Here is a 273,757-nt window from a genome sequence, read left to right as displayed (position 1 = left end):
AAATTCTTTGACTTTAATGTTATCAATGTAGTATTTATAACTATTAAAAACTGTTACTTATTGCATTTATTAAATACATAATACAGTATACAATATAGCTAAATTAAAAATATTAATAAATATCATATTTATTAAGTTTCGTATATTTATTAAACTTCAAAAATATAATTTATACTTATTAAACATATGAATTTTCATATGACTATAATTATATATATTTGTTTCTCAAAAAATTATATATATTTATATATGTATATTAGAATCTATAACAATTTTTTTGACAGAAAAACTATTACAATTAAATAAACGCAAAAACTTGTTTTGTTTTAAAAATATAAGTAAAGTATACTTGAATATGTCTAATAGTATATGAATTTAATGTTATAAATGTAGTATTTATAAAAATTAAATACTATTTATCATAACATTTATTAAATACAATATACAACTTAATTTAATAATATTAATAAATATTATATTTATTAAATTTAATAAATATGATATATGTTTTTAAATATACGGCTTCCATATGATTATAATTATATATAGTGTAAAACATAACTTTGGTCCCCTAATTTTCATCCTCTGTTTTAAATAAAAACATTTAGTCTCACATTTTTAATCAATCAATTATTTTTTTTATTAAATCATTTTTATGATATTTTAAATCTCTTTAAATTTTAATTAATTAAATCATTTTTATGATGTGTTAAATGAATGTGTTAAGACTATGATCCAATTGAACCAAAATAAAAAAATAAAAAATACAAAAAGTTGAAGATTAATTAGATAAATATTATTAATTTTTGAAAACTTGAGAACTAAATGTCTTTTTTTTAAATTGGGGATAGGCAAATTAAAATTATGAATAGGACAAAATAAGAAGACCAAAATTATATTTTAGTCATTTATGTATGAATATTAAAATTTTGTTATTAAATTAGAATTAAGAATTACTATATATGGCCAAAATATACATACATATGCCACTGTTAGGATTAAAATATAAATCACAAGTGAATTAATAATTAGATAGATTCAATTCAAACCAATCTGATCATAAAAGGATCGAGTTGAATTGGATTAATCAAGTTAAAATATTTAAAATTATTATTTTTAAAACAATAATTAGGTTTTTCCTAACATTTTATGAATATATAATGATTAAATATTCTCTAAAGATACTAAATTGTGATTATATTTGATTAATATAATGAATAGTTTTAATCTTAATAAAATATTTTTAGTTTGGATAAATAAAAATTATAGCTAAAAGCATAAACAAAATCATGAAAGAAAAAAAAAACAACAACTAAAAAAGACCCAAACTTACTTGATCCATGCATTGAATCAGTTTAATTATTTTGGGTTAGATTTGACCCAAACTCTAAAAATTCCAAATTGAGTTGATTGGGTTAGGTTGGGTTGATTCGGGTTCCAGGATTATCTAAATCCATGAACACCGCTATTGTACATGGTATTTTCATGGCTTGTATTGAATTTATTTTGAAGAAAAAAAATATGTAATGCAATCACTTCAATTTTCTTAAATTACCATCCTTTTGATCTTAAATTCAAAATGTGATCAAATCCAATCCACTCTAAAGTAATTTTGATGAGTTATTTTTTTGTTTTTTTTTTATCAATTTCTTTAGTTTTTGTTAGATTAGATCAATTTATGAGCACCCTTATCTTTTTAATTTATCCTTTTGTCTTTATTTCTAAATTATAATTCAATATTTGTTCAAAAAAATATAATAGTTAAAAATAACCTTGATCAATCATTAATGTTACATTTAGACTTTACTGGATATTGGTCAATTATTAGAATTATAATTTGATCTATATGAGCCTTGGTCAATAATTTGTGTTACACTTAAGTCATATTGAATCTTAGTCCATCATTAATGTAACACTTCAATCTAATTGGGCATTGTCAATTATTAGTGTTATATTTTGGTCTTATTAAGCTTTAGTTAATCATTAGTATTTTAGTTGGTTTATTTGGGCCTAGAATAATGAGTTACACTAGAGTCTTGTTGGATTTTGGTCAATTATTAATATTACACTTAAATCTTAAATTCGGACATTGGTCAATCATGAATATTATACTTGGACTTGATTGAGCCTTAGTTCATCATCAATGTAACACTTCAACCTAATTGAGCCTTAGTCAATTACTAATGTTATAGTTGGACTTAACTAAACCTTGATCAAATATTAATGTTACAATTATGCCTAATTGGATCTTGATCATTCATTAATGTAACATTAGGTGTAATTATGCCTTGGTAACTTGGGATTTATTGGATCATGTTTAATCATGCGTGTTATATAAATTTAAATATTTCATTAGATAAATACTTTTTTATATACTTAAAGTTTATAACTAACAATTTTTTTTAATATATATTATCAATTTTTTTATAATTGTTTATTTTTTTACGAAGAGTATTTTAGTTTTGGATGCATTTTTAAATTGTCATTTAGTGACTGAATACGATTCTGGTTGCTATTATCATTAAAATGACTACTTTTGGTGACCAGTCGCTATATGAATTTAATGTGTCATTTCAGCGCCCAAAATAGTTTCGGTTGCTATTAAACACGTATAGTAAGTTATTAGCAATGGAATATTTCAGTTGCTAAAATTTAATTAAATGTTGTCTCAATATTGGTTGCTAAATGGGGATAAAATTCTATTTGAAAATCATGTTGGAGACGGATTTAGTGATTAAGTCATTGCTTCTAATTAAAGTCGGTCACTAGGTCTGAGTTTTTATATTTACCAACTGTTTCCAGCCACTGATTTATAATATAGCGACTAAGATTATTGGTCGCTAAATTCTTTAAATATTAAAGCAACTCTTTTTGCTTTTTATTAAAGTAACTACTAAAACAACTCTGGCCTTAATTTTAAATGACACCAAAAATTTATTTAACGATATATACAATAATATATTTTTTATAGACAAATTAATTAAGTAGTATTAATTAGTTGAGTGATCACATGTTTTCTAATTACAATGAATCAATAATGCAGTAAATTTACAACTATTTATAAATTGTTATTTTACGGCAATGTAATGCTGTTATTCTCGATGTCCCTAGCTAGCATATATTTAACATTTGCTCTTCAAATTGCTAATAGGAAGTAGAAGGCCAATTCCACCGGCAAGGCAATGAGCATTCCTAACAAGATCCTGTAATGAAAACCAAGAAAAACATTTGAATATAAGGACAACGTTAATTGCTATTAGATGTCAAAATTCTACATTTATGCACTTGGATTCGTTAAATTTGTATTTTTAGAAAATCATTAATTTATATAAATGTAAAAGTTTGACATCTATATATATATATATAAGGATCAAATTAATATTTTTATTATTATTATTATGAGATGTGAGAATTGCAGCAATCGATCGTATTTGAATGATTAAAATTGAAAAAAAAAATGCAACACTAGCTAACTTTTTTTATCGTGACCATCAGGCATCAATATAGACTTTAAAGTTTCTAGGTTTCATCAATGTATTAACTATTAAGAGATGCTTTGACAGTAGAACTTACGCAGTGCTTAAAACGGCTGGATGGACATTATACTCTTTGGCAAAAACAAAAGGAACAATTACTTGGGGTAGAGCTGCCTGCCACATGCAAAATCATGCAAACTATTTACCTTTAAATTAATGACCTGAAAAGTAGAAACATAAAAGAAAAAAGAAAAGAAAAGATCACCTGAACAATTGCCACTTTAAACAATGTGTCTCTTAATCCAATCACAAAGGAAGCCACAGCCATCAGGGTAGGTCCAAGCACAACTTTCAGTCCTATTGCCACCATTGCCATCCTTGGCCCACATGCTATGATGCTTGACTGTGATGCCATAAACAGACCTGATATAAATGTCCACCAAGAAATATAAAAAACTAAACCTTTTAATGCAACTTTGGAATTGGAGTGTTAAGTTGTTTTCAGAACTCATTCTCCAATAAGAAACAAGTGCCCCTCTTAAAATTCGGTGCTCAAATTAGTAGTTCATAATAACAAGAAACCATGAATTATTGCTTTTACGTACCTAAGCTGAACATGGCCATGCCTAGACCTCCATTGGACAATATTTCGATTGACTGACTAACAACTTCAGGCATATGTAATCCCCACCTGCAACAAGTTATTAATTAACCTTATTTGTCACCTTAATTATGATCAGGAGAAATTAAATACGACAATATATATCTTGGGATGACTAGAATGGAATGGATAAACATGTTAACTAATTACCTAAATTTTATGCTTGACCAAATAAAACCCAATAAAGTTGCATATGTATTAGGATTTTTAATTAGCTTCTTTCCCACTGTGACAAGAATGAGCAAGACCTTCCTCTTCCTTTTTATTCTAGGTTCTGCGTCTTCTTCTCCTTTTGATTGTACTTCACGACCTGTGTCTGTTTCTCCTTTTAATTAACAGACAATTCAAGAAAATAGATATTACACCATTTTCATTTCTGGGACAGTTTTATGGAGATATTTGTACCTAAATTTTGTACCGCCCGTATACTATTTCGAAGCACAATAGACACGATATATGGTGACACAGGTGTTAGTTTAATTTAACTCATATGTTGTTAAAGCACTATAGCATATAACTTAATGATAAAATTGTGTTTCAAAGGAATAGATATTCAAATATATAGCATTTAACTGAGAGGGAGAAAAGTAAAGTTCACATAGAAACATATATAGAGACAGTTAAAATATGCAAAATGATTTGTAGACATCTCGTATTTATTTAACGCCTAGAGATACAAAGAGCAAATATGATAGATCATACAACATGATAAGAAAAAAATAAAAAAATAATGATAATTGTTAAATGTGGTATTTGAAATAATATGTATTCAAATTTCATTTCTTCTGACCTCACTTAATCTGATTGTCTTATATTACTTTATTTGGTTGAACATGTATGAAAATGCTAATCTTTACGTGTTCGTACATGCACGAAAACTCTTATTATCACTCCACCCCAACTGCCTTTGATTTCCCTCAAAGGCTTTATTTTTTATTTTCTAATTTAATATTCAACCAAAAACATTTGGAAAAACATGTTTTCATACTGTATTCGTGCATTAGGTTTTTGTACTGTATAACATTAGTGATTATACATGCAACGATATCAATTATGGCTTTAGAGAATTTTGTTGAAAGAAAATTACTGGTACGAAGAAGAATGAAGAAACCAAAATGAGGGATGTTATTAACCAGAAAAGAAAGTTTATGTTTTGCTAAGAACCTTGACAATTTTAACTTCACCATTTTCCTTATATGTTTCACGTATATCAACCACTTCATAAATTTCACCCCTTACAATGAATCTTAGAATTAGAGGTAAGAGTCAAACTCAACACTAGAAAATCAAATCGTAGGACGAAAATATTGTCCCTCAATATACTTTAATTTGACTAATCATTAGTCGATGTGTGATCTTTGACAATGAAAATCAACCAATTATAAGCACCTACCTGATCCTTGTGATGATGATGCAGCTGCAGTAGGCCTGGTCTTGACAGCATCAAGTTCATAAAGGAACAACGACAAATTGTACCAAATCATGCTCTGCAAGAAAATAATCTGTGCCAGGAGAACAACTGCTTCACTCTTATACATAGCCTTCACGAGAGGGATTCCAAGAATCAAAGTGTTAGGAAGTGTTGTTATGGACAAACCAGTTATGATCCATTTCAAGCCTCCTCGGCCACTGATCTTAGTGATTGCTATCAAGACGAGAAATGCAAGCAATTTCTGAAGAAAGTCGGCATATATGAGTTTGAGGCTCATTTTGTAGATGTTGTTAGAGGAAATGACTTGAAAAGACAAAAGTGGGATAGAGAACTTTGCCACAAATTTGTTTATGCCTGAACATTGATCTGGTGTGAAGATTTTCCACCATTTCACAGAAATGTAGGCCAGTATCATGGTCACATATAATGGGACGGTGGACGCCACTACATGATAGGCATCGGCTAAGGAAATCATGATGGCTAGTATTGGAAGGATTTAGGGTCACCTACACCTTATTAAGCTCTATTACATGCTTTTTAGGCTATTTTGTCCATGAATATTGAATGACTAGCTAGGGTAGAATAAATATTGGTTTAAGAAACTTCTTCGGATGCCTTCTTTTATATATCCAAATAGTGACTTAATAAGCTTTGCTTAGGCCAAAAAGAAAAGCTTGTACAGTTGTACCTGTAATTCGATTGGATTGCTAATTTTAGCTGCTTCTTTTTTCTTCCCTTTTTCCCGAGAATAAACCTTAGCGTAACAGTAAGGTTGCTGCTTTATGAACTCTATGCCATGAAGTTAAATATTGGAAACAACCCTTGTACTAATTGGAGTAATTAATTAAAGCAGCATATACTAGTAATTATTATCTTAGGTGCAAGAAGTCTTAATTAATCATTGGATCATTCTTTCTTGTTTTATCTTCTTTCGAATTTCCTCCTTTCCAATTTGAGTTATCATCTATTTGGAGTTGCTAACTTTGTTTTTGCAATGTGCATTAATCTAGTTTCATTATTCTCCTAAATATTTTACTGCATGTGAGTATATACCTATGAATTATTACCCGGTATAATGAATCTGATGATATTTTGGTGTATTAACTATGACTTGACAATTATGGATAGAAAAGGAGCTTAATAATCAATAAATAAAGTGAGGGCATTTAAGTCCACATGAGAGATATAAAAATTGGATTCCAATTTTCTTCTTGGCCTAGTCTTTCGGTACATATAGGCTGTTTAGCAAAGCAGACCTAGACAAGACCTGCATGCTGACAAATATGCAAAACACTATCAAACGAAAAAATCACGATCATATATAGTTCAATTATTTTTTAATGGAAAAGAACATAAATTCAAGTACCCTATTTTTCCTTTCAGTTTGTGTGTTCAGCCTTTGTCTGTTATCCCTAAGAACCATCTTCATTCAGGTACATGCAAATTAGTCTTTGGATTTAGACTTTTGTCTTTATGCTACACAAATTTCAGCTTAAATTTTCCTATAAATTTGAACTTGAGATTTCTTTTTTTCATAAAAAAAAAATCAAAACTTCTCAATGCTAGGAAGGAAGAATAAAGAAGTTAATTGCAAGTTAAGTAATGAAGGACTGTTAAGAACTGCGTGAAGAAGAATACTTTCTAATTTTGGTCAAAAGTGTTCCAGCAGGGAATTTACTTTCCAAAACGTGATCTTTTGCCATAAAAAACCCATCATCTCTTTCTTCGGGTTGTCTCTTAAGAGAATAAAAATCTCAATCCACCAAGGGGTCATTAAATTGTAATGGATGGGTAAAAAAACTCAATATACCAAGGTCATTAAATTGCCTTTTTCATCCAGGGACGATGCCAAACAGCTATAGATTAGATAAATTTTGAATTAAATTGTAATAGATGTATGGTCGATCTATATGTTAAAAATGTATTGCAAAAATTTATTTCATTTATGAGTATTTAATAAAAAAAAAATCCAATCCCTGTATTATCTATTTTTTTTTTTATAAATGAATATATATCCAGTCCATTTATTTTAAGTATATTATAATTTATTTTAAAAAATATTTTAATCAAATAATGCTCAATATTTATACATATCTATGTACCTAAACATTGTGAGTGTCCCTTAAAGACTTATGAACTTAATTTGGTCTACTTGATACAATGAATTATAAATTATGTTGGATATTTGATTCATTATCGATCCTTCCAATAACAAATATATCAATTATTTCATTTTTATTTTTATAATTGGAATAATTGGTTAGATTTATGCATGGATGAATTAGATGATTATCAATGCATCAAAAAAGAATTAGATGGTTAACGGTTAAATAGAATATTGATTTGTCACCCCAAATGATATTATGTTGGTTCGGTCAATTAACCTTTTCAAATTGCGCACGATAGCATAGTAGTAATTTCACTTAAAGCAAGTTTGCAGTAGTCTCCTTGAGAATATTTGGTTGAGTACTGTAAAAGCATCTTTATAATTATCCTCCTGCAATTAAAGATGAGTTATATAGTTTTCTTTCACTTTAAATTTTTATGTGTCTGTGAGAGAGAGACATTTCATTTTCTAATACGCAACAATATAATTGCTTGTATTGACATGTCTGTAGCTCTTTCAATTCAAATTAACAATTTAAATCCTGTATACTAGTAACTCATTGTCACGTAACATTTGCTTATTTTTAAGTGATTCTCACTAAAGATGCTCTAGCAAATACCAAAGAGGATATTTGTGTGAGACAAGAAAACTTAATTGTTCAAACAAAGTTTCCGACAGAAAATGTTCCTAATCTTAATAGCTACACAATCCCCAAGTTGCAGGTCCGTCAATGTTGCCAAAGAATTTTGACTTAATCAATGTACCAGAGAAAAGAAGTCTCGCAATACCGAAGAATATAATAAAGTAACTAAGAATTTTGTGCATGCATATTAAAATAATATAACTTATACTAAAAATAATAGTATATTTTAAATTATTCGCCGTAAAAGCTACAAACAACAATTTCTGCATTTAACACTTAACTTTATATATAAAATTATCAACCATAATTGTTTATATCCTGTTTTTCACATCCAATTATTCTCTCCCTCACTTTCTTTTTACATCATAACATTCATTATATCTTTTTTTTTTCATTTCTTTTTGCCCCAGATCTCATCCCCAAAGGGTGCAGTCTACAATCTTAAATTAAGGGTTTCATAAGATCAATTTTCTAACACCATCAGTGCCATATAAATTTACATATATACATGCATATGTATACGGAAAAAGATTGTTTAGCCCTCTTGTGATATGTATAATCCAGAAAGAAGAGAGAAAATGAAAGGATAAACGTGGCCGGTTATCCGGAAAAGTAACACTTATCAAAGTTGTATGTGTATACATATAGACACATCACTTAATTACACGCATACACATTTTACTACCTCTTATAGAATACATTTATTAAATTTTCACTCACACATTAATATTAATGTAAGGTTCGGTTATGGCCTTATGGGCATAGGAACCACTGGGATATGTATATCTCGAAACTGAGGGAGTTTTCATTGACTATGTAGCCCTGTAACAGTGTAACTTTGCATGTTGGTTGGCATTCCTTTATGACATCCACCATTTGCTTAATTCTAATAAATATCTTTGCAGTTAAAAAAGAGAGGTTGTAATTAAAATGTAAGGTACCACTTAAGTGAGAGTTGTTGGCTGATAAAAAACAAAACCACTTAAGTGAGAGGTATTGTAATAGAAAACACTTTTCAAGTTTGTAAGAAAAACCTGTATTTGTTGAGAGTTTTTTTTTTAAGTTTATCCAGTAAATTAACTTGAAATGAAAAAGGTTTTCTAAGTTTGTGTACAAAACTAATAACCTTGTTTGAAAAAGTAAATACTTGTTGAGATCTCACATGTGAACTTATGCAACAAGTAAGAATTACACATTAAAATTGTATTTTGTGCTATTTCTATTTAAGGTTGTTTGTATACAGCCTAAAAAAAATATTAAATAATTAGACACAAGTAATTAATATACTAAAGTTTGGTTAAATTATTCAAATATTATTTGAGTTCAATTTTTAATGAAAATAATTTTTGATTAAATTTTATTGATAAACCGGATGATTAAGAAAAAAAATTACAGCCTAAAGGAGATTTCCCCCAACATATATAATTAACAATTTTCATATATAAAATTATACATGAACATGTGTTGCTGTATATATATAAGGAAGGAAGAAAGCGTACGTGGAGTACGAATGGTTGTCACTATCCTGGTACATGTATATCGATCTTGACTTTCAAGCCTCTTTCGGTTCTGCTAGCTGTTTGAAGCAAGGAATGTTTATTTATTTTATATAAATGTAAATTCGTTATAGGTGTTAAACAGCAGCTCTTCTTTCTGCTAAAGTTAAAGTTAGCTAGTTAAGTTAATAATAAATAGTCGTTGCTGCAGCATGGAAGCTTTTGACCAGGCCTACCACTCACATTGTTAATGCTAAAAGTAGTCTTTTTCCGAGCTATCTGATTAACTAGATATAGTCCTTGTCCATTCTTTAAATAAAGTCCTTTTTCTCGGTGATTCTGTACTATAAAGAACTGCATGCATCAATGGTATTTTTTAATTAAAAAAGTAATGATGATATACGTTAATTCAATAAATATATACCGGTTAGGACGTAAGCAGCATGCATAAGCTTTATTTAGAAAAGAACAAACAGAAATTTATTCTGACCTAACTCGGAACCTCATGTAGTTGAAAATTTAATTTAAATAATTAAAACATGATTCAAAACTCTTTAAAAAGAGTTAACATGCCTTTCTTACTTGACTTTTATTCCTCTTTTTTATTTTTTTAATTATGTTATTAGTGTGAATTACGTATCAATTGAATTTTGTTGATAATTAATTAATCTTTATCGAAAAATTAATTAATCATCTTTGGTGTAATTTTTTTTAATCATATTTTTTTTTAATCTGAAAGCACGAAACTAAAAATTAATTTACTTAAGAAGATCAAATTCAATTTCATTTAGATCAACAAGGTGTTGGTTACCTTTCCTTTTTAATTTCAAATAGCAAAATTAAAGAATATAGTAACTATTCAAGAAATATTAATTTAAAAGTAACATTTAAAATAAAAAATATTAAATGACTTTAACATCAAATTTAATGTTTTTATTGCTAACCTTATTTTCAATTAAAATAAATTTTAAAATAAAAAAAATTAAATGGATCCTAACTACATTCACCATCATATAAATGTGTTATGGACTTAATTATAAGTAAGAGCAATTTGAGAGATATATTCAACAAGAGTGTAAGATCAAGCGCGTCATAAAAACAAGGCTTGCAAGTGTTTCAAAATACATATGATCCACAATATACGGTGAAGTCAACTAAGAAAAGTATCATAATATTCATAAAAAAGGCAACGTAACAAAACAGATTAAACCATATATAACGCTGACAAAGTAATTAAGATTAAAATGAACTGTCAAACATGACAAATTTTACCAAAAGGCTATTAATTGGACAATATTAATTCAAATTAAGAAATTAGGGATGAGTTAATAATAATGACAAGGTCTTGACTACAAATAGAATGGTTAAATTGCTTGGTTTTTATTGGTATTGGCGTGCTAAGGTCTACCTTGTGGACTCTAAAAGGCTCAAATAAACCCAAGGCCTTGGCCATCCCTGCCTTCTAATTAAACCAAGAAGGAAAAAAAGTTTTAGAATCTCAAGCAAAAAAAAAAAAAAACTCCAAATAAAACAAAACAAAAAAAAACCATAATAGGCATTGGCATAATGGCAAGAAGTGCAAATAAGGTTACCTTTATCTTCTTGGTTGCTTTTGCCATTACTATTCCATGCCTTGAGGCGGGCATTGCTGAGTTTGACGATTTTCTGAAAGCACAAGCTAGTGAGGCCCAAGTGATCGCTCTTAAATCCTACCAACCTGACCCTATAAACGTTACAGCCGAGTTCAATATCCATGTTCATAGGTAAGTACTTGTCATTATCAACTCTTTTCTCTACTGTTGATTAACCGTAGATAATTACAATATTCAAATACACTCTTCAATTCTATAAGATTGGGTGCACATTTGTTCTATTTAATCTCAAAAGTAACAGCTGATAATAGTTTAAATATATCGTTAGTGAAAATATAAGATAAATTGAGTGGTTAAGAAAAAAAAGATAAAAAGGTCATGAACCATCTCTACTAATAAAAACTAAACTAAAAATTAATATTCATTGATAAAAAAAAAATATAACACTTGTGTTATTGCACGGGACACATAGACTTTTATGCATGTATTAATATTGTTTGTGTATATAATTAATTGACATACTATCATTTGGTTTAATTATATATATGCTCAACATAAAACGTTGATATCAAAAGATAAACCTTGCTTTGTTTGCCCACAATTGATATATTAGCTCTCAATTTGTAGAACATGGCTTACATAAAACTTCCAATTTACAAAAAACAAAATCCTTGTTTTCTTTTTTCTCAACTTTCTCATGACTTTGGTTTGTTGTTTGCATATATACAAATTCAGGTTGATTATGAATTGTATGACACAATGACATATGAATAAACAATCGCGCGGTTCTAATTAAATTCTATGACTATGACATATTTCCGTGATTAAATTATCTTTGGTTGAAGAAGTGAGTGTGTTGATGATTTTCACAAATACTTTGATGCAGGGCATTAATGGAGGAAGAAAATGATACAAGGAGGGAACTAAAGCAGAAATACCATGGACCATGCATGGCCACGAATCCAATCGATAGTTGTTGGCGGTGTAGGAAACATTGGGCACAAGACCGTTTTAGGTTAGCCAATTGTGGCAAGGATTTCGGTGACCGATTCCTCCGATGATGAAACCATGATCCCTAGACCCGGAACTCTCAGGTACGGTGTCCTCCGATTATTCCAGGTAATGCTGTTTGGAGCTAGCGACACCTACGCCGCCAACTTGGTCAGGGGCTCATCAGAGAATGCCACGATGCAGATAGGGTTTTGTCCATGTGATAAACAATGACTACACTAACTGAGCCAGGGAAACCGGTTCATCGCGCCCAACAACAACGCTGCAAAGGAAATCCCACAGGCACTATGCTTCACCTGAAGTGTGGAGCAAATGGCAGTGGAAATCAGAGAACGACCTCTTCATAAATGGGGCTACTTTTCTTCAGTCAGGAGCACCTCTTGGGAAGCTTCCTTTCAACAAAGGGCTCATGATGAAACCTAGACCTGGGGCAGAAGCCAGCAGGCTCACACGCTTTGCTGGTACCCTAAATTGCAAGCTGGGTAAGCCTTGCTAAGTTCACCACACTTTTTTGTTTGTCATGCTTTAAAAAAAAGCTAGCAAACACACTAATAATAAATTAATAGGAACTCCTCTAGGGTCCATCGAGTTTAGAGGATGCATGCCTCTGACAATGTTGTATAGTATTTAATATTTTGTGGTACTTTAGAGGGAAAAATGTAGCGGTGATATTATATATGGTCTAGGGGAGAGAGCGAGAAAATTAAGACTGGTTCTTGCTTCTTAGGGTTAAGGTGAGAAAAAAATCACTCCAAATCATTTGGAGATCGAACATTTCTCTTTCTGTTTGTTTTTCATTTAATTCATATTCATATTGAGTATCACTTGATATATAGTTCTCTTAGCTTTCAATTCCTTAAATCTCGATCTCTCTTTATTTTTCAACTTATGTTTAAAATAGTAATGAATTGAATGTGAACCACTGAATTATTGGATTACTAGCATAAAAGAACAGATAATATAAAGTCTAATTAAATAGATTAACTTTTAAATTTTAAGTGTAAATTGTAGTATATATGCATATACAATGTATTAATATTGTTGATATATATATATATATATATATATATATATATATATATATATATATATATATATATAATAGAATATAATAAATAATAAAATAATGTAATATAATAGTATATATGTATATAAATAAGTTCATCTATTAGACCTAAAAAGCTTTTCTAAAGCTTGAAGGCCTTTTTACTTAAACAAGCTTCTTAAAAGTCAAACTAAGTCTATAACATTTTTAATAAATAGACCAGGCCTTATGCGGGGCAAGTTCTTTATAAGCAGAACTTAATTTAAATATTTGTGAGTATAATAAATTGTACATTTAACAATTAATTATTAATTCTTTAATAAATTTAACAATTAATAAATTATCGAACTTATTAAATAATACAATCATACATTATTGAATACTCCTAAGAAGTTTTATACTAACAATACATTAAATTATAATTATAATAGTAATACATAAATAAATGACAAGCTGAATGAATATTATATGAGCTTTCAGTCATTGGAAACACCGTAAATTTTAGATAACGTGGTGTAAGCAAATTCTTTCCTGTGCCAAGAAAGATTCCAACTGGACAGTGATGAATCCAAGGGAAATACTATAATGTACAAAAGCATAAACCTTTTCTATTCAATATATTCATGCTGTCTTTTTATTGTTGCTAAATAAAAGTCCACCTTTCGTTTTCCTGTAAGCTGTTTTGCTCACAACAAATTAAAATTGAAGAAAAACATTCTGGATCTATCCTGTCAGCGACAAGTGAAGCTTGCATTATTATTTAATTATCAAATTGTTTGGCTTTGGTATGTCTTCTATATCACTTTCAGGACTATTTTCCCTTTTCCAAAATTATATAGTGTGTTTAAAAATTTGGTTGTTGAAAAATATAAAATTACATTTGAGAGTGTGAAAGTTATGATATTAGTATCTTAAAATCACAAACAAAATGTGAAAAATCAAATCCAAGATATAAATTCAAACACACTATATATTAGTAAAGTGCAAAAATTGCTTCCACAAATTACAACTGCTATGACAGTTCTCTCTTTCGCTACTATAATAAAACCCCAATTAGATTCTAATCTGAACTTCAATTATGAGAAAATATATTTCAAACTAAAGGGAATTATTTTAGTGAAGGTAATTAAAAGGGCATGGGTAATTGTGTTATTTTACCAGTCATAAGCAACTTAGGTGCTTATGTTCACCATTATTAAGACTGCTATTCATAATCTCATTATAGTCTCGTGATAATAGTAAAATGTTGGTTACAAACGACTAGGACTGTCGGAGAAAAACAGTGCAAGAGAAAAAACAAAGATAAACAACTTCAATTCACCAGCTTGCTGGGGTAGCAACCTAACGCCACTACTGTATTTGGTAATCCTGGTCAAAACTGAAGAAAAATATTCAGTAATTTTAGTTTGTAAAAGCTTAAATATGTATCGACTTACTTTGCATTTACGTGGTACTATAAAAGTGAATAATTTACCAACCACAGGGTTGCAAATAACCTATGCATATATACACACCTATTTTATTGTAGTAGGTCAATGTCTTCTTAGAGTTTTGGTTCATATAGATGAGTTCTACTATCAAATGAAAATGTGTGTGAATATGGAATTTTGGTACATCGCTATCATTTTGAAAGGGGAGTGCTTACTTATTATATGGGTATGGGAGGCTAGAAATCTCACGAAGCAAGTTCAAGACTCATGGACTTTGAGCTGGCAACAGGGACAACACAAACCTGTACTATAATTTTCCCCGTAATTATCGTCCTCCTTGTTTTTAACTTCAATATCGTAGCTAACAATAAATACAAAAACATAATAAGGCCAAATTAAGCATACAAATTATAAGAACAACACACACCTCACACATTGCATCAACTTAAGCTCAATTGAGAAGGGAAAAAAAAGAGTCCTACCAAACAGTTAGAACTTCACAATATATAAGGAATGGCAATGATGAAAGAGAATATTATTGAAGTGAGCCTTGGAAGGAGGCAAATGTCTATGACAGAAGGTGAGTTCCAAGGAACACGGAGCGTCAAGAGACGACGAAGAGAGGTTGCTGCAGCCGCAGGCAGTGGTGATGATAACCACCAACAGCAGTTACCACAACAAGAAGTTGGTGAAAATACTACAGTCAACACTACAAAGAGAAGCTCAAGATTTCGCGGTGTTAGCAGGTCATATAAGAAGGAATTTCCAATTGTTCTATAGTTTCAAAGAGCACTAACTACTTTTGTCTTTTGTTTAATTTGCTAATCCAAATTAAACTGTAAACAGACATAGATGGACGGGTCGATATGAAGCTCACTTGTGGGACAAGCTTTCTTGGAACATAACACAAAAGAAGAAAGGGAAGCAAGGTAGAGTTACTCTTTTTGGTTTTAGCATCAGCTTCTCAATATATTGTTTACCTTTTTCTCATTCACTTGCTTCTCCTTGCTAACATGTTTTGATGTTCATCCTTTCCTATTGGGACTTGAACTGTGGAATTGGGATTGATTAACAGTATACCTTGGTGAGTAGCTTAATTATGAGAGCCATGATTTTGGTTTAATCATTCTGTCAATCAAGTATAACATGTTGACAAGATGTTATTTTTTAAATATTGCAGGGGCTTATGATGAAGAAGAATCTGCTGCCAGAGCATATGATTTAGCTGCACTTAAGTATTGGGGAACTTCAACTTTCACAAATTTTCCAGTAAGATGATAGTAATTACCTATGATTAATATGAAATAACTGACTATATTTTTGTTAAGACGCAGATGATTTATCTAATGCTCCTTATACTTTCAACAGATATCAGATTATGAGAAAGAGATACAAATAATGCAGACTATGACCAAAGAGGAGTATTTGGCCACTTTAAGGAGGTAAGTACTTGTGATTTAGTTCTCTTGGAATTCCTTGAGATGGGGCAGAGAAGTAACTGCAGTTTTATATTTTATAAGAGATAGCAATAGCACTATAGTAGTAGTGTTTGCAGCATATAAAGTTGTACAGAATTTGATATTATATATGATTTTTTGACTTTGGTTATTTTGAAATTGATCAGAAAGAGCAGTGGCTTTTCAAGAGGTGTATCAAAGTATAGGGGTGTTGCGAGGTGGATATTTCTGATGAATACGACTCGAATTGGCTTCTGAATTGTTGCTTGCGAAGATGAATCACTAACACATGGTGAATGTTTTGCAGGCACCACCACAATGGTAGATGGGAAGCAAGAATAGGAAGGGTTTTTGGAAACAAATATCTCTACCTTGGAACCTACAGTAAGTTAAATCTCCACATACCATCATGGCGTAGATATAAACACACAACAAATATATAAGTATGCTTCTTTGGTTCATTAGCCTCTGAATAGCATATTTTGTTGACCAACATAGGCACCCAAGAGGAAGCTGCGCGTGCTTATGACATAGCAGCCATTGAGTACAGAGGAATTCATGCTGTAACAAACTTTGATTTGAGCACTTACATAAAATGGTTAAAGCCTTCAGGAGGAGGCACCCTAGAAGCAAATCTTGAATCACATGCAGCACTAGAGCATCAAAAGGTGGCATCCCCATCTAATTATGCTCTAACAGAAGAGTCTAAGTCTTTGGCCCTTCACAACAGTTTTTTCAGTCCATATTCTCTGGATTCCCCTGTAAAGCATGAAAGATTTGGAAACAAAACCTACCAATTCTCAAGCAATAAGTCATCTTCTCCCACTGCACTTGGTCTCCTTCTCCGCTCTTCGTTATTTAGGGAATTAGTTGAAAAGAATTCAAATGTTTCTGGAGAAGAAGATGATGGGGAAGCCACAAAGGATCAACAGACACAAATAGCTACTGATGATGATCTGGGTGGAATCTTCTTCGATAGCTTTAGTGATATTCCATTTGTGTGTGACCCCAATAGATACGACTTGGAATTGCAAGAAAGAGACCTGCACTCAATATTTTGAACATAGATTGTGTAGATTTTGCACTCAATTTGTCTTGATCTCAGTTGCTTCCAGTTTTTGGACAAGAGAATAATGATTATTGTTAAAAGAACAGGCTTGATAGCGGGAAAATGTACATGGATATGTTTCAAAATAGGTTTTAAATTATGGTTTTGGTTGTTGCTGCATAAGGGTGAAGGTTGAAGGCTGATGCAGGTCACTTGCGATTGCTGCAGTCCATAATCAAGTTCTAGTGTAAATAATTAAATTGCATTTCATAAGAAAGATTTTATTTTATTTTTTTTAAAAAGAAGGATTATAACTCTGTGCACGTTAACATGATGCCTCATATAAATACTTCTTGAATTTATTCACAATGATTCAGAGCTTTGCATGCGCTAAGCACACAGAAATCAATATTGCATTACGGGGCTTAATTAAAGGATAACATCTCATGGTTCATGGCCAACCAAATGTGCAGACCCAAAGTTAAATCAGTTGCAAATAAAAGCATTTAGATAGAGTGTTCAAGAAAAGTTCTAACTTAATAGCAACTCCAACTTAACACAAATCACTTAAAGTATAGAGGGAAGAGGTTCTGTCTTATACATCCAATCAATTGCAGAACATTACCGTGAGCTGTGTTTCCGGCGTTGTAATTGCATTTCAACATTTGCAAGCAAAATTCTAATAAGCTAAAATTTAGTTTGCTATCTAAAATTGGTGGATGTGTATGTGTTCTGGTTAAGTCATCAAGTAGCTTTTATGTTTGCAAAGCTTGTAATATAATATTGGTACAATGTAGTCAATGGAGCAAGCAAGAACAAAAAAAAACACAAAATCAACAGCTAAAAGGTATAAAACACTACCTCCACTCTTGCTAGCCAAATCCAATTATAATAACCGAAAAGAAAAGTACAACGATGAAAAACACAGCCCCTCAAGACAAGTTTTTGTTTCCAACTCAAAAAACCCTTTTAAGTCATGCAAATATCTCATGACTGAAAGAGCTTCCCAATACCATCCCGCAAGAAGTCTATTAACTCATTGTCAAGTGCATCAAATTGTCACAAATAATAAAATAGAACAGAAGTTCAAGTGTCGAGTCCACACGGATTTTGTTTATACTTAGATTGGTGCAAACCTAATTTTCAAGCAATGAAAGAAATAAGGAATTGTAAGTGAGAAGTTAAAAGGAAACTAAAAGGCAAGAAGATAAAAAAAATAAACAATAATTTAAATGAAAAAGATGATTTCAGAATACAAATGTGTTGGGGTCTAACATGTCAAAACTACTTGTGATTCAATGTTAATAATTTTTCTTTATCTAATTTGATTCAAGTTTTTACCCGCATCTACTATGGTACTCTATTTTTGATTCCCTGCCTGAACAGCCTAATTTACTTATTTTCTCTCACAAATTCCTTTACAAAGATAAAATAGTAAATCACATTAAAATTAAAGATCCATGAAATAGGCTAAACAAACATCACTATATTTTTAGACATGATTTCATTTAGATGTTCTTTTCCTATTTTCTAGAAAATAACCATTTTTCAATGCATTACTTTCGAAACAATACATGAGCATGAATGATCAGATCATAATCAATAACAACAAGACACAAAAAATGGAATTGCATTAAATAGATAATAAGTAAGAGCTACATTACAAGAGTTTGACTTGTATGGCTTCCAACAATGAGGAATTTAGCTTCTCCTTACCATGAGAGACTTTACACTTTAGGAGTTGATGGGGATGGAAGCAGAAGAGGGATGGATAAAGGAGGAGAAGGGAAGAATGACTCTAGAAGAGGGTTTCCCTTATTTGAGATGCTAAGGCTTTGAGTGTATTCAACAGAGAGCTCTGAGTGTCGGTGTGTTTTTCTCCTTTGTTTTCTACTCCTCTTGTAGGACTAAGGTAGCATAAAATTCACCCGATCTCGCGCTAAGTGCGACCTTCTGGGCCTAGCGCGATATGGCGGTGATCACACGCTTAGCGAGTATGGTGGTGATCACACGACGGCATCTGAGCTTAGCAAGTATGGTGGTGATCACACGCTTAGCGCAAAATTTGCGCCTTTAGGCTTCTGTGTAGGTCTTTTTTGCGCTAAGCTTTGTGTTGGGTGATGAGCGAGTTGGCGCGCTGTGCGGTCTTGTGTTGTTTCAATCTTTAACTTTTTCTTTCAAGCCTCTTTTTGCATCAATTTTTTCCTCCAAAGAACTTATAATTTTTTTCTTTTGAATTCTACTAATCAAAAATTAAAATGATATTAAAATTCTCATTATTTTGTTAAAAACAACACTAACATAAAGAAATTCTAATTATTCTTAATCAAAAATTGAATATCAATTAAACCTAAATTTAGCGTTATCAAAGTCCACCCCATATCCAATCAGAACCACTGTCCAATCAAATTCAATGTAAAATCCCGAGTCATGATCATCTTCAGTTGCTGAAGGTGGAGCAAAAGGTGAGCCTGCATCATCCTCACATTTCTTGAACAATTGATTCCCACACAGTCCTTGATTACCCTCAAATGAACAGCCCTCGAATGTAGCAAACTGCTTATTTTGAGGTATAGGACCTGAGAGGTTGTTAAGTGACACATTCAAGTACGACAGAAAGGTTAATTCTTCCAATTGTTGGGGAATCTTCCCTGATAAACTGTTGAGAGAAAGATCCAATGCTTGAAGGTTTGAAAGCTTCCCAAGGGATGTTTCCACTAAGCATATTGTTGGAAACGTTGAGTAAAACAAGGCCAGTTATGTCTCCCATAACATCTGAAATTTCCCCACAGAATTTATTCCCTGAAAAATCAATGGCAATCAAGTTCTAAAAGTACTCTTGGAGCTTTTCATAAACCATGATCGTCCCTTTGTTAAAACATTGTAAATGAATAAGGGTTTCTTCACTCGCCCAACTGAAACTTCCCAACAAATTATACGGCGGATATGGCTCAAACTGCAATTGACTCTTTGAAGCTTTCATGGATACCCAATTCTGAATTTTTTTGAAGGCAAACTTCCAGAGAAGTGATTGCAAGAAAGATCAATGATGTGCAGTTTGCGAAATGTGCATGTTGTAGGGCACATTATAGATCAATACAAATGACTATCATGTAAAGCAACAACTTTCATCTAGGGAAGTGTTCCCAACCAACAGGGAAATGTATCATTAATTTTGTTATGGCTGACCTCAAATACCTCTAGCATTCTACAGTTGACCAATGCTCTTGGCAATTGACCCGGAAGATTGTTATTGCTTAAATCTATTATTCTCAGAGCATTTGTTATCGTATATGTTTGAGGAATGGGGCCAATCAATTGGTTTCCTTTCAACACCAAAAATTGTAGAAATTGGCTAGAATGATTCCCCAAACATGAGGGAACCATGCCACTTAAGTTGTTAAATGATAAATCAAGATGCACAAGGGATTTCAAATTGCATATAAGTGGGGATATTTTTCCTACCAATGAGTTGTGGGAAACAAAGACTTGTTTTTCCCCGCATCCAACTGGGGAATGAATTGATATTATTGTTTGACATATAAAGGAATGACAGCTCAACGAAGCCTCGGAGGAAATTTGGAAACTCAATCAAATTGCATGAACTCAATCCTAATCATGTGTGACACCCGCTACCCCGTTATGCATATTTATACATAAAATGATTTTATTCAATAAACATAAAAGAGTTATGCATATTTATACATAAAATAATTTTATTCAATAAATATAAAAGAGCTCACGTAAGTAAAATGTTCAAGGCTTTGAAGGTGTTTGAGGTGAAAGAGGCTGCTATTAGCATCCATTGTACCAAAGATCTGACTGCTACTGAGATCAATGGCAATGACATGAGCTGTGTGGTGATCACATTCAATGCCATCCCATGAGCAGAAATCTGTGGTTGCATTCCAAGATGCTATTTTTGAATAACTGAAAGGATTATAAGAAGCAGACTTACTAATAACAAACCTTTCCTTAAATTGCGACAAGGCATAGCTTTCATCTTCATGGCATCTTGTAGGATGAACGAAAAGAAGACAATCAGTAACTTTGAATGAGGAAAGTAAATAAAGCAACAGAAACTCTATTCACAGGCCAAAAGACCAACCACATTGTATCTCTGAATAATTTATAAGCTGAAATGTTCACATAAACAGTTAGATGCACTAATTGATATTTATACTCGATTAATCGACTTCATGCAAAAAATATCTAATCACGTGCTTTGATGTAAATGTAAAATAATAATCATGTCGTGCATTTTGGTAAGAAAATTATGCGAGACGTTCTATTTCTAGTCTTTCCCTTAAGACAAAGACTAAAACTAGAACGTCTCTATGGACTGCATTTGATGAAGTTAGTTTCACATCAACAGTCCATAAAGTTTTCCGTTAAATTCACGTTTCTGATGTATTTATAGTCAATATCCACTGGGCTTTTACATTAGGCTCTGCGATAATGATCTGTCCTTCATTTTATTGGTGCTCCTGTATAACTCAAGCATGCATTTTACGGAGTAATATATCAATTCAGTCCTCAAAATAAGCATCAGTAATCCATTTAATTAGTCTTTGAATTAATGAGAATTAAAAGTTATTATGAATAATAAGATAGAAAAGCATAACAAAGATTATTTTAAAAAGGTAGAATGATGCTCAACTAAAGTGTTGGACGCAAATAAGAAATTGCTGTTAAATGTTAAGTAACTTACATCTGTAACGTATACGTAGGGGTAAGACTTTAATTATGCAATAAATAGGCATCACGCCTAAATTAATCCTTTTAACATGAAATAAACTAATTGCAAACCTGTTATTTTAAAAAAAAATAGGATTATCAAATTATCATAACTCAAATATCTTATATTACATGATAAATAAAATGCCACAACTAAATTAACCATTGTATTGTAAAAAAATGATTAAATAAGATCAAACTGCTATTTTTGGTTTTCTATTGCGGGGTCTGGGGTCATGAAAACCAGACAGAGAGTGAGTGACTCCTTGGTGGAAAAACAGAGCACATAGCCGTTGGGAGGATTGGTACAAGGGAAGAAGATCAAGAAGAGAGAATTATGAGGCACAAGGTCCACAAAGTATTTTTATAATAGCAGATCAAGTTAACAAGTTTGGAGGTGACATGGCATAGTAGTATCACCCCTCTTATATACTAAATAAATAGGTTTACTAGAATATATATTTAAAAAATACATTTTTTTTTTAAAAATGGAAATATAATCTTAAGCGTAGTTTTTTAGTAGAAACAACAAAAGAGAGTAAGCTACATTGATACGTAAATCCAGCTAGCAAGTTTATTCCATAGAAATATTTACTGCAAAAGTCACAACATACAAATTGAATCTTAACATCTTTAAAACTGAACATATTTCAATCAAATTTGACTAAAAAAATCTTCCTTTCATATTACAGAAGATCTTATCAGCATAAGATTAATTATTTTTATCTCAATCTTCTGAACAGTGTCTGTCTAGTGTCTACCAATCAACAACTCAGATGGAGAATGCAGAAAGTATACAAATTGTCCCAACGAACATACAAACTATAACGAGCCATCCAACTAAAATATGAAGACAACACTGTCATGAACTCTGGACTTCTGATTCTGAGCAACACATTCTGAAATCCACATTAAGTTCCTGATCTCCTGTTCCCTTAACCTCATATATGCGAAGAACACAGCATAATGAAACTGCAATAGTGACAAAATAGAGCATCTTACTAATGAATATAAGAAATAACTTGCACAAGAATAAATCAAATACATTAAAAGCCAATCAACTTCCTTCCAGCACAATGACTTCGAATTTTGTTTCCATCAGTTAGTAAAGAAAGATCCAGCAAACATTAAAATATTTAACTAGTTCACTACATGAGGCAAAAATTATGATAGTCAGAACTGAAAGATGAACCTGTTGCTCAAAAGCCAAGCAAAGCCTTTTCACCTCCTCCTCGTAGAATGCCTTGTCAAGCATCTGGCTCTCTCCATATGATAGCTTAGCAAAAATAGATTGATAGGGGGGATATTTTTCCATAACAGCACGAACCTACATGAGTAACCAGATAAGAAACGTAGGAACCAAAAACAAATATTAAAAGAAATCAACCAGAAATATGTAGACAATACTAATGGCTTCGATGATTGACCATTTCGGGACAGATTCCAACAAAAAAGGATAAAGAACAACTCAACTACACAATACCCTCCAGAAATTGGTAGCCAGAACCAAGTAGGCAATTGCAAATTACAAATGAAATGAAAAGAAATCAAATCATATAAGCTCGATAATAGAATAGAAGGTGAAGGTGCTCAAAAAAGGAGAGCTTGAAAGTCACACCTCAGACTGCAAGTATACATCTTTTGGTAAAAACAACCAACATTAAAACTAGCAGTATATTTTACTAACTTGGCTATCAATAAACACAGCTACCCTGAGAAAGACAACTAGCCTAAGAAACATTCAAATTGAATGAAGCAGAACACCTTTTATCTACCAATTTAACAAAATAAAACTTCACATGACTTAGATGTAAACCATACATACCTGATCAATGTCCTCGCAGACAGCAAGTTCCTCATGACCATATGGGTATCTGTTTAAAATAATTCAGTCATTACCAAAAGAACAAGCCAAAGCAGTATACATACATTTCTATATAAAAAAAAGAGAAGATATAAACATCTAGCTGAGGGTCAAGAAGCTTACAGCAAACCAAAATTAGAGTACAATTTTCTACGGTCATCTCTGGTAAGCTCAGTACCAATGCTGTACAAAGTGAACACCATGGATGCCAGTTATGCAAGTATCCAGTAAACAAAAGAGCAATACAAAATCTTTTTACTTTAAATATACCTATTTATGGTAATATTCACAGCCCTTCTATCAGCCTCAAAAGCTAGAAGGTCAGACATTATCTCAGCTGTGGCACCACCAAGTTTCTGTTTAGGGATAACATAAAATTGATTAAAATCAGGGGAGAAGAAAACAAAAGTGCAACAAGAGAGTGCATATATCTAGTGGACAACAAAGATTGCCGCAGACCCTTCACCTGACAAAATCTATAGAAGTCTTCAAGGTATGCCTTGTAAAGAGTGTTCCTCATTATTTCAATGTTCATATCATCCAAGTCCTAGAGACATAAAGAATATAACAGCAATAAAATCAGATCAGCAGAAGTCCAAATTTCAGACAAGTATCATGAGCATATATACCTATCGAATAAACTAGTACCACAGAAACATATAAAGTTACATAAACTTTAAAGCAAAAAAGCATAGATGCCAAAATTCCATCCTACATATAACCCAGAAAAGTGGGAAAGTTGTCTTCATTAGGGAACCAACACCTAGTTGTGATTAATTTCTCGATAATTTTGTATCACAAATTCTTCGACATTTCTTATTATCACAATCTATTTATTGGATATACATTAGGGGATGCAGATATAAAATCTGTACAGGTCCTTTAACAAGATATCAAACAGACTAATTAAACAAAATAAAAGGAGATAAACTGGAAAGATGATTTACCTCTGATGTAATGCACTCAGAGAAGTATGGAGCCAGAGGAGTGTCAACAAGAACCAGCCTGTAAAGCTCCCGCATATTCTGAGCAACAGCCAGAGTAGCAATACTGCATAGAACCCACAGAAAGAGGAAGAAAATTAAAAGTCTATCTGCTTACAGTCAATGTATTGAAAACTGCATAAAATTTACTATACCTGTCAAACATGCCGAGTGGATGGCATTTTTCTAGTAATTCTTGAACATCTCTCTCATGCAAGGTGCCAGTAACAATCAAAACAACATTGTCTATCATGTGACCATATCTGCAGGAAGAAAACATAAAGTATATCGGTTTCAGCAGCACTTTATTTTTTGTAGAATGCCCACTATAACAGTAAATTTGGATCAAAATAAAAAGAGCTGCACAAGACTCATCATCCAGAGAAAATTCTAATTTGAATTCAAGTTTTACACAAGGAGTTAGAGCTAATGTCCATACTTGTAGGTTGCGTTGTGTACAATTACAGCACCTAGGACTACTTGATTGTTTAAAATTTTAGTCTCCTATAGCTCAACCTAAATAATATCCTCAATATAAAGATGACATTGACAGTAAATACAAAAAGAGACCAAACAGAAAAGTCAAGATCACATACGTGATATACTCTAAAAAGGTTGACAAGGGTTCCGTGGCTTGGCATAACATGTTCTTGTAATCATCAACCAGCTTAAGAGTACACTTCTCCACAATCGTTGTGGTATGCAATGGAGAAGGCTCTGCAATAGTTAACTTGCTCATCAGCCATCAGCATAGACCGATAATCTTAATTACATCTTGTCAACCAGTAAACACCATTGTACTAATTGTACTAAAATGCAAAAGCAACAGAATCTATTTATTTTTCTAACTCAACAATTGAATAATTTATTTACACAAGAAGCAACAGAATAAGAAATGGAAATTCTTCTAAACCTTCATTCAAATTCAATTCAACAGAGAAAATTAAACAAAACTCATACTAATAACAGTTAACTTTCAGACATATATAACATGGAAATAAACAAGATAACACTTTTTTTTTTGTTTCCCACAAGTATCCTCCTTTGTAGGAGACAATCCTGTTTGAAGCGTTATCGGACACTAAAAGTGACACCTCTCCAAACAGGAATTCGAACCTCGGTTTCCCATGTTGTGGGGATTAGCCCTTCTGCTAAACCCAACCCCATTGGAAGATCACACTGAGGTTCACAATATCAATAGAATCATGGAGTAGCACTTGTTAAAATTAAACTAAAAACCTAGATCACATGCTTTCGTGAATCTTCCAAGTACTTGATTTGGTTACACGACATAACATCTCCATCTGAAAATTTGCCGAAATGTTTCTTAGGGCATTTCCACTTCAAATCTACACACGTGTCAAACAATTATCGGGATTTCATATAAGCATTCACTTTCAAGAAAAACAGAGATGTTACTCTCAAGCTTAACGGAAACACAATAATGACTAGCAGCTAACACCACGAAAGGATCCTGCTTTTCATCCTCAAAAATAAAAAAGTCTGATAATTGAATAAACAAGATCACGCAGAGGTTCAAAATATCAACAGGATTATGAAGTAACACTCGTTTAAAAAAAAAAAAAACTAAAAACCTAGATCACATGTTTTTACGAATCTTCCAAGTACTCGATTCGATTACAGTACAGAACATCTCCTTTCGAAAGATTTGCGAAAAATGTTTCCACTTCAAATCCACACGTGACAAAAAAAGGATCTTCAAAAATAAAAACAATACAAAGTCCAATGATTAACAAAAATTATCAATTATTAATTCATAACAATGAATAATAATAATGATAAACTGAGAATGGTGATAACGGATGGAAAAAACGCACCGTTTTGGAGGTAAGGACCGTACTCGGTGGCGGAGAGGTGCATCTTGATGTCGTCGAGGGTTTCGCATTGGCAGAGGTTGTTGTAATCGGCGGTGGTGAGGAGGCCGGCGCGGTGGCCGCGGACGATGGCCTCTAGGAAGCCGCCGTGGATGTTGAAGGTGAGAGCTTCGAATCCGTACATTTCGGATCGGATCTGATGCCGGTTTCGGATCTCGAAATTGGTTGAAGGAAGAAAGGGAACCAGACAAAAAAGAAAGAAGATCAGAACCTCCTCCTCCTTCGGGAAATTTCTGCACGAATAATAATGATGATGAGCAATGGAAATTGTATTATCTGTTTTTTTTTTTTCTCTCTTTATTTATTTAATTAATTAATGGTTTGAGCAGTGTGTTTCATAGATTTACTATCATGGAAAAAATAGATTGTGAAAAATCACGGGTATATGTTTCCTTTTCTGTTTTTTATTTTTTTTTATTTAGAATTTACTTTACAGGTACTGACACAGGGTAAAGAGGTAACAATTTTCATCCTTTTTTAAAAAAAAGTAAGAATTTTCATCTACGTTATACTTATTCATTAATTTTTTTCTTGTAATAATTATTTAAAAGTTATATTTAGCATAAGTTTTATTTGATTGATAATTTAATTAAAAAATTTGTTTTATTTGAGAAATAATAGTGTTGCAACTACAATATAAGCAGTATGGCAAGTGAAAAGTTTAAAAGGAAAACAGTAATAAATAAAACCATCACCAAAGTTTTATTTTATTTGAGGAAATTTTAGAAATAAGATTGAATTCAAGGCTCAATCATAAAAAGAGAAGCTCATTCCATAACACAAATAATAAATATTTTTAGTAAAACTTTATCTTTTATAGTTACAATTAGTAAAAAATAAATTTTGAATAATGTCTAGTTTACTTGATTGATTAAATGTACATGAATGATTATAAATCTTCGTTTTCGATTTCTATATATAAAAAATAAAAATCTCAAACTATTTTAAATTATCCTTATTTTATATTTATTTATATACTTAGATCTTTTTAATTCCTTAGCTCTATTAATATGCTTATTTTATTTCTATTTTTAAATTAAATGTTAATATTTTAAAAAACTTAAATCAAAATTAAATTAATCTATAATTTATGTATTTAAAATATTCATTTATCATGAAATTTAATTATGTAAAAAATATTTATCCTATATGATACACATGATGAAATACTAATAAGTTTAATTAAAACATTATGAAAATAGTGTGAATATTTGCTTTATGTAATTATTGGGTCACAACAGGGCACAGGCGTTTATTTAGTTAATACCCGTTATGGGTTGCAATGGATAAGTCATTAATTAATGTTGGGCATGAAAAAAATCTTAGTTTTTCTTGTGTTTTCTAAGTACAAAAGCAAGTAAAGCATAGTAAAACTACAATGGGCACTGCAACTGCAACCTTATCCCTGTGCCAATGGCCTACTTCTTCTTCTTCTTCTTCTGTGCGCATGCATGTGAGGTTTTCATGCAGAACCCCTCACCTTTCACCATATACAGTTGACAGAACCCTCTGCCAAATCAACAATTCTGGTGTCATAGCTTGCCTAAGAGCTAACAGGTCTCTCTTTCTTCTCTGTTTCTCTTTTTTCTTTTCTTGAAGCAGTTGAAAATAAAAACAGTGGCCAAGTTGAACAATGAAATGCCACAATTGAAAGAGGATTACTCAGCCCAATGATTTTTGTTTGTTGTGTAGTTTATGTTATTGAATATAGAGTATGCGAAGTCTATTTCTATTCTTCCCTTTTTGCTGAGCCGGGATAAGTTTTCTTTTCTCACCGTCTAATGTTCTTAAAGACTGAATTCAATTTTTAATATGCTAATTCTCACATGTCACAACCATAGTCAATACTATTTTTTAATTCGCTTTTATGCTGACTTACTTTTTTATTTTCATCTACATATAGTGCAGAAGTGGCCATGGAAGCTGCAAAAGCTGCAATAGCAGGTGGCATTTCAGTTGTGAGTATACTTTTGATGTTCTTTTATTTTGAGTCATATATATATAACTCAGGACATTTTATATGGCCTGTTTTGTCTAATTTTTAAAATTGGTCCTACTAGTTAATTAGTTTAAATTCTTTTTGGGCCATATATATCTCATCATCTATTTTCTTTTTACATGTAGTTGGAGATTGTGGTGTCGACCCCAGGTGTGTTTGAGGTTGTTTACCTAAATTTTTCTACTTCCTTACTTATCTTGTTCTTAGATTTAGAATTCATATGCTTGGTTCGATCTGTGCAGGTTCTACAACAGCTGGTGAAGGAGCATCCTACAATGGCCCTAGGGGTATGCTTTAATCCTCTAAGTTTCTATCTAGTTTTTCACATGGCATCAATGTTCTTTGTTAGGGTGTATATCAGGTGAACTCGCCAAAAGTTTGAATCTGGAGAACATATCATTGTCATTGTATTCTCTCATTTCATTGAATTTTAGGACTGTGTTTGTGTATAGCACATCACCTAATGGACATGCTGATTGACACATAAATGAGGATTATCATCAAGAATTGCTGATCCTTACTCTTGGATTTTTTGTCTTCTCTCTGAATTTTACTTAGCTATCATTAAGAGAATAATGATTTATTCTGTGGATTATTTCTAACAAAATCACAATGTCTTGTAGAAATTTTGGGAAAAATATAAAGTTGACGCATTTGAAATTGATCTAGTGTTGAATGTGTTATGCATGTGGATAAGTACCATATCATCAATTAAGAGGAATGTTCAACCTAGCTTCCAACACTTCTTCTAAATTCTAAGTGACATCCCCAAAATTTACCGAAAGTCTCTAACCTTCTTCTGATTCAGTCTTGTCTAGAACACTAATAAATTAATTTCTCAAGAAATTGCACACAAAATTTCTATAAGATGGTAGATTTTTTTTTAGTTTCTTCCTTGCTGGATATTACTAGCTTGTAAAGGTACCCTATTGCATTCTTATGATTGTTTTAACATGTTGATGATCAAGACTCCTATCATATACAGTATTATTTCATGAAATCACATTTCTCTTCAACGGTTGTCTGAACTGAACAGATATTGCCCTTAGGTTGGAACTGTTCTCAGGATTGAGGATGCAAAAAGTGCAATTAATGCCGGAGCCAAATTTCTAATGAGTCCTGCAACTGTTAAGGTTTGTAATTATTTATATATATACATACATAAATACCTTCTCAGCTTGTGCTAAATTTCAAATTTCAATGTTTATGCTTACTATTATTATTATTTTTTTCCTCTTTTCCCTATTCTTATTCTTGTTTGAATTATCTTGGGAGATTATTGACTGTCAAATTTCATTAGGAAGTGCACTATTTGTGGACATACTAGGATATCTAACCAGTGTGCATTTTTCTTTAAAATTGTTTATTGCTTATCAGGATATAATGGAAATGGATTATGTTCAGAGTGGTGAAATTTTATATATTCCTGGCACAATGACTCCAACTGAAGTAAGAGTCGACTTTTAGGTTCAAGTCTTTTACAGATCTCATGATTGATATATATTTTAGGTTCTTAATGATCATTGTATCATTTGTATGCAATGCAGATATTGTCAGCATGTGATGAAGGTGCTAAAATTGTCAAGGTAGGCCTTTGCATGTTCTTTAATGTTTGTTGTATTGAAGAGTGTTGAAATATGGGCAGAATACATTCACTTGATAGATATGCATCCCCTTATGCAGTGATGAGTGGAGACTTCTGGATTTTTTGGCCTGCTGTTTTCCTATTTCTTCAATTTTCCGTTGTTAATATCTGGTTCATTTGGAACAATACCTCCTAGATGCATATAAACACAGGAGGCAACTTATTTCTTTTTTAAACAAAAATCTTTTTTCATTTTTTTAAGCTTGTCTCATAAGTTTCTTCTAAAATTATAGATAGATAATTCTAAATTTTACATTAATGCAATGGCTAGCAAAGGGTAGAAATAAAATGAACAAATAGAGAGAAAAAAAATAGAATCAAACCTGTAAAATATTTAGCCTGTGGAAAGATAATCAACAGGTGTTGGAAAAAAGGATGGGAAGGATTTTTTAATCTTTACAATTAGACATGTCCCATGTTTAATTTACTTTTCATTTTAAAGGATTATAATTATAAAGATTCCAACTGAAGTTAAATTACTAATTCACTTACACATGTATTTATTTTGTGTTTCTACTAAGTTTGGGTTCTTAGGGAGTTTTTTTTGGAGGAAGCATGTGCTTGGCATGATTTTCTACCTTATCATAGTCCTAATAACGAATGCCTTGAGTTATTCATATTCTAGCAACCTTTAGCTGCTTTTCTCCTTTGGTCAAGATTTATGTATCTTACTGTCAAGATTCACGTAAAGGTCACAATCATAGACTAGCATCAAATGCATTTTATATTTTAAAAGAATTTCTTACACTTGGTTTTTACCTTGTGTTGTGTGATAGATTTATCCAGTTTCTGCACTCGGAGGATTTCAGTACATATCAGCACTGAAGAAGGCCTTTCCTCATATCTCTATGGTTGCTTCTCAGGGAATAACAATAGGTAGTTTTACAGTTTTTCCTATTGCGTTATATAGTGAGTGATATTAATTGCAGGGCCATCTATAACGCATTAGGAGAATACTATAGAGATATGGGTAAATATTTAAAATCCCCTCATCTTACCATTATCAAACGTTGTTATAAGCTGCATCTGAACATAAATATGGGTTCAAGATATACATGGTTCAGGATTATTATGTTTAATATATCATTACCAGCATTAATTCCTGATCTTTTTCATGTCTCATCCTCGAATATTTTACTAATAGGTATGCCAGTATTATTTCTCATTCTCAGTGTTGATTTGATTTATTTGCTTGAAGCAGCTGTTTTTTTCCCCTCAAAGATTTCTGTTTGGAAACCTTCACTCTTCATCATTTTCTTTTGCCAAACATATAGTTTAGAACTTACTAATGGTGAAGTTTCTCGTTAAGTTGATGCATGTAAAAAAAATCAATATCCTATTTGGTTATGTACTATATTATATTTTTTTTGCAAATACTCCTTTTGACGAACTGTTTAAAGCAGCTTATGGAACAAGCTTTTAGAAGAATTTTTCTATGACAACTTTTGATAAATATTTATAATACTAACCTTGTTGTCCTCATCCATATATGTCCAATAGGCACAACAAGTATGCATTTTAATAGTAGATTAAGTTAATGCCATTGGCATAACTATCCAATGTGAATGACTTTCTCTCGTATTGCTTGTAGATTCAATTGGGGAATACATTTTGCGAGGAGCATCAGCAGTTGTTTTGTCAGATGCGATATTTGATAAAGATGCAATTGCACAACATGATTTAGATAAGATACAAAAACTTGCACATTCTGCTGCCTTGTTGGGTAACAAATCTGTGAATAGGTAACACTTTGTACTTTTTTAAATACATTTAGTGGTTGGTTTTTTCTTCTAGGTTTATTCATAATGGTTGTTTGGAATGATTGTTACATTTTTTTTTGAATCATTTTGTTAGAATTTATTAGAGCAGTTAACCAACAAGAAATACTTGAGTGGATGATGATCTGAAACGACGGTTTGACTCACAAGGATCTCTCAACTCTAATAGCTCTACCAATATAAGAGTTGTATACTCATAAGACAAGGTTGATGCAGTTATAAGAGTTGTACCTTTGCCTCAAACCCCTATTATACCATATTAACACTCAATCATTCAATTTTGGTTTTCCTCCTTCTGGTGTTAAGGTCAAATATTGTGAATAATTGTGAAATAATTGTTCTCTGTTACTAGTAAAAGAATGGTTCATTTGCTATCAAACTTATATCAATAAGACAGGGTTGATGGAGTTATAATAGTCGTATATTTGCCTTAAATCCCGATTATACCATATTAACACTTAATCATTCAATTTTGATTTTCCTCCTTCTGGTCTTAAGATGAAAAATGTGAAGTATTTGTTCTCTCTTACTAGGAAAAGCATGGTTCATTTGCTATCAAATTTGTAGCTCAATTGCCATCAGCCCAAGTCTTTACGATTTTTTGGTATTCTGTTGATGTTGAAGGTTCCATTATCAACTTGGTATTGAACTGCAATCTTCTCCCTAAAATGTGACTTCTTTGCCACTATAATAAACTTTATTGGCTAACTACGAATCAAGCTAAAAACAAATGAAGTAAACTTTTGTTTAACAAGCAGCTGCTAATGTGTGTATAAAGCAAACGATTATCTGTTTATGTGTGTCTCAGAACAAAAAATGGAGCTAGAAAAAAGAGAGCCTTCTTTTTTCTTTTATCACATCTCTCCTTTTTCTCTCTTCATTATTTATATATTATATTATATATAAAACTAAATAATAAATTCAAATATTTATTATTTAGTTTATATTCTATTTTTAAGTTTTTTTTCTTTTTCATTTATTTATTGTTTAGTGAAAGTGAAAATAAATTCTTAAGATAAAGAGGAACCCCTTTGCAAAAGGACAATGTTTTCGTCAAAATAGTATAAATAGTATCTAACTACTTATTTATATAGTTAAAAACAAAATAGTATCTATCTTCATGATAAAAAATATATATTAAAAAGGAATTCATTTTGTACTACAAATTAGAATCTCTAACATGAAAAGTGAAACCCTCCTACTCTCTCAAGTCTTAATTACATATTCTTAATACTTTTTTTTGGAAGGCATTTTCAATATAACTCCTAATTATCTCAAATTACTCTATCTTTTTTTATATAGTAAATAGTACTTATTTCATTTCATTATGAATCAAGTGATCAATACAAGGAATTACATAATCAATATAATAGATGCTAAGGAACAATAAAGTCACCTTTGCTAACTCGAGCAATTCCTTTAGCTTGTTTCTTGACAAATCTTTTTACACTCAACAACAATATTTCTCAATTTTTATAGGTCCTCACATGCAATATTTATTTTATCAACTGCTATTTTACAATCTAATTCAAAATACTATATGATTAAAATTCATTGTAGCTACAAAACGAAGAGTTGATAATAGACCTCATGTTTCATCTTCTTGAAGGTTCATACATAGTTGTCTCCATGATGTCAGTGTTGAAACCAATCTTTCTTGATCATCACGAACACACAAACCAATTCCAGTGGTATTGCAAATCATATGGAAGCTAGAATCTACATTGCATTTGAGTCATCCATGTTCTGGTTTTTGCAAGCCTTCAATGATGTCGTTTGTCAATCCTCTCTAACTAATCTTTTGTCTTTACACACTCTTCTTTTAACCACAAACTCACTTGGGACATCCTTGTTTTCCTAGACCTTGTCGTTCCTCCTCCTTCATATGCTCCATAGTAAGATAGTCATTTGATCTTTCATTTCTTCTTGTAGTTTAAAAAAAAAAGTGAAGAAGAACTTTGTACATGATTCAATTTGTAACAAGACCTCCTCCAGGCAATGGCTTAGGTTGAACTTCGACTAGCAATCTTCATTTTTTGTGCACGTAAAAAATGCGTGAATAGTTATCTCAACTTCAGCTTCACGTAGGGGACAAACAATGTGACACTACACCCTCCTAGAATTGAAAGTTGCTATAGTTGGAATGCAACCTCTACATATTCTCTACATCAAATTTGTTACTCGTGGTGGAAGATTTTCTTTTCAGATCCACTTTTAATCACCATGTATTGTTAGGTGTTCATTATCCACTAAGTCAATAATTATCACTTTGTACACACTCTTTACCGAGTAGACTCGCTTCTATGTATAGCCTTATATGTTGGTGTCTTGTTGATCAACATTCAACAATGGTGTTCTCAAGATGGCCTCAACATCCTTCACTTTGAAAATTTGCTCAAGGAGCATGTAGTTCCAACACAAAACCTCTTTGTCCATCAAAACTCTCACTTTCAAATCCTCTAAGACCAAGTTGAAAGCATGGATATTTTGAAAGCCTAATTAAGCCCCCAAGCTTTGATCCTTTGAGACACATAATTTGTCCTAAGCTAGCCAATTCATTCCTCTTGATTTCATTCCAACTAATTGCCACGACCAATTTAAGTTCATCATCATTTGGATCTCATCACTAAGAGTTGTAAGTATAAGGAAAATGCTCATGCAATAATTAGGAATAACTTGAATAATAAATTTTACCATTATCTCTCTTCCTGCCATTGATAGGGTCCTTCCACTCCAAGAATTTATTTTTTCCCACACCCTATCCTTGATTAAGTTAAAAATAAGCTTCTTGCTCCTTTCCATAGAAGAAGGAAAGCCCAAATATTTTCCTCCACTATTTCCTTAGGTCACCACCAAAACTGATATCACATCATTCTTCAAACCTTGATCTACATTCCTACTAAAAGTGACTTCAGATTTTTACAGATTAATCTATTGCCTAGATTGCCTTTGCATAGTCATCTAAAAAATTTCTAACCACCATTGTTTCTCTTTCATTAGCTCTAAAAAATAGAAAGTTATCATCTACAAACAATAAGTGGAAAACAACAAGAGCATCTGGACAAATTTTAACCCATGCACATCACCCTTTTTTCTGCATCTTTTATTAGCCTTTTATTAGCACATATAGTCCTTCAACACACAATATAAAAAGATAGGGGGGGGGGGGGGAGAGGATCCCCTTTATGGAGTAATAGGCTCAATCATTTCATCATTTACATTAACATAGAAATTCATTGAAACACAAAGCATTATTCATGTAACAAAGTTTGTATGAAATCCAAGTTTAATGAACATCTCCTATAAATAACCCTTTTTAGTTCTATCATATGCTTTGTTAATATCAATTTTCAATGTTACGTCTCATTTCCCCCCTTCTTTTGCACTTCATAAAATGCAAATTTTCAGAAGTAACCAAAGTATTATCAATAATAGATCTGATCTGCATGAATAAAAGCTGATTGTTCCTCAGATACACAATAATAGATATACCAGGAACAAAAGCTGATTACTTTATCTTTTGTTGTATACTTGATTGTCTTAGCTAAAAATTTATAAATGTCTAAAAATAATGTTGTATCATAATTTAATTTTTTATTATAAATTTTAAATGTATGTATTTAAAAATATTTATTATAAATTTTATTATGATATAATTTATAAATTTGAAATGATTTCTATATTATGAACTATAATGAAGGATGGATCTAAAAGGGGGTGAGGAGGGCTCAAGCCCCTCCCTCTCTTAAAACTTTTTATCTATCTACATATATTTTTAAATTAATTGTATGTTGTTATTATAATAATGGTTAATGTTAATTAGTAGAGTTTAATGTATATATATTGATAAAGTAAAACTATTTTAGACGATCATCTAATCATAAATCATCGTTTGAATTATTTCACAAACTTATCATACATGATGAATTGTGATTGGATGATTGTGTAAAACTTTTTACACTATCAGCGTATAATCTTTTTTCTCCAATTAGTATAAGGGTTTAATGTTTATGCATTAATGATGTAAAACAATTTTACACTGTTATTTAATCATAACTTATCGTTTAAATTACTCTAAGATAATTATTTTAAAAGTCAACAAATTTACCCTGATGAGTTGTGATTAGATGATTGTATAAAAAGTTTATCATGTCAATGCATAACCTTTTTTTTAGATTAAAATTGTGTAAAATTAATTGTGTTTGTTGTTTTATTGCAATGATTAAAGTGATAACTAGTATAAAATTATGTAAAACTAAAATTGTGTGTTTGTTGTTATTATAATAACAAATAAGATTATCATCATTTAATATAAAAATTAGTTTTAATTTTATGTGTAAAAATAATTATTTTAAAAAATATTATTTATTAAAATTAATATTTAAACAATTATAAAAGAAGAAAAAAAAATTTATAACCTCCCTTTATAAGATTTCTGGATCAGAATATATATATATATATATAAACGACTCTGGTCCTTTACCTAAGAAATGAATGGTAGCATTTTTTGTTTAACATAATATTGGTATGAAATAACTCTCACCAAAAGTAGTGATTAATCTTTGTTGGAGCTTGTAATCGTACACTAATTCTTACCACTTTTATCAATAGATGTTAGTAGTAGTTTTTTTTGTTCTAATTATAAGAAATATGACTACTTTCAAATATATTAATTGATAATTTTTTTATACTCTTATTTTCTTATGAAATCTATTAGTAAAAACATTACTCATTTTTCATTTTTCATGAAAGTAAATACAGAGTAATTAACAATATAAGGCATTCATTATTTTAAAATTTATTTCTAAAATTATAAGTAGTCTCATTATATCTAAAACAATTCCTAATTCATTAACAATAAGAAAATCTTTATATTAACAAATTAAAATAATTTTTTCATACACTAATCATTCATAAAAATTGAACTATTTTATTTTTACTTTGGCTCGAGGTTTGGATAAGCACGAACCCCATCAGTTCTATCCCAAAGTATATTGAAGATTTTTTTCCCAATATAAAAATCATAATTAATGGAAATTTAAGAACCTTAACCTACAGAATTGAAGAGTCAAAAATATAAATAAAAGGCTAAATTTTGAGACGTTAAATCAAGTATTGATTCAAGATTACCAGCGGCCATATTGAATCGATTAGTCAATGGCTGTTCATAATTAACAAATCTTATTTGGAAATGAATTCTTTAATGTATGTAAAATTTTAGCTTAATTGTACTTTTCATTATTATTATTATTATTATTATTTGAATTTGATCTTCTTCTTGTATATTTTTTAAGCATTTGCTTCTCACTATTTCAATTATGTAATTATGATCCAAAAATTTATAAATTAACTGAACTTATAAGAAAAGCTAGAAGTTGAAGTTAGCTTATTGTGTGATTAACTTATAGTCATAATAGCTTATAAACTATTTGAGAGACTTACCAAACACATTTAATTAATATTTAATAAAAATATTCACATAACAATATAATACAAACAATATAATACAAACGTGTATGTGTTAATTGCATGTATTGATATGATGGTCTGATTTAAGTAATTTTTTAATTGCAGACATAATGTTAAGGTAGGGATAAGTTAGAAAATACATATCTTTAACTAGTTTCAATGCAGTTGTATAATCAAAGTTGTACTTGCAATTTAGTGACTTCTAAGACCATGGCCATTTGTAAGCCCTAAAGAAAGCCCCATAGTTTTACTTGCAAATAAAAAATAAGCTCCAAACTTACAAGATACCTTTTTATATAACTACTAATATTTTTCCTATTAAGTCCTCAAAACCCAAATGATTTATAATAATCTATCAACATATAAGTGGGTTGATGTATTATCCGCAAGTCAACCTGTCTCATGCCGTTTTAAGCGAGTTGGAGTTTGTTGATTTGTCTTATAATCTCTAATTTAAGTTTAATTTTAAGTGTGCAATAATATCAAATATTCATAAAGACAACTTTAAAAGATATTTATGATTTTTACAAAACAAAAAATATTTGTTACACATTTCAAACTGAGTTTATTTTTCATTGAATGCACATAAGTTAAAGAATTTAATTACGATAAATTAACACTATAAATGATTTCTTCATTATTATCATTATTATTAGAGGAAAAAAAATATTATACACATATAAAAAGTTTTACACCATCACCTAATTACAAGATTGTTGACATTTATGATATTTACTTTAAAAGTCATATCAACATGTTTGTGATTAAAGGAAGATATAAAATTATTTTATATTGTCAGTGCATGACCATTAAACTCTTATTATTATCATTATTAGAGTTTAATATTTATGCACTAATGATACAAAATAATTTTATACTATTATTAATCACAAATTACTGTTTAAATTACTTTAAGATAAATATTTTAAAGTAATCAACCTTACCTTACACTGTATAGAACTTTTTAACTATCAATGCATAGTCTTTATTTTTTCTTATTATTAAATATTGTTCAATCATAATAAGAAGTCAAATTAAAAAATCATAAAAACTAATCAAAATAAGGAAATCATAAATAGTCTTTATTTTTTCTTATTATTAAATATTGTTCAATCATAATAAGAAGTCAAATTAAAAAATCATAAAAACTAATCAAAATAAGGAAATCATAAATAAATAGTCAATGTATAATAAAATTGATGTTTATAAGAAATATTTTAAAAATCACATTTAAGATACCTTTTCGATATAACAATATTTTTTAGGTTTAATTATCTATTTATTCTTTATAGTTTTAAAATTTATTCATTTTAGTCTTTATAGTTAATAAATATATTTTTTAATCCCTGAAATTTATATTTTAATTCCCAAAAGATTCTAGTTGTTAAAATTCTTTAACTAACAGGGTTAACAAAATTTAACGACATTGATCTTTTGGGTATTAAAATATAAATTTTAGAAACTAAAAAATCTACTTATTAAATTTTAAGGACTAAAAATTCACTTATTAACTATAAAGACTAAAACTGACACATTTAGAAATTATAGGACTAAATAGACAATTAAATATTTTTTTACTAATAATAATTTTATATTCCAGCTAATCACAAATCTACTGTTTATTAAATTTATTTATTGAATTTTCTGTAATTACTTTAAAAAATATATACAATCAGTATTTTTTAATTGATTATCAATGTAATTGTTTTATACAACTATTAAACTCACTGTAATCCATTTTATATTAAAAAATATTGTAATTCATTTTATCTTGCACTATTTTATATATATATATATATATATATATATATATATGAGATACACATCAAAACCTACAATTTAATATTGCAGTATTAGAATTGAGAAGTGAAAAAGGCTTAGATGAGTGGCAAATAAAGTAAAAAGAGGGTGACAATTATATGAAGAAGTGCATTATAGTAGATTATATACTATAGTAGATATTGATCAAAATCCGCTGTTTGAAGCAGCCCACTGGAATGCTTGACATGGCCCCTGGTTTTCAGTTTTACTTTCCAAACCACTCTCTCTCTCTCTCTCACTTGCATTCATTCCTCTGCCTCTTTATATCAAACATGCAATATCAATATCGTTTCATTCCAATGTTTGCTTCTCCCCTCTCTCTCCCCTTTCACTTCACACCAGTGCTCATTTTCACTTCCCCATACTCTCCCTTTTACCATTCTACCTGCGTTAAACCCCCCTAGAATCTCCCGCCACTTTTCACTATCTTATGATATACCTTCCCCTGTTCAGCTTCTTCTAGAGTACCCTCATACTACATTATTTTTTTCTCACTTTTCTTCCATACCCATTTCCCATAATTCTATTTTATCCTCGAATGTATCAATAGTTCCTCGATCAGACTCATTTGTTCACTAAATTTCTCTTCTTTTCTTCTTTTTTTTTTTTTTTGGGGGGGGGGGGGGGGTGATCTGCATTATAGTGGGGTTATAAATGGGGATTGGGAAGAACATGTCTGAGACAAAAGGGAGGGTGTTGGGTGAATTGCGTGAAGAGACCAATACCAACAACAACAACAACAACAAATCAAGGAGGAACCGGAGACATCGTCAGAGGAAGATGTCGCCGGGTCAGAAACTGTTTCAGACGTGTAATGAAGTGTTTGCTTCTACTGGCCCTGGGATTGTTCCTTCCCCTCAAAACATTGAAATGCTTCTCTCTGTTTTAGGTACGCGGAGTGCTTCCATTACACTCGTGCAAATTGTCCATTTTGGTTATTTTCTTATTGTCTACGTAATTTTTTATTTTTTTTGTTATTTGGTATTTCATTTCGATAATTCCAATTTGCATAAAAGTGAAATTTTAAAAAATGGTTAAAAAAAATGTAAAGGTTTTTGGAGTGATCACCATTGCATAGCGACTGTAATTGAAGCCAGTAATATCAAGAATCGCAATAAAATTAAGACTGTAATTGCAATTTAAAACCTTGCATATAGCTAAAAAATTACATGTACCTAGGCAACCTTTTTTCAACTGGGTATCCTTCTGATATAAGGATTTGGATCAGAAAACGAAGCTTTTCGGTGATTTTTAACTCTTTGGAAAGCCAGTTCTAGTGAGCTACATGTGAATTTGATTGAATTTTCATTTTTATTTTCATGGGGGTGATCGATAATTTTCTCGTATGTTTATCTCATTTCAATTATTGAATGGAGAATGCTGATGAGTTGCCTGATGCATTTATTTCAATGAAAACAAAAGATTTATTATATTGTTAAAATATAAAATTGTTTACTATATATTTTTATTAATTAAAAGCATTCAACATATGTTATTAAATATTTCTTGACATTTTTTGGTGAAAAAATATTTCTTGACTTGGATGCAAGTAAGACCAAGACCATTATTTAATGACGATTTTTTTTTTCTTTAGTCTAAACCGTTTATATAAACTCCAGACTCCAGATGTTATTCGTTACCGATTCTCTTACAATTTACTCCATGTAGATCATATCATACATGAACAAAAAAAAAAAAATATAATATCTATTTTTTTTCTCTCTAGTTTTTAATCTACCCAAAATTAATCAATCCAGTCTAATAGAGTGGATGTTTACAAATTGTCTTTTGTATGCTACTTATGTGTCCGTGCCCTATGTTGCGATGTGTCTGTGTCTTGTATGCATTCGTGTATTGGTGCAAGTGCCCCATTATCTTGTGCTTGATGTTCCCCAAGAGATATATGCTATTCATCACATCACCATTTTCCGCTTACTATATGATGTCAAGTCTTTTTAAGTCCACTTTTAAAGCATAATAAACATTGCATTCTCAATTTAATCATTGTCAATCAAGTGCTGTCTTATTAAGCAAGACACACGTGTTTCTCTCTCCTATTGTCGTGTCCCAATGTCATTGGTCAGCTTAATTTGGATGTATTATGCCCCTAAATCTGGTGTCTTTTCGTGATAATTGTGGGCAAAGTATCTGGTTTACGTAAAGGTTTCTACTAGTCACTATTATTAGTCACTAGCCAGGAAAAATCAATAATTCTTTATACTATTGATATTATTGAGTTGGAAGTTTCTCGTAAATAGATCTAAGGTTCTATTAAGGTAATAATATAATTAAAAAATATTATGAAATTAAATCTTATGTTTTTTTGCGTTTAATATTTTAATTAATATGTTTATTCTGTGAGTAGTCGTGGTGATGAATTAGAAAAAAAAAATATAAATAAAAAATATAAATCGTGGTGATCTTTAACAAAAGGATAAATAATAAATATGACCAGTCCTGAAGGCTAAGGACGAAAACCACGTTATATAATGCGAGTTAAGACCGTATATGTCAAAAAGGACGCGGCACTATCTGAACCTGGATACGGCAGCTACACACAGCTTTAATTTTGTGCAAATGCTAATTAGTCTTTTTTAAAATAAAAAAATACAAAGGACATTTTTTTATTGAGAAAATATTTTAAACATCAAAACATGAAAATATTTTAGTCATTTACTTCAATGTATAGAAAGACTAAATTGTTTTACATTAAACTTTGAAAAGCTTTTCGTTTTTTTTTTCTGAATAAATTATGATTATTTTCTTCAAGATCAAATTAAGTTGAGCGAATTGTTTTAGACACAAAATAAGGATATGTTTGTTTCTTATTTTTGGAAATTATTTTCCACTTTTAATAAGAAAATAACTTATTTAATAAAAGGATTTTAAAATCTTCAGTTTTTAAAATAAAAAATCAGAAAACTGTTAAATTTTTTCAGATTTCAGATTTTTATTATTCATACTTCTTTTATATGTCTCATTTTCTTTTATCATTCTTACTCTTTAAAAAATGGTTTTTAAAAATAATTTGTAAGAACTAAATAAAAGCATATAATCAAATACACTATTAAGTCTTTACTTTTTACTTTTATTTACCTTTCTTTATGTTTTAATGCTTCTTTGGAATTGATTCAAATAGTTATTTACCTGGACACTATCTTACCTGTGCAGTCATGCCAAGAATTTATCTACCCATAGTTAATTCCACTATGATAAACATATTTATACTATGGCTCATTTTTGTGCAGGTGGAATAAAACAAGAAGACGTTGGCTTGAAGCCTGAAATGCCATTTTTCAGTTCAAACAATCCTCGAAGAACTCCAAAAATTACATACCTGCACATTTATGAGTGTAAAGAATTCTCGGTAATTAAGCTATGACTTATAAATTGCTTTCTCGCAGTGCTAGTGTTGTTTAATTTGTTTGGTGTGTAAGGGTAACTTTATTTCTTATAATTTTATTGTTATTTTTATGTGTTGAAGATGGGAATATTTTGCTTGCCACCTTGTGGAGTTATTCCTCTTCACAATCACCCTGGAATGACGGTTTTCAGTAAGCTTCTGTTTGGAACCATGCACATCAAATCTTATGATTGGGTCGTTGACTTGCCTCCTCACATGCCTACCATTGTCAAACCATCGTCAGAAAGTGAGTATTTTCTTGTTATATTGTAGTATCTTTTCAATTCACTATGTTTTATTTATGTGTTTTCGTACAATATGAGACCCTTATTGGTGATAAAAGGAAGATAACATATTAAACATTTCATCGGTTTCATATTGGTAACCGAGTACAAAGACATATTGAAATGGTTTTACATGATTGCCGTTTCAGAGGCACTAAACGTCTGTTTGCACTTCTCAAATAACAAAACGGAGAATAAATATTGATGAATTGATAATCACGTACGTGGCGCTATATATATATTTTTTTTCTTTTCTAGAGAAGCTTTGTTCTCTCCCATATTTACATGTGGAACATGCTTTAATTTATATTTAAGGAAACGTGGTTGTAACGAAGAAATGTGGAATAAAATGCCATTGTTAACCATGTATATGAATAAAAAAACTAGCATACCCTAATATATGTCTACGCTGCCTTATTTTTGCATATGCAAAGAGACTGTTTTTGGATTCGAACCTATGACTAATTGGTCACCAAGTCATAATTTGACCGTTGTGTCAGGTTTGCCCTCAATCACGTATATGAATAAAACAAGATCAAAACTTCCTTGGATTAAGGCCAATTTCTCCCACCACTCATCTTGTTTTAGGGAATTGAAGATGCATATGATCAATATGTATTCGTTGTGTCAAATGTTTTCAAGTTGCTTGGTAATTTATGTGCAACAATAATTTGCATATTCCATCTATGGCAGCCCTGACTCCAGATATGCGATTGGCTAAAGTAAAGGTTGATGCTGATTTCAATGCTCCTTGTGACCCCTCCATCCTTTATCCTGCTGATGGGGGCAACATGCATTGGTTCACAGCAGTGACAGCTTGTGCAGTTCTAGATGTTCTTGGTCCTCCATACTCTGATCCTGATGGCAGGCACTGCACATACTACCAGAATTTCCCTTTCTCCAACTATTCAGGTATCTTCATATCCTTTGACAAATACTGCTAAATAATGTCCTTTGATTACCATTTGTCCAACTTTTCTTTAGACAAATGATAAGTAGTATCATTAACCACACTCATATCTTTTCTGACAACACCCCATAAAAATGGAGTAATTATAGGGTGGTCTAGTGAGTTTTGAAACATCTATGATCCACTAATTTAGCTTGTTTGGAATTTTGATAACCGCTAGCGAGGGTTGAAAGTAATTTTGAGCGTTGAAACCGTGATCCAAACATAGGCTTCATTGGTGAGTGAATAATTTTAATATTTATTTAATAAGAGAAAATAGTCTATATATTGACCGTGGTTGAAAAGTTGTCTTAATTGTAAAATTTTTGGTCTGCTTTAATCATTTTACCATTAGCCTGTGTTGATGTATAATTTTAAAAATATTAAATAATTCATTTACCAACAAAAATTAGTGTATCATAAGTAGTCCAAAACTTGTAGATCATCCTATATATAATATTGCATTTTTCAGTTGTATATATGCACAAGGTAGTTTTCACAGCCTTATATCAATCCTTTATTGGTATAAATGTATTATTTAGTATTTTGGACCATTTCGCTTTACCTACAATGACTTGAATCTTTTTGGAGATTTCAGTAGATGGACTATCCATACCAGAGGAGGAAAGAACAGCATATGAATGGCTTCAAGAGAAGGAGAAACCTGAGAATTTAAAAGTAGTTGTCAACATGTATAGCGGCCCAAAGATTGTGGAGAACTAATGTTGTCTTGTCACCTAACATCTTCCTGTTCCTATGATCTCTTGTGCGGTCAAATGATATTCCTGTGAATCATTTGTCTCATTCTATCCCATTTGATGCCACCCTTTTGTCCTCTAGTGAACCTTGGTCTATCTTTATACCTTTTTTAGTATTTTTATTTTCTTCTGCATGGAACATGAGGCACTTAATTGGTGCTGTTTTGAACCTACAGTTAGTTATTATGTTCATACAAAAAACAGCAAAAGACAAAGGTGACGGCTTACACTGGAAGATAGTATCAAACTGAAGGTGCATATTGCATAGAAATGAACTGTTTTTTTTTGTTTTTAAAGAGGTGCTCGGTTTGTAGAAGGATTTATTTAATTTAATTAGTTTGATGCAAAAAAAAAAAAACGGTGCATTTAGTGAACTGGATTGGTGTATAGCATTGATTTTAAACTGAACTACTAATTGAGTGCGGTTAAATGACGATTGCATTGAAAATTATATATTTTAAAATTTATCATTTTTTTATCCGAAGAAATAAAAAACAGGTCAGTGAGTTAAATTCTCTTGATATTTTAAAATTTACCATTAAACAATAAAACAGGATTATTGATAGTATCCAGTGAAAAAACAAGTTAGACACCTTGAGGATTTGAGAGTACTTTAGATTAATGTTTTAAAACTCGACTCAGCTTGACCAGAAAATCGAACCTACAATTGATTCAGTTTTTTTATTCGATTGGATGTGCTAATGAACCCGTGTTAATGTTTGCAAAATCGGTACTAAACCAGATAGAATTGGTGTAACTATCTACGTTCGAGCTTTTGGCATTTTACCAACATCAATAGAGAATAAGGAACAAAAGAGATTCTTTTCTTTTCATTTTATTCATTTAAAAATATACATCTTACTAAATAATTTTAAAATACAATTAGATATTAACATTTTGTATCCTATTTTTTAAAAAATTATGACGATATCGATAAAATAATATAAAAATTTGATAAATGCAATTTATTAGTATCTATTTAAAAACTATATTTTTTTAGGCTACTGACGGTCATTTTTTGAAGATTTGTAGAATCGTCTAAAATTAATAATTTTTAATGATATAATATTTATCCGATACTTTTGATGGTTTAAAATAGTCAGAAAATGATATAACTAATAGGGTTAAAAATACTGCCAAAATGTAATGGGTATTAGCATATCAGTATTATGACAAATAACCACAAAATATTTGTTACAACAATTGTTAAATACATAAGAAATAGTTTCTATCAAGTTTTTATAATGTTTTATTATTATTGTCGATCATGAAATAACAATATAGGATGCAATTTATCAATATCTAATCGTATATGAAAATAATTAAATTAAATGTATATTTCTAAATGAATGCAATAAAAAGGAAAAATGTATCTTCTATTCTTTTTTTTCTTGACACTGGTACAATGCCCAAAAAACTGTATATATCTTTATTCCTTATAAATTACTTGTTTTTTTTTAATAGGAGGTCATAATTTATGTAGGGATACAATAACAAATATCAATTGCGCACTACCATAAGGGGTGATGGGCCATGAATTTGATAGATCCTCGAAGCACATTGTGAACACAAATTAATATCGGGAACATATTTGATAGATCCTCAAAGGCTGATGTAGGTTAGGTTATAGACTTGGTCGAATGGTCTAACTTATTTTTATTCCTAGCTGTGATGCTCACAAGTTTCATCCAAGCAATAAGATGAGGATAATCTTTGTGATTCTCTCAAATTTTGAATTTAGTTTCAGTAATCATATAAGTAATTTAATTTCAAGGAAAAAATAGATATACCTTCATTTTGGCACTGTACCAATGTCAATAGAGAATGAGGAAAAAACATATGTTTCCTTTTTTACTGTATTCATTAAGAAAACATACATCTTATTAAATATTTTTCAAATTCAGTTAAATATTAATATTTTGCATCTTTTTATTTTATTTTAATTCTGACAATAGGGATACGATATTATAAAAATTTGAAAAATGCAATTTATTATAATATATTTAACAACAGTATTTGTTTTGGGCTAGTGATTTTTTTTCTTCAAAAAATTATATTTTCAGATGAATTTTTTAGAAAGTAATTTAATATTTACCTAATATTTTTTGATGATTTGAAACAACTAGAGAAGATTAATCAGTACGGTTACAGAATTTGACAAAAAGTAATCGAATTTAGTATATCAGTATTGTGACAAAGTGCCACAAAATATTTGATACATAATAAATTACATTTATCAGGTTTTCATAGTGTTTTAATATTATATATATTGTCATGAAACATAACTATATATATAGGATGCAATATATCAATAGCTAATCGTATTTGAAAAGAATTTAATTAGATACATAATTCTAAATGAATACATTAAAAAGAAAGGTGTGTCTTCTATTCCTCTTTCAATCTTGTCACTGGTTATATGCCAAAAAGAAGGTATATCTCTTCCTTGCTTTTGTTTTCTTTGACAACGTACAAGTTTATTATTTAGAAGGATTGGTTAAGAGAGGCCTTTCATTTAATCAACACCATAATATTTGAAAAAAAATAATCAATGAACTTCTTTGTTTTATTAATTTAAGAATATTATAGTAATTCTACCATTCAATTAAAAATTATTTTTTCTCTCATCTTTCGCTAAAATTAAATTTTCCAACACTCTCTTTCTTCTCTCACCAACATTAAATCTACCATTAAATTAATTAAAAAAGAAAGAGAGTTTGAATAATTTAATGTTAGTGAATAATATGGGGAGTAAAAATAAAAAATAAAAATACCATTACCTTGGAGAAAAAAAAAATTAGTATGCACGTTGTGAAACAAATGAGAGGATCTGCATGTTGGAGAAAAAAGGAGACAACAAACATATGAATGAATATAAAAACAAAAATAATAAAATTTTGATTTATTTAAAAAAAGATAAGCAGGAAATTTCATAAATGCATTAAGAATAAAAAAGAAATAAAATATAAAAACTAGAAACTAACATTTTAAAAAATGTTATTTCAAATAATATTTTTAAAAAATATTAAAAACTACTAAAAAAAAATTAGTAAACAACCAAATGAAATTTTCAACTAGTAAAAAAAACTAGAAGTTAACTGAATAAAAGAAAGGAACTCATTGAATAATTTAATGGTTTTGAGACCATGAGAGCTAGAGAAGAAGAGAATTGGAAAATTTAAAGCGGGTGACTGAAGAGGAAAAATTATTTTTTAAATTGAATGATAGATTATTATAATATTCCTAAGGTAAACTTAATAAAAGAAAGGAACTCATTGATTTTTTCCCAAAGATTATGATGTTGGTTACTAATACATATATATATATATATAATCCATTTACCCTAGGTGTAAATTTAAAATCTTATACCAAATCTGAATCATTAGAACAAATTAATCCTACGGCCTCTAATATTTTTGTTAAAAATATTTAAAAAATTGAACACATGATTGACTAAATCTTTCTCTTCATTCTTTTCCCCCACCAAAATGACAAAATTTCTTAAGCCCGTATAACAATCCCAATTATTGTGACTGCTGGAACAATTGTTTGAAGCGTGAAAGACAATCCCAATTTCAAAACATAACCATAGGTTGTGACCGAAAATACCAAAATGGGAGGGCTGAGGGGGATCTTTTAGATGAATTTCATAACATAATAATTTGAAGGAAGAAAAATCCAGAATAAACTAGGATGATTGAGTTCCAATTGATTTTATAATTTGGTAAAAGGGTACAGAGTTGATTTAATTGAATTGTCTAACAACATCTCATTGGTTGGAAAATTTTGGGCAATTACATAAAAGGGTATGTCAATCACGTTTTAAGCCAATCGATTCACATAAAGTGATAAATTTTTTAAGCTAGATTGATCCGTGTAATTAAATTTTTTATGTTAATCATATGTCTAAGCTTTTTTTTTTTCTCGTTGTTGTTTTTCTTATTTCTTTTTGGTACAACGTTTTTGATTGATTTCACGTTAATTGCTTGAAGCCAATTGAAATTATTCAATTACTCTTTCAATTGATTCAATATTCAGCATTGTTGCACAAGCTTCAAAATTGAATGAAATTAGGGATAAAGAAAAGAATTTTCAAAAAGCTGAATGTAGATATGATAAAATAAAAAAAGTCAGTTACTTACTCAAGTTTTCTTTTTTAATTTTAAACCAAACAGTTTTAACAGTTAGATTAATTAATTTCAACATACGAGATTTGGTGTAAGTCATTAAATCTGATTATATATATATATATATATATATAAAAGCCTCAAAGCACAATGATTAACAAACACATAAACTAATATTTGTTGTGTAAGATCGTTACGTACCTTCTTGTCCTAGGTGTCATGGAATTGATTTGGTTCTATCCAAAAAAATTTATTCCAGATAGTTATGCTCACAAGTTCTCTCCAAATGATAAGAGGTATATAGGTGATATTTGTGATTCCCTTTCACATTGAATTCAACTTTTGCAAACATATAAGTAATTTACGAGAAGCAATCTTCTTGGCCTTGTAGAAATGGCAAGAGAAAGAAAGACAGAATATACACTTTTTTTTCACTCTATTCATTAGGAAAATATATGCTATTAAATACTTTTCAAATATAGTAAAATATTAATATTTTATATCCAATATTTTTTAATTTTTTTGTGACTGAATAAAATATTATAAAAACACGATAAATACAATTTATTATTTATCTAAAAATTGTTGCACAAATATTTATTTGTCTTTGAAACAAAAACTGATTTTTGTTATTTGACTTAATTATAATGTCTTATAATGAATTTATTATGGTTTAATTTATAATATGAGAAGATATATAATGCATTTACTTTTGTGAAATAATACATTGTATTTGTTGGATTTTCAAGATATTTTATTCATATTAATTGTCTATGAATAAAAATATATGATGCAAAATATCAATACCATACCTAATCGTATTTGAAAAGTATTTAATAAGACGGTATATTATTCAAATGAATACAGTGAAAGTAAAAAGTGTATCTTCTGTCCTCTTTATCTCTTGACATTGGTACAAAGTCAAAAAGAAGGTACATCTTTTTCTTGCTCGTAAATTACTTATGTTCATTGATCAATACCAGTGATCTTTGGTTAGACCAATAAGAATCAAAACTAAGTGAAACTGGGATTATATCAAAATTATGTACCAGTTGTTCCAGAAAATCCGTTGATACTTCACTTCTGTCCTTATTTCATCAGTAACCTACACAAAAAATACAGAAATTAGTATGAAAAAAAATAAAGGAAGAAGAAAAGGAAACAACTTGCTTTATAAAATAATTTATGAAGCAAAAGAAACAAATAGACCGAAAGGAATTGAATATGCTAACTGGATGGCCATTTAGAGTATCTACTAAAATTAAGAGTATAGGATGCAAGAAATTAGTCATCTTCCTATGAAGTTTGCTAAACCTGTGTATGCTTATATTAGTGGGGTTCCAAATTTGTTCTGATTGATTTCATTTGTGTAATGTTTATGCTGTGGAAGCTAAAACTTGTTACTTAATCTTTAATTAACTTTTAGAACAAAGTGTTGCAAATTCCTTCTTTCCAGTGATGGCATAAGAAATTGAAAATTGATGTAATTGAACAACTTCAACCCAAGAAAGGAAAATAATAAATAAAAAAATTGGAGAAGTTAGCAACCAACTGGAGGATTGTTTCAATTCATAAGGGGACAAATATTTTTATAATAAGAGAACTCGTTTCAATTCATGCTCCAAATCATTTTTAAAGTGGTAGTTGGGCAAAGGAATTGAAGGTGGATGAACATTGGATGAAGCATGATGATAACTAGAATAAGAAGGCTCTTCAAGCGCAAATGGAGCATATATAGGAACATAACATATCAAACAGGGATAAAAGATATACATCCAACTCAGTATATCACAACACAACAGATACAAAAATCAAGTTATAAATTAGACCGAATTGAAAATTGTACAATTGCTCGTCTCAGGTGTAGACATAGAAAATAGTTTAAATATAAATTACATAATCAATCAAATGGTACATGCGTGCTAATAAATATGCATAAGAAACAAGCCAAAAAGGTGTTATTAAAGTCCTCATACCTGATCTGCAATAGTGTATGAACGAGTTGGAAAGAAATTGGTGATAAAATCAGTATTGAAGCACTCAATCTACGCCACCAACACCAAAAACAATTTTGCTCAAGTAAAACAAAACATCCACATAAAATTTACAATTATTAATTCTTTATATATAAAAAAACTTCAAGGAATAGTTTCAAAGATGTAATAGATAAGAGTTCAAAATGAAATGAAATTGAAGTGAAAGCAAAGGGCAAAGTGATTAAATACCAATGGGAAGGAAACATGGAAAAGTTAAGATTGGTGATAAACAGAAGAGGCTTATATAAAAAAAAATTAAAAAATTCTAGAAACGTGAGATCTAACTAAGCAGGTGAGTTTAGGGGTGGATCTGGTGAAAGCAGATCCACAAAATCCATGAGCAATGCGCACCTCCACATTTCCTCACCACACTTTGCCTCTTTCCGCCGCTGAAGGGATAGGTAGGATATGCGGGTTAGGGTTTTTGACAAAGCTTCAATGGGTCCTTTTATAGAAGAATTATGAACCGCCAAAACTTAAGGGTTGGTGGTTTTTAATGAGCCGCCATGTACAAGCATCCAATTGTAGCTAGGGTTTCATTGAAAGTTTTTGGTTTCTAATGGTTTTAATGTTTTTTTTATGTGAATACATATTTATTAATCATGATACATTTATTTATTTACATTTATTGTGTTAGTTATTAAAAATAACAAAAGTCAAAACAGAAAATTATTTTTACAATTAAATTTCTTTTGAATATGTTCATTCATTTATTACATTTAATATTTTTAATTTTTAAATATTAACATTATATGAAAAATAAAATAAAATATTTTTATTGTTTAAAACAAAACAAAATAGTATTGTTTAAATATTTTTTTCCAATCTAAAATTTATTGTTTAATTTAATGGGTTATTTAAAAGTATTTATTATTAGAATTAATGTATTTTATTTTTAGCAATCATTTAATGTATTTTTTTTTCAAATGGATGAATATTTTTGGTAATTACACTTTATTGTTTGATGAATCATTGAAAAGTCTTCATATTTATTAATCATGATACATTTATTTATTTACATTTATTGTGTTAGTTATTAAAAATAACAAAAGTCAAAACAGAAAATTATTTTTACAATTAAATTTCTTTTGAATATGTTCATTCATTTATTACATTTAATATTTTTAATTTTTAAATATTAATATTATATGAAAAATAAAATAAAATATTTTTATTGTTTAAAACAAAACAAAATAGTATTGTTTGAATATTTTTTTCCAATCTAAAATTTATTGTTTAATTTAATGGGTTATTTAAAAGTATTTATTATTAGAATTAATGTATTTTATTTTTAGCAATCATTTAATGTATTTTTTTTCAAATGGATGAATATTTTTGGTAATTACACTTTATTGTTTGATGAATCATTGAAAAGTCTTCATTATGATAGGTAATAATATCCAAGATAAAGAGTTGCATTCGAGAAAAAAATAATTTCAAAATAAATATCTATTTTTAATGTAATATTAATTATTTTTTATTCATACTTTTAATAAATATCACTTTAGTTTTTGATATAATATTGATATTATTATCTTTCATCTATTTAATAAAATTAGTTTTATAAAACTATCAATACTTTTTATTTATTTATTAACTTTTCTTAATTTATGTAAAAACAACCTAAGAATCACACTTATTTTGGAACATATGAAATACTTACTATCTTCAAATGGAGTATATTCTATTTTTAGCATTAAACTATTTAGTGATAATGAAATTCAATAATTGAAAAGTCTTCAAAAAATTGTATTTGACATTTTTCAAAAAATGCTTGACCTTGACTGTTGACATTAAAAATATTTTAAATATTATAATACTAATAAAAATATTTAAAATTATATTTGAAAAGTTATTAATCTAATATATGTTGCAATATTTTAAATGCGCAAACTTTAAATATTAAAGTACTAATAAAAATATCTACTACCCATATGGTGTGGTAAAAGTGGACAAGTAGCTTTTGTCCTTTTAAGCACTAATAAAAATATTTACTACTCATATGGTATGGTACAAGTAAGTTGTGTCCTTTTAACCACATGTGAGATTTGACACATGATTATGATTATGTATATATGTGAATAGAGCAATACATTTAAGGAGATAAGTTTATCCTTAACCGATATTTTTTTTGAATAATTAATTTCATGATTTTAATTGTGAGAATATCTTATTATTAGAAAAAATAAAATAAAGAATTACTCATTTATTTTAAATATGTTGATGTAATGCTTAACTTAATTACGGCTCATTTTGTGTTCTATTACATATTTAATCGCGTGTTTTTTGTTCTTGAGTATTATATATATCCAATAAATATTAACAATTTTTACATATTTTTTGTACTCATTATCTCTATTTTTTTCCTTCTTGTATTTACATTCAATATAAAAGGTCCTGCTCAAGACACAGGCAAATGGACTAATATTAAAATAGAAAGTTTAATCTATTTAATTTAATACTGTTAAAGTATATTACACTCCCATCTAGATGAGACTATTATATTGTTCTCTCTTCTCATAAGTTAAAATATATAATAAATTACATTACTCTCCCCTAGAGATGCGAGTATTATATTGTTATTTTCCTCTTATATCAAAATATAAAGTTTAGTTCATTTAATTTAATATTACCGTTAGTTTTTTTTAAAAGATTTTCAAATATATTTTAAATATTTGTTTTATTCTATTTTAGTTATATATATATATATTATTTTTTAATTTGATTACGTTAAAATATATTCTATGAAAATAATAATTAAAAATCAATATTTTTAGATATATAATTAAATGTAGTATAATTCATACTAGTTTACTTAAAATAATAATTGATGATATAAATTATATATATATATATATATATATATATATATATATATATATATATATATATATATATATATATATATATATATGTGTGTGTGTGTGCGCGCGCGCGCGTGTATTGCTTTATTTATCAATTTATTAAAATATATGCAACTGAATATATTAATTTATTGTAAGTATGTGTTTATTTAATACTATAACGTAAAATTATAGTAATATTTCTGTTGTTTTTATAACTTCTTATAACTCCTTTTCTCTTTATTAAATAATGAAGCCAAGCACATAAATTCATCAAATATGAATTTATCATGAGGATCTCTAAACAATAAAAGAAACTCTAAAATGTAATTTTTGTCTCCTTATTTTTTTAAATTTGTGATTTTAGTTTTTCTATTAATTGAGATATTTAGTTCTTATTTTTAGAAATTCACAATTTTAGTCTCTTTATTTTTTTAATTGGGGTATTTTTTTCCCAATTTTTTTTAAATCTATTATTTTAGTTCCTCTTTTTATTTTCATATTTGAGTGTGAACTTTTTTTTTTATTTCTAATAAATTAAACTTGTTAGCAATTAAATAATTTTAAAAAATATTTATTATTTGAATAATAAATAGACATGTATCGGTTAATGTTTATAAAGTATATAGATTAATATTTAAAATTGGATACAAAGATTAAAATTGTAGGTTTTTTTGAAAGTGAAAGATTAAATATTTTAATTAAAAAATGAAAGACTAAAATCCTAAAATTATTAAAAGTGAGAATTAAATGTCTCAATTAAAATTAGGAAGATTAAAATCATAAATTTTAAAAAATAAGGGGATAAAAATTAGAAATAGCAACATCATGCTAGCAGAAACAAAGCTCTGAGTTGTCTTCAAGTTTCGCCCACACCAACAGAAAAAAAAAACTAACACTTACTGATACAATTGATACAAGCCCAACTGTGAATGATGCTTCTGGGCCAACTGGGAACACTGAGAATGTGGTTATTGGGCCTGATATGAGACCTGCTCGTGCTACCCGTTTACCAGCCAAGTTTCGTGACCACATCCTCTTCAAATAAAGATTCTCTTGCTTGCTTCTAGAAGGCCACGCCACTAGTGTATTTTCAATTCTGTTATGCAATTCCAATTACGAGATTTCATTAGATTTCATTGTAAGATTTGGGGATATAGGCTGTACGAAGGTCCTTTCCATGGGCATGAATGAAATAACTTACAATCTATTTCCTTTCTCTTTCTATTCTTGAGGAGGTTCTCAGTCCTATAACTGAGAAACATATCATTGGTGCTTTCATTGAGCCACTCCCTCCATGACTACCCCACGGCACACTGCTCCTCCGCCGCCCTCAAACGAGGAGCTTGCTCGTCAGTTAGCCACCATTTCCACTCGTTTGGAAGCTGTCTGGAAACGTTTGGATGACCCTAACGCATCTTCTTCCACACGATCCACCGCGGAATCAGCTTACCGTCCACGGCTTAAATTGGATGTTCCTCGCTTCTCCGGCGACGACGCTCCTGGATGGATCTTCAAGATCTCCCAATTCTTCACCTACCATCAGACGCCTGAGGAGGAGAGAATCACTATTGCTTCGTTTTATCTTGACGGCGCCGCTCTCGCGTGGTACCAGTGGATGTATCGCAACCGCCAAATCGTGTCGTGGAACCAGTTTCTCACGGCGTTGGAGACACGTTTTGCACCTACCGCGTTCGATGACCCTCGAGGGAAGCTTTTCAAGCTCACTCAGTCCTCCACCGTGACAGCTTACCTCACCGAATTTGAAGCCCTTGCTAATCGTTTGGAGGGTCTATCAGAGGCAGATCTGCTCAGCTGTTTCGTCTCGGGCCTTCGCATGGACATTCGTCGTGAGGTGCTTACACAGAGACCACTCACCATTTCTCAGGCAGCTGGATTAGCCCGGTTGCAAGAAGACAAGCTACAAGACATCACTCGCATGTCCCGTTCAAAAGTGTGGCATTCTTCGTCAACTCCGACGAAGGAACTCATCAAAGGGGGTTCCGATTCCACACCTCCTTCGACGAACACCGCTGGCCTCTTACCAACACCGGCGGCAAAGCCACGATTCCGTCACCTATCTAGTGCGGAGATGGACGAGCGTCGTGAGAAGGGGCTCTGTTTTAATTGTGACCAACGATGGTCACGGCAACACAAATGTGGTGCTCGTATTTTTTTGATGGTTGCTAATAGTGATGATGATCCTTTAACAAGTGAATTGGAGCAAGCAGTTGATCTTTTGGACCCGGGTGATTCTGAAATTCAGGCCGCTCAATTAAGTCTCCATGCTTTATCGGGTTCTTATGCTGCGGACACTTTTCGTGTGGTGGGAATGATAGGTTCGCATTCGGTTCATGTGCTTGTTGATGGAGGAAGCACTCATAACTTCATCAAAAACTCGCTTGCTCTGACCCTGGGGTTGAATCGCAGTGACATTCCCCTTTTTCGTGTTCTGGTGGGTAGTGGCCAAGAGCTTCTCTGTGATAAGGTATGCCATGATGTGACGATGTTGATACAGAATAATTCATTTCAGCTTGATTTGTATTCCTTGGATTTGCGTGGGTCTGATATCGTATTAGGAGCACAATGGTTGAAACAATTGGGTCCGATTTTGATGAATTACACCACCCTAACCATGACTTTCTTCCACAACAACTCTTGTGTTGTGTTGCAAGGTGCTTCTCCAACACCCTCTGTGAGCCTCCATTGCTTTCAAAAAATGGCCCGTCTAGAACCCGAAGCCCACCTTTACTCACTCCAAATACTAGAACAAACACCTTCCTATCTAGATACAGACCACCACCCACCCAAACCCTCTCTAATAATACCCGAGACCACCCCAATTGACTCCCAAATACAAACCTTAATTGACCGTTACCAACATATATTCACAGAACCAACCTCCTTACCCCCATCAAGGCCTACTGACCACACCATACCCCTCTTGCCAAACACTGCCCCTGTATCCGTCCGTCCCTATCGTTACCCTCATTCACAAAAGCTTGAAATAGAGACCCAAGTGGCCAAATTTCTTAGCTCCGGTTGGATTCAACCAAGCACTAGTCCATTCTCCTCACCGATATTGTTGTTGAAGAAGAAAGATGGTTCTTGGCGTATGTGTGTGGACTATCGTGCTTTGAATGCTCTCACAGTTCGTGACCGATTTCCTTTGCCCACTATTGACGAGTTATTGGATGAACTTGGTCATGCGAGGATTTTTTCCAAACTAGACCTCACTTCCGGATTCCACCAGATCCGTGTTGCCCCTCAAGATGTGCACAAGACCGCATTTCGCACCCATGACGGCCATTATGAATATTGTGTCATGCCATTCGGTCTTTGTAACGCTCCTTCAACGTTTCAAGCAACCATGAATGATATCTTCAGATCATTACTGCGTAAGACGGTAATTGTGTTCTTTGATGACATCTTGGTGTTTAGTTCTACGCCAGAGGCTCACTTAGACCATTTGGCAAAGGTTTTCTCTATATTGGAAGCTCATCATTTGCACTTGAAGCCTTCTAAATGCTCTTTTGGTCAATCTCAGATTGGGTACTTGGGTCATGTGGTTTGTAATGGTACTGTAGCACCAGATCCTTCCAAGATTCAGGGGGTTCTCGACTGGCCAGCACCGAAGACTGTTAAGGGGCTGCGTGGCTTCTTAGGTTTGGCAGGGTTCTATCGCCGGTTTGTCCAGAATTATGCTCATATAGCACACCCACTCACTGATCTTTTAAAGAAAAATGCTTTTGAATGGAGTGTGTTGGCTCGACAGGCTTTTGTTGCACTCAAGCAAGCCTTGGCAACAGCCCCTGTGCTGTCTTTACCTGATTTTGAGCAGCCTTTTATAGTCCAAACAGACGCCTCTGGTCTTGCTATGGGCGCTGTCTTGTTACAGGGCGACCATCCTATCGCTTATTTTAGCAAAATGTTCTGTCCACGTCTGTCCAAGGCATCAACATACATCAGGGAACTACACGCTATTACTTGCGCAGTCAAGCGTTGGCGCCAATATCTCTTGGGCCATTACTTTGTGATTCAGACAGATCATAGGAGCTTGAAAGAGCTGCTAACTCAGGTTATACAGACCCCCGAGCAGCAATATTATTTGTCTAAATTGTTAGGCTACCATTATGACATCCAGTATAAACCGGGAAAAACAAATATAGTGGCAGATGCCTTGTCACGATGCTTTGAGCTTCCACCAGCAGAATTGAACTTACTTTCAATTCCCCAATTTCTTTTCATTGATGAACTTCGCCAAGACATCACTAGTGATTCGGTGTATCAGAATTATAGTGCTCAATTAGTTGCTGATCCAGCCAGTCTTCCTGAGTTTTCCTTGTCTAATGGCCTGCTGCTTAAAAAAGGAAGAATTTGGATTCCTTCGGGATCACGTTTTATTCCGTTGCTGTTGAAGGAATTCCATGAAACACCCATAGGGGGTCATGCTGGAGTTGTGAAGACATTGAAAAGACTCTCAGCTAACTTTTGTTGGGAATCAATGCGCAAGGACATAAAGGAATTCGTTGGTAAGTGCATGGTCTGTCAACAAACCAAGTATTCCACTAGCAAATCTGCGGGTCTCTTGCAGCCATTGCCCACTCCTTCCAATGTTTGGGAGGACATCTCCATGGACTTTGTCACGGGACTGCCCAATTCAGGGGGATTCACTGTTATGCTGGTTGTGGTTGATCGTTTTTCCAAATATGTGCATTTAGGAGCCCTTCCTTCTAATTATACGGCATTTAAAGTGGCCGAACTTTTTGTCAATCTGGTTTGCAAGCACCATGGGTTACCTAAGAGCATCATTTCGGATCGGGATCCTATTTTCATTAGCAAGTTTTGGACCGAGTTGTTCAAATTCAGTGGCACTTTGCTTCGCATGAGCTCTTCTTATCATCCGCAAACCGACGGCCAAACCGAGGTAACAAATCGCACCATTGAGCAATATTTACGTGCATTTGTTCATCATAAACCCTCTCTTTGGCACAAGTACCTACCTTGGGCAGAATACCACTATAATACTGCTTTTCATTCTTCTGCTGGTATGACACCCTTTCAAGTGGTGTTTGGTAAGCCTCCTCCCTCCCTGCCTATTTATGTTGCTGGTGCGTCAAGTGTGGCAGCTACTGATGCATTACTGAATGACCGAGAGGCTGTTTTGGAGTTGTTGCGTGTTAATTTAGCCAAGGCACAGACTCGTATGAAAGCAATAGCTGATGGCAAGCGCCGTGATGTTTCTTATGAGGTTGGTTCATGGGTCCATGTGAAGCTTCAACCTTATAGGCAGTCATCTGTTTCTGGGGGTAAGTACAACAAGCTCAACAAAAGATATTATGGTCCTTATCGTGTTTTAGAACGGCTAGGTCCTGTGGCCTATAAATTAGAACTCCCTTCAAATGCCAAAATCCATAATGTGTTTCATTGCTCACTTTTGAAGCCATATGTTGGTTCCATTCCCCCCACAGTCACTGAGTTACCTGAGAATTCTGTAGACAATCATCCCATCATCACTCCTTTGGCTCTCTTGGCTTCAAGAATTGTCACCAATGATGCTGGTAACAAAGTCTCGTAGGTTCTGGTGCAATGGGATGGTCTTCATCCAGATGATACATCTTGGGAGAATTGGAGTGAAATTCAAGTTGTTTACAACCTTGAGGACAAGGTTGGTTTTGATGGGGATGGTATTGATACAATTGATACAAGCCCAACTGTGAATGATGCTTCTGGGCCAACTGGGAACACTGAGAATGTGGTTATTGGGCCTGATATGAGACCTGCTCGTGCTACCCGTTTACCAGCCAAGTTTCGTGACCACATCCTCTTCAAATAAAGATTCTCTTGCTTGCTTCTAGAAGGCCACGCCACTAGTGTATTTTCAATTCTGTTATGCAATTCCAATTACGAGATTTCATTAGATTTCATTGTAAGATTTGGGGATATAGGCTGTACGAAGGTCCTTTCCATGGGCATGAATGAAATAACTTACAATCTATTTCCTTTCTCTTTCTATTCTTGAGGAGGTTCTCAGTCCTATAACTGAGAAACATATCACTTACCTCCTAGCTTCCACATCTCCAAAATTCTCTATCCTCACACTATTTGAAATAATCAACATGAGTACTGCTATATCCTCCTACTAAATCATCTTACAAATCCTCATATTACCTCTAATAGTAAGTATTGAATAAAAAATAAATACAAGGATAGTAGGAAAAATTGTATAAGAGGATAGTGTGGGAGGATTTATAATTATTCAGTCAACATTACTAATTGAAAATTCTAGGGTTCATAGTTTGTGATTAAGCGTTGAAGAGGTAGAAGATCTCCAACCTGCTACTCTCCTCCACAAAAACATGATGATGAACTATTCATTTCCCTCTGTACGAGATCAACAACGAGACTAGCTAGAGCTACACCAAACACCTGCGATCACGCCTGCATGACAACCTTCTTTGACAAAGGTAGTTTGAAAATTCTAGGGTTCATAGTTCGTGATTAAGCGTTTCCTAATTTGTTCTTTTAAAAATGGTTATGCATATCAATTTAATGATATGGCAATCCCTCGTTAAAAAAAATACTAATTGACTCATTAAACGTGAATGTCTATTTGCCATGTACGCAATGGCACTAATGATGTTAATTAGCATGTTGGATGAACAATAAAATGTTTTTATTTTATTTTGAAGGACTGAAGTAGAACAAAGTTTTTTTGGAGACTAAATTCGAGTTTAAAAAATTTAGAAGAACAAAAAATAGAATTTATCCAGTAAATATTATATAAGAGTTAGTTGATCGTGTTAGTTTTGCATTCTTAAAAAAATGTTTAGCAGCATCAAGTTAAAGTCTACAATTTATGGTGAAATTTTTTCCAAAACAGTTTCAAAGTCGAAATTTATTTGGAATTAAATTTGTCCAATAAACATTATATAAGAGTTAATTGATTGTGTTAGTTTTGCAGCATCAAGTTCAAGCATCGAATAAGTCTTGCAACAGAGGGATTAGGCTTACTTTTTGGCCTATTATAAGGTAATAATTAACAATTACTTAGAGTAGTTGAAAAGGTGCAATAGTACATGGTAACCCTTTGACAAGTAATAGTGGTGACCGTTGGGTTTGAACAAGACCGATTCTATAAAATAAAATAAAAAATTAAAACTGCACAGTGGAAATGGTAAAACAGTTGATACATAAGTGAATATTACTTGACCTCCAATCTGAAGAACCTACACAGCTCGAAGAGGCGCCTTAATATCCTATATATGCCTATATGGTAGAAATATTAAGGTGTCAAAATATGTATGACCCTTTGTCATAGTTCGGAATTTCACACACAAGCTCCCAATGCCTGAAGCCAGTAACAAATATTATACTAGTGTAATTATGTTTGGTTGCCAACTAGAATTGGGGAATGTAATTTAAGTTATTTAATCTAATCAAGCCTTAAAAAACCCATTGAAGTACGTTACTTAATGGCTAACCGATGCATTCCTGTACGAATGTATGCATTCACACCATGGATTAATTAATTAATTATCACATTACCATTATATGTTTTATAATCCAACTATCTCATCTAAATTATTTTAAATATGTTTCAGACAACATTTTAATAATTTAGTTTGATGTTTTCTTTATGTTTTTCCTACTTTTATTATATCACATCACCTGTATATATCTGTCATTTTCTGACATTTGGTATCTAAATATATTGAAGGGTAATACGCAACACTCAGATCCCGAGACACACACTTTGGGACTACTCGTAGTTCTAAAAGGATCAAGTTAGTCAAATGTAACCGTGACAGTAATTAAGGACCGAAAATTCAATTTAATTTAGCAATTGTGCTGACCCCTTGTTTGTTGCGCGACCTTTGAAAACTTGGTAAGTTATTTCTTCATATTGTATGATCAGGCTTTGAATGAGCATATTTTATGCCCAATAAATTACATTTATTAATAAAAGGTTTTTTTATATGAAAGTAAGTAATTAACATTGGAAAATCATTTTAAGCAAAAAAAAAAACATTTTGTTTGAGGCATAAATAATAAGTATTTTTAAATTCCCATTTATTTTTATACTAATAATGAAGTGGTATTCAATCAACTACAACTGAAATAATGTAAAATGGTCCCTAAATATATAGTATAGTAACAGATTTTTAGAATATAATATAGATATAATAAATATTAGAGTTTTGTAGGCATGCATTACAATAATGTCATTATAGAAGTTTTTTAGTTTTTTAATCAATTAAAAATAATTATTATAAAAACCAATTACCCTACCATTTATATAGTGTATGTATTCTAAATATTAATCCAATTTAGATGAAATAACTCTTAAACATATTCCCTCGGTTCTAAAATAAGAGAAAAAAATTATCATAAAATAAATATAATATTTAACTTTTTTACGTAATTATTTTTTTTTTATCAATATTCCTAATAAATGTTATTTTTATTTTTTTTTCAAATATTAATATTATTTTATTTTATTTATTAAATAAGATTAATTTTATAGAATTACTATTCTTTTTATCTATTTATAAGATTTTCTTGTACAAAACATTCTAACCTAAAATAACATTTATTTTGGGACAAAAAGAGAGTATACAATAACTGTACCTAGCAAATTATTTATTTCCTAATAATAAACATTTGAACAATTTCGGAAGGACATGGAAAAGATGAATACAATAACTACTATTAATTGTATAATCAACTTGTACACAGATGATAGTATAAAATATTTTATTATCCATCGTTACAATGCATTCACAGGAAGCAGCAGGTCAATGGCACAGTAGGTGGACAGAAGAGCAATAGTTAACAACCATGCAGCGTGTGGACCGCGTAATAAGGCTACAGTCTACACCATTGACAAAGATTCAGAGGTCCTCTCACTCGCTGCCAGGGCTAATAACTGGTTTATTCCATGTTGCAACTTTGACCACATACCCCATGTGACATACGTCCTCTCATGAGTACCAAGCTTCAACCATCAAATTAAGTAATGCACAACTTGTGTGCCAAAATTCTCATTTTCAACCTCATTTATGACTCAGATTTGGGTGATCATATAATTAATTTAACCGTAATAATAATAATAAGTCCTACAAATATTATCTTACTACCAATTTGGTGTTGACATTTGAAGGGGGCTGGCTGCTTAATGGTAGCTAGAGAACTCTGGGATTTGTATTTGTTTAATTATATTTATACCGTGTCTAGCTCGTAGTTGATTGGTCTATAAGAGGGTATGTGTTGTATATATATATGTGTGTGTGATATTGAGGGAGCTCTGATCTACCAGAGAAATAGTAATAATTGAGGCCATGTCAAAAATTTCTGGTCCTAGTGGTCCAGAAGAGATAGAAGAGAAGAGAGTAACAAAGGTATACGTACTCCTTGCCCTTCCCATTTAATTCTTTCCATGTGCATCCCATACTGTTTCTGAATAATTTTCTCTACCTTATATTCATGAATATATCTTTAATTAACAAGATATAGACAGCTTTCTAACTTTAATTGAATACTTTTTTCAGCGTGATATATCTTAGGATTTCTTTACATCACATCAATCAATCAATTAAATTTTTATTTACAGAATTTGATGAAAATATAGAAATATTTCTGTTCATGTAATGCAAATATTAAATAGACCAAGCAATAATTGAATTGTATGAACAAACCACACTGTAGTTTGGCATGAAGAATATGGAAGAGTGAAAAATAAAACAAAAAATTTTCCTATAATTTAAACTTATTCGTTGTCTTTGAAAGATAATTTTCTTGTGCTAGAGTCAGTGAGTAAAAATTTCAGGAATTAAATAGCTGATTATTGTTATTACTGTTTTGAAATCTAGGAAGAAAAAATCAAATCTGCTAAAACTGAGATGGGTGAGGTGAAGGAAGAAAATGAGAGATTGAAGATGATGCTGGAAAGAGTAGAAAAGGACTACCACTCCCTTCAACTCCGTTTCTTTGACATCCATCACGAAGATGTTTCAAAGAAAGGTTTAGCTGATTCTTCTTCTTGCCATGATCATGAAACTGAAGAGCTTGTGTCACTTTGCCTTGGAAGGAGTCCAATGGTGCCTAAGAAGGAAGCAAGAATTGGAAACTCCAACAAACTAAAAGAAGATGTTGGACCCAACCTTACACTTGGATTAGACTCCAAACACCTTTTGTCAATGGAGGTTGTGTCTGATTTTAGTCCCATGAACAGCTCCGAACAACCAAAGGAAGCGGAAGAAGAGGTAACATTGTCAACAAATCAATCAGCAAAAGTGATAAATGCAAATGATGACATGTCAGATCAAATGCCAGCCAAGAGAGCCAGGGTATCTGTGAGAGCTAGATGTGATACTCCCACGGTTAGTATCAAAGAAGAACAATGACATCTTAATTTCGTTATAGAAAATGTTTTGTTTTTACTTTTTTTTATTGATAAATAATTATAATAATATTGCTTTGTTTTTTTTTATAAGAAATTGTACATAAAATAAGTTTTGCAAACAGTAATAAAGTGAAATCAAAGCAATATTTTTCTTAGTAGTATTTATGAAAACAGCCAATCATGCATGTATATTTTTATTTTTGTATTTTAGGATATTTTAGTGGATTATATATATATATATAGTCTAATATCTAGTGGTATGCCTTTCAAACAGATGAATGATGGATGCCAGTGGAGGAAATATGGACAGAAGATAGCAAAGAGGAATCCTTGTCCAAGGGCATACTATCGTTGCACAGTTGCACCAACTTGCCCAGTCAGGAGGCAGGTATATACGTATAGTTTAATTATATACTTTGTCATCAATTTAAATTATTTTTATGAATCAAATTTTTTTTATATTTTTTATCATCATATCATAAGATAACATGGTAAATTGGTGATTTCCTATTGAATATCTGTGTAAAAATAGAATATAAGTTAAACTAGTATATATGCATTATTATTGTTGTATATAGAAATTGAAGCAGTTGTTATTGAATATTAATACCCAAAATTTAATACATGAATGACTTCAGGTGCAAAGGTGTGCTGAGGACTTGTCCATCTTAATCACCACATATGAAGGAACTCATAACCACCCTCTTCCAGTTTCAGCCACAGCCATGGCTTCAACCACTTCAGCTGCTGCTTCCATGCTGTTGTCAGGTTCTTCAACATCTCACCACCCAACAAACCACAATTCTGCATCTTTTGGAAATGCTCCTACCACACTACAAAGTGGTCTGAGTTTCAGTCACCAGTTTGATGAATCAAGAACCAAACAAGTTTTCTCACCCCCAAACCATGCTTCACTACACATGTTCCCAACAATCACTCTAGACATGACTTATTCAGCTTCTAATTCCTCCTCATTAACTCAATTCCAGCATCGTTTACCTTCAACAATGGCATCAATTTCAAACTTAAAATTTTCTCCAGCTAGTCTCAGCTGTTCACAAGATAATAACTTCATAACCTCCATTTGGAGTAAGGGGGGTGACACTACAACACCACCAATAATTGACAAAATCCCCACTAGGCCAGTTATCAAGGGAAATCCATATTTCCAAGAAAATTTCTACCAGCAAAGCATAACAAACCAAACTCCTTTCAAAGAAGCTTTGGCAGAAACAATAACCAAAGCAATCAGCACAGACCCGAGTCTTCGTTCAGTAATAGCTGCTGCAGTTTCATCAATAGTGGGGATTGGATCAAACAGTGGGAACCAAGAAGGAGCAGAGAATGTTCTTGGTTCAGGGTTGAACTTAAAACTTGGGGATCATCTTCAATTGGCTTCATCCAATCCCTTGAACCAAAATGGGAAAGGGTGCTTAACAGGCTACTTCAAAAGTTTGTCCTCTAAGAATTCCGAGGCAGGAAACTTCATTTTTCTCCAACCACCATTGCCATTTTCTTTCTCCAAGAGTGGCACAAATCAGCTCAACCATTATGTTCCAGAAATGAACACACATCATTAGCTTTCTCTTCCTCTTTGACGTGGCTAAGGTTGAAGATCCTATTATTTCATGTCAAAATATATAGTACCCCACAAATAATAGATTTAGAACAAAAAGAACCGCTAAGCTAGCTATAAATTAATGTTGTCTCCCCCTACAATCTAGTTATTCAATTCCATTTTTGTAACACTCGAGCAACTGCTCAGTGTCTATAGAGTATAGACAATCTATTACAGAAATTACTACAAAAGCCTAGTACTATAAATTTGATGCTTCAGATTGCTGTAAAATCAACGGACTATACAACGCAGTTTGCAAGGCATACATGCATGCCTATTTTCATTTTTTTTTCAATTTAGTTTTTTTATTTTTGAAAGACCAATCGAAAATATTATTAATAACAGAAGGCCACGAAATGTGACCCAACAGGGACAACCACATAATATACAACGAAGAGTATGTCAAAAACGAAATGCAGATTCTACCTATAACATAAATCTGCACCAAACATATCAGATATAAACCATCCTAACAGAACAAATACTCCGAAGAAAGTAACCCAAAACTGGCACATCATAAAGAGGCCAGCAAAGTATCCAAAGGGTACGTTAGTACACCAACTAGCAAACGAAAGTACTGGAGAAGCAGGACCCCGGTGTTTGAGCCAAATCCAAGAAATGTGCTGTGTATGCGAAAGAGCAGTAGAAATATCAGGTACAGCTCCATGGAAAACTATTCTATTACGATGCAACCATAGACACCAACACGTAGCATGCTATATCAAGTGCCTAAAGTGTATTTAGTCCTTATATATGGATGATTGAAGGATTAAATTGGGACTAAATCCACTTTTTTTTTTTTTTTTTTTTAAGTATAGAGGCTAAATTGATTGATTTGAAACTAGGATTAAGGGTACAAGGTTTAAAAACATATTTTACGGTGTATATTTCTCTCACCGTGCAACATCTTCGTGACTTTCCCTCATTTCCTCCACAATCCTTTACCTATTTTTATTTTGCCAGAATGCTATCATTCATCTTTGATAGAAACGGAATAGACATATTTATTATGTATAAATTTAAATGAATAACATGGACCGAGTATTATAATTGTTTATGTTAGTTAAGTTTTTTAGGTAGAGATCACATTTTTCTGCAAGCTACATCAGGAAATTTCAAAACCTGATGTTTTCGTCATGAAAATTGTCTTATATTGGTAGAGATTAGCAGGTATCACCGTCATAGATGTTTACGTGAAGAAAAAAGGAATATTGACAAAACCAGTTAATGCCTTGTACTTCTCAAAAGCTAAAGAAAGAAAAGATTGAATTGGAAATCAATAAGTAGATTCTATTCATTGTTATCCTGATAAATTGCACCAAATATTATATCATTTAATATTTTTTATTAAAAGCTTTATCTTAAAATCTACGCTTATATAGATTATATTTATAATATTATATATTAATAATACATCCAAATTGACCAGTTTGTCATGTGTTGAGAGGTTTTCATTGGATTGCTGAAAAAAAGGTTTTCATTGGATTCGTTATTAGCCTGGATGGTAGACACTTGTAAGCGCGCGTTGCCCCTGGACCCTGGTTGTATATTTCACTTCTCTAAACCATTTTTTTATTCAGAGTATATATCTTGAACTAAATTTTCATTGCATTCACTTTTGATTATTAAAAAAAAATCAAAAATTCACATACTTTTAAAATATATACAAATGAAAACTCTTTGATTATATATTTTTAATTATTTAATTTTAATAAAATTTGACAAATAATTATGATACATAATTATAATTCAACAATTATAGATGAATACAAAAATTACATTACATATATATAAATATATAATTATTTGGTAATTAGTATTAGTATAACTTACAACTGAGTAATTTAACCACTTCTTTTACATATACCATATAGTTGCATTTCTTGCGTATGACATTTTGTTTCTTCAGATAAGAAAAGTAAACAAAGATGAATTAATTCCGATAATAAAGTCCAAATGCCACGAAATTATTTTTAAAACAGGAAGTAAAACAGTTTTTATAATATATTTTTTCTCTTTATTTTATATCCCATGCCGAATTTAATATTTCTCTTTACTAACTTCTTATCTCTTTTTTAATCTAATAATATAAATAATTGTGAAAAAAGAGTTGTCTATGCGTGAAGATAATGTTACAATTATTTTAATAAACGTTAAAATCAAAGTCAACGATTTCGGGATCTGACTTTCCTCATCCATATGCGTGGGCCATTTTTCTTTCCCAAATAATCGAGTCTCGTTTAGTTTTCCATATATATATATATATATATATATATATATATCTTGCTAGTTGCCACACTCTCTTCAGGATCCATTTCCAAGCCACAGCCAAAAATACAACACGCGCTTAGTTCTTTGTTTATTGTTGTTTTGTGTTCATGCAGTAGTAGTCCATGTGGCAAGGCCACATGTATGATATTCATTTTTCTTTATGTCGTTAATTCCCAATATTGTATATATAGTTTCAAGGAGAACTCATCATGAATTAAAATTAATCTAAGTTTCTATTTCATTGATTTCTTGATTTTAGGTCTTGGACAACAATCACAAGACTGGTTAAACCAGGGTGGAGATTTGTACAACCGAAGATATGCTTACAAAGAGCGTAAGATCAACCCCGAAACAGCACCAAACCTACGTTTGAAGTGGAAATTCAATGCAGGCAAAGATATCACTGCAACATCAGCCATATATAATGGCACCCTTTATTTTCCAAGCTGGAATGGTAACATCTATGCGGTTAAAGAAGGCAATGGATCGCTTGTTTGGAAGCAGGACTTGCAGAATCTGACAGGACTAAATGCAACTGGCTTTGTTCGATCTCAATGTAAATTGGACTGTGTCAAGGACAACTCCCACTGTTGCTGGGGATTTATTGATTGTTAGAGTCTATGATCCTTCTGTTGTTATTGCTGTCAAAAGAACAAGTGGTGAGCTTGTGAGGAAGACCACTTTGGATAACCATCCTGCAGCACTTATCACTGTCTGGGACATATTACATCGGGTCAGTGTACGTACTACTTCACATCTATATTCAAACTTAGGTTCTTATCTAATTTATGTATTCAAACTCTCACCACCCACAACAACTTATGTGTTTGGTTATATACTAATTGCTTTTTTACACAATACACGAATTAAGAAACTTGTCGTCTATTTGGTAGAAAGAAAAAATAATAATAATGAATAAGATGGGTGGAAATAGAACTTAAAAGGTGAATGAAAATAGGTAAAAAAATAAGTGATTGATTGAATCAAAATACAGAAAACCGACCAAAGAATTTTTTTTTTCTATTTCAACGTTGTACATCACCTATACCTTATTTTATATCAAGTATATTTTTTTTTCTTTTCACAAATTCATTAAAAGATACATGATTTTGTGTGCTTATGGTATATTAAAAACTATCTTTCTCATTTCTTGCTTCCTCACCCTAATAAAAAAAATAATATCTGACCAAAAATACTAATTAAAAATATTTTTTAGTGATTTCATTTTTAATTAAAACAATCAGGATGGAACAAGTGATTTCAATGTTTAGATGTTATGTGTATAAAGTAATTAACATCCTCAATTTATTCTTGTTTTATATTGTCGCATTTTCAACATTCTTTTTGCATATTGACAATTTTGACAGTTTGATCAGAGTACAATAATTTCTAGACAAATCAGTTTCTATTTAAGGAACTTCTTCGAGGGAAAGATACAAGAAAGGAAACATTATTTCACACACAGCTTCCCTTACGATTTTGATTGGATTAAAAGTGAAATAAAGAGAGAGATAAAAAAAATAGAAAGGAAAGAAATACAAAAGAAAAAGATTCATTATTTGGATGAATATAGTTAAAAAACAAAAAATAGAAAAAATCATTTCTCTCTATTTAATTATTTAGACAAATGAAAGAATGTGTCGAAATAAATAAATATACATCATGTAATTTTTATAATAATTTAAAATAAATAGATTTAACTTAAATAAACTTAAGATTTTAAATATATTATATAAATTTAATTTTCATAACATGCTATATTATATTTTCTCTTATTTCTTTATGTAACACTTTATACTTTGTACAATTCAGGTATAAATAGAATTTCTCATCTATTTTTTTTTATAAAAAAAACACTCTTTCTTCAATATACTATGACATCAATAAGTTTTGAACATTAAACTTCATGCATATTACTGAAATCTTTACCATTAGAGGGAGGGACCCTAATGGATTTTTTGATATATATCCCTCCTGGCTATAGCATCTTCAATTTGAGCACTTAAATTTTTTATGCTTAAGTTTACTATAAAAGGAGAAGATAGTAAGAGAACTACCAACCACCCTGATGAACTCTGTGAAGGATGTTTACTTTATAAGCAATTTAGAACAAGTTTTTCAAAGGAGTCAAACTCAAGTGCTAAGAAGTCACTAGAACTAATACATCCTGACGACTGTGGGCCAATCAAGCCAAGGTAAAAATAACTATTTCCTCTTTTTCATTGATGATTTTTCAAGAAAAAACACTTAATGGGCATAGTAATCATATTAAATTGTCAATCATTTATAAAATGATCATTTTTAAACATTTAAAATGATCACTTTAAACCCACTAGAGAGGAAAATTTATAACTAGCTAGAGTAATAGTTTCTGTTTTACGGATCCATTTTATATTTTTTACGTGTTTGATAATCACGTTATTTTGAACAGAGTTATTTTCCAAAAGTTTTTGTGAAAGGCTAATAATAAATAATTATTTTTTAAAATACAACTAATGCAAACAGTCAAACACACGCTCATTAACCACGTAAGTTCTTAGGCACCACACAGAAAGCAAAGAGCGTGGCTCCACTGGTTAAGCTCAAAGCAGGATCCAGCGCAACACAGTATCCATGACCCACATACATGCACCCTTTGCTGATTGACATGCCTCCATAGACACTGCCCCCAGTTTTATAGGATCATAAATTTTCCCATTCTTGGGTACATTCATCAAAATCAAAGCTATATTTTAGTTTTCTTTTACCCAAAAAATTGTTGGAATAATAAATAATGACATGTTTGAGTTGGAGACAATAAACTACGCTAAATAAAACCAGGGTCATCCTGTAATTAAATGTATATGTTTGAAATTTCCCTACGATGAAATGGAAAAAAAAATAATCGATGAATGAAAAAAAAAAGTCTTTTGCAGAATAAAATAACCGAAGGCATATAAACGGAGAGGAACAAAAAGAAACTAAACTAATCAGGAAAATAAGTTTTTCAGATTAATCAACTTGATTTGATATTTTCTATTCTTTGGATACCGTTCAAAACTAGACAAAGAAGAAAGGTCGAAAAAATAATATATTGACCGGGTAAGCTTCTTAAAAGTTGAACATGCTTAAAAAATGTATAAACTTTTTTTTTGGCATTCAGCATTAGACTTTTTTCTTTTAGATATAGATCAATTGACTTTGAACTTCGTAAGCAACAGCGATTAATTACCTTGCCGAGACTTCACGGCAAACATCTCCATATTTAATAATCCCTGATTTGTTTGAAGCCTGGACGTCTTTTAGTGTGTAAAAAGTAATGCAATACATGTAAAATTTCCCTGTGTATATCTTTAGAATTTCTCTAAAATTTATTATCGGAAGCATGTGATAAAATAATAATTATACGTTCATACATACAACTATATATATTGATATATCAAAGCGCTAGTTGAAAGTCTTAAACGTTACAAACTTACAATTACACACCTGTGGTGCATCTCTACCTTTCCAACATCATGGCGCGATTCGAGCAAATTACTTGTTTTATTATTTCCATGATTCTAATATGCCTACTAGCAAGTTCAGTATCCGAAGGTTCTGATGTAAGCTGTCATACTAACTTTAATTTGTTTCCTTCTATATTAACTCTTTGTTCAAATAAACTTCTCTATAAATGCCTATAAAAAACTGAATCAAAAGATAAAATACATTAAATTTGCTGTATAAGATAAAAGCAATTTTCACACTTAACTTTATAAAAGTTCTTTTTCATTTAACATCACAAAAAACTGAGTGGATCGATCGATCGTAAGTTGATTTTAATTACTTGAGAAGAAATTCACTGTATTTTCCTTTGCTCAGGATATTTATAGGAAAAATTATCCAATCATAACCTAATTTTGACCACTAACTACCTATGTGCTAAACTGAATTTACAATTGTTGAGTGGTTTTAGGACATATTCACCTCTACAGAAAAGACAGAAAATTGGTTAAACCATGGTGGGAATATATACAACAGAAGATATGCCAGCATGGAGCACAAGATCAGCGTTGAAACTGTTTCGAACCTAAGTTTGAAGTGGAAGTTCTATGCTGGGAAAGACATAACTGCAACTCCAGCTATTTTCGATGGCACACTCTACTTTCCATGTTGGAATGGGGATATTTTCGCAGTAAGAGCAAAAGATGGGTCGCTGGTGTGGAAGCAGAACTTGGGGAATTTAACGGGGCTAAGTGCAACGGGGTTTGTGGCAGGTGTTAACTGGACAGTGGCTAGGGCAACACCAACAATAGCAGAGGTTGACCTTCTGATTTTTGGAATATATGGTCCTGCAGTTGTTATTGCTGTGAAAAGATCAACAGGAGACTTAGTTTGGCAGACACCTTTGGACAGCCATAACTCCAGTGTTGTCACCATGTCTGGAACTTACTACAAAGGGTAAGTATTTCCTTTTAACCTTGAATTAGTATAACGTGTTAAATACACTAAAATAAAATATGCTGGTAATATCTAATAAATATCTGAATTTTATATTTATTTTTTAATAAAATAATTTTTTTTTCTCATAAAATATTTTTTTTACTTAATATTTTTTTAATTAGGTTCAATAAATTAATTAATTTTATATTTAATTCATGATAATTTTTTTTATTTTTTATTAGTCTTTTTTTAAAAACTAATAACAACTAAAAGAAAATTATTAAAAAACAAACACAAAATTTTAATATTTATTAGAAATCAAAAACATATTTTAGTCAATTATTTATTTGTTTAATTAAAGTTCATCGGGGACTAAAGTAATATTTTTGGCTTTAGAGGGTGGTGAAAAAGAAATAACAATGCTTTTTAATAATAAAAACAAAATTTGTTAATTTTACAAAGACTAGAAACAGTTGTTTCAAATTTTAGAGGGATTAAAAAATAAAGCAAAGTTTTTAAAGACAAAAATCAAAATCATTCGGGACTAGAAACATACCAGGCCAACATACTTTGTGTGAATGCTCGTATATATAGTGGGTGAATGCTAATATAAATCAATTTGGTTGGGACTCGATTTATTCATTCGAATAATAGTTTTTTCCATTCAAATAGTAAGGCCATAAGTTAATTAGCATCAATTAATTCAGATAATTTGCAACACGTGCAAGTATATTGGATTTTTTTTAAGCTAATTAGTATAACCCCGTGTTATTTTAACATCTTGCTGCCAAAAAAAAAAAACTGAGTCATATCTTTTTGACCAATTTAAAAATAAATTGGATTTCTGAAACCATATATTGGCCTTTTTTTCTTTCGTTTTTCCTTTACTTTAAGCCACCACTGTGCTACACTAAAACCCTATGGCCACCTTTATGTTTACTTCTTTTTTCAATTCTAATAGGCAACCTTAGTGTGAGTGGATTTCTGTAAACAATTTATTGCCTTTTAGTAAATATCTCATAAATACAAAAAAATATATCATGTCTTTGATCTTTATTAATTGAAGAATTAAAATTATATCGTTTGTGGTTACAAGTATAGAACCTATTTAAATAATTTATATATTGACAAATATTAATTCACTATAAATTATATAAATTAAAAATGAACATCTATATGTAGAATATTCACCAGCTAAAATCTTGGTATATAAGTATAACCACATACACACATAAATTAATCACCTTAAAAAAATTAATGTACAAATATGGTTTACTCTGAAGTTCCATTTATACAGGGCTTATTATGTTGGGGCATCTTCACTAGAAGAACTCACTACCGAAGAATGTTGCACCTTTCGGGGAAGCTTCTCAAAGCTAGATATTCAATCTGGTGTCATTTTGTGGCAAACCTTCATGCTGCCTGATAATCATGGACAAAGAGGAGAATATGCTGGAGCAGCTGTATGGGGAAGTAGCCCTTCTATTGATGCATCAAGGAATCATATATACATTGCCACTGGAAACTTGTATTCTGCCCCTTTGGACATACTTGAATGTCAAGAAAGAGAGAATAATGTAACACAACCCACTCACCCCGATGAGTGTGTTGAACCAGACAATCACTCTGATTCAATCCTTGCACTTGACTTGGACGATGGAAAAATCAAATGGTACCGCCAACTGGGAGGATATGATGTGTGGTTCCTTTCATGCAACAATTTGTCAACACCTAATTGTCCACCTGGTCCTAACCCTGATGCTGATTTTGGGGAGGCACCAATGATGCTCACAATTGATGTAAATGGAACAAAACAAGATACTGTTGTTGCTGTACAAAAGAGTGGTTTTGCTTGGGCTTTGCACCGCGACAACGGCAATCTCATCTGGTCTACGGTAACAGTTTTAATAATATCATTATAATTTTCCCAATATCTAATATATTGGGAGCAAGATCCATTTGCGGGTTCATTGTTTTGTGCTATACTCTTCATGATAGTTTAATATAACACCAGGGTGTAGCGTGTGATTAGTAAAGAAAGATGTATAGTAGAGTCATCATAGCTTTAAAAAAATGCAGTTTAATTTATATTAGGAATGTAATAGTTTTATAATGATTGAAATTAGAAAAAATCTTATACATTTCCATTAGTAAAGTCCTTGAAATAACTATATAATTCTTAAAGAGCATTAATAACACATTCTTAATTTCTAACACATTCTCCGCTATTAATTAAATAAGAAGTTGAATTTACAAAACTTTATCATTTTCAATAAATTCTTATCAATAGTACATAAAATATTATAAAAAAAATATGTCGTGTGAGAATGTGTTGCAATTTTTATTTTTTTTTGGAAAGCAAAGGTATGTATTAATGAGGTTTAAGAAGGATTACAAAAGCTCCAGTACAAGATGTACACACAGAACAAAAAGAGCGGAATAATGAGGTTTAAGAATGTGTTGCTATTGCTAACTTTCCCAGGCACTCCATTCACATGTATATATAGCAATATGAACTATTTATAGGCTTGATACACTCATTGGCTTCTAGCAATTACATCCACATAAGTTTTTTTTAGCAGATGAATTAGTTTAGCAATTTACTCAGCTCTAGCCTATAATGGTTTTCTAGAAACTTTAATGGAAAAGCCAACTCTAGAACTTACTTTTACATTTTAGAATAATGCAGCAATATGTCGTGTGTACTGAAAACTTTCATTTGTATAGGAAGCTGGGCCTGGTGGGCTAGCAGGAGGTGGAACTTGGGGAGCAGCAACTGACAAAGAAAGGGTCTACACCAACATCGCTAATTCGGATGGCCAGAACTTCACTCTTAAACCATCCAACAAGACTACAACCAGTGGAGGGTGGGTAGCAATGGAAGCAAGTAGTGGCAAGATTTTGTGGTCCATAGCCAACCCTAGTAATGCCACTGCTAATGGTCCTGTTACTGTAGCTAACGGCGTTGTCTTTGCAGGATCCACAAATCAAAAAGGGCCTATTTACGCAATTAACGGCAAGACTGGTAAAATTGAATGGTCTTATGAGACTGGATCGACAGTGTATGGTGGCATGTCAGTCAGTAATGGGTGTATATATTTTGGAAATGGATATAAGATAGGTATTGGAGTAAACCTTGGAAATTTCACTGCAGGAACTTCGCTTTTTGCTTTTTGTGTCTAAGGAAAGTTCTATGGTTAGTGATAGAAATAGAGAAGCAAGATCATGATCATTTATATCATGTTTTATGGCTTTTATTTTGTGAATAAGATGGAAAGCATTATTAAGAAATTGGAGTACTGGACCAACTTATATTGTGTAACATTTTGTCTGAATCTTACTGAAATATATACTAGCTGTTGTATGTTTAGATAGTAAATAAGGCTTACAATCATCACTTGGATTGCTTTTGTGCTCTTGTTCAATATTTAAATTCGCATTTGTACTATACATAGCTAGCTATCTTCAAACATGATATTACTGGGTAGTAAATATTATGGTATCAGTGGATCAAAATCCTCTATCCCATTCTCTTGTCTACTTCCATGTTCCCCTAATTATAAATTGTCACGCCAATTAAAGACTATGTTACTTTTCCCTCATGTTTAACAGAAGATTAACATCGTCAACACTTCCCCCAAATACTACAAAATCCCCGATCGAATACATATGCAGTCACATAAAACCGTAGATCAGGGATTATCAAAGTTTGGACATATTTAATTCTACCCAATAGATTGGCGAAGTTGACTTCGCATATATATATGATTAAGTAGCTAGCCTTTACATAAACAACATCCTCACGATTTCTACAGGTGACAGCTGTTCATTTCTTTTCCTAATCGACTTCTATATTAAATGCATTGAACTAGGTTTTCTAATATCTAATTTTTTTAGTTTAATGATTATTTATTGTAAATATAAAAGTTTTTACATTATTAGCCAATAAAAGTAAAAATATGTTGGATGTGTTATCTTTGTTAAGTCTGATTCTGATCTTAATTAAAAATATATAGCATCAGTTTGACTTATTTATCTGATAAGGACTTAATTCATTTTCACTCCTATCAATAATTAGAAATCATGTTAAATATAATTTTAAAGATAATTATGATTAAAGTTAATAAATTTAATATATGTATATATATGATAGTATAAAAAAATATTTTTTATTTTATAACTTTTAATATCTTTAAACAACAATAATAAGTATTTTAAGAAAAATATGTTAAAAATTGTTGCAATATAACACTCTTTTTTCCTCCTAATAAATATATGCTAGACAAGTAAATTTAGTTATTCACTCTCTAGCTCGGGAGTTTAGATTGCTTGTTAGACCACATATATTTAATAACATTCTTGATTGTATTCTTGCTATTATTATTAATGAAATGTTATGAACCTTCCAGTAAAAATAAATTAAATAATCTTCTACATTTACTTCTTTCTGGGTTTTTTAACTATTATTTTGAACTCATTTTTTGTATATTTCTCTTTTTTAATTAAAATATCACATCGCCAAAATATTGTTTTAAACATAATATTTTTTTCTTGTTAAATTTTTTTCCTGAAGTATTACTTTTTAATTAGAAGAACCATAGAATAAAATATAGAAACGAGAACAATGATTTAGTTATTATATATAAATGATAATTCCTACCATGATCAAAATTGACATTTCTAAATGATGAAAGCACAAAAGTCAACTAAAAGCAAAGCATTGACTTTTCATTATATGACTATTTAAGTACTTTACAATTTCGTATAACGATTCTTTGGATATCGTGGAATTACATTTAATTTATTGGGATGTGGTTTCTAGAAAAGTATTACTAGTGCATAACGAATTATTCAAAAATTAACTAACTAATAAAATTATATCATTTTTTTAAATACAGAAATTACAAACTAATAAAAGTTTATAAAAATTAAAACGAAAAATTATCATAGGTTTTAAAGCTAAACAGATATTTAGCATTTTTTTTATCGAATGTAATGGTGAACCAACTTGTTCTTGCTGGCTTCGTAGTCAAGTTGTTAGTGACGTAACCTGGATATATAGATCAAGTATAAAATTAATTGGATCTATCGACCAGGTTAGCTAACTTAACTGATCAGCCATATTAATTAATTTCTATAAATATTAGTTATTTGGTATATTTAGGAGCCTCAATTATCAATCCAACTATCATGTTTATTATCTTTTTGTCGTACGACAACAAGTTTTAAATTTAGGATTTTGTACAAATTACCCAAAGTTTTCAACCATTATGCCAAAACTTGTAGGTTTCTAAATTATTAGTTTGATATATTAATAATGAAGAATAGTGGTATTTTACGTAAGAAATAATCCAAATAGAACTGATAATAAGGAGTAGAGACAAACGCTTTCCATTATTAATCGTATTAAAATCCAGAAATTAATCAAGTTATTCATCTTGGAATGACGTAATTAATGCAAATATTCTTTACACTGAAGTTCCATTGGGGCTTATTATGTTGGGACATCTTCACAAGAAGAAGGCCTCCCACCTGAAGAACGTTGCACCTTTGGTGGAAGCTTCTCAAAGCTAAACATTCAAGCTGGTGGCATTTTGTGGCAAACCTACATGATCCCTGATAATCATGGACAAAAAGGAGAATATTCTGGAGCGGCTGTGTGGAGAAGTAGCCCTCCCATTGATGCATCAAGGAACCATATATATACATTGCCACTGGAAACTTGTATACTGCCCCTTTTGACATACTTGAATGTCAAGAAAGAGAGAATAATGTGACACAACCTACTCATCCTGATGAGTGTGTTGAGTCAGACAATCACTCCGATTCAATTGTGGCGCTTGACTTGGACGATGGAAGTATCAAATGGTACCACCCATTGGGAGGATTTGGTGTGTGGTTTGTTTCATGCCTCAATTTGTCAACAATACCTAGTATTAATTGTCCACCTTGTCCTAGCCCAGATGCTGATTTTGGGGAGGCACCAATGATGCTCACAATTCATGTCAATGGAACAAGATGTTGTTGCTGTGCAGAAGAGTGGTTTTGCTTGGGCTTTGCACCGTGACGACGACAAGCTCATTTGGCCTACGGTAACATTTAAAGAATGAAGAATACCATTATGACTTATGAGAAACATGCTAGTCATAAAGTTTTTAATTACTTTTTTTTAAAACACTTTCTACTATAAGTGCATATTTTACTTAATTGCATTTCCTTCAAATTTCAATTATACCAGAGTTGAATCTTTCAAGCAGTGTAATTATAGAATTTGTTCTTCCTGTCAATATTTTTATTAAATATTTAATTGACTTTATTAATGATGTGACACTTACTAACAAATTCATGACTTGATAACTAACATGTTGTCTAACTTAATTACATTTTGAGTCTTCATAATTGCAACCGTGAGCATACGTATAATTAAACTACATTTGCATATTTGTAAGATAAGATGTTGATGGTCACATTATCATTAGTGTCATGTGATACCAACATATTTTTTGTTAAAAATTTAGCAAAAATTGACTGAGGGACAAAAGTTGTACAATTATAATGTTTAAGATATCTAATTTGTATAGTTTGAATATGAGGATCAAAATAATCCAATTAAGATATTTAAGAGGCCAAAAGTATAATTAATAAGTCTTGAAATTTATTAGAAATCACAAACTAGTGTTTTACTTTCTATTTAACAACCCTTTCTTAGAATTTTATATAAAGTTGACCAACTAGTAAAAAAATATTAGAAATAATATATGGTTAACATTTTTTTATTTATCTTTCCTATCTTTATAGAGATAAATGTATAAATAAGATAGATAATATAATGTGATATGAAAAAAAAAGAGATAAAAATGGTAAGAGTATTGAGAGGTCACTCTTAGACCATCCACCGAGACTACAACTAGTGGAGGGTGGGTGGCAATGGAAGCATGTAGTGGAAAGATCTTGTGGTACACAGCTAACCCTAGCTAGTAATGCCAAAGCTAATGGTCCTATTACTGTAGCTAATGACATTGTCTTTGCAGGATCCACAAATCAAAAAGGACCTATTTATGCAATTAACGGTAAGACTGGTAAAATTGAATGGTCATATGAGACTGGATCGACTGTGTATGGTGGCATGTCCGTCAGTGATGGGTGTATATATTTAGGAAATGGATATAAGATAGGCAATGGAGTGTTTCTTGGAAATGTTTTTGCTGGAACTTCACTTTTTGCCTTGTGTCTAGGCAAAATTCTATGGATAGTTGATACAATTGATACTGATGATCGCACAACAGACACAGGGGTACAACTAGCAGATGTAAAACAAGCAGAAACATAATGCAAATAGCAAGCAGAATTAAGAGGAAGATTGCAAGGCCTGCTGGATTACATTTGAGGAATCCTGATCTTGAAGGAATGATGCGGCAGGATTTGATGTTGCAGGATTTGATGCTGAGGAATGAGAAAACAAGAATAACTAATTCTGATATTCTATAGTACAAAATGACAAATTCTGTTATGTAGAATTTCATTATATAAATACTACCTACTATGTAATAACAACGTCAATAGGAATGAAGTTAGTAATTATCTCTCATTCTCTTCTCTTTTAATTTCTTTTCTTTGGAGGCACTGGTTCCTCGAAAATCAGATTATCTTGACACTCTGTATCTAACAATAATGATGGAAATAAGAAGCATGATGATATCATATATCATGTTTTATGGTTTTTATTCGTGAATAAGATGGGCACAACAAGCACTACTATGAAACTGGAGTGCTGGACCCACATATAGTTTGTAATTCGTATGTCAATCTTATTGAAATGCATATAATCTGTTGTATGTCTGGATATTAAATTAGACTTATGATGCGGTAGCTTTTGTATAATCTCTAAATTCACATTAGTATATAAACTAGCTATCTTGAAACATGATATTGCTGGGAAATTAGGGTATCAATAACTTGTCTTAAAAAATTCTAGCCTGAATCTATTTTCATGCTAATGCCCGGTTTAATTTGTGGCAACATTTCAGTGCTTAGCTTATTTGCGGAATTCATTATTATCTACAGAATATTGTAAATTGGAAGGCACAGAGATTCTCTCGATGTATAGATCCGATGATCTGGTTTAAGTTTATTGAACAGCAAATCAGCAATTGATTATGGGCCAGTTAAACGAACAAGATTTCTCTATGATTGTCTGATTCAATGCAACTATAAATCTAATTAATATAGTCTTATTATTCAGCTTATTTATTTTATTCTATTCTCTTTGTCGGACATAGATCTAGATGCCAATTTATATATTAATAGCTCGTTATGGCTCATGACTAATCCATCTATCTTGGGTGACTATTGTTAAGATATTGCAGATCAGTTAGAATACATCTAGCATCGTGGTTTGTTCTGGCATACAAATTCAAGCAGGGAATAGCATTTTTGTTATGCTTGATGTTATATATATCTTTCTGATGCTACTTTGCTTGCGACCATAATTTATATTTATGTCAACAAGCCACGATTATGGCTAATATGTTATATTTATGCTAATGGCTTGATGATAAATATAACTTATTTTTAGGAAGTTATAAACTCCGCTAATGTTCTTCTATTCGGTCTCAAGTCCAAATTAAGGAAGAAGCTTGTATTAGACCCTCAACAATAAACGTAAAACTCGTCATTATACCTAACATAGATCATTCGTGACTGATTAACAGGATTAGGCTTTGTTGTTATTGTAAGAAGTTATAATTTCTAACTTATACGTCATAGATAGATAGAGTAGAGTATTTAGATATTTATCATACCATATAATTTTTTTGTGTGTAGCCCAATATTTATGTCCTTAAACTGAAGCCCAACTCAAGCATTGTAATGCAAGAAATTTGTAAATGTACCTCCCTTATATAATTTTGTTTGTCTTTCTCAAATTATCCTTTTCCAAAACTAAATTCTATTTAACACTTCCAAAAATTACTTTTTTGAAGGTGTTTTAATGTTTTTCGGAAAACTACTTTCCAGAAGTGTTATAACACTTTCCAAATTTACCTACAAGAAGCAAAAATAGGATTTGCATGGAATTGCCCTCAGAGAGGCAAATCAGAACTTCCCAAACATCTTCGTCTTGGAGTCGAGTATCCTCAACACTTTCATAAAGCACTTCTCCTCATTTTTAGTTCCCCCTATGAACCCCTCCCCTTATGCACCCCTTTGTTACGAATTTTCTACCAACACCACCATTATGTTTTGATGTTCTTCTTCATTGTCGACACTTGCATAATTGAATATGCTCACATATGTTATCACAACGATGGAGGGATTCATCGAAGGTGGAGGTAGTGGGGGGAAGGGGACTTCGTATCTCTCTTAGCAAATCCAGACAAATCATATTTTTGCTTCCGGAAAGTAAATTTCTGAAAGCCCTATAACACTTTCAAAAAAGCATTTTTCAGAAAACATTTAATACTTTTAAAATTTAGTTTTATAAAAGTGTTAAAATACTTTTCGAAAAGAGGTAATTTTTTAGGAAAAAAATAAAATTACATAAGGAAGGTGCATTTAGCTGGCAAAAAAGAAAGGTGCAATTAGCCGTTTTATGTTATGCATTTCTTAAAGAATGGGCCAAGCAACTCTCAAGCTCAAGGTTATTATATCGTGCACCTCATTATATTGTATCCTTCACCTCCCATTACATGTACATTCAAGTCCATTCTAAAATATAATTTTTCATTCCAGAATGCAATAAGAGATGTCTGATGCAATAATGCGAGTGCAAGATATAAATGTCCAAGCTCAAACTATAATCAACTATGTTCTAGACTTTCTTCCTGTACACATCATATAAATCAACACTTCTTTTATAATCCTGAAAGCCCAATCGAAAAAGTAAATTAAATTACATTTTGAATTAAGATTTTCAAAATATATAAAGAGTGTTAGTTAAGTTTTATTAGGTACAGAAAACTTCAGCCCATGTATGTTCTAAATTTGGAAGCAAGTTTTAGCCCTTCCTTCCTTCTTTCTTTGTTTTCTTTTCTTGGTCAAAGGTTTTAGCCTAGCCTTAAAACCTACATACTAGTATGGACCTAAAAAGCCGAAAAACTACATATATTTAGGTTTGCAGAAATTATTCATTAATTATTGAAATAGAAACAAAAAATTCGCAAACTTTACCAAGACTGTTCAGGATCTGTCTTGTTTTGTTAACCCTGTCCATTTTGAAGTTAATTTTGACGAGTTTCTGTATTATAAATTAAACTCTCGGGATTATAATACTTCGAGTTAGCTCAACTTAATTAGAGTTTCATATATATATATATATATATATATATATATATATATATATATATATATAATCGTATTTTTTAACTTTATATTAGTAGTATTTTATATAATATAATATTATATTTGTATTAATAATACTTGTGTTAAAATATACATTATAAAATATATCACGATTTTAATTTATGATTTAATTATATAAAATATTAAAATTCATTTATTATGTGAAAAAATTAAATTGACTCGGTTAAATTACACACGTTATCAAGTTTTGTTTGGGTTGGAGTTTAAACAAGTAATTTTACCATCATTTTGAATAAAGTAAATATCAAACTTAACATATCTCAACAAAGACCTCCAAACTCCGTAAATTGAAAAGCTTACCCACGTCACCAAGTTGTGTCATGCAGTAATGAGAAATTTCTAAACATTTTTTGCCTGAAAAAATATTTACCTTATTTTCTGACAATTTGTTTTATTTTCACGTAGAATATCTCAAAAACAATATTTTATTTTCATTTCAGTTTTCTTCTTATCATTTTTTACAAAGGAAAAAATAACATGATATGCTGATAATAAATTTATAAATACAAAAATACCTCTGAAACTAACTTCAAGTTGTAGTTGGTCAAGTGGAGGAAGAGAAAAATTCACACGACATGTTGTAAGTTTCAGTCTTTACTCGTCTTTTGAAGGTGAGATAATATAAGTTTTTTCTAAAAATATTTTGAATTGGAAACTTTTCTTATCATAAAAATGGGACCCCATTGGTCTATTTCTTTTGTTCTTCTAAATTGTGTTCATAAAAGAAGTAAAAAATACTAGTAAAACCTTGAACATATAAATTTCTTGACTTAGGGATGACATGAAGACAAACAAGTACCTCCCACGGGTCCACATAACGTGCAGAGTCCAGTTCGGCCCAACTTTGCCTAAAGCTGGAAATAGTTAATTAATTGTGTGCTTTGTTACACTCTTACCCACTGCCTTTCACCATTCCCATTTACCCCTTCATTATTGCTTCCTCCTATCCCTTTATATAAACCATTATTTAGCTAGCTTTAGGACATAGCAAATTCCAGTGCAAGAAAAAATGACCAAGATCTTCTTTGTATTGCTGTTATGTCTGATCATAGCAGCTTCTTCTGGGTTTGTGAATTGCTTTGATGTTGAAAAGAAGGAAAAGATTGGAATTTTTGAGCTCAATAAAGGTGACCTTTCTTTGAAGGTCACCAACTGGGGTGCTTCAATTTTGTCCCTGGTGATTCCTGATAAGAATGGTATGCTTCTTCAAAACTTCAAATGCTGATTCCTTTAATTACCTTCAAATTTGATTCCCTTATATATTTGGCTTCTTTCACTGTGATTTCTTTTCAGGAAAGTTGAGTGATGTTGTTCTTGGATATGATTCTGTTAAGGATTACACTGTGAGTCTACTCTCTAATTCTTCCCCCAAAACATTATGTTGCATGAATTTGTTGATTACTGTGTTTGCAGACTTTCCTACCTTATGTGTTTTTTTTTCTTGTGCAAAGCTAGAATATCCTCGTTGTTCAACAACTTGGATTTATTCAAACATGTGATAGCTATTAATATATATTTAGGTTTCAAACAAATGAAAGGCCAAGATTTGGAGTATAGATTGTCGTTTGCTAACAATTTCCTTCTAATGATCTATTGACTCCTAGGCATCACTTGCCTCGATATCCACTCATTATTATTAATATTACTATTATTTATCCTGAAATATACGATCTTAGGTCTTAGGTCTTAGATTAAATTTTATTAATTAGTGACATTAAAATACTGTTGTGATAATCAGAATTCATCTGGCGAACTATTTTGATATGGTTTTAAAAGTGAATTTAACGACAAATATTGGTATATCTTTGAGGAAAAAAAGTGTCCATTTATTCTTTCTGTTTACTTTGATAGTCTCATTTTGTTATTTATTTAAGGCTATTTATATTTTTATATGAATGCGATAAGGACAGCTTTCACGTTTATGTCAGTTCATTGAAAAAAGGGTCCACATTTAAGTTAAACTTTGAAGGTTTCGCTTTATAATTCTCAATGTCCCTTTTGTAATTGTCTCCACTTTGATATTCTCTATTCATGATATACTTGCTAGGCTACATATAAAAACCTATTGCTTTCTACTATCCAATACTTTTTTTATTCTAAAATATTTGTTGTTTTAAGATTATACGTACATAATTTTTTTTAAAAAAATATTCTTTTCAAAAATTTAATTAAATGAATATAAATTCGTTTAATTTTAATTTACTAAGGTCTTATTTTTAAAATTGTAAAAATAAATTAAAATTTTACATGTAAAGATTATTTTTAAAGGGATTTGGCTTCTCTTGCATATCTGTTATTAGCTATTTTATAACCTTAAAACAAAAACATATAATTAATGATGAGTAGATGTGGTTTTTTTCTGATCAGTGAAGTATGTGGAGGATAGAACTGAGGAAATCACATCCTGCACATTAGAATTAACGGACTTGTGCAATCCCCGGGAATATTGGGGTTGCAAATGCAATGATGTCCTTCGTATAATCTCTATGAAGTATTGGGGTTGCAATGATGTCCTTCGTAAAGATATAATCATTGGATGCAATAACAATGAAAATAAAAAAAATTTCTTTTTCTTTGTGTTACTTTTTGCTAAAATATTTGATGTCTAGTAAAGATATTTTTAAATTATAATTGTATATTAATTTCTCTCTAAACATAAAAATTTTAAAGAATAAATTTCTTTTTCAATAATTTTTATACATTTAATTAAGAGTTAAATTATGTTAAATATGTTTAAATAACAAAAGTATTTATCATTTATATTTTATTATGAAATTGTATATGATATATATATATATATATATATATATATATATATATATTTAATTTTATGTAATTAAACTTCATAATATATAACTATTTCATGCACTTAAACTTCATATATATATATATATATATATATATATATATATATATATATATATATATATATATATTTCCATTCTTTTGGTCGAAAAATTGATATTGAAAAATTATTTTTAAATTATTTAAAAAATAAATAAAAAGACAATGGAACACATTCGAAGACTCCAAAGATGATTATTCTTTTGACAAATTGTAGAAAGGACTCACTATACATGCGGTAGGTGAAGTGCCCCTAATTGATGATAATGTTGGGAAACAGATGGGCAGAAGTCACGTGATGCATGTGTGGCATTAAGCATTTCACAATAACATATCCAACCATTTAAGCCTTGAGGGTACTATTATTAAAAGTTACATTGGGAAGGTTTTTTTTTCTTTTTTCTTTTGCTAAAATTACATGGCGGAAGTTGGACTTTGGAGGAAGGAATGCCTATTAATATTTATATGTGTGGAGTGTTAACAATATAGGAGTTTTTTTTAATATATATTTCTTATTATTGATTAAGATTTATTGCAAACTATAAAAATATAATAAATTTTATTGAATAAAAATAAAATCTACAGAATTTTATAATTTTAATATATTTCCATCAATATTAAAAAAATGTTTTAAAGGACAAATTTTTAACATTTTTTATACATATAAAGAGAAATATCAGGGACATATCTTTTTTATTTTTCAGAAAAAGTGATAGAAAGAGGAGACATCTCTAAAATTACTAGACAAGGAAAAAAAGACATGAGAAAATTACCAACAAAGACTCGCATAAAATATTATTGTATAAGCCTAAACCACAAATACTCAATTATAATTACTCAATTGGGTCCTAGGTATCTAAGAGATTTCTTAGAGAGAGTGACGCACTAAGTGAGAAAAGTGACGTCGAGAGAGATTTAAACGGACACAAATAAAAAATGTGGGAATTCCCATCATATCCAAAAGATTAGGTTGCGAGGTTTTAAAAGTATAATTACTTTTGGATCTTACTAAACATCTTTAAAATCTTTCAAAACATTTTTAGTATGCTTGGAAAGAGGATTTTTTTTAAACAAAAAACAAGGATAATGATATTTTTTATTTAATTGAAAAAAAGGAAAAAGAAAAAGTTAAATTATAGATATGACAATTCATTTTTCTTTTCTTTATTTTCTTTTCAATTCAATATTTTTTTTCTCTCTTCACCCTACAAAGTTTGCTCTTTTTGTTGGTATCTAACATCTCAGATGTAGTGCATAATGTAACCAGTTATTGCATGCCAAACTATTTGCAGAATGATACAACATATTTTGGAGCAACTGTTGGCCGGGTTGCTAACAGAATTGGAGGAGCTCAGTTTACTCTAAATGGAATCCATTACAAATTAGTTGCTAATGAAGGAAACAATACACTTCATGGTATGTTAACCATAAGTAAATCCTTAGCAAAGAATTTATACCATAGTTGTATTGTCCATTTAGCACTACATCTCATATAGAATGCACTCATAGTCCTTTGCCTGTCCTACTAATTAGGTGGAGCCAGAGGATTTAGTGATGTTCTTTGGAAAGTGAAAAGGTATCAAAAAGAAGGTCCAAGTCCCAGCATTACCTTCAGTTACCACAGTATTGATGGTGAACAAGGTAAACAATTTCATTATTTCCATTGCTTCTAAAGTGAACAACTAATTTTTTAAGGGTAAATTAAGTAATCTCAATTGTTAGTGATAAAAAACAATTATTAAGAAAATCTAACTCAGTTGATTAAACAGTGTGTATGAGTTGTTGTAAGACAGACAAAAATAAATAAATAAAAACCAACCGATGATATTAAGTGTACATGTATAACAAATCATGAATGTCTTGAAATATCAATAGTTGATTTTCTCATTAACTACTAAAAGTACTTTATCTTTGCTATATTTAAAGATAGAAGTCAATTTCTTAGACTTTGATACCTTCAATAATTTCTGACAAAGAAATAGAACTTATGACATGTATGTGACATTTTGGATGCTCCAATTGTTTCAGGATTCCCTGGTGATCTCCTAGTAACTGTGAGCTACATTCTAACTGGGAAAAACCAATTGGTTATACTTATGAAAGGAAAAACTCTAAACAAGCCAACACCAGTGAATTTGGCAAACCATGCTTACTGGAACCTAGGAGGCCACAACAGTGGCAACATCCTAAATGAAGTGGTGCAGATCTTTGGTTCCAAAATCACACCTGTGGACAGCAAACTCATTCCAACAGGCAAATTTGCTTCGGTGAAAGGAACAGCTTATGATTTCCTTAAGCCACAAACTGTTGGAAGCAGGATCAATCAATTGGCTGAAACCAAAGGCTATGACATCAACTATGTTCTTGATGGTGAGAAGGGCCAAAAGATCAAGCTAGCAGCTATAGTGCAGGATAAGAAATCAGGGAGAGTGTTGGAGTTGTTCACAAATGCTCCTGGTTTGCAGTTCTACACTGGTAACTATGTTAAGGATTTGAAGGGAAAAGGTGGATATGTGTACCAATCTCATTCAGGACTATGTTTGGAGTCTCAAGCCTTCCCTGATTCAGTGAATCAGCCTAATTTCCCTTCAACAATTGTGACACCAGAAAAGCCTTACAAGCATTATATGCTTTTTAAGTTTTCCACCAAAAATCCCTACATTAGTTCAAAGTGAGATAGGAGGAGTGAGCTTTCCCCCATTTTTAATGTGCCACGGTAAGTCAGTGTAGCATTTATAACTTTGGATTTCATCCAAACTTGGGGTCCTTTTAGAATGAATAATTAGAGTCCCATGGTTAGTCTCATAATTGGTGGCAGCTTCAGAACCTTTCAAGATGTTTCTCTAAACATGTTTTTGGTTTGGATTTGTTGCTTTTTATTGATATTTTGATTCTGTATTTCTAATGCAGAATTCTTTTTTGATACATATGTGAATTATATTTAATAATAAAATCCCTTCTCTTTTGGGTGGTAGGAAAACCAATCTTCTTTGTTTCTTGATGTTAATGCAATACGTTTTGGCCTACTTTTTTTCCACCACTTGTTCTTGAGAGCAAGTTCGTATTTCTTATTATTGTTAGAGCAATCTTGTCTCGTTTTGTTTATTACAGAAATTAATTAATTAATCCCCCGTTTCTCAATTAAAGCTTCATTTTTAGTCATTGAGAAAATTAAATATTTCCTTCTTTTAACAGTTGTCCTCAATTGTTTTTATTAAATAATTACATGCACAAAACTGGTGCATCTAAACCTCAAGAGACTAAGTTGTAATTAAGTGGTATATGTTTCATGGACTATAAAATCAATATCACAAAATAATTTGCATATTCTACGCCAATTAGGGGTGTAAATGAATCAAATAGAATTTGAAGTTTAGGTATGACTTATAAAAACAATTTGTATTGTTCAAACTTGACTTATTTATTTAAAAAATAATAGAATATTGGAATTCTTGTAAAAAAGAAAGAAAGAAACAATTATTTTCTTTAAAACCCCATTGGAATTCTTGTAAAAAAGAAAGAAAGAAACAATTATTTTCTTCAAAACCCCATTTACCAAATTTCTTGTTTTTTATTTTTATTTTGTGGATGAATCTTATTTTTTTTCCCGATCAAGAAACAGCTAATCCATTGAGGCAGTCAAAGTTGGAGGCGAACATCTCGATCAGAAGAATGAGCTAGGCACCATGCGTTGCAATGGTTTATGGTTGCGATAGTTTAGGCAACTTATGCGTAAGCAATTAATGAAGCATAATATGGTTTTTATTTTTAATTAACTCTCAAACTCATTTAAAATAATAGCCAGGACCAATGGATCTAATTCAATTGGTGAGTGATATAAATTTTCGATGCTGTATTTAATTCTTACGGATAAAAAATAATAATAAATAGAATCATTAGATAATATTAAATGTGCAAAGTCTTCATCCTAATTCCTATTATGAATTAATATTTACTCCTGTATTAAAAATAAACTCATGAATCTATCAACATCTTCTTATTTAGTCAGAATGGACTAAACATATTTTAAAACTTTTGGGTTGAAATATTATAGATTAAAAAAAATGTGACTAAAGATAATAATAAGAGGTTTGAGACATTATGCATAAAATCATTCGTCTAAATCTCAATATGATCATTGTACATAAAAAAAAAAAATACAACTAAAAAAGAGATTCTATTAAAGATAATGAATTAGGTTATATATCAGATTAATCATAAATAATTCCTGAAGATAATTCACATCAATCTCATGATAACCAAAACAAATTAAAACTCATGTATCTATACTTAAGATGTTAAACCATGGGGATATATGCTAAATTGTTTGTGTATTGTACAGGCATTAGTATCTTTTATCAGCGCGTAGGACAATGATTAAAAGTCGTGTTGACCCGCATATTCTGGCTTCTAAAATCCTAATGACAACTTATGCGTAAAAAGTTGAGGATCAACCATAGATGTAAAAAACAAAGCATCTTTTGATGGTATTGTTTGGCATGGCTTTGCCAATTCCTAATTATACGTTAGTAGGAGCTTTGCACTGTATACTTATTGTCTCTTGGACTTGTCTCAGCATTGCAACTGCAAATGGAATCACAGGGAACATTCCATATGGACTAGGTATCCTTTCTAAACTCACTTATCTTGACTTATCTTCTAATGACATAAAGGGAACTATCTCACGTAGGTTTATAGGTTTTCTTTTTCAGTTCTACTCGATGTGAGATTTCACCTCACATTTATACTCCAACAGCCGCATCACCCCTTTCCCTTCTTGTTATTCCTCTCCTCACAGACCAAATAATATAGATTTGGATTTGGTAGTGGTAATGAAGATTTTCCTTCCTCCCACTCCTTTGCTTGCTCTTCTATGCTCTGCTTATGTTTTCCACCGCTGTTGTAAGGCTGGGAATTGCATGTCTATTTCAAAAGAAACAAAGAATGGTGACATGTTTTCAATATGGAACTATGATGGTAAAATTGCATAGAAAGACATAATTGAAGCAACAGAGAATTTTGACATCATATACTGCATAGGAGCTGGTGGTTATGGCAGTGTCTACAAAGCACAGCTACCTAGTGGTAGAGTAGTGGCCTTGAAGAAACTTCAGAATTTATAAGCCACAGAAATCCGCAGGATTTTCAAGAATGAGGTAAGAATGTTGACAAAGATAAGGCATAGAAATATTGTGAAGCTCTATGAATTCTGCTTGCACAACAGATGCATGTTTCTGCTTTTGGAGTACATGGAGAGGGGAAGCTTGTATTGCATTCTCCGCGATGACATTGAAGCTGTGGAGTTGGATTGGACCAAGAGGGTCAACATTGTGAAAGGCATAGCACATAGCTTATCATACCTTCACCATGATTGCAAACCAGCAATTATTCATAGAGATGTAACAACAAAAAATGTTCTCTTGAATTTAGAAATGGAGGCTTGTCTCTCTGACTTTGGAATTGCAAGACTTCTAAACTCTGGTTCCTCCAATCGAACTGTACTTGATGGCACTAATTGATATATTGCACCAGGTAAGATTTTTATTTATGTTATGTGTCTGTAATGAGGAAAATTAATTTATTTCCATGATTTGTTATAATCATTAGCTTTCCTAGTTACTATAATCCTAATTATATGATCATTTTTTTTATAAGCTAATTATAAGATCAATTAGGAAAGCTAATGAATAGAACAAATCAATTTTTCTCATTAACCTGCTACTTCAGTTTCCATTATTCTCAAAATGGTGAGTTTTTCCTTATTTGGTTGGTTCCACTTTTGATGCAGAACTTGCCTATAGTGATTGCGTGACTCAGAAATGTGATGTCTACAGCTTTGGAGTGGTTGCACTTGAAATTATCATATGAAAACATCCTGGAGAACTTGTTTCCTCGTTAAGATCTGCATCCTCACAAGGAATTCTCCTCAAAGATATATTAGACCCCCGATTAATATCCACCATCAATAAAAAATCTGCTCAGAGTTTAGCTCTTATAGCAACACTGGCCTTTGCATGTCTTCATTCTCAGCCAAGGCTTAGACCAACAATGCAGGTAATGTGTGATAAACTTCTCACGGGAAAGCCCCGATTAACCATACCATTTGAAGAAATTTCAATAAAGCAAATTGTAAATCAGGAATTGTAACTGATTTCTAGAACATCATGCTCTGAACATAAACAAAATGCATGGAAATTTTAAAAAATATATTTGTTGTTTTCTGTCTTTACTTTTACATTATTTGTTCCTTTCAGTTTCCTTTGTATTGTTTTTTCTTCTATTTCACTTCCGGGACAATGCTACATGTCAAGTGAGGGAAGGGGAGTTTATCCAAGCTACTTGCATACCCTATATGAGTGCTTGGTCTCCTTCTTCTGTTTGGCTATTTTCTCTGTTTTTCTTTTAAAAAATAATAATGAAGATTGATTTTTTCTCTATTTTTCTTTTAAAAAAAATAATAATGAAGATTGATTTTGACAATTGAAGCTAAATAAAGCACTATTAACAAAAGTAGAAAATTATCATGATTTCTGGATTGAAAACCTTCTATTGAATTAGCCCCCTACATTGTGAGATTTGAGCTAAATTTTTAATATTGTTGTTAATTAATGTTGGAGTGTTGGAGACAAGAGGATAAGAAATGTGATGTACAAAATTTTTACAAAAGACTACATAATTAAAAATATAACAACTCTTGTACACTTTTTAGTTTGTGAAACAAACAAGAAATGATTACCAAGTGGGATCAGACGATAAGATTCTTCCAAACAAGAATAGGCCTAAACAGATCCAAAATAAGGTGGGCCTCGTGTATTGATCTTTCCAAACATACGACAAATATACTATAGACAAGCAATTACTTAAGGCGTTGATAAATCCGGAGAAATAATATGGTAAATTCTCCATATCTCTCTCTCTCTCTAATTTTCGTAATAAGCTGTTCCAATCATCCAAACCAAATACTAAGGTTTGGTTTCCTGAGGAATTTCCATAGCTGCTTGGAGAATTATCTCAAATGCACTTTGCATGCACAACTTCAATTTATGTTCGTCTATGAAGTCTTTTTCCGTTTTGAGGGTAACACTTAGGACTCCCATATAGCTCATAACTGAAATGACTAGACTCTGCAAATACAATCAAATGATGTTTAAATATTTCTTATGTATCACTGCAACTAGTCAAGTAAAGGAACAAAGAGAGATCTGTTGGGTTAAAAACATTTTTCCTTAAGCAAAATAAATTAGAAATTAAAGCCTTCTTAAAATGACCATTCCAATTTTCGCTATTATAAATTGATTATAATTTTTTTTTTGCCTTATTTCACCCCACCCACCTCAATTCAGATTCTCACATGTTGAATTGGTGATTAATTGAAAAATGAAAGGGATTCAGAATACATACTTCAGGTCCACCGGCCAATGTGAAATACAAGCCTTTCACAGGATGGTTAGCTAAAGCCATTTGTTGTATTGGTCCAGCCAAGTTTGAAATCACTGCACTTGATTTTGTCAATGTGCCACGAATGCGTTTAGCTACTGCCTGCAACAAATTAAAACAACTAACTTAACAATTGTAGCAACAAATTAAGTGCTTAATTATATTCTTCGTTACTTTAAGAAGCACTCGCAAATTATTGGTAGGAAAAAACATATAATTAACAACATTATGATCAAATTCAATTTAACCAAATATACAAATTTACCTCTTGTCCCCTCAATTTGCCCTCTATCTTCAAAAGTGTCCCGGTGAGTACAACTCCTAGAGATTGTTTCTTCCTCTTGATTATGTTATGTGTGTCCCAAATAAATTCAAGAGGGTTTGTAGTTCTTGTTTCATTTAATTTCGGTATTGGAACATGCAAGAAGGTAATTCTGTTCCCCCATGGACCCGTGGCTTTAGTATTTAGCATATCATTGATCGATTGGTAACCTTCAACGTTTCTCGTATTCAGTAATACCAATGCTGTGGAGTGTGCGGTCTTTGATTTGGAGTCCATATCTTGCATATATAATCTAGTTCCATAGAAGACAATTCCAGTGACCACATCATTTATTGTCTGCAGTTAAATAGAATCATGCAAAGAAAACAAAATCATTTGATGTCAAAACCCAACAAGAAAAGTGTTTTTCATTCATACATGCAAGACACACACACACACATATATATATATATGACTTGTGCGGATCGGAAAGAAAATTAACAAGTAGTAGCGTATGATAAGGTTGTCTAATTACATAATGGAAACATTTTTAAAATTTGCAAAACTAAGTAAATTAAATTGCATAAAAAATGTAACATTTTGATTTAAACAGACAAACACTTCCTTGTAATTTTAGAGTTGGGCAGTCGATTATAATGTATAATACACGACAACACAGACAAATAAAGGTCCTAGCAGTTCTACCACCACAAGTTGAATAAATACGCGTAATTAACATCTTGGATATACTCTGACAAGTAGGTGATCCAATAAAGACTATATGCATTCTTTCTTACTATTAAAGTCAAAGACAAATTCAACAAACCAAAAATTGTTTTCATACCACTCCGAGCCTTGATTTGATGGCCCTGATGTGGTCAATGGAGAATGTCATGCTTGATATGGAAATTGGTTGATAGTCGGCTCCTTCGTCTCCAAACCTTATCGGTGTTTTATCATCACTAATGATGCTACTCTTCAATACACTCCATCCAAAATCTGAGACAGTGTTGAAGGCAGAGGAACACATCCAAGAAAATTTTCTGCAAAAGCTTTTAGTGGAAGAAGGTTCTTGTTTAGATTGTTTGAGAGAAGGAAAGGACAAGGGAAGAGAAGGGTCATCGGCTCGTTGAAGACAAGAAAGAAGAGCACCCATGAGAGAATAGCCATCTCCAAGTGCATGGTGAAGCTTAAATATTATAGTGCTGGATGCATCACTTGTAAGGTAATTGATTATGTGAATATCCCATAATGGTCTGCTTTGTGGTAATTGCTCCATTGCTATGCTTGATAAATAATCATGAAAATATTTATCATAAGATTCCGCTGTTTTTCCTTCGGGGAATGTGGGGATGTTGACATGGTCCGTCAAGTTTACATCAACTTGCTTCCATCTTTTCTCTCCATCTTTATCTTGGACCTGGATTCAAATATATATATATATATATATATATATATAAAAGTAGTAATTCATGATAGTCTAATAATTTCTCGGCTAAGAAACTGGATAAATGATAAAACTTAGTACTTAATGATGAGATCACAATATTAAATAAACAAATATGCAACTAAAGACACAAAGCAAACTTATAATGCAAAACTATCTATAGAAATTAATTAATTAACATAAATAGCCTTGTGAAATTAATAAGTGCCATATCTAACATTGTCATCTTGTCATATATATTATGTATGTATAATATTCTAATGTTCATAGACATCATAAGCATATAAAAATAAATTAAACAATATAATAAGGGAAGCAAAGAGAGGGAACCATGATGGAGGAGAAGCGTGGATTGATGGGAAGGAAAACATCTTTAAGAAGAGCATATGTTTGCAAGTCATCTATTGGAACTTCGAATTCTAAAACTCCAATGATGTATATGCATAGCATAGAGCTGTTGAAGTATTGTCCCACAGGACTCACTGGTTCTAGTTGCTCCTCTTTTTGGTGTTCCATAGTGCTGTATATTTTTTGGGAAGTTTCACGAGTTGAGAATTAAGGGGGAAATGAAACCATATGTATAGCACACAGAACGAGGTTGAGGACTAAAAGCAACCGATACAGACGTGCCAACTGGTTTTACTTTGACAAGACCAAAATTATAGCGCAAGAATGTGACAGATTCAACTATATATCAAGAACCAGAAATTTAATTATATTAACAACTATTACATTTAAGCACTGCAATTATTAATCTATACCCTCCAAATAATAATTTATCAATATTATTATGTTATGTACACCGACAATGGTTAATTCGAGTGATTAGGACTTGGACTCTTTTGGTCAGGAATGTGAATTAGTTGATACGTATGGAAAAATCATTGATGAATTACGTGCACTACTTTTTTATATATAGTAAAAAAAGTAAAAATACACTTCTTACATGGTTTTTTTTCTTTCTCTTAAGCTACTAGCACCAGGTATAACAGAAGCAAACAAATCGTTCAAGAATTATTTTCCTAAAAATAAATTACAACTTACGTTGACTTTTATCTATTAACTTGACAACTTATGATTCGTTTATATTTTCCTTTTTAAACAATCCTTGTAAATATATATCCGGCTATTTAAAGTCAAGATATACCTATTGCTTTCCATACATGCTGTCAAAGCATGCAGCTTGAGTTGAGTCAGCCATAAACACATATTTCAAGGGAATGGGCCGGATATGTAGTTTCAAAATGAGTTGTAGGGTGTGCACTTACAATTTCTACCATATATAAAAAATTATATTAAATATAGTTTTAAAGAGATAAATTTATTATTTGTTAAAAAAAAATTAAAGGATGCAATTCATTTAAGAACTGTATAGATGCCCCAAATATATACTTTGAATAATTAGATTCACCAAACACCACTGAATATTGCTGGCTAACTGTAACTAAAAATTAACTAGTAACTACGTATCACCGAAAATTGTAGATTGGAGAAAATTCTAATCTCTTCCTCAAACATGTATGGTATTCAAACAAGCTTAAACATGTGGTTGGCAGAAATAACTAGCCATATGGCCGTAGCCTCACATTACTTCATTTGTATAGGCACAATAAGATGCATATGAAAAGGAATAAAGTAAGTATCGATCTTCAAGGATCAACTCAAACCAAGCACATTTTTTTTATGTAGCAAATTGTTAGCACCAACTTGAATCAGTGGTCATTAATAATCTCATTCACTTCTACCGAAGACAACAGCTAATGGGTATTTAAATGCAAAAAGATATTTTTTAAAAATGTGGCTATGGTTGGTTGGCATCACAATCATATATCAAATTCGTACCCCACTTCATATCTTGAATGAAAAATCATAAAAAAAAAGAAGAAGATATAGTGAAAAAAGAAAAGTTAATCTTTAGGCATCAACTAAAATCAAGAACATCTTTTTCTGACACAATGAACTGTTAATACAACTCCTGAATCACAGTAGTAGTCCCATTCAGTTTTACAAGGATGACTTTAATTTACAAGGATGGGGGTAGAAGGATATTCAAATATTGTACAAGAAAAATTGAATGGGTTAAGGCCATAAGGGTGTGTCGTTTATCCATTGATGAAGAAATCATTAGGTGTTTCCACTTTTTCAATGTTAAGCGTGTCTATGGAACTGAGGAGAGAGAACCACACTAGCTTCATTTGCAATCACAATGTCACATAGATTTCTGTGCAAGTGATGATGATGGTGGTGGAAGGATGGGACACGTAATGGGTATCATTAGCCATGGCCCTACCATCTTTTCTGCTTTAGCTGGGCCTACAACAAAGCTTACCAATAGAAAATTGATGGCAAGCGCTTTGAAGTAAGGTGCAAATGCAAACATGTTAGTCTTGTTATCCTATAAATTAATTCATGAAAAAAACATGTTCTGAATCTTCTTCACATGTTGTCCTGCTCCCATGTGCCTGTACCTGCAATTAATTTTTCCTTTCACGTCTTTTCTTGTTTAATCTGTCTTGTAAAGTAGAAACTAGAAACACTTATAGCATAATTATATTCAAATTAAACACTTACCCACAAGACAGTATATCGTCAAGAACAATAAGTTCTACCATCCATCCATGCACAACCTTTATTACAATACATCCATCAAAAAACTTATAGGTGTTGTTATTTGGCGCTTGATTTTGTAAAAGTGGTGTGTTTGGACGAGCTTAATTACATCTCATTTCGACTTACCTTGTAATATAAGTTCTTGTATTTAAGAAAACTTATAAAAGCAGTGTATGTTATATGTTTATAAATTATTTTTAGCATTTTCAATAAACAATCCAAGATTACTTATGAAAACAACTTACAATTAATTTATTTGAAACAGTTTTATCATATTTTACTCGATTACATAAATAACTTATACATGAGTGCTTATATGATAATTGATAAGCACTTATTATAAATAAATACTTAATTAAATTATTCACCCAATAGGAACCTAGATATATATAGATCACGAACAAAATTATATATAGCGCAAGAATGTGACAGATTCAACTATATATAAGAACCAGACATTTAATTTGGGTTCCATTATATTAACAAGTATTACATTTAAGCACTTCAATTATTAATCTATACCCTCCAAATAATAATTTATCAATATTATTATGTTACGTACACTAACAATGGTTGATTAAAGTGGATGAAACTTAAACGCTTTAAGTACTTTGGTTAGGGATGTGAATCCCGGCCCGATTAATAGGTATGAAAAAATTATTGATGAATTACACACGTTACTGTTATATATATAGTAAAAAAAAGTGAAAATACACTTCTTACATGCATTTTTTTTTCTCTTAAGCTACTAGGTATAACAGAAGCAAACAAACCGTTCAAGAATTATTTTCCTAAATATAAATTACAACTTATGTTATCTATTAATTTGACAACTTATGATTCTTTTTTTCTTTTCCTTTTTAAATAATTCTTGTAAAAATATATCCGGCTGTTTAAAGTCAAGATGTATATCCAAAAGTGAATGGGATCCCCTGCAGTTTTAAACTGAATTGAAGGGTATGTACTTACAATTTCTACCATATATAAAAAATTTTAAAGAGATAAATTTATTATTTGATAAAAAAATCAAAGGATGTAATTCATTTCAGAACTGTATAGATGCCCAAAATATATACTTTGAATAATTAGGTTCACCGAATATTGCTGGCTAACTAGTAACTACATATCACCGAGAATTAAATAACCTAAGCTGACCTCAGCATTTATTGTCCAATGCGTTTACACCCAGACATCAAATAATACGACAAATACTGTGCTAACAAGTTCATTCATTTCATACCAGCCGTATATGCACAGTGAATCATATGAGGTTGAAAATCGTAGGCTTCCTATTTTTAATGTCTTGCGTATACCATTGGCAAGATTCAAAATAAATTAAACATGTGACACCTCAATGAAGTGATTTCACCAGATCATATATATGTGCTCCCAATTCTACATTCAATTTGAAGGGGATTTAACATGCGATCATAACACTACTACAAAAATAAGCTTTAACGATTCAATGAGGGTTCTACCAAAATTATCTTCATTACTACAAAAACAAGCTTTAAGGATGCTGATTCAATGAGGGTTCTACCAAAGTCATCTTCATTAAAAATAGAAATAGAGTGAGATTTTTTGTAAATAATAACATTTTAACAATTGTTTTTATAAAATGGTCGTTGAAATCGCAAATGGACTATGATTTATAGGGGAACCAATGTTGAAATCAAGAATTTAACGGACGGTTTTGAAAAACCATCTTTGGAAGGGACGAGTTTTGGCTTTTGATTCTCGCATCCTCTTTCACAGTCTCACTCGATCCTTCTCTATGCACTAAATCTCACTGTATCTCTCTTGCACCCTGAAACGCAGTGGTTTGCCTTCTTTCCAGTGTCGCCGTTGAAGTTGTCTCCAGTGTTGTCATCGAAGATGTCTCTAGCACTGCCGTCGAAGCTGCCACTCGAATCTGTGTCATTGGTGAGAACACCAGTGTCTCAATCCATCTTTGAACAATGCTATTACAAACTCAGGGTTCAGACATGTTCACCCACGAATTTGCAAGGGGAGTAAAGGGATAAGTTAGTTATATCTAGTCATTTTTTGCTTTTATTTTCTATTACTAGTAGCCATGTAACAGAAATTAGTACATATAGATGTATCATCAAGCTCCATGGATTCTGCTTGCATAAAAGAATCATATATGTTCTTGGTCTATGAGTACATGGAGAAAGGAAGCCTGTTTTCTGTCTTGTTTGATGATGTGGAAGCGATGGAATTGGATTGGAAAAAGAGGGTTAACATTGTGAAAGGCACTGCACATGCTCTCTCATATCTTCATCATGACTGCACCTCTCCACATATCATCCAGCAATGTCCTTCTTAACTCAGAGTGGGAGCCAACTGTTTCAGACTTATCCAATCGAACTATAGTTGCTGGAGCCATTGGATATATAGCTCCAGAGTCCAGGTAAATTATTCTTAGCCTTCCTTTGTTTTTCGGTTCCTATCCCTTTTCGCTATATCTTAATTCGATATGCAACTGGACTTGTTTGCAATGCATAGTTAATATGAATCGTAGATTTTGTCTAATATTTTAATTTTTTTTATCATTAAATCTGCTGTTGATCGATTTTGATCTGATGAATGCAGAACTTGCCTTTACAATGGTTGTTAACGAAAAATGTGATGTTTATGGCTTCGGAGTAGTGGCACTTGAAACTTTGGTGGGAAAACATCCTAAGGAAATATTGTCATCACTCCAATCAGAATCTACTCATAACATCACATTATATGAAGTATTGGACCAACGCCTCCCAGAGCCAAATATGACAGTTTCATTAGACATAGTTCGTATTGCCATAATAGCATTTTCATGCTTGAATCCCAATCCTTGTTCTCGACCAACAATGAAAACACGTGTCTCAGTGTTTTCTGACTCAGCCAACTCCTTTAGCCATTCCTTTACGTGAAATTTCATTGCAGCAGCTCATGAGTCAAGAGCTTGAATTATTTAGAATTGCCAACTCCGTGTAGAAAAACTTCAAAATGCAGTTGATTTTCGCTATCATTTATTAAAGATTCTGTCCAAGTATATTTGCACGATTTGTTACATAACTCGTATTGTTTTGATTTTAATTAAAGTAACTCAGATGTATCCATATAATACCGCGTCCACATAAACAATAAATTTGAATCAGTACGTCTATAACAATCAGTTGTGCCTGTTTGGGATGAAAATTGAAATAATACAACACCACAAGGCAATGATCAGAAATGTCCTTGTCTTCCACCCACTGAGCTGAGACCTTCCTCAAGGCTAACAAAAATAGATATAATGTTAATTAGCACTTCATAGAAAGAATCACCAACTAAACATTATTGTTGGTAGTTTAAACAAAAGAACCACTAAACATAAATGGCTTATGTCAACAATTTCATTATTTTTTCAATAAAAAAAGAATAATGAAATTGTTGACCTAATAAGTTATTTATGGCTGCGGTTCTTTTGTTTGAAATGCTAATAATAATATATTTTGTCAACGGTTTAACACAAGAACATTTCTATTATGGTTTCAAACCTCTTACTTCTATTGTGTGTTTCAAGATGGCAACATGTAAGCATTAAACCACAAACAATTTTGTTTTCAGGTGTGGTTAATTGGTTTAAAATTAATTCTCTGAAAATCAATTTTACCTAATTTAAAACAAAATTTAAATCATATTTCTTAACAATTTAGAATGGATTTGGGAGCGGTGAATTACAACAGATGGAGAGAGAAAGGTTAGGAAGTCACAAAGTCCCAAAAATTTAGTTGTTTGGGAGACATGAAATAGGTTGAGATATTTGAATTTTTAGGTGGATCTCATGCATAAAATCTTCCACTCAAATATGAGAAGACCGTGGAATTTTTTCATTTTGCATGCAACAATGTGCTCTTACCGTTGGCAAACCTTGATTGGTTGGTTTGTCTTTTGTCCTTGTCCATTGAAGGGTGCTCTTCGTTTCTTATATTTTTTATTCAAAATTAATTTTTCTTATTTTCTTACCTATTAAATTACTTCAATTAAATTTTTTTTTCTCTAATTCTCTTTCATCAAACAACATTTATTTTTATTCTATTTTTTCTTCTTTTCTCACCGACCTACTTTCCTAATTTTCTCTATTTCTTCTCCTCCTATCAAACGTAGCCTTGTGTTTAATAGGTAAAGATTTTCAATGGAAAAATAATCATTTTTTATAAAAGATATTCAAAATTAAAAAAAAAGTTCTCTAAAATAAATTAAACTAAACACCTAAATAAATGGTTTCATACTTTACCAAAAAAAAATGTTTCTTATAAATTTGTGCTTGTGATTCATAAAAAGTAGCTAGGTTTACTTAAATATTAAATTAAGGTGACATATGCCTTCTAAATTCTAAGATTTTAGTTTGGCTACCATCAAAAAACAAAATATTAGTTTGGCACCATCAAACAGCAATAATTAACAACACTATACCAGGCACGGCATATGTATGTGTTTTAATCAGTGGTTAACAACTATTATAAGTCAGTAGTAGCAATAATTAATATTCATAATTTTTTTGCTGTTATTCTATTTGGAGTCTTCTCCATTTTAATTAAGAAACCACATCCTAGCTTCAAGATCAACCTTTTGGATGAGAGAGAGAGAGAGGCTTCTGGCAGTTGGCCGGTCACATGGATCTGCTTCAGGATTCAGCAAAACAAATCCTTTCATGCAGTATTGCTTGTGCAGAAAAAAATAGAGAGAAAGGGATTCAGTCAATTGCGGATCGTGAGATATCATTCAAAAATACAAATCTGTGTTATCAAAAGATTGCCTGCTATTAGAGAATTAAGATAAATGATTAAAAAAATTAAAGAAAAAATCAGCAAAATAGAGCCTTTCATGCAATATTTTCCTGTTTTGATCCTACACAACTTTTCTTCGATTTATATATAAAATATAATACCGTGTATACATAAAAGTTAAAATAGTGTAAAAAAGAAATATCAAATATAATTTCATTAAATGTATACTGAGCAAATTTATCCAATACTATATAATATCAAATTACAACACCAATAAGTTGATATTAATTGGAACAGTTCCTCATAGATTATCTCTTCTTGGATTGTGTGCTCGCCATCCTCTTTCTCCTGGTATTGGTACGTAGTGGTACTGCTTTATAAACTACCATCTAGATTTGCTCTTTTTTCAGCACATAGATCGATAAAATAGTTCACTCTTTCAATTTCCATTATTACACTGATTAGGAGAACTTTGCATGCATTTTTCCTCATGATTTCAATCTCATGATTCCAAAGTACCAATATGAAATAAAATATACGCATAAAAGCAAACAAAGAATCCCATTTTATTAAATTATTATATATTCATGGTCCAAAGTCCATACTGCACAGCAGAGCTGGAAATCCACTTAGGAGGCACATGTGCCATAACTCAGCAATATTAATAATTTTTTACTTCAGCCTAACGTAAATATTATTTTATATATTCTGCAATACAAGGAAAGAAATTGCACTGCTCAAAGTCCACCGACTCCTCATGACTCAAATAGATTTAATTTGTTCAAACTTTATACAGCAATCTACTGCACCTAAATAAATTGAAAGAAAAAAAAAACTGAAGAAAAAAGATTGTATTGTATAATTTCTGCTCATATCATATCATTAATACCCAAAATCATTTATATAGGGTCAATGGAAACGCTGGTGCTGCTGATCAGGCCAGGGCCAAAAGTTCTGTTGTGCATCAATGTTGTGAAACATGTTGCACAAGCCATCATCTTGAAGGAGTTGTGTTATGCTGGTGGGGTTTAACGAATTGGGTAGTAGTAGGTTTTTACCGTTCTGAGAAGATATGGGACTATTCAAACCTAGTGTTCTTGAGTGATCTAGATTAATCTCTAAACTGTTATCACTTCCATTGCTCCATGAACCCTCAGTTTCTTTCTTATGGCTCATCATTCCAGCTTCACACCAATCCCTACTTTTTACAGCTTGTAACTGCAAACAACATATAGTAGAAAAAAAATGTAATAACAAGTCAACATGATCAAAGTATCCACATGCCATTGGTACTATAAGATTCTGGTATGTGTCAAAGCATTACTTGGATCTAGTGTAACTGTGTTTATTGTTCATAATAAAAATTTAGACACATTTAAAAAAAAAAAAAAAAAAACAACATGTATGTGGTCTGACAGTGACACAGATTCTTCACAAGAATGACCAACTTATAATCAAGTAAATAGTTAATTAATGTGGGAATCCACCACTTTATTAAAAAGTCACTAATAAAATTGAAATGGAGTTTTAGAAGTAAATGAAACACACCAAAACTCAAACAAGGAAAAGGTGTTCCCCTTCTAGCTAAGTAAGCTCACAAAAGTCAAACAAACAAGGGTATGCTTTCTTTTCTTCCAACATGAAAATCTCAATTTACAACCGCTAAAGGAACAGCACTGAAATTTCGTATAGAACAATAAGGAGTAGGGAAACTTCGTCCTACTCACAAAATATAACAAATTCAATTCCAGCAAGTTAAGGACGAGAATATGTAGAGAACAAAATTTAAATAATAAAAAAATGTAAAAGGAATGAGTAAACCTCATTCTTTTATTTTCAAAGAAAGAATATTAGAATTGCAGCCTATTCTCCCATCACAGTCAATATACAAATGGCTAATTAATTATTTCTTTAATTAATATTAAATATTTATCTGAACCAAGATCAAGAACAGCAATTTAATAACAGATCCTGATCAATAAGTTCATATTCCCCTTTATCTATTTCTCCAAAAACTTTATTACTTTGATAAAAAAGAAAAAAGAAAAAAGAAACCACTATGGAAAATTCAATTATTGATCCAAGCACACAAGATAATAATTAACTTGAAGCAAGCTAGAACAATTACCTCTGCCTGTAGTTTCTGGTTCTCAACCTTAAGAACATCATTATCGGCCTTGACTGCTTCAAACTGCTTCTTGAGGACTTCATATTCCTTCTCCAAATGCTTGGTTTTCCATCTGGCCCTTCTATTCTGAAACCATATGGCAACTTGTCTTGGCTGCAACCCCAAAGCCTTAGCTAACTGAACTTTCCTTTCTGGCTCAAGCTTGTTCCCCAGATCAAAACTCTTCTCAAGAGCCTTCACCTGTTCCAAATTCAACCTCTTCTTCTTCTCCCCACACTGGAAGATCCCATCATCGGATAACTCATCGTCTCCATGTAGTACTTCATCGCACTTGTTCTCAATGCCGGAAAACGACATGGACCGCTTCAACATGAAAGATGCACCCCCTGCAACATATAACACAAAATTACAATGGTGTGGTATCAAAACTAACAGTATAAAGTTGTTATACTATTGCTTTTTCTTATTACTGTGATCATAAAAGTCATATTAACTACGATTTTTTATTGATTAATTAAAATTGTATAGAAATTAAATTTAATCACAAAAAGAAAATATGATATGTACTGATATACACTGTTATCCAACTATAAAGCGTACACTCTTATCCAACTATAAAGTGTGATATGATAAGTTTGTTGATTTTTTAATGAATTTGAATTTTGAATAAATTAATATTCACAGCAGAAAATGGGAAAAAGATGATTGAACCTTGAAAGTGTTGGGGTGGCAAAGAGGGGAAGGGGTTGAGAGAGGTTGGAGGGAGGTGGTGGTGATCTTCTTCATGAGTAGTGTTAAACGTGAAACCGTGAGGAGGTGGGAAGGCCATGGTAGAATAAGAGGATGAGATGTGATAGTGATATCGTTCTCATGCAAAGTGATGTCTCTCTCTCACTGTTTCGCTTTAAGTTGATCAGTGGAAACAGGGTTTGGCTCGCACTCTCATGATTTTTATATATGTACTTACTACAGAGAGAGAACAAGAGTTAGATCCCAGTTCTAATTAACTCTAACTTCATACAGACTTTTTAGTTCACATAAGTGTATCAAAATATTGATGATGGTGTCTAATTATAATTTTTTTAATTAATTCACCTTTGAAAAGTAATTAACTTAGTTAATTATATTAAATTTATTAATTATGTATACTATTATTTTAAAATTAATTTAATTGTATCTCTCATTAATATTTGAAGGAATAATTGAATAAAAATATATTTTAAAAAATAATTAATACATCTAAAAATTTAAAAAAAATCATAAAACAACACAAATAAAATATTGAAAAGATTTTGTAATTACGAACGGAAAAGGTATTTGACATCCCTTAAAGAATGTGAAATGAGTGCAAAAAAATAAAAAAAAATTATATATATATATAATAGTTTTAATTTTTAACATGTGAGCAGAAAAATTAAAAATTTGTTTTTAATTAGATCAAAATTAATTAGTTTTAATTTTTACACTTCTAAAAATTGTAATTTTGATACTTTTTTTTAAATATGATGGATCTTGTTTTTGGTAAGTCAAAATAAAATATAGAATCTAGGACTAAATCCATCACATTTTAAAAATATGAGAATCAAAACCTACCCTTCTTTAATTACTAGATTTTGAGAGAATTTAAAATATATTTTATCTTAAATAAAAGAAATAATAAGAGAGAGATAACATAAAATGAAAGTTGTGAAAAATCCAAATCTTAAGTTCATAATTCTAAACCTACTAGATAACCTTAATTAATTATAAAAAAAATTAATATGGAAGATTTGGAATAAGTAGGTATGTAAATTAATTTTGAGTTAGATCAAAACTTCTACATTATATTGTGTCAAAAAAATTATATAAATTAGCTCAAAATATTTCATGACCCCTCCTCTTCAAGACATGAAATCTAAATTTGAGATACGCAACCTAGAGATTTTGAAAGTATTAAGTGTATGTTTTTTTCGTTTTAATCCTCCGATTAATAATCAGAACAAATAGATTCTAATTAATTTAATTTGAAATTTAGTTAGAAAGTAAGTAAAATCTTATCAATCACATGATTGTATGTATTAACTAAATTATTTTTTATGCAAAAGAATTATATATATATATATATATATATATATATATATATATATATATATATATATATATATATATATATATATATATATATATTATCGTGCTCAAAATATGTCGCACATTATTTTTTAGTGATTGCCTAAAGCATCTAAGTTTTGATGTAATATCTATATATACTATTTCATTTATATTTTGATTTTTTTTTAATAAAATTACATATTGCAAAGAAAATTATACAACGAGTATTATAAGTGGATAAATCATTATAAAATCTTAACGTGCACTGTTGTCTTCATAAAAACTGATATATATGTTATGTATATATTAAGTAAAAGCCACAAGTTCTTGATGTGCAAGTAGTCAATCATTGTATTATATTTTATATAAAAGTTAGTATTTATACAAATTAAATTTAAAGAATATTTCGGATATGGATACGTTTACATTGCATTATAGATAAGTTCAAATTCAATAATTCAAGATGCCAAAATTCTTTATGCGTGAACTATAGGAAGAGAAAATAGTATTTTTTTTGTTTAAAGGAAGAAAATAGTATGTTAAATATATATATATATATATATATATATATATATATATATATAACTTAAATTTAATTATATTATTGTAAAATTAAGTTCGAGGCCAAAAAATACTTTATACATATGAGATATTTTGGCCTTTTATTGTTCACCATAGATTGGAATTAGAAATTAGATTCAGGCTAGGTCTAATTTGGTTAACCCTGTCCGCTCCAAAAGAAAAGAAAATTCAACAAAACAAAGCTTGGTTTTGTTGAGAAATGTCCCTTGCTTGCGTGCTTGGAAAATGTATATATAATTGGATTGGATACGTTCTTCGGTAAGCCCCACTTGGAAAAGACAACGTATTTAATCATTGACATGTATTAATCTATTTAGTTTTAGTGTATTTTTAACATGACTTGTACAACTTCTTACACACGTTTAATGTTAAACTCGATCAGTACTAGTAATTGAAATTGGTTTACCAAGTGAAGATGCACGTATTCATATTGTTCTCGTCTTGGATGTTTAAAGAAGTTAAGGAAACAAGAGTTGTATAAGAAAATTACAACATTCTTAAAATTACGACGTGCTCACGTGCATGCATCATAGTTGTTTACTTAAAAATTTCCGATACAATTGTTCACTTTTTGTAATATGTAATTGCTTAAAATTGTGAAATACCAGAAACCCAGTAGCGTAGCAAACAGATATTATATATTTAATCACAGAACTGGAATTAATAAGAATACAAGTAAGTTTGATTGAAAAAATTCGACACACATGCATACTTGAAAACAAGTTTTAATTGAGTTCGAATAGTGCTCTTGTATAAGCCAAACAGTACCCACTCCATCCACAGTAAACTTAATAGGTCGTGTGATGAGGCGACCTGGCATTCGGCAACACGAAAGTCAAGAATCCAAAGAGAAAAGTATAATAGAAAATATTGTTCTGGTGGTCATTTTGTAAGAATGGGGTTAAGAACATACTTTTAAATAAAGAATTATAATATTAGCTTTTCGGTTAAAAAATTATAATAATTAACATCTAACATCGTTGATAAAATAATGAGAAAGTAAAAGTTACAAGTTTTAATTATTTTACTAACAACTAATTAATATTGGATGATAAAAAAAATAGAATATGTACTTTTAAACACTTTAATTTCTTGTAACATTTTTCCATTAATTAAAAATTATAAATGAAATTCATTACATAAAAAGTAAAACTTATATAATTTCATAGTTTTCAATAAATCAATAATAAAAATATATTTCAATAATGCATTAAAAAATCTGTTACCAGCATTTTTCAAAGTATTCGCGAGGGACATGGAATTTGCATTTGGAATCAGAGTAATCTATGCGAATATGACATCTGCTGGGATATATTTGGCTATTTCCATTAAATTAAGATACTTGTACTGGGATTTTGGAATATATATATTCACTATGCGGTATTATTCCATTGGCCATTTATATGTATTGTCAGTTCTTTTAACTCTAGATGGAGAAAATTCTAATCTCATCCTCAAACATGCATGGTATACAAACAAGCTTAAACATGTGGTTGGCTGAAAAAACCAGCCATATGGCCGTAGCCTCACAATATTACTTCATTTGTATAGGCACAATAGGATGCATATGGTGAAAAAGAATAAAGTAAGGATGGATCTTCAAGAATCAACTCAAGCCAAGGACATAGTTTTTTTTATGTAGCAAATTGTTGGCACCAATTTGAATCAGTGGTTATTAATTATCTCATTCAGTACTTTTACAGAAGACAACAGCTAGGGGGCATTTAAATGCAAAAAAAATAATATATATATATATATATATATATATATATATATATATGTGTGTGTGTGTTTGTGTGTGACTATGGATTGGTTGGCCTCACAATCATATATCAAATTCATACCCACTTCATATCTTGAATGAAAAATCACCAAAAAAAAAAAAAAAGATATAGTGAAAAAAGAAAAGTGAATCTTTAGGCATCAACTAAAATCAAGAACATCTTTTTCAATTCTGATACAATGAACTGCTAATATATACAACTCCTGAATCACAGTAGTAGTCACATTCAGTTTTACAAGGATGACTTTAATTTACAAGGATGGGGGCAGAAGGGTATTCAAATATTGTACAAAAAAAATTGAATGGGATAAGGCCATTAAGGGTGTCGTTTATCCATTGATGAAGAAATCATTAGGTGTTTCCACTTTTTCAATGTTAAGCGTATCTATGGAACTGAGGAGAGAGACCCACATTAGCATCATTTGCAATCACAATGTCACATAGATTTCTGTGTAAGTGATGATGAAGATGGTGGAAGGATGGGGCACGTAATGGGTATCATTAGCCATGGCCCTACCATCTTTTCTGCTTTAGCTGGGCCTACAACAAAGCTTACCAATAGAAAATTGATGGCAAGCGCTTTGAAGTAAGGTGCAAATGCAAACATGTTAGTCTTGTTGTTCTTTCATCCTATAAATTAATTCATGAAAAAAAATGTTCGGAATCTTCTTCACATGTTGTCCTGCTCCCATGTGCCTGTACCTGCAATTAATTTTTCCTTTCACATCCTTTCTTGTTTAATCTGTCTTGTACATGTAAAGTAGAAACTAGAAACACTTATAACATAATTATATTCAAATTAAATTTACACTTTTTATACACGAAGACAGCATATCGTCAAGAACAATAAGTTCTACCATCCATCCATGCACAACCTTATTACAACACATCAAAAAACTTATAGGTTGTTATTTGGCGCTTGATTTTGTAGGTGTGTTTGGACGAGCTTAATTACATTTTATTTCGACTTACCTTGTAATATAAGTACTTGTGTTTAAGAAAACTTATAAAAGTAGTGTATGTTATATGTTTATAAATTATTTTTAGCATTTTCAATAAACAATCCAAGATTAAATGTTAGAACTTACAATTAATTTATACTAGTTGAAAAAGAGGCACTTTAAGTATTTGTATCTTTACTGTTTTAAAACAAAATAGTTAAAGAAAATATTTTTAAGAAAAGTTACAGCAGTTGCATCTTAAAGGTTTATAAAGAAAATAAAAACATTTATATTAAAGTATAATTTAAAAAATATATATATATACCAAAAAAAAGTAATTATTTTTATTAATAATTATAGATGAAACAATTTTACCATATTTTATTTGATTATATAAATAACTTATGCATGAGTGCTTATATGATAATTGATAAGCACTTAGTAAATAAACACTTAATTAAATTATTCACCCAATAGGAACCTAGATATATATAGATCACGAAAATAGAATACCACTTAGAGCTAGTAATTCTTCCTGTTATCTTTTTCATAAGAGTTTTTAGTTGAAGTTTATGCTGTGTCCACTGAATTTTAATAAGATTTGAGACAGGGTTGACCGAACATATTTTTAAGCTTAAAGAGAACTTTAAATTGTGTGAGAATTCACATATTAAGAAATGATCTATTAATTAAAATTAATGATTAATTAATTTTTAAGTGAGAGAAAGAAACAAAAAATAATTAGGGCTCTTGCAAAAAAAAATGGTTTTTCCTCCAACAAGGTTTGAACTTCATTCACTATGAAAAAAACACACAACACCTAAATTATCACTATAACTAATAATAAAAATTGTATAAATATTAATACTAAATATATATTTTTTAGGATCTAAAGCAAGGATTTGGATTGTCTTATACTTGGATGACCTTAATTTGAGTTAATAAACATAATTAATTAAGCTTCTCAACGATAAATTGAAATTATCTATGCAAAAGCCTATTATATGACTCAAGGAAACACAACCAGAAATTAAGACAAAGAATAAACATTCAATAAATTTTAATATATATTAACAAGTGCAAATATTTTGTCTAAAAAAAGTTAAAATATTTATAAAAAAAAAAATATCATAGGCCATTGGATTCCTTTCCTTCCTCTATGGCCCCGCCACCATCATTGTTCCCTCCTTCGTCACACGTGTTTGAACATTTGGACAAACGATATGCTTAATAGACAATCATGATATTGTTGTATTCAAAGCAGATTTGTATACAGGACGAATAAAATAATTCATCGACCTTTAATTTCTTAACAAATGCAATATTAATTTTGATAATTTGCATTTGATGATTATCATTGGTTAATTTTCAAGACTATCATATCATTTGTTTTTTAAAAAATAAACATAGTTCTTCATGGTTTATATTTTAGGATAACCTCTAAATTAGTTGAACACATCTTTGGTAAAAATATCAGCATATTTTATTAACTCCTCACCAAATAATTCCTTCTTCACATAGTCTTAAAAAAAAAATTCATAACATAATTTCTCCCATTAAAATAGAGAACATGGAATGGGGGAAGAGGGAAGGTTCTCAAAGCATAAATTACAATTAGATTGTCTATTCATTGTTGATTTTTTTTTTCTCCCTCATTTTTCTGAATGTTCTTTTTTTTCTTCCAAAAATCATTGTTCTGATGTTAAACACAGATTTTCTCTAGTTTGCTGAGTCGATAATTAGGCAATTATTTAATGCATTCCATTTTTTACTTTGTGCACCTTATAATTTTAAATATTCTCACAAAATATCATTGTTTATTATAACTTCGAATCATGTCACCTTCTTTCTCCCAAATTGAAGGCTCCTTCACACCCCATTCTTCTTCACAGCAACCCCCCCTCACCCCCCCCTTAAGGTATCATGATTAATTCCTCCTCATTTTACCACTTTGCCTCCATGGTTGATTTTTTGCTTCCACAAAGCTTCTGTTTGACGTGTAGAATTTTTCATTGAGGTGTGAAGGTAGATGGTGAGGTTGTTGTTTAAAGTCATCATCTGATAAGGGTTTTTTTCACAAAGTTACGAATTAAGCGATCTATAACAGAATATACATTATGAATTGTTCAATTCGTAACAGAAAACAACTCAACAACTTACTGTCTAACTTCAACGATGTAGTGCCTTCATAGGCAGAGGTAGGGTTGCAAGTGTGAACGAAGGTGTGGTGGCTTCACCTGACCAAAGACCATTCATCCATGTAAGTGAGGTGTGACGCCTTCTGTGCTTGCTACAATGAAGGAGGTGCGACAGGACAAAATGGTGTGGCAAGTGAGAAGGAGGTCCAATGGTGTTGGTGCGCCAGTCAAAAGAGTGTGCATTAAGTAATTGCCCAACAACCATTGCTGGACTCATGAGTCATGTCCTCTTACACGGCCCAAACTTATTTCTAATATTTCATTCACTTGGGCCCAAACATTACCTTTTAGGTTACCTTTTTCTCCTGTAATTTCATTTTATGTTGGTACTTTTTTTCCTTTTTTTTTTGTCTTGTAAGAAAATATGCATTTCTCATTTTCTTGTGAATACAAATTCTTCTGCAGCCATCAAACCGGCCACGAGCAAATTCTTGAAGAGCATCCATGGGAAGCTTTAGTTGAATCGAATCTTTCTAAATTTTATTTTATAGTAAAAGATTTTACAGAAAATTTATTAAATTGAAGAAATTCTTCCATATAAAATATGTCACAAACAAGATTGGTTTATCAGTGAGTGAGACCTATATAAATTTTAAATAATATTTTTTTACTTAAAATGAAAGAGTTAGGTGTTAAATCTTTTTGTCAATATATCTGACTTTTTTATTTTATAAAAACTAATAAGATTTTTTTTTATGGATCTAAAACTTAACCTTTATTAGTCTTATACTTTGTAATGCTTTAGGCTGGCTGTGCATTGGGATCTTTTGGACTTGTTTTTTATATTTATTGTGCAAAAACTGAGTATTATTAATATTTTTTTTCTTTTTCTTTCAAAAAAACCTTTACAGTCTTTGGGCCAACCCTGTTCATAGAAAGAGAAAATTGAGTTTTTTTTTTTTTATATAAAAAAAATGCATGTACTTCTCACTGCCTTGTTTATAATTAAAGACACAAGCATCGTATTTATAAGAAGTATCGATATCCAATTTGATGCTTCATCTAGCTAAAATACTTTAACAACTAAAAGCTACCTGTTGTGCTAGAACTAGTTTTCTCCATTTTAAGGTTAAGAAAAAATGTTAGTGATTAAAAGGTTAAACTACTATTGGTCCTTAAACTATTTGAAAATTTTTAAATAGGTTACTAATTATTATTTTTTTTATAAAAAAGGAGGCCTTGGTCATGTAATTATTGTTTTTTAAAACTACTATAAATTATCATTTTCTAGCATATTCAAACTGTTATTAATTTACCTGAAAATTCTAAAATAATGTAGGAACTAACTGACTAATTTAACCTAATTAAAGTATCACTATATAAGCTCTACATTTTCTACATAAGATATTAATTAAGGGATGTGTATAGAAAATTCGTATATGTATCTTCATGACTGAATTCTATTCTATAGAAATCAAATGCATCAATTGTGGCCGCAATTTCAGGTCTTGTGGACAAGCTGAAGACATACACAGCTAGCACGATTGCCATCCCAAAAGTCAAATTGGCCATGAATCGTGGACCATTGGATTGTGTATATAGAGAATGTGTGTCCCAAAGTCCTCTCTGTGTATTGATTGAGGTCAACAAGAATGTTATTCACCTTTATTGCTTGCGGCAGTCAGCGTTAATATTTTTTCTTTTTTGCAATTTTAGATTTTTTTTTTACCGGCAAGAATCAATTATATTTGAATCAAATAAGACATCTATAATTAAATAAATAAAGCTCTATATTATTTTTCTCTTCTCTATTTTTATTCATCCTATTTGTCACCTTTTTTTTCTTCCTACCAAGTACAGTAAGTAAATTTCCAAGGATGTTTAATTACAAATACTTGTCTGGGGTACATAATCATTTATATTGCACAAAAAATAAAATTTAATAAATACCCATATCCTATAAAGAAATAAGGGTTAAAGAAAATACAAATATATAAATAGGTGAAGTATGTGTTTGGATTTGTATCTATATTCATATTTACCCGACAAAATTCCTAAAAAATACAGAACATACTAATTAGTTGCTTTAATTTTGACGTTGCTGCCAAACACTCAAGCAAATATTAATTTAACAGTTGATAATATTGAGAAAAATTAAAGTTTTGCATATTCTAGAAATAATACTGATATATATATATATATATAAAACTATCACCCCTTTAAATTAACTTTTAGGATTGAGTTAATTTAATCCTTAACCCAAATTCTTAGTGTCATAATTTGTTGTTAATGACACAATCTAAGCAATAGTTACAAATATAAAGTAACCATATAATAAAGGTCTCAAAGCATAGAATGCTAATTACAAGCTTATATACATTATTGTTTGAGAGAAAATTAACTCTAGAAGCCAGACAAGAGTCATGAATTGAGAAAGTAAACTTTTATAAAATGTCACACTGCAACAGGTGAGCATCACACTCCATGGTTTTTTCTTTTGTGGAAACAGGCATCTCGATCTAAAATCTTCTATGATGCCCTTGTTCTAGCATTGTGTCCATTTTAGCCACTAGTTATTACTTTTGATATCATATGTTGTGTTCTTATATATAAATCATCTTAATAATAATCTTTAATTAATCAATGCATAAAATTCTAAACTCTAACAATAATAAGAGGATTATAATGATTGAACAAATCAACATGCAAATTTTTAGGCGTTGATGAGGGGAAATTGAAGTTGCCTCCCTGGACAGCTGCAGCCATAATAACGGCAAGATCCTGCAACTGTAAAGACCTCATGTACACGTGCCATCACGTGTACCTCCAAATACCAAATCAGATTAATGAACTCATCGGTGTTCTGGCTTGCTGCTACTTATGCAATCATGAGTTCTGAATTGGGAAACTGGCCAATTTGATTTCTTGATAATGTTGTCATCGATCAACCACGCATAACATTGTTCACGTAAATTGCCAAGTGGATATCACTGTGCTTAGCATTACCTCGAGAATAATTATAAATTTATTTCTCGTAATACTTTCCTATTTAAATCTTTTTATTTTCTTTATATAGTACTAATTATTAAACGTTTATTTTATAAAAAGGTTTACATCGCTAGCTAGTGCAGTAGATGATTGTATTATATATTAAGAATGATTAATCTTAACTCTTAAATTAAAATAAAAACAATGCAAGTTACGAATTGGACCTCGATTGACCCACACCCTTGAATAATGCCACTCATCATTGGAGGAAATCTCGAATATAATAACTAATGGCATGATCCCCTCAATTAATATCTCAATCAGGTTAATCTCTCATAGATATTGAGTCATTCCTTGATGGGATACACTCTCTTCCTATATAAGCACACACTAAGGGTACCTCAAGTATGTTCATCTTTTTCTACTCTTTTTCTCTTGGGCCTGAACTAACTGAGTCTCAAACCCCTTGAAGGTATCCTCAATCCAATCTCTACTTGTGGATCTTTTTCAATGCAGTCAGGCCGTGTCCCTCCAAAGATTCGTAAGAACAAATATAAAGTCTCAGTTTGGATAGAAGTGGAGCAAGTTGAATATAAGTGATAATAACTCAAAATCCTAATACCTAAGGTTTTGAATTGAATTAATGTGATGTTAATAAGTTTACTTGTGTAGTTTGTTCATAATCACTGATAGAGTTATCTCAATGTTTTACCCCTTGTATTCCCAACAACTAGTAATATACTTATTATTTATTATTCGTTAAAATTTATCTAAAACTTCAAAATATTTAATAAAATTCATTAAATAAAATTTGATTCTTAGAAAATTTTGTCATTTTTAATAAATTTCAGTTAATGATAAAAAGTGTGTTCAAAAGTTTTTATTAAAGTGTATGTTACTAACATTTTCTCTAATTCCTTTATTAAAGTTCTTTTACGGTAAATAAATTTATGTTTTTAATCTTTTTAGTTTATTATTTCATACATTTATTTATAGAGTTTGGTTTTCTCTCATTTGAATATTTTTGCCTTTTTTTATATTTCTAACCATTTATATTTTAAAGGTGTTTTTTTTCAAATTTTTCTCATAAAAACTAGTTCAAAACTTATTATTTTACTACATATATTGATTATTTTAAATAGAAAAAAGATACTTTTCAGTTTTCAAAATAATACCCACGAAAAATCTTTTTTTTTCGATAATTCTATATCTTTCAATTTTATTTTTTCAAATTCTAATAAATTGAACCCAAGAATCTCTATTAAGAGGACTTTGTGCAAATATTATTCTCATTCCGAGGGTTAATCTCACAACTTTACTTAAGATTCCTATTAAATGACCAAAAACAACTCTTGCTCAAATTGAAATCTAAACTTAAGCATAAAATTTAAACGTCTTAATTTTCAAACATATATATATATATATATATATATATATATATATATATATATATATATATATATATATGTGTGTGTGTGTGTTTTATTCTTCTTACAAGTTCTTTTAGGTAAATATGTTCCAAATTATTATCGTGCGTACACACTCCAGCGAGTTTATTAAATGTGTTAGTTGGTGTATCAGTTTCCCGATAATAAGACTTTTTCTTGTGTTGATTTCATAAAATGAGAGCAATAAAGGATGCTATTTATTGAAGAGGAAAAGCATTTAAAAGAGTAAAAGTGTCTAAATGCAAGCAACGGCCAACGGTGACCACCATTTGCACAACGCCCACCTACTTGTGTAATACAAACTACAGTACTCATATCTGAAATATTTTTCAATAATTTCTTAACTAATACTTTCATAATAAAATATCAAAAATAAATATCTTTAGACTATAATTTTTATGATAAAATAATATTTTATCACATAATTTGATTTGTGATTGAATGATAATGTAACATTTTTTTAATTATTTTGTCAATGTAAACTATTTACTTGTGTATCAATATTTTAATAATATAAAAATAATAAAATGATTCTTACCTACTAATTTGGAGAATCATTAAAAGCATTATAAAAATTAGAATTATTTAACTACAATTGTCTGCTTAATTAGAACAATATCCATATACCCTACGCCCTAAAAGCTATACTAATTTCTCATTTAGAATGATGACTTAGGTAAAGAAGTTAATGATGTACTTATTTTCTTTTTTTAGGATAATGATGTACTTATGTTACACAAAAAAAAATGATGTACTTATTTTAATCTAACCTCATGTTAGAAAAGCCATACTTATGTCCCTTCGAGCCAAAAAGTAAATTCGAGATCTTAGTTCAAAGTTGTCCGTTCATTATTCCATACTGCTTAAACGGTCTACGAAAGAAACTATATATGTTAATCTTTTTTTGGTACTAAAAGAAACCCTGTTAATCTAATCAAATTTATGACATGTACCAAAAATGTCGTGACACGCTAGGTAAATTTACATTTTTAGATCAATTATATTAGTTCATCACTCAGATTTGAATCTTATGCTCTTTTAACACATCAAAATGATGATCAAATTTATGTAAAGGATATACCCATAACATCGCATAATTAACAGCACAGGGGAAAGTAAAATCATATGGTGTGTGTAAAATCTAAATGATTAGGTATTATTCTTAAAGATACATTAAAATTTGTCGTGTGAGTGTGTTCAATTGAGTAAGTTTCCCAGTTCCATTGCGGGACATGATTCTTCTTTGTCAACAACTTGTGTAAAATACTTTATACAATTATTATTTTTTTGGTAGCCAATGATTTAATTATTTATTAAATCGAAGCCTCTAACAAATGTTCCCCTTTAAATATACATTAGTTAATTAAACAAAGTTCATGCATGCTTATCTTATACTCTCCATCTCAAAAGTGTTGTATTATATTATATTTTACACATATTAAAAAAATAAAAAAAATTAAAGAAAATAATAATTTTACAAAACTAATATTATTATTAGAAAAAATATTATATACTGATAATAATATAAAAAAATTACACATTAATTTAATCACTTCTCATCGTGAGTGATAATTTTATTGAATTTTAAAATAATTATTTTTAAATAATTCAGACAATAATTAATAATTAAATAATAATATAAAACTATTATCATTACATAAATATTAAACTCCGACATATTTGGTCTTTGCAGCTTTGCTGAATTAGCTCATCATTCTAAAACACCAACTATTTGATTCAATGATTTCGCTGGTCGCAATACAACTCTTATATTATAATTATTAGTACATTATCTGCAACTTACCAATAAATCATAATTATCAGTTAGTCATTTGTCTATTCATCATAATGTGAGTATTTTGTTAGTTTAATCGCAAACTTTATAATAAGGCACGAACATTTCGCCTACCTATATTTAGAAAAAAATTGAATTAATTATGATCATAATAGCATTTTCTATTCTCTTTGGTTTTTATTTTTAGATTAACATTCTCTACTGTCTGAAACCCCATCAGCTTATTATTTTTCTTTTTTAATTAAATTCTTATCTGCATGTGACAAAGCAATTACTTTTTTTAAATCAAAATAATATATAGGAAAATTTCACAAAAACACACAAAAACAATTGTAAGTTGAAATCCCGAAACATATTAACCAATACAATAAATAAATAATTTACACTGAGTACTTCCCGGATAATATTTGTTTAATGATCCCAACAATATCCTCTTCATTAAAATATGTTGTTTAATTACCTTCAGCATGCCTTATTTTGAGTTAAAGTTTGTATTAAAATAAATAAATAAACTAAAATACTACCTTTCTTTTAATTACCAAGAATGATAAAAGTCCGTATGAAGAATATATATATATATATATATATATATATATATATATATATATATATATATATCACAACAATATCACTTAATGTTTAAGGCGAAGGTTAGTGTGTAACATTCATTATCAAATTATCTGCTCAGCAGCGAGGTCTCTTCAACGCGTCAAAACTCTTCGTTGCAATCACGCTCGAAGCAAAACAGAAGGAAAAGCTCTGAAAATAACTTCACGCTCAGCATAGTGCGAGTGGCAGTAACATAGTACCTCGTGTTAACTATATCCAAATAAATACAGTATTTTCCGTTTAATAAAACAACTACGAAAAATAACAACTTGTAAAAGATGGACGGTTTCAAGCCTAGGAAGGAAGAACTGAGTTTGCTAGGTGCGAAACAAAAATATTATCTAATGTGATAATTTAGATATAATCAATGGTTTAGGTAAGGATTATGATGGACATGCTTACATCAGAATAAATTGTAAAAAAAAATAAAATTAATATTTAACCTTCTTCCTTCCTTCATCTTCTCCATTGTTAATGACATTATCACCGTTTATAGTTATGTGCCTTTTCCCATAAAGTTTTTTCTCTTCATGACAAGAAATGTAAATGCATCACATAGATTTGTTTCTTGTTATGCTTCTTGTATTCTCGTCAATGAAAAAAATCAAACATCACAAAAGCATATACATCGGCATTAATTCTTCCCGCGTATGAGATATTACTGGATATTGGAATCTTCTAAAAAGGCAAACTGCAAATGTGAAGAGAAGATGACTTTCTTCATGCCTCTAGTTAAAAAAAATATTATTTTCATCCAAACAAATATTTTAAAGATCTAAGAACACACAGAAAAATCGAGTGTGAAGGATGTCCACGAAGTTGTAGGAGTTGGTGAATGAAGGAAACAAAAGCAAAGGGAGAAAAAAAAAGAAAAAAAAATTTAAATTTAATTTGATGTAAATAATCTAATTATATCTTTCATTTATCTTAACATTAATTCTAAAACTCATCAAATCAAACTGTGTATCTAGATTTCGCACCTACCAAACTCATTTCCTCCTTGGCATGCTAGAACTAAAAGATGTTGGAATAATTATTTTTGTGGACATTAAGAAAGAGAATAAGAGAGAAATTTAAGCAATGATCTTGCTCTCACCCATTTTGATTTTTTCCTCAAAAACTAACCCAAAAATTTAAAAAAAAATACAAAATTACCTAACAATTTTCCTTTTTATTTTATTTGCTCAGTAAAATAACAATAACACTAAAAAAGAAATGTTTGGTATTGAATCGTCGTATAAAGCTATGTAAACTGAAGTAGCGTCCTTCAAATCTTGCAACTCTCGTTTGTTCTCATTTTATCTTTTTTCTCTCTCTAAAATTCTAGAGCGAGAAAAGGGAGAGAGATCAAAGTGGTGCAACAGTTCAATTGATGAACAAGTGATTGACTATTGATATCTCCTTTTGACTTTCCAATTCATGTTCTCAATTTCCCTTTGATTTCTCCTTCTGGGATTTTTTTCCCCTCCCCCTCCTCAATTTGATACTCATTTTTTGAAGGTTTCACACTGGAACAATTGTTGGAAAAAAAAATCTCCAATGGTTGAGTTTTTCTTGTTCTCTGTTTGGTCTTAAATGTGCCATCATGATCATCAAAAGCATATGAACAACAAAGTGGGGTTTGCAAGGAGTAATGTTCATTGGATTGGTGAACCAATATTTTTCCAGAATTGGCATTATCTTTGGAGGGTATAAGTTATCATAACACACGCAATCAATGAAACAATTCCACACCTTGTGAATTTGTTATCTTTTTTGTCTCATTATATTTCAGCTCCAAATTCACCTAATTAAAGTCTCAAAGGGTATCTTTTTCTTTCTTTTCTGTTTTTTTCCATCAATTCAGATTTGATATTTTCTGGTGATCATGGGTTGTGCAAGTTCAAAGCAAAAGAAATGTCGGCGATGCAATGCTCCTTATTCTCCTGCTCCTAGAAGCTATTCAATGCACGTTCATCACCCACCTCTAGCAGAAGGTGATAGCTACCACGTTGTGGCACTCACTTCCACAACATTGGGCACTCTCAAACTCAATTCCCCTGCTCCAACTCAAAATTTTTCTGGGAATTGTAACCATGATTTCAAGCTTTCCAATGGCAAGCTTGGAAACGCTGAAAGTTTCAGGTTTGATAGTGAAAGCTTTGTGCAAAGGCTTGAGGAGGAGAAGGAGAAGAAGAGTGAGGTATTGGAGAAAGACAAAAAAGAAGAGTTCTCAATGGGTTTAATTGAGGCCAAGACTTGGTCCAACATGATTGAGCAAAAGTTGCCAAAAGTTTTTCCCAAGACCCCAATTAGAACACCACCTGGTGAGCCTGAGACAATCAACACATGGGAACTCATGGAAGGCCTTGAAGACACCACGCCTTTCCGGTCGCCGATCCACTTCCGGAGCTTCTCCTTTGATTTCAATGGTGGTGATGATGTTGGTGACGGTGATCTTGATGTTGATGTTGATCCACCCAAGATGAGTGTTGTTGCTTCTCCAAAACCCATGTGGCTTCTCATGACTGAGGAGGAGTCAAGACTCAACCCTGCAATCTCAGATTTTGATCCTGAAGTGATTTCCGCATTCAGGAAGTCCTTGCAACAGCTCTCTCCGGATAGCCCCTTCCACCTTCGACCGGAGCCGGGTGACCAAGACAAGCAAGGGACTAAAAAGGGGTCCTCATTTGAGGAAAATGACTTTGTTGTGGATGATGTCAAGGTTGATGATCCATGTGGGAAGGACAAGTTGCTGTTGTACTTCACTAGCTTGCGCGGTGTGCGAAAGACTTACGAGGATTGCTGCCAAGTGAGGATGATTCTGAAGGGATTGGGAATAAGAGTGGATGAGAGGGATGTGTCAATGCATTCAGGGTTCAAGGAAGAGCTTAAAGAGCTATTGGGTGATGGCCATGGTGGTTTAGGATTGCCAAGGGTGTTTCTTGGGGGGAATTACATTGGTGGAGCTGAGGAAATTCAGAGGCTGCATGAGGATGGGAAGCTTGAGAAGCTTTTGGGTTGCTGTGAGAAGATTGAGGACAGTGTTGGAGGTGATGGAGTAGGGGGAGTGTGTGAGGCTTGTGGGGATATAAGGTTTGTTCCTTGTGAAACCTGTTGTGGAAGCTGTAAAATTTACTACGAAGGTGATGAAGATGAAAATGAAGAAGAATATGTTGACGGTGAAGTAGGGGAGTGTGGATTCCAGCGTTGCCCTGATTGCAATGAAAATGGACTAATTCGTTGCCCCATGTGTTGCTGTTAGTTCTCAATTTCCAGGTGACATTTAACAAGAGGTACTGAAAAACCAAATTTTGAGTTTTTTGTTCTTCAGGGCATTTTGTATTTTGTGAGATTTTGTTGTACAGTCAAGTTTTTTTAATGTACTGATACTTACTAGTGAAAGAGTCAATAACGTGTTCTAATCACTCCCCTCTGCATAATCAGTGCAGTTTTCTACATAGTGTATACTTTTTCATTTTCCCTTTTGTACACAAATTGCCTTTCTTGCAAAATCAAGGAGAAATGCAAAAGAGAATTATAAGGTTAGTTGCTATCATTTGCATTCTTCATAATATGTCCTCCCTTTTACAATTTCAAAGATGTAATGTAATGTTTGAAAGTTGTTGCATTGGGGGCCTTGAAGCATTCTAGGCCTAGTGTTGAACCTGCCTTGAGCTAATTACAGAATGCACTTGAGGGTGTGGGGTTTATGAGCTCAATGCAATTACCATGTTTGTCATCTTTATGTTATCAAATGTTGACCACTACACGAGCTAAGACGTTAATGGTTCAATTCTAGACCTTGACTTTTTATTGGATTGGATTGCAATTCATTGGTTTCTGATAAATGAACCGTGACCAATTTTTTAAAACTTAAAGTAATTTATTCATTCTCTGCATCACCGGTTTCTTTTTATAATTTTTTTTAACTGATCGTTTTCCAAACCATGGTTGCACATTTTCTTTGTTATATATAAACTCAGGTTTAGTGGGGGCATAAAATAGCATATTAGGTGGACATAGTCTAGGTCAATTTCGGCGAGAGACTTGTGATTGAGTCAAATCATCTTTCTCTGGATGGAAAAGCATTATATCTAAATGTTAATGCATCTCCACTATCCTCCCCAAAACAATAGGTATATAGATTATTTCTAAAAGAGTGATTTTACAATTTCAACCCAATAGACGAATTCTTCTAAAACCTACCGAACAGTTCAAAAGCACATAAAGTTTCTTTTAAGTTAAAGAAGTTCCAAAATGCAGCAGATATAGTTTTTTATTATTCTCATTTAAGGTTTTACTATTTGTTTTTTTTTCTCTTTTATTCTTCTCAACTATTTACGCCCAAATTAGAGGTTTGGTTTTTGGCTTTCAAGAATATATTCTAAGAAGATACGAATCTATCAAATTACCAACAAACACTGAAGATAAAGACTATTCTTAATGGTGTGTTTTTATACACGTATAAATTTTAACATCACTTTAAAATAAAGGAATTTTAGTCCATTGCATTGTATTCTGATCATCTAAGCAAGAAAATGACACTGCATGGTCCAAATGGTCCAAAACTTAAAGACAAGAAGAATCACCAATTTTGACCTCAGATTTCACCACAGCATAATATTTCCAAAGAAGCGGTTGAAAATTGAAAAGGGGTTTTAAGACTTTTATTTACTTGGCTGATCATTACATTGCGGTGCCATACCCTATTATGTGAAATAATTGCTATAGTTCATGGAGCTCACGATTAGAGATATCCATGTCGTGCCATTTACAAAAGAATGCACCACTAAGGAACGCCTGAATCATACAAATGATTTGTGCCAAAGAAGCAAACTTATTTTTTCTTTACCTACTTGTGTCCTTTTTTAATCAACTTCTTGTGTTAATGCAATCAATGGACCTTGATGCAAGAAAAACCCAATAAGCTACACGTCCCTTGCTGTCCAATCATGGTCACAACACATATTTAGGTGGTTAGTGGTAGATGACAATTACAGTGCTGAAATGGTTGTAAATGCCAATAGCTTATTTATGTGGAGGGCAGTGTTAGATGTAGAATACACAAATGATACATTATTTTTTTCTTGTGATTTCTTATGAAATCATAAAAATCACCCAATATTGTCAGTGACCCCGACAGATATAAACAGTTTTGATTTAAAAGGGATCAAAGCATCATTACAAAGGGCAGTACTAGATTCAGTAGATTGGCGAGAAAAATAGTTACATGTATGGGGGCATCAAAGCATGGACCAGTCCTTCATGCACATGTGGCCTAAACATCCACCATACTTGCCGTCACCACCCACAAACAGCTCCGTCTCCACCGACACCGGACCCTCTATATTGGCACCAACACCAACGGGTTAACTCTTTTGACTTTTGAAAATTCTCACTTCTCTTTCTTTTAGAGTGTGTTTAGATAAGGTAATTTAATTAGGTAATGTATTTTTTTATAGAGAATTAAATTCTTTTTTTATCAAAAGTAACTGTTTGGATATTTTAGTAAAAAAAAATTCAAAATTTTAGAATTTTAAAAGGAATTTTAGTTAGTTGAAAGAATAGAATTTCAAATTCTATCTTCAAAGGAGTGAATTTGGAAATTTTGTAACTTACTCTTGAACTTTTCTCTCTCAAACTCAACTCAACGTATCTCATCATCGTCGTGTTCTCCTACCTCCCATTGGCCCCGTCAACTTCGATCTCATCATCGTCGGCACCGCCCTATCGGAATCCGTCATCGCAGCCACCACCTCTGCCGTTGGCAAAACCATCCTCCACCTCGACCCCAACTCCTTCTACGGCAGCCACTTCGCTTCTCTCTTCTTCCACGATCTCACTTCCTACCTCACTTCCCCGCACTCCCTCCCCTCCACCGCATCCTTTGACTCTGACGACATCGTTGTCGTCGACCTCGTCCATAACCCCTCTGCACCGACGCGGAAACCGTAACCTACGATGAATCCACGTTTCTCAACGAAAACTCATGAAAATTCAACATTGATTTGGGAGGTCCAAGGGCGCTGTTCTGCGCAGACAAGACGATCGATCTGTTGATGAAATCGGGCGCAGCGCAGCATTTGGAGTTCAAAGGAATCGACGAGAGCTTCGTCTATGAAGCAAACGCGGATTTGGCAAACGTGCCGAATTCTCGAGGAGCGATTTTCAGAGACAAGAAATTTTCGCTAAAGGAGAAAAACCAGTTGATGAGGTTCTTCAAGCTGGTTCAGCAGCACAGTCATGATATCCAAACACAAAATTTTAAAAATAAAGAAATTTAAATTGAAACATTTGAGATTCTCAAAATTTAAAATTCTTTAGAATTTTAAATTGGTTCATCCAAACACACTCTTACTATATTCAAACTCATTTAATTATAATTGACTATTGATGTTTACAAATAGAGTTTTTTTTTTATTATATTCTTGGCATGTAGTCCATAGAAAAACTCGTTATACCTTTTAGTGGGAGTAAAGTTTTACTAGAACTATGTCCATTTTGTCATTTTGTTAGTATAACCAGTTGTCATTTTAAATTAAAAGGAATAACTTGAAGAATATGTGCAACAAAAAAGTTTATACTAACATCATTACTATAGAAAAGAGTCCATATATGAAAAAAGAAACCAGCCACTACCTGGTTATGATGGTAATTAAAGAATGACAACTGGTTCATTGTTGTAGGAGTACAAAAAGAGGGATTGATGCTAGGTGCACCCAACATTTTAAGTGAATGGACGAAAATATCATCCACTCAAATTGATCGGTATGAGTCATATGAATCAAATTACATGATCCGTATATTTTATACGAATCAATCACGAACTCACATACCTTCGACATAGGACAATTTTAAAGTTAACAAAAAAATGTTAGGTGCACTAGTAATAAAACTAGTGCACCTAGCAACACTCAAGGAGGGGACACACTTTGACAGTACCCATTCAACCAACACAAGCCCACAAAACCAATCCCCCACGGATTCATTATACATGTAATAAATATAAATGTGTACTCTTAACAAATAAAATAAAAAGAATGGATAAATGAGGTTACATTTTCCCATTGACACGGGATAAAGGCCAATGAGAAAAATTACATATATAAATAATTGATATCAATTCATGTAACTTACTATTATTGGACCAAAGTAAGTCGGCTACGGCAAAATAGTGGTTGGGTCGTAATGATGAATTGTTTGCAATGGGATATGCATATGCTGGCTGGGATGCCTATAAAAGAATAACAATGGAGTTGGCAAGGAATCAATTGCAGTAGATAAATATTAGAAAGTAGTTCACACGTTATGTAAATTGTTGGTTGCTTATGTTTTGAAAGTAACAACCCTGTGTGGTAGACAGCGTGAAAAGAGTGTTGATGCTTACACCTGAAATTAATTATTTTTTTTATGAAGACAAGGAATGTCCATTTTGCATGTGTCTTGTAACAGCAATCCACCGTCTAGTTGGAACTGCCTTCTTTCATACATAGCTTAACATGCCAAAATTCAGACATCAAGTACAAATTTAGTTTAAGTTATTTTAGCAAAGTAACACTTTTCCTTTTCTGATTAACATCTTAAGAGAGTTCTTTTCTTCCTTATATTACAAATATGGTAGAATGGGAAGACACCCCTACTACTACTGAGCAAAACGCCAACGACATGTTCGAACTACTAACAGAAGTCCATCCTGATAATCACTGTGCAGGCTTAAACTACAACTAGTTTTATCTGGTCGCGACTACTCAAGTAATCATTGGACACTAGATCTCCTAAAAAGAGTTCTCCACCAGCTACTTAAGAGAGCTTTTGAGAAAAAAATACTATTTCCCCCAAAATTAATCCATCCCAAATATGAACTTAATATATTTTAGGCACATTGAATATGAAAGTAGACAAGAAGAACCTTGGTACTTGCATTGTACCATATGCTATATTTTCTAAAAGGGTACACAAATAAGTGGCTGCTTACCATGGATTCTCCAAAACTACTGATATGAACATTTGCACCAGATGAGTAGCCACACATGTAAAGCAAGTTCGTGTCTTATAATACAATAGCAACAAACAAATGCTGCTATTTGTTTGTGTTCAACAACTTAACATATTAGACAGCAGTTTATGTTTGGAGTTTCATTTCTTTTCATTCTGACCCAAATCGGCAGCCGCTTTCGCTGCACGTGTCAACACATCCGAAACCCAAAGAGCACCTTTGGCAAAGTAGCTACTGTTGGCTATAGCAGTTCCAGCCGCCACAGCAGCTTTTCCGGTAACTGATGCAACGACTATAGCTGTTGTTCCTGTCACTGTTGCAGCTGATTTGGTGAAATCTGTGACATGATATTTCTCATCCACAGACTTAAAAGTTTCAATCCCTGAATTAATGGTATCAGTCAACCCAATTTTATTGCTGAGTTCAGCAACCTTGGTTGCTGCTGTAGATGATACACTATGAGATTCATCGAAAGCTTTTGCCATGACAAATGCATCTTTGCCCAATACATATCCCTTAGCCACCATTGTTTTGACAACCACCTGAGCCATAGTTAGTGCTTCTCCAGGGGAAGCAACAAACTTATCCATGTGAACATCCTGTCAATGAAAACAACATTAACTTAATCAATGATTGACCCCAACAGTAACTAAGAGTATCTTTAGACTTTAGAATAACATTTTCACACCACATCCATTAACAAAATCATGTCCACAGGCCTCAATGATGCATGTTGTAAAATCCGTTACAAAGATGGAATAAGTAAGCCACTAGTTACACGTTATAAAGGAAGATTGTTGTGAAGATTTCAGGATAAGTTGGTATTTGGTACCAGATTACTTGATTCACTACTGTTTTTTAAAATGTAAAAATAAGGTAATATGTAAAACTACTAACAGCAAGAAGTGATAGATCAAGATAGAAATCCGTAAGCCAACTACAAAGTGCATTGAATTTGCCTCACTAAACTCATGGGGTCACCATATTCTACAGTCCGTGAACTAAAATAGATAATCATACCATTAACTAAATATTTTTGAATGTATAGAAAAATTCTTTTATCACTTTGGTCTAACTAAAAGCAGCAGAGCCTTCTAAGGATTTTATTAGGATTACCTGTGAGGTTGTAATACTGTATTCAGGATTTGATGCATGATTGCTCCAATTATCATAGTCATTTACATAAGCTTCATAGCGTGAAATGAATATACATTGGTCCAATATCATTGATCCCTGAAAAAAAATTGAACCAAAATTTGCAGGTTAGTAAACAATATTCAAGTGAGAACAATGCCACATCACTGAAAAGTTCATTTTCTGCAACATCGCAGAATGAATTTGATTGAAGAGGCACAAATAATACAATTTCTAAGTAACAAATTTTCACTAATGCAATGCAATTGAAATTTCTTATAAAATTATTTTTTATCATCCTTTGTAGGACTGTGTTAAGAAAGGTCAGGATGCAATAAGGGTACTAATCATTATGTAGATTCTGAACTTGCATACATCTAGAAACAAAATACAACCATTTACCCCATCAGAAGGCAAAAGAAAAACTTATATAGCAAGATTTCACATCCATCTTGCACTTCAGCAGGAAAGCAAAACACCATCATCTATTACACACTATGAAGCCTAGACATTGACAAGGACACAGAGCATGGGAACACGTCAAATTCTAAAACTTGTAGGGCATCAACATGGTGTATAAGAGTGTTTTTTTTTATTGGGAAATGTTTGTTATAATATTAGTTTTGTTAGCAGAGGGGATCAAACCCACGACATTTCCCCTCTTCCTTCTCCCTTAATCATCCAACTCACCTTATATCTCCTTGGTGTATATGAGTGTGTATTACATATGTTGAAAGTTTAAAGGAAAAGAATTCATAATTTGTAAGGGCATTTATATAAGCTTCAAGTCTTACAATATCTTAATAAAGGTTATATATGGCGATACATGCTATTTTGTAAGCCTCGTCTAGAAAACATGGAGCATCATTTGACTCATTTCTATTGACATTTTCCAAACACTTTCCTAAATGAACTTGTCCTTGTGGAACTAATAATATACCACATGTAAATGTACACACACAATTAAAAAAAATGCAGATGGAGAATCTAATGATCAACTTCATTTTGCTATCCACCATTGTTGTCGTCACTGTTGGCCAAGAGGACATCCACCAACTCAGTTTCAGGGAGGTGGGGATAGGGGGGACGAAATGAACAAGTTGGGGAGAAATGAACAGCTTTGTGTGTTCTTGATTTGCTCTGTGACTCTCCTTATAAGGGTCATAAAAATAATTATAAACTATCTACTTATGGATGTGCATTGAACATATTGTCACTTTGTTAGACACATGTCCTTCACACTGATGCGGCACCAAAATGGTGTGCTCATGTGTTATAGATTACAAATATTAATCTAATGCAAGATAATGAGAAAGAAATAGAAGAATTGGTTATATTTTACGTCAATCCATGATATCCAACAAGAGGGCAAGGAACTAGGAAGTAAGAGAATAAGCAACTTACATTTAGCAATAATGCAGTTTCCAGGGCATAAGCATCCCGGTAAGTCACATATGCAGTAGGCGCATATTCACCAGATCTGTGCCATGACAAAAAAGCTATTATTCAAATTGATTCCAAGAAATCTTTATAAGCATACAGCAAAATAAAGTAACACATTATTAACATCTTTAAAATGTTCTTTATAAGCATGCTAATTCTTATTGAGTTTTTTTATAAGTCTGCTAATTGTTATTGATTGGTTATCTGTCTGACTTTTTTACCATGTCATTATGTTTGTAGTCCGCCATACTAATCTGAATGAGGGACTCATAACTCATAACAAATAATCAATAATGTTCTTCTTTTATTAAATAAGGGGCACACACATACATATCCTATCAGAAGGTTCAATTTTGATATACAGGGATTTAATTTTACCAGTAAGGTTAAGCAACATTACCTTAATATTTCAATATGCTCAATCAAACCACAGTATGTGAAAAAATTGCGCACATCATCCTCTGTTGCTCTTGGGGATAAGTTTGTAACTAGAGCAGTGTAACCACCACTATACATACTTGTCATATGAGTCAATCCCAAATTGAAATAAAAAGAAGCAGATTCAACAAACCTGCAGAAAGCAAAGCAAGTAAAAAACTTGACAACTTTTTTAGAGGAAGAGTGACCCTGAAAGAATTAAGGATGATTGATGTAACTTCAGAAACTGATGGTGGGAATAGGCTTGCCTTTCCCTTTCATTTCTCCATTAATAAGGGCATGCATTGTTAAAAACAAACAATGAAGATAAGCAGAACTACAGTGAAATTATAGAAAACATTATCTATCATTTAGTTGCATTCACTTCATCCACGAGAGATTGTAAATCCAAAATATTATGTGGTCCCCAACAGATATCAGCCTCAATTTTAGGACAAAGAACTATGTCATGAATCACATGACTATATATTTCAATCGTCTTATTTAATATTTTAGCACACATATCAACACTTGACATGCAAGGAAATCGTATTTATCACATTTGAGAATGAAGAGTGCCCATTAACTGAAGACAGAATTTTTTTCACACTCCAACAACCAATGGAAACGAATCCAACTCAATCAAATTCTAAAATCTCTAACTGGGTTTGGAATTTGAATATGAAGGATCACCCTTCAGCAAAATTGATAGCATCAATAAAAATCATTTAAAAAAACAATTTTAATGATCCACAAGAGAGAGACAGAACAAAAAAAATCAAACAAAACAATTAAAAAAAAGAACAATATCAATGTGGGAAAACAAAAGTATTTGAAGAAAACTATAAAGAGAGTACCCGAAAAAGTGTTACAAGATCAAAACTGGGGAAGTGCTTTACCTGACGGTTCTTGTCGGCAAACTGAAGCAGAGGAAAGTTTAGTTTAGTTTGGAGAGAGAGAATATGAGTCAGCAGATAATAAATCCAAAGTGGAATTGTTTCATTTTGTGATTGGAGCGATGGAAAATGGTAAAATGGAATCTCACGCGCTGAACATTTTGTCTTGTGTAGCATTCTGGTTGGTTTCTTATACATGTAATAAAGTACGTGTATCAATTCCATTCCATCAATTTAATTCTAGATAGTATTGAACAATAAATTGAATTCTTTACTATTAAGTTATCATTAAATTAATCCATTCAACTTTTAAATTTGGTAGCTATTACAGTATTAATTTAATTCTTAAATTTGATAATAATAATAATAATAATAATAATAATAATAAGCTAATTTATTCTCTGATTATAAATTAAAATAATTGATAGATAATAAAAATTATCGATGGTTAACTTGAGTTGTAATTGTAATTTTAGAAAATGATTTGATATTTGACTCAAAATGTACTTGTTTAAATTTTTTAATATTTATTTTATTATAAAGTATAATTTTTTATGAGTTTTATCAAATGACTAATATTTTAAATAAAAATAATAAGAGCATTTGAAAATGACAAATTTAATAATATAATAAAAGTTTCATAATTGAAGATCTTAAATTATTTGTTTTGTTAAGAGGTCTGAAATTATTTACTAATTTCTGAGAATGTCTTTAATAAAAACTTTAATCATTGAATTTTAATAAATGTGTTATTAGTGAGTAGTAGTATTAGTATTTTTCTTAATCATCTGGTCTGGCGCGTGATATTTATATTGTTCTCCAAAAAGTGTGAGCAATAAAGGATTGCACCGTTGATTCCCCATTGGTGGAGGAGTCTGGTTGGTGGCAAAGATTATTGCATAAGCAAAGTCGGCTATTAAAACGATAACTTTATGCTGCGTTTCATTTTCAAAGTTAACTTTTTGGAAATGATTTTGTTCAAGAGTTTAATGCAAATTTATGTTTTTTTCAACCAAAAAATATAGTACAAAGATACAATCCTTTCTTCAATTTTGCAGTTAACATTTTGGAGATGATGCTGCCTAGCTAATGCAAAATAATTTATGCTTTTGAAGTAAAAAAAAAAAAGATACGATTTTTATAATACTAACTTCTTAATTGATAATTTTCATAAAATTATACTCTTCTCGTCCCGTCTTATTTGATATTTTCTCAAAAAAAAATATTTTGATTATATTGTAAAATATTCATAAAGTACTAAATATTACTCAAGTTAAAAGGACAAGATAATTATTAAAAAGAACCTAGTATTGCATGTAGTTAGTTTTTTTATTAAGATAATTAAGGTATATTAAATCAGATGCAGTAAAAGAAAAAGGGATTAAATCAGATTGTGTTGACATTTTATTTCCTACCTTTTAAGAGTAAATATTTATTATACATATTTAGGTAGTTTCTTTTTCTTGGATTTTGCATATAGTTTCCTATTTTCAGGAGTCGGTTCCATATACACATTGATGCTCTGAGAACAAATAGAAACTACTTTATGGTATTAGAGCCACACTCTGAGAACCTTTGATATGAGATAAGAGACTAAGAATGAAAGAGGGTGATAGTCGAAGAAACAGGTTTTTCCTTGTGATCTGTATTCTCTGTGCCAACCCAGGAAATGCCATCACTTAGGTGCACTTGAAATGTGAAAATTATGATGAATGGGCTTGTGTAGTACATAAAATTGGAATGAGTTTAATGTGGGAAAACAACCTCTGAACTCGTTTAGTACACCTATATCAGCATCTGAACATGATCATTGCTTTTACATTACAATTACAAATCATGCAACAATTTTGGTGTGGCAAATAATAATAAAATGAAATGAAAAATAAAAGAAGAGAGCGTCTTAGGCCTGGGTGGGTTCAAAAATGGGCCATTAGTGAACAACCTTTCCTTGACAATTACTTCTTTCACCCCTCAAATTATTTCCTGCACCTAATTCAGAATGTAAACTTATATTTCGAAAAAGACTTCCTGGAATGTAAAAATTTACATTCTAAAATAGGTGTTCTGGAAGCTTAAAAGGACGCAGGAAGCAAAATTGAAGGTGTAAGAAACAATTGCCCCTTTCCTTTTCGTTTGCCAAGATCTCAACTCAAATTTTTTGGGTTATTTATTCAAGCGCTGGACTCAAATTTTGAAATTTGACTTGGACTATATGTTAACAATGTAGTCCAGTACCTTGATATTTTGGATTGATGAGTGATTTGAGCTCCAAAGGATTGGACTATATGAGTTTCTTTTTGGAAAAAAAAAAAAAACTGATTGCTTCTTGGACTATTGTAGACCTTAATACACAATTAGGGATATATAATGCTACGATTCAAAAATAGGTGGTTAGCAACAAAAATAAAATGCAAGAATATAAAACAAATTACAAGATCAATGAAATCATATCTTTTTTCATTGCATATGGTGGACCATTTTTCATAAAATTTTATTTATTATTTTTTTTTGTGTGAGCTTAAATTTTATTTATTAGTATTTTGTTTGTTTCTCAATTTAATCTAGAGAGATGATCATTTAACTCAGACAACTTGTCAACTCTCATTTTTATAAGGAATTCCGTTAATTAGGACAACTTATTAACTCTCACTTTTATATAAGAAAGAGTCATTTTAACTTGAATAGTTTGGTAGACCTTTTTTTTTAATTATATTTACTTCTAAACTTAAATAATGAAGATAATTAATTTAGACACTTTATTAACTCTTGTTTTTAAAATGAGAATGCAATTTGGTGTACTATATATTAAAAAAAACAATAAATAATCTCTGTTTATTTCTTTCTTTTCTTTTCTTTACCAATCCTTTCCTTTTTATTTCTCATCTCCTCTAGGGTATACTATGTTTGTAGGGTTGTACGTTATATTTGTTATATATACTTAAAAGGAAAAGAGTCTTTACAATGTAATAATAATTTTTTGCCAAACCTGCTCTATATGTAGAAAAATGTATAAAATGATGAATATCACAGATTTTCAGGACAGACATATTCGCTTTCTTATAAAAACTACGTCCACTCTTTGAAATTCTATTAAATATTTTTGCATCTGATTTGAACATCATCGTAATGCATGAATTGATAATCCAACTGCATGATTTCATTTATTCATCACACAGACAACTTTTTTAAGAATGGATCGAAACACATGCCTTTGACTACCACATAAAAACACCAACTTCTAAGGGCCTTCATTTGTTGCATAAACATTATATGCAACTCTTATTTAATTTAATTTATATATATAGTTCATATCGTTTTATTTGTCTCAATTTACTCAATAATAGTGTAAGGTAACAGGAAGGGCTCTTAATTGTACAAAGCCTCATACCTCTCAAGATTTAAAATAAAGCCAACAAATGAAAATTATTTTTTTTAGATCATGATCCTAGTATAAAATACCCATTAATTTTATTGATAATTGATATCTAGTAAAAGATTTGATTATTTTTATTATGATCTTCTTTTTTAATCACATTTTAGTCAGAAGATTCAAATTTAAAATTTTGTTTAAGAGACTGAATTCAGTATTATTCAAAATAATCACTTATTGGTAAAATTATTAAATTCTTTGAAATAATAAAAATTTCTCACCAAATAACAACATATTATAAGTAGTCCATAAAAAATATGAATATAACCAGAAATTTACAGTACGCAATTTGATTGGGACAGATAAAAAAAGAAAGAAAAGGGAATTCAGTACAAAGTAGTAAAACCCGTAACTAAACTAATAATTATGGCGATGCCCCATTGGGCACGTATGGTATGATTGGAACACATTGAAGTTCGTGTCCTGGTGCACAATACAGGTGATGTAACAAGCTCAGCTGAGCCTGTTTGTTGAGAAAAGGCTCGACTTTGGTCCAATGATTTTTGCAATTCAGGTTATCCCTTCCTTTGCATGTTTGTACGGCCTCTTAATTACCCTGACACTCTCACACGCCCATGCACACCCAATCCAACCCCAACTCTCCTCTCTCTCTCTCTCTCTTTACCTTCTTTGGAAAATTTATACTAGTCTATACTAGTATATGAAATAGTTTAATGACTAAAATGATAAAAAAAAATGTGTAAAATATAAGATTAAGATGCTTATCATTATCAAATTAGAATGTGAAACAAAAATTGAAACTATACAGTGCATGATTGGATTATCCTTTAAGCAATCTAATGTCCATTTTTAAAATTATTATCTTCCTTACTTTTATTTGAAATGATAAAATAAACACACTTTTAAATACTAGTTTAGAGATATGTTTATTATTAAATGCATGGATCAAGTGCATAATTTTTTTTCTTAATTAATAATTTTGAATTCAAATCATAAATATTCAGTTATGTTAAATATTAGAAGAAGAATTTTTTTTTAATTTAGAGCCGTTCTTAACTTGTTGACAAGTATATCAATTCGTTTTAAGTAACAAAAGACTTGAAAGTTTGAGTATCGAATCTACAGGAATTTTTGTTGTATTTAAAGTGATACAAGTTCAATTATTAAGTAATTAGAAGAAATAGGGAATTATAAGTCTGGAAATTGGAGTAAGAGAGAAACAAAGAAATAACAAGAAAATTAAATAATAATTTAAATGCAGAAAGATGAATTCAGAATGTGATAATGTTGTGACCTAACATGTCAAAACTAGGTGTAATGCAATGTTAATGATTTTCTCTATTCAATAAAATTCTTGTTTTCACCCACATTTACTAAGACACTCTATTTTTCGTTTCCCACATGAAGAGCCTAACTTATTTATTCATTTCTCTCAAATTTCTTTACAAAGATAAAAATAATAAATTGCATGCATAAATTGGGCAAAACAAATATCAATCTATTTTTAGTAATGATTTTATTTAGATATCCTTCTCTGGTTCTTTAAAAAATAATCATTTTTCAATGCATTACTCCCTAAACATTATATGGATGATCAGACCATAATAAACAGAGAAACACAAATAAGAGTAATAGAAACAGAGTTGCATTAAATAGATAATAGATAGAATTACATTACAAAAGTTGGTCTGTCAGGCTCCCAACAATAGAGGTTTAACCTCTCATAACCATGAGAGACTTTAAATTTTAGGGGATAATATGGATGAAAGAAGGGGTTGGATGACTAGAAGAAAGAAAGGGAGAAATGACTAAACGCACCTTTGGTTCGTGCTAAGCCTGAACTTGCTTGCTAAACGAGAGTCAGTAGTAAGCTTGAATTGCATGCTGAGCGAGCTGTTCAATTCTTCCAACTTTTCTTTAAGGTTTTTTCTTCCAATTTTTGTATCAATTTTTCTCTAAAACATTTGAAATCTTCTTCTTTTGACTTTTGCTTATCAAAAATTACAAAGATGTTAATTTCTTCATTATTTAATTAAAAACAATAGTAAAGTGAAAAAATTATAATCATTATTAGTCAAAATTAATTATCAAATTAACTCAGATTTCAGAGTTATCCGTCATCAACTATCAAATTAACATATGCATCACATGACATGTTAATATTTTAACTGGCCTTGCAAGATTAAAGAAAGCAACTATAAACTTTTTACAGTTAAATTTTATATGTTCATAATACACTTTTATTTTATTTTTTATTATTTTTATTACCTTTTTCCATGGTATATAAATCTTAAGAAAGTGAAAAAATTCAAAAATTAAAATAAAAAAATCTCAAAGTTAACTCACTTCTAACACTTCAAAATATTTTTGCCAAAACAATCCTTGTCGATTAACATTTTTTTGATCTAGTATAATACCACCATTTACATACAATACTTAAAAAACCATATTTGTTTGAATATGCTGATATAAATAGACGAGCATAAAGAGCCAAAACTACAGTTACACATTTCACTCACAAAGTTCAAAATTTCAGTTATTGGACTTTGAACATATCCTGTGCTGAAACGAGTGGTAATACAAGCAAAACATATCAATTTCTAGAGTGACATAGTTGATCCATTTGGGCAGGGTTTACAATGAATGGCCACAACCACAAGGCTTTGTTCTCACGTATCATTTTCCAACTGCAGCGTATGGATCATATGGCTCATCAACAAGATCTTGTAAAAACGTTTAGTCCCTTTCCTCTATTGTCGGCCTAACAACATTTGCAGGACTTGTTTATTACCAATCATCCCTAGCGTGTTCTTGCAACTTCCATGCAACTTGCAAGGTAAAGCCACACTTTGATAGCAAGATACTCTATATCACACACCACCTTAATTATTTCTGCTCAAAGCATAGCTATAGCTTCAGTACCTATAGAAAAGATTAAGTGTCAGTAACCAACTCAATAATTTGTGGTATGATTCACTTACACGTTTCTCTTGCTATATGCGTTGTTTTAAATTGGAATTAAATATTGTATCATACTGAGATTGAGTCCGCACTTGGCGGGGTAAATGGCTTGTGACTAACTCATGGAATATATACACATATGAACAGCAAATATATAGAAACAAGGTTATATTGGTACCAAGTTATTCTAACTTGATCAATGATTTCGAGTACAAAATTTTAATATGCAGTTAAATACAAATAAAACTTTACAGAAAATTGTATTATTTAGTAATTTTATCTAGTTTAAACATAATTATCTAGTGGAGAATGCTTATGGTTTGTACAGAAAAAATATATAAAAATAAGACTCTACTGTAAAACTATCATATGATAATTATGTTTGTGGTCTCAGCTATTATATTGAAGTTATACCATCACATACCAATAAATATTACGGACAAATGTTTGTATATACTGCAGAAAAAAGGATACACCAATTGTTTCGCTTGTTCTCATTAATATAAACTTTGTTAAAATTGAACTTTATAATAAGTAGCGTGAGTTTACGTTATTTCTGAACGACGACATATTACACAAATATATGCTCACCGACAGTATATATTATATTACGAAATTATTTATTAGTATGATATATGATACTGGTAAGCAAAGTATATATTAACAAAGAGAAATCTAACAACTAATATTTATATGAAAAGAAAGAGTGAAATTTCTGTGATATAACAAGCGGAATGAACGTTGATAAAAAAATATGATGCAGGATCGAAATGGGATGGTGTTTAGGGAGATTAAAACTTTCACAAGTTGTGTCCGTGAACAATAATTGTGAGGCAAGCATCAAAAGGGTACAAAGATACATGAATCATCAGACATCAGAATGTTAAATACCTTTAAAAAATCAAACACGGTGGAAGGTGGTGGTGGCCAAGATAACTTGGTCGTGTCGGTGATAATGGATGTGAAGTTAATTAATGACACCAAACATTAAAATGACAACAAGTATTAAAATCAATTGATGATGTTGCGATTGAGAACACACCATGTCATTGGCAGGTAAAGCGTGGATGAAGAGATATGGATGGGAAGGGTGGTCGAGCAATATTGTAACATCTTTCGATTCATTGTAAATATAGAAGAGAAGATTAGGTACCAAATGACAAAATGATTTCTGAGTAAGTGTGAATTTGTGATCATGATACATTCATACATATTTTAATCAAAATCCTTGAGACTTAAATTTATAAAAAAAAAAATCTTATTTATATAATGCTTATTTTTTTTTATTCCATGCATGTGTGATTTCATGTGTGCGCGTGCGCTACAACTATTTTTTTAGAAGCAAACAATTACAATCATTCTTCCCTGGTATTCTCACATATAATGCATGTCTAATACTTCGATTCAAGCTTTTTTTTATTAAATTTTTACAGCGTAAACTAAATTTCGGTTGTATATGCATAATATTGTTAGGTGTTAATATACATAAAATTTCCTGAGTGTTAGGAAATATTTTTTATTAGCTAATTTAGATTTCTTGAGAAGCAATTTCGAATTGAAGTATTCTTTAAAATAGTAAAAAGAATTATGATTTTGATTCATACACATGTCATTAACTAAAAAGTAAACGTTGCTGACTTATTAAAATTCTTAAAAGACTTTATTTTAAATCCCTATATTCCCATTTGAAATCAAACAGTGAAAACGTCTCATTAGAAACTCGAATAGAGATACAAAATCAAATTGACACATATTCTCGACACGAAATATTTCTCTATCAACACATATATAATCCAATTTGATTTGATACCGATGTCAAAGCTAGAACACTTGAATGTTGTATAAGGAAAATTCATTTAGAAAGGTGGAAAAAAATTTATTGATTTTTTTCTATAGTATTCAAAATTTATTTTATATTATTCCCTTTAGTAATGTAGATATAGGACGCGACACTGCAACAGGGTTTAAATCCAAAACAATAAGAAGAATTAATTTAGTTTGCTATAATCCAACATAGTTTTTTTAAAAAATAAATCAGAAAAATTTTATATTATTATGTCAATTAATTAATAGATTCCCTTATTTCCAATCCTGTTTTAAGTGTGTACACTGAAAGACGGTCGAATATTCTTAATCCTTTGCTAACAGAGTAAACATTCATTTCAGTGATTTCACTCTCGTACTGTTGTTGTTACTTTCCCACAATTACGCTACTACTTTAGAATGACAAAAAAAAGACAAAATTATATAGGGAAAAAAAACAACTAATTAAATAAAATCGTTACATCAAAAAACCGGCAAAAGAAAATAAAGCATCCTTCCCCTTGAATAACCACTAGATTCCAAACCCTCTTTCACTTTTCACTTGTGAACGAAGACACTTTCTGAGGGTATTGTCTCAATTAAGTGTCTCTTTCTGAACACAAAGTCTAAAGTGTAGATTTTTATATTATTTAACCAAAACCGTCCAACATTAGACCAAACTACTCACTCACGTCAAATATTTTCAGGCCTTATTATAGAAACCTGAACCCAACTTTGCCGACATAATCCCAAGTAATTAAAACCGGTCTTCCAAAATGTTCATGTTACACTTACAATCTCCATTAACTAACATATTTATCCACACAAACACTTTCCGTTACATTGAGTAGTGTTTAGCACGAGTACTTCAATCTACACATAACCTCATAATCATTTTTTTAGACCAGGTATTTATTCTCACATATAATTTTGTTCGAGCGAAATACGATCAACTTCAACAAAATTCATAATTATATTGATACAGAATAAACACACACACACACATTAAAAGTACATAACTAGTAAGAAGACACACACACATATTAAAAGTACGCATAACTAGTAAGAAGCTTAATAAATTTAACAAGTGCTAGATTTTGGCCATCCATAAAAAGAGGCACATACGTAAATATGTAGCTGATACAAGCACTTAATTTTTATTGGAAAAAAAAGAAGAGAAAAGCAACTAGTTATGAAAATGCCCTACCTGCCATATGGGAGGTACAGCCTCAAAAACTGCACTCTCCCCAGGCTCTCAGCACACCTAGAATGAAGTACAATACTCTTATAATAATAATAATAATAATAATTTAATCAACACCATCTTTGAATTAAAAAAAAAAAATCATAACACTCTCATTGATTAAGTAGGCTCCTAATGATTCCAGCTTCAGCACTATCAGCATCAATTGTGGTCAACAACTGAGACAGTCGCTCGCTCAAGTCACTCACCTCTCTGTGCAAGCTTCTGATGTAGTTGCAGGTCTCTTGTAGGACCTTCGACGCTGAAACCTGCACTGGTAACAAAGTCAGTGTTCTTGATTACCTACGAGTCACACTTTCTGCAACACACACACACACACACACACACACAAACATGTTGTACTTTGCCTGAAAAACACTGGTTGCGTTGAATGAGAAAGGAAGAAGCATATATGCTAAGAGTCCAACACATGCTATCTGACCAAATTGTTATTATGACTATATGCTCCTCCTATTAGTCCACAAGGAAAGATTCGTTTCATTTCATGCATGAGTTGGTCAAAGTTAACCACTTGACTAATTTCTTCAGATTTTATGGCTTTTTTTCTATTCTGGGGTTCTGCATTACTTATTATATATACTGGTTGTATCAGCGTTACAAATTATTTCAACTTAATCAATATTTTTTAGTCTAGAATGTGAATATGTAATTATATTTATATTCAAAAAAAGAATTTTATTACTATAATGATTATCTATGACCGATAAGACATACATGTGATATTTATAAAAATAAAAAATACTGGTTGTATTGCTATATCTGTTGTTAGCATTTTTATTTTATTTTTTAAAGAATGGAAATAATTAAGTTATAATATAGCACTACTTAAAAAATAAACTGAAATTATAGTGAGTATGTAGTTATAGTGCATCAGCAGTTAAAATAATGAAATGGGCGAAGAAATGTGTACGCTAAAAGTTAGTATAGTTGTTACATATATACATATAATATCTTATCTTTATCTTTGTAAATACAGTATATATTTATACAGTCAATGGGAACGCTTTAAAGTCTAAGAGATCTGTATAGATTTTGGAATTGTTTGGAACTTGGTCCTCAATATACGGGTCAAATTCTGACTATCCTTGGACTCGTCGTTTATTATAATACAATTGACATGTTCAGCACGAGTCATGCCACTATGATCGGTAGCATAATCCTACTCTATCGTTTCACATGTACAGTAACAAAGAAGCAAGTTGTTTCTGTGTTTGTATAACAGAGATATAGTATATCTTTATCAGCATACGTGAAGTTGAATATATATGTTTTTCTATGAGCCAGAAAAGCTCCAGCCTAAGCTAGATACACATACCATACCATGTGAAGGAACCACTAAAAAATTTCAAGGAAAAGTAATAAAGAATTAAATTAATTAAACTACTTGTAAATATGTATGACTATATATAATTTTACTTTGGTTCCACACACCAAATACGATTTTTCATGTTTACTGAGAAGTTAATAGATACATACTGCTTTTTAGTGTCAATAACTTAGATAATATTGTGTAATTTCACAAAACTTCAAGGGTGTGAGTGTAATTTGTTCTAATAGTTATAACTTTGGCATTACAAAGGTGATTTCTTATTTCTCAACGAGTTTCCAAACAGGCATTAGAGTATCTAGCTATGATTGTGATGATAAGGGGAGAGATAATGTTTCGTACCTTGTCAGATCGCCTATTGCGAATCTCAGGAACAAGTTGGCGCAATTTGGAAACAAGTTCGATGATTTGGTCATCGGAGATCCTTGTAGACCCTGAATGTTGTCTGGATCTTCGGCTAGACATGTCCCTAGCTAGCTAGAGCTTGGGGTTGTACTTGGTCTGTGTATATATATTTTCAAAGTGCAAGCTAAGCTAGCCTAGTTTGCTGCTATAACCAGAGGTATATATATATATATATATGATAAGTTGTACTAGTAATAATAATTTAGAAGGAGAAGGAAGCAAGAGGAAACAAATTAAGAACTAATGGTTGTGTTGGAAAGTAGGAAATAAAACACATGGTGTTAGTGGAAGGAGGAGGAGAGATATATAGGGGAGTAGGAGGAAGAAGAGAAGAGTGTTGTGTATGAGAATGGAGAGTGATAAGAAGAGAGAGATATAATTAAGGAAGGGCAAGGACCACGAGGACAGGAGAGAGATAGAGAGAGAACAATAACGTAGACAGCAATGTTGGATGTCGAGAAAACATTGATTTGGCCATTGCATCTGGAAAGCAAAGGAGTATAGTAGCCTTAGTAGTTAGTGTTTTAAATTTAGATAAGAGAGATTGCTAATTAAATTAACACTCAAAATCAATTGTGACATCCCCAAACTCTAATTGTTTTCTAGATTTTGGGTGTTCGTGGTATTTCTTGCTAAGAAGTACTAGAGACTTACCTCTTGAAACACGAATTAAGATTTATTCAAAAAGATTGATATTTTTAATAATTTTTTTCATTCAAATAAATTGTAAATCAACATTTAATGGCATACTTAAAGAGCATAGTTAAGTATCAATCACACAATACGTTTGTTAGATTTTATTCATGAATTATTGCTTCTTTCATTTCTAAATTTTGATTGCTCAAGATTTTTTCACACAATTTAACTTATATAAATTTAGACTGAAATATCTTAATTGGGTATTTTACAAATTTTTATATTATATCTCTAATTACTTTATTTGTAATCAACTTACTCCAATTTATAATTTAGCCCCTAGTGTATTATCAGTTATTAAATCCTATGATGGGATAGTGTTCTTTTTCAATGCAAATATTATTAAGTAGTATTAGTACTGCACTGTAAATATCTTGTGAAAATAAAAATGATTGATGATTGATCTTCTTAATTATTTCACTATATATCAATATAAATAAATTTAAAAAAAATACAGAATTACATCTTGAAATTCCAATATGAACAAGGTTCAAAAATAAAAATAAAATACTAAAATAACCAAAGTTCATGAATGAAGGGAATAAAAAGAAAAAAAATAGTAATATATTTGGAACATTTTAAGTATGTGGTTAGAGAGTTTTCATCTCTTGAAATGATATCTATAGAAAAATATTTATCAGGAGAGTTTGGTCTTGATTCAAACTTTTAATTATTTGTATTATAAATAATATATGTTAACTTTTAACAGTATTTTCACCTTAATAGTCTATCTTCACGTTTAATAGAAATTTTTATTATATAGGTTATCAAACTAAAACTTCTCTTTAAAAAAAACTAAAACTTCAATGTTAATCAGATAATAACACTAAATATACTTAAAACATTAATTACATCCAAATTTTGTTATTGATTTTTATATTTATTTTACATTTATTTTTATTTAATCACTTCACTTGTTATGTATATTATTCTTTTGTTCATATTTCTTTCACGTTCAAAGCTCATTGGAGTGTGAAAATACAATTATTATATTCTTTTTTTAAAAGTTCAAGTGCAATAACAATCTGGGCTCTCCTCTGCTGGAATTTAAGAGAAAAAATATATTAAACAAAACCTGCACCCATGCATATCTGAAAAGGACAAAATCACTTGTTCAATTAGTGCATTCTCTTCCCTGAATTCTTAATAATAAAAAAAAAATGAAATTTAAAATTAAAAGAAGTCATGTTACTCGTTTGGAAAAAGCAAACATGTTTTTTTTTTTATCAAAACATAAGGAGACTTGAATTCTTTATGATCAATTGGAGCATCCAACAACAAGAGAAAAAAGAGAGACATGGAACAAGGAAAATTCACTTATGATGGTATAATTTTAAACGAAAACATGAAACGAAACATTTCACAGAATGTACGAGTAATTTTAATTTCAATTATGAGCATTCCAACATGAAAAAAGAAAATATAGGCACTTAAAAAAAACTTGCAAAACAAAAACAGGCTGGAATAACGAGAGCTCGAACGCATCCTAGAAGTTTCTACGATATTCTTTTTTATTAATTAAAAAAATGAAGTGTATTTTCCTCTGGCATATGTATATAACATCTCTTACGCTTGGAAAATGTTGATTTTCGAACTTTTCTGAGTATAGAGAGAGAACGTAGGTTTCACTTCCGTGCGTGCCCCCAAATTGGGGTTCGATCTCAAGTGTGATTATAAGAGTGTGTTTGCTTTTAAGTAAACAAAGTGGACCTTCATGTACATGTCTCTATAAGCACGAACATGTGATTATGGAAAACTGACGCTCCTCATTCAGGGGCTATATGAAAATTTTCTCCGCAAATCACAGAATTCCATGTGATTGTACTTGAAAACACTGGTGGCCATAACATTCACGGATTTGCTCTTTCATTAAAGGATGTTATCTAGCAAGATTACCAAATTTCAATTTAATTAGAATGTCCTAGCAAGGCTTAAATTCACTTCTTGCTCATGTATTATTATAATTGTGTAATTTTAATCTTTTAATTTTTTTTGTTGGAATATATATGATATCTTTAGTTTGGATAGAATAATTTAGTTCATCGTTTCAGAATTTGTTATTTGTTTTAAATCGTTAGGATATTATTTAAATTTAAAAATATTATGAATTTGTTTAAAATATCTTAGAATATGTGTTCTCTTTTGAAATTAGGATGTTAAATCTATAAATAATTTTTTTTTATATAAGAAATATGAGTTTTATAAATTCCACAAAAACTTATAATGACCCTGAATACAATATCAATAAAGCTTCTTTACAATATATTTCATTTCTAGAACAAATATATCTCTAGCTACACACAAAACACTATATATATACCTCATCAGTGATATCAACGATTACAAAAAAAATATCAATTATGGCTCCTAGCATTTTTCAATTAGGTATCGTTTAGCCGTTGGTCTACTAATATTATTTTTAATAAATTTTGATGTGGTGAATGATATGACAGTTTGACGGATATGTTGGCGTATTAATGGAAAACCAAAATTACACAATCAGAATACTTTAAGGATCATAATTTCACTCTTATGAAAATAATTACTATTATTGTAAAAGTCACATCTAATAAATGCAAAGATAGAATAAAAATTGGGTTATGAACACAATTTTAAAAATATTTATTTATCATTTCAAGTTTTTATTTAATTAATATTTTATCTTAACTGTTAAAGGACTACATTACTACAAGCCCTACAAGCCATATTTCTTGTAACTTCGTTTTAATTAATTTTTTAAAGGGCTCTAGACAAGCCTTGCATTTGATAGAAACAAGATATCAAAGGAGTACATAACATGTGAACCATAAAAAAAAAAAAAAAAAAAAAAAAAAAAAAAAAAAAACACATGTAAGATGAAAAGGACGACAAAGATGTGCACGCAGGTTATTAATCCAAATGAAACAAATAAAAACATATTTACAACTGCATAGAGAAAAAATGGTCAGTTACACCACAATGTAGCCTGCAAACCAAGTAAAAAAAAAATGCAATCAAACCAAATATGGCACATTCAATAAAAAAGGCCGGCTCACATACATGGTAGCAAAAAAAGACTAAAGCAATTAGACGACACCTCCTAGTTGATCGCAGAAGCTAGGAACAGCCTAGAACATGGACCTTATTGCTTTGATTTGTTGTTAGCTCATAGGTGAAACCATGGTGAATAGATTCGAAGCAATGAGGATGATGCTCAAGTGGTATGAGGGTACCGTGCACATGACACGGTGATGGAGTGTTCGGTTCATTAGTTGGTGCCACATGAATTTGGTTTAGTGTGTTTAGGTGCTCGATCATCGTTGTTGTTGGCCTGTTCAAGGTGTAGCGTGATGGTTAGACTTGGACAATCTTGTTCAAGGTGTGTGCATGGCAATGAGAGATCTTAATGGCTCATGTTAAGTCTTCGTTGTGCTCTTGGGTTGCAACTTATGGTAAATATGTGGTTTTGTACCGAAAGATGTTGATTGATAAGAGAAACATAATGGCTATGGTGCTTATTTTGGGTGATCTCAAGGTATAAAATTGTCACATCTACATGTCAATATTACATCAAGTAAAATTCATTTAAAAAATAATGTTGACTAATAATTGGACTAAAATTATGCAATAAAAAAATATTAAAGATCAAAATTGCTAAAAACAATAATTGAAAAATCAAAATTTTACAATATCATGATACTATATGGACTAAACATAAATTTAAGATAATATTTTAATAGTGTAAATGTTTTTGTATTGTTATTTGTAACAACTCAAGAGGCGGTTTCATATCACTTTTCCATTTCAACTAAAAATATTTCATTTTAACTTCATTTAAAACTCTTAAATTAAGATTGATCTTGAAAATAATTACTAATTTATAGAAATTCTTAATATACCAACTCAATAATTGTCCAACACAAATGTATGTCATGTAGTCATGTAAAACATAAATAGGCATTAGGCACTACAAATACAATACCTTAGTTAATCAAAATCCAAAGCAAATAAATCTCCAAAAGGTTTCTTAAGGAAATAAATACATCAAAGAAAAAGAAAAGAAGTTTAAGTGAGTGGAAGTAAGTGAAAATAAGGATTATAACAAAATAAAAGGATAAAAAAGGTAGTATATTATAGAAAGAGGTGACAAAATAGGTTAAACTAACTAATAAAGTCAACCTGAGTTTGCCTAATGAGATATAGGATTATGGATTTAAATTGAGTCTTAACTGATTAGGGAATCGCTATTGTATAACACATAATTCCAATGAAAAAAATGTATTTTCATTTTATGTGTAAGTATTTGCGTGTATAGAATTTAATTTAAATTGTGTTTATTTGTGGGTGTTTAATTTCTATTGATATAGAAACCATTAATTAAAAATAAATAAATTTAATTATAGTAATTTAAAACTTAGCAACCGAATTTGGTGGTTTATTATTGAGTTAAACTCGGTCGCTAGTGTTTATTATTTTATTTAAATTTTTACTGAATCAGAGACTACTGATTTAAATTTATTTTTTAAGCTTTTTAAATCTTTACCCACCGAACCAACGATAGATTTAAATTTAATTATTTTTTATCATTTAAAACTTTAGCCACCGAACAAGAGATTGAAAATAAATGGCTAATTAAGTCACATTCGATCAATGTGACCAAATTGTCAGCCAATCATGCATTTTCTTCAGCAACCGATGAATTTGGACTCTAAATTAGTGTTTATTTATTTCAGTCGCTGATAGTTTAGCGACTTGACCTTTTCCAATCAATTTTGTTTTGATCGTTCAATAGATTAGCGACTGATTTTATACTATTAGTGATAAAAAAAAAGGTCAGTTGCTAAATCACATGTTTCTAGTAGTGAGAACATATGTTTTTTAGCTTAATCTAATTCTAACCAAATTTTGACTTAGCCCACAAAAATCCGCTAAAATCCCTAAAAATTAGACTTTTATAGGACTTAAATTTCATTTTAAAATGTCAAATTAATTAAATCTAAATATTTACTCAATTGTTATGACTCGCATCCCACATCAGGCCAATATTGTTAGTAGAACTGTTAGAATGGATCAATTCAGCCCATTGGACCTAACCTGCCTATAATTATAAAAAAAAAAAAACATATTCCAACATAAATTCCTTTAATTTGAGCATTACACAAAGTCAATGCTTTATTTAGTCCATTTGTGAGTTTTTTATTTTAGTACACAATCACAAACTCAACAAGTGAGGACAAGTGATTTCTTTTTTTAAGAATTAAATAAATTCGTGGGTCAATCTAACTTACCATGAGTTCAAATCTGGATAATTTTTTGGAACTATTTTATAAAAGGTTAATTTTTATCAATCCAACTTAGTTCTCAAACTTATGGTGGGTTAAATTAACTCACCGATTTCAATTTATTTTGAGGACTCTAGATATATATTAGGCCGGATAGTCCATCTTACTACATCTAATTATAAAGAACCAAATCATATTTAAATCTATGTTAATAACTATTTCCGGTCAGCCACAGTTGCTGTGTATTAACTTTGAGTCAACACTGCATTGTGTGACATGGCATGCAATAATTGGTCAGCACCCAGGCTAATTGGAAAAAAGGGCGCTACTAACAAATTTGGACAGAATTAATGAAATGATGGTTCACTGTGACTTTAATGTCCTTAATTAGGAAAATCGTTCCATAAAATCCACCCTCTTAATTGTTAATCCAAACGCAATTAGCATACCTTAAGAGGAACAAAAGGAAAACAATTAAAAGTACTTATACCAAATAGAATGCAAAGTAGCATAAAATTGTGTTGATTTGACGGATTCGAGAGGAACCCAAAGTGTGAGTGAACATTCACATTTTGATCCTTGTTAGGGACACAAGTTCGTGAGAGGGAAAGGGCTAGTGCTTGCATTGTGTGAAGGTGTGTCTCTCATTGGCCTGAGATAATCACATGCAATTTTCCTTGAGCAAACGACATGCCACGTGGCATGTCTCTGTGACCCAGTGGTTATGTAGTGAAAGAGATAGCTGAGATTGAGAATTTCATTTGAAGCTTTTATGAATGAAGCATGATCACGTGCAGCTACACATTGGTGGGGCCTCCTCCATTCTAGTCCTTCTCTTTTCATTTCCTGCTTCTCCCGCTAGTTATCTACTGTACACAAATTTAGCATTTTTGCTAACAACCGGCAATTCCCTACTATTATTTCAGTTAAATAGACACCTATATTGCCAATTAATCAGTTTTTATATAATTATTATAGGAGTCAATGAACATATTTATACATGACAGTTTGTATTTACCAAAGAAAAATAAATAAATAACAGTTTGTTATGGTATTATATTATAAATATATATATATATTCATGTTTAGTTACCTTCATTTTACAAACCAATTCATATGTAATCGCCTTAATTTTATTGGGCTAAAAGAAAAACATCTTATGTGAAAATGAGAAAAGAAAATCTAAATTATAAAATAATATATAAAAGATTAAGATTTAATATTAAAAGATCACATGACTTTAAAAAAAACTTACATAATATTAAATCTTAATTATTTATATTTAGTTATGCAATCTAGATTTAATCATTTAATTTTCATATAAAATATTTTTGTCTTATATAATATGTTTTGCTCATAGAAAATCATATATATAAGTATTGGACTTATGGTATGTTTGGAATGGCCGTGTGGTGAATCAAATTTAATTTTAAAACCACGGTGTCCTTGATTTCCTGGAAGTTACTTTAGAAAAATCACCTATTTTGTGTGATATTATTGGATTTATCACAATTTTGGTTGTATCCAAACACACATTTAGTTATTTGATTCTCTTTGACGTAATGTGATACTTCCCACATGAAGGAATATGAGAGGATAGTATGTATCTAATCTGGCACTTTATAAATGTCCATTATTAAGTATTAAACAGGGACATATTTTAGTATTTCGCATCTATAATTCAATTAGTGTTTTTAAGAAAAACTTAACTTAATTAAGATGGTAAAAAAAACTTTAAATTAAAGTTATAATTACTCGACAAATTACTTATTTCCATCCTTATGACTTATGAGGGAAGGAGAAACATCCTTGAAATTTTAAATTTTTTTAAAAGAAAAACAAAATAAAAGACTTCATAATCAAGTAGTTCGAGGACAAAGTTTGAAGAGCTAGCACACTCGTGAAAAGGCATAAGGAATATAATTTTTTTTAATATATTAGTTTAATATTTGAGTACAAATTAATTTTTTAGTAGAAATAACGAAATGATTAATCCATCTCGACTTGTATTGACCTTCTATTAACTCTTTCCCTCTCTCCCAAAAAGAGTGAGTCAGGTTAGAAAATATGTGAAAAGTATATCACTGTTCCATTTTTCGGTGGGTTAGAAGATAAGCCCACGAATAATTAGAAGAGGAGGAAATAAATCAAAAGTGAAGGAATTGATATTTCATGCAAATTAATTTGCCCCATGCCACCCTGACTTTTTCCTTATACTTACAAAATAAATCTAATCTAACTTTTTAAAAAAGAAATCGAGGGGCTTCTAGCTATAGTGAATACGTTTGTATTTTTTGTCGTCTTCTTTTTTTATGGCTTCTATATAGTGAATACATGTTGTATTCTTCTATTTCTTACAAGGATGGACCAAAGCCTCAACATGAGAGTCTAAATTTACTTTTATATTAAAAATTAGAATAAATAATTTGGAGGGTGATATTCTCACTCTTTTCACTCTCTATATTAAATATCTTCAATATCCTTTCTCTTCTCTAAATTAGATGTATGTTTCTCACACTACATCTGCAGCTACCAAAAAATCTCTCTTAATCATTTCAAATTATTCCTGTTCTATCTTTATTCGTATATTTGATTTTCTTAGTAGTCTATTTTCTTTCAACCTATTTTAATTTTTATCTTTAAATTAAATTTCAATATTTTTAAAAGAGAAATGGTAAAAAATAAAAAATAATCTTATATAACAATTCAAAGTATTTGTTATAAATCTAAAATATAATTTATATATTTTAAAATTATTTATTTATTATAATTTTAATATATAAAAAACAAACATTTTTCTATCTATTATGAATTTTAATGATAATATAATTTATACATTAAAAAATATTTATTTATTTATTATAAATTTTAATAATATAAAAGCAAACATTTCTCCTGTTTTTCTGTTCAATGTACTACAAAGTAAAATACTAATTAGTTGTATATTGGTATTTAGAATTCAAACAAAATATAAAGATTTCAACACAGCTTGCATATAGCTGCATTCTCTAACGGTCATTGATTAGGATGTTGGGTTGTTTGTCCAGCTATATTGTAACCACCAATTGTCATTTTCATTCTGTTAGAATCACCCTATTACATATAGGCCATGTTTGTTAGCTTGCCTATTCCTTCTACAAATACAGCTTATCTAACCCAGTTTCCTAACCATATGACCATTAGAATGTGCAGTTATATGCCAGCAGCTGGCTATGATGAGACCTAGCATTCAAACTACAAAACATACATGAAAGTAATATAACAACTATTAGGATAAGTATAGTGGTGGGGTTAAGATAGATGCATGTAGTTATACAATATTTGATCTTCTTTGCTACCAATATACATTAAAAAATTAATAATAATAGAATTTTATGAAAATAAAATAAATAATAAGTGTGATGACTAAATTGTTTAGTTGAATAGAAAATGAAAAGAAAAAGAAAAAGATGTGCAATGACATAAATATCATACATAAAAAAAAAATGATATAAATAGAGACATTTATGCATGTCTTTATACTTTCTTAAACCTTTTCTTCCCTCCTTTTCTTTCCAATATGGGTAAAATGATTTTCTTGGTGGAACTCATCAAAATGTTATCTTTTCTTTTATATGTTTTAAAATTTAAAACAGGTAAAGTATAATTCACATGTTTTCTTTTCTTCATCAATCTTTATCTCTTTTTTCTGTTGAACCAAACATAAGACTGTTTGAAACTAATGAAAACAAGTTGAGAAATTTACAAAGGATAAAAAAATATTTATTTTGTTTTGTTTATCGTTTTGTATCAACGGTAATAGAGGGTATGAATGAAAAAACAAGTGGAGCCCACTCTTATTATTGCAATCCTTCTGTTTTTGGAGAAAAGAAGAAGAAAAGACGTGTTATTACAATAAAAAAGAATAAAATACCCTGACTTTTACGTATTTTTTATTAAGAACATTTATGTTATATTTTTTTGACAAAACATTTATGTTATATATATATATATATATATATTATTTTAATTTCTATACAATCAAATAAGAAAAAAAAGTTTTAATCTTCTTTTTTTTCCATTATCTGCTTTATCAAACAACTTATAAAATCTCTCAATTTTTATTCCTTCTCTTTCTTTCTTAAATCAAACACACTGTAAAAGAATAAAGTATGCATCACTTAAATTAACCACATATTTGTAGGATATTTTATTCAAAATAATAAATTCTGAACGTGTCTATTTTATTTTATTTTTGGCGAGGAATTGTAAACATGTCTATTCTGGATTTAATCAACCAATATCTAGGCCCCAATTAATCTTGCTTTAATAACTGGGATGTTGTTGGATCAGCTTAGTTGCTACTTAAACCAAAGAGATAACACAAACTTGTTGAGAGTGTAGTGGTGATAATGACTCAGATATCGGAAAAATTAAGAAGGATATATGGGACGGTGGTACTTTTGGAAGAAGAAGAAAAATGGGGAACATAAGATAGGAGTCTCTTGGATAGGCCACTATTTAACTAGTTTCAGGTTAAGTCCCTAAAGGGAAAATAATTAAACAATCAACCCCACGGGTTAATAGGCTCTTATAAAATTAAATGATCCAAACTGCATCAAATTAACGAGTTTTTTTTTAATCACGTGTATATTTTTTTTATGAAAGAGAATTTTGTTTAAAATTAGACGAGTTTGGACGCTTCTGTTTAATTTCTTGGTACTAGGAAAAAGAGACATTTTATATATACCTCTGTACATTAAAAAAAACATAAAATAAATTAGAGACACGAAATCTTTCAATTAATTTCTAAAATATTAGCTAGTATTGGATATTTATTCTAATATTATAAAAATGTCGACCACCTCACATACTAAACATGGTGTTATCATATTTAGGAAAATGAATCCTTTAACATCTCTCTAGTTAAGCTTTCAATACCTAGCTATATGATATAAGTAGCATATTCCACTTTAACTGTCCATGTAATCCCATTATTTCTTTGTCTCCTTTGACGGTTAAAAAAGGGCTTGCCTCTTTGAATCCGACAAGAAGTTGGAAGTTAGAATCCGATATTGAAATCTACCACAAACAATCGAAGACCAAAGGATGGGAAATCTTTAAAGTACTTCATAAGCCTTACCTCAATTCTTCAAATTAATGCGTGCGCAGTTCCGTAACTTGGTTACTTTAATTTGAAGATACTCACCAATAATCCAAATTCAAACCTATCTGAAATATGTAATTGATGAATATTGTCACGCTAAAGAGTAGTTTTGATCATTTAGGATCCTAATTATAAGTCCTTTTTTTCTTCTTTAAGAAAAAGAGCAAAGTATGTATGGGATTTCCGACAATTACTTAAATTTTGCCTAAACTCATGCGTCAACTTTCTTGAAGCCAAATTAATGCATGAATCTATCGCACTTGGGTACTGGTCATGGTTTTGTTTTCTGACTCACCTACTACTGCTTCACGAGATTTTGAAACTTTCGGTTGGTGTGTCTAAGGGTTGCAAATTAACGGATAACAAATCATTGTCTTGGTTGACCTTGGTTTTAGATTGTTCACCACTGAGTCTAAAGTTGTTATAATTGAGATCCTCAACGGACTTACCGGATGATAGCCGCAAGCTGCATGCAGTTTATTTTCTTTTGTAAAATGTTAACGACAAGAAAATATAATGATATTTTTGTTCCTTTTATAGGTTCAGTTTCAAATGAAAATTTAATTATCCTATTTGAATGTTTTTAAGAGTTTAAGAAAATGTTAATTCAAGTTAGTCTTCAAAGATTAAACAACTAAAGTTTAAATTTTAGATCCACCAATAAAAACTTATTCGTTATCAATTTTTTAAAATAAAAAAAATACACATGTGATTAAAATGTTTCACATATCACTTTTTATTTTAAGTCTTACTTTTTATTATTGGTTTGGTCATGCGCTAATTATTTTTTTTATTATATTATTGTTTTTACTTAATTTTTAAATATTTTACATACTTATTATAAATGTGCTAATTATTATAGTTGTAATCATATCCTTATTTTACTTATTTTTTAAATATTTTATATACTTAGTATAAATGACATTTAAATAATATTTTTGAATCCGTCGGTGCTATCTTTTAAAATAAACATATATAAGAAATAGAGGTAATAATATTGATTGTACAAAAAAATTATAAAAAATGAGTCATTCATGCTTTTTAAGTGAAGAGAATGTTAGTCAATGTCTTAAGAAGGATAGTTAAGGGATTAGAAGTTAGATATTTTTATATGAAAATATAATATTTGTTATTGTTAATGCACTCCCACAATTGTTTCTAATAAAAAAAAACTTTTAGCAAAGGAGTATGACTTAATTGATTAGAGAAGATGTGTAAGTATTATAAATTTTTTAGTATCATGTTTAATTTTTATTGATAAAAAAATAATAAAAGTTTTATTTATTAATTTATTAATCAAAACCATTACGACACTTATCAGTACTAATTTTTCAATAATTAAATATATTCAATGTTGCTTAGCGAGTATTCTCTTGTTAACAAAATTAAAATTGATATGTCCAAAATTAAATCGTTGACTTTGATCAAACTCTGGGTTGTTTTGATCCAAGATATTTTTTTTTTATAAAATAATTCCAAGGTATTATAGCATTAATATTGGTCTCCAACATAGTTAGGATGTTATAAACACACAGGGTAAGCACTTATAAATGACACTCCAATCTATAAGTCTGTAGCAATTTTGTTGTGGTGACTGTGTATAATAAATACTTATTTACTGCAATAACGTTAATTGTATTTATATGGCCATGAGAGACTACATTCCTTGGCACTAGGCTCAAGGCCATTTCAAGAATATTACCCTATTTTAGTGTATTAATGTAACTTTACTCTAAATTGAGATTTTGTTTTTTGACAGAATGCTCTAAATTGAGATATGATTAACTGTGGATATATTTTAGAATTATCATGTACTCAGTGAAGTGTTGGATCGCGATCAATGTACTTTAGAGAATTTTACACATTGAACCAAAGTGATTTATTAGATAAATTGGGCCTTCAGCCCAATCTAAAACCAAAACATATATTATTCAATATCTATGTTCTTAATTAGCTATTTCAACCAAACTTAGATATTCTGAATGGTTAAATAAGTTGTTGTACCTCAATTATTTCAGATTTTAATTTTTAATCTTTCTTAAGATTTTGGTCTACTTTTAATCTCTTTCGAAATTCAAATGACTAATTTTAGTCATTTTTTAAAAAATCTCATTTTTAGTTCTCGTTTATTTTTATTACTCAATATTAATCCCAAAATATTGGTAAAAAAAAAGGACAAAAATTCAATCTCATAATGAACAAATTTTGAGTAATAAAAAGGACAAGGACTAAAAATGAAAAGAAAAAAAAATAGAAGGACTAATTTTAAGTAATAAAAAGAACAAAGGATTAAAAATGAAAAGGAAAAATATAGAAGTACTGAGATCCTTCATATACACGGCTTCATTACCAGTGAAATTTTTTCTCGGCTTCATTACTCACAACATCCAAAACAGAAAAAATACAATCATATACTAAGTTCCTTCAGCGAGAACTAAAAGTAAAAATGTTAGGAGAAAAGATTGTTTTATTAATTATAGCATAAAAAGATTAATAGAAAAAATGTTCTTATATCATAAATAAATATTCTCACTGTCCATTAATATTTTTTTCAAGTTAATTTTTATTCCACAAAAAAGCAAATAAAATACATCTTGTAATAGCTTCCTCTAATAAGACCTATAATAAAAATAGTTTTGGAGTTGAGTTCTGAGTTTTTTCATATTTATTTTCGGTTTACTTACAACGGGAAATAACAAAGTTAAGATGGCCGAGTTGGTCTAAGGCGCCAGTTTCAGGTACTGGTCCGAAAGGGCATGGGTTCGAATCCCATTCTTGACATAATCATTTTATTCTTCTTTCTTGTTTTTCATGTATGTAATTAGTTTCCCCATTTTGATGAGCTTTTCGTGAAGGAAATGAATGAACCTATATAATGTGTAGTGGTTTAGCTTGCCTTGGCCCACACTGGCATTCCCCTATTTTGATTTTTCATGTATGAAGTTCACCTGAGACCTTAGTCTAAAGTAAATGCATAAGCTAGATTTTGCCACAATAAGTGGTTCGATTATGATGAGCTTTATTTGTCATAAATCAAATTAATCACCCTGTATAGTGAATAGCGAATTAGCAAACCACCTATTTTTATTGAGTGATCTTATTTCACACGAAACCTTTTGCATAAGAAAAGTGGCATACATTAAATTGATCGATAAAATTGTTCAATTTAATAGAGAACACGTATGAGCGTTGGTTAAAAACTTCCTCTTAGTAGCTTCATTTGCGATTTTGATCTAATTTATTATGTACCGGCTAATGAACATAACGTTGAGAACCCAGAGTTAATGTTTTCCAACCTCAAGAATGACTTGAGCACGTTTAATTTAGAATAAATATACTTTTTGTCCTATAAATATTGAAATGAGTAATTTCATCCCTGCAAATTTTTTAAGTATATTTTCACGTAGAATCGAATCTAGATCCGAAACAAAATATTTCACATTTATATTTTGTAAGAACAAAAACATATTCAAAATTCTACAAAGACAGATTCCAAATATTTTAATATTTATAAGGACGAAAAAGATATTTTAACCTTTAATTTATCGATTATGCATAGACACTAGGTGAACTTGATATAACAAATGAACCAATTTGGTCAGAAAATTCCCTTCAACATTATTTAAGATCATTTGTGAGGACAAAAATAAAACAAACACAATTTAGAAATCCTAAAACGAAAAAATAAAATTTGCAAAGATGAAAAAAAAAACTAAATTGTGAGGACAAAAGTATATTCAAACCCTTAAGAAAATAATTACCCTCTATGTATCATTGTTATACTCACTGAAAATTGAAGGTTACATGCTTTCTTCCTAATACAAACCACATCCACCTCCACCTCCTTTTTCATGGTGTTCAAATCGATAGAGGGACTTGAGTAGACGTACTTGGCAAATTCAGACGTGTTCAAGTCAATAGAGGGACTCGAGGGACTTTATTTTAAGCCATACACCATGATTTTAATTGTTGGTTGCAAGGGTCAAAATTTAATTACCCAAACCTTTTAAAACTACTTCCACGGATAATAACTGATTAAAACACAAGATTTAATTATACATTTAATCCGTTTGTTTAATTACACTGCACAGGATTTTAGTCCTCAATGTTTTTTCGAAAAGAAAAACATTTCAAGTTCACAGGTGCTTTGATGTTATTTGTCAATCAAAAATGAAGTTTCACTGAAAAACTTACTGGCTATTAATGTAATTTTGCATAAAATATTTAAATAAAAATATAAATCTAATCCAAATTATACCAAAAATACCTATAAAAACTACAACTAAGTCTTGTTCTTATTTTCCAGCCAATGAATAATCTCTAATTTTAGAACTAAGCAAATTTAATCTTTTATTCCATTAAACTACCACCTTTGAAATTAAGTAACACATTTCATAGTTAACACCATAAAATAAATTTCATTAAATAAGCTACCAAAAAGCACAGAAATCATAAAATAAATTTCAAATTAAGTTTCACATTCATAGTTAACACCATTCAAAATCAAAATTCTTTAGCACAAATTTTAACGATAAGATATTTTTTGCACTCATGAATCACTCAACAGCTTAACTCTTTGATGCCTGCTTTTCTTTTGCCTTCTGGATCTTCAATACCTTTTTCACAATTTTTTGCTCTTCAACCAGGAAAGCACGAATAATCCTATACCAAGAATAAATAGCTGTAAATTTACTTCAACTAAGAAAATTTTCAACAAAAACATCTAAAGACTTTTTGAGCAACATACCTTTCTCTAACAGCTCCTCCTGATAAAACACCTCCGTAGGCTCGGTTCACGGTCCTGCGGTTCCGAGGCAATCTAGACCTCTTGTATTCAGCAGGTCTCAAGTGTGGAATCTGCAGATTAAGTCAGGATCAAAAAATCATGATAATACAAGGCATATTGCTCAATGCTCATCACTACTTAGGGATGTATTTGGATAAACAACTTAATTAAACACTTATGGTACTTATGGGCAAACAGTTTGATTTAGCACTTGTATGCATTTGGAAGAACTTCTTTACAATTTAGTTGAACTTTACCTTATGAGGTCAACAATTATTTAAGTGTTTGGTAGATCTTGTGACGTATCTATAAGCTATTTTCAACTCATTTAAATAAGCTCTTCAAAATAACTAATGACAAAAGCTTATAACTTAAAATAAAACAGTTTAATCTTATTCCCTCTTCGATTATAGAAACAACGAATAAGTTCTTAAGTTGTTTAACCAATTACACACATGTAGGCACTTATGTAAAAAATATTTTTAAAATTGAAGTGAAATATTAAACTGTTTTAATACAGGGGTTAAGTTGTTTTCATAAGCTATCTTAGAGAGGATATTGAAATTAGTTAAAAACAAGCCTATGGACATATCCTAAGTTACTTTCATAAGCTCATCCAAACACTTACACCGGCATTTATGTCATAAGATAAGCCTACACAAGTTCTCCCAAACACACCCTCATTCAATATGTTCAGATTAATTGAGACCTTATTCATAAGCTTGATTGTGAAGCTTTCTATAAGTTCCTAGAAGAGTTTATTTTGATAAGCTTTTACATAAAGCTCAATGAAATAAGATTAAAAAAAACGTTTAGGAAGGTCGTAAGCCACTTTAACAACCTCGAACACCCTCTAAGACAAAAAGAAAGAAAGACACAAATGAATATGAAAACATCAAATTGACACATGATGGGTAAAAGCACTGGTTAGGACACAATAACATTTTGAAGGAGTCAAATTATGACCTGCAAGAAGTATTAGGCAGTGGAGGGTTACTCCAACAAAATTAGTGGCAAAAACATTCATTACTGATTCTTTTAACTCAATAATATTCATTAGCTGAATTTAGTTATTTAAGAATTAGTGCTGCCAAAAAACAACAAAAGCACAAGAGAATTATAGCACCCATGACTCCTCTTGTGGCACATAAACAACACTCGTTCCGTTCCGATAACAGAGATAAATCATAAAAAAAGCAGCTCAATATCATCATTCCCACAGCCTATCCCTCGATAACCCCATAACATATTCATACAAATATAAACATACCCGCAACAAAAAAAAAAAAAAACCTTAATTTTAGAATCAATTAGGCAACCAATCAAAATTGAAGCAAAAATAAAGAATAACCCTGAAAATTTCCCATGTCACCCATTTAACAGAACACAATATAGACAAATTCACCCACAGCACAAAGCATGACTATTTGGGGCAGCCAATAATATAAATACCGCAGATCTCTCTCTATATCACTTTTCAAGTATATAAATCATATCCTTCAGAATGAATCACTGATCCTTAATTCCTAATTCTTCAAAGGGGATATGAAAAGGCAAAAAATAATAAACACTACATACCCCTTGGATCCTCTTGCCAGTGACAGGGCACTTAGGTCCACTTGCTCTCTTCTTAGTGGTCTGGTACACCAACTTCCCTCCTGAGACATGCCCATTTGTAAAAGTCAGTTAAAACACCAGACAGAACTAACAAAACCACTTTTTGACAGCAACTGAATGGACATAATTGAGATCAGAATGAAAAAATACACAATTAGGAAGAAAAAAACACAAAACAAATAAAAAAAGAACAAAGTGGAAACATACCAGGGGTCTTAACAACCCGGTGCTGGTTGGATTTGGTAGCATAACTATGCCGCTTGCGATAAGTGAGCCTCTGCACCATGGTTGCTGTTAATGGGAGTGAAACCTAGAACTAGAAGAGACATAATGTGTACACGATGTTTTTATAAATGGAGACTTCTCTCTCAAAACCCTACTTCTCAAGCTCTTGTTACTCTTATCTTTGTTGGGCTGGGTCTTTCTCTCAAGTCTCAAACTAAGTCCGATCCAAATTCGTATTCGTCCCACCTGACTCGTGGGTTTAACTGATGGAACCTGCTACTTACGCCTCATTTTTGCTAAGTACATCCTCATTCCCCTTTTATATTTTAATTGGTCATTATAACCTTTTTCCTGAAGAGATACACCCGTTGGAAACCTTTTTTCTTTTCCAGAAATGTATCCATAATAATATATATCTATTTAGAAAATGTATTTCTGAAAATGTATTTCCATAATAGGTATTTGGTATTCCAAAAAGAAATTTCTATGAGGAAAATAGGTTCTCAGGGGTGTATTTCTTTAAGAAAAAAAAAGGATATAGTTCGTAATTAAAATGTAAAAGTGGTGTATGGTAGTGAACTTAGAAAACAACATGGTGTGTGTAGCAATTGTCTTAACGGATTGGTAGGCTGGCCTAAGTCAGAATACTTGGCCAATTAACATATATTAGTTTAGATTATTTCTAAAAACAATAATTATAGTTTTAGAATTTCTATTTTAAATATAATCAAATTTTTAAAGAAAAATTAAATATGAACTTTAACATATTAATGCGATTAATTTAATCCATTTTTCTAATCTAGAGACTTGTGTAATTTGTTAATGACAATGTATTCTTTTAAAGATAATTTAAGGTTATTTCTCATCTAATACATTCTAAATAGTTTTGTTATCAAACATTGGACTTTAAGGCAAATATATAGACATATGTTTTTGACTTAATTAAAAAATCATTATTATTTTTAGAAATTATCTTGAGTATCTAAAACAATATTAAATTAATTAATTCAAACACAAATTCGTTAAAATTCACCATACTCAACTAAGCTAAACTCACTTGAAAAGGGTTGGAACCATTGTAGGTTACTTAGAGAACATACATGTCAACCAACACCAATTGTTTTATATTAACTAACATTTTAAGTTCGAGTTTTAAGTATACAATTGTCTTAGATATTCAAGAAAAAAAATTATTATAGTTATATTCAATTCAAACATAATTGTCTTTAATAAAATATATAGTCCATATATATATATATATATATATATATATATATATATATATATATATATATATATATATATATATATATATATATATATATCATAGAAAGACATGATTACTCTTACCCAATCAAGTCACAGTGAGACTTTTTAGAATTCTTTAGTGGATGTGTGTTTTTAGTGTGAAAATCATGCTTAGGTATATTTTGCAGTCTTTCTCATATACATTTTTCTTTGTCTGGGTAAAAATATTTTTAAAAAATAGCTCTTCTAAAAATATTTTTCAAAGTGAAATTTACTTTTATATATATAAAAAGATAGATGTTTTAATTAAATATATATACTATGAAGTTAATAAAAAAAGTTTTTTTTATTAATATTAGATTTATATTGCTTCAAGTGAAAGGAAACAAAAAAAAGAGGTTCCCTAGAAAAAATTTGATGGGGTCCCAGCAACGTAGACAAAGGAAATATATGATTGTGAATTTGTGATATAACTTCTCGTCACATGTGATTGAAAGTGACACGCACATGCTCAACAATTTTCATCCTAAGAATAAAATTCATAGGAATCAATAATAGCGAAAAGTATATTTTAATACTTTATAACTTTGTGCTAAATAAGAGAAATGTCTTATTGAAAAAAAATTATAAACATTACACCACATTCGATAAAATAAAAGGATTTTAGGTCTCAGTTCACGAAGGAGCCAAGAGCTTGCATTCTGAAATTCCCACAGCTGGTGGAATAATGTGGAATTGTTGATATGCAGCATATTGGCTTGGTGGATGATGGGGTTAATCTGAACCCTTGTGAAGGCTTTTAACTGGGGACAACTCTAATCATGATCTCATATGGGTTATGCAGTATTTGGATACTATGGAATCTAATTTTGTTTTGGGTATCTCTGGTACCTTATTAATACATTATTATTTTGCTGATAAAAAAGAAATATGTACATTGCTTCTTAATCATGAGTGTGGGAATTAGATTGACTGTATTCACACATATTACATCAATGTTTTATCTGAAATGGATGAGGTGCTAAATCTGAATGGTTTGCTAATTTCTCCAAGCTATATTTGTTGGCTCACTAAAGTGATTGTTGGCTTGGCGAAACTGCTTGATTTCAACCAAGAATCTGGTGTGGTTAAAGTGTATAATGGCGACATGTATTAATGTATACCCGATGTATTACATTGCCGAAGTTAGGAGTGAGTTGAATTCCTTGGTTTAAAGCTCACAGTCTCGGGAGAAATGAAGTTATATTGGCGTATTACAAAAGTAATTTTACTTTCACATATAATTGACTGAAGTCGATGTCTACATTTAAGAAATAAATCCTGAATTTTAATAAGTATAATTGAATTGGACTACCAGTCTAGTCCATGACATTAATCAATGTGTTTAAAATACTTGTTAACATTTTGTCTATAAACTTTAATGGATTATTAGTATAATCAAATTCTAAAAAGGTATTTGTTTCTAGACATTATATTTTTAAAATTGATATTGTAAAAAAAATTATGATTAATAACAATATTTTCAAATAAATTTAGAAACATGCTTGATTAACATTTATTTCAAGCACCATAGAGTAACGAGTTGACCACCCCACACCACATGAAAAAATTCTTTGATCAGGGTCACTGATTTTTTGCTCTTTGTTTAAAAGTTATATGCAAAAATTCTTTACTAATTTAATAATGGCCTTCTAAATGTGAAGGAACATATGTACAAATCTTTTTGGAATTAACTATTAACTAGGGAAAAGTAAGAATGATGGTTCTACATGTATCCTTCGGTTTACAAAATTGATCTTGTTTAGTTTGCTACGACACCATGCAAGTTGATCCGTCGTTATCCTTGACATGTTCAACACTCTCCAAACCAATCTCATGTCCACTTGAGAGAAGAAATAAAGCACTTGATCTGCCCCATCTTCATGATAATGCTTTTGGAACTTCTTCAATATGCAATTTCCACTCCTCAAAAGCTCTCTCAGTCTCTTTTCCTTCTGCCAAATCCAAACAAACACAGTCAACACAATAAGGCATAAGCAAAATAACACAACCCTTTTTCAAAGAAGAAAGTTGATTTACATTTGACATTAAAAAATGTGACATTTGAAGCTTTAATAATTACCTTTTGAAGATCCATTCTAATCTCCACCAAAAGCTGTGAATCTGAAGGGTCTTGGAGCTCAACTTGATTTTCCCTTAGACCTTTAAGTGCCAAGCTGGATGCATCTTTATCGGCTCTTATGAAATGCCAAATTGTTCTGATGGATTCTTCCAAAATCTCAACTAGCATGTCACTTGTGATTGCATCTTTTTCTGCCTCTCTTTTTCTCAATTTCCTTTTATCCTTGGCATTGTCTTCTGCATCCAATTAAGATTCTATAACCATGAGGAACTTTTTTGTCTCTAATGTATGAAACTTTATATGGTCCCCCACATATGAAAGTGGGCATGAAAAAAGCTAACAACTAAATTCCATTTGAATAAAGACACTAACCAAATTCACATTCTACTTAAAAAGTTCTCACCTCTTATTACCGGAACTTGAAGAAGATTGCGCATTGCACAACGATTCCTAGCATAGTTTTCAACCCGTGCACCTTGGAGGAAAGGTTCATTCTCTATAAACCTTTGGAGAAGCACTTGGAATTGTTGAAACTCCCCAGCTACTTCATTGAACCTTAGTAATCCGTATTGGTCAGATTCCCATAGCTTCAAGGCCTTCTCGTATTCCCACTGAAGAAATTCCCAAGAAAGGCACAACTGCCCAACATAAACCATTTCCAAATCACTGTACAATTCTCTTATGAACTTCTTCATTGGGTCAGCTTTGGTATTTTTACGTCTAGAAAGGCAAAAGCCGTGTGGAAGAATGGATGTGAATGCTGGTGAAGGGTTCTTATGGGTTGAAAATGATTGGAGTGGGTCCTTTGACTGTAAAACACCTACAATTTCCAAGAAACGTAAGGAATGTGCTGTGACTATGATTGGAATCTTCAATATTAAGCATAATGCAAAGGGCCATGTAGATTATAAAAGTATAACAACATAACTTTCCTTGAGAATACCTTTCCTAACTTGTCTTGTATAGTAAGAGTTGTTTAAACCGAGATAAGAAACAAAAAGGTCATAGAAACATTGGGTGGAGATTACAATCAGTGCTAGATCATTTGTAGGGACTGTTTTTTTGGAAACTAGGCAGAAGTTAGCCACAATAAGAAATGTTAGGCAGAAAAATTGGAATTGCATATTTAATGTTTACGAATCTTTTAGATACGATCTTTTAGTTAAAAGTAAAGGAGGCGGGTAGCTTTGCATGAATATGAAATTGTTAAATACTATTAGAGCTATTAGACAAGGAAGAGTCCTAACACTCATATGTGGCTCTCTTTTGGGGAAAGTGCAAACTACTAGTACTAGGAGTCATGGCTGGTGGAAATTCTGCTATAGCATTAAAACGTTTAAAGTGCAGACCAAAGCATGTGGCATAAAAAATTGCTCAATTCCTCAACACCTACCCCAATCCAACACTTTTTCCTTGTAATAACAAAATAAAGAAAAATGAAGTGCAAGAATATATGAAAACTATATTTAAAGGTGAGTATCTTCTACCATAAACAAAACCAACCAGAAAAAGAGAACAAAAAACAAGTAAGGCTCAGTTGTGTAATTATTCACTCAACTACTATGTATTTGGGTATTTCATGCTTTCCTGGTGCCCAACTAACCAGATTGAGTGGTTCCTTACGCATACTTTTAATGATTTAGATGAGGTAGATCATGTAAATTAAATGAAGTTGCCAATTCACTAAGCACACTAACTTTGAACAAATAAGTAAAGAACAATTTTTTTTTAAAAAAAGAAAAAGCAAAGTTGTGGTAATGGATAGAAAAAATACTGACCTATAGCATACATCTTTTGGTAATTCAAGATATCGAATTTTCGCATTCGTTCTCGATAACTCCTGTAGAATTTTGGAAGCTCATTTGTGGTGCTACCATGCTGTAATTTTTCATCAATTTTCCATGGCTTCAAGTCTTCCATTATCCTTGGAGACTCAGAATCCTCAAGGATGGTAGGTAGGCCAGTGGCTCTGACCTTCTTCAGCTCCATCTTCAATTGTTCTATCAAATCTTGATGTTCCCACAGTGTGTCAAACCGGTTGGAATCCTCAAGATCAATAGTTGCTAAAGCCTGTGAATTAGGCTTCACAGATTGTTCATGTTTGGAATTGATGCTATTGCTATCTTCAGAGTTTTTACTTGAAGACTTCTCCAGCCTACATTCTTCTTCCAATTTTCCAAACTCATCCATTATATCTTCATCCTCTTCAGTAAAATCATCAGGCTCATATCCAACATCCAAATTCTCATAGCTTTTCTCATCCCCAAAGTCCAAATCCTCTTCTGCTGCATTTCTTCCCAATGTGTCATACTCAGTAGTGGTTCCAAAGTCTGTGTCTGACAAAAACCCCTCCTCCAAAGAACTGCTAATAGAATCTGAGTCAGAACTTGAACAAATAAAATCATCATCGGAAAGAAAATTGCAAACAACTGGTTCCACAGGTTGTTCTATTAACTCCTCAGCTTTGAACTTCTCTGACACATCTTTGTGTGCATTTTCTGTGAAATTCTTAAGATTTGCTGATATAACTCCTCTTTCACAATTTTCTGGCTTTTTGTTTGATAAGAACCCAAAATCATTGCTAACATGATTTTCCAATTGAATAACATCATTTGAATGAACAAAAAATTCTTTGACAGTGAAATTTTCAGCCTCAGGTTCATCCAAGAAGTGGCTGAAAGACGTGCCTGACATGAACTCATACTTATTGGTGCTAGCAGAAACAGCATCACCCCCCTTCACAAAATCTCTACTTTCACCGTACCCTTCTTTGAGTTCTTCATCATAATTGCAATTCCACTTTTGATATTCAAATTTGAAAACCAACTTTGTTGTTTCCTCTTCTTCAAGCCCAGAATTTCCATAATCATGAACAGTTTCAGAACAACATTTTTCCATGGACTCTGCTTCTTTCTGGCTACCATTAGAATCAATTTGATCACATACATGTGAGAGAGTATCATTTAGTGCCCCAAAATATTCAGACTCGGAATGAATTGACTCAGCTTTTTCATTGTCACATAAAAACTCAGAAGAACAAAGCGGTTTCATTGCTTTAGAAGAATCAGAACCATATAATCTGAAGCAAAAACATAAAGAGATTAAATTATTGGCTAACGGGTATTGATTATTGAAAAAGGTAGTTGAATTCACATTGAAAAATCGAAAATTCAATACCTCATGAAGCCTTTGGTGAATACCCAAAGCAGAGTATTCAAAAGCTTAGAGAGAAAAATCCAAAAGTACTCCAAAAAAGGATCCAATTTTGGTGAAGAAACCCTTTCAGAGAACCCATGCTCACCGAAAGGGAAGTGGGTATTTCACGCAAATCTCGTTGGGGAGTGAATCCATCCCACAAGCGTGTCCATTCCTTTTGAAGCAAAACAGAGGAATTGAAAACAGGGGAGGGTCATGCAAACTCTGATTTCATCTTTGAAAATTTTTACTAAAAAGAATGAGACTTTGCACCTGAAAGGACAAAGATGTACGTGCAAACTCTTTGAAAGATTTTTTCACATGCGAGAGTCCGATTCAGCAGAGGTTGAAGTGTTACCTAATTGGTGAGATTCAGAACAGAGTGAAAAGAGAAAAAGATGTGGGGAGAAAAGAACATGTCAGCGACTTGTTGTGTTTGAGCTAATCTTTCGGTTGCTTAGAACTATGGGATTGTTTTTGTGTACCGTTAGTGTTATGGGAGAGACATAGATTCGAAGGGTTTGTATTGTATGAGGTGAGAGTCTGTTGTGATTTGTGATGAATTCTCTTTTTTTATTCAGAACTGAGAACTCAAAAGGTTGGGTTAAATTGAAAGTTTACGTCCCACTCCGGTGCAGTTTCCTATTCAGACAAACAATCCAAAAGTGTAATATTTGGATTTTTGGTCTTATTCTATATTTCTAATTTTTATTGCAGTTTTTTTATCCGCAAATTAATTTGTTTGTTAAGATGTTTATTTTTTTTATATAGAGGGGATTGCAACCTTTTTTTATCTTAATTATCTTATTCACCTTATATAATATATTTATATAACTATTTTTTTATCAAAAGAGTCTTGTAACTAATTGACCACAATGCATTAGATATTATAAACTTCTTGATATATTCTTTTATTTTAATCATCTAATTCACCTTATATTTCATCTATTTATTTATATGAATAATTTTTTTGCCAAGAAAGTCTAACAGCTAGTTGAAAAAAGTGTATAAGGTATTATAAATGTTTTGATATCTTCTTCAATTTCTATCGTTAAAAAGATTTGACAAAATATAGATGATATTGTAATATTTATATATAGATATTTTATAAGACTTAATCACTTTATTATATTTTTTTATTTATTGATACAATGTATTGATAAGATAAATTATTATAGTTTAATTGTCATATAGCAAAAAAATAAACAATTAATCAATTACAAATTATTTTTTAATGATTTAAAAAAAGATATTATAAAATTTAATAAATTTATCATTGGATATGTGAATAATGTGATTGAATGAAATCTTATAATATTTCAATTAAATTCAATTACTATTAAATGTCATTAAAAATGTTATTACTTTTAATATCTGATATGTTACGTTTGTAAATACTAAATCGTTTCCAGTTCCAACATTTATAATGTATTCATAATTCTAACCACTTTTTTGTCCGTGTGAAGTTGAATTGTTGGAAGAAAAAGTCAACAATGCATGGCTAGGGGAAAAAGACCATATAGTCGACATGGGTTCATACAGTACTTTATAGACTTGCACAAACATTTTCTTATTTACCTTGTACATTGTGCAAAAAAAAATTGACTTATAATTTGACAAAAAAAAATGAGTGTGCTTGAAATTAAGCATAAAGATCCTAATTTTCGGCATAAAAAAATCTTAATTTTTTATGTATCCTAAAATATGTAAGGATCTTATTGATGGATGTGAATAAATTAGAAAGTATTTAATATTTTCTATGCTCCTTTAATCTCTTAAATAAGGAGTATATTTGACTGATCTAGCAATTTACGTCGAGTTATTTTATTATTTTAATTAAAATAGTTGTAATTTAAGTATTTGTTTCTTTGAAATTGTGATGAATTAATTTTAAACTGTTAAATATAAGTAAAATTTGTGGTTTAATTGATTTTAACCATAATTTTCATATTGAAACATACATGAAAGTGATAGATAAAATTGAATCTGATAATAAACTATAAAAACAGTCTATGTAAACGGGAGGCACATAAATGAATGCAGTTGGCATGAACCCCACGAGCATAGAAATCACAAAAAATTTGTTTAAAAAAGAAAAAAAGAAAGAAAGAAATCACATCAATGACGAAGGGATAAAATTAAACAGTAATTAAATCTTGAAAAGGAAAGTATGATATAATAGTGAAGATAAAGCTTTCTTTTTCTTCGGGATTTTTTTAAACTTCCGTACGAGGGAAGAGAAGTAATGAAGTTAATCCATAAAAGAAACGGTAAAATTATTTTAAAAAATCTGGAGTGTCGGGAGTGATATTCTCTACTCTTTTGCATTACTAAAAAGGATATTTTGTTAAGTATGATTTAGCTCTGACAATATTCTATCTATTAATGTTGCCCAATTTAGAAACACAAAATCTCACTATATATTAAATTTGAGATCTCGTACTCGAATCTTATAAAATCCAGCATTCTCCCTCCTTACGAAGTTATGCGTCTTTTTTCATATTATGATATATATTGTAAATTTTTTCCAAAAAAATTATTAATTTATTTTTTAATTGATTATTTAAATCAAATAAAATTTTGCTTTTTAAAATTTTAATAATCAATATTTAAATTTCTTCATTTTTTGTCCTGCGTTCAGTTTATATTAAATATAATATAATATTTGAAAATTATTATTAAAATCAATTTTATTAATTAAAGCTGGGAGAAAAGAGACATTCAATGCCTCCCTATATTTTTTAAATAAAAAAAGTGAAAAAGATAGAAACTAAAAAAAAATGAGAGTGTATATTTATCTTAAAATTGGATTTTATATGCAATTATTTGTATGGTAATTTTTTAATAGTGGTAGGATTTATAATGTTATTTAAAGGATCAAATAGTACAAAAAATATGATAATGTAAAGTAGGTATAGATTGGTTTGTCCTGTAAAAAAAAATAGATTATTTTGCAAAGTTTTTTTTTGTTTTTTTTTCATTTTTATAAATATACCAATACATTATACGAGATACTTACTAGTTATATGTGATAAAATATGTATCACTTTTATAAAGAAAAACAAATCAAATTTAAAACAAAATTAACTTTTATCTATCTATCTATTTATCGGAAAGATCAAATTGAATTAGTGTAACTTTAATAATTATTATATCATTTTATAAATTTCAATTGAATAATAATTTTTTAAAACTCACCGTTAGATTAAAAGTTTTTTTCATATAAATCACATATGTAAAATTTTATATTATTCCAAGATCATTTGTTATCTCTTTTATATAAATTAAAATCAACGTATATAAACATTTCAAAATATATTAAAATATGAATCATTTGATTATATTTTTGTTGTTGTTCAATTTTGAAAAAATTTGACATAAATGATTTTGATAATACATAAATATAATTCAATGGTTGAATCAATAAAAATCACATTTTATATCAAGTTATAAAAATGGTATAATAATTATCAAAATTAAACTAGTGTAATTTGATTTTTCCTCATATATGATCTTTGTAACATTTGGGGTGTTGATGACGATAGGAAGTGATCACTGATATGAAAGAAATGAGACACAAATAAGGAGTAGTTATTAGCAGGCTTCTAGCGGGACGGATGAATTGAGTAGGCATCCAAATGGAGGCGTTCATATGTTGTGCATGTATAAGACTATATATTTAAGGATGACTTAAGTAATCAATTAATATTACTTATACCAACAAGATATATTTACTTTTTGGAAACTCATCAGTTAAGAATTCCATGTGCTTGGCTTGAAGCGATTTTGGGATGTTGACCTCCTAAAAAGTCTCCTAGGAAGTGTATGAGTGTGACCAAAGCACATTAAAAAGTATCATGTTGGTGGACATATAACATCTTAGGTGCTGATGAAAGTGAAAAGTGGTTGTTAATGCAAAAGAGTGGATCTTGAAAGACTTATAGTGGGAGAGACACATGAATGAATCAATTAAACACTTGAATGGGAGGGATCCAAATGTTGTAGAAGTATGAAATTGTAGAATTGAGAATAACTTAAAGAAATTTATTAGTATTACTTATATAAATAAATTGCATCTATTTTTTTGTAGTTCATCACTTAATAACTTCACAACTAAATGTGTTTGGGTTAACCCGTCTTAGATGAATCCTCAAAATATTTTTCATTTTTTAAAAAAAATATATTTTAAGACGGTTCTTTAAAAAATCGTCTTAGAATCCTCAATATTTTTTTAAAAAAAAAATACATTTTAACATGATTTTCTGTGAAATCATCTTCAAAGACTTTCTATGACATTGACTTCAACAACAGTTAATAATTGATATAGAATGCCCAAATTAACCAACGCAAAAGCTGTTTTTCATAATAGTGGTTGGAGCAATGAAAAGTCTTATGTTGATTTATGTGGACAATCAACAATCCAAGGATTCTAATTGTGACTAATAAATGATTCTGACCAATAAGAAAGTTAAATAAAGTGTTATCAAGTGAAATATCAAAAAGTGAGGTACCAAAACGTCAATTCTCATAGACTATAATTGGATGTATAATATATGTAAAATTTTCAGGTAAATCAAACATGCATGTGTTTATCTTTTGTTTTCCATTCTCTCCCTTCCATCAAACATGGGATTAGGGGAGTTTCACCTATTTTAACATGTCAAAATTAAAAATTTAAACTCAAATTAAAATTTGTTAAGATTACATGTATTTTTTTTTGTAAATAAGAGTTTTTTTTTTGTTTTTAGAATAATAAATAGGGAATTAAAAAGACCAATATAACTATTTTAAATGCATTTTTTTTATCATGATATTGATGTGAAATATTTATTGACTTTATTATTAACTATTTATTTTTAAAATAAATTTGACTAACTACCTTCAAAGTGAGATGAACTATCATCAAGCAATACAACACAACGAGATAAAACTTGGAAGAATATCATAAACTATCCTGCCTAATTTTAAACTCATTTTATTTTTGGCTAAAGTATCGATTACTATATTACACTCTATGGTTTATCTTAAAAAAGAAAGATATCTTTAATTTAAGACAGGTCTTTGATCAATTTTGCTATTGAGTATTTATAGAAAAATAAGATAAGGAAGCAAAATATATTCAATTTCTTTTCTAGCTAACATAAATTTATGTACTTCAACTTTTGCATAAGTTAAATGGAAGGAATTTCATCTAAAAAATGGAAGGGCTTTTATTAGAGTTAGTGTATAAATATTGATTTTAGTTATTACGAGCTAAATTTAGTTCAGTTTACATTTTATTTTTATTTTTTTATAATTGTTTGTGAAATAATTATCTAAATATAGTCATAATACATCAAGGTTATATATAAAAAATGACGCAAAACTCAACTAATAAAAAAATATTTTGTCGATAATATATAACTGTTGAAAACTTCAAATCTGTTTTGGCTAGGCGATATCCTCAACATGCATTGACCATAGTTGTTTATTTTTTAACCAAATAGTTGCTTTACCCTAAGTCTCGGTACAAGCGTACAACCCCACCCAAAGGAAGATTCGAATCAAAAGAAGACAAACTTAAAAAGGTACTTTGAGTCATATGATCTGTGAAATAGCGAGAGGAGTCAGGTAGGCCAAAATTGCATGGGTGTCAAAATGTGGAGTCTAATGTTGCCTATTTGTGCTTCCATATATGCAAAATGTAATGGGCTGAATTCATGGATGTTTGTGGATTAAATTAGGTCGATTTTTAAAAGAAAAATTATCTTTTTTTTTTTTGCGTCTTTCTATGTGAATAAAACAATATTTAAACATTACTGTTGTTATTGTTATAATATGAAAGTGCTTTTCAAAAAGAAAAATAATAACAAAAACATCTAAATATATTTTTGTTCAAATTGAATGATGCATGAGAGAGAAATCAAAGTGTGCTTAAGTTCAACAACATCTATTAATACCCTCTCTAGCTCTATCTAACCATGGACCTAAAGTGAATCATATAACATATAAATAATCTTTATTTATATAAAATCTTTTTTAATAATTCTTTACACATGTCTTCTTTGCATTGGATCATATAAGTCACATGCTTATGTGTAAGATCTTATCAGTTTCATACCGAATAGATGTATTACTGTGTGTTCTAAACATGTCAAAGACGCAATGTGTATCTTCTCACGTTATTTTCACATTCTAACATTTTCAAAACACATACTTGATACAATGTGTTGTTAAAATTCGTCCATTTATCTTTTAAAGTTTCGTTTGATTAACGAATTGACTAAAAGATTTGTTTTACATTAAATCTCAGAATCTAATGTTTTGTGTCCAAGTTCAACATTTTTTTTAGAGGAGTTCAAACATTTGTTAACAATCACATAATTAAGATTATTGTCAAACTTGACTTAAATGAATTAAATATTAAATCTTATTTATTAACTAAAATATTGATGGAAGATAATAAAATGAGGTTTTAACTTTATTCATGTCTTTAAATTGAAAGTAATACATTGTTGGCTTAGGCTTGTATAGTTCACAACTATACTTAATTTTAAGTGTACATAAAATATATATTGTTAGAGTTAAAGTGAAAAACAATCTATTTAATAAAAAGATACTCATAAAATTAAAAACACACAAGGTTTGAAACAAATTTTCAGAATCAAGGATTGGCTTGACAGTAGTGTATTGGTAATATACATTTTACACCCTCAATATCTTCGACTACAAGTTGGTCTAACAATGCTGCAACCCTGCAATTGAAATTTGAACTCAAGTCAAATCACGTTCATCTTTATTTCTTTTTTCTTTATTCTCTAAATGAATTATGTCGTTGTTCCTGCACCTTGGACAAATTGGGCAAACAATTAAGAATAGTTTTGCTATTACAAACACGGTTCATCTTGAAACCGTGTTCCGTGAATAACTTGAGTTTCACGTATAGAATTTTTGTTCCAAAGAGATATATAACAACATTTGTCGGTTCAAAACTTCAAAGTTCAAACCCAATAATACAACTTAGCTACACAAAAACTCCAACAAAAGTTGGTGTTTTCTTGTGGTTTTCTTTTCTTCTTGGTATCAACTTTTCTCACCCTACTGGCATACTGGAGTTATTATTATTATTATTATTATTATTATTATTATTATTATTATTATATCTCTCTAAATTTTTTAAATAATAAAAAAATTGAAATTAAATACAGTTAATAAATAAAGGTGATTGAATAAAAAAACTAACAATATAGAAATAGTGAAAAGTTATTATATATATATATAAATTAGAAGAAAAATTTAAAAATTTAAGAAACAATTTAAGAATAAAATTGTCCAATAAAACATGGACACAAAATATAAATATTTTCTTTATTATTAGTATAGATTAAGTCGTTAATTAATTAAATACGAGAATGCCGAAAACCTATGTCATGAAAAAAAAAAAAGACAAAGAAGCTGATGGCAGAGGAGACAGGGTTGCGGACTTTGGGCTAATTAAGTGGGAAATTATTAATATTAATCGACGTGTTCTTTCTAGTTGAAAAATATTTATGCAATGAATTTTATGTCATCGGGTTTTGGTGACTTTCTATATTAGAACAGTTATTTAATTTGTAAAAAAAAAAACAGTTATTGAATCTGTGAGAGTTCCTTTTTTTTTTCTTGTACATTCGATTTCTTTTAATTATTTTTTCTTTTGATTAAATATGAACTATACTTTCTTCTTATATAAATATTCTTAGTTTTAAAATATTTATCTTTTAAGATTGATCACTTCTTCTTTTCTTATTTCCTAATTTAAATTCCTTAATATCTTTTTTGTTTCATTCCTTCTTCTATCCTCTTCTCTTTCCTGAGCTAAACCAACTTGTCTCTCATCAGTCATCTTTTTTATTATTATGTACAACATTTGTTTTTTCATAATAATTATTTTAGAAGCTATACAAAGAAAAGTGATTTCTACTTCTTTAACAATTTTTAGAAAGTTTTACATTAATAATATATGAAAACTAAACTCCGAAACAATGATAGATGAATGATCCATCCTACTCTATATAACAAGTTTTAGTATTCATTCTCGTAAGTGAGAAAAAAAAACTGTACTTTTTAAATATATTTTATATAACCATATGATTCTTAATCCAATTATAAAATATTGAACTTGCATTATGCAAAAATATCTTTAAATGTTAAAATTGAATCAGATGTCACAACTTTTTTTTGTGATAATTTTAAAAGAAATTATTATGTTTAAAGTATACTTATAAAATATTTATGTTCCAACCTCAAGTTTGTAAATTTTATTAAGTTCTGATGTTTAAGATATTATCCACTGAAGTATACGATGAATTATCATGATTTTATTCTTAAAAAAATATCATAGTAAATTAAGAAGAAAAAAAATATTTATAAACAATTCCTAATCTTGATTCTTAACTTATGTGAAACTTTATAACACTATTTAAACAAATCCTTTAAGGCAACATGTATTATAAATACGGTCTCTTCTCAATCCACTATGTCTTTTACTAAAAATAAAATTATAATGATCCATTGAATTGAATGCCTAACAGATAATACATCAATTTAGAAACAATTTACATTTAGATACTTGATAATATAAACTTTCTAAATTTCAACTAATAATATATTCAATTCATCCTAAAAAATGCTAATACACTTCACCTCCTGGATTTTAGTGACTTTCAGAACATGCCACTAAATTATACACAAACTAAAGTTGGTTTTGACTCATCTAAAGTCTAAACTATTTAATGCTATTTACTCCACCGAACTTTCTAGTTTCAATTCCCAGTACTCTAGTAGCTATTTTAATACTCCAGATTAATATTTCAAGTTAAAATATCGCTATTGATTTCTTAAGACATCGTCTATTAATTAACAGTAACATATAGAATAAGTAAATAATTTATACAATTTATTATTAATTAGAATTTTTATTAAAAATAAATAAAAATATTCTATAGAATCATAATTTAAATTCTATCACATAGGAAAAAAAGATAGCAACAGAAATTGGAATTATTTATAGACATTATATTAACTTAAATGTGCAAATAGTCGAATATTAATTGAAAAACAAAATATTTATCAAAGAGAAGACATCGCTCAATTTCTACCATCTGTCCCTGGTTAGTTATGTAAAAAAAATTCAAATGTACAACACAAGACTAATATATTAAAAGAAAATTAGACAATCAATTAAGAATAATTCCACACAATTTAATCTACAAAAAAAAAGTTTTAAGAATAATTATTATTTTGGACTAGACTGGAGGTTCAATATGCATAATGGGTCATCTCAGTTCAAGTTGTTGCGTCAGCCCATGTGTTTTTTGAACTCAATACTGGATGTAATGAATAATAGGTTGTATAGGGAAATTACTTCCTGCACCTCCCGAAAGACCTGAATAGACACAAATACCCCTGCCTATCCTAAGCAAGTTTCACCTCCATCCAATACCATTTTCAACCCAAACACAGACGCCGCAATAACCCACCAACATTATTGTTGATCCTTATGCAAAAAAAGAAGCACATAGTAGTCGAAAAGGAAAGCAAGCTACAAAACTTGACCCTCTTTTGACTTTGTGCTTTTTTTCACATAAGGGTCGACAAAGATGGTGGTGGGTGGTTGTGGCAGTGTTGTTTGGGTCGACAGTGATATTGTGTGGAGGTGGGATTTGCTTGGGAGAGGCAGGGGTATTTATGTTTGCTCAGATCTTTTTGGGAGGTGTAGGAAGTAAAAAGGGAGGTGCAGGAAGCAATTATCGTTGCATAGTTGTTTACTGCTTTTTGCGTTTACAAGTTGCTTTGTCTTTCTAGCATGATCACAAATGTAAAATTATATTACACTTTTTCAGAATGACTAATCCAACAATTAAAAAAATAATAATACATAAAGCAACTTAAGAAGTGCAGGAAGCAACAACATGTATAGGTTATCACCTTTGAGAAGCTTTGGGGCCATGCTAAAGAATTAAACTAATCTTAAACTTCTAAAAATACAAGGTTATCATAGTAGATAAACATTTATTAAATATCATCATTCTGGTGGAATCATTGCTTACTAGAGCATTAAAATATCTTTTGCGAGTATACAACCTCTTGCTCACAGTGTCTCAGTCATGTTAGGGAGCCGCACCACCGTACACTGGCCTTGGATCTTGATCATGTAAAGAACATTTTGATCAATGATATCTTAGAATTCCGTCAAAATTAACAGTCCCATCTTACTACCTTATACACATTAATTCTTAATACGTCAATATTTAGATTTGGAATATCTTAAACAAATATTTGATTAGAGTTTAATTTCTAATTATGTATCTTAAATTAAAACAGTTTTCTTTAGATAAATTACCCTCATTCTTCCTATCTTTTCATAATATCAACATTGTGTTTGGTTGGGAAAATGAAAGAAAGGTTGGGGGATGAGGAACTTTTGAGGAGGAAAAGGGAAATGGAGGGAAGTAAAATCCTTTATCATCCAATTTTAGCTCCCCTAAAATATTGGAAGGATTTGGAGGAGTTTAATATTTCAGTTATGATGATTAAATTATCCTTATTTATATCTTAAAATTTTAAATTATAAGATACAAATCTAAATTAAATTCTAAAATATTTCCCATCTACTTGTAAATCAAATTAAAAAACTTCACCTCTCATTTCTTCCATTAAAATTCCTCCCCTTCCCTCTTAACCAAACCAAACAAGAAAACAATATTATCTCTCTTTCCCTCCGTTAAAATTCCTCTCTTTTCTTCTTTTTAGCCAAGCAGTCCCTAGAAGAGTTGGTCTACATATTTAACTAATCGAAGATAACTTGGATATAGAAAAAAAGAGAGAGACCATAATCGCTCTTACATTGAAAAGTTGATAATGATATACTTTATTGAAATAAAAAAATTCCAATTATGTATATACTATCTTCTTTATATTTTCCCTCAACAACAAAAAAATTCTTTATATTAATTTTTGTACAATTAAACAGGTATTAGACTTTAAATTTAGAGTTTAATTACTATGTACTATTAGTATAAATTTTTTTGCACTAAAAAAATTATGTTAATATAAATTTTAACATAATTATTATTAAAATAAATAAATTTATCATATATAATAATTTATGATTAAATAACAATATAAATATATTTTCTACTATTAGTACATAACATGTTTTATAATCTTAACAGTCCCACAGTTTTTCCTAATATAAAATTTCTCCTATAATTGGTGAATTTATCTGTGATAAATTATTTTGCAATTCCTCCTCAGTTTTTCTTTGACAGACCTTTTCTGTGTTTATAAGATATACTACTGATACAAATAAATGAAATAATGTAGTTCAGCTATCGAGGTTTTAAAATTGAAAATTACAGGCTCTTTGATTTGGGCCGTGTAGCCCAAAAGAATTTTAACAATATGGCTAAAGAAGGATGCATGCTTTGACGAGGAAAAAAAATACTACAAAAGAACTAAAGAAGGATGCATGCTTCCTACACGTGTCATAAAGAGGGAAATTAAGAGAGAGACATCAATAAAATTCACATAATTTTCTAGATTTTTTAGGAGTGTTTATGTCTCGGGTTGACTTCAATTTGGGGAAAGTGAAATCCAAATCAATTGGTTTGGATATCAGATTTTTTTTCGCCTTGACCTGAATTAAACCCAATTAATTATGAACGTATTAGTTCACTTTAGATCATTAGATATCCGATAAAAAATAATAAAAATTGTTTAAAAAAAATATAAAATATGTTAAATCTATCATGTGACATAAGTCAAATTAGTCAAATCTTTCATGAGGATGGTGGAAGCTCAAAATTGTTCTATCAACATGGATCGAGTGGAAGTCCAAAGGAGGATCGATGATGTTAACAACCATCATGAGAAGACAGGACGATGGTTAGAGGAGACTTTGTGAATGTACATGTGCTACGCCCTTGTAGGATTATGTGAAAAAGAAAAATGAAAATATCAAAGTGAGTTTATTGAGTGTGTGTACTAATGAGATGCACAAAAAGACATAAAAATATAAGTAACCTTAACATTTAAAAAATAATAAAATTTAATAATATATATTTGGTTTGATTCAGATTGGTTTAAATTTGAAATTTTGAATCGGTCACCCAAACTAATTATTATATGTTCCAATTGATTTGAGTTGGATTGAATCGAAATAAAAAAATTCAAACTAATTGGTTTAGTTTGAATTGTGGGGTTCATTACCCATGAATACCCATGGATTTTTTCACGATTGCGACTTTTAGTGTAACACCTCGAATGAATTCAAAATGATACATATATGATACAAATTAAGTGATTATATCGTATAATTATAAATGATTTTAAGAAATTAATTGGTATTATTTACACCAATAAAATACATTTATTTTTTAGTAATTTATCACTTGAAAACTTTAAAGTTAAGGTACTTGTCTTAGAACAATTATGAAATGGGTTATTTTTTAAAAAAATTCTCAAAAAAGATACGAGTAAGAATAAAATATATAAAAAATTCTCGTATTTATTTGTGGGATAATCATTGTTATTAAAAGTAATGTTAAGATTTTAAAAAAATCTATCTATAAAAGAATTCTAACCAACAAAGGTTTGATAATTAGAAATATTATATGAAAGATCAGCATGTAAAATGTTATAATGTGTGAATTGTAAAAAAATTGACAATAAAAAACGATACACACAACCTTTATTTATCATGTTAGTTCCTGCATGCAATGCTAAGTTCCTCATTTCTCGAATCCCTAAAACCGCAATCTCTTCACCAGACCACATTTGCATGCACGAAATCACATCTCCAAATTGTTGAAACCCGTTGTCAAAAGCAGACATGCCAATGCCATTGTCGACATTGGTGTGAACATGAGTGCGAATGCAGCATCACTCATGTGGGTGTGGTGCCACTATCACAAGTCACAACTATGAAGAAAAGGCTTGTGTTTGATTTGGGTTCACCAAAACCCGGTTGGGTCAGAGAAAAATTTGATGACAACCCTCACTTTAGGTACTATGAAATTACACCTCCGACGACGACGATGGCAAGTGCCTTGTTTATAATGACAACAATAAGTGATTTGTCGGCAAGTGCCTCAATGAAGGCTACCACCCTAAGAAGCGAAATGAAACTTGCCGAGTTATTGTTATGAGATTTCGTGGTTGACAGCAACGTCATTTGCTTCCACCTCATTATCATCGGGTGCAACATGCGAGTTGCCATTTTGATGATGTTTTTTGTTGTAGAAGAGGTTAATGGGTAGGTTTGTTAATAGTCTCTTTATTGTGTTGTGTTGTTTCTTGGTTCTCAGGTGTGGAAATGATGCAACATGGGTGTCATGGTGATTGCGGTGGGGAGGGAGGAGAGGAAGAGGCAGTGTTCGAGGGAACAAGGGCATTTAATGGAGGAGGCTATGACAGTCAAATAGAAAAATTATAGTGTGGAGAGTGTAACTTAGTAATGGGGTGTTCGGATTAATCTAAAGATTAAAATTAGTGGTGTACCATGGCCCACATACGATGGTGGTCCATGTTAGCCTCCGTCATAAAATCAACCTAATAAAATTTTCTACCAAAATCCAAACCAAATTTGATCTGAATAAATAAAAAAAGAAAGGAAAAAGGTTGTCGAGACCACCTATGAAAGTTCTATTCTGATGCAAGACAGCATTCGCGGATTAGGATTTTAAAAGAAAATATTGATCTTGACCAAAGAAAAAGAAGAAGAAAATAATGACAAAAGAAAAAGAAAATAAATGAATGAAGAAAAACCCTTTTTCAACCTCTTGAGTGGGGACTGGGGATAGAGAAAAAATGGCTTGGATGGAGCTAGGGTAGGTATTGTGTCTGGTGGATGATGGGTAGCGGGGAAACACAGCTTCTGCATCATTATGTTCACCTCGTGGTATATAGATTTGTTCTGTTTTTGGGAGTACACCAATTCAGAACTTCGGATATTCAAAGCCAAATTCGATGCTATAAAAAAGGAATTTGTCTTGCTATACGGCTAATAAAAATCCTAACCGAAATTAGTTTAGACACCCGCAGTCTATATAATTATATTTTATGGTTAAAAATTCGTTCTATTAAAATTATTTTATCAACCAAACTTTGGGTGTGATGGATACTGGGTTACCAATTGCTAGCTAGATCAATAAGAATGGACTATTTCCTTTGTTTCGTTCAATAAGGTGAATTTAACCATAGAATGGATCGAGAAAACATTCTAAAAAACAACGTTATGAGGAGCAAACAAGGTTTTTTTACACAAATGGATAATTTTTTTTTTAAATTATAAAATGTATAGAGTTTGAAAATATTATAGGTATGGATAAATCATATTTTAAAATACGACTGCATATTAAGAAAGTCATATTTTAAAACATGACTCTAGAAAGTTAGATTTTTTTAAGTTGTATTTTAAAACACAACTTTAAGTATTATTTTCTTATTCTTTTAAAAATTTATGAAGTTGTGATCATAATAACGATTTTAATCTTTTTTTAAAATATTTTAAAAAAGTGAAATTTTAAAAGATTTCGATATTTTTTTTTTAAAAAAAGACGGAAGGGTGATTGTAATCATGAATTCATATTTTTTTTTTAAAAAAAGAGAATAGTATTTAAAGTTATGTTTTAAAATATGACTTATTTACACTCGTAATATTTTTGAATTTTTTTTAAATTATCCATTTGTGTAATAAAGCCAGCAAACAACGATGACCACTATCATAGTTAGATATGTATGTGACTGTAAGAAAAGATGAAACTCTGAAAGCTAAGAAAGGAGTATAGGTAGGAGCTGCTGAACATGAATTGGGAAAGATGGTAGAACATAATAAAATGGAACAAAAATATGGAAAGTTATTGCATGAGCTAGCTAATGACGAAGATGGACTTTCAGTCATTTCTTAAAACCATATACCCAACTTCTTTCTACCATAACTGATTTCTTTTACAATAATTATTTCTGAATATCAAGTTCATTAATGTTGTTATCTATATATATGATGAAAAAAATACTAAAAAAATAAATAAATCAGCGACCTATTTTATGTCTGTTTTCCAAAGAATTAAGATAACCAAAATATATACTTTCTTATTTCTAAATATTTAGCATGGCTTTTTCAATCGTGATGACGATATATAAAATGTTTTAAAAATATTTTTACTTTGAAAAACTGGTTATACAATAAATAATTTTGGACAAAAAGTAGAAATATATGTCGCAACTTACTGATTTTATGAAAAAATAATCACTTTCTTATTTCTAGTCTCAAGATGTTACAAAATTAGTTGTAAATGACAATTTGCAATCACATCGTGTTTATATAACCACTTTTAATATGTCACAATTAAGAGATTTTTTTTTTGTCTGTAGTGTAGCTTATTTGACTTTTGAATCTCAGCCGTGATTTAAATGCCGATTGCCTTGAAGAAGCTATGCTTAATAAGAAAGTAAAATACAAGAACCTTGACTCTTGTTAGGTTGACGACCTGGTAAAGGGCACAAACTTACTTGGTCCTAACCATAATAATATTACTGCTGTTTTATATTGTTGGGACCAGACACCTGCTTTAATAGCTTGAATTATAAGGTTGCCATCATTATCAGGAAACATACATGTTCAGCGTTTTTAATATTTGATAGAAATGGAATGTAATATCTCTTCTCAGATCTAATTAACGTACATCATATCGTTTTTTATAGGCTAACTAACGTACATAGTAGATAAATTTTTTGATGTTCCAAAGTTATGATGCTTAGGAATTATAAATTCTAGAAATCATGTTTTTTTGAAATAAATAAAATATATTTGATTGATGATAAAAAATGTTTAGAATTTAGATATATATATTTTTTTTAAAATGAAAGAATTATGTGATATTTTTATCAATTATTTTAATTATTTATCACATGAAATAATGTAATAAATCTAACATGACATTTTTATTATAGTAAAAGAAAAATTAAATTTGACAAAATAAGATTCTTACCTCCCCTCATAAAAAAATTTTCATGAAAAATTATTTTAAAAAAATTCCCAAAAAATATCATTTTTCAAAAATCTTATCTTTTTAAAATGAATATCATGCACCATAAATTAAGATTCTCCGCCTATAATTTTTAAAAACTCATAACTTTTCCCCTACCAAATGTTCATTTAGAAGCATGAATTTTTTTTTTTGTGATAATATATCCAAATTAATATCTTTTGATCATGGAAAAAATATATATTTTAGAGAATAGTTTTCCAAGGCTTTAAAACTTGTATTATTTGATTAAAAACAACACACATAAATGTAACAAACACGTATAGTACGTGCAAGGAAACAAGGAATCTCAAGTGGGATATGATACATATAGCATAATAATGCAGGGAAATAAAGAAACTTTAGCTGGTTGATAGGATTGGAATAAAAGATATTATCCCTTGGTATATTTAGAATATTCAATTTTAACTCATTCCTTCAAATGCAGGGTTGCATACACTCCAAGTTAAGAAGCTCCAAAATTTCGAGTGAGACAATTAATGTCTTTGCGAATCTATCTATAAATTTGTTAGAGGTGGGGACATAACATACTTTGAATTGTAAAGCTAGAATTTGATCTCGAATAAAGCAGGCATCAAGTGTCGAGGTGCTCCAATGGTGCTTCGATCCATGGTGCGTGGAAGTATAAATGATTCACCATCTTATTCACAGAAAGAAATATGTTTTAACCAATGGTGTTGGACATAGAGTTGACTTTGGCATGTCAAACTTCTTGAGAAAATCGTACGAGTATAAGGTGTATTTCCCTTGGTGGAGCCGTGGAGATACACCCTAGTTTCGTTCCTATACGGTTTGATCCACAAGAAGTATAGGTCCTAAGCAAGAATTTTATTTTTCTTGTTAATCTACGAAAGATATTTGTCATTTTCAGAAACTAGCGCTAAAATGTCGTCAACATAGATTAAAATAAAAATTATGTGAATTTTAGTTTTGTAGACAAACAAAAAGATGCATCACCCTTTACCCCTTGAAATCTCTATTAATTGATCATTAAGGTTTTACCAAGTCTTTTAAACTAAGTTCTTGAGGCTTCCTTTAGGCCCTATAGTTCCTCGACTAATTTGCAAACACGATGTGATCTTTGATGGTCCTGAGAACCTTTTTTTTAGACATTGAATGCAGTTTCATTGGAATATCATTTATACTCAACTCAACCTTGTAAATTCTTCTAAATTCCATTTGTAAGTTAAGAGGTTGTTCTTTAATTATATACTTTAATTTGACTATTTATATCATTAGTAAAAGTCGAATCCAACATACACTCTCATGCTAAGGTTTGAGATTTCGAAGATAAAATTTGTAAAACTAAACATCTACGAGTGATCTATTAATGATTCAATAGACTCAATAATAATTATTAGGATATGTTATAATATAATCTTAGAATGTGATTTATGTTTAAATATAAATGTTGAGTCATATAAACTTTCCACTCAAAATATCTAATTTTTGATATAAAGAATATGTTAAAAATCCTACATTATTGATAATATGACCAAAATACAGTATATAGATGAAGATCCTTCCTTGTAAATTAATTTTGTAAGATTGAGTTATGTCTAAATTTAAATTCTAAAAATATTTTTTTTTGTAACACACTTTGTTCTTCAATTCTCTTGTATATATACTCGCTCATTTTTTTTCTAACTTGTTTGGTAATATTTTTATTTCTTATCATTTGGGATGAGCGGAATTAAGCGAATCGAAACAGCCCAAACTTTTATTAATTAATCTCAGATTGAAGAGTAATTGGCACTACTTTATGCATTATGAGTGTGCTTCTTTCTGAATCACTCCCAGTTTTAACCCTTTCAATTAATGTCGCCCTTAGTGAACTTACTAGGCCTAAAATAATTTTTAAATTGCACCGACACTTCTCTCCCTCACTTGAAATATCTCTCACACGAACGAAATTTCGTACGTATTGGATGCAATGCAATACACTGATTTTATACTTTGTATTTTAAATCAGCCCAGATAAAAAATTGTAAACCCTAAAATTAAACTATATATATTCTCAAAGAGATATCAATCATGAAAAGTGAAAACTAACTACTGCTGCTGCTTGTTTGTTCCAACTTGCAATGGGCGAATCTAGAAAGCTAGACACATGGAGGCTTTCTGACCCCTCACAGTACCCTCATATATATTAGTAGCACCTGTAGCACATTCTAAGGCTGTGGGCCTTAGTATGGGTGCCTACTCTTCCAAATGTCATTTATGGAATTTATTATGAATATGTTTTCATTCAAAGTATAAACAGTTTGGGGTGGCTTTGGTTTCCATCACTACTGATGACCCATACTTGTTTACACTCCACATCTATGCATCATGCCATTAAACTGTATGCAGGATGATGAAGTCAGTCTATTATTAGGCCACGCAAATATAAACAGATCTTGTTCCAAGTTTCAGAAGGCTTCATTGATCATAAATTTATGAGAATTCTTCCAGTAACAAAGTTTTGTTTTAATTAATTTCAACCTTACTATAATTAGTTTTCAATATTTTATTATTTTTTTATTATTGTGCTATAATTAATTTTAAAAGCTAGCCAATAACTATATATTATAATATATAGATTAATCAACATACCTTTTAAAAAAAGGTTAATCAACATACAGCCGATAATTTAGAAAATAATAAAAAAGTCGACCGTAGTAGTTCTTTACAATTGTTTATAGTATATAATATAATAATAAATCAAATTGCAGGTTTGCAAATTTAAGTTTTCTCAACATATTTGAAGTAACATGTTTAAATCTGCATTTTGGAAGAATGGATCCGCATTTGCCTACTCTCAATAACTTCTGTGTCTACTTCTGTTTGACGTGACATTTTCACAATATGAGTTACGAACAAGTCTCCAAACATGTACTAATAGTGGGTTGGTTATCATTTCATAATTAGAACTTATATGATTTTTCATTTAAGTCACTATTCGTGACTAGCTAGGATGAAAATAGGTTAAACTATTTAATAGGAGTTTATGACTTAGTCCATTTTGTTTTTGGAATTGAACGGGCCAAACTTGCGTAAGCCCAAAAGGAGAAACTACATAATAATGCGTCTTAAAAAGAAAATTCCCATGACATCAAACCGAAGCAACTGGCTTAGAAAAGTTAGGGTTGATCATACATAAAAAATTATCCACTTACATCTCATGCGTCACATTAGCCAAAGAATCAACTCAGAAGTTTGCTTCGGAAAAAATGTGACTTAGCCTATATTAAGTTACTTCATGTTAGATTTTTTATTTATGAAATAAAATAGGTTAAAAGTTTTATAAAAGGGTATTTAGTAAAAAGTGTCTATTAAAAAAGTTTATTATGTCTAATAGGACCATCTATTAATTAAGTAAATATAAATATTAATTTTTTGTTAGCATTCTTATTATATCATTTTTAATAATATATTATAATTATATATTTATTTACTTTTTAAAATATTAAACATGTTAACATGCATAAAAAGTTAAGTCGATAAACTTGTTAAATGATAAAGTTATACTCTATTTAGAGGCCTTATTACAAAATGAATTTTTAAATAAAACTATAAAAGTCATATTAAACCTTAAAAATAAGTTTATACTATATGAATAAGTTAGATTCAACTCCTATAACGTTTAACCAACTTATTTTTCCCTTATCCCATGTTTTGAGTAGCAATAATTTTAATTCATAGTTTTTAGTTTATTTTACAAATAGTTTTTTCCCTTTAACTATTAGTCCATTAACATAATTCAAAATAAGTCATCTATTTTTAAAAAATTAATATGACTACCTATTTCTTGCATTCCAAAATAATAGTCCCCTAAGATTATGACACATTAATTTCATTTTGTTACTATATTATTGGTATGACACTATTAGACTATTGACAAGTTCATCAAATTATCCCAAATAGTAAAAATAAAATGAAAGTTCGAATGTCTAATCCATATAAATTTTATTTATACTTAGGTAGGTGAATATATAATTTTCAGGCAATAAATAAATTGATTTGAAAAAATTGTGAGAAAAATAGTAAATTAAATTGACAAAAAATTAAATTAAAATAAACAAGACAAGAAATTAAGCATGAATTTAAATTAATTAATCAAAAACAAAAAAGATGAGAAAAACCAATATTATAGAAGTTAAACTTAGAAGATGAGAATATTGAGAACTTAGTCTATCAGAGTTACTCTTTTATGCAATATTAATGAATTTTCTCTATTTATAATTATTCCAATATATATTTGCATCTACTTATATACTCTAACCAAGATCCATCGAGTGAAAGAGCCTAATTTATCTATTTTTTCTCCAAAATCCTTTTGCAGAGATAAAATAGTAAATTGCATTAAGAATAGAGATGTATAACAGGCTAATCAAAATCAACTTATCCCTAGTGATGACTTTATTTAGATACCATTTTCCAATTCTATTAGAGAATAACGTTTCTCAACGCTACTCCTAAAATTACCATGCAAATGGGTGATCAAGCCATAAACAATAATATTAAGCACAAGAAAGAATAATGTAAAAGGTAATAATATTAAATAGATAGGAAGAAAATTACATCAAAAGTAATTGGCTGTCAAGTTCCCAACAAAGTGGAGTTTAACTACTCATTGTCATAGGAGGTTTTATAATTGTAAGAGGGGAATGTTTAGTAAAGAGGGAAATTGAGGAAGGAAATGAAGGGGAGGAAGGACCTCTAATGCTTGCTTCTCTTTCTTCTAACCTTTACCTTCTATAAAAAATTGTATTCTCTTGAATTTTGTGTTAATTTTTTTTGTTTTATTTCTTTTATAGGTGCAGATCAACTTAGTTTTCATGTAACCTTTGCGTTAAGCGCGCTTGTACGTTTAGCGAGTATGATGGTATTTACGCTCAACGCGTGTCTCGCACTAAGCGCGCTTTCACTTTCTTGAATTAGTCTGCTTTCTTAAATTAGTCTTGTTTCCTAATGCTAAGCGTGCCATGCTTGCTGAGCCTATGCATCGCGCTGAGAGCTCAAGTCACACTAAGCGCGTGTATTCAGATTACCAATTTGTTCTTTTGGGCTTTACTTTATTTTTCTGCTTCAATTATTCACTAAGCATCATAAATTTATCAATTTTTAATATTTTCAGCACAAAAACTTAAATGATGTTATAATTCTAATTATTTACAAAAAAAGAAAGAAATAAGAGAGAAATATTACTAGTTCCTATATAATTTAATGCTAAAATATACCTATATATAGCAGTTATCAGACACACTGTTTAAGAAATATTATTTAATTAATGTAAGTTTAGAAAAAAAATCCTATTATTCACTAATAAAAAATACATTCTATTTTTCATTAATTTTTATGATTGGTGTATATTTTGAATGCAAATATTAATTTATCTTAATCATATTTAGAAATATTGTTGGAAAAAATAACTTAAAAAGCTAAAAGAATTGAAAAAAAAAACCCAAAAGACTACTATTATTTGAAATGAAGAGAATAAACATTTAAGCAAACTTACATATCAAACCCGATATAAGTTAGATCAAATCAGATTTTCAAAAAGGTCAAATCAGATATAAAAAAGGCTATAACAAATAATAGGTGAATCAATTCTTTAAATAAGTTAAACAAATTCTTATTCCATCCAACCTATATTTCCACCCTATTTGTGTAGCTTCTAGGTTTTTCACCGATTTGATGCGATTTTGTGGGTTGTCAACATGATTCAAAACATGCATTAAATTTCACAAACAAAATAATAAACGTAGTAACTTAACATCTAGTAGTACTAGCTTATAATGTTGATTGGCCAAACATAATCCCTTAGTACAAACTCACTTTTCTATCTAAGCAAAGAGATAGTAATATAGGAGTACATCTCTAGTTGGTTATGGTCGCTATCCAAAGTTATCATGGTATAATTGAAATATTAATGCAATCAATTAATTTATAGATAAGTTAGTAAAAGAGGGAAAGGGGTGGTTCATTGAGATCACCAGGAGGGGGAGGAGGCAAAGGAAGGCATACATAATGTCGATAGCTTATTAGGCTTTTGCAAAAGTCAGCTTTATCTCATATTTACATTTAATGATCTGCTGGGGTTTATAGACTTTTAAAGCTGAGAGAGATAATTGAGCTTTTCCCAGTTCAGCTACATTGAATGTCACGCGGTTTTGAGAGAGGTGAATAATTTTGGCCCCTACTCCTTCAGTTAATGCTCTTGCTGTCAACTTTTGACCTTGCTACCTCGTTTACTAGTTTAAGTCAGCTTCTCATCACACACCATACATACCCTTTACCCCTTTCATTTTTAGCTATAAATGTGCATCCAGCAAAGGTTAGGCTTGGACACATGCATTACAACCCTATCAAGTAAAGAGGGTTAGAGAAATAAAAAGAGAAGAAAGAAAACACGATAGTATCATCATATCACCACCACACACATAGATAGAGAGAGGAAAACGACCTATATTTTTTTTTCCTTTGAGAGCTTCAGGGGCTAGGAAAATTAGAAGGACAGCCACAAGTATAAAGGCGGTGAAATAAAAGAGAAAGACAAGAAGGAGACATGGGAAGACCACCTTGTTGTGACAAAGAAGGGGTCAAGAAAGGGCCTTGGACTCCTGAAGAAGACATCATATTGGTGTCTTATATTCAGGAACATGGTCCTGGAAATTGGAGGGCAGTTCCTGCCAAAACAGGTTAATTAATTAGCCCTCCACTCACTTTGATGATTTTGTATATATATCAATATATATTGGTTCTTGTTCTTTGTTGTGCTTCTTAGATCATTATTTAGAAAAGTTTCTGATTGAAATAGCACTTTGATCTAAACATTGGTCATTTGGGTTTCATTGTTTTATCTTACTTAACACGGATCTGAATTGATTTTTCCATTTTGGGGTTGTTTTCAGGGTTGTCAAGATGCAGCAAGAGTTGCAGACTTAGATGGACGAATTACCTGAGGCCAGGAATCAAGCGTGGTAACTTCACAGAACAAGAGGAGAAGATGATAATCCATCTTCAAGATCTTTTAGGAAACAGGTACAAGTCAATCTTCCAAGCACCTACTTACTTGGAGTTTTGTGTTCAATTCAAGCAATTAAGTTACTAATGAAATCTTTTAGCTTATAAAAAAGAAAAAAACTTTGTTTTGAAGATTTATTTTTTATAACTGTTTTTGAGTATTTTGATTTGGGAAGTTCTATCTTTTGGATCCACATGCTTAACTGGATCACATTGGTTATTGGTACAGATGGGCTGCAATAGCTTCATACCTTCCACAAAGAACAGACAATGACATAAAGAACTATTGGAATACCCATTTGAGAAAGAAGCTGAAGAAGATGCAAGCAGGCGGTGAAGGTGGTAGCTTTGGAGAAGGGTTTTCAGCCTCAAGGCAAATCCCTAGAGGCCAGTGGGAAAGAAGGCTCCAAACTGATATCCAAATGGCAAAGAGAGCCCTCAGTGAAGCTCTTTCACCAGAGAAAAAGCCATCTTGTTTATCTGCCTCAAACTCAAACCCTTCAGATAGTAGCAGCTCCTTCTCTTCCACAAAACCAACAACAACACAATCTGTGTGCTATGTATCAAGTGCTGACAACATAGCTAGAATGCTCAAGGGTTGGATGAAGAACCCACCAAAGTCCTCAAGAACCAACTCGTCTATGACTCAGAACTCATTCAACAACTTAGCAGGTGCTGATACTGCTTCTAGTAGTGGAGCAAAGGGACCACTAAGCAGTGCCGAATTGTCTGAGAATAATTTTGAATCCTTGTTTGATTTTGATCAGTCTTTGGAGTCTTCAAACTCTGATCAATTCTCTCAGTCCTTGTCTCCTGAGGCCACTGTTTTGCAAGACGAAAGCAAGCCTGATATTAATATTGCTGCAGAAATTATGCCCTTCTCTTTGCTTGAGAAATGGCTCCTTGATGAGGCAGGTTGCCAAGAGAAATTAGTTGGTTGTTGTGGTGATGCCAAGTTTTTCTAAGTTGGGTTCATTTTGTGACATATGAGACTGTGGGATTTTTTTATTTTATTTTATTTTATTTCATAAGTTATAGGTAGGGCCTCATCAATTAATCTCGCTTCGGCCTTATTAGAGAGAGAAGTTTTTCCAGCCTTTGGTGCTAGACGTGTATATGTTAATTATTATTGACATTATGATGATTATTATCATACTGTGTTAGTTGCCATACACTGGCAAACTTGCTTCTCTTATGTAAAGTTGATCTTGCGACGAGATCTTGCTTTATGAATTAATTGTTTTTAAAGTAATCTTCCTAGTAATTCAAGTTCTTCCAGTTGTTGAAATGAATAGGAATAGTACGTACCAAGGGACATTTTATTACTCTTTTCAGCAGCAAACTTAGTTATTATTGGGTGAACTTTTTATGTTATTTTTTTAAAATAATTTAAATTTATTCCGGCTCATATGGATTTTTATGTGATACTTTTAGTGTATTAAAAAAATTAAATATTTTCTAGAACATGGTTTTTACTTGTTTGTTCAATCCATCACTTAATGCACGTACGATATATTTTATTAATAAAAAGAATAAGCATTTTTTTTCATATAGTCGTATTTGGGAATTAAGTTAAAAATAATTATATTAAAAATAGACTATTCATATATTCTAATTTAAGCTGTATTCTTTTGCATTATATAGTTATTTAAAATTAATTTCTTCAAAATTATCGACTTTAAACAATAACATGCATAGAGGGCTAGTTCAATATGTATAGTAAATTATATATTGACAATCATTATTCTTTTAAATTATCGACTTTAAACAATAACATTGCTAAAATTTAAATTTAATTTAAGTACATTATTCTTTTGTACCGTCTAGATCAATATGTATAGTAAATTATATATTGACAATCATAATAATTATGTTAATTATAATTTTTAATTGATTGACAGTGTAAAAAATAAAATTTTATATTTAAATAAGAAAATCATTTCTTAGATGAATTTAATTTATTATACTATTAATATAAAAGTTTTTCGCACAGATATTCAATAAGATTGAAAACATTTTACAGCATGATCATCTCATTCGTTAATATAATGTAACAATAAGTTGAATTCTTGAATATTTATATAAAAAAATTAGACTATCAATGTATATAAAATTAAATTCTTCTCATGCATAAAGAACAATTGTACAAAAGGAAAAAACAAAGAGGTGAAAAAAAAAACTAAACAAAAGAAAGTTTGTCCAATATTGATTGAGTTATGTTGGTCGCATCATACCATGCGTGTAGTATTTCTGTTATGTGTAAAAGAATCATCTCTTTTATCTCACAGATATATAAGGAAAGAACGCAGAAAACATCACAAGATACATTTGGGTATAAATGTTTGGGGTCCCTTTGTTTCTCGCTCCCTCTCCCACTCATTCTTGTATAAAAGTTGCAAGTTTTCGACTCCTCATAAATGCTCATTTAAGGCATTTTCTGACACTTTTTTTAAAAGTTATTTTAGAATTCTATGGTGGCATAGCAAGTAACATCCCCACTGTAAAGAGATAGAAAGTAACCTTAAGCCTCTCATGAGTTCCATAATGGCAAGCAAAAAATTGAAGCTGTCCAATTTTTTACTTTAAACTGAATGGGACCATATTGTGCCATTAATCAAATCATCTATACCTATCCTTTCTTACGATATGTTGTTGCCAAGCCTAGCTAAACTTTAGCAAGAGAGATTGGGGTAGTTATTATCAAATAATTTTTTTATAGATTAAAAGTCTTTCACGGAAGACAATTCTATTTGAATCTTATAGGATTACTAAATGTCATAAAAATTTTCTTTTGAGTATTTAACACAACTCAATTCTCTATATTTAAACTTGACATTATTGATGAAGTTTAATCAATTTGGTATCAGTTGGTGTCATCATGCCTCTGCAATGTAAATTTCAAGCTTTATACATGGTATCCGGCCGTATCCTCTCACAAACCAAAGTCCAAGTATTAATGGATTTGACCACTGCAAAATAGATTTTTTCCAAACATAACTAGGTATTTGCACTCTGTTACTATAATAGTCACCGACTCTACGGATTGAAAAAGAAAAAATAAAGACAAAACAACTACCAAATCCTGTGCATATTTGCAAGTTGCCAACCTGAGCAAACTTCATAGAGAAGGAATCATGTGCCGACCAAGCATGATCACCCTTCTGAACCAAACTCATTATGCATTTAGTATAGCATGTGAATTCATATATTTCGTTGTCTAACAGCTTGCAATGTCATGCACGTATCTAGATGAAAAAGATATACTCTATCTCAATAGAAAATTTGTTCCACAACGTACATTTCCCGAGCACTAAGCTAGAGCTATAAGAAAGAAAATGTGTCAATTCGGTGGTTAGGCTATGCATGCAATCAACAGACAGTAGAGGCAAGTTTTGTTTGATAAATGTTAATAATTAAAGTAAAATATTGTTGCTAATGTTATTTAATTAATTAATTTTATTTTTTATTAATAGATAGTCAACACAAAGTTGTAATTACTCAAAAAATAAAAGTTACATTGCTAGTCTGTAGAGGTTACAGTTTTTGGCTACTGATTGGCAAATTTTATTTTGATAATTAAATTCAATACACATACCTTTGTCAGGAAAATCGGATTGAACTGGTTGATCCCATATCGGTTGATTTGGGACTGGTCAATTCTATTGGCTGATTTGATCCAATTTTCGAAATCGATAGGACCCAAAATTCTATCATTAACCTATAAAATCGATACAAACTGTTGAATAAGACATAGTTTCACTGGACACTGTTTAGCTTATAGCTCACCGTATTGCAAAGTGACATCACTACATCTTTTCTAACATATAGTTTTGTGCATTTTTTTTATTATATTAGTTCTGAAATTGCTGCATTATATTTTTATTAAAATTATTTGCTTATTAATATTTATTCATTAATTTAAATTTGATTATTATTTTTATATTAAAAAGTATATAATAAGATCTTTTATCCTGGTTTTTTGATGATAAAATTATTTTTTAATAATGAAAAATTTCACCATATGATTGGATTAAATTAAAATAATAATTTTCAAATTTAAACCAAATCTTTAAAAGTTCAATAGTTAGTATGATTTTAAAACTAAATTATATATGCAAACACTTTTAAGGAACTAATTAAACCTATATAACTTTTTGTGTGTACACTCATTTCACTACAAGAAAAGAGGTAATTTGGCGACAGTTTTACTGTTACGATTTTCATAAAACCCTATTAAGCCTAGCTGAATTTTTGCGAGTTTTAGTCAGTGAAGTCATTTTTTTACAAAATTAGCCTACAATCCAAAATAGTAGTGTTTTAAATTAAAGCTAATGTAGAAGAGAAATTAATCTCCATACTTAAATTCATTGTATGAACAATTTGCCTCGTGAACATGCACATCTGAAAGGAGAAATCGAGAAAATATGAGTAACATATATAACCTCTAAACCTCTCCCAGACCCCTTCCTCTAATTGTAGTCCTTACATTTCATCTGCATAAGAGTGCTCTGGCCTTCCAAGTAAATAGGTATGGCCAGTATGAAAAATGGAGGTGCTTCCATTTCATAAATGTTGTTTTTATTTCTCCTTTTTTTTGTATATATTTTTATTTTGACTTGTTTATATTAATGCATAGATGCTTCAACAGGATAATGCCAATTATTTTTTTTAATCAGAAAATAAAATTATTTATGTGGGTATAAGGGTACCCAAACCTATTACATAAAAGCACATTACATGTATAAACGCCCGTGTGCTTAGCCTATAGTGCGTTCTGCATCCCTCCACTTTGCAGCAAAGTAAAAATACCCATAGAAACTGTCCTTGCCTCACACTGACCGTCCAAAGTAATTGTAATTGACATATATATGTTTACTTGTCATGTGTCTTAAAGTATTTGTTATTAATTAGTTGTTACTTTATTTTGACTGCTGAAATAGTGTTGCAAAATAGTCATTTATGTGTTATATGTGCTATCTTCTGCTTGGAGAGTGCTCTTAATTTGTACGTATACTACGCACTAAGATTCGTTGCTTAACTTTGTGAACAACAGTTTTGTCTTGTATAGTATTACAATTTGCATACCATGTCATTCACCTTTAAATCTTAGCTAGATTAACTTCTATAATCTACATAGTAGTTTTGGACCTGCGAGCTTTAGTTTAATATATTTGGTTCACTTTCTGCTTTTGGAGATATTTTTCCCCACTATATATATGGTCAATTGTTTTAGGTCATGCATCACTTTCTATTACAAACGAAGCTTTTGTAATAAAATTTTATACTATAGAAATAGTAAATTTATGTATCTATTTGTTCTCTCACTAATTTCATTCCATATATACACTAGTATATCTCATTATAGGGAATTCATTCTGCATGTTTTTTCTACACCTGTAATTCCATATACTTGCAATAAATATATGAATGAAATGTTATTGGTGTTAATCAGAAAGTTGTGACATCAAGCAATGAACAAAGAATAAGTCGTAAGCAGAAGTAGGATATATAGTGTTACAAGGTGTGGCGCCAAGCCCTCAAGGGGCCTACAGTATCGAATAATTAAAGTCTGAAATTCTTCCTTTCATCCATGTCGTCCAAGATGTAAAAGAAATATATATTCTGCATCGTTTCTTCTGAATCAAAAGTTCCACCCCTGAAGACGCATTCATTCCATAAGATCCATATATTCCAAACAACTGCAGCCTAAATCACCCTCCACATGATTAATGTGTAGTAGTGTGTGTTGCCAGAAATGCAATTGTGGATCTTGTCTTTCGTAAGTAACTTGTAAAGATGAATCTCCACAGAAGAAAATTCCCTTTTGGTTGAATTTTTATACTATAGCTTCCAAACTTGTTTCATCTCACCTCAATTTGAGAGGAACCCACTAGATCATCTGCATATACGCTGATTTAACAGTAAAAGCACATGAACTCCTTAACACTCTCCTTTTGATTTGGTGATAAAAGATATAATCTGGGAAATTTTTCAACATGACTAAAATCACCTAACAATGTATCAAACCAAAAAACCTTGCTTGCTCACCGTCACTAATTTTAGCTACTATCAGACCACTCAGATTCATCATCTCCCCCACAAGACAATGATATATTGATCCCTCCACCAAATTGAGGCTTTTCTGTTCAAGCCTCCCCTTAGAAGACCTTCCCACCCCACATATTCAGATTGTAGCACCTCCACTCAAATTAAGAGCATCTTTTTCATTAAATAAAAGCCCATCTCCATAGCATTTAATTAGCCTATAGAATATGATTTTTTATGCCACCTTTTTTTGTGTGTATATGACAATATAATGATCTTTACTATGCTATTTGAAGTAGTTAGCATATAGAGAATTGAAGTTTCATGCTATGACTAATTTGATGGCTGGTTGTTTGGTTATGGTGTTAAAAGTGTTTTGTTGTTAATTATTTTTCATTTTTCTTTTGTAGTATTTAACTTTTATAGAAAAGATAGTGTCTTACTCTTTGCCCCCAACTTTTAGCTACTATTTTGATGTTAGGGATGATTGCAGACAATGCACCTGTAAAGCTCCAAATAAAAACTATTTCAACATTTACTCAAAATATTATTTTATTTATTTTCAGTATATTTAATTTCAGGTTACAAACTTAGGCCTACCAACTGAAGCAAGACCTTCCTCCTCTATACTTATAATGAACCTCAGAGTCATATGCTCCATAAAATTCTTTTTCTCGGACTTCAAAGTTCATGAATTCATGATGCAGTACTTAATTTGTAGCGAACTATGCTATTAAACTTTATATTTCATATAACTACTAATTTGTAAATCTTATTTTTAATGTAGTCTTTATTTGAATCCTCAATAGTAATTTGTGTGTGTGTGATAGTAGGATGAGAAATGCATCCACAAATCAATTGAGGATGAACCTCCCTCTTGTGGAAGTTCCCTGTGGCAGCCACATGCAGCATAAATCATGGCTGCATCGGTTCCTTATAGTCCACTGGCTATGAACTCTGCAGCCATCCAAAGCATATATACCCTCCAACCTTACATGCATGATTCCTTTTGCACTCAAGGTATCTTACGCGCGTGCCTCACAATTGTCACTAATGAATTGTTTGAGCATCTTGGACGCCCCTCTCTTCTCAAAACCACTATCCTCTTCGTATGCTATCCTTCAAATTCTCTACCTTTCAAACCCTGAAAAGTTGTCAAATGTGATAACGGAGAATCAAAATTGTAGACTTTGTTTAAAAGAAATCATAAATATATAGATAGCGAGAAAGAGAAAAAGAGAGAGATTGAGAGAGGATAAATATATAGCGTAAGGCCATGAGAGAGTACAACTTTTTGTGTAACGGATACGGAGAGTCCTAACCTTGGAAGGTATATTTATAATGGTTAAATCTGATCTGAATCAATTTTGAATTGTAGATAAATGACAAAAGAGCAACTCAGAATCACATTTCAATTCCCACTTAACTCACTACATTTTATTTCTTTCTTTTCAATAACAAGGAAAGGATAAACAAAATCAAACGCATTACAACCCGAGGATACACGGTCCCAACAGAGTTAAACCAAAGAAGAATTTTACATTCTTCAGGAGGACTATAAAAAAAGACTGCAAATAAAGCTTGACCATAGTCATGAAGGTCTGAGAGGAATGAACCCCACGAATCATGAATTAAACATTCAATCATTCATTTTTTTTAAATATTTAATTTAAGATAATAATAATTAATATATATTTTGATTCAAATTATTTGATAAATTTGAATTATATTTTGAATCAAAGTTACAACATATTAAAATTAAGGTACTTAACAATTTTTAAGACATTGATCATAAATTTGAGCACTTAATAATCTTTTAATATTTATTATTATAATAATTTTTAGGAAAGAGTTTGCGAGAAGTTTTTCTTCTATTTGTTATGTGTCTTCTAATCACTGGTCAGGATTATTCATTTGTGTATATATATCTCTTATTAGAGAATTTTTTTAATTAATATTAATATAACATGCATATCAGTGACTACAAAGGGGACTTTGTTCAGATAAAATTCAATGTTTCCCTTTTGTGGATGAAGGTGAGGCTTGGGGACTTCGATCCACAATTGGTTGGCTTCGAAATCTGGATATAGAAGATATCACAATTGATATGGATTGTTAGCATGTTTTCAGCAGTTTACGCAGGCAGGAGTCGAATATGTCTGAGTTTGATGTGATTATTTTTCTCAGTGTCGTAAGCTGCTCATGAATTTACCAAACTTAAAAGTTTGTCTTGTAAAAAGACAAGCCAACTCAGATCCGCATAGCTTAGCTAAAGTTTGTCTTGCAAGCTGGTTTCTGTCATTTTGATAGTGTCCCTGTTCTTATTTTGAAGGAAATAATATAATTCCATTTCTATAAAAAATATTAATATCTTTTATTAAAATTTTGTATATATAAAAATAAGTTTTTACAACATGCATTTATATAAATTAAAATGATTTAAGATATGTGAGCATAACTTAATTGAATATACATTAATATTCATAAACATATAAATTCTGAACTTCTCTTTTGCAAACACATGAAATCAGATATCACACTAGATTTCAAGAACAATAGTCCATTACATCATAATTAAGATAAAATAGAAACCCATAACAACAAAACAAGCATAAGCATATCCATAGAAAACATATATCATAGGGTGGTTTACATATAGTTGTTCAGATATAAAACACATGATAGTCTTCAAGCTTCATTATTGCAACCACAAACTACGTGAGGTAGCTCTTCCCTCCTGTGAAAATTTTTGTGGCAGCCACATGTAGCACAAGTCATAGCAGCAGCTGTGCCCTCCGCACCACTTGCTACGAACTGCCTGCAGCCATCCAAAATATATCCTCCAACCCTACATGCATAATTCCTTCGGCACTCGCGATGTATTGTATTGTGTGGGCATCTCCTCGGCATTGTATCTTATCCTTCAAATTCTCTACCTTCAAACCCTGCAAAGTTGTTGCCAAAATTGTTAGGGGAGAATCAAAACTGCAGCCTGAGTTACAAACAAATCATAAATCATAAATAGACAGATAGAAAGAGAAAGAGATAAAGGCAATGTGTATGTAAAAAGAGAGAGAGAGAGAGAGACTACAGCTTATTGTGTACTTGGTATGAGGAGCCCCAACCCTAAAAGGAGTATTTATAATGACTGGATCCATTGTAAAATTTAAAAGTAACTGACAATTTTTATATTTTAGTCCTAGTCTAATATAATTCACCCATTTTCTTTTCATTCTTTTAACTTTTTAAATTGCAAAATTGTTAACTAAAGTTTAATAATCAAGCAAAAGTTTAATTCTATCAATCACTGTCTTGCATTATAGTTGATGAAATTGAATCTATAAAATCTAATTTTCAAAAATTTCTTTTGACACTGACAATAATTACAAATATTATTAATAATAATTTATAAGTATTACATGCATGTAAAAAATCAATTTTTTAATATTGTTTAATACGTCTAATATATAGGGAATTGAATTTTTTTATGTTAGTATTTTCTGTTAATTAAAGTATATAAATCAAGCAATTTCTTCATCTCACTTAATGGTTATTCATTCGATCACTGTCTTGCAACATAATTGATCTCAAAGTGATTCGAGGAATTTTTAATTTTTTTATACAATGAACACAATTGAATATATTATTAATGAAATTCTGTAAACATTACATGCATGCATGTAAAAAACAATAATTTTTCAAAAAAAAAAAATCACACTTCTAATAGGGCATTAATTTCTTTTGTTTCAAGATTAATCCAATAATATTTCTTTCAATTAGTTATCTTTTTAAATTCTGAAATATTGAGATTCAATATGTTAAAAATGTTCACATATGATGTGAATAGAAGAAAATAAATTGATATTTATTTATTTATAAATCACATTATTTTTATGAAATATAATCCCTATATTATTATTCATTCCAATGCTTTTTTTAAAAAAAATTCAAAGTGCATACTAGTATAAAGTAACTTTCTATAACTTTAATTTTAAATGAGTAATAAACTAGCTTGCCTAATGATTTACAACAGTATAATATCTATGTATTTATAAAAAAAATGAAATTGTATAATTTTACTAACAAACTAACTACAAATAATATAATAAAATATCACCTGATAATTTAAATTTAAATTATTGTTTTATGATTTTATAATCAAAATTAAGAGTTCAAATTGGCCCTATGGAAGATGGCAGCCATAGCCACGGCCCTTTGATGTGTTATATATGCTGCCAGCTGCAAAACTGTTTTTTTTTTTCCTAGCATGTCAGTATAAATACAATTACTGAACAAGTATTTAAATTTACTGGTAAATTGATCAGTTTTTACATAATAAAACGTCTATATGCAAAAGGTGGGAATCATTTTGAATTTGTTACATGCGTTTGGCAAATCTTAGCAGTTACTGTATGATGCTCCCTCACACCACGTTTTAGGTAAAGTTTTCGAACAACCACTTCGGTTTCCTCGGGAGCTACTTGACGGTTTGGCAAAGCTTAGCCGTGAAGCTCACGTTTTTGGTCACAAGACCTTCACATGAAGAGAATATCAGTTTACTTAGTAACTCCTAATATGAAATATATATTAAGTTATATATTTTCCAAAACACGCAAGCAATTTGACCTTACATAATAATCTGTCTATATTCAAGGGACTCATTTCGATGAATTTGTTACGTCGGTTACCTGGAACACTATGATGGTTTTGCAAAAGAAACTTACCAATGAGGCTCACGTTTTAAGGCAAAGAGCTTCACATATAGACAAATCCTCAGTGGCATCCTACGTTATATACGTGAACCCCACAAAAAACTACTATGTTTTACTACCAGTAACGTTTTAGTTCAAAAGCTTCACATACACACAATAGTTAGTGGAATTCTATATATGTGCACCCCACAGACTGTGTTCTACTACTATAAATTTAGTGTTATGATTAAATATGTGTTCAATTTCCAAGTTAATTCTATCATCACTATTGGCTGACAACCTAAGTCTGGTTTGGCTTATTTATTTCAAGCTAAAGATGAAATTTACTGTACCATTTTAATTTTACTGAGTCCTCTTAATGGATTAATGGATTAGTTTCTTTTTAAAAGTCAAAATTAATTTTTTTTAAAGAAGACTTAAACAAGCAGTAAAAAAGAGAGACTTACACAAGATTTTACTAGTACATGCTTTTGTTTTTATTTTTCAGACTGAAATGGGAAATGATTTAGTTCCGTTAAATTAAAGCACACCAAATTGGGGAGCACGAATATAAAAACTTAGACAAGTTATTCTTGTTATCATGTTTATTAGCATTCCCTATATATGAACATGAAATACTTCATTTTCCACACACACACACAAATAAAAAAACATGAAAAACTTGTTCGAAAATTGTCTTGTTTATCTTTAGTAATTGTATATATATTAATATGGTAGAAACAGTCTTGGTAATTGTATATACTGGGGGTGCTGAATCTTTGTAGCAAATTATAATAAATTATGTTTATTTGTTGTGAGGTCGAAATTTGTTATTAAATGATTTATATTTCTTCTTTGTTAGTAGTTTAATTAACCCCAAATTAATTACAAAAGAATTTTTTTTAAGATGAAACTCAAATTAAGGTGTTTACTTGCAGAAAGGGTAAAGTTTAAAAATAAATTGGAATGGAACTAAAGTCCATGACGTCTATTTGCCAAAAAAAATAATTTAAATATCAATTATAATAAAATTAAATTTTAAGGTGTCTATTTGTAAAATAGGAAAAGTTTAAGGTAGCTAAATACTTATTTCTCTTAATTTTATGATTTCCTGCTATGAGTATATCTTGTTTTCACAGCAACAACAAAAGAATAAAATAACTTTTAAAAGCAAAAAAAAAGTTGGGCCAAACTAATGAACCATTGTTATTAAGCTAATATTGCTAAATTTGAACATTTATATCTTATGGAAGCAATTGTTTTGTTTGAAACCGATAAGGATCAACAATTATCGTTTGAAAACACCACACGACAAGTGTGAAGTTGATCAACAAATGCATAAAAAAAGCAACTAGGATCTCACATTCTCAAATATCATTTAGAGATAAATTGTTAAAAAATAAGTAGGAGTCTCCATTGTGAGACAAGGAAAATATCATTGTTTAAAATCTTATGACGACAATCGAACACGAATATGGAATTAGATTATCACAAAAGATATACTTGGATGAAAGTTTTCCAAGAGTTATATAGTAAAATATATTTCAACTGTCATAATTTATATGAATATATACAACATTGATTAAATTACTTGTTACATTGTTTATGTGTAACACCTAGAGGCAAAATTAGAAAAAAAAATTCAAGCCCTATATTGGTTAGAGATAGTCTCTAGATAAAGTTTATAAGATGAGGACAACCCTTATCCTATAAGTTAACTTTTAAGGTTGAATTAGATCCAAATTTCTTCAAGAAGCTAAATTTTTCATTGCCTAGTTGTAACACCCTAAGGGTCATTACTTTAAACTATACATTTGCATATCATAAGACTAATTCTCTATAACAAAAATCAGGGGCCCTGTACAAAAAAAAAAATACATTTTTATAAATAAAAAATAAACTAACCCGTGAAGATTCAATAACAAAACATAGGTATCTTTCGTCATATTTGTTCAATTTGGAATATGGAAACTAAACCAATATTAAAGCAATGTCTTAATGAGTGCTATAAGCCTGCAATCATGTATTTTTGAACGTAAATGCATAAATCCTTTGAAACTTGACATAAACATACGCATGGGTCATAAATTATAACTATGCATACTTACACAAGTATCGTGAATACTATTGTATTTGTAGATCGAATTGGATCCATTTTTTTTTTAAAAAAAATATTTCAATTATTTTAATTTTCTTAATTTACCATCAATCGATTTAGTTCAAAGTTTTAATTCGATCCAATCAAATTTAAATTTAAAGGGGATTTAATTAGATCAATTTTTAGTTTTAATCTTTTATTTTTTATGTCATCTCAACTAACACTTCTTATCCTATATGTTATTCCTTCTTCTTCTTTTTTATCTTTGAGTTATATAATGTCATCTCAACTAATAACCTTTGAACACTCAACCATTTGAATAAGGGTCAAGGTTAATTACCTTAATTTAAATATTTTGTAACTTTGAATAGAAATATATATTGATGATAATTATATATTTTATAGATTAAAGTAAAAAAAAATCATCATATTTTCACAAAAAAAAACAATGAATAAGATGTTGACTTTAATTATTTGCCATAAATTACATTATTTTTCATTACATTTGGTTTCAAGGTAATGTAATTAATATAATAATTATCAATATAAATATATTTTCTATAAATAATACATATTTATCATAAATATTTTTTTTCATACAGCGGACTTAAGAATCCATGTAAATAAATTCTACCGTTGTCATGCCTAAAGAAATAAAATGTAGTTCATTATTATAATATAAAACTAGAGTGAATGGAGTGAAAATTTTGTTCTAGGTCGTTCTTCTGCAGTTACTTTTCAATAAAAAAATGGATGTAAATCAGATTTTCCCTTTATAAATATACCTTCAAGGGTTATGACTCTTGACACCCATTCCACAATAAGTCGTACTCTCTCTCTCTCTCTCTCTCTCTCTCTCTCTCTCTCTCTCTCTCTCTCTCTCTCTCTCTCTCTCTCTCTCTCTCTCTCTCTCTCGCTATTTGTCTATTTCTTATTTCTGTTTGAATTTCTTTGTAAGGCTACAATTTTAATTCTCCACTGACAATCTTGACAACAACTTTGCAGGGTAGAGAAATTGAAGGAGATCGAGCATACAATGAGGAGAGTTATTCTGCGAAGAGATGGAAGTAGAAGGTGCTCCAACAACTCGCCGGTGACGATTGTGAGGCAGGTGAAATATGGGAAGTGCTGCAGGAATCTTGCATGCAGAATTGGAGGACATGTTGTTGATGGTTGCACGGAGTTTGTGGCCAGTGGCGCTGAAGGTACCCGTGAAGCTATGACTTGTGCTACATGTGGCTGCCATAGGAATTTTCATATGAAGGAGGAGATAACTCAAGTCCTTTGTGCCTGCTCTTCTCACCCTACTACCCGTACCGGTGGAGATTGAACAAGACTTTCTATCATGTCTTCTATGTGTTTTCTGAACAATTAATCATCATATCTAGCTAAAACCACCCTTATGTTATTTGTTTACTTTCTTTTGGTTTTCCATTTTCGCTTTATGATATGATGTAATGGACTAGTGTTCTTTCAATCTAGTGTGATCGATGTATGGAATTTCATGAGTTTCAAAAGCTGTTTTTCATGTCATCTCAAATAACTCTTTTTTTATCCTCTATACAAGTTTTTTCCTTTTCGATCTTTCATTAAAATTCACATTTTCTAGATCTTTATCAAAATCTTTACTTTTGAACCTCTAAAAAAAATACCACTAATAAACTAACATCTATCAAAATCATTATTAAATACAATGAAATCGAAATCAGAAGACACAACGATAGAAGAAAATTCTCGCAAGGTCTTTCCAATATTTTTTTTATAATAATAAATATTAAAAAAATGATTGAGTGTTAAAATGTATGCGGGATGTTCAAATAGAAAATATTGTTAATAACCTGCTTAATTTAAATATTTTGTAACTTTGATTCAAAATATATATATATTAATGCTATTGATTAACCTGAAAACTAAAACCATTTAAGGTAAGATAGTATGTTGTTTATTTGGATGAAACTAAATTCAAATTTCTTAAATAAGATTTCTCAGACTTGTGAATAAGAAAAACAGAATTGATAAAATAGATCTTATTAAAAATATTAATAAAATTAGTCTTCACACCAATAACCTAATGAATAAAACAAAACATAACAATTCATAATTATTATTATAAGAATTTATCGTAATTTATTGTAAAATGATCATGATAATAACAAAAAATATTATCATATTTATAAAAAAATTAATGTTCAACAAAAATTAATAATTAACTACCATATTTTATAAAATTAAAATCTTTAGTTAATTATTTGATTCAGGAACTCTCTTACATTTATCCCATGAATGTTGAAAACTTAATTTATCTTTTCATTAAATGTATTTGATTTTTTTTACCTTTTAAAAAATTTCACACCAACTAAAAATAGATAAAGTTAATGTAGTTAATATTTGTTAGTAAAATTAATTTTACCATTTATTAAACTGTGTAGGTACAAATTAAATTTATTTAAATTCTTTAAATACATTCATGATGAGTTTGATCTTGAAATTCGTGTATGATTATGTTTATGTATTATCTTTAAAAAGTTTTTTTTAACTATTCGATAAACAAGTCTTTTTGATAATTTTTATTATTTTTTTAAATCTTACTTCAAGTAGTATTTTCTTATTATCTTTTTAAAATAAATTATGATTTTATTATTTTTTATTATTTGACATTTTTTAATTATTTCAATAATTATTTTTATTGAACACTTATAATTTAATAAGTTAATTTTTTAGTTGTTAACTTTTAGTATTTAGTTAATTTTGTTAAACATAATCTATATGAAGAAAAAAAATCACCAAAAAGTTTTTTTTTTAGTGAATCAAGATATTTCCCACCAAAGCTAAAATGTAATTTCTTGGAATATTAAGATGTATTTTAAAGGTTAACCTGATTCAACTTTTTTTTTTCATATGCGGACTTAAGAATCAATCCTCTGACTGGTCCAAATGTTTTAATGAAAAATATAAAATAAAAAAATCTGCCATTTCCATGTCGAAAGAAATAAAAATAAAATATAACATTACAGTGAATGATTCTGAGATGTTGTTTTGTCATTTACTTACAATTCAAAATTGACACAGATCAGACTTAACTCGATTTAAATATACCTTCTAGGGTTAGGGCTCTTCATACCCATTACACAATTAGCTGTACTCTCTCACTGTGTTTCTCTCTTAATCGTCTCTCTCTCTCTCTCTCTCTCTCTCTCTCTCTCTCTCTCTATCTATCTATTTATGATTTCTCTGTAACTCAGGCTACAATTTTGATTCTCCACTAACAATTTTGACAACTTTGCAGGATTTGAAGGATAGCATACCATGAGGAGGATGACTCTCATGGGAAGAAATGGCCCTCAAAGATGCCCAAACAATGCATTGGTGACAATTGTGAGATATGTGAGATATCGCGACTGCCGAAGGAATCACGTGTGTCATCTTGGAGGACATACTGTGGATGGCTGCACGGAGTTCATACCAAGCGGATCAGAAGGTACTGATACAGCTCTGATTTGTGCTGCATGTGGCTGCCACAGAAACTTTCACCGAAGGGAGGAATATTCTCAATTAGTTTGTGGATGCACTTCTCACCCTTCTACCAGTGGTGCTTGAAGACTATATGATCGGGACAATCATATGTAAACCCCCTTCGATATGCATTTTCTATGTACCTGCTTTAATTTGCGTGTTTTGTTGTTATGGTTTTGGATTTTAGTTTAATGATATGATGTGATGGACTGGTATTCTGGCAATCTAATGTAATATATGGTTGCATGAATGATGTTTGAGAAAATCAAAGTTATTAAGATGTTTAGTTTGGTGATCGGAAGTGCAAAGTCGATGAATTATAATTAATTTCTTGTTCTCTTCATATATTTTTATATATATATAAACAATATTTTGAGTATATATATCTCTCCCTCTCCATTTTTTATTTTTTATAAGCAGAATTTTACTAAAAATAAAATAAAATACAATGTTAATTTAACCTGTTACATCAGTCTTACGAAGCCAAATCAAAGGGATAAATAAAGAAATTAATACTATACTTATTAGGAAAAGAAATTTCAACACCTTCCTTTTTTTCTCTTTTTCTCTTTATTTCTGTTTATAAATAATTATAAGTTATTTTGTGAATTTACAAATTGGCTACTAGTTGACATGATTGTCGAATCTCCTTGTTGCTGCAAAGTGGTATTCTTTTCCTGATACAATGAATCCTTGGTTTCAAAATGGGTTTAATTAGGAGGCTCGTTGTTTTTCTCATGGAGTCTGTAGTTAAAGGAAACATTGATTTTGAGCTTGTGGGGGATGAGGAAGAGGTCTCATGACGGTTTCTTACTTTCTATATGAAACGTTTATTAACAAAGTGGGATCGAGAAACTGAGTGGAGAGAGGCGACGGAGAGAAGAGAGAGAAAGTGAAGATATCTTTTACTTTCTAACGTATTGTACTTCGTGATTTTCTAATTAATATTTTCAAGTTCTTCATTTAAACCTTTCTTTAAAAAATTTAATAAATCAGACTTTAAGGCTGGGGATGAATTTATGTAATTATCTAAGCATAATATTCCTTTTATTTTTAATTTGGCAGCCGATGATATGCTTCTGTTCATGCTGAATTAATGGTTAATTTGAGAATTTTCGTTCCTACATATCAACAATTCCACTACTGAATTACCTTGCTTTAGAATTTATGAACCTTCTGCCTCCTCTATAAACCATTTCTTTCTGCACCCTTGCCTTAATTTTTAATATACTAATAACATTGTTCATGAGCTTTATCTTTTTTCTTAATAAAATAACATGTTATTTCATTATATAGTCCATTTTAGATCATAAATGTATTTTCTTATGGATCAGTAAAATCACTTACGGAGTGTTTCATTATTGATTCTATTGAGCAGGCTTTAAAGCAGTTACCTAGAGAAAAGATTCAGCTAGCCATGAAATTTGGCATTGCAAGAATGAATTTTCCTAACGTTGAAACTTATTATATACTTTATAGTATATATTCTGTTATCGTCTGCCTCATTTCATGCCATCTCATCTCTTTTGTTTCTATGTACTATTTTTGCTTCTGACTACATGTCCCAATTAATGTTCATGCATGCTTAATGCAGTTATGGTTCGAAAGGGAGGATTTATCTAAAATATGCCACACAATGGCAAGTCACTAAAATCTCTTTGGCACCCTTATGCTGAAGGGAGGAAAGAGGGAATATTCACTAATCAGAACAGCTATTACAGAAGCCTAATGTGGCAAAGGGAGAGAAAGGAAGGCATGAAAGGGGAAAGAGGTGGCCTGTGGGTGTAGAAGAGGAGGATGAGAGAAGTGACGGGCAAGTGAAGAGCTGCAATAACTAAGAGTATCAAGTATGATTGAATATTGTTAGGTTGCCATTCAAACGTAAAATTTTAAGATATCAGGAACTTATTTAAATATAGAATTTATAATTAAATCTTTTCTTCTTATTATTATTATTATAAACTTGTCGGGTTTGGTACGTGTGTGGGAATGAAAGTGGATACGGATTTTTGGCTTAATATAGTATGTTAAATTTAAAGCAACCTTCAAAGTTCATAATTTCATATGCATTTTTTTTTTGTGGCGATAAAGTATAAGCCACAGTATCGGTTTATTTTTTCTGACAAAAATATCAGTGTTTGTTAGGAAATTGCCACAAGCAGCTAGCTTCGGGCGTATGTGGTCCTGACTATTTGGTTTTGATTAACGCTAGGAATTACTTTTGTGGCGGTTTTTAGCCCCTCCAAATCCCATTTTCTTTTGTATTGAGACCAATTTAGTGACCAACTTTTTGTCCTTATAAATTGGGTCACTGAATTGATTTCAAGCTTTTCTGGGTATGATTCGAAGACCTATTTCCCTTGTCCTTGCTTTCTTCCTATTTTGGCCTGGATATTTCAGCTTTGCCGCACCTCTTGAGCCACCAACCATTCTCTCCCTCGATAACACTCTTTCGATTCTCTTCTTCACAGAATGTCATGCTTAATTGTCCCCACATGCAAACTGCAAACAGAAGCTACATAAACTCCCTTTGATCTTACAGACTTCACCAAACAACCACTCACATAACATAACACAGCACACACAAAACCTTTACACATTCTCCTCTCTTGAAATAGAACCAACAACCAGCACTCGCTTCACTCTCACATTCTTCATTTTTCCTTCATACTAAGAAACACCACCTTCCCTCTCGAATCACCAAACCATAACAACACATACCATTTTCTGATTCCCTCGCACACTTTCAGACCCTTTTTTTCTGGCAGAAAAATGGTAGTTATATTTGAACCTCCATGAAACCAGCAGTGACATTTTCTCATCATCTTCCATCACAAAACAAATCCGTGCATGCGTAGTAGTTTCCACCCAAACCAAAAATGGCACACCTCCATCATGCAAGTCATCTTCATGAATCCCTAACAGCAAGTCACCAAGCACACAAATCACAGTGACACACAGCCAACCACAGTGACGCACCATCAACGCGTATCTTGGGAGATATAAAAAGGGTTGGTCGGCTAAGGGAGAAGAGAAGATGGAAAAGATTACAGGTTAGATTTCTCTGCTAACAAAACTAACATTCTTACAGACTAATACATTTGCCATAAAAAAATTAAAAAAAAAGCTTATACCTCGCCACATCGGTTCTGTTTCTGTTTCCTTTTTGTTTTATCAAAATGTTATCGCCTAAACTTAAGAGTGTTGGTTTGTTGGTGATGTATGTTATGGTGCTTGCTGTTGCATATTCTGTTTACTTTTTAGTTCACTATTAGTGATGCATGTTATGGTGTTTACCGTTGCATTCTGGATTTTGGATTCATGTTAGTAAGGTGTATGGTACCACTTGCTGTTACATATTTTGGATTTTAGTGTTGACTGTTAATGTCTTAGTGATGTATATGGTAGTTTCAAGTGAGATAGAAATAAAGTGCAAATAAAAATTCTCATGGATCTTTTTGCCTGCTGCTCTACAAGACAGGCTTTTAATTTTGAGTTTGTGCGTCTGCTGTGGCTATAGCCTATAGGGAGTCTTTTTATATAGGCTAGCTGTCATTTTTTCTTCTTCTTTTTTAGTTTTCTATCTTTTTGTTTAGTTGAGTTATGCATTTTAATTTAAAGTAAATATGTCAAAGAATAAAAAAAAAAGGTGGTACGTTATTTTTAGTGTCATCTAAGACACTTTTTTTTAGTTGTTTTCTTTTATAGGTTATATACTTTATCAGATACTTCCTATTTAATAATAATTTTTTTATCTTAATTGCTTTTAATTAATTGGATATGACATCTTCTTAATCATAAGTTGGCAACGGTCTGCATTATTGAGTTGGACTACAAACAAGTTGTGGATATAATTTCTAATTCTTGTGCAAACAATATACTGAATTGGGTCCTATCCTTTCACACGTTCAATACAAACATACAGTTGCTTAATCAGTGGTGCGTTTTATTAGGAAACAAGACAATTGTGTTGTTCACTCATTTGTGAGAACATCAAGATTCTATACTATTCATCATATTTTTAAATTTATTCCACCATGTATTGAATCATTACTTTTGAATGAAATGATATAAGTCACTTTTCTTAAAAAAAATAAAAAAGTTGGTGACGGTTTCATGTTTTAAGACCTCTCTCTAAATTGATAATGTTAAACCCAAATTAAGTTTATTCAAAAATAAAAATATTAAATCAAAATTTATAATTGTTAAATCCGAACTTTATGCTTCAATATAATAAAACAATCCTAAATTTAAGTATTTTATAATTAGTTTATAATTTAATCAAAATAATTTGTTAATTATAACAAAAAATTTATTAGATAGAGGATTAATTAGATGTGACATCTTCTACACCTGAGATTTTGGAACACAAGTCGGGACGGCTTGATGTTTTAAAATTCTCTCTAAATTAACACTATTAAATCAAATTAAATTGCTACAAAAATTTAAAAAAAAACATAAATTTAGAAAACAGATAAAACCTAATAACAGAAATAAAAAAACACCAACACACAAATATTTTGTATGAAAGAATTCTGTAACTTTAATTTTTCGTTGTACTTTGAGATACATAGGAGCATGAGAACACTGTCAAGCCAAAAATAATAATAAGAATACTAATCCTCTTTTCTTATAACAATTAAATTTAATCTTCATCAGAATAAAATAAATACACATAATAAAATAAATCGCTGCATGTAATCACACGATTAACGATATTGTGCTTCAATATTACTATGTTCACTCGCTATCATTATGTACAAGAAATGACTAAGGAGAGTAGGAGGCTAAGAGAGTCAAGCAACCCTGCGGCTCTTGCTCCCTGCACTCCTTTCATGGCTTTCGAAATTGAAATGATTAATTCAAAAGGTAAAAAAATATTCTCCAAAGGGTGCAGAAAGCAGCTTGGGGTAAAGGAAGCAACAGCCCAACCTTGCTTTAAATGGGCTTACTATTACCACGCCACATTCTTGAACAGCCCATAGAAGCGCACAAGAGTTTTGATTTATTTTCAGTTTTTCTTTTATTTTACGTTAATTTTTTTTTTTCTGACCGACCATAGTATTAATATAAAATAATCATTATGGGAAGATGTGACTAATCTTGGTAACTTTAAACACAAAGTATTCCCTTCCCAACACAATGTAGGAGATTATATGCATCTTTGCTTTAAATTATTGAAAAACTGAGATTCTAAAGATAAATAATTATTTCCTAGGAAAAAAATAATTTCTAAACATGAGCTAACTTATCATCACTGTAATTATAATTAACAATTTTTATGATTCAGGTTAAAATATTTTATGATCTTTTATCTTATTCAAAAATTTTGTTTTATTCTTTCATCTTTTTTAAAAAAATGATTTTAGTTCTTTACCTTTAAATTTTAAGTTAATGGTATCCTTTTGAAACAATGAGCATTTCCAATGTCATCAAACCCCTAATTTCAGATCCTACAATATCCATATTTTTTTTATTGAATTTACACTTTATAACTTGTTAACTTTTGAAATGATTCCCCTTTCAAAAAAAATTAAAATGATTTCATATATCAAATTTACTAAAAACTCTCAAATATTAAGATAGAAACTAAAAAATTGCATAATTTGGAAGAAGAATAACAACAGAGACCAAATTTACTTAATCTTTTTATATAAAAAAAACTTAATTAGATCCTCAAAATTAGAAGGAAAAAAAACTATAATCACAGTCTCACATAATATAAATTGAGAAAAAATAAAATTATACTTAAACCTTTTTTTAACACGAAAGTGAAAAATACTACCTTACAATTACAACACATTGATATTATTTTTGTCAAGTGACTACTACTTTTTCATTTTTAATTTAATATTTGACCAAATATAAATATTTTTAAACCAAATATAAATATGTTGGTTGTTGTACTAATTTTCTTTTGGCAGTTGCAAATTTTTAATTTAATATCTGAGGAAATATAAATATTTTTAAATTATATTGTACAAATGTTCTCTTCATACCTCAATTCTCTTTCGTAAAATTCAACAAAATAAAAAAGACCTTTTCGGATAGTGATTTAAAGAATTAAAAAAAATACCACAATGTTACTCGTACATCTTTATTATAATTTTAATAAAAAAAATTATTTATTATTTCTTTAACCAATTTTTTTAAAGAAAATTTCTTTAACCAATATTCTTCAAATAGGAAAAAAAACAATATTTTCCGAATATAGGTCGAACGAATTTTTTTTCATTAATTACAAATCTATATGTCATAATTTATTAACAACAATCTGCTTATTTTTCTATAGGATGTGGTGGGTTAAATCGATGTTCATCTAAATAAAATATATTTGATGACCATTAAAGCAGGACCAGACCTTTTCAATGAGTTTTATTTCTTTATGAATGTTCCTCCCTATACCTCTTTTAATCAGACTTTATTCCATTAACATAACTTTAATCAATATATCATGTGCAATAAAGAAGGTGAATGTATGAAAAAAATAGTGTGCACTGTACAGTTAATTGGAGATTTATGCTAATCGCTATCTGAAATATTTGCAGGGACGGCCAGCATTTAGTTAAGTGCGAAACCAAAGGTCTACGAGGTGAAAAAGAATATTAAAGATAAGGCCTCAAAAATATAATGGACCATCATAACAGCGAGTCTCATAATCTTTATGCTGCAAATAATTGTGTGGTCCATTATTTGGTTTGCAATAACTGGTCCTATTTGTTGTTTTACATATTCATTTGTTTAGGGGGGAAACCAAAGGTTTAGAAGGGATGGATATTCTTCTTAATTATTTTACCATCTTCCTATATTAATTTATCGTGAAATTGCAAAAAAAAAAATATATATATATATATATATATATAGTGGAGAATTAAAAAAATAATGGGGACAAAAATAGTTTATAATTAATATATTTACAGAAAAAAGTATAAGGATTTATAAAATGCACAATCTGATGATGAAAAAAAAAAAGCATAATACCTAAGTTTTGGCAAATTACAATTTCATGTTATAACATTTTATATTCATTAAAAAAATTATCTTAGGAAGAAACACTTTTTCTTTATGGAGAAATTAGGAAGAAACACTTTTTCTTTATGGAGAAAAAATATTTTATTAATTATATTCAAGTAAAAAGATTTGGCAATTGCCCCCATTGGTTTATATGTGAGTTGAACCAGCAGCAAGCAGCAGTCCTTCAGTGTGTTCCTTTTTTATATATATCTTGTCCCATTTACCCTTTTTTAACTTGTGGACAAAGAAAATAAAAAGTTTGCAGATTTAAATTCTACGAAATCCAGAGGTAATTGCACTTTAGTGAAATTAATCAATAAGCTAATGATTAAAAATCATTCTTTCAGCGACTCTCCACTGGGTAACATGTTAGTTTCAAAGTCATTGCGAATTTGATTAAAAGATTTGATTTTGACTCACATCATGATGAAAAAATTAATAAATAATTCCAATGCTGGTGCCTTGATCTTTTATTCTGCGGTGTCATTTCTCATCAACCAAATGAAACGTTAGGTAACAGGGGAGGGATTCAAGTATTCAACCTCCATTCCATAAGCAGGGGAGACATGTAAAAAGCTAGAGAGTTGCATTATCAACCACCACAAATTTCAAAGATTGCTTAATGGGTAGGATTTTAGGATTGGTAGTTATATTAGTAAACAAAATCTTATGATTTAGGTGTTGTTATAATGATGAATATATTAAATGGATCTGGTAGCTAGCCAACAATCATGTGCCAAGCTGAAGATAATAACGGCACCACTAATTAGTTGTTGCTTTCTTGAAAATAAGTCAATGTTACATACATAGTTGAGTCTCCAAAGTTGGGCCCAGAAAGTCACAGAGCATTTTACAAATTAGCAAGGCAAGTCACTTTGGGAATCCAAGGAAAATATACTTGCCATATTGTACGTAACTTAAGCCATGCACATTGACATTTTAGGCCCCCAAAAGTTGAGATTAGAAGCACATAAATCATATGTCTAAAATGTGATTTTGTCTACCACATTATACCAATTATGCTAATCTTTTTTTCTTTGAACAAGCTTTCAAGGGCAAATTGCAATGGTTTTTGAGGAAAGTTTCCCACTCCTCTTAAATAGTAGCACATGGGTCACGTTATATTGCTAATTCCAGTGATGGCACACCCTAGTACAGGATCATAATCTCAACCAGATGCGACATCACTTAAGGGAAATCAGGTTTATAAGGCAAATCGTACATGACACATATAACATGTTGGGCTGCGTTATGCATTTATAGCTGTTCATCTTTTTTCGTTTCCCACTTGGAATGAAAATTGCCGTTGCCTTGCTGAGTTGAAATCTAAGGAGTCAATTGTACATAAAATAGGAAATAAATATTGCAGTTGTTTTGGTAAGAGGTTCTTGAGTGAATTTAAGTGTTAAACTAAGGTGTGAGGTTTAGATTTAAGAGAGTAAGCCTGTAAGTTAGGAATAAGGAATCATGAGTTGTTGTGTTTGCTGTTGTCTTTTTGTTTTTGAGTTTGTGTGTTGATTTTGTGAAGTCTGAGGTTTAACTTGGCTAAATTTAGTTTCTACAAGTAACAGTTAATCATAACAACTTCACTTACAAGTTACAACTGGTTTGACGAATGCCAAAAATTTGTACATGGTGTTCATCCTAGCCTCTATAGAATGATGTACCATACTATCACTTTATTTATTGTTAACTGATACACTTGCCAAATTAGCTAGGTTATGAACATTTGCTTTTCATACACATTCACTCCCCTTGAATCACTTCGTTCCCTTTCCTTGCAACTCATCATTCTTATCATCATAAACTAACATCTTGAGTGTAAAATTTGCTAATTATACATTCGCAAGTGATCCGATAACAAGTTGTTCGATAGGCCAACAATAATAATTAAGATGACTTATGATATCAACTTAAGAAAGTGAATTTAAGTTTAATTCAATCCTATAAAACTAACTTATAAAGTGAAATTACCCCTTCCTTATATATATTGTTTTGCATATTACTAGTGAATCAGTGTTGGATATCCAACCATAACAACGGAAAAGAACAAATATATCTCTACAATTATGTACACATTGTTTGGCCAAAATGCAACATATATTTTGTTTCCACTTAAGGCTCCCCACGTAAAAGACCCCATGTTCTATATTTCATATTTATGATGTTTTTGGTTCAATAACTACTAGAACTCATGGAGGTGCAAAGTACTTTCTTACGTTTATTAATCACCACTCTAGGAAGGTTTTGGCATGCATATGTACTCAAAACAAAAGATCAAAAGTTTGTGGGATTCAAAAGTTTCATTCTAGTGCTGAGTGAGAAACTGATAGAAAGTTAAGTAATGATTGTTCACACTAATATTAACGAAGGAGAATATATGGGAACTTTCAGAATTACTACATGAGTAATGGAATGACATAAACAATTTATTTCAATCCTCCTCATTACAACAGAATGATTGAATATTGTTAAAAGCGTAAGAACGATGTTAATTACCGCATGCTAGGTTTTCCAAGAGTTTTTAAAGTGAAGCTTTCATGACCACAATTGATTTCATCAGCTTATCCCTTCAACTCCGTTGAATGGTGACGTTCTAAGCAAGTTTCAAATTGGAAAGATCCATACCATGCTAAATTTCCATCACATTCTGGTATTAGGATTGTGTGATTTATCCACAATTAAATCCTATAAAAATAAAAATCCCTTTGCACTACAACATATTAAGGGTGATAAAATAGGTATAATCTGATGAGGTAGTTTGATTAACCCAAAATATTATTTTAATTTGAGTTGGTCCATGATGAACCAGATCAACATGTGTTGACCTTATTTATTTCTTGATTATTCTTTAATCATTAATAAAATAACATATGAGAAATTTTAATATTGAGGATTTTAATGTGTTTTTTTACACAAGATTTTAAGGTTAATATTTTATAGATTTTACTTATTGTTACAATTAATGCATTCTATTTTATTTACATTATTATGTATTATATTTTACTTTTTTATGATACAAATGAAACATATTTTTTATTTTAGTTTATAATTCGTGAGTTTCTGAACTATTTGTGAATTTGTAGTTATATCTCTAAACTTTTTTTTCAATTAAGTCCTTACGTGTATTTATTTTTTCATTAGTCCTTTTCCTTTAATTGTCATTATAAAAAATTAATCGTTTGAGTTAATTGTGTGAATTTGCAGTGTAAAGTTGTTATAATGGTCATGAAACCCAGAGAAACTTGTGAAAGAATACTTTGGTTGAATGAACATGTAAATGTGAGAATATTAACTTAAAAACTTCTAGAGGTGAAATTATTGGTTTGAAAATGTGAGAATACTTAATGTAAACCTATAAAGATCCTTGTTATTAGTTTCTTGTTACTAGTTTTCCATAAGAATAATTAAACGGAAACACCCAATTAAAATATATATACATACTAGTTCAAAGACCCAATTGAAATTGAAAGAAAGAAAAAATAGTTCAAAAGACTTAACTAAAAATTGTCAAATAATAAGAAACCTAAATATTAATTGAACCTAGTTTATACTAATTAAACACCAACAACGATTTGGTCCAATGAAAGGAGTTAGTCTCCCACACCAATGTGATAAACTGCTGTTCAAATTTCTAGTATAAAAGATACCCACATTTAGACATTTTATTAACTTGTTATGTAAAAGTTATTTTATTTAATAATTTTAATTATTTATATTTTAAAAAAATGAGTATTGTCATGGTCTAGCCCATTTGGTTCGTTGCACACCAATGACAGGGCTACACTAGCAAAAGCTCAATATATGTGTCATTAAATTGAATTGGTTGGAACCTAACCCAAAAATGTATTACATATGAAAGATCAACTTAAGTGAATCGAAGTGATCTAATTCGACAAATTTATTATATAAACATTTCTCACATATTATGATTTTTTTAAGTATTAACATACTCTTGTTTTAATCATCAATCAGTCTCCATTACCTATTATAAAATTTGCTTTAACATAATCAATGATGTTCGATTTAAGTCCTAATTAATATATAATCACGTTAGATACTCAGAAAAATGATTACCTATAATAATTTTACTTAATTTAAGTAATATTATTTTCTATAAAAAAATATATGTGGTCTTTAAAAAAAAATATCATTTATACACAAAGTTAAATGTTAAAGTGCCTTACTCATGTCCGGTTAGCATGAAAATAGAAAGAAAAGAAAGTATTTTCTAATTTGTTTTGTTTTCGTATAAATAAGGTAGAAAAGAAAATTTGTGGGTTCCATGCCAAAAATTGTTTCTTTCCAATTTGGAAAGGAAGGGAGTGTGTGTGAATTGGAATTAAAAAGATAATAATATGTTCAAGTTAATTTATATTGTTAATTTTGTTTGTTTTATTATAACTGTTAATATATTTATTTATTTATTTATTTATTTTCCTTTCAATATATCTTGCATCTTGACTAGTTTTTTTGTATTATAGAGAGCATATTTTATTTTTTATTTATTTATAAATATCCATATCATTTTACAAATATATATTTTCTTTTCCACTCATTTTTTACTTAATAGAGAATATACAATACCCCAAATCTAATGGACCTACAACTACAAGTGATATGGATTCAAATAATTCAAAATTAGAATGTTTTATTAAAAATAATAATTAAAATGATATCAAATTCAAATATACAATTCTTTATTATTATGCATGCGTGCGTATCTCGAGAAATAATATTATGCTTATTTAATACTGTAAATCCTTAAATAAAAAATATTGTCGTTAATCAGTTTCATACAAAATGAGTAATTTAACTTTTTTAAAAGTATATAATACTTTTAATATGCCAATTTATTTAATATTATAACTAAAAATATTGAATTAAATAATGCCATAGAAATAATAAAAAAGTTTAATACATAAAAAAAATACGTATAAAAGGTACAAATATAGTTACTAATTTTTTTTATTGAAAAATATAGTTATTATTTATTAACTTATTATAAGAATTTGATATAAAAAAGAATGGCACGAGAAATGATGGTTGAATTTGTACGGAGTTACTTACCGAAGTGGCGCCCGATCGAACTGCTGGCGCAGTAGCCTGCAGAGGTACAGAAGTCCAATTACGTGAAAAAGAAAATAATAAATGAACATTTTAAGGAGAAAGATTGGTGACAGTAAAATATAAAATAAACATTTAATTAATATTTATATAAACATTTTTTGTTGATTAAATTATTAATAATAATATTTTAAATAAAAACTTCTTAAATTAGAGTATAAGTGTTAATGCATGGATACGTGAGAGTAGCTACTTTTTCAATACAAACTACAACTGTATATTTCGTAACATTTTTACTTTTTAGTTTCATTTTGATTACTAAATTTGGTTAAAATTAAAATTAAAATTAAAGTTATTCACTCTTTTAGTAAAACTTAATTATAAGAGTTCTAACTCAATTGATTAAGAAAGAAGTATAAATATTATAAATTTTATATTTAATTCCTATGGATAAAAAAATAGTAAAACTCAATTATAATAAATAAATACTGTTAAATTTCTTTATCATGATGTTTTTAAAGAAATCATGAATATCATGATACTATGTACGTTTAGTTTTTTTAATTTTAAAAGAAATCACAATTAATAATAAAAAAAGAATAAAATATGTTTTAATCTTTAAATTTTAAAGTATAAAAATAATAATATATTATTAATTTCTAAATATATGATAAACGTCATATCTCTATATACAAAACATCTGATAAAAATAATTCTTTAATTAATTGTAAATGTGTGAATTAAGTTATTCCAAATCCAATTGCCTAGTCTATTTGGCAAATAAATATGAATGTTTCAAATTTGAAAAGAGCACTGTGTGGGCACGTGCAAGCTGGAATATAATATGGCCCAAAAGGGTAGTAGATTACTGGTGAGCGTTAGAATTAAAATAATAATGATAAAGTTTATATAGCAGTTAGAAGAAGAAAGTTCATATATCAAAATCTAATCATGTAATTGAGGAATTAGAGGGTCACATCATTTTGGCACAGTGTAATCTTTTAGGTAGGGACAGAAAGTTGCCTATCAACTCACACTGTTCAGGGAGTTAACCTAGGCTCCATTTTATTATTGAACCAAAAGAAGTTTAACTCCCATATTAAGTAACACTGCATTATTAAGATAAGTGCATTGCACCATATATGATTTGATAATATGCATTATCTTCTTAATCCTCAACCAAAAGCAAAAGGAGACAATTATCCTATGATAGGGATGTCTCAATATGCCAATTTTGAAAGTGATGGACAAATTAAACTCCACTACTATTATTATAAAGAAAAATGTGCTCCGAAATGACAGCTTTTAAATTTAGTTCAAAGGGAATGTTAATAGTTTTATTGACCCAGGTGGAAGTGCATGCCAACGTTTCTAAGAATACTATAATATGAATAAAGACAAGGAGCATAAGGAACGGACTTGCACACCATCAATCTTATCAATGATCTTGGAGTTTAAATCAAGGGAGAATTATAACAAGATTATATTCACGTTTTCATCCAATCATCTATATAGTACATATATAGAAAGTTTACTTACACAAATTAACCCGAATAAATTATAGTAATTAATTAATTTAATAAAAATAATCGATAGTACAAAAAGATATTCTGCCATCTAAATTTTAATACTCTTATACAATCATAATTTTAATACTCTTTAAAGTTTTTCAAATGTGTAAAACCTTTTTCACAGATAATAAGATGAACAAAATGATCAAAATACTCATATGTCACATCACTTCTCACCATTTATTTATTTTAATATTAAATAAAAGTTGATGCATGCGTGTAAACATAAAATTATTATTATTATTATTATTTACATATTTTGAGTATGTGACATACACAAAATCTTTTTTGTGCTCAAGAGGTACTATATAAACAACCATAAGATGAATAAAATGACTGAATTACTTATTCAATCTTGTGATCTCACTTCTCTCCATTTGTTTGTTTCCACAATAAACCAGAGTTGACACACATCAATATGTAAAGTAAGTATATTACTTTCTTCTACATATTTTAAGTCTCTAACATGATGAGAGAGAATCACTAATCCATTTTACTTGTTTGGACTTCTATACACACACTTCAAATATAGATCACAAAAACAACTTTTAAACCATTTTAATGTAAAAATTTGATTAAATTAACCTGAGTGACATATGCTAATCGAAACATGCTGGATATTTTTTTCCAAACCTACACTTTATATATACTCCTCCCAAACATTTTTAGCAGATATATATTATCTCCATTATAATACTAAAACTCTTGTAATTCTCACTAACTTGAACGCTAAATTAAGTATTTGCAGTTAAACATCACCATGGATGATGGTCTCTCTACCGTAACAACATCACCTCTACATTATCAACATCCTAACATCAACGTGCTCAGTTCGATCCCCAAAGAACATATGTTTGTGTGCTCGTATAAAAAAAATGCCATCATATTCCTATACCTGTTAATAGCATGATTAGTCTTTTATATATTGGATAAGAAAAGATTTTAAGAAACAAGAAGAAAAAAAATCACAAACTATTGAATGATATCGTTTGTAAGAGAATTAAATGATTTTTTTATGTGGAACATATGAAGCATGCCGTTTTAATTAAAGTTTTTTTATAAATTAAATGTATTGATTTAAAAAGTTTTTATTTTTATTTTAAGTAGATATATTTTTATTGATAATTATAAAAATCATAATTTATTTTCAACATATTAAGAAGAAATAATAAAAAAAATAATTTTTAATCACGATTTCATTCTCAAAATATTAAAAAGTAAAAGTAGAATGAAAACAACATAATGATTTTATACTTATTAATAAAGATATATCAACAAAGAAAGAAAAAAAAAAGAGTCAAATTCTTCTCAATTTCTTATAAGGTATTCATCCACATTCAACTAAAGAAAATAGATACAAGAATTCGGCACAACATCGTTTGTCCAACCAATCGAAACAAATATCGTGTCTTTGAGTGCTCTTAAAGAAAGCCAATTAGGTCAGGTTCATGTCAATGCAAAAATCTCAATCACCTGCAAATTAACTGGAGGTATAGTTAGGTTTATTTATGCAATACTTCCTTCTGCTTTTCTGGAGAAAAAAAAACTATACGTGCTTTTATATTTGATAAAATTCTTAGACTGACCAAAGAAAGTATCTTTACAAGTTTACTGCAGTTGATTCATATCCAATGCAATGAATGCTCCTCACAAGGACCAAATCAGCGTCAACATTCAACAGTGTTTGCAGTAAATAATACTAGTTAGAAGAAACCCCTCTTGTTCAGTTATGAAAAGTTTTTGGGTCTAAAACCTAACTTAATTTTAAGATATGGAAATTTATTTAAACTAGTGACTACATATCTAAGGAACTAATTTTCTGAGATATGGAAATTTATTTATTTCAGATTAAATTTAAAAGAGTTTAAAAAAATTATTTTGAAAGTAATAATTTTTTTCTTCTCAATCACACATTGAAAGGCACAATTTTATATTAAAATTTAGAAATGTATTTTTATAACTTTAAACTAAACATAGACATGGTTCTCTGTGCATGTGAGTGTGACTATACATTAGCAGTTATAAAAACTTAAAAGAGTTTTACTAACCAAGGTTCTAAGAAATTAAAAAAAAAATATTTATTGTAATAATCTGGTGTTGAACTGATTTGGATTGAATGATGTGATAGAAAGTAATTTCCCACAGTAGATAACTGTTTATGTTTAGCTGGGAAAATTGACAAAACCCCTCAACTCATACATACTTTGCACCAGGCTCCCTGTTTTTAAGGGGCAATTAAGGGGTCCAGAACCTGCCCATAACTTGCTGGTTAGCAGCACCAAGGGCTGCCCCTCAAGGGCCCCACCCCCACCAAAACAAGATTACTGACTTCATCACTGATCAAAAACCAAAACAAACCACGAAGTGGGCCCCCCACACACAAAAATAATAAATTAATAAGATGGTCAGTGATGTAAAACAAACACACCCATTGCGTAAAAGTGTGGAAGACAAGACACACAGTAGTAGTACTTGACCTCTCTTTTCTCTTTCTCTCGTCACTAGTCAGCCTCTTTATTATTATTATTTCAATATTTTACTAAACACCATTTTTTTAATATTGAAGAGATCTACTTTCCTTTAAAAGGAAAGTACCCCCCAAATATTTCCCAACCAACAAAATCTTTTTGGCTAAACAATAGTAACAATACCATAGACAGTAATTAAATTACACGAGATTAATTAATTATCATTAAAAATTAACATTGAAGTCTTGCACGAGGAATGCATGTAACATGTTAGATAAGACGCAATAATTAAAATCATAATTAAGGTTTCTTTTGGATTGTCTCCCATGATAAATATAATATTATTTTTCCCTAACCTAATAAACTATACCATTATCTAAAGACACTCAGATTATCAAAAGCTTACCGTTTTAATAACCCTCTAATAGAATATGATTATGATTTTATCTACCCTTTACGCCTGTTCTATCAGAGATACAATTTTTCGTGAATAAAGCGCATGGCAGCACACACAGCAGCAGCACAGGACCATAGGAATAGAACAGAACCAGCATTTCACCACCTCCCATAATTTAATAAACCCCATAAACAGCAACACTTTCTGCCTCTTTCTCTCGAACACGAGATACAAAAGAAAAAGAAAAACCATTATTATTAATTATTCCATGTCTTACGGGGGAGAAAGTGAGAAATCACAAAAATTAAGAACCAAAATTAACAAGACACTGCATGCCAAGTCCACTGTTCACAATACTCAAGCAAACCGTGCAAGAAGAAGCAGAGTAAAAAGAAAATCACGCTAAAGATAAACATAATATACATTCATAACAAGTGGTAACAACTAAAAGCTAACTTAATTCAGCATAAAACCATTAAAAGCAAAATAAATTCTCTTCCGGATATAACATTCTCTCCCATTAAACTGATTGATCATCATGCTCTCATTAACAATATAAAAACTAAACAATTAAAAACAAAAAAAGAAAAGAAAAGAAATTAAAAACAGCTGATTAATTAACCTTGTAGCATCATCATCATCATCATAATCATCATTAACCTATCTAATACATTATTATTTTCTTCCCCCTTAGATCAAGAACTAGAAGATCCATTAGCACCAACAACGTTCACCCCATCATAGTGATTACTACTCGGATCTTCAGCGCGATCTTCACCACCATCATTGTTAGGGTTTTCAAAAACCTTGACATCACTCCCATTTGCATCATTATCAGTAGAAATATTATTTTTAGTAGTAATATTAATATCATTACTAGTAACAATATTATTGTTATCCTTTTTGGCAAAGGTGTTTTTGTTGTTATGCATCCAAACCTTGAGAACGCTTCTATCAACGCCAACTTCGTTGCAAATTTCGTGAATCAAATCCTCGTCGCGCTTCTGAATCTTCCACCCTACTTTCTCCGCGAACTTGTGCATCTTCTCCTTCTGCTCTTGGCTGAACTTCGTGCGGAACCGCTTTCTCGTGGGCGCGGCGGCAGGCGCGGCGGTGCTCTCCGGCGGAGCCGCCAGTCCGGCGGAGAGGGCGAGGAGCATGTGCGGCGCGGAGGGGTAGTACGACGAGGAGATCGGCGGTGGGGAAGCAGAATTGGGGCTGCGGGTGGCTACCGCCGCCGCGTGCAGCGGCGGGGGAGGGTGGTGGCGGTGGTGGGGCTGATACTCGATGACGTGCGTGGTGGTGGAGGCGATGGGGGGCTCCTCCGGCTCGCGGCGGTGGAAGTTGCGGTGGCAGCCGCAGGCGGCGCATTTTATGGAGCTGGGGTCGGCAGCGGTGGCGGTCGGAGAGGGCATGAACTCGCCGCAGCCATCTAAGGCGTGGCCACCCAAGTTGGCGGCGTGATTTTTGAGGCATTCTTTGTAGGTAACCACCGGAGGGATAGGGTGGTGGAGGTGGTGGTGGTGGTGGGTGCGTTTGAGGACACCATTCGAAAAAGATGAGGTTTTTGTCGTTGTGGGAGTGATGGGGGTGGTGATCCTGGTCGGTGTTTCTGTTTCATTTTCTGGGGATTTTGTTGTTGCACTGGGAGTAGTGTTGTTGTTGTTGATCGTTGTTGTTGGGGTTATGTCCATGGCTCTAACATCTAGGGTAAGTAAAAAAAGAAACAATATTTAAAAAAAAAAAAAAAGGGTTAGCTTTTTAGGGTTAGGTTTGTTGTGGAGATTAGAATCACACTTCCATGAATTGAAGTTTGAACCTGCTGCTTCTGTTGTTGTTGTTGTGGTGGTGGGTGACACTATTATATATGATGGAAATTAATTTGAGGGGGAAATGGAAAGAAAGAGAGGAAAAAAAAAAAAAAAAGGTTGCTTTGTTGGAGGAGGGAGGAGAAGGAAGAGTGTTGAATGTTGATGATGGTGTTGAGAGAGTGATGACTGTTGATAATAAAAATCTGGGTTTGGGTTATGTGGTTGAGCTTCTTAACCACTTGTTTTTTAACCCTGGTTCTAATCTATGGTTAAGTTATTGACCCCACTTGAGGTTAGATGTGAGTAATAAATATAAATGCGCGCTTGGCCTCATCGGTTGAGGGTAGTGTGACCCTACAGTTTATTACCACTATTATGAGTTATTAAGACACTAGTCTCGAATAGTAATGTAATTGTAACGTAATGGGGGTTTATTTAATTTTGGGAATTTGATTTTGACTCACTTTGGTTGAAGGCTTTTGGGGGGAAATGATGACTCGGTTGAGTGGTACCGAGTTGACCCGGTTTAGCATGAAAATGGTATGGCCTGCAATTCTGAGGCCATTGACTGTAACCCATCTTAATTTGTCAAGTTGGCAGGGGAAGGACGGGACGGGACAGGCTTTCACAGTAAAATCATTGAGGTTTTTCATTTTAGGGTTGCAAACCACTTCCCTTTACTTTTTCTCTTCACTTTTTTTTCTCTTTTCCTTAATGGATGCTCCAAAACATAAAAACATTGCCAACTACTTCACCTCTCTCTCTCTCTGCATTTCACAGGACAAAATTACCCTCTTCAAGCAAAGTTCTAAAGTAGTGGCAAATTCCGTAGTTTCAACAAAAAGGAGGTGCTTGTAAATATACAATTCGATGTGGAACTACGGAAATGGGAAACTATCTTTTTTTTTTTACATAATAATTTTAAATTATGCACAATGTGAATTTTGAAGAAATAATTTACGACATCAAATTAATACATGTTCATGAAACAAAAAGGTTTTTTTTTTTATCTTTTTCATTTTTATATGTTGTTTCTTAGAATATCTCTAATGGAATGAGTTGTTTTTTGAGATTCTTAAAGATAAGCAACACGAAAGAACAAATCAGTTTTATAGAATTTTTATAGTTTTTTTTCTCATCCAGCAATGCTAGTTTTTTTTTTTTGACACAAGAGCAATGCTAGTTGTTAGTTACTACTATTAACTTTTATGCGTGAGACAAATTCTCACCCATGATTTTTTTTTTTCGTTTATCATCAACCCAATCATATTCAGAAATTTTTTTTATTGATGTTGCTACATAAATAAGCACAATTTTTTTTTTAACCATTGAAAAAGAAATTTCTAACTCAAAATAAAGATTCTTGTATAAGTAGATAGATGTAATGGGACTAACTAAAAATAAATTAGGAACCTAAATTGTGTTCTCAGATTAATAATTAATGTTCTTAAATCTTACGTGATAATAAAGGATTCACTAAAAAGTATTTTTTTTACACACACTAAAAAGTAGTACTTAAGAGTTAAGAACTTAAATTAAGTTCTTGTGTAGAAATGCACTTAGTTTATAATTTTAATAAAAAAAATAAAACTTATTTTATCAAATTGGTTTATTTTTTGAAGTTTCTGAAATTGATTTAGCCATATTAAATATAACATCTAAAATAGTAAATTAAAGTGAAAAACGATAGTATATACTATATAGGAGTAATAGGTATTACATCTCCTCAATTTGTTCCGAAGGGACTTGGGGGTATCATTGTCGGCATCACGGACAATAAAACGGTATCATGGCAAGGGAAACGGCGTCGCATTAAGCAACTGCTCGATTGGCCCCGACAAGAGAAGCATGTCCTGAAACCGTACCGGGGAACTAGATGGTACATTTTTTGTATCAGGACTAAAAGGCCCTCCATAGTTCGAGAATATTACAATTCAAGGACTTAAAAGAGCAACCAAATCGGACGTCACGTGGCAAACACGTGTGAATCAGCCTTTGGTTTTCTTCAAGCTCTTCACGTAAATTTAATGTACAACATTACTATATAGATTCCTTGTTCTGAGTTTAAGATTTTGAGGGCCTTTCAAACAACTTTATATTAATAAACTACTACTTTTATAAAACCTGTTAAAATATTTTAAAAAAAATTATTCATAAGATAAACTTTTCGTTATTAAATAAATATTAAATTAAACTAGTTACCAAATTGGATCCGTTGTATCTTCTGTTGGTGAATGAAGGATCAAAGATAAATGAATTTAATTAATGATACAGTACTTTACGGAACACAGTAAAAAAGAGAGGGGGTTAGGGGGCACTGAATAAAGAGAGAATATTTTTTATGTTATTGTGACGTAAGCGGACTAAAGACAGAAGAGCTAAAGTTTAATCATGGAATGGCGTGTAGGCAAACGTTGAAACGATGCTTTGAAACTCACAAATCACAAAATACTAGTACTATTTATAAGCTAGTGTTCGGTAAGAAGAATGAAAAACAATCAAAAGAAAATAAAAAGTAACTATGGATATTTGAATAAAAAATATTTTTAATACATAACATTAAAATATAAAGTAACTAAGGATATTTGAATAAAAAATAATTAATGCAAAGAAAATATGAAAAAAAAATCTTATAAAAGAGACAAATAAAATTAAAATATATATAAAAATGAAGATAGTATTAAATATCACCCAACAACTAGGAAAGTAGGATGTGAGAATGGGGCGTGAGAGTGTATATAAAGTAAAAAAGTTATCTTTTTATTAATAAATATTATTTTTTAATTTTTGTTAATGAGAAGAATTAAAATATTTTTCTTCTTGTTTATCAATTAGAGTTGGTCATAGATAATTTCACTCGTGAAATTTACATTTTAAATGTTCTCATTATGCACTTGCCTCACGTACATTGCCCGTGAGTTTAGCAAACCAGCTCACATTTGATAATTAAAAAAAGTAAATTTTAAAACGTATTTCTTTTCATTTTAAACTATTTTAAAACTATTATGAAAATGATAACATAATTTACATCTTAAGTTATCTTAAAAAATATTTTTTGATATCATGTTGACTTAATCTATAATTTTATATTTGATTTGCTTATATTTATATATTACCAAAAAATAAAGACACAAAAATATAAGAATAAATAAAAAATTTATAAATAAATTTTAGAAAATAAAAAACATTTTTATTTTAATATTTTAAAATTCATTCATTAGAAAAAAAATTATAATAGAGGGCACATAATCCTCTACAAATAGTAAACAAATTTAAACAATTTAAAGAATGATCAAATATAATTCGGAACTATTAAATAATTTAAATATGAAAATAATTACTCTTTTTGGCGACATGAAGATAATCAATTTAATCATAATATATGACTAATGGAGGAAATTATAATTATATATTGAAATTCGTTTTTATTTTTTTAAGTATAATAGCAACAATAAAATTTAAATCTAAAATTTTATGCAAACTATTTAAACTCCTACATGTGGGTAAATACTAATTAAGGAGTTGGACATTCATTTTAAATGGCCCATTATAAGTTAGACTATTCTTATAATTTTGTTGATACGTTTCTATCATAATCTATAAGACTATAAATATGGGTTTCTCATTTAAAAAAATTGTATATAAATACCCTATCTATATTTTTTTTGGTATTGAATACCCTAGCTATATTAGTTCAAAAGGAAAAAACACCCTAGCTATTGGGGCACAGTTATCATCGCATTCTGTATTGCTTCTCCGTTCCTTTACAAAGATAGACTGAGATGAAATTCCCTTTAATGCAAACAATCATTAATTCTATTTCGAATTTGTTATTATGCAATTAAAAAACAAATTACATATAGTTGAATTATTGATCTAAGTTTATAATTTAAAAATCCTTTAAGATATACTGCATAAATTTTGTATATATACGTAAAAGAAAATAAACGACTTTTAAAAATGGATAAAAGGAAAAACTTCAAATTCCTCTTCTTTTGCGATAAAGGTGAGTAGCTATGTACATTATCGGGATAATATATATATATAATCACTAGGTTTAAATTTAAGATTTCATGCATATTACTCTAAATCCCTTAATATCTTTTTATCCTAAATTTAACATCTCATGCATATTACGTTGTATATTAAATATTTCCTAGCTTCAAATTATTAGCAGAAATTTGAATAAAATTAAAAGTTTTCTCCCTCTAAATTTTAAGACAAGTTTGATAAGAATGTTTTTAATCAAAAACGTGTTTAAATTTTATATTACATAAGTATTTTTTATATAAAAAAATCAAAATCTTTTAAAATTTGTGTTAATTATTTTATATTATAAAATATTTATATATACTTTTTAAAAAAAATTATCGAAACAGAATCTAATCCAGGAAGTACGAACACTTCTAATAAAATTAACAATTTAATATTTTTAACCAAACTAATAAATTAATATTTGTCGATAATAAAAAAAAAATCTAATCCATGAGTATTGTTGTTAATTTAATTCTTGAATTAGCGAGTCGCTTAAGTATATTTTGAATTAAGATGAGAGACTTCCATCTAATTGCTACACATGACCCTTTGAGAGCAATGTTGCATCTGTTTTAATCGCGTTAATTTGGAAACATTCTTAATTAGTTATCTCAAGAAACTAACTTGTCTTCAAAATTCTCTGAACTAACTTAGGCTCTAACATGATATATTATGAGATACATTGTGAAAACGTAAGATATGAGATGAATTAATACATCATGTAATTGTGTATTGATTGACAATATTAATTTTACTTGAACTCAATATCAACAATTGATGTATGTTGCATGCCTAAAATTAACTTATTTTACACTCAACGTGAAGGTGAGTTAATTTGAGTGAAAGGGGTTAACTTGAATCTGTTAAAAATATATGATCCTGAGAGTTTGACTTCATGATTTATATATGAACATAATTATAAGTTGTAGTCCACACCTTCTCGCTTAATTGTCAGCATTTTAAAATTTTAGCTTCTCGATTATAGATTATGAGAATATTATGAAAAAAAAATCCTTTTGAAAACATTAATCGATCATTAACAATGCTTGATGTGCACCATCTAAAGTGCAGCATGCTTCTTTAATTTGTGCGATGCCTGTTTATCTTAATGAGAGACCATCTTCCCTATTCTTCTCCGCGGAAAAAAATGATTGATGTTTAAAGTGGTCCAAAAATAAATTTTTATCATCTTTCTACTTTCAGCTTGTATCTCCCATTACAATGAAATTAATCTTAAAGAAAAAGAAAACAAAAAGAACTTGATCTTCTACATTCTTAAAAAATTAAATGCAATCCAGTTAATTTAAACTTTTTCTATGTACAAACTTGACATCATGAGCATTTTCTAGAATTCTTTAGGAATTCAAAAGAGAAAAATGGAAAGTTCAAGTTTCCCAATTAGAGAAATAAAGAAAGAAAGAAAGTGCAGTCTCTGATGTTAATGATAGCAGGTATGCATATTGGGGAGAGAAGTCCTGTTGTATGCAACAATAGAGGATAATGACCCATTTGAAGAGGACATTGGGGGTATATTATAACACTTTTGGTCTCCCTCAAGAGTAATTGTCAAGCAACAACCAACATATATAATCTTTATATGTACACCAGTTGTGTGATCTTTCCTCCACGTTGCTATGCCCTACTAGTACTAGTACTACCATCCTATCTATCTTGGGCTCTTTTAACTTGGACAATGATCTCAAACTCCATCTCAATTGAATTTAAATGTGGGTCATCTTTCAAAGAAACAATAATTTTCAACCTAGTATGGCCCAAACACCAGCAGTGCAATGGCCACACATAGGATAAAGAGTTTGCCATAGAAAGTCTCTTCTTAATTTATTAATTTGTCCATTTTCAGTTATTTATATATAGCTTTAATCCACTAGGCCTTTTTTTATATAAAAAATATAATATGAACATAAGAAAATTTATTGCATAAATAAGTTGAAAATAATCCTAATGTAAAACTTGCTAACTGTATATGGTCCACCATAATGCACCACTATTAATGTATAATACACTCAACTCAATATATGACAAGGATTAGTAAAAAATATCTCTGACATGGTTCATGGTTACGTGTATTACGTTTTCAAAACAAAAAATCATATCGGATTTTGCAATAAAAAATTACCCAAAAACGAATTTTAATAACAAATTAATGACTCAACAATACTACTTCTTGCAATATAACACAGAAAGCTTTAGTCGAAGAGAATGAATTTGTACCACTTCTTGCTTAAGTAATTTACGGATAAAATCGTCCCCATCTTTTTGTTTTCGCACTCCTGCGCCTTTTATAAAAAAAAAATTACGGATAAAATCTGTATTACTTGTCAAAACTCAAATGTGATCATTGTTATTATGAAATACTCCATGAATATACAACTGAAACATTTACATTTTTTTCTTGTGTGTAAATTCGCACAATATATCACTATTCTTGCACCTGCAGCAAAATCAGTTAGAGGTTAGGTGATTTTTTTTGTCAGCTCTGCATAATACTTTTTGAGTTATTGTATATAAGTTGTACAGTCTTTTTATTATTATTCAAACGACAGTACGATATTTTCATCTTTCTTAACTCAATGAAGTTTCATGGTAATGGAAATTGTCTAGAAAGCCTCAATGTTTTTTTCTTCTTACAAGATGGATAACTCCTCTATATTTACTGCATTAATGAAATTTCAGGTTTAAAGCTCACATAGAATAAGAAATTGAGCTTAAAATCCAAAAAATTACGTACGACAAAGCTCCCTTTTTCACTAAGCAACAAAAAAAATCCCATGGTAGATACACATGAAGATCTTGCCTTTCTTCAAAATTTATATATTTATTCGGTTTAAGCATATAAACCAAAGATGTTTTCAAATCTACCACTAGGAATATCAAACAAACTTTGAATGTGTTCTTGTTTTAGGTGTAAAAATTGGAAATAAATGCCTCCTTGACTAAGACTTTTAGAAAGGAACTGACTAAACCTTTGTATTTGGAAGGAACAAAATTGGTCCTTGCTATATTATTTTACACTAAATGACAAAATAATAACAATATCTTTTAATTTATTGCGTTCACTCTTAGTGATTTTACTACTTTACTCTTTTAGAAAAACTAAGTTGGAGTATGAAGCAAAAAGGCAGCGAATATATATGAATGAATGTCTGTGCTAAATATGATATAGGTGAAAGCAAAAAAGCCCTTTCGAAAGCGAAGCATCACGCCAAGTTCCATAAAAGCCAGCTTTGCAACTTAAAAACAAAATGCTATTACCCTTTACGAGATAAGGTTTTATGTGGCCTGTTTTAATTGTTGTGCATAGCAAGATGATTCCAATTATAATCATGAGTGCATTTTTATGGGGTTCAATTACGGAAAAGTTTGTCATAACAAGTGCTTCATCATCATAATGGTGCACATTTCATGCACATGGGAGAAAGCTCTCAATGGGGTTTCCCACATATTTGCTTGCTAATCCTTAGGAAGTTGAACAAGGAGCAATCTTTTCATCTTTTTTTTTTTTTTTGAGTAACAGTGTGTTCGGATAACACAACACATAATTAATTATATCCTACAAAATTATGATGAAACGATGAAAAAGTAAAAATAATCATTAGTTGCTTCACCTTTAATAAGAAAAATTAATTAATTATTTTTCACCGTGTATTTATTTTAAACACATGCAGTATATATAATATATATGTATATTGATAGTGTATAATTTTTTTAGGTTATCATTCGATTACAAATTATTATATATGTATGATAAATTTAAAAGTTATTCATATTAATAATATTTTTCATTGGTTGATAATCTAATATAATAATATATAAAAATTAAACTCTTTCTATATTTGTTCCATCATTGTAAATTTGATATGAGGTTATTGGTCGCATGTGCTAAGCACATATTGAAGGAATATGACATCATTTAATTTACACTGCGAAGCTTTAATTGCTTGGCTAATTAAGAGGGAGAGAGAAATATGCAATTGAATCATAACCTTTCAATTTTGCATGCATAGTGGACAATACGCAGTACCCACACGAACCCATTTAATTATGGTCAGTGAATGGTCATTCTCTTCGCGTATTAGTAGATTAGGAGGGTTCATGAAACAAATAGTAGATATACAACAGTATACTGGTAAAAAAAATCCAAAGTGAAAGGTTAATTTCATTCTTCTCTTCTATATATTCTTCTCATTAGACGTGGAATGCTTCAATAAATTATTAACAGAAAGTAGTTGTCTCACTTTACTAGAAATAATAGGAGTGGAATTTCTGCATCTTATCTTTTTCCTCTCCATGGATTACAATGCAAGTTTATTAGGTTCGCCATTATCATCATGTGCAATGTCCCACTCTCTTACAAACTCATTAACGAGCATCCCATAGTCTTTATCCATGCCAACCCCACTACCCCATTTCTGTGTAGGCATTTTCTAGTTCTTAGAGAACTAGCTAGTACATGAACTTTGCTAACGTTAACCCAACTAACACCAACATTCTAATTTCTAGTCATAATTAGTGTCGTTACACTCTGACGTTCTCCGTTGGGTCCTCTTCTTTTCCTCCCACAAAGATCCAAAATCTTGTGTAACTTCCTACAAAATTCAAACAAAATTGGAGAATTGTAGTATAGTATTTTTTTTATAAAAAAAAATATTTGATGATTTTTTTCTTCTATTATGGTTGAATAAATATTCGTGTAAAAAAAGCAATAAATTAAAACTTTCTATAATAAAATAATGGACAAAAAGCACAATTAGTATTATAAAAGAAATAAAAAATAATATAATCTCTTTTATTCAATTTTATATTTAGGTCTGTTTGGATAAATTTCTTATCAAGTACTTATAAGAAGAAGAAAAAAAAGATAAAATAAATTGAAATTATTTTATAATTTTAGATTAACTTATGTATAAGATAATTTATAGAAATTTTTCCTTTAACTTTTGTAGAAGATGATTTTAATTCATACATAAACTAATTTTACCTACTTTATTTAGAAATTTATTTAAATATGTCCTTAAAATATTCTAAAAAGAAGGAGAACAATTTAAAGGAAACAAACAAATAAAATCATGCACATTGCCTAATTTAATCAGCTCTAAAGTCTAATTTGTTTCATGATAAATTTCCCAATATATTCCAAAAGGCGACAAAGACCAAATTAATGATATATGGGTTGGTAAAAGTGAGGGAGGTTAAAATGCAAGGAACATGGAATAGGTGGCCCATGATTTGTAAGTGGTCTATTCAAATAGGGCCACGATGAGGTAAATTGGGTTGTAGCACCTTGTAATAGTCCACATACCCTTATTTTGGTTCTGACATATCTACGTAATTGTCACTTTCGACTGCGCAAGTTTCAGAAAGTTGGAGTTAAAACCAGCTCAATATGAAAGGTTGTGCTTTGAGAGATCACAGCTATTGAAACAAGCATTAGCAAGTTTTCCGTGGCCCTACATGCCTCTTTCGGCCACTGCACACCATAGTAAAAACAAATGCCACAGGAACAAAGTTTAGAGAAAGGTTTTCAATCAACACAAAGAAAGTACACAAACTAATCAATATTGAATAAATTAGAGTGTATATATAATGTCATAATTGATAATGTAATGTCACTTCCACAACTGGCAATTTTGTTCTCGTGCTTCCAATCAATAATACAACAGGGATGCTTATTAAAAGATGCTACACTTATGATTGTTGTGCCTTAACCACCTGAATTATTAATTTTCCCCCCAATAGAACATCACCCTTGTAAATTATCAATCAAGATCGCACTGAAAGAGAATATACAATGAAGAAAAAAACATTTCATCTCCGAATTGTACGTACCATGAAGGAAATCTTTTCACTTGTACTCCTTTATCTTCTCCACATAATGCGTGTTCCTTTATAGATCATAGTTAAAGCACTAAACTTACAGCCAAAAGCCATTGTTAATAACAGAAAGTTATTAATAAATATTAATTTATGATGGCTAATATACGACCCAAATCTCAAAAATCAAGTGCATTGGAAAAAAAAAATCTAACAACTAGAGTGAAGTTCGTAAATTGGTCGATACTAGATTATTAATGGTTAGATTATGGTGACAATTGTCAAAATTTTAACTATTTTTACAAATGACTAAGTTTATATATTTTTTATAATAATAGTTAATTTTAATTATATTTGTTTAACTTATATTATATCATGTTTTATAAAATAAATAAAATAATATGAAGAAAAAACTAAAAGCCTAAATGCTTGTCATAATCCTCTTATGAAATCTATCAAACTTTTGATCATGACGAGGTAGTAGTGGCAAACCTTTGCATCTTCTATCGGATAACTGAGTGCATTTACGTTTAATATATGGATTTCTTGTCTTCTTTCATTAATATATAATTACTTTGATTCTTGCATGATTGACAGATTGCTCAACCCTGTCCACTAATTTTTGCCTATATAAGCCTACATCTATCATGCATATCCAACTATGCTTTGAAGGATAAGAATTAATCTTCTTCCAATAAACATTCATATAAAATTATCAAAGCTAGTTAAATATATATTTTTCTATAAACATATATTCATAAATCCACGCACAATTTAACGTGATTTTAGTTAACATCTTAATAATCATGTATAATAAAAGTTCTTATTAAATTACAGCAAATAGTTTTAATATACTTTTTTTACGCTTATAAAAAAGGGAGACATATGACAAATGTAGCTTTTGTAAACAAAGATTTACGTGCAAACTTGGATTAGACGAATTTATAAAATTAATTTTACTTGAACTTGATTTTACAAAGTTCATAATTGGTTTTATATTTATAATAATGAATTGTTGGAGATTTTATTCCTTTAAAAAAAATTATCCTCTAAAGTAATCTTTACCCAAAACACACCTCGCTCTATTTTTCATACGTTAAACAATTGCCTATAAGTATTTATGATTTTATAATCTATGTACAAGGCAAACAACAACCCCTTCACCTATTTTGATAATACTTACAATTCAAGAGAGTATATAACTATATATACTGCAAACTGCATAGAAACATAACAATAATTACTAAAAACTTGAATCAAACAAAAGAAAAATACTCTAGAGCAATGCTTTTTATATTCTGGTCCAACCCAAGCATATGCAGTGGCCGAAAGTGTAAGTGTTTATTTGTCTTCTTGAGTTGGTCAATACTTCTCAATAATATGTTTATCCTTTTTGGTCTTGGGATTGTCAAATTATCATTGGGGTGAAAAATTGTTGGGCTCTTATTTACGAGGATAAGGACCAGTATCCAGCCCAATTGTAAAAGTGCCTAACCATGTAAGCAGATAGGTAAAGGCTGCTCCATTAATAATTGGGATGAGAATCAAGAGTTTTTTTCCTTACCTGAAGCAGCTCTTTTTGCTCACCAGGCTTCTATTTTTTGTTTAATCTAAGGCCCAAGTGAATTTTGAAATATAATATGATCATCTAACAAAATAAAAAAGATATGATTCAAATTTGAACCCACGTTTTACCAACATGTATTGGTATGTGTAAAATGAAATTCGCATCTCTTAAATAATATTCTGAATTTGAGTTTTGTGAATAAAAAAATTTGATTAAAAGAAAAAATTTCATAAAATATAATCAAATTTCTTTTTCCTTATTAATAAAGTTGATAGATATTTTATATCAATAACATAATTAAAAAAAAAAATCAATACCATGTTTTGAGTAGCCCACTTCCAGGAGATGACCATTTTATGCTTAAAAGAATGTATGGGTTTACCTTCCACAGCAGATGTGGTAGTTACAAAACCATTTTATAAAGAATTCGCTTCTTATAAAGTTTATAATTATTTGAATGTTTAGAAAACCCTTTAATATGTGGGAATTGATTAATTCTATGAGTACTTGAATCAGATCCAAAAGTCGTAAAAAAGTTATGTGATAGTATTTTGGAGCAATGAGTCATTCTGTCATTGTGCTTGAAATAAATAGGGTTCCATGTGGATATTTAGGCAAGCCACATGCGGGAACATGAGTACTGCTGTTGGATTGCAACTAGCTTTTTTTTGTCCTTGCTTTTCCTTAGACAAAGCATCGATCACATTCAATGCGGTAGCACTTGCACATATACTTGCCTAATTTTTTAAGAAAATATATATTAAAATTAAAGTATGAATAAAAAATTATAAAATTTTAATTTTAATTGAATGAAATTTTACTTTTAAAAGGAAAACGTAAAATTAGACCAAACACTACCATATTTCCAAAAGTTGAAAAAAGAGATTTGTTTGTCATTATAAAAAGTAATTTATAATTGTCTGTCAGGAGGTCCTTCAAATTAATGAGGATTTATTCCATATTCAATAAATATAAAAAACATTCCACCATCAGTCCATTTTTTCTATTCGAGAGAGAGAGAAAAATTCAACAATCACTTATTCAAATAGAAATGAAAAATATCAATCTTCCATAATTTTGTTTTCAAATAACTAGGAAATCAAAATAAAACAAAAAAATCTAGCGTAACAATTTTAAATTGAATTTTATGATGAGTTTAATTATATACATGCATTAATTGTCAGTGTAAAAAAATCACTATCAATTGAAAATAATGATAAATATAATTTTTTAGATAACTAATGTAAAAAAGTTAACACTTATATGGTAAGTTTTTTTTTTGATAAAATATATAATAAGTTGTTATTAGATGATAAATACTATTCATGTATAAAGTATTCACTGTTTTATAATATGTATATATGTTTATGTTTTATAGTTTTAAATATTTAAATTTATAAAATACATAAGTAGACAATTATTTTTGTTAAGTGTGGACCTGAATTCCGTCGTAACAATGACTCGTTTTAAAATGAATGAATGATCCACAATCGTATACTAGTATGTGAAACTTCTTCTTGTGTGAGCATGCTATAATTTATGGAGACAATTACGACCAGAGTTCTATCTTCTATGATTAGTTGCATGTGGATTGCACATGTCTTTGCTAATTATTGATCCTGATTTATGTGTTGGAATTATGCATGAATATCAAGTTGAAACCTATTCTACATATTTTGTTCATCAAGTGGCCCACACACCTTTGGCTGAGTCGAATTATATGTCATCTGTCTCACCTTACTCGCGTGGCCAGCCAGCTAAAGAAATTTCCAAATTTTATTATATAGTATTAAAGGAGTTTTTGAAAAGAATAACTTTATCTTTGAGATATAAATTCACATTAATCACACCGATAGAAGATAGCCTAACCATATGTGTACTCTAGTGATAGGAACGACATTTGAAGAATGAAACCCCACATTTGCATTGTAGTATGTAGATCATTGCACGGATTAAAATTTTGAAAAAAAAATATATATGTGCTGATTCTCATAATTAAATTTAATAGTAAGAAATTTTTTTGAGAAGGTATTTAAAATAAATTCACATTGCACAAAACTTAAAATAGACATTATATAAGGTTTGCTAGCTGCATCACTTCCTATACCCTTTGAGCCAAGACCAAGCCGTGAATTTCATGTTTTACTTTTTTGTCTAATAAGATAATTAATCGAATTAGATCACCGACAATAAATTCAGTTAGGCAAATGAGATGTCAACAAATCAAGCACGAAGCTAAGAGAAGATAGTTTCACACGATAACTAAAATGAAAATGATGCCATCATAGTGAGACATGACTATAGATAATTTCTATCACTTAAAAATATATTATAAGTTTGATTTCTGTCTCATGCGCGTGTGTGTATATATATATATATATATATATATATATATATATATATATATATATATATATATATATATACACATTAATTCATTAAGAAAATCTCAATACCTCCGATGACTGCCCTGATTAAAAAAAATTGGAAGGATTTCAAAACACCATTTAAGATATTTATTTCTTATAATTTATTTATTTATTTTAGTATCATTATTTTTATTCTGTTCATGTCATTCCAGTATCAAGCTCAAAAAAAATTACGAAAGGACAACCCGCCTAGCCTAAACGAGAAAATAATAGATTATTGAGTAAATAATTAAATTTGTTTTGAAAAGTGTGATTTAATAACAAATTGATAATTGAAAGATGAAAAATACAAATTTAATTTTTGAATGTATAAAAAATGCCACAAATTACTCCTGTAATTAAATTTATTAGAGAATTTTATTATTAAATTATAATATTTAAAAATTAATTTAACAATAAGTTATATTTTTTTAGAACCAACTTACATTAAATTACAAAATCTAAGAAACCAATTTATCATTAAATTATTTGCATGATTAATTTATCATATTTTTTACACATCTAAAACTTAAATTTAAATTTTTTTATTTTTTTTAATTAATTTATCAACACCTTATTATATTTTTAGGGATAAATTTGATTATTTACCCATAAATTATTAGAAAAAAGGTTTCATGTCATAGGGAATTTGTACCTGTAACACACAAACCATTCAGTAGTCACAAACCCAATTCTCATATTTGACTCAACAATATCACTATCTTCCTCACTTAAAAGCCAAATACCATTAAATGGAATATAAATCCAGCTAGCAAACAAACCATTTAATTAAAATACAATAAAAAGAAAGGATGCTTAGTCAAGGAAACTCCGGTGTCCCCCAATGTTTTTTAGTTTACCATGCCATAGAATAGTTTCAAGCCACCATGATTTTTCAACGTTGCCAAATCAAATATACAAAAAATGAGTCAATTTATCATGACTTGTTTTCAACTCATATGAAGTGGGAAGGATAAAATGACCCATTAGTAGAAGTGAATTGAAAAACATAATTCATTCTGTTTAGAGACAAGTTAATGACTATGAAATGAAAGTTCAGCAAATTGATCCTCCAAATACTAGACGATCACTATAGATGGTCACTTTTGACAAGTGTCAAAGGGACATGTTTGTTTACATGTTAGATGGAACTGTCACGCGGTCTGAAGTATAATTAAGCAAGGATTTCTTGCTTTTGGTTGAATGTAGGTTTGGAGAATCTGAAATGAAAAAACAAACATGATAAGTGCATGTTTGATTCTGGGTCACATTGAACTAAAATCACATAAAGAATCGTGTCAAATACCAAATTAATCTAGAAGCTATAGTGCCTCTTGCTTCTGATTTTCACATCTAGGTGCATATTTCTCTCCTGACACGCAACCAAGCATAATCTAAAAGACCTTTCATGTAGGGAGCATTTAACGTGAGATTCTTCTCCAACCATTCCTCCAACAATACACAATAAAGTAACGTCATTTAACCACTAAACATGCCACCTCTCCATGCCTATAAATACAACCTCTCAAGCCATTTCCAATTACATTTCATTTCTTATAATTAGATATTAATCTGCAAGCTGCTGGTTTGGACATCAAAGTCTTTTCCTTGAAAACGTTGGGAAAGTCTCAATTGTACTCTTTCTCATCTGGCTCATAACTTGGTGCTAGTGCAACACACTAACTGTAATTAAAAATGTTAATGTATGTTTTTTCAAACAAAAAATGAATAAAGAAAATATTGGAATACAAGTGTGAGGTGAAATCTCACTTCAAGTAAAATAAGAAAAGTTAACCCAACATCTTAAGATTCATCTCCTCACAAGTGTGAATAGTAGCTCCAATTATTTCAGTTTATAGGCTCAATTATATGCACACAAGTATTTCTCCATGAAAGTATCTAGTAAAGCAGGAAAAGTTGCACTACAACACTAGTGATAAAAGTTGCACTACTTTGGTTTGGGAAAAATCTCAATGCATTTGTTTACATTTTGGTACATAAGGCGTTTGTTTGCTTACTTTCTATTTTGGCATGCATGCTCTCTGTAATGTATATCTAACCATGCCTTTGTCAATGCAATTTTTTCCTCCCTAGCGTAATAGTCTCATATGACCTTATGTTATGTTGTGTTTGATTAAGAGGATAAAAATAAAATAAAATAAATAAATTAAAATAAAGTATAAGAGATTTAAGACTGACAAACTCACATAATTTTTTTTATAAATTTTCTTCTACCAAACACAACATCAAACATTTGAGTTAGTCTAACTCTTTCTTGTTTTAGCATTTTTCTTATAAGTTAAATTTATACTAGTCGTAAAGCACGTACCTTTATGTCAGTTAAAATAAATATGTCCCGGATCTTCTAGTCTTTTGTCAAATTTGTCTTGGAAATTTGCTTGATTTAACTTCAATTTACATCACAAATCGTATCACAGAATATAAAAAAAAAAACACTTATATATCAATAATAAGTATAGTTAAAAAAATTACAATTCTTATAAAACTATTTTGTTAAATGTCAAAAATTGGAATCAGGCGTACGATAGTTACTTTTAAAGAACAATAAAATAACAATGATATGTGATACATGTACTTAATTTGAATAATAATCGGGACAAAACATAATAATGATTAAATCAAGTATTATTCAAGTTTTATTTTTAATGGAAATCACTTTTTACTAGATTTTATTTACTTTTTATTAGATTTTTTTTATTAGATTTGAATTATTCAGAGTCTATATTTCCTCTGATGAATCATAGAATTAAGAAAAAAAATATAACTAAATACAAATATACTTCTAATGTATTTACTTATTCCAATTAGTTATTAGTAATTATATAGTAAATGCATGTTAAACTCAAACAAAAACAATGGCGGTGAGCTGAAAAGATATGATATAAAATTGCATATAGTGCATTCCGCGCACATTAGTGAATTCGGCGCAGCTGGTATCACGTGGTCGCACATGCAGAGCTGACAGACTGGGAAAGGAGGAGCAGATTTCATTTAATAAAGCAGAATGATTTGATTTCATTTTACCAGAAAATAAAAAATAAAAAAAAATATTGAATTTTTTTAACATTTGATGAGTTGATGAAGCTTGACTTTCCTCTATCTGTGGGGGCCCTTATCCATTCCATTTCCAGTTTTTTCACACCCAATTGTTGTTCTTCATTACCTACTTTTTATTTCTCACCATTCCCTTCTTGAATGATCCTCTCTCTTATTCCACCGTCTGTATCAGAAAAATCAGGAGTGATGCTCATTTGATTGTAACTTGTAAGTAATGCTCATATGAGGTCAAAGCTCATAAAATTCAAAGAATAAGAAAGGATTGCCCTAAAGATATGCAATTTTGTTGATGTGATTTTTTTAATTAGAATATATATAATTTTTTTATTTGACATTTAATAAATCTCTTCTGATTGAGAAACCTAAGTTTCATATCACTTATCTCAATAATTTTTTGTATTGATATGATAAATGATTATAAAGATGCTTCTATTTATATTATAGTGATGAGTGTCTAATGAAGTAATGCTTAACAATCTAACATCTAGTAATGAATTTCTCTTTTAGATTCAAGTTTTGTTCTGGAAAGCACTCATAAATAAACTCTCAACTACTTTTTTTATGATATATTATGATTAACTCTCCAAATTCAACTTTAAAACAGAAAAATAGACAAAATCAAGCATTTTTTTGTTTAAATATTTGGTTTAGTAGAAAAAACTTTCCTGTTCTTCATCTTCTCTCATTTGAATTTAGATATTTAAAATCAATACGAAATAAAATTAGACAATGCATGTTTTTCTCTGCACGCTTAACATGAATTATTCAAGCATGCATGTGTTTGTAAGAGTGGTAGTTTTTAGGAGCAGCAAACATGCGGTTATGTTGTAAATTCGATCAATGCTTTGTTGTTTAGACCGTACGATCCAATCTCGTGTAATTAGTATCATCACCGTCACGATATTTGTTCCGACACACGTGTCAGACTTTGGTTGTCCACATTGAGGACAAGTTTCTACTCCTAAATGCACCCAATAAATGTTGCATCTAATCCCAACCCTTCAATGTTTCTATAAATACCCCACACATCAATTGCTTTGATCCCAGCATCTCCTCAAAACTCAAGCATTGCATCCCTCTTGATTTGTAGTTTGTTTTGTGCTTTAGATAAAAGTTCTGCCAAATCAAGAGGGGTTTTAAGATCATAGTGTGTGTTTCGCAACAATGGCTAAGTTCTTTGCTGCTATGATCTTGGCACTCTTTGCCATTTCCATACTTCAAACAGTGGTTAGTCTTAGTCTTCAATGTCCGAAAATCAGACACATTTACACACACCACAATGTTTTTGTTTTTGGTGCCACTAATGCATGGTTGAAATTTGAAGGGTTCTTAGTTCTTACATTTGAAAGGCTTGATTTTTCAGGTAATGGCTGCTAATGAACAAGGAGGCCACTTGTATGACAACAAGGTATATATATCCTTACCTATTCTTCACTCTCTTGTCTCTCTTTCTTTGTGGGGTGTGAAGAATAAAAAATGGGGTCTTGGGGTTTTGATTTCTAAGGGTTGAACTAGTGCTGATTTATGCTGCTTTACTGTGTTTTTCTTCTTCAGAGCAAATATGGAAGTGGAAGTGTCAAGAGTTACCGTAAGTAAAGTTCTTGTCTTCATCTTCTCATTTTATGGTACATCTAGCAATGTAGAACATTATGATATTTCTCCAAAATGGAAGAAGGAAATTTTTTAAGACCCTTCCCAAAAGCTCGCAGAGCAGATCTAGCATTGTTATTTTGTTATTATTTTTTTAGTTAAGACAAATTATTCTCCCATTATTTGTACTACTCTTGTCAAAGTTCTAAACTAACGAACACTATTTGTACTCATTTTTTTATAACCGTGACCCCCGTACACTCGTCCTCACAGTCAATTTTAGTTTGACTGTGGTCAATTTTCCCCCCCGTAAAAGCTGCTTCTTTTGGAGTGTTTTGACTGATGTGTGAAAAGAGGCGAGTCAAATGGCTATTGATTATTGTATTGACCATAATGCTTGTTTTGTTTATTATCAATGGTCATGGTGCGTCTCTTATTCTCTTTTTGGAATCTGATATGACCAGAATGCCCATCACAATGCTCGAGGAGATGTAGCCAGACCCAATACCACAAGCCCTGCATGTTTTTCTGTCAGAAGTGCTGCAGGCAATGCCTGTGTGTGCCCCCGGGGTATTATGGTAATAAAGCTGTGTGCCCTTGCTACAACAACTGGAAGACCAAGGAAGGAGGACCCAAGTGCCCTTGAGCTTCAACTTGTTCAACTTCAATTGTCGCTTTCCTACATTTTTATTGCTTCCTTCCTTGTGCCAATTTAATGCACTAGCTACCAAATGCTACTAGCCCCTTTTGGTGGCACTCTATGATATTATGTTTTTATGTATTTTGGTGTATCACTCCTTGGGCCTTGTTTGCCTTTAATGAGAGTGGCTTATTAATATCAATATATCACCTACCAAACTTATTGCTAGCATATATAGTATCTTGTCTTGCCTTGGCTAATTTACTATTACATGCTTCTAATTTGGAATGAATGGCGTTAATTCTTAGTAATGGAGAATTGGGTTGCTGAAAGATTGCCTATAACGTACTTTACCATTATTGCGAGAGAACACTAGTTAAATGTAATTATTCTTCAAACTGCAAGACCCCTATTTTTTCTACTAGAAGGTAGAACCTCAACATCTGTAAAAGCTTCCGTGAAAGATCTAGGCCTATTTGCGATGAGGAAAAGTGATGCTCTTGCTCTGTAACACACCTCTCAAAGTTTGTAGGGCCATTTTATTGAAGACGCCTACTTATGTTTTCTTTTTCTTCACAAAGCAAAGGTGCCACAAAAGTTAAAAGTAGTGACGGTGATCATGCAACTAGATGAAGACCTGAAGGGATTAATGCTAAGTTCTATAAAGGGAGTTGTTATTTCTACCTACACTTTTTCTATTTACACAACAAAATTTTTAAAGCGCGTGGGGTAAAAAATACTATTAAAGATTGATCTAACTGTTTCGGCCCAAAAGAAAAGAAAATGATGCCAGAAAAGAGAAATAGTATATAAGTATTGCTTGTAGGCTAGTAGCCTAGTATTTATTTGAAATGCATCATTGAATCTGGCTTTTGTCACGGAGGTTTAGCTTTAATTAGCTGAAATTGTGAAGATTTTGGGTTTGTGGGGATTTACTTGTATGCATCTACCATCACTATCTTACTCCCATGGAAGGCTTTTATTCACATCTACTCATGAAAACTCAATCCAAAGAAGCCATGGGAATTAAAATTCAAAACAATTTAAGAGACTCTGAAAAGAAATGTGACTCCCGCGGGATAGGGGCCAGACATAATGTATGATATTTAGCAAAGTATTATAATCCTCGTGTGTATAATATTAAAAATGTGCTTGAGGATTTTGCAATTAACAGAATTGATGCTCTAAAATGCTGATGAGAGCCAATAGGTCAATGTTGTACTTAATCCAGGTCAAAAGCTTTTGCAATTTGGGAGAGGATTGTCATATAACGACGTTGTGTTCACTAATTTGGACTATCCGATTAATGCAATACACTTAATTTTGACATGTGTTCACTAATTTCGTTTCAAGAAAAATAACATTTATGTTTTGAAGAAATTTCATTCTTTCATTAATCGAAGCCATGTCAATATTTCCCGTCACCAAAGTATGAAAACATGTCTAGTTGCACGTTTAAAGCTATAATCAAAGGTGTCTCAACTTTCATTCTTTCATCATTTATTTACCAGGGGCTTGCTTTGAATGGATCCAATTGCTATGTGTTATTGTGCTACACATATCATACATGACTCCGAACGAGAAAGAAGAAAAATCCTTCTTAATTGGTTAAAACAATGTGACTTATTCATGGTAAGATTTGGCTTACTCCCGTACAGGAAGAATGGTATTTTCAAATCTGGATTGTGATGGTGGCTGGGCATTACGATGGCCAAGCAATTATGTAGCATAATTATAATTAAAGCCAAGGTGTGTTCATCACAAGAATTTATTATCAGTGGAAAAGGGGAACATTGTTTGACAGAGGACGCGGTTCTTCTTGACGAGAGTGGCAATGGACCTCCATCAGTGGAGAGATCTTTGACTTGAGCTTGAAACCCTCGAAGATCCTCCTATCTATTTTTTGCAATTAGAGTCAATCAGAGTGATACAGCTGTGGATACTCTGATAGTAACATTGATGCTGCTAATCCAGACACTTCCAGCCCATTAGAGCAGCCTACTACAAGGCCCAAGCGTACTATTCAGCTACCAAACAAGTATCAAGACTATATCACTTACAAATGAGAATAAATTGCCGTTTCTATTTCTTTCATTCTATACTTCCTTTTGCTTCTAGAAACTGTGTGAATCAGCATTCTGTTATGATTGCTGAGCTGTAGTATCTAGCACTAAATTTGGATTGTTGCTTTATATTCAGTATTTTCTCTAGTGGAAAGGTATGAATGAAAATTTTATGAAAGCATTTCCCCTCTTCCATTATGCTTTAGGAGGCTCTCTCAGACCTCATATATCTGAGATAATATCATCCCATCATCACAGAGAGAAGAAAAATGAAGGACCAAATCCAAAGAGGCATGCCAGGGAAACAAAAACAAATGAAGAATCAAATATAAAATGTTTTAAAGCAATTTCTACAGCGGTTCTAATATGAGTGATGTAAAAAATTAGGGCATCGGTTGGCTAATAATCGATGCAAAATAATTGTTTTCAATTGCAAAATTGTCTCCACATCATCTTCTACATTGATGGTTAAACAAATGCGTTGCAAAAACTTATTCCGGTAGTATTGTGATGGAATTAAGGGTGGTTTAATGCGAATATTGAAAATCATACTTTTGACATCGAATGATGGAATTGACTATGTTAATTGTTAAGGTATAGTTGCGAATAGAGTGTGTGCATGAGAGGGGTGGGTTTTCTTGAAGAATGGGATAGAGAATTACAGCACAAAGTGGAGAAAGAGATAATTACTAGGGTAATTTGGGGAAAAAAGAAAAGGGAGGCGTGTAACTGAAAATAGGAGGAGCAAACAGCAAGTGCCTATTCGATTGTGTATTTAAACGTTCAGTGACTTCAGTCTATTGATATATAATTCTCCCCGCAAGGCTTCTTTTTGCATATAAAATATTTTTTTTGTACATAAAAAACCGTTATTGTTTTTGCATATAAATGTTTTAGAATGTACTAGGGTTACTTTTTGGAGTCCATCAATTTGATAGAGGTTTGGGTTTATGTTTTTGTTGATCCTGGTCCGGATGCTATTGGGCCTTTTTTTCTCATAATCTTTTTTGTCTAACAATATCGCATCGTCTTTCATGCATGGCAGTGGGTTTTTTGTAGTTGGTTTGGTTCTGTCACATTTTTGTTTACCCTCTTAAATTCAATTGCATTGATTGGTAATCAATTGAAACTGAGTAATTAGCTCTCTGAATCTTGGGTAAAACCTAAAAACACTTAGCGTGTGTTTGGAAACAATTTTCAGCTTGGCGTGACGTGAATTTTCTGAAACAACTATTCTTAGCTTCTCCATTAATAAAAGGTTTTGACGTGAAAATAAGAGAATACGTGCGTTTAAAATGCTTTCTCAAACACCCACAGCACGCTTCTAACGAAACTGTTAGTGTCTTTCCTATTTTGAACTAACCTTTTTAAGAATTTAATTTCGATTACTCTAGCAACTCTTACTCTTTGTTAGTTTGAAAGGCAGTGATTTATGTTTAATTGTACTTTTTTATTTTTTGTTTTAATTTTTTTTTATAAACTAATTTTTAAAGAACAGAAAATGGGGAAAGAATGTAGGAAAAAACACGAATAATAGAAAAACTGAAATTTAAAATCCAAAATGACTTAGAAATGTTCTGATTTTTTCTTTAATTTAAAAACTGAAAAAGAGATACATTTCTTTTAATTTTTAAAATTAAAACTTTAAAACGAGTTTTTTTGTTTTGTTTTTAAAAACAGAAAACTATTTAAAACAAATCAAACGTGTCTTATTGAAAGTTACTTCATATATGCAAATAACTCTTAGTAGTTAGGTGGTTAGTTTTGCTTTAGTAGCTCATTTGTCAAAGGAATTTAGTCCAAAAATTGCTATGTAAATGAATTTTCATTACTACTTACTAGTATGAAGTTTTTCTTCCCGTACTTTTAATCCAAGAATTTTAGCTAAACCGGCACAACGTTTAATGAACTGTTTCATCATAGATTAACTATGACCTTTCATAATAGCTTAATATTCCATATATCTTTGAATGAAATGTAGGCTCAATTCAACTATGAAATGAGTTAAGTTAAAGTGATTTTACGATACGATTAATTACATCTTGTATCAACTATATAATATAGAAATTAACAGTGAATTAATTAATTGTCCAAATTTCATAAATGGTAAGTCACTATTTAAGTTTTTTGGGCCCTAAAATGCAAGTGCAATCAAGTGAGGCCTGTATGATTAGAATCTATATTCAACGTGACAGTTGGAAGCTAGTTGAACTTGAATTTAAGTGCACATGCCAATTAAAGATAAGGACAAAACTTTGATACAATTTTATAGGTACTGTTTGTGTTATTTTTTAATTAGAATTAGAATTTTACTTAACAATCCATGTAATAAAAATTTACATTAAAGAAATATGTTAGTTCCTGAAATAAAACTTTAATTCTAATTAGAAAATAGTACAAAGATCACCTAAAAATTAAAATTGATATAAAAAAACAAGGAACACCTAAAATACTGTATTTAAATTTTGTTGTTTAAAGAAATCCATTACTTAAGTAACAATGCCACAGGCCACGGCACGGTCCGACAAAGACTGAGCAAAAGTAAATAGTCCGAGCCCACGGAATTAAATCAGGAAGCTATAACTACACAAAGGCTGGGCCCATGATCCATAAACAAGATGAAACTAAAACAAATATTATCAAAATATAATTTAGTAATAGAAATAAAAGAGGATATATTAAAACGAATTAGAGAAAAATAGTTAAGGATAGACCTGTTAAAGTAAGCAAAAACCCGTAAGGCAACCCAACTTACCACATGTTCGGGTCGAGCCACATGAGAAAAAAATTAATCCATTTTGATTATAAGAAAAAATTTGACCCACATCACTTAGAACTTGGTTCATCTAGGTTAAATCCGTGGTGGGCTAAATTAAGTTATTTTATTTTTATCATAATGTTTTGTTCCTTGTCATAATTCAATTATCAATAAAAAGTTGAGTTATTTTATTGAAATTGTACCTTTTTACGCATTCTTGAATTTTTGTTATATTATTCCTTATATTATACATGTTTTTATTTTATTTTAAATTTAGGTGTACTAATCATTTTAACTCAAACTCATGGTGGGTTGAACAACACTAACCTAATATAGACTCATCAAAAAGTAAGTCAAGCTAGATTAATTCACCTTCTGAACAATTAATGATGATCAAATTAAATTGATTAAATTGATCCGTTTTAACGATTCTAATTAAAAAGATCTATTATATAGATAGAGATAAAAATAAATAATCTTATATAATTGAATGTTAAATTTTTTGGTTAGGTATAGAGATAGTGTGTGAAATATATTTTCAAAAGAAGATAAAAGATAAGTTTTAAAATAAAATTAGAATTTCACTCTTTAAAATTTGTTTTCTTATTTATAATATAATAATTAATAATAGTGGATGATTGATAAAGAGGCCACGTGAAAGCTGCAGCCCAAGAGCCATTCAAGGGAGACGAGCAAAAAGTAGCACATATTGTTTAAGAATTCAAGATGTTGTTTATATCTGACTCATAAATTTTAATTAAGGATTCATTAAAAGAAAAATGACCTAGGTTTATGAACTTCTTTTGGCTACGGTCATAAATTAGTATAGATAAAATTTAAAAATATTTTTATCTATAATTAATATATGTAGATAAAACTTAACAACTCATATCTACCATTATTTAGTGTAAGTAAATTTATTAATATTAAAAATGACTTTTACCTATAATTATTTTATGTAAGTAAAACTCAAAAAAATTTATACCTATGATCAATTAATATAGGTAAAACTCACACTACAAGAAATTTGTCATATACCTACAGACGTATTGGTATTATTAGAAGTAGCGTTACAAAATGTCATCATCCGATCCCTACTTAATTATTTCTTTCTCAATTATTAACAACAAACTAATTATTGCTAGATGATTTCAGTTATACGGGAGAAATTTGAACCTGCAACTTCTCTCTTCTTTCCTTCCTTCTTTCTTTATCCATTTTTATCCATTGGACCAATTTTATATTTCTTATTTTTCCTCATGCTTTAGATTCGTTTATGCTCTCTTAATAAATTGTTGGATTGCTACTCAGATACTATCAATTATGCTTTTCGATTAGGTTTATAGTTAATGATGTGATGAATTATGATTAACAAGGAAAACAAAAGACACAGTTCAGTATTTTGTGAAGTGCATCAGAGAACGTTTCGTTTTCTTGTTCTTCTTCATTTTTCAAACAAAAAGTTAACTTTGCCGACCATCTATCAATTAATGGAAAAACTAATTTATCAGGTGCAGTGTACATTTTTAAATTATAGCCTATGACGAGGAAGAAAGTCTTGTACAACTTTTAACATCCCCGTTCATTTTCTAATGAAGTGGATAGTGGTCTTAATCTAAGATTACAATTTTGGAAAGTATATGATATGAAAATAGAAAGGTACTTATAATAATAGGAGAAATTCAACAACTAATTAAGGGGGAAGGGAACAAAGCCAGGAGATCGAAAATGTTTAAGACGTTCATCTACAGGATTTATTAATTCAATGAGATGAAAATTGATGGAGAAAAATCATAAATGAAAGAAACGAAACTTCACCAAACAAATCAAAGAAGACTTCACTTCCAAATCATCTTAAATTAATGGTAGTATCTACTGACAAAACTGAACAATGGCTGAACGATAATAATGGCTTGAAATAAATAACAGAAGCGTCGGTGATTCAAGAAGCAACAGTATTGGTGACTCGAGAAGCAGAAGTTGATAGCAGCATGACATCGATGAATTAGTACAGATAATTATTCCAATTCAATTAGACATTTTGAGTTTAAGTTTTAGATATATGCTTACATTAAATATTCAAATAAAATATTTTGTGAGGTATTACAAATTTTTCTACAATATTTTAAGTGTACGCATATAAGTGAGAGGATCCATAATTCACTTTCTAATAAATATAGTCTCGTAAAAATTAAACTTGAACCAATTTTCAGCCATTCCACGACAGTATATAGGTAGCTGACCGATAGTGTCTGTGCTGTCTTTAATACAAAATCAAAAATAAAATGATGAAGATAAAAATGATTATTCCACCTCCACACGTTGAAGACAAGACTTTTGAGTTTGAGAAATGTGTGAAAAGCAAGTGACCATGGGTCAAATACTGTTGGCAAAGCTAGATTGATTGAGGAATTAAAAAGTATAAATTTTTTATTAAAAAAGAAAATATTAATGTAACGTCGATGTATTTTAACATGATTTCTGATAAATTTATTTTTAGCATTGCTGGTGTGTTTTTATTAAAAATATTTTTAAGTTATAACTTATTATTTTATATATTTAATAAAAACGCACATTTTAATATAAATATATAATTTCTCTAACCTTCCTTGGCACATGTTAAGTGAACTAAAGCAATGACACTTAATTAGCATTCACCATCAGACAAATATTTCGATCTCCACCAAGTTAAGCTAGAAGAGGCTAACCATGCACCATATATATGTGTGTGTCATAGGTCTTTTTGGAGTCAACATTAAGATAAAATATTGTCTCTTGCTTGTTGATACCGGCGGATCTATATGGAGAGTAATTGGAGTAATTGTTTAGAGAAAGTTAATTTTTTTTACTTAAATATATTTAATAATTATTTTTCCCCCATAAAAAAATAAATTTTGTCTTCACAAGATAATTTTTTAATAATATGAATGTAAATAATTATAAAAAGTTATTAATTTTATTTGCTTTATCTTTTTTAATTTTTTATTATCATTTTTGATAAATCCTATCTAACTTTTTTTTATAGAAAATATTAGACTATTTTTTTCTCTACTAAAAAAAATTCTGGTTCCATTGATACTTCTTGGACTATGTTCACCAACTCATTGACCAGAAACACACCATCGAAGGTTTATCAATTTGTCAAGACGAAATCACAAACCCCAAAACCTTTTTAATCGAGTGTTTAGGAGCTTCAATAGGAGTAATATTATGAATACTGTCAATCAAAGATATAGGTTTGTACTCGGACAATATGTGGATTATCCTTTTTGGGCATCAAGGCGATAAGTGAAAATAAGAAATCATTTGGAAGCTTAGCATGGAAATAAAATTCACAAATCATTTCACATACTTCATCGTGAAGAGTGTCCCAGCATCTTTGATAGAATATAAAATTAAAGTCGTCAGGTCCAAGATTTTTATTTCTCTCGCAACTATTAGACTGGGCTGAAAGACTTAAGGATTTTATAGGATGAACCAAAAATATTCATGTTTTATATTATTTAGTTTTATTGTAATTTTCAACAATTAGACGATGATACTTGTAGAGTTGTCATTTATTAGGTTTACATAGTATTGAGGCATCAATGAAATGAATGAAGAAATGCTTTATAGTTGCCACTTACATCTTCTTTGTAGCTTTTCATCTTCTCAAAACTTAATAATGGAACTTAGTTTAAGTATCAGTATCGTATAGCTTCTTATAGACTCAGTTTGATTTCTTTAGGAAAGAAGCTGTTAGAAACCTGTCAGTAAAAGATAACACTGCCTGTCTGAGATATAATGCTCATGTTCTTAATTTTCCCAACTTCTATGTTCTAACGTGAATGTTTTAATTGGTATAAAATTTGATTTCCTACTTATTCGAATTTCCTTATACATTTACGAAGAAATTAAATCAGAATGTTTTTTTAAAAGTTAACTCACATAAAATTATATTAATTTGATTTTTTTTTATCCCCACAAGTGCTCTCGTAAAAAATCTCCTACAAACTTGCTGATATATTACTAAGATATGAAATTTCACTCATATATAACAAGCACAATAGAATATTATATTTCGGTGCTTTATATAAGAAACAAGTGAGAAATATTTGTTTTGTCCCGCTTATGAAAAATATAGACTCACTTCTAAATGCATTATTAAGAATTTCTAATCTTACGTACTTCAGAGGAAAGAAAACATTTTTGGGTAAACAACTTAACAAGTCTTTAATTAAGTTATTTTAATTTTAAATAAAAAGTTGTACAAATAACAAAATTCTGCTACTTTACTACTATGGTTTATTTATGTTGAGTAAATTATATCCCCTATATATTTAAAAATATGTTACTTTAGTCGATTTTTAATTTTTTTCATAAATTTTTTTTATTTCCATAAAAATATAAAAGCAAATTATAGTAACACTCATGAGATTTATTCAAATTACACAAAATGTTCATGTTTGTTTAACATTTATAACAACACCTCTTATAGGGACGCAGTGTAATATTTTTAACATATCAAGTGGGATTAGTGTAATATTTAAAGTAGCGCAATGTAATGTTTTCAAATATTATGGATTAGTGTAGGAATAAAAAAAAGTGATGTCGTATGTAATTTTTTTAAAAAAAAACTTAGACATTAAAGTATAATTTTTTTTCTTCAAAATATTACTATTTGTTTCTATATATAAAGAGATAGTATTTAATTAATCTTATTAATGTAGTATTTATATTATATTGTGGATAGACGAACACCGCGCAGCACCTGTCTTTCTGTATTATTAAAATAGAATTAAACACAAATTAAGGTAATTAATATTACTAATGTAATATCTATATAAATATATAAATAAATAGATGGTTTTCTTATATATTCTTATTTATTATGTTTATTAAATAAAATTTATTTATTGAGTTTAATAAATATAATACTAATATATTATATTGAATGTATAAAGTTTTAAATAATAGATATGTATATATATTACAAATATATTTTAAATAAAATGTAATATTATAAAATTAAATGCAAACATATATACATTGTAATATATAACTAAATTGATAATTTTCTTACATATTATTATTTATTATACTTATAAAATATAGTTTATTTTTGGAATATAAAATATAATACTAATATATTATATTAAATGTATAATTTATTTAAATTATATACAAAAATATTAAAATCTATTTTTAAATAAATATAATTATTAAAAATTAAATACTTATATATATATATATATATATATATATATATATATATATATATATCAAAAAAATATTTTTATTATGGTTTTGTATTTTAGCATAAAAGTGAAAAGCAGTATAATGCTTGCATTTTCAAACAAGATATCTATAATTTATTTTAACAGTGTTAAAACAGATTATTTAGTTATGTTTATTAAGCCTATATTTTAATACAAGAAAAAGAATAATCAAAATAATGTAATTTACTCTAAGCTTTATTAGAACATCTTTAACAAGAGTTGTTGAGTTCAAGAACTCTTATTCATCCAATCTATCTATTATTGATCAACAGAACTTAACAATTCTATTTTTTTAAATATTATTTTTTAATGTCTTTTGAAATAAATAAAAAATTATTCTACTAAAATTCAAGAACTCCAAATTACATTTTATTACTAAAACAAAATATGACAAAATTTATTACATTATGTAATATCATGAGGTCTAAAAAGTAAAAATACATCTCTCACTTTCCACTAAGCATGTTCTTAAATCCAGTAATACAGTCAACTGTTTGTAAATACTATAAATACGGTGTGCCACTTGTCGTGGGGTATTAGTCTATTAGATATTTTATCAAGAAGGGTCACGTAGGCACTAGGTGCTCGTTAGATATTGATTTTTCTTTTGAAAAAAATAATAAACGTAAACCTTATTAAAAAAAATAGAAACACTTATATGCATTTCTAATAATTTTTTTTATCAACACTGGCACCTTACCTTGCTTTTTTTAAAAAAAGAAATTGCAGTAATAGAAAAGAAAAAAATTCCAAATTTACTAGACAAGACATTGATATTATGTTGAGCATCCAGTAAAATTAACCTAGAAGTTTAGTTCCCCTATTTGCAGGCTTGTAGCTACACTCAAATAATTCCTAAGTGATGGAGGCTTTCTCTTGCAAATTTGAACTTGCACATGTAAGAAAAGTAAGAATTCATATTGAATCCTTAACCATTTATGTTAACTCGTGCGGTTTGGTCCTACCCTGCTTTAATGCATGAGTTTGAGCTTGCGATAGAACCCTATTTACCTGATTTTTTTTAGTAAAAGTTCTTCGATCTTATTACAAAAGTTCCATTTCTTTAAGATTCACTTTTACTTTTTAGAATTTGTTTAGAGCTTCAAAACTAGGTTACAGTAGCTAGGCTTTCTTATGAGATTTTTTTAAAGAAAATAATTAAGTCAAACAACACTTAAAAATAAAATAAAGTATAAAAAGAAAAAGAAAATATTTATTTGTTAGATTAAAAATAGGAATATTCCATTTTTCAAAAATATTAAATTAACTCAAATAAATACTTCATTCAGTTATTTGTTTATCATTTAAAAATTGTGACATATATTAGTATTTTGTAAAATTATTTTAAACTTATTACATATTTATAAAGGCTTGGAAACAAGGGGCATAGTTCTCTATTGTTAGATCTCCTTAATGTTTGAGCATTTTACTAGTGAGATAGTTTAATACTATTTAAGATTATTATGTGACATAACAATACAATTGAAAAATTATAATTAATATTTTCACAAATTTCTTAGTAGATAGATAAATAAAAACTATTTGCAAATAAACATATCAAAAGCAATGGAGGAAATATTACCTAAATTTAGAAAGAAAGAAAAAACTATTATTTATATAATACTTTTTACTAACACTATTTTTTATTTCCATCACATCGATTATCTTATCTTATATTTTTGTCCCTTTTCTCTCACCACTCTCTCTGTTACGAAAAAGAATTATAAAAAATTGTACAAGCATAGTTTTTTTATTAATTTAGAACGAGCCTATGCTAACCTCGGATCAGGAAAGGTGTTTATATTGGAGTTATCAGTACATGGCAGTCAAGTTGACCGTTTGCAATTCATAAAGTGATTACCTTTAAAATGAATCCCAGAAAGTGGGTATGCTTGGTCATGTTCTTAATGTAAGCAAATCATAAAAGTACATTTATGGGCACTCGTTGTTTGCCCTTTAAAATTGAGTGCTTTTTTCATTTTTATATATATTAAATTGCACACCCTTAGCTAGTTAGCTTTGCTTTTTTCTTTCTATTGAACTAATCCAACACTGCTTTTAGGTAACGGATGATTTTGATGTTTATGTTGCTGTCGGTACTTTATATTGGTATTAACTTTTCTGCTTGCCAAAATAACATGATAACAAATAATTTTGTTTCTTAAATATGTAATTAGAAATTTGATGTTTCTATTAAAAAGGATGAATTTCTTAAATAAATCTTAATACTTTAAAAAATGAATTTTTAATTCTTGACCGAGAAATATCTTGGTTCAAAAAGAATAAAAACATTTTACACTTTACGCTGCTTGTCATATTGGATTATTGTAAGTGCTATTTAGTTTTATAATACACTCAATCAACACCATGTGTGGTGCCGTTGGGTATATGAAAGACAGGATCAAAATGGTCAATTCGTCATAATCTTTAATTAAGTAGGTTGTGTTGTATGTGGTGCTTCTTAGATATCCTATTTTCTTTTCATCATTGCAACTTGCAATTGCAAGCCTACCCTGCTTTAGATAGATAATGCTTGGAATCGAGCCTATGTACGTTAGTGCATGTCCCTTCACGTGTTAAGTTTTTATACGATGGCCATTTTTTCTTTATAGAAATTAAATAGATAAGGTCATATTAAAAATTGAAAATTGTTTACATCTAAGAATAGAGGAATAAATATAAATTTTTAACATGATATTATAATGTGAAAATACAACATGCGAGAACCATTAGAATCATCAGAATGGTAGGAGGTTTCAATAAAATATGCATGAGATTATAAATTCTATCCTAAGTGCGACAGATGTATAAAAAAAATATCAACATGTGAGGATATGTTATCGGAGACTTTATATTAGAATTAACTTTACCGTGTTTTCGTGTAATGTAAGTTCTATTCATTTTTTTTCAATACACTCAACTCCAATTGGTACAAATATGGTGTGGAAGACATAAAGATTGTACCTGTCGTTGGGTATTATGTTAAAGAAAAGATGAAGGAAGGTTGGAATCATGATAATTGAATGAATAATTTGCTCTCTTTAGGATGACCTGTTATTAAATGAGTGTACCTTACTTTATTTCATCTTCTTTTTTGGTACATACCTTACTTTATTTCTTTAATTTTATACATGGACGGAAACAATTTTATTTCTTAATTTGACCATGACCAAGTTTAAGTGGATATTTATATTTAATCCTACTCTGTGGGGAAAAAAGTAAATCGCCATCTCTCCAGTTATATAAATGAATAAATAACAGAAAAAGGAGAAAAGAAAAGAAGTTTCAAAAGGTACAATCAATATTCTTTTTCTTAAGGAGTTTTCTTACACCTATCGGCTATTATATCGAATTCGTTCACTCTTCAGGCTAATATTTTGTCAAAGTGTTCATGACACGAGGCTCTCTGTTTTGAACGGTGGACAGAGGATTTGAACTTTTGCAAATTTGTACCCATTATTATGGGTATTAGCAATAGTGGTGATAGAAATGTACATTATTTAGGATTGTCTCTATTGGTACAATCTTATTAAAACTTTAATTTATATTAAACAAAGACTTTAATAATATTTGAAAGAAACGTGATTGTCTATTAAATATAATGTGTATATATTATTAATAGTCTCATAATATCTATATTAAAACTTTAATTTATATTAAACAACTAGATGTACTATACAAGTCTTAGATAGTGAAAAAAAGTTTTATGCTCTCGTTCCATCACGTGATAAATTTATTAATTTTTACAATAATTATCTTAAAATAATTCAAATGATAATTTGTGATTGAATTATAGTGTAAAACTGTTTTCACTAAATATCAGAGATATTAAATTATCTTATTATTCCGTTAGTGGACAACAATTTTTCGATGGTATTGCACCAATCTTAACAACTACTTCATATTAGAAGAGTCGTGCTAAATTAGTCTGCTGCTTAGCATCATGATGGTCCATGGTATATTTGTTCCTCCGGGGCGGCCTGAGGAATAATATGTTTATGAATTGACAGACGGATATTCATATGTATCAATTCGTGCAAGTCTTTTCGTATATGCTAAACCACATGATGGATTTGAATGTGTAGGTGCATTATTATTGATGTTAAATTGAAAATATTTTGTGACTATTATTAATCACATACCAGTTTTGGTCTGCATTTAATCATCATTAATAGCATCCGGTTTGCTGTCTATATTGAATTTCATATGAAGCTGACATTTCATTAATGTAGGAAAATCACACTACACACTTTTGCATTACACATGGCTAGCTCATAGCCCTGAAATTAACTCGATACATGGCCAAGCTAATAATACCATATGATCTAGGCATGGTATTTTTGATCATATACATGATAATACATGTGGAAACTTGAGATCCTCCAAGACAAGAAATTGAAGGTGATGTTGATTTGGGCGGTGGTGTGGTGTCAGAAAAAACATTGTTGTTTATTATTTCATTCACACAAAGCATCTTTGGTCGCTTTTTTGTTCAGTTCCACCAATGCTTTGGCGCACCTTGGATGAAATGGAGGATAGTGAAATGGGAAAACCAGGGTGTTCAGTGTCCCTAATCACATTGTAAGACCAAGCTGCTAAAACCGCCCCAGTAATAGGTCCAACAAAATATACCCAAAGTCCCTTGTAGTATGATGTCGCAATTGCAGGACCTAATGTCCTTGCTGGATTCATTGATCCCCCTGATATTGGTCTGTATACATGAACAACAATTTTCAAAAACATTGGCTTCTTTTCATGCATGTTCATGTCTCTTACTTTGCTTCCTAAATATATATAGGCTTTGCCTAATTTTGAGTCTCCCTTTTTATAAACTTTATTTTTCCCTGTGGTCATGTTATTCCTGTAATATGTAAAATTGTGTTTGTGTGTGTATGAGTGTGTGGATCACGTTTTTTTTTTTTTTGGCTAAACTTACCCGGCTACAATGCTTGCTATGCAAACAGAAGAACCTACTGCTACTCCTGATAGCTGTCCTGTCTGCAAAAATGACAACATTTTAAGGTTAGGGGTATGTTTGGATAGTGTAACTGAAAATTTAAAATAATTGAAGGCTATTAATGAATATCAAGTATCAGAAAATAAACAACAGTTTGGGTTATCATGAATACTGTTCAATTGAGATAAACTTCCTTAGCAGGTCTTTATTACTTTAGTTAAATTTTTCTTAAAATTTTCAATTAAATTACTGTGATTCTTACCGCGTTTGAGTCAGTGGCCACGGCCATGGAAATGAACACCATGGTATATGTGGTCACCATTTCCATGATTAGGGCTTGAATGTGTGATCCAGCAGGTGATGTTCCTCCAATCTCATTTGATGGTCGTAACAGCTCTCGCAATGTGTATGAAGCAGAAATGGCACCAGTGAGTTGAGCTGCTATATAAAATGGGAGCTGCAAGAAAATTGTGTTATTTATGTGTCTGGCTAAAAGGGTCTACAACTACAACTTGTCCACAAAATAAGTTAGCCAAATTGCCCAAAAATGAGAAAAGAAATCAGAATTTTATTATTCTTATTAATTTTTACACCCCATTGGGCAATTAAGCCCGACCTTATCTCCAAAGAATTTATTTTAAGTTCAAGTCCTACTGAATTCTTTTGTTGTCTGTTTCATATTGTCATTCTTGTCATCTAGTGCCGGCTCCTAAGTCCAAATTGAGTTAAACCTATTAATTTACTTCTCACAAAATACAAACAACATACGACTAGTTGCTGCTTTTCTTTTAATATGAACTAATTCATCATATTTTACAAACAAATATATCATGATTAAAAATAAATAATAAATATTCTCTGAATAATTTTTTTAATTTCGATAAACAACAAGTACGGTCATCTATTCTGTATTATTTCTTGGCAGAAGGGTGGTTCAAATCCTCATCACTATATGGTAGGGACTAGATTCATGAGGGATTTCTGGACCACATAATTAATGAACATTTCTGGCTGAAAATGCACACATTACCGTGGGTCCACGGTGAGAGTGAACTTGACCAGTACCTGCTTTTTTCTCTTGGCTGAACCGTTTTGACGCGGACTTGAACCCATACAAACTGAGTCACGTTGGTTTCAAGGTCATTTTATTGAGATATTTTCCCCTTTTTATTTTTGCCCATTTTTTTATATTCCACTGTAAGTTCATTGAACCATTTTTTTAAAAAAAATTATGGTTTGAATCATTATTATTATTATTATTATTTTTAGTGAGTCCTACACATCACATCACACTTTAAAAAATTATTATTTTTACCTCTAACATAATTAGTTGCTTAAATTATTGAGTTTAATTCAAATTATTTGTTGTTAAGAAATTTCTAAGCAATTACTTAAATAAGTTACTCTGCCAAAATAAGAAACACCAACACATTTTCTCCAACGCTAAAACTGGTTAACTATTGCTTAACTATAAGAAATTGTCATAAGCACCGTTGGAGTTATTCTAAAGAGTATATGCTGATTTTGTGAAGATTTGTGTTGTGCAATCATCATCTTTCTTCTTTATGCAACAATCATACGAAATAGTAGAAGAATAGTTATATTAAACCATTCAACAAACATAGACCAAGTATTCGAAAGATGGATAACAGCATGAGTAAGCTCACATGCATTATTGTGTTTTGATTTTGAGTTTATTATACTAATTTATAATTAATGCCTCATTCGTATTGGCCGGGGGGAGTCTTTTAAAATAAAGGTGTGGTGAGGGAAGCTGAAGCTCTGGGTCAACCTAACTAGTAGTATGCACTGTGCATTCGAGGATTTAATGAAATATTAACCTTCAATTATTAGTGATTAAAATTGGAGGCAATAATGACACATTTGTCTCCAACTGCACAAGTTACACATTTTACGTGTAAGATACATAGACTAACAAATTAAATTAAACTGTGTGATTATTTTAGAAAATCAGTGAACAAGTTAAGTATCAAGTCCGTTCAATTTTTAAAACACTGATTTTAGAATTGGTGAAAACAGTTTGAGAATGGGTCTAATTGTTCCATATCAAAGAACGTATAATATCATTGTTTTATGCCAACTTGAATTTGCCTAATTTAACCTTTTAATGATTTAATTTATCATATAACATTAAAATATATTTAATCTTTATCAATTTAATTGTAACTAAACTATTAGTTAAGAGTGTATTGAGATAGGTTTTGTGCATTTTATGAACCAAATATAACTAAGTTGGATTCAGTTCATTATTATTTTTTATATAAGAATCCAAAGTGAACCAACTCTGCCTTTAGGTTGGATAATCGAGTCGATTGGTTGAAATATTATTATATTTATAAATTATTAAAAATGAAAGAAAAAATAATATCCAAATAAACAGAATACAAAAGATTAAACAAAAAATGACATTCTACAATTAAAAGAGATCGAGAAAAAGAAAATAATAATTTCAATGATAAAAAATAAAACAAAACTAATATGAATCTAACATGTACTTAGAATCTAACATGTATATGCAACATTTAATCACAATCACAGTTAAAAATAAAGTACCTAATTAGTTTAAATATGAATGTCACAAAACTGTTCTTTAGGTGTGGGTTTACACAATACACCAAATATTAATAAAAAAATATTATTAAAATTATTTATGTGTTTCAGATTGGGTTGAGTCTATTGAATTTAGAACTCATTAACCTGGTACCCAACCCAAGTACCATTAGACTAGTTAAAATAATAACAAATCAAATCAATGACTCAACTAAACTTTATAATTAGTTTGAATTAATTGAGATTGGATCATCCAAACTCACGTACACCTCTATTGTTAATCAATATATTCAATAGTTCAACAATTAGTTTAGTTTTGAAAAATATTACTACAAATAGGTTCAATATTTTAATTTAAGGAAAGATATATCCATAAATTTTATTAAAAAAAAATCTCTAGAAAATTAATTAATATTTTAAAAATAAACTAAACTCAACACGCTCATTTATAGCATCATTTTTTTATTAATAAATTATTAATCTGAATGATATTAAACTCTATTTTCTTAAACGAAGTTTTAAATTTATGAAATAAGCATATACTCCATACCGATAAAAAAAAAAAAAATAACATCATTTTCTTAGTTATTCTAACAGTATTAACAATCACCGTTGTGACTGTAGAGAGAGAGAGAGAGAAAAAAAAAAATCATGGCGAGTACGAGCACATTGTTGTGTCCACCAATTCAATCAACGACGTGTGGAAAACAATAATATCCATGGGCAAGAAGATTATAATTATATTATCGGAATATAGTAAAAGCATTTTAAGAAATAAAAAAGTGTTTATACGGACGCACCTGTGGCCAAGGAAGATGCCTGACGGCGGTGAAAGCAAGAGAAACCGCGGGATTCATGTGTGCCCCTGATATGTGTCCAATTGAGTATATCATGACCGTCACTATGAGTCCTCCTGCAAGTGATGCTCCAAGCTTTGACACCATCCTCTCATCAATCTTGCTTAGCCCAGCAGAACCACTTCCCACAAACACCAACAAAAATGTCCCTATAATCTCCGCTAACACCTGCCATATCCATTCAAATTCTCAATAAACATCATCTTCATCACACTTTTCTAATGATTAATCAAATTAAATAACAAAACAACCCTCTAGCTAGAGTTTTGATAGGTCCTAGGTTATAACCTCACTGCGACCGGTGTGTAGAATAAAAAACAAATCAAATTAAATTTACAACAACCCATGTATAAGTTTGTGTGTTTCAAGGCACAAACTTTTGTCAGAGAATGAAAAAACATGGTATAATTTAAGTGTTGTGGGTTGGTTACCTTTCTGGGAAAGCCGGGAGGGTAACTTTGTGCAATTCTTGCAAGAGAACCAGGGGAAGATGATGATGATATCTCAGGGATGCTTGGACTTGGTGTCTCAATTGTGCTAGGGATGAAGGCAAACGTGCTTTGGCTGCTGGTCCCCTCCATTGTTGTAAGATTATGGAAGTGCTATATAGCTTATAGTTCAGGAAATGTGATCTCTCCCTCTCTCTCTCTCTCTCTCTCTGTTATAAGCTAATAGCTACAAGTAGTGGATGATGAAACTATGAATGATTAACGGGCCTTTTATAACCTCCCAAATGTACCTTCTTCAAATCACTTGCATTGCACATGGTAGTAATTAAGTAGGTGTGTGAAATAAAAATTCCTAAAGAGTAGACCGTGGAGTTGGGTGACATTTGGATTACGTCATGGACAGCTTCTTTGGCCCTTCTCACGCACACACATTTCAACTGTGTGTGAGCTTCAATGTCGCCCTATATGGTCAACCAATAACCACTTTTCATCATTTTTAATTTGACGTTATTTTAAACATTTTTTTAAAAAATATGGGAAAGTTGGCGATTCGTTTCACAAATATTTATTTCATAATAACTTCGCCCTTTAAAGTTTAAACCCCACTTATTAATTAACTTCAATTTTTTGATACGGAATACTAGAGTAAGCCGTCGATATACGACGTATGAGGGGAACTAAACCACGGGTTAGTGATATTTTTTTCCTTATTAATACAATGAGGAACTTGGGGACAATAATATCCTTTTCGAACAACTTCGGACAGAAGATACAAGAAGGAAACAGAGCAGAAACAAACATATATATGGACAAAACTGTTTTGGGTTCTTTTGGTTTGTTTTCAGCTAAAGTTAAAAGTTTATTATGATAACTAACCCTTAAAATGACATACATTGTTAAAGTAAAAATTAAGCTTTGGTTAAAAAATAATACTAAAAGTACTTATATGACTACACTTAAATTTTATTTTTGATATAAAACAGATGAAGTGATATAAAAGAGGATAAATATTTGAGTTATCGGGTCTGATTTTCACAATAATAATAAGGAAGATCTTTTAAGAGTAATTCTTTTAAAATTATTTCTTACTTTTATTGTTAATTTTTTTTAAAATCTAATAATTTTAACAAGTAATTAATCATAATCATTATATTTTAAGAAAATAAATGATGGTTGAGACCTCTTGAATTCATTTGATGCTTTGATAAGGTTGAGATGCTATGAAAAATAGGTATCTTATTAGCAAAAAGCATTCCGTATGTTTATTAAAATGCTTACTTGCTATAATGATGCTCGTGTTATATATAGGTGGTGATAGGTTGTATTTCGTGGTATGAAGCCCGAGGTATCTCACGAACAACAATTATATATTGCAACATGACAATGATACCCTTGGCCGAGACAGGATTCACTATTCACAAGTGTAATTTAAGGTTTTTGTTCTAGGTGTTAAACTTAGCCAACACTTGTGATTTTGAGCTAATTCAAAGCTTAGGCCTCAATGTCATTATATGGAAAATATAGTTTTGAAAATCACATCGGACCAGTAAATTTGACCAATTGGATGGAAATCGGCTTGGTAATTGATCCATTAATCAAAATTATTTTTAGAACTAGTGGAAACTGGTTAAATCAGTACAAAATTGATATAGAAAATTAAATCATCTTAAACCCACATTTTAAAAAATAAAATTATTATATTTAATATAAAACTTTTTTAAGAGAAGTAAAAACACATTTAATATGGTTTAAAAATTATTGTAAATTATTTTATCAATTATTATCATATTGTTTTTCTTTTATAAGATATAATTTAGTCATTTATACTAATTGATTTTTTTATATCATGATTTCTTGTAATTTTATATTATATTAATTTATCATTTTACTTTTTATTCTATATGTGAAGTTGTTGTCAATGGACGCGATTTTATTTTATTAAAAATGTATGCCTAAGTATTATGATATATGTGATTTAGACCAACAATTGTATTTTCTTTATTTTTTATGAAGTTATGGAAACTAAATAAATTTAAAATAATACAAAAATAGAAATTTCCTATATTATCATTAAATATTAGAGCATGAAAGTATAATTTGATCGCACATAAAAGTCATCACGGTTGAATTCTTGAACTCTTAAGATTGAGGTAGTATTTTGTCAAAAATAAATAAAAATTAAGGTGGCATCCAATTTTTGTTTTTTTTAAAAAAATTCACTTTCATGCATTGTTAGTGCAAAAATATTTATATTTTTAATCAATTAAAAATCATTAGTGTGATTATGATTTTTTTAATGTATGTATGATAAAAGTGAAAGAAAAAACTTCATATATAAAAAATTTGTGATTGAATAATAATATAATTTTTTTACAATAGAAATAAAATATATTTATATATATATAATAAAAGAGTAAATAGCACACACACACACACACACACATATATATATATATATATATATATATATATATATATATATATATATATATATATATATAATACCTCAAAAATTAAATTAGTTTTATTATTGTGTAAAAAATTAGCTTATAAAACATATATTAAAATATAATATATATTATTATTTTTCATAAAGCATAATTTAAAGTAACCAATTAAAAAATTAAATAGTATTTTATATATAAAATAAAATTATATATATATATATATATATATATATATATATATATAATCATTGGTTTAATACTTATTTTTATTAAAGAATGAATTTCATTAATTTATTAACATATATTTATATATATATATATATATATATATATATATATGTATGTATGTATGTATATCATAATTTTTTAAATTAATTTTATTATTAATCACTATTTTAAATAAACTATAAATAATTGTTATAAATTTAACTAAATACCTAATAAAATTTCATTTTTCATAAAATATATTTTACAGTAAAAAATTAAAAAATAAAATATAATTTTACATTTGATATTTTTCTCTTAATATATACATATATATATATATAATATTTAATAAATATTTTTTTTGTAAGGATAAATTTCATTAATTTATTTCTATCTATCTATATCTATAGCTATCTATCTATGTAATAATAATTTATTAATTTATATTTTATTTTTTCTTAGTTATTAGGAATTTATATAAGTTAAAGAAATTTAAAAAAAATAAATATTAGAGAATGTAAGTGTAGTTTGATCATATATAAAAAAGGAATTACGATAGTTGAATTTCTAGAACTGTTATGATCGAGGGTCACTTCCAATTTTATTTTGAGTTTAATTTTTATCCATTGTCATTGTAAAAAAAAAATTACATAATCAATCAATGAAAATTTATTTTGATAGGGTTTTTAAGATGGGTATGGTAAAAAAAAGAAAGTTGTTGTACATGAAAAATTATTATTAAATTACAGTGTAAAAATTCTTTAAAATATAATTTTATATACTATTTTTGTAAAACAAAAAGTGTTTTTTTATATGTCGAAAATACAAAAACCGAAAGAAAACAAATTAAGAAAAACTTTAACTTGTAACAAAACGAACCCCTAAAATGTCTGCATGTAACATGTGAAGAAGCTGGAGTGGACAAGCTTCCCAAACATTTGAACCAAAAAAAGTGTATATACTATTTATTATTTTCTTATTGTCATAAATTTGCTCCAATATTCAATGTTGAAAGGTTACTTCTCTGTGGTCTATCTATCTGTTATACCTAACCGCCTATCTATATATATACATAGCATAATAGACTTTAATCTAAACTTAATTTAATACCGTTCATGTGGAGTTTATATATATAATGTTAATTATTAAATTAAAAATAATTATTATTTGCACTGTGCATCTTACATTTTTATTATAGTTTAAAAATTAGATTATAAAAACATATCAAAACAGGAAAATGTAAATTAATATATATTATTATATATATGCACACACACTATATATAATTTATCTCTTAATTTGGATCATTAATTACTATCTATCAATCAATTTATATATTAATTTCCAAGACTTGTATATATAATAATTTATATCTCAATTTCTATCTATCAATCTAAATATACAGTACAATATAGTGGCAGACATGATCCTAAGCATTAATGTAATATTTACTAATATTGAAATTATATATATATATATATATATATATATATTCAAAAATTTAAAATTAAATATAAAATAATTATTATTACATAATTATATATATATATATATATTCAAATTTTATCAATTTATATTTTAATTTTCTTTTTTCTTATGGTGTTATGTAAATTAAATAAAGTTATAGTAATAAAAATAGAGGTTGACTATATTTCCATTAAATACTAGAGCATGGAAGTAATATAAATTACGACTGTTGAATTTCTTGAACTTTTAACATTTAGGTTGCTTCAAATTTTCCTCTGAGTTGAATTTGTATGCATTGTTAATATAAAAAAATGTATCTTCGTTAACATATTTTTAAAATATCAATAATTAAAATAAAAAAAAAGCATACATTAAAGTCTGTGATTAGATGTCAAAGTAAAAATTCATCACACAATCAATATATACATTATTTAACTCTTTATTTTTTCTTTTTTCATAAATTTAAAGCTTCAATGTAAAGCTGCATGAAGAGGCTTGGAAACTGAAGAATGTCATGCACTCAAGTCTCAATATCTTCGAAGGAGACGAAAGGCTCGATACGTTGGTCAATTGGATGGTAATTTCTCTATCATTTATATCTATATCTATACATATCTATAATGAAATAGACTTAAACCTAAATATTAATGTATTGATTTCTATCCATAATAAAATAGAGTTGAATTTAACCATTAAATATAAGATTTATTGTTATTAATGTAGTATTTATATATTAGATATATTTTATTAAATAAAAAATAATTATTAAAAGCTTAATATATATATATATATATATATATATATATATCACGCATAGACATTAACTAGCATGTTTAATAGATTATTTCTTAATTTGTGTCATTAAATGTTGTTTTAAATAAAATATTATGAATCATTTTTAATTTAACCATATAAGAAAATAATAATAATCAGCATCATCATAATTATTATTTTTATTATTCACAAAACATATTTTAAAGTATTTTTTATTATATATATATATAATAATTTGATCTCTTAATTAATATTTTTATTTTCTTTTAATTAAATATTATTAATTGTTTTAAATCTAAATATATCTACCAACGATTATATGAATTTATTAGCATAAGGTTGCCACAGCTTAATTAATTATTTCGATTTAAATACTTGAAAAAAAAACTGAGAATTATAATGTTCATGCCTGATGCTAACTTGAGTAAGATTGTTTCTAATAGAATAAATCAGTGCCTTACAAAAAAAAACTAACTATACATTTATAAAATATTTAATTTTTATTATTCATAAAATATATTTTAGAATAACCAAATTAAAAAGATAAAAAAATTGAGTATAATTATTAATATAAATTTATAAGCAAATGTGTTTTATGTTAAAAAATAGCAAACATATTTTTATTATATAGTATTACTTATTGTATTGACTGGATATCACATATAATTAAATTAAACAATATGATTTATCATCATATTTATTCATAATTTAATAAATATAATATTTTTGTATTAAAAGTAAGAATTTTATCTTTTAAAAAAGGTGTGAATTTTATCATAAATCTATTTATATTGTCAAATAAAGTAAACATATATATACATAAAAAAATCCTTAATATTTTTTACATATTTAAGTTATTTTTTACAAATCCAAATACTTAAACTCATGTAATTCACGGCTATTATATCTAGTTTTCATAATTTTTACTTGATGTAGTGATAAATTTATTTTAAACATAATTTGATATGTTAGTCTCTCACAACTTAATATTAATATGACATTTTTTTCTTTCTAAAAGAAATATTTATTTGATTAAAATCTTTTTCTATATCATATAAATCAATATATAGTCTTTTTAACTTTTCATACATAAAAATGGAGAGACTCATTAGTTAGTTGGAGATGAGACTTAAGCTTCTTTATTTTTTTATAACAAAAAGATACTTATTTCATTGGTTTCTAAAAGGAAATAAATAGAAGTAAGAATTTATTATTACAAAAACAACATTCAAATATGATTCTAAAGTACAAAGACAGCTTTATAATATTTTTGAAACCAACATCATTAAAAGTGTTGATGAATGACAGCTGTTATGTAAAAATTCATCTTAGAAAATAATCTTTCTAAGACGATTTTTAATTCTTAGCTAAGAATTTAATACAATTTTTAGTTAAAATCTGTCTTCAAATTTTTATTTGTTTATTTTTTGTCATACCATTTAGTTATTAGTTATCGTTATTTCATTGGCTCCTAAAAGGGAATAAATAAAAGTAAGAATTGGTTGCCAACATAAAATCTTAATGCTCGATTTAAATTAAGAGTGACATGATTTGTTTCTCTCTACATTTTGCCTTGTAGTTCAGGTTGATGATGCTATTCTGCAAACCTGATTTGCACAGCCATTCCATTGCCTGAATAGATTCCAATTGTCCTTAATCGCGCTGGTCAGTGTACGTGGTTCCGTGCGAGAACATGCAAGGGCTGTTGGCGCACGGGAACACCAACTTCGGCATCGGAAAAGTCGCCGGCTACTTCACCCACGCCTTTGCGCCGCCGTATCTCTAACACGTTTCCAAAATCGTCATCCACTTACGAGAACGACGTTCTCTACCACAACTGCTACGAGGCGTGCCCTTACTTGAAGTTTGCGCACTTCACCTTCAAGTCCTTGATTTAAAATGTCAACTAGTTCCTCACATGCAACTTAAGACAACTTTTTTTCTTCTTCTAATAAGTATTACTTTTATTTGATTAAAATCTTAGTCTGTGACTTTTAAATTAATATAGTTATTTTATCTTTTACTCATTAATAGAGCAAGTCAGCCGTTGGAGATGAGACTTAACTTTTTTAAAATAACGTTTGGGAGAAGAAATAAAAAGGAAGAAAATAGTATAAGGAAAAATATTATCTAAGGGAAACATCTAAAAATCAAAATAGAGTAAAAATCACATGTTATTCTAAATATTGTTGATCCAAGTGAAAGTTAGTACAATTCTTTTAAAAAAACTTTAAAGTTCGAATCTTACAGATTAAAAAAATTATGATTTGAATAAGATTTTATTAATGATGGTTAGTCAATTTTTTTAACAAAGATTAATCAACTGACAAAATTAGTGAATTTTTTAATTGTGTACCAATAATATAGTTAAAATTAATATAAAATAAAAGAAAATTATTAAGAATTTCTTTAGGTAAATTATAAAAAAGTGAAGAATTTATTTTAACTTACGTTTAAAAAATTAGTTCATTTAAATCCTTTAATTTTAAAAACAGATTCTATTTAATTGTACCATCTAAATTAATCTAAATTAATTAAACTAATAGTATAAGAAAAATTTAGTGAGATGACATCAACATGACATGCATTTTCAATTTAGATGATATGATGAAAATTAAAGTGACTTTAAAAATTAAAGGGCTTAATTGAATCCAAAAAATTAGAAGACTAAATTTAACATAAAAATTAATTTAACCTTTAATTTACTTAAACTAGTAAAGGAGACTAGTTAAAAAATATAAAAGAAGTTATACTAACGTAAAAAAGTTTAAAAATCGTTCTATTATTTTTTTACAATTAAATTATTTTTCATTATATCATGAATTTTTTCAATTTTTTTTAAAAATTAAAAAAAAAACAGAAAAAAGGAGCCCCCCACCGGCTTATTCAATTTAGGGATCAATTTTAATTGTGTGAATCCCATATAAAAAATCTTTTCCATTTCTCTTCAGAATCAAATATTAAAATTTTAATGTTTTTATTTTATCTCTTTCGTCTCTCTTTTCTTATCCTCGATCATTGTGTGAGGATATGTCGTAAGTATTTTTTTTTTATTATTTACATAATTGATATGTCGCGAGTTGAGAAACCTCGGGCTAATGACTTTCCTTTTATAGTAATACTGGAAGAACGATAAGGCATACTCTAGAAGAAAAACAAGTATAATTTGATTAATTCGTGTCTTTGGGACAACGACTTCCATGAAAAAAAAATCTACAAGGAAGATTTGTTGTTTTTTTATTGGTTGGACGGCTAATATTTAGCTTACATTATGCATGTGATGGTATTTTTTTCAATTATAATGCGATATAATAATATTAAGATAGGGACCGGATAGTTAGATTGCTACATAACTGTGAGTCTATAAAAACTTGATGTTAACACATTCTTTGAAATATTATCTTCAAAACATTTTTTTATTCAATTACATCATATGCTTGCTATAAAAATTACGATTTTTTTTAGCTCTGAAAACAATATGTTTTAATTATTAAGTAAATGTAAAATATGAAATAATGGTAAAAAATATTAAATATATTTTATTGTCCCTATAAAATATTCAAAATTTAGATTTAGTCTGTAAGAAATTTATCACTTAAGTTTTTTTTCACATTAATTTAATGTGTGTAAAATTAGTACTCAATTATTTTTTTTTCTTCACATAACACCTCTTTTTTTTTTTTTTTTGTGAAGAAAACCTAGCACCCTATTAATCAATAGTGTTATGTGATCAATTAAACGTGACAAAATTGAGTTAGATATGCTTTTCATTTTTATATAATTATTGTTTTTAATCCCTATTAAATTTTTAAGGATAAATACATATTTAATCTAAAATATTTATAATGAGTACTTAGATTAATGAGGGTATATATCTTACTTAAGTTGTAGGTTGTCTAAAAGGAAGCTATGTTGGCATGATTTGCTAATGGGGATCTAAGAACCCTACCTTAGAGTTGTTGGCATAGAGGGACATGAAGTGCGTTAAACGTTGTGGAAGAAGGAGAATTCATGCAACTTGTTTATTAATTTGCATAAACTTTCAAAATATGACTTTCAAAAGTGACACGTTTATGGGAACAAGTTGTGATTTTTTTTTTTACCAATGGTGGCCCTCCCTTCGTGATCATTCTATGCAGTGGTCTACGTACGAGACTCCTAACTAATCTTATTATAGGACACTTAGCCAACATTTTGATCCGAATTTACCTATACTTTTTTTAGTTTATTCCAATATTTACCATTTGTCCTACTGTTGTTTTTCTTAGTAATTTTTGGATATCAAATGGACCTCCCTATAGAAGGTTATTTTAATGCGGTTGATTTATTTTCTTTTGCAACTAGTTTTGATACAATACATGCCTGTTATTAATTCTGGCTAATTGCCCACCTTTTCCAAGTTGGATATCTATGTTATGTATCATCTATGGTGCCTAAGGGCATACTAGTTGGACATTATTCTTTTCAAAGGATATGGCTTTCTAGAATAAAGATATCTATACAGTTGAATCTCTCTCCTGTATACATCGTAGAATTCATATACATGAGGAGATATTAATTTTTACCATTATAAGTTACACCAAGTCTTTGCTAGGATATATATATATATATATATATATATATATATATATATATATATATATATATATATATATATATATATATATATATATATATATATATATATATATATATGTTAAGGGATTAGAACATAAATAACAAACACAAGAAGGCAAAAAAAAAGGGGTTATAAGTAAGGTTGATTTGGTGGTTAGAAGGTTGATTTGTAATTTTATTTTGTTTTAATTCTTGGAAAATGAGTTTGTCTTTAGGTTGGTTTTTAGTGTTATGTAGGGGCGCAGATTCATCTTTAGTATCTCTATATGCAGCTTTGTGTAGTTTGTATATATTTAGATGCTAGAGGGGGGAAATTCCATTGTGCTATACCGAGCATGGTGACACTGACTGTATACCTATAGTACTGCTTGTGCTCCTTTGTTAATATATATCTCTTTGCTTATTAAAACAAGTGTTTGTTTTTATTTGTATTTTAAATATCGCTTTAAACAGTAAAATATCTTATTTAAAATACTTTAAGGATATAAAAAATAATTATATTTTATAAGGACTAAAATAAAAAAAATTATATGAATAAAAATAAAAAAGTTAAATTACAGGAATAAAAAATATATTTAAGTTTATTTTTAATAATTATATATTAATAATAAAAGTATTTTATTTAATTTGTATACATGATATTACATTTATAATAATATCATTTATTTTAAAATATATATTAAAAATATATCTTAATTTAAGTTTTATAATTCTTTTATTTTATGATTTATCTATAAATAATATCAAAATTGATATATTATGTTAAAAGGTCTAGTTGACATGATCCCATCCTATATACTTCAAGTCTTAATTAGGTGAGATTTGAGTCCTAATAAATGGCCTAATAGAAAATTAGACTAAATAAAAATATATATAAACTCATCTCTTATACTGACTCCCTACTAATGACTATCATGATCAGCTAACTCAAATCGGTTATTAAGTCAAATGAGCCCTAATAATAATTTGAGTGCTTGATGTTTTGTTGTACGGAAGAAGTTAACATGAATCTACAAGTAACATTATATCTTCTTTTTTTTATCTATTTATAGTTGACTCTTTTTGTAATCTATATTTTAATTTTGTCACGTTTCCCCGAATGTGAATTAATGTGCTTCTTTTACATATGCACAAAAAGATAACTACAAGAAGCATTTTTTTTAACACTACAATTTAGTAAATGGAAAGCTACTTTATTTTTAAAGTAAAGGAAAGCCATGAAATTTTTAGCGCTAGCCTACATTAATAATATTTATATACAGATGATATTATTGGTTGGGTAATTTTAATTTAGATGTTACATTATAAGGTAAACTATATTTTATCCTTTTGCAATTTTACACTCATATATTGTGATTTATAGCTTATTTTACTTTAACGATGTTTAAGTAATACATATATTTTTCGAAAAAAAGAGAGTATATTATAGATAGAAAGATAGTAATTTACCCTGCATAAAAAACTAATGGATAGCTGAATACACCGATGATATCATTTCAAAAGTCAGGCTTTATGTTGTATGTGTTGTCTGTGTTTCTGGGATTAAATCACTCAGTTTTCTTCATCATTTTGGTTCTGGGATTAAATCACTCAGTTTTCTTCATCATTTTGGTTCTTTTTACGATAATTGCTATTCGTTGAGAATGAAATATAGAATACAAATTTTCTTACAAAAAAGAGTTTGGTACTAGTGCGTAGTGAGTAGAAGCAGCATGATAAAATTTTATTATTCTTTAGGTTTGTTTTGGTACGCAAGAAAGTGGAGAATGAATTGAGAAAGGAAAGAAAATTTTCAAATTTTAAGTCCAATGGTTGAAGGAAATAAAGGAAGAAAGGGTTTTATAGCAAGTCGGTTACATGATATTTTTATCATATATATATATATACACACAAAAATAAAAATATCCTTATTTATATAATTTTTATTTTTAATTTAATGTATTTGTGTCATTATATATGTATATATTATTTTATTTTCTTTCATTTTTTCATATTACTAAATAAGAAGAAATATTTTTTTTTCATTTTCTTCTCTACTTAACAACTTAAAATATTATTTCTCTTTTTATTATTTTTTTTCCTTTTTTCCCTTTTAAAATTATTTACTTTCGCTTTCTTTTCTTAATGTATTTGTATATAAGAAAATTTAATTAAATTAATCTTATAGGTGCAACACTAGAAACGACTGGAAGATCATGAACTATATAGTTA

The 273,757-nt window shown here is 30.1% G+C and overlaps 19 protein-coding genes, 3 long non-coding RNA genes and 1 other non-coding gene across 31 annotated transcripts; 12 read left to right on the top strand and 11 right to left on the bottom strand.

Annotated features, from left to right (window-relative positions):
• Positions 1-3,003: 3,003 nt before the first annotated feature.
• LOC114425544 (auxin efflux carrier component 8-like) lies at positions 3,004-6,297 on the bottom strand. The gene is made up of 6 exons (XM_028392488.1): positions 5,531-6,297; positions 4,288-4,462; positions 4,082-4,167; positions 3,742-3,899; positions 3,574-3,650; positions 3,004-3,203 (listed from the first exon to the last, which is right to left on the bottom strand). The coding sequence occupies exons 1-6, from the start codon at positions 6,042-6,044 to the stop codon at positions 3,137-3,139; spliced, it is 1,077 nt and encodes a 358-aa protein (XP_028248289.1). The 5' UTR covers positions 6,045-6,297; the 3' UTR covers positions 3,004-3,136.
• A 9,058-nt stretch (positions 6,298-15,355) lies between these two features.
• Positions 15,356-17,694, top strand: LOC114367612 (AP2-like ethylene-responsive transcription factor At1g16060). Its single transcript, XM_028324798.1, has 8 exons — positions 15,356-15,639; positions 15,740-15,822; positions 15,969-15,977; positions 16,074-16,162; positions 16,262-16,335; positions 16,518-16,568; positions 16,658-16,734; positions 16,849-17,694. Exons 1-8 carry the CDS (start codon positions 15,407-15,409, stop codon positions 17,409-17,411), a joined length of 1,179 nt encoding a protein of 392 aa, XP_028180599.1. The 5' UTR covers positions 15,356-15,406; the 3' UTR covers positions 17,412-17,694.
• Positions 17,695-22,683: 4,989 nt separating this feature from the next.
• LOC114425102 (V-type proton ATPase subunit d2) lies at positions 22,684-27,226 on the bottom strand. Its single transcript, XM_028391864.1, has 10 exons — positions 26,821-27,226; positions 25,579-25,699; positions 25,138-25,245; positions 24,947-25,049; positions 24,466-24,546; positions 24,270-24,355; positions 24,123-24,182; positions 23,961-24,009; positions 23,328-23,462; positions 22,684-23,107 (listed from the first exon to the last, which is right to left on the bottom strand). The coding sequence occupies exons 1-10, from the start codon at positions 26,999-27,001 to the stop codon at positions 22,976-22,978; spliced, it is 1,056 nt and encodes a 351-aa protein (XP_028247665.1). The 5' UTR covers positions 27,002-27,226; the 3' UTR covers positions 22,684-22,975.
• A 987-nt stretch (positions 27,227-28,213) lies between these two features.
• On the top strand, positions 28,214-32,718 carry LOC114367215 (KHG/KDPG aldolase-like). Of its 3 annotated transcripts, none has more exons than XM_028324359.1 (10): positions 28,214-28,434; positions 28,786-28,821; positions 29,002-29,026; positions 29,119-29,163; positions 29,926-30,009; positions 30,254-30,325; positions 30,424-30,462; positions 31,298-31,397; positions 32,113-32,263; positions 32,376-32,718. In XM_028324359.1, the coding sequence occupies exons 1-10, from the start codon at positions 28,256-28,258 to the stop codon at positions 32,383-32,385; spliced, it is 741 nt and encodes a 246-aa protein (XP_028180160.1). In that variant the 5' UTR covers positions 28,214-28,255; the 3' UTR covers positions 32,386-32,718. The 3 variants fall into 3 exon arrangements, with proteins under 3 accessions (XP_028180160.1, XP_028180159.1, XP_028180158.1); XM_028324357.1 differs by having other exon boundaries at positions 28,218-28,434; positions 28,781-28,835; positions 29,002-29,037; XM_028324358.1 differs by lacking the exon at positions 32,376-32,718 and having other exon boundaries at positions 28,216-28,434; positions 28,781-28,835; positions 29,002-29,037; positions 32,113-32,267.
• A 7,145-nt stretch (positions 32,719-39,863) lies between these two features.
• On the top strand, positions 39,864-45,357 carry LOC114425705 (plant cysteine oxidase 2-like). Of its 2 annotated transcripts, none has more exons than XM_028392654.1 (5): positions 39,864-40,478; positions 42,838-42,956; positions 43,074-43,239; positions 43,970-44,188; positions 44,827-45,357. In XM_028392654.1, exons 1-5 carry the CDS (start codon positions 40,244-40,246, stop codon positions 44,946-44,948), a joined length of 861 nt encoding a protein of 286 aa, XP_028248455.1. In that variant the 5' UTR covers positions 39,864-40,243; the 3' UTR covers positions 44,949-45,357. The 2 variants fall into 2 exon arrangements, with proteins under 2 accessions (XP_028248455.1, XP_028248453.1); XM_028392652.1 differs by having other exon boundaries at positions 44,824-45,357.
• A 4,553-nt stretch (positions 45,358-49,910) lies between these two features.
• Positions 49,911-51,665, bottom strand: LOC114367574. Its single transcript, XR_003657241.1, has 2 exons — positions 51,087-51,665; positions 49,911-50,215 (listed from the first exon to the last, which is right to left on the bottom strand). It is a non-coding gene; the product is annotated as an uncharacterized LOC114367574 (long non-coding RNA).
• An 11,599-nt stretch (positions 51,666-63,264) lies between these two features.
• LOC114366955 (probable WRKY transcription factor 72) lies at positions 63,265-66,295 on the top strand. The gene is made up of 4 exons (XM_028324013.1): positions 63,265-63,390; positions 63,862-64,371; positions 64,669-64,782; positions 65,033-66,295. The coding sequence occupies exons 1-4, from the start codon at positions 63,331-63,333 to the stop codon at positions 65,972-65,974; spliced, it is 1,626 nt and encodes a 541-aa protein (XP_028179814.1). The 5' UTR covers positions 63,265-63,330; the 3' UTR covers positions 65,975-66,295.
• A 2,381-nt stretch (positions 66,296-68,676) lies between these two features.
• LOC114425471 (polyvinylalcohol dehydrogenase-like) lies at positions 68,677-76,162 on the top strand. Of its 3 annotated transcripts, none has more exons than XM_028392403.1 (4): positions 68,677-69,016; positions 72,221-72,705; positions 73,985-74,582; positions 75,415-76,162. In XM_028392403.1, the coding sequence occupies exons 1-4, from the start codon at positions 68,813-68,815 to the stop codon at positions 75,868-75,870; spliced, it is 1,743 nt and encodes a 580-aa protein (XP_028248204.1). In that variant the 5' UTR covers positions 68,677-68,812; the 3' UTR covers positions 75,871-76,162. The 3 variants fall into 3 exon arrangements, with proteins under 3 accessions (XP_028248204.1, XP_028248203.1, XP_028248205.1); XM_028392402.1 differs by having other exon boundaries at positions 68,677-69,022; XM_028392404.1 differs by lacking the exon at positions 68,677-69,016 and adding an exon at positions 71,667-71,867.
• Positions 76,163-83,964: 7,802 nt separating this feature from the next.
• On the top strand, positions 83,965-88,874 carry LOC114425101 (aldose 1-epimerase-like). The gene is made up of 5 exons (XM_028391863.1): positions 83,965-84,242; positions 84,340-84,389; positions 87,183-87,306; positions 87,424-87,531; positions 87,919-88,874. The coding sequence occupies exons 1-5, from the start codon at positions 84,056-84,058 to the stop codon at positions 88,563-88,565; spliced, it is 1,116 nt and encodes a 371-aa protein (XP_028247664.1). The 5' UTR covers positions 83,965-84,055; the 3' UTR covers positions 88,566-88,874.
• A 1,297-nt stretch (positions 88,875-90,171) lies between these two features.
• Positions 90,172-92,125, top strand: LOC114425486. The gene is made up of 2 exons (XR_003669230.1): positions 90,172-91,422; positions 91,679-92,125. It is a non-coding gene; the product is annotated as an uncharacterized LOC114425486 (long non-coding RNA).
• A 399-nt stretch (positions 92,126-92,524) lies between these two features.
• LOC114425816 (O-acyltransferase WSD1-like) lies at positions 92,525-95,670 on the bottom strand. The gene is made up of 5 exons (XM_028392782.1): positions 95,367-95,670; positions 94,434-95,009; positions 93,593-93,946; positions 93,292-93,429; positions 92,525-93,014 (listed from the first exon to the last, which is right to left on the bottom strand). The coding sequence occupies exons 1-5, from the start codon at positions 95,550-95,552 to the stop codon at positions 92,853-92,855; spliced, it is 1,416 nt and encodes a 471-aa protein (XP_028248583.1). The 5' UTR covers positions 95,553-95,670; the 3' UTR covers positions 92,525-92,852.
• A 7,416-nt stretch (positions 95,671-103,086) lies between these two features.
• On the bottom strand, positions 103,087-105,503 carry LOC114367351 (homeobox-leucine zipper protein HAT7-like). Its single transcript, XM_028324515.1, has 3 exons — positions 105,243-105,503; positions 104,532-104,917; positions 103,087-103,621 (listed from the first exon to the last, which is right to left on the bottom strand). The coding sequence occupies exons 1-3, from the start codon at positions 105,358-105,360 to the stop codon at positions 103,313-103,315; spliced, it is 813 nt and encodes a 270-aa protein (XP_028180316.1). The 5' UTR covers positions 105,361-105,503; the 3' UTR covers positions 103,087-103,312.
• Positions 105,504-120,164: 14,661 nt separating this feature from the next.
• On the top strand, positions 120,165-122,604 carry LOC114425788 (uncharacterized protein At3g28850-like). The gene is made up of 2 exons (XM_028392748.1): positions 120,165-120,592; positions 120,750-122,604. Exon 2 carries the CDS (start codon positions 120,771-120,773, stop codon positions 122,145-122,147), a length of 1,377 nt encoding a protein of 458 aa, XP_028248549.1. The 5' UTR covers positions 120,165-120,592; positions 120,750-120,770; the 3' UTR covers positions 122,148-122,604.
• A 3,822-nt stretch (positions 122,605-126,426) lies between these two features.
• Positions 126,427-130,900, bottom strand: LOC114425275 (binding partner of ACD11 1-like). Of its 3 annotated transcripts, none has more exons than XM_028392133.1 (5): positions 130,733-130,786; positions 129,859-130,029; positions 129,420-129,495; positions 127,998-128,114; positions 126,427-127,480 (listed from the first exon to the last, which is right to left on the bottom strand). In XM_028392133.1, exons 2-5 carry the CDS (start codon positions 129,981-129,983, stop codon positions 127,022-127,024), a joined length of 777 nt encoding a protein of 258 aa, XP_028247934.1. In that variant the 5' UTR covers positions 129,984-130,029; positions 130,733-130,786; the 3' UTR covers positions 126,427-127,021. The 3 variants fall into 3 exon arrangements, with proteins under 3 accessions (XP_028247934.1, XP_028247933.1, XP_028247932.1); XM_028392131.1 differs by having other exon boundaries at positions 126,696-127,480; positions 130,775-130,900; XM_028392132.1 differs by lacking the exon at positions 130,733-130,786 and having other exon boundaries at positions 129,859-130,647.
• A 9,101-nt stretch (positions 130,901-140,001) lies between these two features.
• Positions 140,002-142,400, bottom strand: LOC114367410 (transcription factor PRE6-like). Its single transcript, XM_028324590.1, has 2 exons — positions 141,860-142,400; positions 140,002-140,438 (listed from the first exon to the last, which is right to left on the bottom strand). The coding sequence occupies exons 1-2, from the start codon at positions 141,980-141,982 to the stop codon at positions 140,283-140,285; spliced, it is 279 nt and encodes a 92-aa protein (XP_028180391.1). The 5' UTR covers positions 141,983-142,400; the 3' UTR covers positions 140,002-140,282.
• Positions 142,401-155,725: 13,325 nt separating this feature from the next.
• On the top strand, positions 155,726-155,806 carry TRNAL-CAG. The gene has a single exon. It is a non-coding gene; the product is annotated as a tRNA-Leu (tRNA).
• A 1,650-nt stretch (positions 155,807-157,456) lies between these two features.
• Positions 157,457-159,796, bottom strand: LOC114366898 (60S ribosomal protein L34-like). Its single transcript, XM_028323924.1, has 4 exons — positions 159,636-159,796; positions 159,390-159,469; positions 157,773-157,882; positions 157,457-157,687 (listed from the first exon to the last, which is right to left on the bottom strand). The coding sequence occupies exons 1-4, from the start codon at positions 159,712-159,714 to the stop codon at positions 157,594-157,596; spliced, it is 363 nt and encodes a 120-aa protein (XP_028179725.1). The 5' UTR covers positions 159,715-159,796; the 3' UTR covers positions 157,457-157,593.
• A 2,706-nt stretch (positions 159,797-162,502) lies between these two features.
• LOC114425098 lies at positions 162,503-166,800 on the bottom strand. 2 transcript variants are annotated; one of them, XM_028391859.1, is made up of 6 exons: positions 166,492-166,800; positions 166,201-166,393; positions 164,802-166,102; positions 163,427-163,843; positions 163,024-163,259; positions 162,503-162,895 (listed from the first exon to the last, which is right to left on the bottom strand). In XM_028391859.1, the coding sequence occupies exons 2-6, from the start codon at positions 166,203-166,205 to the stop codon at positions 162,638-162,640; spliced, it is 2,217 nt and encodes a 738-aa protein (XP_028247660.1). In that variant the 5' UTR covers positions 166,206-166,393; positions 166,492-166,800; the 3' UTR covers positions 162,503-162,637. The 2 variants fall into 2 exon arrangements, with proteins under 2 accessions (XP_028247660.1, XP_028247659.1); XM_028391858.1 differs by having other exon boundaries at positions 166,201-166,800.
• A 21,801-nt stretch (positions 166,801-188,601) lies between these two features.
• Positions 188,602-190,548, top strand: LOC114367053 (myb-related protein 306-like). The gene is made up of 3 exons (XM_028324139.1): positions 188,602-188,971; positions 189,185-189,314; positions 189,526-190,548. Exons 1-3 carry the CDS (start codon positions 188,839-188,841, stop codon positions 190,259-190,261), a joined length of 999 nt encoding a protein of 332 aa, XP_028179940.1. The 5' UTR covers positions 188,602-188,838; the 3' UTR covers positions 190,262-190,548.
• A 14,708-nt stretch (positions 190,549-205,256) lies between these two features.
• Positions 205,257-205,970, top strand: LOC114425783. Its single transcript, XR_003669291.1, has 2 exons — positions 205,257-205,298; positions 205,417-205,970. It is a non-coding gene; the product is annotated as an uncharacterized LOC114425783 (long non-coding RNA).
• Positions 205,971-222,563: 16,593 nt separating this feature from the next.
• Positions 222,564-224,183, bottom strand: LOC114425877 (zinc-finger homeodomain protein 9-like). The gene has a single exon (XM_028392840.1). It carries the CDS (start codon positions 223,852-223,854, stop codon positions 222,856-222,858), a length of 999 nt encoding a protein of 332 aa, XP_028248641.1. The 5' UTR covers positions 223,855-224,183; the 3' UTR covers positions 222,564-222,855.
• A 17,738-nt stretch (positions 224,184-241,921) lies between these two features.
• Positions 241,922-243,356, top strand: LOC114425355 (gibberellin-regulated protein 4-like). The gene is made up of 4 exons (XM_028392250.1): positions 241,922-242,118; positions 242,255-242,299; positions 242,446-242,479; positions 242,946-243,356. The coding sequence occupies exons 1-4, from the start codon at positions 242,056-242,058 to the stop codon at positions 243,125-243,127; spliced, it is 324 nt and encodes a 107-aa protein (XP_028248051.1). The 5' UTR covers positions 241,922-242,055; the 3' UTR covers positions 243,128-243,356.
• Positions 243,357-257,391: 14,035 nt separating this feature from the next.
• LOC114425097 (aquaporin NIP2-1-like) lies at positions 257,392-262,287 on the bottom strand. The gene is made up of 5 exons (XM_028391857.1): positions 262,017-262,287; positions 261,529-261,753; positions 258,420-258,614; positions 258,137-258,198; positions 257,392-257,911 (listed from the first exon to the last, which is right to left on the bottom strand). The coding sequence occupies exons 1-5, from the start codon at positions 262,164-262,166 to the stop codon at positions 257,662-257,664; spliced, it is 882 nt and encodes a 293-aa protein (XP_028247658.1). The 5' UTR covers positions 262,167-262,287; the 3' UTR covers positions 257,392-257,661.
• Positions 262,288-273,757: the final 11,470 nt, after the last annotated feature.

This window comes from Glycine soja, chromosome 9 (assembly GCF_004193775.1).
Source record: "Glycine soja cultivar W05 chromosome 9, ASM419377v2, whole genome shotgun sequence".
In the NCBI taxonomy this organism is placed as follows: Eukaryota; Viridiplantae; Streptophyta; class Magnoliopsida; order Fabales; family Fabaceae; genus Glycine; species Glycine soja.
This window is presented reverse-complemented; position numbering and strand designations above follow the sequence as displayed.

Bases quoted from the DNA above. Each gene is read 5' to 3' on its own strand.
- LOC114425275 (XM_028392131.1), bottom strand. From the start codon at position 129,983: ATGACAAGTATGTATAGTGGTGGTTACACTGCTCTAGTTACAAACTTA. The intron at 128,115-129,419 runs GTAAGTTGCTTA...ATTTTTTTTCAG, and splicing joins AAACTGCATTATTGCTAAAT to GGATCAATGATATTGGACCA. The intron at 127,481-127,997 runs GTAATCCTAATA...TTTCATTGACAG, and splicing joins ACAGTATTACAACCTCACAG to GATGTTCACATGGATAAGTT.
- LOC114425097 (XM_028391857.1), bottom strand. From the start codon at position 262,166: ATGGAGGGGACCAGCAGCCAAAGCACGTTTGCCTTCATCCCTAGCACA. The intron at 258,199-258,419 runs GTAAGAATCACA...TCATTTTTGCAG, and splicing joins TGGCCACTGACTCAAACGCG to ACAGGACAGCTATCAGGAGT. The intron at 257,912-258,136 runs GTAAGTTTAGCC...TCATGTATACAG, and splicing joins ATAGCAAGCATTGTAGCCGG to ACCAATATCAGGGGGATCAA.
- LOC114367351 (XM_028324515.1), bottom strand. From the start codon at position 105,360: ATGGCCTTCCCACCTCCTCACGGTTTCACGTTTAACACTACTCATGAA. The intron at 104,918-105,242 runs GTTCAATCATCT...TATATGTTGCAG, and splicing joins GCCACCCCAACACTTTCAAG to GGGGTGCATCTTTCATGTTG. The intron at 103,622-104,531 runs GTAATTGTTCTA...TGTTGTTTGCAG, and splicing joins ACCAGAAACTACAGGCAGAG to TTACAAGCTGTAAAAAGTAG.
- LOC114367612 (XM_028324798.1), top strand. From the start codon at position 15,407: ATGGCAATGATGAAAGAGAATATTATTGAAGTGAGCCTTGGAAGGAGG. The intron at 15,640-15,739 runs GTCATATAAGAA...AACTGTAAACAG, and splicing joins AGATTTCGCGGTGTTAGCAG to ACATAGATGGACGGGTCGAT. The intron at 16,735-16,848 runs GTAAGTTAAATC...TGACCAACATAG, and splicing joins TCTCTACCTTGGAACCTACA to GCACCCAAGAGGAAGCTGCG.
- LOC114425355 (XM_028392250.1), top strand. From the start codon at position 242,056: ATGGCTAAGTTCTTTGCTGCTATGATCTTGGCACTCTTTGCCATTTCC. The intron at 242,300-242,445 runs GTATATATATCC...TTTCTTCTTCAG, and splicing joins GCCACTTGTATGACAACAAG to AGCAAATATGGAAGTGGAAG. The intron at 242,480-242,945 runs GTAAGTAAAGTT...TGATATGACCAG, and splicing joins TGGAAGTGTCAAGAGTTACC to AATGCCCATCACAATGCTCG.
- LOC114425788 (XM_028392748.1), top strand. From the start codon at position 120,771: ATGGGTTGTGCAAGTTCAAAGCAAAAGAAATGTCGGCGATGCAATGCT.
- LOC114425098 (XM_028391858.1), bottom strand. The intron at 163,844-164,801 runs GTCAGTATTTTT...TGGAAATTGTAG, and splicing joins CCAAAAGATGTATGCTATAG to GTGTTTTACAGTCAAAGGAC. The intron at 163,260-163,426 runs GTGAGAACTTTT...AATTGGATGCAG, and splicing joins TCAAGTTCCGGTAATAAGAG to AAGACAATGCCAAGGATAAA.
- LOC114425544 (XM_028392488.1), bottom strand. From the start codon at position 6,044: ATGATTTCCTTAGCCGATGCCTATCATGTAGTGGCGTCCACCGTCCCA. The intron at 4,463-5,530 runs GTAGGTGCTTAT...GTTAATTAAAAG, and splicing joins ATCATCATCACAAGGATCAG to GAGAAACAGACACAGGTCGT. The intron at 4,168-4,287 runs GTAATTAGTTAA...AACTTGTTGCAG, and splicing joins TGGTCAAGCATAAAATTTAG to GTGGGGATTACATATGCCTG.
- LOC114367410 (XM_028324590.1), bottom strand. From the start codon at position 141,982: ATGTCTAGCCGAAGATCCAGACAACATTCAGGGTCTACAAGGATCTCC. The intron at 140,439-141,859 runs GTACGAAACATT...TTACCAGTGCAG, and splicing joins GCAATAGGCGATCTGACAAG to GTTTCAGCGTCGAAGGTCCT.
- LOC114425102 (XM_028391864.1), bottom strand. From the start codon at position 27,001: ATGTACGGATTCGAAGCTCTCACCTTCAACATCCACGGCGGCTTCCTA. The intron at 25,246-25,578 runs GTATGTGATCTT...TTCTTCCTGCAG, and splicing joins ACCTTTTTAGAGTATATCAC to ATATGGTCACATGATAGACA. The intron at 23,463-23,960 runs GTATGTATGGTT...TTACTCATGTAG, and splicing joins TCTGCGAGGACATTGATCAG to GTTCGTGCTGTTATGGAAAA.
- LOC114366955 (XM_028324013.1), top strand. From the start codon at position 63,331: ATGTCAAAAATTTCTGGTCCTAGTGGTCCAGAAGAGATAGAAGAGAAG. The intron at 63,391-63,861 runs GTATACGTACTC...TTTGAAATCTAG, and splicing joins AAGAGAAGAGAGTAACAAAG to GAAGAAAAAATCAAATCTGC. The intron at 64,372-64,668 runs GTTAGTATCAAA...CCTTTCAAACAG, and splicing joins CTAGATGTGATACTCCCACG to ATGAATGATGGATGCCAGTG.
- LOC114425705 (XM_028392652.1), top strand. From the start codon at position 40,244: ATGGGGATTGGGAAGAACATGTCTGAGACAAAAGGGAGGGTGTTGGGT. The intron at 40,479-42,837 runs GTACGCGGAGTG...ATTTTTGTGCAG, and splicing joins AATGCTTCTCTCTGTTTTAG to GTGGAATAAAACAAGAAGAC. The intron at 44,189-44,823 runs GTATCTTCATAT...TGGAGATTTCAG, and splicing joins CCCTTTCTCCAACTATTCAG to TAGATGGACTATCCATACCA.
- LOC114425877 (XM_028392840.1), bottom strand. From the start codon at position 223,854: ATGGACATAACCCCAACAACAACGATCAACAACAACAACACTACTCCC.
- LOC114366898 (XM_028323924.1), bottom strand. From the start codon at position 159,714: ATGGTGCAGAGGCTCACTTATCGCAAGCGGCATAGTTATGCTACCAAA. The intron at 159,470-159,635 runs GTATGTTTCCAC...GGCATGTCTCAG, and splicing joins CCGGGTTGTTAAGACCCCTG to GAGGGAAGTTGGTGTACCAG. The intron at 157,688-157,772 runs GTATGTTGCTCA...TTCTTGGTATAG, and splicing joins GGAGGAGCTGTTAGAGAAAG to GATTATTCGTGCTTTCCTGG.
- LOC114425816 (XM_028392782.1), bottom strand. From the start codon at position 95,552: ATGGAACACCAAAAAGAGGAGCAACTAGAACCAGTGAGTCCTGTGGGA. The intron at 93,947-94,433 runs GTATGAAAACAA...ATTTAACTGCAG, and splicing joins TCAAATCAAGGCTCGGAGTG to ACAATAAATGATGTGGTCAC. The intron at 93,430-93,592 runs GTAAATTTGTAT...AATTTGTTGCAG, and splicing joins GCAAATTGAGGGGACAAGAG to GCAGTAGCTAAACGCATTCG.
- LOC114367215 (XM_028324357.1), top strand. From the start codon at position 28,256: ATGGGCACTGCAACTGCAACCTTATCCCTGTGCCAATGGCCTACTTCT. The intron at 28,435-28,780 runs GTCTCTCTTTCT...ATCTACATATAG, and splicing joins GCTTGCCTAAGAGCTAACAG to TGCAGAAGTGGCCATGGAAG. The intron at 30,463-31,297 runs GTAGGCCTTTGC...GTTGTGTGATAG, and splicing joins AAGGTGCTAAAATTGTCAAG to ATTTATCCAGTTTCTGCACT.
- LOC114425101 (XM_028391863.1), top strand. From the start codon at position 84,056: ATGACCAAGATCTTCTTTGTATTGCTGTTATGTCTGATCATAGCAGCT. The intron at 87,307-87,423 runs GTATGTTAACCA...CCTACTAATTAG, and splicing joins AGGAAACAATACACTTCATG to GTGGAGCCAGAGGATTTAGT. The intron at 87,532-87,918 runs GTAAACAATTTC...CAATTGTTTCAG, and splicing joins CAGTATTGATGGTGAACAAG to GATTCCCTGGTGATCTCCTA.
- LOC114425471 (XM_028392402.1), top strand. From the start codon at position 68,813: ATGCAACTGGCTTTGTTCGATCTCAATGTAAATTGGACTGTGTCAAGG. The intron at 69,023-72,220 runs GTACGTACTACT...GAGTGGTTTTAG, and splicing joins ACATATTACATCGGGTCAGT to GACATATTCACCTCTACAGA. The intron at 74,583-75,414 runs GTAACAGTTTTA...TCATTTGTATAG, and splicing joins GCAATCTCATCTGGTCTACG to GAAGCTGGGCCTGGTGGGCT.
- LOC114367053 (XM_028324139.1), top strand. From the start codon at position 188,839: ATGGGAAGACCACCTTGTTGTGACAAAGAAGGGGTCAAGAAAGGGCCT. The intron at 188,972-189,184 runs GTTAATTAATTA...GGTTGTTTTCAG, and splicing joins GGCAGTTCCTGCCAAAACAG to GGTTGTCAAGATGCAGCAAG. The intron at 189,315-189,525 runs GTACAAGTCAAT...TTATTGGTACAG, and splicing joins CAAGATCTTTTAGGAAACAG to ATGGGCTGCAATAGCTTCAT.